The 288,358-nt window shown below is 42.7% G+C and overlaps 1 protein-coding gene and 3 non-coding genes across 4 annotated transcripts; 2 read left to right on the plus strand and 2 right to left on the minus strand.

Annotated features, from left to right (window-relative positions):
- Positions 1-19,591: 19,591 nt before the first annotated feature.
- On the plus strand, positions 19,592-241,657 carry LOC100074858 (vesicle-associated membrane protein 2). Its single transcript, XM_029052046.2, has 5 exons — positions 19,592-19,735; positions 209,428-209,542; positions 227,001-227,159; positions 228,746-228,797; positions 239,346-241,657. Coding segments are annotated over exons 1-5 (345 nt in total). The 5' UTR covers positions 19,592-19,733; the 3' UTR covers positions 239,363-241,657.
- Positions 196,865-197,002, minus strand: LOC114816082. Its single transcript, XR_003763860.1, has one exon. It is a non-coding gene; the product is annotated as a small nucleolar RNA SNORA7 (small nucleolar RNA).
- Positions 212,320-212,457, minus strand: LOC114817500. Its single transcript, XR_003765364.1, has one exon. It is a non-coding gene; the product is annotated as a small nucleolar RNA SNORA7 (small nucleolar RNA).
- A 40,250-nt stretch (positions 241,658-281,907) lies between the features above and the next one.
- Positions 281,908-282,045, plus strand: LOC114815596. The gene has a single exon (XR_003763395.1). It is a non-coding gene; the product is annotated as a small nucleolar RNA SNORA7 (small nucleolar RNA).
- Positions 282,046-288,358: the final 6,313 nt, after the last annotated feature.

Raw genomic sequence — 288,358 nt, forward strand, 5'->3', positions numbered from 1 at the left:
AGGGAGTCTAAGAGGGGGGACAGACATTAATATAAATCAGTAAATTACAAATATGTACTTAAGTCCTATGGGGCTGAGGGTGGTGAATAAATGGAACAAGTCAGGTGGATACAGAAGGGAATGGGAGAAGAGGAAAGGATGGCTTAGTCAGGCAAGGCGTCTTGGAGGAGAAGCACCTTCAGTAAGGCTTTGAAGCAGGAGGAAGGTAATTGCCAAATATGACGAGGGAGGGCCTTCTAGGCTAGAGGCAGGACATGGACAAAAGGTCAGCAGCGAGATAGAAGAGATCATGGTACAGTGAGAAGGTTAACATCAAAGGAGCAAAGTGTGCTGGCTGGGTTATAGTAGGAAAACAGTGAGGTGAGGTAGGAGGAGGCAGGGTGATGAACTGTTTTAAAGCCAGTGGTGAAGAGCTTCTGTTGATGCAGAGGTGGATGGGCAGGGAAACCTCCCATTCCTTTCAGACATCTGATAGAAGTTCTCCCCAAATACAGGTGGTTATATTCATGATAATAATAATATTTATTAACCCATCAGGTTATCATCAATGATCTTTTTACAAAAACTGAGCAGACTCCCGAACCTGGGGATTTAGGAGCCTGGGCTATCCTTCCCAGTCCTACCTGCCTTACTGCTGCTAGAGTGTTTCTCAGCGAATACTGGGCAAAGAAGAATCTCATGTGGCCTAGTGGAGAAAACAGGTCTGAGAATCAGAGAACCTGGGTTCTAATCCCAACTCCGCCACTTGTCTGCTCTCTGACCTCGGGCAAGTCACTTAATTTCTCTGTGCCTCAATTTCCTCATCTGTAAAAATGGAGATTGAATCATAAACCCTCCTACCTAGACTGTGAGCTCCATGTGTGGGAGGGGCTGCAACCATCCAATCTGATAACCTTCTATCTATCCCAGTGCTCAGAACAATGTTTGGCACATAGTAAGCACTTAACTACCATAATTATTATACTGATTTCTTTTGGGGGAAGCCTAATTTTCTCAGATCCTATCAACTCACTCAAATAACTCACCATCCTGTCTATTCCAGTCAGTCAATCAATCATATATATTGAGCACTTACTGGGTGCAGAAAACTGTACTAGGCATTTAGGAGAGTACAATATAACAATAATTCCCTTCCCACAGTGAGTTTACAGTCCAGAAATCAATCATCACACTGGACACAGTTCCTGCCCCTAGGGCCCCATAGAAATACTTTTTAATCAATTGATAATGCCTAACCCAGACTTCTATGCATACAGTGCCCTCTACACAGTAAGCGCTCAGTAAATACCACTGATTTATTGATGTTATTGGAAGAGATAGCTGGGTCCCTCCAATATGGAATCTTGCCTCCCCATGATTGCCCTAAGCTGTTCAAAATAAGAGTCTGACAGGACCATCAAATCCGTGTAACTTCAGATTAAAGCTCCTAAAAGATTACAAAATGCAGGCCCCTAGCTTAGGGGTTCTAGTGGGTCCCTTTAAAGAATTGCTACATCAGATTCTGGGGAGATAATAAGGGATGATCATGGAGAAAAGAGGAAATTTAAACCTGCAACCAGAGAGAGATCAGTTACAAGCTACAGAACAGACCCCAAAGGTAATTGAACAGAAGACTGGATTACAGAATTTTTAAATAACAGGGAGGAAGGTCTGGAGACTGCCAGACTTTGGAGGACTGCTGCAATTTTCTTTCATCTGATTTTAATTGTCTTTGTTACTGTAGGAGGAATAAATTCAGAGGGCGTTGCTGACTTCACCCAAAGAAGAAACAAGCACAGACCATATGTAAAAATCAAAAAAGTCCTTTCTCTAATGTAACAACATTTCTAAAGTAAGATATAAATCAACCATATAATCAAAAAACACTGAGTGAAGATGAAGCCACACTTCAACAATAAAAGTGCTTGAGGTATTGTTCTAGAAATGTAAGATGGAAATTAGTAGCAGTAAGTTTATAAGTCCCCACTGGATACAATGCTCCATACTAAGTGCTTGGAATCTACAAAACTGAAAAGGGACACATTCCCGGCCCAAAAGGAGCTTAGCCTTTAATGGGATAAACAGAATTTAAAATATTTACAAATAGAGTAATAGAGCTTCCAGCTTTGAATGTTTATATAAATGTAAATCGAGGGACTTTGCAGGGACCATTTTGATGGGGGGCTGTTAAGGCCACTTGCAGATACCAGATGGCAAGACCCACAGCTCAGAGTGATGTCATACACACCATTTTACATCCAAACCTAGAGTGTTTCTCCAGGACCCTTAACCCTGCCTCCTTGGGAATCGTGCCTTCAGGACATCTCTTCTTGGATATCCCACCAACTCTCAAACTCAACATGTCCTAAACAAAATTCCTCATCTTCCCACCCAAACCCTGTAGACAAGCCTATCCTCAACTCATCACTCACATTCAAACCATATTCAGTCTGTCACCAAATCCTGTGGTTTCTACCTTCACAACATTTCTAGAATACTCACCTTCCTTTTCATCCAAACCACTACCATGCTGATCCAAGGACTTATAATATCCTGCCCTGACTACTCAATCAGCCTTCTCATTGAACTCCCTGCTGTCTCTTTCCTCTCCAGTTCATACTTCACTCTGCTGTCAATCACTTTTTTAAAATGTTCAGTCCAGGTCTCCCCACATCCTAAAAACCTTTAATGGTTGCCCAATCAACTCCACATCAAACAGAAACTGCTTATTATCGGCTTTAAGGCAATCAGCTCGCCGCATCCTACCTTACCTCACTGATCTTCTACTATAATTGTCCACACACTTTGTTCATGTAACTCAAATCTATTTACTGTACTTTCATCTTGTCTGTCTCTCTGCCATTCTTTTGCCCATGCCCACCCTTTGACCTGAAACTCTGTCCCCTGTCATATCTGACAGTTCACTACTTTCCCCACTTTCAAAGCCTCTTAAAATCACATCCAAAAGCCCTCACCTCCCCTATTCATCCTCCCTTCTGCCTCGACTATGCACTTGGATCTGTATCCTTAAGCAGTTGATATTCACCCCAGCCCCAAAGCACTTATGTACATATCTATATCTGCCATTTCCCCTACCTATAAGTTTTTTAAAATTTTGTGTTTTCCCCCAACTATAATGTAAGTTCCTTGAAAGTAAGGATCATGTAGCCCAACTCTAAAGTATTGTACTTTCCCAAGAGTTTAGTACAGGGTTCTGTGCACAGTAATCACTCAGTACATACCACTGAATGATTAACAGAGCTGACCTGTCCCAGTGACTTCTAAACCCTGCGTGTCAATGCTTCTGAGCTTTAGGAAGAAAGATCTTTTGAGAATATAGGTACCATATTCTACACACTTTCTTAGACCAAATCTCTTCCTCCAAAGGTCTTTCACTCCATCCTTCTTTCCCAATCAGTGGTATTTATTGAGCATTTACTGTGTGCAGAGCACTGTACTAAGCACATGGGAGAATACAATACAGCAAAGCTGGTAGATATGATTCCTGTCCACAAGATCTTATGCTCTACATTGGGAAGAGACATTAAAATAAATTACAGAAAGGGGCAGTAGAGGAATATAAGGGCTGTGGGGTTGGGGTACCAAAGTGCTTAAGAGGTACACAGCCAAGTGCAAGGTCGATGCTGAGGGGAGCTTGGGTAGGGGAAATGAGAGTTTTTCAGGGAAGGCTTCTTGGAGGCAATATGCTTTTGGAAAGGTTTTGAAGGTGGGGAGAGTAGTGGTCTGTTAGATAGGAAGTGGGAGAGAGAGTTCCGGACAAGAGGGAGGAAATGGACAAGAGATTGACCCTGAGATAGACAAGATTGGTGTAGGTTGATGTTAGGGGAGTGAAGTGTATGGATTGGATTGAAGTAGGAAATCAGCAGGGTTAAAGTAGAAGGGAGAGAGCTGATCGAGTGCCTTAAAACTGATGGTAAGGAGTTTCTGTTTGATTTAGAGGTGGATTGGAGGCTTTTGAGGAGTGAGGAATTAGGGACTGAACGTTTTTTTCAGAAAAATGATCTAGGCAGCAGAATGAAATATGAACTGGAGAGATGAGACATGAGACAAGCAGCAGGGACGAGGCCGTTGGAGTAGTGAAGGTGGAAAATAAGGGTCGATTCTAGAGACGTTTTAAAGTTAGAACCAACAGGATTTGGTAACAGTTTGAATTATGTGGAGTAAATGAAGAAGAGAGGGATCAAGGACTGTAACAGTGCCATGGTTATAGACTTATGAGGCAAGGTCAATGGTGAAGTTCTATTTTACATATGTAGCAATATCCTGAAGTCAGGAGGATATAAAACACTGATGAGAAGAGAGGTCAGAGCAAGAGAGGCAGATTTGGGAATCATCCATCACAGAAGCCATGTGAGTGAACGAGTTCCCAAGGGAGTGGGTGTAGATGGAGAATAGAAAGGGAACTAGAACCAAAGTTAGAGGAGTCAGTGTATGAGAAGGAATGTTCAGATGGGTGGAAAACCAGGAGAGAACAAAGAAGGCAAGATGAGCTAATGTTTGTCTAAAACGGAGATGGTTTATAATGTCAAAGCAGCAGACAGGGTTAGGAGGATTAGGATAGAGTAGAGGCAAGAACGAAAGTCATTGTGACCTTAGAGAGGGTCATTTCCATGAAGTGAAGGGGGCTGAAGCCAGATTGCAGGATGTTGAGGAGAGGAAGTGGAGGCAGTGGATATAGCCAATTTGTTCAAGAAGTTTGGAGAGGAACAGTAGGAGGGAGATGGGGAGATAACTGGAAGGTGCCCTCACATCAAGGAAGGGTTTGGGTTTTTTTTAGGATAGGGGAGACATAGAAATGTTTGAAAACAGGGGAAGGAGCCATTGGAAAGTGAGCAGTTGATGGCAGTCATGGAGGGAATAAAGGAAGGGACAATTGTTTGGATAAGTTGAGAAGGGATGGGGACAGAGATATGGATGATGAGGGTAGAATTTGAGAGGAGTCAGATCTCTTGAGTTGCTGATGGGAAGGATGGGAGAGTCAAAGCAGTGGCTGGAGAAAGAAGAGACTGTAGAGAAATAGGGGAGATTTCAATATTTCAATGAATTAAGTGGCAAGGTCACTCGGGGCAAGAAATCAAGTTGGGACAGAGAGTTTGAGGCTAGGGAGCTGAAAGTCTGAAACAGCTGTCATGGGCAATGGATATGGGAGTCAATAAAAATGGATACTTATTTTTTCCTTCTCCTCCCCTATCCCAATACTGCCATCTCTTCAAGAGGGACTCAGAAATAATAGTCTCCATTCTTCAGGCTTTACCTAAAATCTCCAAACATCATTGCCACATAGATCAAAAATCAGTCTAGTAGGGAATTTTTTTTTCCTAACACTCGACTTTTCAATTAAAATTGCTGAAATGCAGGTTGAAGCTCCAGTTCAAGTTGTCAAGAGTCTCCAAAGATCTGTAAGGATAGGACAAATTAATTTAGGAGTTTAATTCTGCATACTGGAGAATTGACGCAAAGTCTTGGTGAGATTATGGACGGCCTCTGACACCATCCCTTCAAATTTATCAAAATACTTGCCCTCTCCCTTCTCTCCCTACATCCATCTTCAACTGTTCACTCTCCAATGGCTTTGGAAAGAGCACGGGCATGGGAGTCAGAGGAAGTGGGTTCTAATCCCGGATCTGCCTCTAGTCAGCTGTGTGACCTTGGGCAAATCACTTAACTTCTCTGTGCCTCCGTTACCTCATCTGTAAAATGGGGATTAAGACTATGAGCCCCACGTGGGACAACCTGATTACCTTGTATCAACCCCAGTGCTTGGAACGGTGCTGGCACATAGTAAGCACTTAAATATCATAATAATTATTTTTCCCCACATGCATTTGTCTCTTCTGTCCTAAAAAAACCCCTCCCACTACCCAGTAACTCCCTCTAGTTATCACTCCATCTCCCTCCTACCATTCCTTTCCAAACTGTTTGAGTTGTCTACATCTTCTGCCTCCACTTCCTCCCCCCCAATTCCCTACTTGATCCCCTTTAATGTAGTTTCCAACTCCTCCACTACACCAAAACTGCTCTAAGTTCACCAAGGATCTCTATCTTGCCAAATCCAATGGCCTCTACTCTATCCTAATCCTCTTCAAACTCTCAGCTGCCTTCAACACTGCCAACCACCCCCTTCTCCTGGAAATGCTATTTAACTGTGGCTTCACTGACACTGAACTCTCCTGGTCCTCCTATGTCTTTGGCTGCTCATTCTCAGCCTCCTCCTCTGTGTCCACCCCCTAACTGTGGGAGTACTTCAAGGCTCAGTTCTGGGTCCCTTTATTTTCCATTTGCACCCATTCCCCTGGAGAACTCATTCGTTTCCACAACCTCAACTACCTAAATTGCTAAATCTCCATTTCCAGTTCTAGTCTTTTTCCTTCTCCACAGTTTTGTATCTTCTCCTTTCTTAAGGGCATCTCTACTTGAATATCCTGCTGACACCTTCAATTTAAGATGTCCAAAACAGAACTCCTCATGTTACCACCCCAACCCTGCCCTCCCCACTGAATCTCCCATCACTGTAGACAGCACCACCATCCTTTCTGTCTCACAAGCCCATAACTTTGGCATTATCTTCAACTCATCTCACATTCAACCAACATATCCAATCTGTCACCAAATCTAGTCAGTTAAATTTCACAAAAATGATTAAAATCCATCCTTTCCTCTCCATACAAACAGCTACCATGTTGATCCAAACACTTTACTACTGTAACCACCGTTACTACTGCATCAGCCTCCTTGATGATCCTCTTTGCCTCCTGTGTCTCCCCACAACAATCCACGCTTCACTCTACTGCTAGGATCATTTTTCTCAAAAAAGCATTCAATCTACATCTCCCCACTCCTGAAGAATGCTCCATTGGTTGCCCATTCACATCTGCAAACAGAAACTCCTTACCAGAAGCTTTAGAGCCCTCCTACCTTACCTCACCAAATTTATTATGACAACCCTGCCCACCCATTTCACTCCTCTAATGCCAACCTACTCACTGCACCTCAATTTCATCTATTTCACCAATGACCTCTTATCCACATCCTGCCTCTGGCCTGGAATACCTACTTCCTTCATATTTGACAGGCAATTACTCTCCCCAACTTCAAAGTCTTGTTAAGAGAACATCTTCTCCAAGAGGCCTTCTCCAACTAAGCCCTCATTTCCTCTTCTCCCACTCCCTTCTGGGTCATCCTTGCACTTGGATTTGCACCCTTTCTTTACCCCATCCTCAGCCCCACAACACTTATTTACATATCATAACATTTATTTGTATTAATGTCTGTCTCCCTTTCTAATCTGTAAACTCACTGTGAGTAGGGAATGTAATCTTCCAACTCAGTTACATTTTATTCTCCCAGTTAGTATAGTGCTCTGCACAGAGTAAATGCTCAATAAATAAAAATAGTATTGATTGATAAAATCAATAAATTTCACAGGTGATTCTGAGGCTTAGAGGTGAAGTTTTAGTAGACCCACCAAAACACAACTTTCATCTGAGCTGCTGCTGCATGGGAGAAGAAGGGGAAGAAGCAAAAGCATTGGATCTTCTATCTTCAAGTGATTGATACAGGGCTCATTACACAGCAAGTGCTCAATAAATACCACTGATAGATTGAGAAAAGACATCACATAACCAGCAAGGTGAGGAGGCAACATCACCAAACACATGAGGTTCTAACAGTGTCCTTGGCCAAGAAACAAGGAAGATCTTCCAGTGTCACAAGGAAGAAACTACTTACAAATTCCCCCTTTTAGTAGTCTCATTTACATGTGGAAAACAGCACTCTCTTTGGGTCTTCATTCACAAGATGGGTTACAGTGAAATCAGAACATGAGTTCTAAGATACCTTTTTACTCCTGAAGGAATGCAAAGGGATAGTGTTCTTTCCTCTGTCTGTGCAACCATGAATAGAGGGACCACCTTGGACAATAAGCCCTTTTATTAAGGAAAAAAGACAAGTGGAAGTAAGAACACTAATAATGGTGGCATTAAGCACTGGGGAAAATACAAGTGACTGTTTCGCATGAAGCTCACAGATTAAGGGGGAGATAGAAACAGGATTGAATCCCCAGTTTAATGATGAGGAAACTGAGGCACAGAGAATTGAAGTGACTTGCCTAAGGTCACACAGCAGGCAAGTGGCAAAGCAAGGATTAGAAACCTGGTCCTCTGATTCCCAGGCTTTTTCCATCTGCTTTCTGTCCCACACATCTTCTCCCCATAAAATTTTTCTGTTCTCCCACAGAGTCCTCCAATCTCTAGATCCCAATCCAATTTTCTAAAATCATCATGCTTCATTTGGTCTCCATATCCAACCTACTTTCTCTTGGTGCACAAATCCATGCTCTCAACCCCACTGAATTCAACTGCATCACTACCCTGGCTCTCCATATATCTCATACCACCAACCCAGTACCAGCTTCAGTCGAAAGAGCACGGGTTTGGGAGTCAGAGGTCATGGTTTCAAATTCCAGCTCCGCCACTCGTCATCTGTGTGACTGTGGGCAAGTCACTTAACTTCTCTGGGCCTCAGTTCCCTCACTGGTAAAATGGGGATTAAGACTGTGAGCCTCACATGGGACAACCTGATTACCCTGTATCTACCCCAGTGCTTAGAACAGTGCTCTGGACATAGTAAGCACTTAACAAATGCCAACATTATTATTATTATTAACGCACATCCTTGGATCTGCTCCACTCAAGAGTTCTAGCTGGGGATCACTGTTAGTGGAAACATAGACATTAGGCTGGTCTCTTCCACCTCAAACATCTTCTCCCTCTATAACCTTGCCTTATCCTCCACCCATCACCAATACTTCTCCATCCTTGGTGACTCCCAAGCCCGTTGCCCATGACAACTGTTTCGGACTTGCCTTTCCAAAGTCTTGAGCAAGCTGTTTATGCTTGCTGCCTCCACTCCCTCTCTCTCCTCCAGTTGTCTTGTTGACAACCTGGTTTCCACCCTCTTCACTCCATGGAAACTGCACTCTCCAAAACCACCCAGCAATGACCTCCTTCTTGTCAAATCCAATGGCCTCTACTTCATCCTAATCTTCTTCATCTTCTTAGGGGCCTTTGACACTGTGGACCACTCCCTTCTGGAAGCACTATATAATTTTGACTTCAACACTGTCTTTTCCTGCTTCTCTTCCTATCTCTCTGGCTGTGCCTTCTCAATTCTTTTCACAGGCTCCTCTTCTCTGCTACCCACCTCCTGTGGGAGAACTGTGGTAGTCCCTTAAGGCATGGTTCTGTCCCCCTTTCTATTCTCCATTCACACCCACTCCCTTGGAGAACTCAACCACTCCTATAGCTTCAATACCATCTTTATGTGGATGATTCCCAGATTTATTTATCCAGCCCTGACCTATCTTCTGCAGTTTCACATTTCCTTCTGACTTCAGGACATCTCTACATAGGTAGTTTGTTGACACCTCAAACTAAACATGTCCAAAACAGAACTCATCTTCCCTCCCAAACTCTGGTCTCCATCTGTTTTTTCCATCACTTTAGAAAACACTACCTACCCAGTATTATAAATCTTAACATTATCCTCAACTCACCTCTCATCCAATGCACATATGAAATCTGTAACCAAATCCTGTCAGTTCTACCTTCATAACATTGTCAAAATCCACCCGTTCCTCTCCATCCAAACTGCTTCTACTCTGATCCAAGCACTTATTGAATCCTGCTTTGGCTACTGTATAATAATGTTGGTATTTGTTAAGCGCTTACTATGGGCAGAGCATTGTTCTAAGCCCTGGGGGAGATAAAGGGTAATCAGGTTGTCCCATATGAAGCTCACAGCTAATCCCTATTTTACAGATGACATAACTGAGGCATAGAGAAGTGAAATGACTTGCCCATAGTCACAGTTAACAAGTGGCAGAGCCGGGATTTGAACTCATGATGTCTGACTCCCAAGGTCGTGCTCTTTCCATTGAGCCACACTGTATCAACCTCCTCAATGACCTCCCTGATATATCACTTCCCACTCCAGTCCATATTCACTCTACTGCCCAGATCTTTTTTTTAAAAAAAAAAAAACAACAACATCCAGTCTACATCTCCCCATTCCTCAAGAACTTATAGTCGTTTCCCACCTTCAGTCAAATCTCACTGTCTTATTCTACCTGATTTCCTACTACAACTCAGCCCACACATTAAGCTCCTCTAAGGCCAGCTTACTCAGTTTACCTCAATCTCATAAATCTCACCACAGGTCCCTTGCTCATGTCCTTCCTCTGGTCTTGAACTCTCTCCCCTCTACATAAGCAACAGGCCATGACTCTTGTCACCCCTAGAGCCTTAGTAAAATCACATCTCCTCCCAAAAGCCCTCATTTCCCCTATTCCATCTCCCTTCTGCATCACCCTTGCACTTGGATCTGTACCATTTAAGCAGTAGATATTCATCCCTCTCTCAAACCTACAGCAGTTATGTAAATAATCAAAATTTATTTTAATATTTGTCTCCCCCTCTAGACCTTAAGGTCTTTGTGCGTAGGGAACATCTCTGCCAACTCTGTTGTGTTCTACTCTCACAAGAATTTATTACAGTGCTCTGCACACAGTAAGCATTCAGTACAAACCATTGATTGATTGGTTAGGTGGTGCAGAAGTGCTAATAGTGATAGAAGTGGAGATATGAGCAGGAGGAAGAAGAAATTAATTCAGAAGGGCACCTGGAGGAACTATAATTTCAGAAGGTCTTCAGAGATGGGAAAATCAATGAGCAGCCAGATGTGAAGGGGGTGGAAATTGTAGGCAGGAATAGAGGATGTGAGCAAGACGTTGGCAATGAGAGAAATGAGAATGAGTCACAGTGAGTAGATTAGTTTCAGAGGAATAAAAAATGTGAGCTGGAGTGTAGTGGTAGAAGAGAGTAGATATGAAGGAGGGAGATGGCTGACTGAATGCCTTTGAAGCCCATTATCTGGAGTTTCTGCTGTTTCGTGTTGGTATCCATGCTCCACTCCAGCTCTTTTTAGTAAAGTTGTATGGCAGCATGAGCTTCTAGGAAGGAGAACTGACAATTCTAGACTCTCATTGAATTCTTTCTATTAAAAGTCAAGAAAGGATCAAATATGGCAGTGATGAAACTGCTTAAAATGACAGACTTCGGCAGGTCCAAACTCACAGTGCACCTAGAAGACTGGATTCTATTATGAGCAGAGACTAGCTGGAGAAACACTCAGGTCCTACTGGAGGCAGAAGTGAGTCAGAAGGCCCTGATGAAATAATAAGAAGTTTATTCTGACACCCCTTTCCTCTTGGGAACTATATTTCCCCAAGATACAGAAGGATGACACGTCCCCAAATCCTCAGATGTTGAAATCTCCTTCCCTTTCAGCACCCTCTGATACCTCATCCCCATCCCTTGCCTCCTCATGGTCTGCTCTACATCTAAATACCTCTGTGGGCTGTGAAACTCAGCCACCCCTTACTCCATCGTGGGGCTGCTCCCCTTCATCTTCAACCTGTTCTCTAGCAAACCCAACTTTGCCAATCATCTTCTTCTAGACTGTAAGCTCCTTGTGGGCAGGAGATGTGTCCATCAACTCCATTTTCTCCCAAGTACTTAGTAAATGCTCAATAAATACCATTTATCAGTTACTGAAATTTCGCTTGGCTCAATGTCTCCTCAAAAGTCTCCACTATCTCCCTGGGTTCCTTTGCAGCAAACAAAAATTCCTCCAAATTAGCCTCAAAGCTTCCCACCACCTGGCCCTGCCTTACCTATCTGCTGTCTTCCCTTCCTATTCCCTAACACACAGTCTTCACTTCTCCCAAAGCAACTTCCTAGCTGTTCTTCATTCTTGATTCTCCTGCCTCTGTCCTCTTACACATGCTGTTTCCCACTGTGGAACTCCGTCCCTCCCTCAGCTCTCCCTACATTCACATTCCTCCTAAGAGCCCAACTCATCCAGCAAGCCTTCCTTGATTAATTTCCCAGCACCATAAGATGTATCATCCCTTCAGTCTAACACTCATCCATTTATTTCCACTATCTTTTGCACTCAAATTACATATGTCTGTTCAACTTATTCTGACCTCTCTAGTGATAAATATTTTTATATTTGTCCTCCAATTAGACAATCAACAATATACAATTAGAATATATTGTGTTACTTGGTTATTCTGTACTTCCCAAACCCCAAGCACAGTGCACCTCACCAAATGGCATCTTAATAATTGTCACTACCTCAGCTGTACAAAAACCCCATGCTTGGAGCTCTGCGTTATGTCCTCAAGGGCAGTTGGCTAAAAGAGAGTAAATGAAATTGTATCTAATTCACAGCCCTAATTCATACTCTGGGTGATGGCAAATTAGACAGGGTGTCTTCTTCTTTGATGAGATGACACACATTCAGAATAGACAGACTTTGTGAGGATATCTCATAGCCGCCAGAGTACAGGATTCAATTTCTTTTGAATAAAGCCAGAGCCCTGCACTGTCTTGGCACATGATGGTGTTGGGGTGAGGCTTATGGGGAGAATTTTGCCTCTCTCTCATGGAAATTGAACAAAAAACTGGGAGGGGTCTCCTAGGTGCAACAAAGCCTCCCTCCAGTCACCCAGTCCCTTCCAGGCATGGAGTTTGGGCTTTAACCAAAAGCCCAAATCATGGATGTCCCCTCACAACTTCACTTGCATACTCAGCAGGTGCTCTTCATTGCAGTCAGGGCCATGTAGCTCACAGAGGGGTGGGGGGATAGGGGCCAGCTGGTGGGCCCTGCAGCTGTTCCTCCCTCAGGGCTACTCCCAGCCCCATCCAGCCAAACTGCAAGTCATAAGTGCCACCATGGCTTCAGAAAAGTTCCAGCCCAACTTTTTAAATCACAACACATGACCAGGGCTCCACTGGCCTGACAACTTCAAGCTCTAGTGGGCTTTCCATCTTCTCTTTGTCATTTGCATGAATGAGAGGGAAACAGGGGAGAACTCTTGATTTTACAGATGAGACATTTTTCATTCATTCATTCATTCATTCAATAATATTTATTGAGCACTTACTATGTGCAGAGAACTGTACTAAGCGCTTGGAATGTACAAGTTGGCAACAGACAGTCCCTGCCCTTTGACGGGCTTACAGTCTAATCAGGGGAGACAGGCAGACATGAACAATGGCAATAAATAGAGTCAAGGGGAAGAACATCTCATAAAAACAATGGCAAATAGAATCAGGGTGATGTATATCTCATTAAACAAAATAAACAAAATAAATAGGGTGATGAAGATATACACAGTTGAGCAGACAAGTACAGTGCTGAGGGGGTGGGATGGGAGATGGGGAGGAGGAGAGGGAAAGGGGGGAGAAGAGGGTTTAGCTGCGGAGAGGTGAAGGGAGGGTAGAGGGAGCAGAGGGAAAAAAAGGGGGGATCTCAGTCTGGTAAAGCCTCTTGGAGGAGGTGGAGCTTTAAGTAGGGATTTGAAGAGGGGAAAAGAATTAGATTGTCGGAGGTGAGGAGGGAGGGCATTCCGGGACCACAGGAAGACGTGGCCCGGGGGTCGACGGTGGGATAGGCGAGGCCGAGGGACGGTGAGGAGGTGGGCGGCAGAGGAGCGGAGCGTGCGGGGTGGGCAGTAGAAAGAGAGAAGGGAGGAGAGGTAGGAAGGGGCAAGGTGATGGAGAGCCTTGAAGCCTAGAGTGAGGAGTTTTTGTTTGGAGCGGAAGTTGGTAGGCAACCACTGGAGGTGTTTAAGAAGGGGAGTGACATGCCCAGAACGTTTCTGCAGGAAGATGAGCCGGGCAGTTTTTTGTTATTGCTGTGGCTACAGCTACTGTAGAGGCTGCAAGAAAGGGTGATAGTTGTGGTATCACTGCCAGTGACATCCTGAGCTTTTGGCTATTATTAGGCATTGAGGAGATTTTCATTTTTTTTCCAATGTGGCATGTGAGTGGAAGACTAGGAACAAACTGTAACAAGTTTGACCTGCCCTTGACCAGAGGCAGTGAGAGGAAGGGAGGGAGAAGCCCTGGCAGCTCGTGAAACAAGAGGCAAAGTTATTGAGAGTGACAAACCCTGCTAATTGGCTGCTCAGGGACTAAGCCAAAGGCACACTGCATCTCTCTTGCCTGTGGGAAGGGGTGCAGGGTACAAGCAAGAGAAGTAGCATGGTCTAGTGGAAAGAGTACGGGCCTGGAAATCAGAGAATCTGGGTTTTAATCCCAGCTCTGCCACTCACATGCTGTGTGACCTTAGGCAAATAATTTACCTTCATATACCTCATCTGTAAAATGGGGATTAAATATTTTTCCCTCCTACTTATCTTGTGAAAAAGTGAGACAGGAACTGTGCCCAACCTGATTATCTTGCATCTACCCTAGTGCTTGACTCATAGTAAATGCTTAACAGATGCCACAATTATTATTATTATGGTAAGGTAAATTAGGGATAAAGAACATTGTAGAGATGATTTAAAGCAGTGTAACAAGCTGCAGAACAGTCTTGGATAGTAAAGAGCAACAACTAGCATAATGTTCTGCACACAAAAAGTGTTTATGTTGATTTATATGCAACAGCCCACCATTTTCCCCACCTTCATATCCCTCCTAAAGTCGCATTTCCTCTAAAAGGGCTTCCCTAAGCCCTCATTTCCTGTATCCATCCTCTCCTCACCATCAGCTATACATTTGGCAGTGTACCCCTTTAGCACCTTGAAACTGCCCTACAACACTTAAATATATTTAAATAAGTACAAATATCCTTATCCTCTATTTCCCCCATCTGCAAATTATTTTCATATCTGTCACCCCCTGTACACTGTAAGCTCCTTGTGGGCAGGGATCACCTCTAGCAACTCCACCACCTAAAACTCAACATGAGCAAGACTGAGCTCCTCATCTTCCCTCCCAAACCCGGTCCTCTCCCAGACTTCTCTATCACCGTGGATGGCACGACCATCCTTCCCGTCCCGCAGGCCCGCAATCTCGGTGTCATCCTTGACTCATCCCTCTCGTTCACCCCACACATCCTATCCGTTACCGAGACCTGCCGGTTTCACCTCTACAATATCGCCAAGATCCGCCCTTTCCTCTCCACCCAAACGGCTACCTTACTATTACGGGCTCTCGTTATATCCCGGCTAGACTACTGTGTCAGCCTTCTCTCTGACCTCCCTTCCTCCTCTCTCGCCCCGCTCCGGTCTATTCTTCACTCCGCTGCCCGGCTCATCTTCCTGCAGAAACGATCTGGGCATGTCACTCCCCTTCTTAAACACCTCCAGTGGTTGCCTATCGACCTCTGCTCCAAACAAAAACTCCTCACTCTAGGCTTCAAGGCTCTCCATCACCTTGCCCCTTCCTACCTCTCCTCCCTTCTCTCTTTCTACCGCCCACCCCGCACGCTCCGCTCCTCTGCCGCCCACCTCCTCGCCGTCCCTCGGTCTCGCCTATCCCGCCGTCGACCCCTGGGTCACGTCCTCCCACGGTCCTGGAACGCCCTCCCTCCTCACCTCCGCCAAACTGATTCTCTTTCCCTCTTCAAAACCTTACTTAAAAATCACCTCCTCCAAGAGGCGTTCCCAGACTGAGCTCCTCTTCCCCCTCTACTCCCTCTGCCATCCCCCCCTTTACCTCTCCGCAGCTAAAGCCTCATTTTCCCCTTTTCCCTCTGCTCTTCCACCTCTCCCTTCCCATCCCCACAGCACTGTACTCGTCCGCTCAACTGTATATATTTTCGTTACCCTATTTATATTGTTAATGAATTGTACATCGCCTTGATTCTATTTAGTTGCCATTGTTTTTACGAGATGTTCTTCCCCTTGACGCTGTTTAGTGCCATTGTTCTTGTCTGTCCGTCTCCCCCGATTAGACTGTAAGCCCGTCAAACGGCAGGGACTGTCTCTATCTGTTGCCGACTTGTTCATCCCAAGCGCTTAGTACAGTGCTCTGCACATAGTAAGCGCTCAATAAATACTATTGAATGAATGAAAGTATTTTCCCAAGTGCTTAGTATAGTGTATTGCTCACAAGAAATAATAAATTCCATCTACTGATTGATTTCAATCGATAATCAGATTATTACATATGTGAATGTATAGTCTGTAGGTTTGCATTCATGCCTAGAGTGTGAGATAATGGCTGAGAAGTTGGAAACTTTAATTTCATCTGAAATCACTGCAGGTTTCTGACTTTGCCTCTAGCAAGTATTCTCCACTTACCTCTGCTCCTCTTCCCAAGGCTACAGGCGTGCATGTTTGCATAAATGTGCACACACACACACACACACACTGATTTCTTCAGGAAAAGATTTGCTTGTGTGAAATAATCATGTCCTTTTACCTTCCATTTTAAGTTCATGAGTTCTTCTAACCCTCCATTCCCTGGCATGGGATGGTCTGGAGGAAGTTGAGGTTTGGAGACTGTACTTTTCACACCTGAGAGCTGGCAATCAGGTGGTGTGGGGCCTGGGCAAAGCTCAGGAAGTCCCAGGAGATTTAAGCCACTCATAGGACCGCTACCATTTCCAGCACTAGCAGGCTTTGGGTTTCCAAAGAATGAAGATGCTTGACACAGAGACGACTATGTGGACCACTTCCTTTGATGCTCATGTTTGCAGTTGCATCCTCATTTGTAAGTAGTACTAACGGTATTTATTAACCTCTTACTGTGTCCAGAGCAGTGTACTAAGCTCTGGGAAAGGGTATACAGGTGGGAATTAGACCTAGACCTCATCCCTTGAGGGGAATCTAAGAGGTTTTTTTCAAAGGAAATTCAAGGTAAAACATCTAGGATTTTTTTCAGGCTATTTTGTGAGTGGCCTACATTTCCCTAAACAAGGGGCCTCACTTTGCATTAGTTCTAGTGGAGCTGCCCTGGTCATACCCTCTTCTCCTTTCTCCAGTTGTACTGACCACATCTACCCAAATGGTGAGGGTATTTCCAGAATTGAGTTTGTTGTCTCCCGGGGGATTTGCTCCTGAGCTTTACTATCCTGCTGCAGGTCATTAGTCAGGAGCAGGAGTCAGGAGCTCGACTATATTACAAGGCCCCTAGCTGATCTCCCCATCTCCTCTCTCTCCCTTCATGCTTCACATTTGACAGTCTATTACTCTCCCCACCGTCAAAACCCTCCTAAAAATCACAACTCCTCCAAGAAGTCTTACCTGACTAAACCCTTATTTTCCCTATCTGCCCTCTCCTTAGTGTTGCCTATGCACTGGGTTATGTACCTCTTAAGCACTTGATATTCTTCCTCAAGCTCCTATGTTCAACCTTATATGCTATTTCCCCTATCTGTAGAGAAGCTGCGTGGCTCAGTGGAAAGAGCCCAGGCTTGGGAGCCAGAGGTCATGGGTTCCAATGCTGCTCCACCACTTGTCAGCTGTGTGACTGTGGGCAAGTTACTTCACTTCTCTGTGCCTCAGTTACCTCATCTGTAAAGTGGGGATTAAGACTGTGAGCCTCATGTCGGACAACCTGAGTACCCTGTATCTCCCCCTGCACTTAGAACAGTGCTCTGCACATAGTAAGTGCTTAACAAATACCAACATTATTATTACATTATTATTATTTTACTGTCTTCCCCAGTAGACTAAACTTCTTGTGGGTAGGGATTTTGCATTATACTTTCACAAGCACTTAGTACAGTGGTTTGCACACTGGAATTCAGAAGGACCTGGGTTCTAATCCCTGCTCTACCACTTGTCTGCTATGTGACCTTGGGCAAATAACTTCACTTTTCTAGGCTTCAGTTACCTCATCTGTAAAATAGAATTAAGACTGTAAACCCTATGTAGGATGGCCTTTGACATTGTCCACCAACCCCTTCTCCTCAACACATTATCCAACCTTGGCTTCAAGGACTCCGTCCTCTCCTGGTTCTTCTCTTATCTTTCTGGCCATTCATTCTCAGTCTCCTTTGTGGGCTCCTCCTTCTCCTCCCATCCACTAACTGTAGGGGTTCCTCAAGGGTCAGTTCTTGGTTCCCTTCTGTTCTCCATCTATACTCACTCCCTCGGTGAACTTATTCACTCCCACGGCTTCAACTATCATCTCTATGCAGATGACACCCAAATCTACATCTCCTTCCCTGTTCTACCTCCCTCCTTCCAGGCTCGTATCTCCTCCTGCTTTCAGGACATCACCTGGATGTTCTCCAGCCACCTAAAACTCAACGTGTCCAAAACTGAGCTCCTTATCTTCCCTCTCAAACCCTGCCCTCTTCCTGACTTTCCTGTAACTGTGGATGGCACTACCATCCTTCCCGTCTCACAAGCCTGCAACTATGGTGTCATCCTTGACTCTGCACTTTCGACCCATACATCCGGTCCATCACCAGAAACTACTGGTCTCACCCTCACATCATTGCCAAGATCCTCCCTTTCCTCTCCTTCCAAACCACCACCTTGTTGATACAAAACTTTCATCATATACCGACTGGATTACTGCATTAGCATCTTTTCCAATCTCCCAACCTCCTGTCTCTCCCTGCTTCAGTCTATACTTCACTTTACTGACCAGATTATCTTTCTACAGTAACATTCTGAGTGTGTCACCCCGACCCCCCCTCAAAAATCTCCAGTGATTGTCTATCAACCATTGTAAGAAGCAAAAACTCCTCACTACTGGCTTCAAAACTCTTCATCACCTTGACCCCTCCTACCTCACCTCCCTTCTCTCCTTCTACAGCCCATCCCCTGCACTCCACTCCTCTGTTGCTAACCTCCTCACTGTGCCTCATTCTTACCTGTCCCACCACTGACCCCTGGCCCACATCCTATTTCTGGCCTAGAATGGCCTCCCTCCTCACATCTGCCAAACTAGCTCTCTTCCCCCCCCCCATCAAAGCCCTACTGAAAGCTCACCTCCTCCAGGAGGCCTTCTCAGACTGAGCCTTCCCTTTCCTCTGCTCCTCCTCCCCTCTCCATTGCCCCTACTCCCTCCCTCTGCTCTACCCCCTTCCCACCCCACAGCTCGGGTATATTTGTACATGTTTTATTATTTTATTTATTTTATTAATATGTATATATTATAATTCTATTGATCCATTTTGTTACTATTAATGTTTGCCTACTTGTTTTGTTGTCTGCCTCTCCCTTCTAGACCATGAGCTTTTTCTTAGGTAGGGATTATATCTGTTGCCAAATTGTACTTTCCAAGTGCTTAGTACAGGGCTCTGCACACAGTAAATGCTTAATAAATATGTCTGATGAATGAAAGGACAGAGACTGGGTCCAATCTGATTAGCTCATATCTACCCTAGTGCTTAGAACAGTACTTGCCACATAGTAAGCACTTAACAAATTATCATTATTATTATAAATCTTAGCTAACGGATGCTAGAAAGTTACTGCTGCACCCTAATAATCGGGCTATTTAGTATGCCCTCACTATGTGCTAAGCACTGCGTTCAGCACTGTGGAAGAGAGCATTCAATTAGATCAGGACAGCTCCTGATCCCCATGAGTCTCACAGTCTAATGGCAGGATTGAAAGCTGCTGTCAAAGAATGACAGTCAGGAATGAGGAGACACACTGTGCCAGTTATTCTAGGATTCGCTCCTGCCCATCTTCAAATGGGGGCTTCTCTGTGAGTCTCCCTTCTGCTTCCTAGTGAGGTGATGTGCGAGCATGCTCAGTCTCTTCCCCTCTGTGATCAGTGGCAATGCCTATAATGTACTAGGAGCCCGGTTGCATCACAAGCAGAGCTGGAAAGCCATCTTTGGTAGCTGCAGAGTGAAAAAAGCAGCCAGATCTAGAAGCTTAGCAAGCTGTGTCTGACACAAAAGAAAGAATGTGAGTATTCTGTACCATAGACGCTTAAGGAAAATAAACTACAGGCTGAGAACCCAGGGGCTTCAGTTGCCTGGCTTAGGTTCGAAGTGTGAGAGTTTGGGGTGTGTTTTAAGCTGTTCGTTAGCCTTGGTGCTGAAACTCTGAATGTTATGTTGAGATTGATAATGCTTTTAAAATTCTTAGCAGCCTAGCTCTCAAAAGCTTGCCGCTCCCTATGTTAAAGAATCAAGTCGATTGTGCTTTGTAGACTGTCCTTTTATTCACTAGGAATGTCTAAATTTTTCATTCTCAAGACTTCAGTCAGGCTAAAGGTTTGCTCTGCTATAAAGGTTGGGCGTGGAACAAAGTTCCTTGCTTATTGAGATGTGAAAGTTTGTGGGGTGGGGGAGACAGAGGAGGAAAGAATAGAAGGAAATTGTCAGCTCAGCTCCTTTGCCTTTGTACAATTTTTTTGGAAATTTTGGTGTCCTCTTTAGTGTTTTGAAATAAGTATTAATTCCAGTCAGCTCTTTGTGCATCAGATACTGTGCAGAGGCTGATTAGACTAACAGGTTGCAATTTTTGATGTGAAGTTGTGTTCTCGAGGAGCAGGTAAGTTCAGTGTATTTGATGATATCCCAAGATCACCCAAAAGCAGTGTTACCTGTCAATCATAGCTCTGAATGTCAGCTAACTGAGACTAGGTTGTTGACTGGTTTGTGTGGCTCCACTCAAGGATGTTTTCATTCAGAGAATAGAGCTTTTAGAGATCAAGTCTAGTACAGTGTTAAAAATGTATCACCATTTTTGTTAAAAATAGTATTCACTAAGCAACAACCTATAAGACCAGATGCCAATCATTTAGTGAGAATGAAAATACAAACCCCTTGAAAAGACTCGCTGGAATTTAGAGCATGGTGGAGTTGTACCCCCAAAAGAAGTCACTACTTGAGAATCTGAGTCTATTATAAAATAGCCACTACTATCACAACCCCACAATGCTCAGCAGGGTGAGTCTGTGCAGCACACCCATAACTAAGGGATGAGGTCTCAGGAAAGAAAGGGATGTAAGAAAATCCTACTTGAACTTGGTCTGAAATCCCTTGAAACCTGAAAGTTAGCAAAGGAGTTTTAAAGTTTCCTTTTTAATGACTGTAATGCACAGGCCAGATCTTTCATTTATTTTAGGTTTCAGAAATGTGATCTATTCACATTATCTTCCTGAATTCCATCCCCTTCAGCACAGCCATATTTAGTCCCTTTCTTCAAACCAGTGACTTAAATGATTGTTTAATGTGCAAGGTTGCAGTCTCTGACTGTCTGGCCCTACACAGGGGACAGGCTTTCCAAGTTATGGGTCTAGTTTCCTCCCAAGAGATATTTAGTTTGTCAGAGACCCCTCAATTCTAGACAGCAGTTCCTCATTTTAGATTCCTATAGCTTGGGTTATCCAAACACTGATGTAATAGTGTGAGTATGCATTGGAAAATTCCTATGTGTGATCCTTCATCCATTGGAAACTTGAGTATAATTAGTAGATCTGGGGCTTTTACTTCCTTGAATCAGTATTTTTGATCCTGGCGGCTGTGTTTGCCTGTCAATGAAAAATGTTTTTCAATAACCTAAGCTCGCATGTGATGCTCATTTAACTATGATGAAAAGAATCAAAATTAGGTGCTGGCCATTAAGATTATTATCTACATTCAGTTTTTCCGGAACACGTCTTCATTACACACTTTGGATAGAACAGCATTAGAGAATTAGGGAACTTTCTTCTGACAGTGCCGGTCTAACTGGATAGAACACGATACAGTGTCAGACCACACTGATTAAGCTTTGTTTGCTATGTGAGTTTTCCCTAATGTTAGGCCTGTCAAGAACATAACCCCATAATATCAGAGAACTGAGTCTATTTATCAATACCAAAACTAAATGACATATCAATATGAATTAAACTGTGAGCCCAATGTGGGATGGGGACTGTGTCCAACCTGACAAACTTGTAAATCGAGTTGGACACGGTCCCTGACCCATGTAGGAATCACAGTCTCAATCCCCATTTTTCAGATGAGGTAACTAAGGCATAGAGAAGTGAAATGACTTACCCAACATCAAACAGAAGACAAGTGGTGGACCCAGGATTAGAACCCATGACCCTCTCATGCCAACACTCTATTCACTAGGTCATGCTGCTTGTGTATTCTGGTTACTCCCCAGTTCACACTCTTCACTTCTCCCAAGCTAGGCTCTTAGTTGAGCCTCACTCTTGAATCCACTGTCTCCAACCTATTGCACATGCCCTTCCCTCATATTGCATGGTATTCCCCTTCCCCCACCCACCTTTAAGTCATCTATTCCAGAAAGCATCCCCCAAATAATCCCTACCTTCCTGGTCATTCCGTTATCCATTCTTAGCACAAGTAGTCAGTTTAAGAATAACTTTGGTTGTTGCCAGTTACAAGATTTTTTTTATTTTGTTCCCTTTACAAACTATGTCTTTCTGTCTCCCCCACTAAATTACCTCCACGAGGGCAAGGATCATGTTTTCTTCCTTTTATAATATGCTCCCAAGATCCTTCTACAGTGTTCTCCACCCAGTAGGTACCCAGTAAATATTAATGATGAAGAATCTAAAGTGCACTATTAGTAATCGCCTCTTGGTTCAGACATACTGAAGTGACTTGCCTTTACTGAAATCCCTTTAGTCTCTAAACTCCTTGTGGGCAGGGAATGTATCCACCAACTTTGTTGTAACATACTCTCTCAAGTGCTTAGCTCAGTCACGAGATCTAGTTAGCACTTAATAAATACCACTGAGTAGTGCCTTTTCCTTGGAGATCACTCTTTTCTTCCTTCCCAGTATCATATCACAGTCAGGTTTTCTTGTCCCTGGCTATTACTTTAGAAGCTTCAATTGGAGCACAGGGAAATGGTCACTTCAAGATATATCCTCTGCCATTAATAGTTCTCTGTTTAAAAAGTTAATGACTTAGGTGGTCTTGGTGAGTTAATTAGACAAAATCTACTCTGTAGATGTTTAATATTCTTTACTACTTGATTACCTAGTGTTTCTCTGGCTATGTGGCTGTTTTCAATGCTGTTTCTGATACTGTATCAACTATAATTACTGATCACTTTCTCTATGCAGAACCCTGTTCTAAGCCTCAACATTTAAATAAAAGGCACTGTATTTGTTCTTGCACTTTTGGAGTATAAACAAACAAAAAATGAGTATATTATAGTTAAGAATGAAGGAATATGTACAATTAATAGGCAATGTGAATAAATAAATGAGTTTTGTAATAACACTACAAAGTTGGATAATTGATCAGAGACCGAATCCTGGAAGATGTGACTAAGAGAATTTGAGAGAGGAGAGGAGATGTATTTTGGTGAAGTTGAGGAGAGAAGAAGGGTGTTTCAGGTAGAGGGAAAAACTTGAACAATGGATTAGAAGTGGGGAAATCCAGAGGAGCATTGGCTGGGGTATAGAGGTAGGAGGGATCTGATGATAGGAGGGTTGCAAAAGCCATTAATGGATAACCTGCTAGACAACAGTCAGGAGTTTAAGTTTTGGATAAAGAGCATAAGGGGAGTCAGACATTTTTGGAGAAGGAAGAGATGTTTTGTAATTGGCAAAGACAAGAGGACACATGTAGCTGATAAAGAAAAAAAGGAGGCTAGGAATGGAGATACCAGAAAGGACCCTCTAAAGAAGTTCAGCCAGGTGGTTATGCTTGTAAGAATGGAGAGAAGGCAGATCTATGAATTATTACAGGGGAAGAATTCCAGCACTTGAAATCACCTCAAATGGCATGGGAAGTAAATGAGAAAGAATGTCAAAGATGACATCAAAGTTGAAAGTTTGTGGAGAAGCAGAATGCTGGGGTTAACAGACATGGGAACACCAGAAAGAGGCTGAGAGTTCAGAGGAGAGGTAAGGGGAACAGTTTTGACCAGATTAAATTTAGGGTGTTACAGGGGAGATGTCCTGAGAGCAATACAAGATTGCAGGAAAGATAAAAGACTAGGGCTGGAGATGTATATTTGGGAGTCATCTGCAAAGATGTTAAAGTTGAAATCATGTGAACAGATGAGCATTATAAGAGAGTTAGTGTAAAGTGAGAAGGCTAGATGAACTGTTATCAAGGACATCACAACATCCACAGGTAACAGATAAGTTGAAGGAGAATCAACAAAAGTGACTGAGAAGAAGCAGTGGGAAAGGTAATAACAATGTTGGTATTTGTTAAGTGCTTACTATGTGCAGAGCACTGTTCTAAGCACTGGGGACGATGCAGGGTAATCCGGTTGTCCCACGAGGCTCACAGTCTTAATCCCCATTTTACAGATGAGGTAACTGAGGCAAAGAGAAGTTAAGTGACTTGCCCACAGTCACACAGCAGACAAGTGGTGGAGCTGGGATTCGAACTCATGACCTCTGACTCCCAAACCCATGCTCTTTCCACTGAGCCATGTTGCTTCCCAGCTGACAAGTGGCAGAGCCAGGAATAGAACCCATGACCTTCTGACTTCCAGGCCCATGCTCTATCTACTACACCATGTTATGGTCAAAGTGGCAAAATGATCAAGGAGAATTAGGCCAATGATAGTAATTTTTATTAATTTTTGGAGTAAATACAAGATAATCAGGTCAGACACATGGGGCTCTCTAAGGGAGAGAGAGAGAGAGAGAGAGAGAGAGAGAGAGAGAGAGAGAGAATGGACAGTGAATTGTCATTTAACAGATAGGAAAATAGGCACAGAGCAGCTAAATGACTTGCCCTAGGTCACACAGCAAACAAGTGGCAGAGTTGGGGTTGGAACCCAGGTCCTCTGACTCCTAGGCCCATGCTCTTTCCACTAGATCATACTGCTTCTTTGCAAAAAAGTCACAGGTTGCCTAAGACCACCCCTTTCATGTCTCACATGAATTTTCATTTGTCTGTGATTACATATCTATATACTTACTGGCATAATGTGCCCCAAACAGATTCTTCTGATTTTCTATAATGCTATAAATCAAGCTAAGACTCCCAGTAAGAGTTATTTGTGGAAATTATCCTAATTGTATATGTAGCATCTTATCCCTAAGAGTGTAAGCAGAATTTTAGCTATTTCTTCATATTTCAACCCCTTCTTCTGAAAATATTCTCTAGCCTTGCTTTCTCTGACATTGTCCTCTGCAAGTTCTCCTCCTACCTCTCTCCTTCTTGGTCTTTTTCAATAGTTCCTTCTCTGCTTCCAAACCTGTAGCTGAGGGTGTCCCTCAAGACTCTATTTTAGGACGCCTCCTTGTCCCCATCTACATCCACTCTTTGGGGAGCTCATTTTCTCCAACAGCTTCAACTGCCACCTCTTCAACCAAATCTAGCTCATTACCCATGGTCTCTAACCTCTACTGCTCTCTCATTTGTTTCTTGCTTCCAGGACATCTCAACATGGACATAATAATTGTGGTATTTGTTAAGTACTTACTGCGTGCCAGACACAGTACTAAGCGCTAGGGTAGATACAAGATAATCGGTTGGACACAGTTCCTATCCCATCTAGGGGTCACAGTCAATCCCTATTTTACAGATAACTGAAGCACAGAGAAGTGAAGTGACTTGCCTAGAGTCACACAGAAGACAAGTGAAGGATACAGGATTAGAACCCAAGTCCTCTGAAACCCAGGCCTGTGCTCTTTCCACTAGGCCATGCTGCTTCACTTCCAGTGGACATTCACTACGAACCTAAGCTCAGTCTTTCCACCATCTTTCCTAAATCCTCCTTTCTAATTTTCCCATTGCAGCTGATACTACCCCAGCATCCTCACTGTATCTCAAGTCTGTAAATCTTAGCATTGTCTTTGACTCCTCCCTCTCCCTCAACTTTCACATTCAATCTGTCACTAAATGCTGCTGTTTTTTCTTCCAAAACATCGCTAGGATACACCTCTTCCTCTCCATCTAAACAGCCACCACACTAGTTAGGCACAAGTCACTTCCTGGCTTTACTTCTTGACCAATTTATTACAGTATATCCTCCCCAAATGCTGAAAATGTAGTGAATCCTGTGTTACGAAGCCTTGACAGATGCTATTTGCACAGCTCTTTGCCTTGATGTCACGTCACATTCTATCCAGATAGATGTGCGTTGTTGGAAGAATATTCCTTAATTCCCTCTTGAGGTCTCTCCACAATGAGTTTTAAGAAAATGAATGGATTTTGGTTAAGAAGAAGAAGATAGGTAGAACCATCGAACAGTAATCTGCAGCATGTTTGGTCAGGGCATCTTGAGTTCAGCAGTAGAGAAAGTGGTGTTACAGGCCCAACAAAGCAATAGAGAGCTAGTTCACTGGTGTGAACTTCTCGAGGGCAGGGATCATGTTAACTAACTCGCAGGTAGACTGTGGTATTTGTTATGCATTCACTACGTGCCAAGCACTGTATTCTTGTACTAGTCCAAATGTTTAGTACAGCTAGACTGCAAGCTAGCACAGAGAAGCAGTGTGGCTGAGTGGAAAGAGCACGGACTTGGGAGTCAGAGGTCATGGGTTTGAATCCCAGCTCTGCCACTTGTCAGCTGTGTGACTGTGGGCAAGTCGCTTAGCTTCTCTGTGCCTCAGTTACCTCATCTGTAAAATGGGGATGAAGACTGTGAGCTTCACGTGGGACAACCTGATTACCCTGTATCTACCCCAGTGCTTAGAACAGTGCTTGGCACATAATAAGTGCTAAACAAATACCAACATTATTATTATTATTAAGCTTGTGTGGGCAGGTCTCAGGCATGTGTCAGGACTGTGTCAGGCGTGTATCTACCAACTCTGCTATACTGTATTCTCCCAAGCGTTTAGTAAGTGTTCTGCTCACAATAAGTGCCCAAATACGATAGTTTGATAGAGTACTCTGCACACTGTAACTGCTCAATAAATACCAATGAATGATCTATTTAGTTGCCATTGTTTTTATGAGATGTTCTTCCCCTTGACGCTGTTTAGTGCCATTGTTCTTGTCTGTCCGTCTCCCCCGATTAGACTGTAAGCCCGTCAAACGGCAGGGACTGTCTCTATCTGTTGCCGACTTGTTCATCCCAAGCGCTTAGTACAGTGCTCTGCACATAGTAAGCGCTCAATAAATACTATTGAATGAATTAATAGAGTCAGAATTTCTGGGATTGAGTAGCCATTCTTTGTGGATGGGAGGTGACAAATCCACTATCGAGGGTCTGACCTATGACAGAGCGCCTTCAATCACCCTCTTCTCCCTCTCTCTCCCTGGTCCTAATTTTTGAAAAAGTAAAGATTAAAAACCTATCACATGTCCCAAATGAAACAAATACACTCTTTTGCTCAGTCAATTGATCAATGTATTAATTGAGTGTTTACCATGTGCAGAGCACTATACCAAGTGTTTATTTTTGGTGTCACAGTTGAGATCCCATTCCTTCAGCCACAGGCCGCATGTCTGGGACATGAAGAAGGGAAGAGTTACCTAGGTATGGATAGCCCACTCCTGCTTCAGTTGGTGTGGTCATGGGCAAAGCCATATTGTTTGTGCCTGGGGAGATTTTGGAGGCACAAAATTGATACTATCTTGAAATACCAATTCAATAAATAATCTTTAATCCATTTTGTATGCTGAAAATCCAACCTAAAATGAGGGAAAAAAATCCCAAGGCAGCTGCCTGGGTCCACTATAATTCTGGAATCTTCCAGCATTTTACCTACACCTGACCCTTGTTACACACATACAAACTGCATGAATATACCCAAATTTAGGATGTGTCTCAAAGTCCCAATAATCCAAATCATTCTGAAGTGTTTTATTTTTTTACTCAGTCGAGACATGAAGCTGGAAGTGAAAATTCATGTAAGAAGGTGTAGCCTTTTCTTGATCAAGGCGTGGAGTAAAGATGACTCACTGAATTAGAACATCAGTACTCTAAAGAAGCGCAGCTGTTTGACTCATTTCAGCAGAAACAGCTTAGAGTCAGCAGTGAACACTTTGAAGGGATCCACTGTGAGCCTTTGAAAAAAATTCTCCCCAAAATATGGCATAGAGCACTGTATAGCCTTCCCTTGATTCCACTGCACCTTGACCACCCCATATCCTTCCATTCCTTTCCAGATTCTTGGAGCAAGCTGTCTGCATCTCCTGCCTCCACTTCCTCTCCTCCAATTCTCTCTTTGACCCCCCTCCAATCTAGCTTCCACCATCTTCACTCCATCAAAACCAACCTCAAAATTTACCAAAGATCTCCTCCTTGCCAAATCCAATGGCCTCTACTCCAATCATATTTATTGAGAAATTACTGTGTACAGAGCACTGTGCTTGGGAGAGTACAGTGTAACAATACCATGGACATTCCCTGCCTATGACTTACATTATAGAGTGGAAGATAAACATGAATATAAATAAAATTACAAATATGTATATAAATGCTGTGGGACTGAAGGGAGGGTGAATAAAGGGAGCAAATCAAGGAGATTAAGAAGGGAGTGGGAGAAAAGGAAATGAAGTCTTCACCGGGGGAGGCTTCTTGGAGGAGATGTGCCTTCAATTAGACTTCAAAGCGAGAGAGTAATTGTCTGTCAGATATGAAGAGGGAAGGCATTCCAGACCAGAGGCAAGACATGGGCAAGAGGTGAGCGGCAAGATAGACAAAACTGAGGTATAGTGAATAGGTCGGTATTAGTGGCGCCAAGTGTGCAGACTGGGTTATGGTAGGCGAGTATAAGATGAGGTAGGAAGGGGGGAAGGTGATTGAATGCTTCAAAGCCATTAGTAATAATAATAATAATAATGTTGGTATTTGTAAAGCGCTTACTATGTGCCGAGCACTGTTCTAAGCGCTGGGGTAGACATAGGGGAATCAGGTCGTCCCACGAGGGGCTCACAGTCTTAATCCCCATTTTACAGATGAGGGAACTGAGGCACAGAGAAGTTAAGTGACTCGCCCACAGTCACACAGCCGACAAGTGGCAGAGCTGGGATTCGAACTCATGCGCCCTGACTCCAAAGCCCGTGCTCTTTCCACTGAGCCACGCTGCTTCCCTAGTAAGGAGTTTATGTTTGATGCAGAGGTGGATGGGCAGTCACTGGAGATTCTTGAGGAATGGGGAAACTTGAATTGAACTTTCTTGTGGAAAAATGATCCGGCCAGCCAAGTGAAGTGTGGCCTGGAGTAGAGAGAACCAGGAAGCAGGGAGGTCAGCATGGAGGCTGATACAGTAGTCAAGGTGAGAGGATAAGTGCTCGGATTAGCATGGTAATCCTCCTCAAACTCTCTGGTGCCTTCGGCACTATCGACCTCCCCCTTTGGGAAACATCATCCTAACCTGGCTTCTCTAACACTGTCTTCTCTTCATTCTCTTTCTAGCTTTATGACTGATCATTCTTTGTCTCTTTTGGGGCCTCTACTCCATCTAGTCCTCCTTGACTTCTCAGCCGCCTTCATCACTGCGGACCACCCGCTTCTCCTGGAAATATTATACATCCTCAGCTTCCCTGACACTCCTCCTATCCCTTTATCTGTTCATTCACAATTTCTTCATGGGTTCCTCTTCTCCATCCCACCCCCTATGAAGTACCTCAAGGCTCAGTTCTGGGTCCCCTTCTATTCCATCTACACCTACTTACTTGGTTTTCATTCATTCTCATGGTTTTAACTACCATCTCTTTATCTATGTTAATGTCTGTCTCCTCCTCTGGACTGTGAGCTCCTTACGGGCAGGAATGTGCCTATTTGTTGTATTATACTCTCCCAAGCACTTAGTACAGTGCTTTGCACAAAGTGCTCAATAAATATGATTGAATGAATCAATATGCAGATGGTTCCCAAAAATACATCCCCAGGCCTGATCTCTCTCCTCTCTGCAATCTATTTCCTTCTGCTTTCAGTACATTTCTACTTGGATGCCTCATAGACACCTCCAACTTAACATGTCCTAAACAGAACTCCCCCACAGTTTCCCATCACTCTAGATAGCACCACAATCCTCTCTCACAAGCCCATAACCTTGCCATTATCCTCGACTCATCTTTCTCTCATTCAATCCACATATTCAATCTGTCATCAAATCCTGTCTGTTCAACCTTCACAACATCTCTAAAATTCACCCATTCCTGTCCATTCATATTGCTAACTTGTTAATCCCAGCTCTTATCCGATCCCATCCTATCCAGCCTCCTTGCTGACCTCCCTGCTTCTATCTTTCCCTCACTTCAGTCTATAGTTCACTTTCTTGCTGGGATCATTTTTCTAAAAACTACTCAGTCCATGTTTCTCCACTCCTCAGGAACCTCTACTTGTTTGCCATTCCACCTCTACATCAAACAAGAACTTATTAGCATAGGCCTTAAAGCACTCAGTCACCATGCCCCCTCCTAATTTACCTTACTGATTTCCTACCACAATCCAGGCTACACACTTCCTTCTCTTAATGCCAGACTACCCATTATATCTAAGACTCATCTGTCTCACTACTGATCCATTGCCCACATCCTGCCACTGGCCTGGAACACCTCTCTTCATATCCAACAGATGTTCACTCACCCCACCTTCAAAGCCTTACTAAAAGCACATCTCCAAGACACCTTCCCCGACTAAGTCCTCATTTCCTCTTCTCCCACTCCCTTCTGTCACCTTCTGTCACCTTTGCCCTTGGATTTGCACTCTTTATTCATCCCTCCCTCAGCCCTCGACACATATTAATTCATTGTTTATTCATTAAATTCTTTATATTAATATCTGTGTCCCCCCTCTACACTGTAAGCTCCTTGTGGGCAGGGAACATATCTACCAACCATTATACTGTACTCTCCCAAGTGCTTAGTACAGTGCTCTACACACAGTAAATACTCAATAAATATCATTAACTGATTGCATACTTGTATTGCTTTTCTAACAGGGGAAAACTTCATCAACATAATGAAATTAAATGTAAACATATTGTATCAGATTCAACCAGACCTTAATTTACATATGGAGTAGTAAATTACTCCAGGAATTGCTCCTACATGACTTGTCTTCAGGAACATGTTCTCCTACACTATTTTGATTGAAAATTGCAGTCTGGAGCATCTCCAGAGCTACTGCATAGTCCAGAGCTCCATGGCATTATCATGTTGTACATCCTTCACTAATCGATGGCACTTATTGAACACCAGTTCTAAGTGTTTGGGAAAGTACAGAAGAGTTACAAGACATATTCCTTGCCCACAAGAAGCTTACAGTTTGGGCCAAGAGAGACACTTCAATAACTTACTGATAGAAAAATTGGTTAAGAAATTCAGAGCAGTGAGTATTGCTGGGGTTGAGAACCAATCTCTGGCCCCCTTCAGTTCAACTACAAATGGCTCTGCTACCCTAACCGTGAAGCAGGGTATTTGAATCAGAATGGAACAAGCAAACCCCTCTAACTGCTGCTATCCAGATATTGCCCAAGCCAGAAATGACTCACTCACTCACTCTTTGATCTTCGGGTGTCTTTTTGTTCAATTTACTGCTCTTTGGAAATCACTACTGGAGTTTCACTGAGACTGAAACAGTCAGAGTCTCACAGAGAAATAGAAAGTTGCTGTGTGATGGGAGATTAGTGGAATGGGGTAGGTGATATTGAAACAATAATATTTGTTAACAGCTGGCTGTTATATATATATTTTCTCTCTCAGTTTTTGCTCAGGGTTTCCCCAATCTGCATCAACTCTAACACCTGCCCTCCACTGAAACTCTCAGGCAAATTTGCTCAATTCTCCCTTTATCCAAACACTCCCCTGCGCATTTTGATTTCTCCTATGTCATATCAATATGAAATAAGAATGTTTCAAGTGCACTCCAGCTATTTTCCCACATCCTTTCCTGCTGACAGAAGTGGTGTTACTGTTTTTGAGGAAATAATAATAATAATAGGAATTTGTTGAGCACTTAGACATGCCAAACCACTGTACCAAGCACTGGGAAGATAGAAGACCATCAGGCCTGCTATGTGACCTTAACTTCTCTGTGCCCCAATTACTTCATCTGTAAAATGGGGCTTGAGATTGGGAGCCCTCTGTGAGATAGGGATTGTGTCCAAGCTGATTATTTTATATATACTCCAGAGCTAAGTACAGTGCCTGGCACAAAGTGCTATTACTATTATCACATGGGACTCACAGTGTAAGAGGGAGAACAGGTATTTAATTTCCATTTTAAAAAGGAAGAAACTGAGGCATGGAGAAGTTAAGTAACTTGCTCAAAGGCACACAGCAGGCTAGTGGTGGGGTGGGATTTGAATCCAGGTGATCTGACTCTCAAGTCCAACACAGCCCTTGTGCAGCTTAAGCAAAGGGTCATCTTGCTTGCTGTTGCTGGGAAGTCCAATAAAAGTGATCTTGTTGCTGCCATCTTAAAGTTTCTTTTCTTTCTGTCCCCACGTGCTCTCTCATCTTCCAGTCCCACAATCTTTCAAACATTTATGCCCTCATCTTCTCTTCATTCCCTACTCCAGGCCTCTGAAACACACCTTCATTCCAGTCCCACTGCTTAGTGCAGTTCAATGCACTCATTACAGATTGTGGTATTTGAGGGCTTGCTATATACCAAGCACTGTACTAAGCACTGCAGTACATACAATAAACAGATTGGACACCATCCTTGTCCTGCATCTGGCTCATGTCTAAGTAGTAGAAAGAACGGGTATTTATCTTCATTTGACAGATGAGGAAACTGAGGCAAAGAGAAGTTATGTGTTGCCCAAGGTAACCCTGCAGGTAAGTTGCAGAGGCAGAATTAGAACCCAGGCCCTCTGACTCCTAGGCCTGGGATCTCTCCACTAGGCCTCACTGCTGCCCTCATTAGACCCTCAGGCATCATTATTATTACTACTACTACTACTCTCAACTGAGCGTTTTCCCACTCAAACCATGGTTTTGGGGCTCGGGGGTGCCCTGGTCTATCATCGAGCCAGTGGTAAGTGTAGTTGAGAAAGGAATAATTGCATGTCAGGAAAAGAATGGGGTTGGGAAAGTTAGCACAGATTCCCTTTTCTTTAAGAAGACAGTATACAAAAAGAAAAAAAAAAATCCTCCTAAATGACTTACTTGGGTAACAGGAGGCAGCAGCAGCAGCATTTTTATTGGATTTTTTTAATGGTATTTTTTAAGCGCTTTTCTGTGCGAAACACTGTGCTAAACACTGGGATAGATGCAAGATTATCAAGTTGGACACAGTTCATTCCCCACATGGGCTCACGGTATTAATCCCCATTTTACAGATGAGGTAACTGAGGCACAGGGAAGTTAAATGATTTGTCCAAGGTCAAAAGCAGTTGAATGACAGATCCTGGACTAGAACCCAGGTCCTCTGACTCCCGGGCCTGTGCTCCTTCCATTAGGTCATGCTACTTCACAAATTGAGAGCAACAGCAAGTGCCAGGTGCACAGCTGACACCGAACCCCTCCTGTACCATCTGCCCTCTGGGTAGTAGCAGTGTCTACTTGTTGCAGACCTTGTCACACCCTCAAAAGCTTCACCCTAACCCCAAGTTACATATCAAGCCTAGACTATTGGCAGCCACTGCAGTTTCCCAGCAGTCCCAGGTTATATTTCCCAGATTGCTCCATCACGCCTTTGCTGTGGGCAGGGAATGCATCTGTTTATTGTTACACTGTAGTCCTCCAAGTGCTTAGTACAATGCTCTGCACACAGTAAGCACTCAATAAATACAATTGAACCCTTCTGGCCTCCTTCTCCCCAACTCACTGGAGGCTTTTCCACTGTAGCTCTCCATTGTTTAGAATCCTGCTGAGATATGTCTTCTGCACTAGTTTGGAGAATTTATAGTGAGTGCTGATTCCATATCACTGGATTAGCTTCCTCCCAGAAGCTCCATGCTGAGTTTTCTATTTGAAAATCTAAGGGCAAAGAGGACAGATAGGGCCAACTTAAATAATAATAATACTTGGAGTATTAAATGCTAAGTGCAATTTACTGTACTAAGTGCTAGGTGAGATACAAGCAAATCATGAGGCAACTGAGGCCCAGAGAAGTGAAGTGCCTTGCCTAAGGTCACACAGCAGACAAGTGGCAGAGCTGAGATTAGAACTAATAATAAGGATGGAGGTATTTGTTAAATACTTACTACTCAGGGCATAGAACAGTGGCCAGTGCTTAGTAAGTGCCTGGTACATACTAAGCACTTAAATGCCAGGATTATGTTTCAAGCACCATTCTAGGTGTTGTGTAGATACAATTTAATTCGACTGGACACAGTGTCTGACCCATATGGGGCACCCGTCTTCATCCCTATTTTACAGATAAAGTAATTGAGGCACATTGAAGTTAAGTGACTTGTCCAAGGTCATACTGCAAACAAGTGGTGGAGTTGGGATTAAAACCCAGGTCCTTCTGACTCCCAGCCCCATATAGCAGCCCTTGTTGGGGGCAGGCAGGCCTGATCAAACTTGGACTCTGGCAGACCTCAAAGTCACGCTAGGGTGCTTTGATTGTTTTCTCTCTAGAGTTTTTAAATAATAGATGCAGTGGTCTAGATTTAGTAGCAGGGGAAAGAAGGTAGCCCACACATTGGAATTAGGGACATTCTGGGCTGGATTGCTTATTCACAGAATAAATGGACTGAAAAGATTCTGGTTCAGACTAGGGAGACCTGCCATGAACTGAGTGATCAGTCTATGATATTTGAATGCTTACAGTTTGCAGAGCATTGTACCAAAATGCTTAGGAGAGTGCTTAAGTACAGTGGAGTTGGGGAACATGATTCCTGCCCACAAGAAAATTACATTCTATCACAAACATTAAAATTAGGTACAGATGGAGGAAATGTCAGAGCATAAGAATATGTAATTGCTGTGGGACTGGAGATAGGGTGAATAAGAAGGGCTTAAGGGGTACAGATCCAAATACATAGGCAATGAAGATGGAAAGGCAAGTAGGGCAAATTGGGGCTTAGTCAGGGAAAGCCTCTCAGAGATATGATTTTAGAAGGGCTTAGAAGGTGGGAAGAATGGTGCTATGTAGGCTACAAATGGAAAAGGAGAACAAGAGGTTGGTGTTCTGTTAGATGAGATTGAGGTAGTGTGAGAAGATTGGTGTAAAATCAGCAAAGTGTGTGGGATGGGTTGCAGTAAAAGATTAGAGAAGTAAGAGAGGGAGAGATGATTGAGGATGATGGTAAATTTTCAAGTGATGCGAAGATGGGTGGAGTACAATTGGAAGTTTTAGAGGAGTGAGGAGGTGTGGACTGAATTTTTTTTTTGAAAAATAATCCAGGCATCAGAGTGAAGGACTATAGAGTGGAGGGATAGGAAGCAAGGGAAGTAACGAGGAGGCTGATACAGTAATCACGGTGGGAGAGGGTAAGTGCTTAGAACAGTATATTTCCAGTTTGGATGGAAAAGAAAGGGAGGATTCTAGAGATGTTGTAAAGCAGCATGGTCTAGTGTAAAGAGCATGGACTTGGGAGTCGAAGGGCCTGGGTTCTAATCCCAAACTCCTCCACTTGACTACTGTGTGACCTTGGGCAAGTCATTTAACTTTCTGTGCCTCAGTTCCCTCATCTGCAAAATTGGGATTAAGACTGTAAACCCTACATGGAACAGGGATTATGTCCTACCCGATTATCTTGTGTATACTCCGGTGCTTAGTACAGTGTCTGGCAAATAGGGCTTAACAAATGCACACACAAAAAAGAAGAACCAAAAGGATTTGCAGTTGAATGAGTAGAGAGACTAAATTGGACATGATGACTATGGAAAATTGGAGGTCTTTGTGGAGGAAAAGGATGGAAGGTTTATGTGGGAGAGAAAGTAAGTGATTTAGAGAAGCAGCATGGCTTAGTGGAAAGAGCACAGCCTTGGGAGTCAGAGGACATGGTCTAATCCTGACTCTGCTACTTGTCAGCTGTGTGACTTTGGGCAAGTCACTTAATTTATCTGTGACTCAGTTACCTCATCTGAAAAATGCGTGGCTCATCTTCCTGCAGAAACGCTCTGGGCATGTCACTCCCCTTCTTAAAAATCTCCAGTGGTTGCCTATCAACCTCCTCACGAAACAAAAACTTCTCACTCTAGGCTTCAAGGCTCTCCATCACCTTGCCCCCTCCTACCTCTCCTCCCTTCTCTCTTTCTACTGCCCACCCCACATGCTCCGCTCTTCTGCCGCCCACCTCCTCACCATCCCCCGTTCTCGCCTATCCCACCGTCGACCCCTGGCCCATGTCCTCCCACTGTCCTGGAATGCCCTCTCTCCTCACCTTTGCCAAACTATCTTCCCCTCTTCAAAGCCCTACTGAGAGCTCACCTCCTCCTAGAGGCCTTCCCAGACTGAGCTTCTCCTTTTCCCTCTGCTGCCTCTCTGCCCTGCCTTTCATCTCCCCTCAGCTAAACGCCCTTTTCCCCCTGCTTTCCCTCTGCTCCTCCCCCCTCCTTTCCCCTCCCCTCAGCACTGTCCTCATCCCCTCATTTGTATATATTTTTATTACCCTATTCATTTTGTTAATAAGTTGTACATCCCCTTGATTCTATTTATTGTTTTTGTCTGTCTCCCCCGATTAGACTGTATGCCTGTCAATGGGCAGGGATTGTCTCTATCTGTTGCCGAATTGTACATTCTAAGCACTTAGTACAGTGCTCTGCACATAGTAAGCACTCAATAAATACTATTGAATGAATGAATAAAATAGGGGATTAAGACTGTGAGCCCCACGTGGGACCACCTGCATATCTTGTATCTACCCTAGGGCTTAGAACAGTGCTTGGCACATAGTAAGCACTTAAGAAATACATCATTATTATTATTAGATTATGGATGGAGAGTGAATTTCAGAGTTGGTGAAGTTAGAGATTGTAGTGACTAGAGATGACAAGATCAAGTTAATGCCCAAGTTGATGAAGAGGGGAGGTGCAGTGTAGCAGGAAGTCACAAATTGATAAGTGATAGGAAATGGAGATCAGCAAGGTTGTCAGGAACATCCACGTGGATACTGAAGTCCCTAAGGATCAAAGTAGGGATGGAGAAAGAGGGAATGTGAGAAAGGAACCAAAAAGGTTCAGGAAGTGGTGCCTGGGGAGTGGAAAATAATGGGGATGAATAATTGGAGCTGGTGGGAGAGGTGGATGGTGTGGGCTTCAAAGGAAGGGAAAGAGAAATGGATGAGGAGTCATGGTGTGAAAGCAGTAGTGGGGGCAAGAAGGAAGCCAATTCACCTCCCTTTCCCCAGTGAGTCTTGGGGATCGGGAGAAGATGAGCCTTCCTTGGGAGAGAGCGGCAGGGGAGACAGTATCATCTGGGGAAAGTCAGGCTGCAGTGACAGTGAGGAGGAGCAGTGACTGAGTTAGGAACAGGTCAAGGATGAATGGAAGCTTTCCCAAGATGGAGCAGGGGTTCCACAGGCTGCACTGCGCTGAGGCTATGGGGAGATGGCCAGAGGAGGGAACAGCGAGAAGGGAGGGGTTGGATGGGAGTGAGCTGATGCGGAAGCTGGCATGGCGGGAGGGGAATGAGGAGGAAATGTTCTATGCATTCCAAGCCCTTAGTTTCATCTCTAAATTGGAGATAATCCTTCTTGGTCTAACCATGTTTACAGTAATTTTGTGAAAAATAAGTGGAACACAATGGAGAAAGCAAAGAATGATGAATAAAAAATTATCCATTAGCAAGAAGGTGCTATATTAATTTAAAGCATTATTTCTTTGCAAGATAAAAATGAATGCAGTGAATGCACTGGGCAAGAAAATGGGAGGATTTCTTGGCCACATTTATTCTGTAAAATTTCAGACAAAAAGGTTGAGACAGGTAGCAAAGGATCCAGTCTATAAAATCACCAAATATAATTATTTAACATTAATGAATTAGATAATTGGAGAGAAGAGACCAGTACATTACATAATTAGGTAATTGGAGGGAGGAGACCAGTACGCCTGCAACCTTGGCATTATCCTTGATTCCTCTCTCTCATTCAACCCACATATTCAATCTTTCACTAAATCTTGTCGGCTCAACCTTTACAACAGTGATAAAAATCCACCCTTTCCTCGCTATCCAAACTACCATGTTAATCCAGCGTCTATCCTATCCTGCTTTGAGTACTGCATCAGCCTCCTTGCTGACCTACCTGCTTCCTGCCTCTAACCACTCCAGTCCATACTTCACTCTGCTGCCCGGCTGATTTTTCTACAAAAACATTCAGCCCATATTTCCCCATTCCTCATGAACCTCCAGTGGTTGCCCATCCACCTCCACAACCAACAGCAACTCCTTACCATTGGCTTTAAAGCCCTCAGTCACCTTGCCCCTTCCCACCTCACCTCACTCCTACTACAGCCCCGCCTGCACATTTTGCTCTTCTAATGCCAACCTACTCGCTGTATCCTTGACTCGTCTCTCTCGTTCACCCCACACATCCTATCCGTTACCAAGACCTGCCGGTTTCACCTATACAATATCGCCAAGATCCGCCCTTTCCTCTCCATCCAAACGGCTACCTTACTGCTACAGGCTCTCGTTATATCCCGGCTAGACTACTGTGTCAGCCTTCTCTCTGACCTCCCTTCCTCCGCTCTCACCCCGCTCCAGTCTATTCTTCACTCCGCTTCCCGGCTCATCTTCCTGCAGAAACGATCTGGGCATGTCACTCCCCTTCTTAAACAACTCCAGTGGTTGCCTATCAACCTCCGCTCCAAACAAAAATTCCTCACTCTAGGCTTCGAGGCTCTACATCACATTGCCCCTTCCTACCTCTCCTCCCTTCTCTCTTTCTACCACCCACCCCGCACGCTCTGCTCCTCTGCCGCCCACCTCCTCACCGTCCCTCGGTCTCGCCTATCCCGCCGTCGACCCCTGGGCCACGTCCTCCCGCAGTCTTGGAATGCCCTCCCTCCTCACCTCCGCCAAACTGATTCTCTTCCCCTCTTCAAAACCCTACTTAAAACTCACCTTCTCCAAGAGGCCTTCCCAGACTGAGCTCCCTTCTCCCTCTACTCCCTCTACCACCCCCCCTTCACCTCTCCGCAGCTAAACCCTCTTTTCCCCCTTTCCCTCTGCTCCTCCACCTCACCCTTCCCCTCCCCACAGCACTGTACTCGTCCGCTCAACTGTATATATTTCCATTACCCTATTTATTTTGTTAATGAATTGTACATCGCCTTGATTCTATTTAGTTGGCATTGTTTTTACGAGATGTTCTTCCCCTCGACTCTATTTATTGCCATTGTTCTTGTCTGTCCATCTCCCCCGATTAGACTGTAAGCCCATCAAACTGCAGGGACTGTCTCTATCTGTTGCCGACTTGTTCATCCCAAGCGCTTAGTACAGTGCTCTTCACATAGTAAGCACTCAATAAATACTATTGAATGAATGATCTCATCCATCTCACCTCTAGCCTCTTGCCCACAACCTGCCTCTGGCCTGGAACACCCTCCCTTTTCATATGGGAGAAACTATCACTCTCCCCACCTTAAAGCCTTATTGAAGGCACATCTCCTCCAAGAGGCCTTCCCTGATTAAGCCATCATGTTCTCTTCTCCCACTCCCTACTGTGTCTCCCTGACTTGCTCCTTTAATTCATCCCCCCACCACTGCCAACCCCACCGCACTTATGTACTTGTCCTTAATTTAATTTATGGATTAATGTCTGACCACCCTCCAGACTGTAAGCTTACTGTGGGCAGGGAATGTGAGTTATGTTTATTCTCCCAAGCATTTAATACAGTGCTCCGCACACACTATGTGCTAAATAAATGTGATTGATTGACAGTACATACCAGCTGGTCATTTTTGCACATGTAAAAGGTGAATCATACAGCTAACAAAACTGGTAGTATGCAACATTAGAGGTCACTACTTTTTACTCCTCGGAATACAGCCAAATTCTGTAATTATTTCTAAATTCTAATTTACTCAAGGAATAGGAATTGGATTTAGTCATTTACATTCAAAGTCCAATATAATGTATCATTCCCTGGGTACTTCTAACATTTAGAATGCCCCTGAGAAGCAAAAATGTTCAGAATTTTGTACAAGGTGTAAGGAAAGGTGAAATAAATTGATATGGTATCCCTTGGAAATTCAATTATCTCAGAATTTAAGAAAAGATGGTAGAAGGAAATGGTCAAATCACTCAATGGTATTTATTGAGCACTTACTGTGAGCCAAGCACTGTACTATTTGCTTGAGAGAGTACAGAACAACTGAGTTGGGAGACATGTTCCCTGCCCATAACAAGCTTACAGTTGAGAGGGAGAGGTGGACACAGGTATAGGTAAATAATTTATGGATAGGTACTTATATGTTATGGGACTGAGGGTGATGTGAATATCAATTTCTAAAGAGCAGATGTTGAAGAAAAGGAAAGAAGACATAAGGGAGAACTTCTTGACTGTAACCTGTTCTTGAGGTATTTTAAAATAAAGGGGGAGTTACCTGTCATGTATGGTTTATGGAAAGATTGCTGTAGAGAAATGGGATTGGAGAAAATGACCTCTTTAGGTTTCCTAAATATATGAAAAAATAAAGCTAATCTTTTGTTCCCCATCTTCACTGAGGTAAAAAAAAATATATAAGTATCTATTTCAATAAGATATACCAAAGAAATTAAGATGTGATCCCTGTTCCTGAGAAGTGTAATGGGGAAGACCGGTAAGCATAAATTGGCCAATGCTTCACAGTTGAGAAAGTGCACGAGTAGATTTAAGCTCAAGTGAATAAACAAACCAATATCAAATAAACAAACAGATTAGTTCATAAAAGGGCCAAACTGCTGAGGAAATAGCATGACCATGATGGGTAGGGGGCAGGAGAGGAGCAAGACATTAATCAGAGGATATAACTTTTTAATGATACTTTGAAGGGAGAGATGTAGCTTAGCAGAGCTGAGCAAGGAGGATATGCAGCTTGAGAGATTATTATTAAGCGAAAGGAAGAACTTTCTGATTGTTCAATGAGATATTGGATTAGGGTACTAAGAAAATAAATTAAATGTCTTGGGTACATATCCAACTGTTCAGGTTGATTTACATCAGTCACACAGTGAAAACACTTATCCCAGAACACAGAATTCAGGTGGCAAAGCTGCCATGTGTTTCTAGGCTGCAAGCCGCTATCTCTTCAGCCACCTGTAGCACCTATGAATTTATTTATACATTTCTTAGCACTCATGCTTGATGTGTAATGAATTATTCATTTCAACCATGCAGGTTGTAAATATTTTTATGCTTGTCTCTTCCATTAGAGTATATGGTCCAGGTGGACAGGGAACAAGTCCCTTCTTTATTCTGTACTTGCTAAACATCTAATAACCTGTATGAAGAGGGTGCTTAATGGACATGCCCTTGTCCTTGTATGGCTTCCCATCCTGGTTTCCACAGGGCCTGGAACCTTCAGCAAGGGAAAGGAAGAAGAGTCCTGAGTCACCTAAGCAGTATGGCTTAGCAGATAGAGAATGGTCCTGGAAGTCAGAAGGACCTGGGTTCTAATTCCAGCACCACTATTTGTCTGCTATTTGATTTGGTCAAGTTATTTCAGTTCTCTGTTCCTCAGTTACCTCATCTGTAAAATAGGGATTGAGACTGGGATCCCTATGTGCCCAACCTAATTGACTTGTAACTACCCCAGCACTTAGTACAGTGCCTGGCACTTTATAAGCACTTAATAAATACCACAATTATTATCTCTGGATGTAGTGCTTAAATATGAATCACTTTCTGCTTTGTTTGAACAGATAAGAGATGGGAATAAGTAGCTTTGGTCCCTCTGTTTCCACTACTGTTTATGCTAGTGATAAAAATGGTAGCCACTTAATAAATACCACATGCCAACCACCATGCTGAGAGCTGGGGTAGAGTCAAGATAAGCAGACTGTCACAGTCCATGTTCCAGCCAGGTTTCACAGATTAAGGAAAGAGATGTGATATTTTATCCCCATTTTACAGGTGAAGAAACAGATACAGAGAAATTAAGTGACTTTCTCAAAGTCACACAGGAGGCAAGAGGAAGAAGTGAGACTGGAACAAGTGTCTCCTGACTCCCACAGTTCTATGCCCTTTCTGCTGGCCACAGTGCCCCTCCACAGCTTGGGGAAGGGAGGGGCCATCCCAAGAGAAAGCCTATGCTTAATTGAAAATTAGTATCAGTCTATAATTTTATTTCCTGAGTATTTATTGTGTGCAGAGCACTGCACAAAGCACTTGGGAGAATACAGTATAAGAGATAGTAGACATGTTCCCTGCCCACAAAGAGCTTATAGTCTAGAGATGCTTTAGAACCTAATTTTTCCTTTTCCCTGCTGCATTCTTTCTAGTCTTTATTTTTGAGCCTACTCCCATTGCCTCTTTGTCCTATTGCATTCAGGGGAGGGAAGAGAGCATATTTGGCATAGAATTTATCCAGGAGGATCCCAGCAAAAGGCTGAAGGCAAAGTGCCATTTATAATAATGATAGTAATACTCACGGCATTTGTTAAGCACTTACTATGTGCCAAACAGTGTTCTAAACTTTGGGGTAGATACAAGGTAATCCGTTTGTCCAACGTGGTGCTCACATTCTTAATCCCCATTTTACAGATGAGGTTACTGAAGCCAGATAATTTAAGTGACTTGCCCAAAGTCACACAGCTGACAAGTGGTGGAGCTGGGATTAGAACCTATGACCTCTGACTCCGAAGTCCTTGCTCTTTCTACTAAGCCACGCTGCTTCTCATTTATGATCCAGAGAGTAATCAAATCTGAAAGTCCTTTATTCCCTCTGCTAGTAGACCCAAGAACTGGGTTTATATGAGAGAGAAGGGGTGAAAGTCAGTGGAGAGAGAGAGAGAAACTGCAAGCTCATTGTGGGCAAGGAATCTATCTGCTATATTGTACTCTCCCAAGTGCTTGTTAAATGCTCTGCACACAGTAAGCACTCAATAAATATGAATGATTGAGACGGAATGAAGGAAAGAGAGCAACTGAGTTACAATAGGAAATCAGTGAGGTAAGATAGGAAAGGCCAAGGTGACTTACTGCTTTACAGTCAATGGAAAGAAGTTTCTCTTTAATGCGGAGGTGGCTGGACAAGCAGTGGAAGTTCTTGAGGAGTGGGGAGGCATGAACTGAATTTTTTTTAGAAAAATGATTTGGGTAACAGAACGAAATATGGACTGGAGTGGCGAGAGACAGGAGGCAGGGAGGTTAGCAAGGAAGTAGGCTGAAGCAGTAGTCATGGTGGGATATGATAAATGCTTGGATCAGCATAGTAGCAGTTTGGAAGGACAGAAAAGGGAGTATTCTAGAGATGTCATGAAGGTAGAATGGACAAGAATTTGAGACAGATTGAATATATTCAATGTACTGAATATCCCCTTCTATTTTCTATCTATACCCATACACTTGGAGAACTCATTCTCTCATATGGCTTCAACCACAATCTCTATGCAGATGATTCCCAAATCTACATTTTTAACTCTTATCTGTCTCCTTTGCAGTGTCACATTTCTGCCTGCCTTCAGGACCTCTCTAAGTTGGATATCCCACTGACATCTCAAACTTACCATGTCCAAAACAGAACTCATCTTTCTACCCAAACCCTGTCCTGCCTGTGACTTTTCTGCCACTGTAGCCAGCACCACCATCCTCCCTGTCTCACAAGCTCAATTCCTTGATGTTTTCCTTAACTCATCTCTCACATTCAACCCACATAGTCTGTCACCAGATCCTGTCAGTTCAACCTTCATAACATCACTAAACTCTACCTTTCCTCTCCATCCGAAATGCTACCATGTTAATTACCCAAGCAGCATGGCTTAGTGGAAAGAGCACGGGCTTTGGAGTCAGAGGTCATGGGTTCGAATCCCATCTCTGCCACTAGTCAGTTTTGTGACTGTGGGCAAGTCACTTAACTTCTCTGTGCCTCAGTTCCCTCATCTGTAAAATGGGGATTAGCTGTGAGCCTCACGTGGGACAACCTGATTCCCCTGTGTCTACCCCAGCGCTTAGAACAGTGCTCTGCACATAGTAAGCGCTTAACAAATACCAACATTATTATTATTAATTCAAGCATTTATCCTATTCTGCCTTGATTAGTGCTTCAACCTCCTTGCTGATCTCCCTGTCTTCTGCCTCTACCCATTCCAATCCATACTTCACTCTGCTGCCTGGATAAGTTTTCCACAAAAACATTTATTCATTCATTTATTCAATAGTATTTATTGAGCGCTTACTATGTGAAGAGCACTGTACTAAGCGCTTGGAATGAACAAGTTGGCAACAGATAGAGACAGTCCCTGCCGTTTGACGGGCTTACAGTCTAATCAGGGGAGACGGACAGACAAGAACAATGGCAGTAAATAGAGTCGAGGGGAAGAACATCTCGTAAAAACAATGGCAACTAAATAGAATCAAGGCGATGTACATTTCATTAACAAAATAAATAGGGTAATGAAAATATATACAGTTGAGCGGACGAGTACAGTGCTGAGGGGATGGGAAGGGAGAGGGGGAGGAGCAGAGGGAAAGGGGGAAAAGAGGGTTTAGCTGCAGAGAGGTGGGGGGGTGGTGGTAGAGCGAGTAGAGGGAGAAGGGGAGCTCAGTCTGGGAAGGCCTCTTGGAGGAGGTGAGTTTTAAGTAGGGTTTTGAAGAGGGGAAGAGAATCAGTTTGGCGGAGGTGAGGAGGGAGGGCGTTCCAGGACCGCGGGAGGACGTGGCCCAGGGTTTGACTGTGGGATAGGTGAGACCGAGGGACGGTGAGGAAGTGGGCGGCGGAGGAGCGGAGCGTGCAGGGTGGGCGGTAGAAAGAGTCTGTGGGTCCCCACTCCTCAATAACCTCCAGTGGTTTGTTGTCCATCCACCTCCACATCAAAAAGAAACTCCTTACCATCAGCTTTAAAGCACTCAATCACCTTACCACCTCCTATCTTACCTCCCTGATTTCCTAGTACAACCCACCTTGCACACCTCATTCCTCTGAAGATGACCTACTCACTGTTCCTTGAACCCATCCACCAACCCCTCACCCATGTCCTGCCTCTGGCCTGCAATGCCCTCCCACTTCATATCTGACAATCACTCTCCCCATCTTCAAAACCTTACTAAAAGGACATCTCCTCCAAGAGGTCTTCGCTGTTTCTCCTCCCTCTCCCTTCTGCATTGTCCTTGCACTGAGATTGTCACCCTTTATTCACCCCTCCCCCAGCCCCACAGCACTTATATACATATTCATAATTTATTTATATATCGTCTAGACTGTAAGCCCTTTTTTAAAAAAAATGGTATTTGTTCAGCACTTACTATGTGCCAGGCACTCTACTAAGTGCTAGGATACATACAAGTTAATCAAATTGGACACAGCTCCCTGCCCTTGTCATGGGCAGGGAACATGCCTACCAACTCTGGTATACGGTATATGGTACTCTCCCAAGCGCTTAGTACAGAGAAGCAGTGTGACTCGGTGGAAAGAGCCCAGGCTTAGGAATCAGAGGTCATGGGTTCTAATTCCGGCTCTGCCACCTGTCAGCTGTGTGGCTTTGGGCAAGTCACTTCACTTCTCGGTGCCTCAGTGACCTCATTTTAAAAATGGGGATTAAGTGTGAGTTTCACATGGGATAATCTGATTACCCTGTATTCATTCATTCAATAGTATTTACTGAGTGCTTACTATGTGCAGAGCACCGTACTAAGCACTTGGAATGTACAATTCAGCAACAGATAGAGACAATCCCTGCCCAGTGACAGGCTCACAGTCTAATAGGGGGAGAAAGACAGCAGAGCAAAACAGAACAAAACAGAAACAAGACAACATTATCAAGATAAGTAGAATCAAGGGGATGTGCACCTCATTAACAAAATAAATGGGGTAATAAATAATATATACAAATGAGTACAGTGCTGAAGGGAGGGGAAGGGAGAAAAGGGCAGGAGCAGAGTGGTGGGAGGAGGGGAAGAGGAACAGAGGGAGAGGGGACAGTATCTATCCCAGCGCTTAGAACAGTGTTCGGCACATAGTAAGCACTTAAATACCAACATTATTATTATTACAGTGCTCTGTCTACAGTAAGTGCTTAATAAATACGATTGAGTGATATCAACTGAATGAGACATGACTCGGCGAGTACTAGAAACAGCATGGCTTATGGGAAAGAGCACAGGCTTGGGAGCCAGAGGACATAATAATAATAATAATGTTGGTATTTGTTAAGCGCTTACTGTGTGCCGAGCACTGTTCTAAGCTCTGGGGTAGACATAGGGGAATCAGGTTGTCCCACGTGGGGCTCACAGTCGTAATCCCCATTTTACAGATGAGGTAACTGAGGCACAGAGAAGTTAAGTGACTTGCCCACAGTCACACAGCCAAGTGGCAGAGCTGGGATTCGAACTCATGAGCCCTGACTCCAAAGCCCGTGCTCTTTCCACTGAGCCACGCCCGGCTCTGCCACTTGTCTGCTGTGTGACCTTGGGCAAATCGCTTAACTTCTCTGTACATCATTTACCTCATCTGTAAAAATAAGGATTAAAAAATGTGAGCCCCTCGTGGGACAATCTGATTACCCCATATTTACCCCGGCGCTTAGAACGGTGCTCAGCACATAGTAAGCGATTAACAAATACCATAATTATTATTATTATTACTACTAAGCACTGTACTAAGTGCTTGGATAGTTAAAAGCTAATCAGGTTAGGCATAGTTCTGAGCCCACATCAAGCTCACAGTCTACAGAGGAGGGAGAACATATTGAATCCCTATTTTACAGATGAAAATATTGAGGCACAAGGAAGTTGAATGACTTGCCCAAAGTCAATAGAGCAGGCAAGAGATAGAGCTGGGATTAGAGTCCAGGTCCCCTGACTCCTAGATTCATGTTCTTTCCATGAGGTCATGCTGCTTCTCTAATTGACCCTGTACAAACTGTATGCACTCATTGCTGGGAATCAAAGTGGGGAGAGACTGGGGCAAGTCACCTGTCTGGCCTTACATCAGCTCAGGTCGACTGGAAGGGATCATTTTACTATGATCCCTGTGAGCCCATTGTGGGCAGGGATTGTCTCTATTTGCTGCTGAATTATACTTTCCAAGCGCTTAGCACTATGCTCTGCACACAGCAAGCGCTCAATAAATACAATTGAATGAATGAATTGTGCATAGACTTGAAACAAGGAGGTTCTAATGTGAATTAGTCTACTAACGTCTTCATTCATTCAATCATTTATTGAGGGTTTACTTTGTGCAGAGCACTGTAGTAAGCACTTGGAAAGTTCAATTTGGCAACTAATAGAGACAATCCCTAACCAACAACAGGCTCGCAGTCTAGAAGAGGGGAGACAGACAACAAAACAAAACAATTAGACAGACATCAATAGCATCAGTATAAATAAATAGAATTATATACACACATCATTAATAAAATAAATAGAATAATAAATATGTACATATATACACAAGTGCTGTGGGGTGGTGAGGGGGGTAGAGCAGAGGCAGGGAGTAGGGGAGATGGACAGGGGAGGAGGAATAGTGGAAAAGGGGGTCTCAGTTGGGGAAGGCCTCCTGGAGGAGGTGAGCTTTCAGTAGGGCTTTGAAGGGTGGAAGTGTGCTAGTTTGCTTATTAAGTAGATATCTCCTTCTCCAGACTGCAAGCTCATTATGGGCAGGGAACATTTATGTTATATTGTACTCTCCCAAGTGCTTAGTGTAGTGCTCTGCACAAAGTAAGCACTCAAGAAATATGATTGACTGACTGACATGTCTACTAATTCTGTTGTACTGTACTCTGCCAAGTGCTTAGTTCAGTGCTCTGCACATAATAGCACTCAATATATATTCATTCAGTTGTATTTGAGCACTTACTTTGTGTAGAGAAATATAGTAAGTGCTGTACTTAACAATATAAGCAAATATTAAATGTCTGTCTTCTCCTCTATACTGTAAACTCCTTGTGGGCAGGGAATCTATTGTTGTATTGTATACTCCTAAGCACTTAGTACAGTGCTTTGCACACAGTAAGCTCTCAAATACGATTGAATGAATGAATATTGAGTGCTGCTGAATGAATATTGGGAGAGTACATACAAGAGAATTAGTAGAGACAGTCAGCCAGCCAATCAATAAATACAACTGATTGATATGGGCAGACTAGGTACCAGTAGAAACCTAAATTGACAAAAATTCTTCAATATGTGGTACATCTGATTCTTTTTAAGTCATTTTCCATTTAGAGTTCCTCCATGTGAAAAATCCCAGGGTGTATTCATGGCTGAGTCTCCTCATGACCAACTGCTCCCTGCTAGGCCTCTTACTTTACACAGAACCAAGTGGGAACCTGAGCAACACCATGAGGCTGTGTTAGGCTGCTGCTCTTTGTCACTCAATTAATAATAATAATAACAGTAATAATGGTATTTGTTAACCACTTTGTGCCAACCACTGTATTAAGTGCTGGGGTAGATACCAGATAATCAGGTTGGACATAGTCCCTGTCCCACATGGAGCTCACAGTCTAAGTAGGAGGGACAACAGGTATTGAATCACCATTTTGCGGATAAGGGAATTGAGGTACAAAGAAGTTAAGTGACTTGCTCAAGATCACACAGCTGGTAAGTGGCAGAGCCAGTATTAGAACTCAGGTTCTTTAACTCCCAGGCATGTACTCTTTCCACTAGGCCCCACTGCTTTTCATTTGATCTAAGGTAGTTCTGATTATTAATAATAATAATAATAATGATGATGAAGGTATTTGTTAAAATCTTACTATATGCCAAGCAGTGTTCTAAGCGCTGAGGTAGATACAAGGTAACCAGGTTGTTCCACATGGGTCTCACAGTCCTAATCTCCATTTTACAGATGAGGGAACTGAGGCACCAAGAAGGAAGTGACTTGCCCAAGGTCACACAGCAGACAAGTGGTGGAAATGGGATTAGAACCCACATCCTCTGACTCCCAAGCCTGTGCTTTTGCCACTAAGCCATGCTGCTTCCTCGGTCATAACTAGGAGCAGCCATTCCACTGCAGCTGGAGAAAAATGTATCTCCCCAGAACATTTTTCTGACCTTGAATGGGCAGTAGTTTTCCCTGCAACACTTTATCCAACAAACTAGGTATTGTTCTCATGCTCTTAGTGATACCTACCTCCTTAAGCCACAACAGTCCCTCCTAGGCTATAAGTTTCTTGAGAGCCAGGATTGTGTCTACTTACTCTTTTGTAATAATGTTGGTATTTGTTAAGCAATTACTATGTGCAGAGCACTGTTCTAAGCGCTGGGGTAGACACAGGGGAATCAGGTTGTCCCATGTGGGGCTCACAGTCTTAATCCCCATTTTACAGATGAAGTAACTGAGGCACAGAGAAGTTAAGTGACTTGCCCACAGTCACACAGCTGACAAGTGGCAGAGCCAGGATTCGAACTCATAAACTCAGGAGAGTACAAAAGTGCTTAATACAGAGCATAGGCCTGGAGTCAGAAGAACTGGATTCTTTGCTGTGTAATCTGAAACAAGTCATTTACCTTCTCTGTACCTCAGTTTCCTCTTCTGTAAAGTGGGGATTAAATCCTACTTCCTCTACATCTACTGTAAACCCCATGAAGGACAGCAACTCTATCCAACCTGAATATTAAAGCGATAACATTTCAGTGTAAAGTTGGAATCTTTAGTAAGAAAGTGGGGGAAGGGTGGAGTTAGGGAGATTGAGAGAAAATTTGTTTTTGGCCCCATAGGCCTGACTCCTGCCTCTAAATTAATGAGCTTTCATTTACACTAGGTCTTCCAACTGGGACAACAGTTTGATTAATGTATCTTTGGGAATGTGGAATTGTTTGCTGGTATTTTGCCTGCTCAGTTGAGCCCTGCAGTATGGAGGCTTTGTATTTCTCAGGAAAGTTGAAGTAGAGGTAGCCTGGGTCAATAATGGGGGTAGAAGCAGCATGACTAGTAGATAGAAAATGGGCCTGAGAGTCCCAAGGACCTGAGTTCTAATCCCAGTTCTGTCACCTGTCTGTTTTTTGACCTTGGGCAATTCACCTAATTTCTCCTTGCCATGGTAACTTGATCTGTAAAACAAGGATTAAGAGTGTGAGCCCCATGTGGGACATGGATTATGTCCAACCTGATTATCTTGTGTTTATCCAGCACTTAATACAGTGCCTGGCATATAGTAAGTGCTTAACATATACCATTAAAAAATTTAAAAAAGAGGCCATGGGAGTTGAAGCCACGGCCAGAGAGCCAGGCTTAGTCTCCTTGGGGAAAGGGAGGACCAATTTGATCCTATAGGGAATCCAGTTCTTCTGCCCCCTCAATTCCCCACCCTCTATGCCACCTATGAACATGGGTCTGTACCACTTAAGCATTTGGTATTCACTCCACCCCTCTGCCCCACAGCTCTTACGTACCTATCCCCGCAACTTATTTTATTGTCTGTCTCCCCTCTAAGGGTCGCACCTGGAGAGTTCCCAGCACTCTACCAGTCTCGGCTACAGGGGGAGTCAAGCAGAGGCATATCCATTCCATTCCTAGCTTGGGCAGTGGCTAGCGAGTGCTTAGTATAGTGGTCTGCACACAATAAGCACTCAGTATGATTGAATGAATGGAAGGAAATCTGCTACAAGTCAAAACTCACCTGTGCTGGGCAGCAGCAGCAGCATGGGAGAGAATCAAGGGCAGAGACTTAGGTTTACTGCATCGAAGGAGGCAGTGGTAAACCACTTCTGTATTTTTACCAAGAAAACTGTATGGATATACTACCAGAGTGATTGTAGATGGCGGTGGGCGTTCCAGGAGAGATGTGTCCATGGCGTCTCAATGGCATAAGACAAGATTCCCCTAACAATAAAACTGTGGTATTTGTTACTATGTGCCAAGCCCTGTAATAAGCACTGGGGTAGATACAAAATAATCAGGTTCCACATGAAGGTTCCAGTCTAAGTAGGAGGGAGAATAGATATTGACTCCCCACTTTGCAGAAGAGAAACTGAAGTATAGAAAAGTTAAGTGACTTATCCAAGGTCAAACTTTAGACAAGTGGTGGAGCCAGGCTTAGAACCCAGGTCTTGACTCCTAGGACGTTGCTCTACTAGGCCACAGTGCTTTCTTATGGGCAGGGACTGTCTACAAACTCATTTGTATTATACTCTTTCGCTTAGTATAGTGTTGGCACACAGAAACCACTCAATAAATACCACTAATAGATTGCCTTCTGCTGGTACTTCCCCAAGCTTCCTCTAGCCTGACACTTCATAAGTCTCAGAAGGACAAATATTAATAGGCTAGAAATTCTTCACCCACGTGCAGGAAGCCCCAACAACATTCTTGCTGCATTACTATAATATATAATCTTTGGTGTCATTGTGTCTGACAAGATGGGGCATTTTAATTAGCCCCTGTTAACCTTAGAGAAGCAGTGTGGCTCAGTGGAAAGAGCACAGGCTTAGGAGCCAGAGGTTGTGGGTTCTAATCCCAGCTCTGCCACCTGTTAGCTGTGTGACTTTGGGCAAGTCACTTGACTTCTCGGTGCCTCAGTTACCTCATCTGTAAAATGGGGATTAAGACTGTGAGCCCCAACTGGGACAACCTGATTACCCTGAATCTACCCCAGCACTTAGAACAGTGCTTGGCACATAGTAAACGCTTAACAAATACCAATATTAACTTGCTGGAAGACTCAAGAGAAAGGTCAATAATTTAGCCCTTTCAAAAACTTAGAAATGTAGATCTTCTGGGGAATTTCAACAGTCTTGTCCTTCTACAGCCCCACTATTTAGAAACTAACCCGCTCCAGTGTAAGATTAAGTACAACATAGAAATCCAACAGCATTTTCATTCTGCAACACAACTTGTTTCATAGGACAGAAACTGAACTTTATGGAAAATCCATGCTTGTTCAGTAATAATAGTGTAGCTGAATCTCTAGGTGGGAATGGAATCGCAAACCCTCTTCAAAAAAGATGAAATCTTTCCAGTTAATGTTTTCTGAGCCAAATTAAATCATGTTACAACCACTCATGAGAAAATTTGGAGGCAAATCAATTGATAATGCCTGATGGCACTGCTTGCTTCCACAGAAATGATCTAATTCAGGTGACACACCATAATTACCCTTATTTTCTCTTTCTTTGGCCAATATTTTCAATTCTAAAAGCAACGGCTAAATGTCAAAATGGAATGAAGTCTGATTATGAACAGAAATCACAGATAAAAGTGAAAATTGGATTATTTCCAATACCTGCCTATTACTTTCTTCAAATATTTTACCTTTTTTTTGGAATGTATTTTCCTCACCAAACATGGGGATGAGAGGGGGTATAGAGAACATGTTACTGTGAGACTAGGAGGTGGACAAAACCTTAGATGGTAAAAACCTTTGCTTGTGGGTTACAGATTAAACCATTCCACTAGCTCTGGGTAAAGGTAAAAGACAAAGCATGTGAAAGTTTTAAATCTGCACTAAACATGACGTGAAAAATAAGCCTCTGCATAAAAATACATTTTAACCCACTTGAATTCTGTGAGTTCATTATCCACGTACAAATTACTTTAGAAAAATTAGTCCAACAACCCTGTTTTCTTTTCTAAGACATCACTTTCCTTGCCCTCTTCACAAATCACTCAGTTTGCCTTTTGAAAAAAGACTGAGTGAATGAGAAGAAGGTTTCACACAATAAGCTCCCAGGCAAAATCATTTTCTACAGAAGTATTCTGGATAGCCCTTCAAAACTCTATTATTTAATTAACCATGTTAACTCTCCAATAATATTTCTCTTCGTACCTTCATTAGCAATGAGGGTAAAAACCCTTCCTTCAGCATTCTGCTTTATACACCCTAAACTCCCTAACTCCACAATTGGGGACCACTTAGGAACTACTTTCATTCCATCAGGTTAAGGAGGAAGTCATTCCTTCCACCACTAGTCTCCTCTTGACACCGACAGGCTTCCCAAATAACCTTCCAAACTTTTGGAGTCACTAGGCAACTCTTACACAAGTTCAAGGCAGTAGAACAGTACAGGGTCAAAACTCTGTAGCTGTTTGACTTACTGTTCTTCCGTATGCTGAGCAGCCACCTTGCCTGATGAAACACTTCACTTCTGTCCATTTTTTTCTCAGCCCTATTCACTGTGGAACTGCACAAAGCAGAGAAAACACAGCTTGACTTGCCAGTAGCCTCCAAAGTCACCCTATGACACAAGGGTTGAACAGATATGAATAGGAATTCACTGAAACTGCAGCCTCAGAGACTGTAAAATTTTTCCTTAAGTCCCAAACTCTACTCCACCTTCTGACTCTGGCTGTTGACTTGTTAAGGCCACAGCTGTGTCTAGTTTGGATTCACTCTGCCCTGGCCAGAAGAAGATCACACAGCTGTGAATCTTTCCAAATTATTTTAATAGCTCTGCCATATGTCAATTTACCATCTGGGTAAAGAGCACTGTTTAAAACAATGTAGGAAGTAGCCCAGAGAAAATGTGTGGTTAACATTAATAAGAAAAAAAGCAAACAATATTTCACTGTAAGGAGGTAAATGGGTATAATGGTGTCAGTTTGCCTAAGTTTTTTTTTTAATAGTTGGTTAATCCTCAAGTCTTTGTGGTAGGTTTTGAAGTTATCAGGGAAGTTCTTAGTTTATTTAGGGCCATCCAGATGCTAATAAGGATATATTATTACATTCTCTAGACAGAGTTGACATTTCCCCCTAGTGTGTAGGTGGTACTGGTGGGAACGTAAATGCCAGAGAGCAGCCTCCCAGGAGGAAGTAATTTCTGATAGCATCATCAGAAGGCCCACTCATGCAACAAAACCCACTCCTGGGCAACTTTCCACAGGACTGAACCACTTGGTCTGCCTCTAATCTTCCATCATTTTATCTCATTATGCTGCAAATGTTCTACCTCAAAGATGGCTTTCCCATAGTAACTTTGCATCCTCTGGGCAATCTCACTGAGGGAGAGGGGAAGACCAAAGGTTTAAAGAAACTTTGCTTCTTTTAGGTCCTGCTTGCTTACAAGTGATTTTTTTTAAAGCTTTAGATTCTTTCATTTTAGAGCAAAGACTAATGAAAGCTATTGAGAAGCAGCATGATATACTAGATAGAATATTGGTCTAGGAGTCAGGAGGTCATGGGTTCAAATCCCTGCTCTGCCACTTCTCTGCCGTGCGATCTTGGGCAAATTACTTCACTTCTCTGGGCCTCAGTTACCTCATCTGTAAAATGGGGATTGAGACTGTGAGCCTCATGTGGGACAGGGACTGTAACCAACCCCATCTGCTTGTATCCACCGCAGAGCTTAGTAACAGTGTCTGCTACATAGTTAAATGCTTAACAAATACCACAGTTATTATTATTATTGTTTTGTTTCTAACATCTGCCTCATGAACTCTAGCTCCATTTCATTTCTCTGTAGCCTCTGCTAAATTCAAACTCTGCATCTTTCTTTTCTCTGTGCCTTCCAAAGCTATTACTGTGTGGATAGAGGAGTTTAAAACTCATTAGGGGGAGTGGCATTTTGCTATCAAGCCTCAAGCAGGATAATTTTTCCCTTTGGATTTGTATTCCACACTCCAGTCGACAGTAAACGTCAGCCTTCATTCTGCTACATATAAGGCTAGAGATCCTACACTCTATTTTCAGTATATCTGAGGTCTGAAAGGGGGTACAAGTGAAGACAAGAAAAAAGGGTATGATTCTTATGTTGGCATTTGTTAAGTGCTTACTATGTGCCGAGCACTGTTCTAAGCGCTGTGGTAGATACAGGTAATCAGGTTGTCCCTTGTGAGGCTCACAGTCTTCATCTCCATTTTACAGATGAGGTAACTCAGGCACAGAGAAGTGACTTGCCCACAGTCACACAGCTGACAAGTGGCAGATCTGGGATCTGAACCAATGACCTCTGACTCCAAAGCCTGAGCTCTTTCCACTGAACCACGCTGCTTCTCACTATTGTATTAAGTGCTGGGGTAGATTTAAGATAATCAGGTTGAATTCCCTCCCTCATGGAGTCTGTTGGACCACAACTCTCTTTGTTTTCAAAGCCCTCCTGCAATCCTACCTTCTTCAAGAGGTCCTTCCTGATTAATTTTCTTCTTCCCCAGGTCATATCCTGCCAACTACCACCAAGTAGTAGTAAGAGCAGCATTTATTGAGTGCTCACTCTGTACTAGACATGTGGGAAGTACAGTATAACCAAGTGACCTAATCCCTGCCCACAGAGAACTTTCATGTTAACAGGGAAGTGGAACATAAAAAGGTTTACAACTTGAATGGTCAAAATAAATCAATCAAGCACACAAACATACATGAGTTTGAAGGAGGATGTAAATAAGTTAATAAGGGCTAGAAATAGCTGAAGAGATGACATGGCTTCGAGTGCTGGGAAATTAATCACAGAAAGTGCTTGGGGGAGGTGAAATTTTAGGAGGACTTTGAAGGAGGGGGAAGCTAAGGCCTGTTTGATGAAGGGAGGAAGACAGCTCCAAAACAGGAGGAATGTGAGTGGGGGATGGAGGCAAGCAAGCTGAGAGGGAGGAACAGCTAAAAGATCGGCTGTGGAAGAGTAAAAACATACACTTATGTACTCATACACTTCAGCACTTATGCACTTAGTCACCCTCAGAACATTTGAATGCATCGTTATACTCATCTTATTTTTTGAACATCAACTTTCCATTCTTTTCTTTCCTCCTATCTGAAAATAATTTTGTGTATGTGACTCCCCCCCCCCCCCCCATTAAATTGTCATCTCCTCGAGGGCAGGTAGAGATCTTATGGTTTTTAGTGGGGCTTCGTCATTAAAAGAAATCATAGAATCAATCAATGGTATCTACTGACCTGAATAGTCTAGTGAATAAAACACAGGCGTGGGAGTTGGAGGACCTGGGTTCTAATACCAGGTCTGCCACTTGGCTGCTGTGTGACCTTGAGCAAGTCACTTCTCTGTGCCTCATTTACCTCATCCATTAAATGGGGATTAAGACTATAAGCCCCATGTGGGACATAGACTGTGTCCCACTTGAATAACTTGTACCTATCCCAGTAATAATAATAATAATGTTGGTATTTGTTAAGCGCTTACTATGTGCAGAGCACTGTTCTAAGCGCTGGGGTAGACACAGGGGAATCAGGTTGTCCCACGTGGGGCTCACAGTCTTAATCCCCATTTTACAGATGAGGGAACTGAGGCACAGAGAAGTGAAGTGACTTGCCCACAGTCACACAGCTGACAAGTGGCAGAGCTGGGATTCGAACTCATGAGCCCTGACTCCAAAGCCCGTGCTCTTTCCACTGCGCCACGCTGCTTCTCAGTACATAGTATAGAGCCTGACACTTGCTAAGCACTTAACAAATACCATAAAAAACAACTAAAACCCCCTCAAATTGAGCACTTACATTGTGCCAGATACTGTAATGGACAGTTGGAAGAGAACAATAGACTTATTAGTCACATCCCCTGCCCACAAGGAGCTCAAAGACTGGAAGGGGAGAAATACTAATTAAAATAAATTATTGTTGGGATAATGGGAGAGTACAGTGTTATGTACTTAATAATAATGTTGGTATTTGTTAAGTGCTTACTATGCGCAGAGCACTGCTCTAAGCGCTGGGGGAGATACAGGGTCATCAGGTTGTCCCACGTGAGGCTCACAGTTAATCCCCATTTTCCAGCTGAGGTCACTGAGGCACAGAGAAGTGAAGCGACTTGCCCAAGGTCACACAGCTGCGAAGTGGCAGAGCCGGAATTCAAACCCATGACCTCTGATTCCCAAGCCCGGACTCTTGCCACTGAACCATGCTGCTTCTCAAATGATGGCATTTGTTAAGAGCTTACTAGGTGCAAAGCACTGTTCTAAGCACTGGAGGGATATAAGGCGATCAGCTTGTTCCACATAGGGCTCACAGTCTTCATCCCCATTTTACAGATGAGGTAACTGAGGCACAGAGAAGTTAAGTGACTTGCCCAAAGTCACACAGCTGACAAATGGGGAAACCAGGATTTGAACCCATGACCTCTGACTCCCCAGCCCATGCTTTTGCCACTGAGCCACGCTGCTTCTCTAAAGTGTTGTGAGGCTCTATGTGTCTGTGTATGTGTGGCTGAAAAGGCCAATGAAGGAGCCATAGTCCTGACCATAATGTGTACCTGCAAGTTCTTCCTTAGTTGAACCGTCATCTTTGTTGTCTGCAATGCCAGCCTCGGTTTGCTTTTATTTCTTGGTTTCATGTTTCTTTTGAAATTCCTTCTCAAAAAGAGCTGCTCCTTTCTTCTTTTATACTGCTCTGGGCAGTGGTGTGGCAGTAGAAGCATCTTTAACTTGAGAAGAAGAAAAACCACAGTTTATTTTCCTCCCTGGCATTTCCCCTGGTAACCTGGATATCCCACTCCAATCCCAAATCTTTAAAATTTCCCATCTGTTTTACCTGTTCTTTCTTCAACCCTTCAGTTTAAATTTAAAAATTGTTTTCCTGTACTTCAGCCCCCACAACCCTTCCTCCTCCACTAACCTTTGCCACTTTTGATTTTATTTATTTCACAGCTGGGCAACCCCTTCCTCAGCTGCAGCCTGCTGAACCACCAAGGCCATAAGGCCTGGGCTGTGAAGGATGGTGTGTGTGTGTCTGTGGTGGTTCAAGGAGAAGTAATGAGGGAAGGAGGAGAAAGGTAGCCATGGTTTCTTCTTGTTCTCTTCTCCCAATCCTATCTTACACTGTGATGGTCCCTGAAGAGTGGTTTTTCTGGAAGGGAAAGGGTCAACTCAGCTATAAGAATTTAAGGGAGAAAAAGAAAACAGTTCTGGGTGAGGGAGAAAGAAGGGACTGTGAAGAGACCACAGGGATGGGAAGATGGATTTGGGAAAGTAGGCTGACAGTGGGTGCATAGGAGCAATGGAGCTGGGGAGGGGAGGACAATAGGCAGAATGTTTTAAGAGACTATAAGCTTGGAATGTCACTGATCATTGTTGTATTGTACTTTCCCAAGCACTTAGTCAAGTGTTCCGTACACAGTAAGTGCAGTAATAAATATGACTAAATAAATGAAGAGAGGTAGGCCCCAGGGTGGAAGAAACAAGGGGATGGGAAGGAGGAAGGGTTAACTGATTGCCAAGTGCAGATTTCAGGGTAGGGGAAAAATTATTACTTGCATGGAGCCCCCTTTATGTTGGTCTGTTTGCCACAACTGTCTCAACTTTCAGCTAAGATTTCATATTTATCTGAGGCTTTGCTTTACTTCAAACTTACCTTCTGTTTGTTTTTACTTTTTACTTCAGTTTAACTTTCTGCAGGTGTTTGGCCTACTGACATCCATTCTCCTTTCATTCCCACCCAGTAAAGTTGGGTTGAGGTGAGCATAGATTTTGTACTAGGAGAATGACTTTGTTTCAGAATTTAATGTTTGTGATTCTGTTTGCCACTTAGCTTTGAGATCAGTTGGGAAGTGATATTTATGCTCAAGATGCTGGAGGGTTCAAGTCTCACAGTTGTAGAGAAATCTGGGGAAATTAGGGTTAAGATTAGAGTTAGACCTTCAGTTTGATCTGCCACCTGATCACCTGCTTCCATCACACTCTGACAATAGTCCAGAGTATATGCTTATTCAAATTCCTACTTCTTTGCTTTTTGATCAATTGATTTGTCGAGCTCTTACTGTTTGCAGTAAGTGCTCTTAGTACAAACTATGTTCTCTGACCACAGTAATCTTACAGTCTAGATGGGGAGATAGGCAATATAAATAAATTATGGATATGTACATAAGTGCTGTGGGGCTGAGATTGGGGTGAATAAAGGGTGCAAATCTAAGAGCAAGGGTGATGATAAAGGGAGAAGGAGAGGGAGAAGAGGAAATAAGGGCCCAGCCAAGGATGGCATCCCAGAGGAGTTGCTCCCCCAACAAGGCATCAAAGCTGGGGGAGAGAGATCACCTGCTGGATACAAAGTGGGAAGGAGCCCAGGCCAGAGGCAGGACATGAGTGAGGGGCAGAGGCGAGACTAATGAGACTGATACCCACCATACAAGCAATAGCTCCTCACTATTGGCTTCAAAGCTCTCCATCACCTTGTCCCTTCTACCTCACCTCCATTCTCTCCTTCTACATCCCAGCCCACACATTCCGCTCCTCTGCCGTTAACCTCCTCACAGTCCCTCGTTTTCACCTGTCCTGCTGTTGACCCCTGGCTCCTATCCTATCTCTGGCCTGGAATGCTCTCCCTTCTCACATCTGCCAAACAAGCTCACTTCCCCCCTTCAAAGCCCTACTGAAAGCTCACCTTCTCCAGGAGGCCTTCTCAGACTAAACCCCCTTATCCTCTGCTCCCCATCCCCTAACCATCTCCCCAACTAGGTCCCTTTGCTCTACCCCCACAGCACTTGTGTATATATGTAAATATTTATAATTCTACTTATAATAATTATTTATATTAATGATGTGTATATATCTATAATTCTATTTATTTATATTGATGCTATTGTTGCCTGTTTACTAGTTTTGATGCCTGGCTCCCCCCTTCTAGACTGTGAGCCCTATGTGGGCAGGGATTGTCTCTGTTGCTGAATCGTACTTTCCAAGCACTTAGTACAGTGCTCTGTACACAGTAAGCACTCAATAAATATGACTGTCTGACTAACTGACTGAATGAATGAATACAGACCGGAACCAGAGGAGCTGAGTACACAGGGTGGGTCACAGAAGCAGCGTGTTTGGCTCAGTGGAAAGAGCATGGGCTTGGGAGTCAGAGGTCATGGGTTCAAATCCTGACTTCCCCATTTGTCAGCTGTGTGACTTTGGGCAAGTCACTTAACTTCTCTGTCCCTCAGTTCACTCATCTGTAAAATGGAGATGAAAACTGTGAGCCCCATGTGGGACAACCTGATCACCTTGTATCCTTCCCAGTGCTTAAAACAGTACTTTGCACATAGTAAGTGCTTGACAAATGTCATAATCATTATTATTCTTAGAAGGAAATCAGAGAAGTAAGCCAGGAGGGGGAAAGGTGACTGAGTGCCCCAAAGCCAATGGCAAGGTGCCCTCGCCCAGTGAGGAAGCAGACAGGCAGCCACCAGAGGCCCCCGAAGAGTGGGGAGACACAGATGGAATGGTTCTCTAGAAATATGATCTGGGCAGCAGAACAAAGCAAGGACAGAACTGGGGAGAAGCATGGAGGCCAGCAAGGAGGCCGATACCACAATCAGGGTATTGCATTAGGGAAGTAGCATGGCCTAGTGGAAAGAGTATGGGCTTGGGAGTCACAGGATCTATGTTGCAATCCCAGCTCTTGTGGAATTGTGTGCTGAATAGCCTTGGGCAAGTCACTTAACTTCTCTTGACCTCAGTTACCTCATCTGTAAAATGGGGATTAAGACAGTGAACACTGTGAGACACGGACTGTCCAAGTGATTATTTTGCATCTTCCCCAGCACTTAGTATAGTGCCTGGAACATAGTAAGCCCTTGAGAAATGTCATAAAAAATTGCTTCCTTGATGAAGTACTGCCTTTATTGCAGAATCCTAGGATGACATTTAGCTCCATGTTGCATGCCATCTTTGCTTAGTTCATTAATCAATATTCCATGTGACATAGCTTCAAAAAAAGCAAAAAATGCTGTTTAAAACTTGATTTTCAGAATTCCAGGTGAACCTTTTGGGAAGGTGTAGGTCCACCTGCCTTCCAACTCTATTTTAAGGAGAGAATTGTTTATCCAGATATCAATTCTAGGAATCAGAGGATTCCTTACAGCTGGAGGGGTTGGAAAGGATAGAGGAGATGGGACAGTTTCTCTAATGGGCTTCTGCAGGGATAAAGAATTGCTTTTGAAGATGAGAGGTTCCTCTAGTGGGTCATAGGCAGGATATTCTTGATGAAATTAATGCTCTCTACTTAACTACAACCATGGCTAATCATCAGTTGTACCTCCCAGTTGAGTCACCCTATTTGCATGGGTAATTCATTCCCATTGAATGAAAAGCTGTCCTCTTGGTAATGCTTTGTTCTCCATTTCCGACAAATCAAATTACCTAAACGCTATTTGATTCCACAAACATTTTCATCTTTGTTAACTCCCTGCTGTTTCCCTTCTTTTGAACATCATTCTTAGTTTTATGGATTTGATCTGAGGGAGTTGGAATGCTGCCTGGAATGGGAGAAGGAAGGATTCGGGACCAACGGGTGGGAAATCAAAAGAATGTGGAAGATGAATTTTATTTTCAAATTCCCTTGAGTAACTTTTGTGGGTTAATATGATCTTCATATTAATGTCTGGGTGATCATCTACAGAGTGGGTCTGTTGATTTATTTATATGCTGAAAAATTAGGTTGTAGTTTTAGCTTAGAGGCTAACCCTGGCATATAGACCGAAGACTGACAGCATAGGTCAGTTTGCTCTCGTCCCACATTCTGAGACCTGCTGCCATTCTGGGAAGCAGCAGGTCCTAGTGGATTTGGAAGACCTGGGGGTTCTAGGCCTGGCTTTGCCACTTGGTTGCTCTGTGAGTTTGGGCAAGACAGGATAACTCTGTATCCTTATCTGTAAAATGGGGATGGAATACCTGTTTTCTCTCCTACTTATCCGGTGAGTCCCATGTGGGACAGGGACTGTCTGACCTGATTATCTTGTATCACCCCCAGGCCTTGATGCAGTGCTTGAAATATAGTAAGTGCTGAACAAATACTATTATTATTATTGTTAATAGTAACTTTGGCTCCACAACTGGACTGCTGTGGGACCTTGGGCAAGTCACCTAACTCCTCCTCTGTGCTTCAGTTTCCTCATCTGCAGAGTGGAGATTAAATATCTGTTGCCAAATTGTATATTCCAAGTGGTTAGCACAGTTCTCTTCACACAGTAAGTTCTCAGTAAATACAATCGAATGCATGAATGAATATCCATTTCCTCTCTGCCTTTGATCATGAGCCTCCTGTGGGACAGGGACTGTGTCCAATTTGCTTATATATATCCTAGTTCTTAGAACTGTAATTGTTAACAATAATTCTCTGGTCCCATGGGACTTTCACAACTTTTGATGCTCTGAAACCCCTGCCTACACTTTCAAGATTGAAGCCCTGTTCGGGGGCCTTGGAGTGACTGCGGGGGCGTCCATGCTCAGGGGTCCATGCAGAGCCAAGGGCAATTCCAGCCATGGTGCTTGCCCCTCCTAGCAATCTGTTGCAAGTGATGACTTCTCAGAGTATAGAGAGGTCACTGATGAATAAAAATCAGGCCTTTGTTCTCCATTCAATAATAATAATAATGTTGGTATTTGTTAAGCACTTACTATGTGCCGAGCACTGTTCTAAGCACTGGGGTAGACATAGGGGAATCAGGTTGTCCCACGTGGGGCTCACAGTCTTAATCCCCATTTTACAGATGAGGTAACTGAGGCACCGAGAAGTTAAGTGACTTGCCCAAAGTCACACAGCTAAGTGGCCGAGCCAGGATTCGAACCCATGACCCCTGACTCCAAAACCCAGGCTCTTTCCACTGAGCCACGCTGCTTCTCAAACCGCTACCACATTAAACCAAGCATTTACCCTCTCCCGCTTTGATTACTGCATCAGCCTCCTTGCTCACCTCCCTGCCTCCTATTTCTCCCCACTCCAATTCAGACCTCACTCTGCTCCCTGGATATTTTTCTACAAAAACATTCAGTCCATGTTTCTCCATTCCTCCAGAACCTCTTGTGGTTGCCCATCTACCTCCACATCAAACGGAAACTCTTACTATAAGTAATAAAACACTCATAAGTAAATAAACACAAAAAAAATCTTGCCCCTTCCTACCTCATCTCTCTGATTTTCTACTACAACCCAGGCTTCACACTTCTATTCCTCTAATGCCAAACTACTCACTGTTCCTTTATCTTGTCTATCTTGCAGCCAACTTCTCTCCCACATCCTGCCTCTGTCCTGGAACTCCTTCCTTCTTTGTGTCCGACAAACAATCACTCTCCTCACTTTCAAAGCCTTATTAGAAGCACATCTCCTCCAAGAGGCCTTCCCCAACTAAGCCCTCATTTCTTCTTCTCCCCCACCCTTCTCTCTCACCTCTGCATTTGGATTTGCACTCTTTATTCACCCCTCCCTCAGCCTCATAGCACTTATGTATATATCCATAATTCATTTATATTAAAGACTATATCCTCTTCTAGACTGTAAGCTTGCTGTGGCCAGGGAATGTGTCTACCAACTCTGTTGGACTCTCTTAGTAAATTGCTCTGCACACAGTACATTCAAGAACTACAACTGATTGATTTCAGTGGAGTGCTGGGCTGTGGTAGAAGCCAAGTTCTCAGGTTAAGTTTGACCACCTTAGAGAAGCCAGGAGGTGGGCATAAGAAGGATCTTTTTTCCCTCCCAAAACTCTAATGGAATAATCCAACTGAATTAAATATAAAGGTGAAGAAATAAAGTGCATACCATGTTGCAGAGTACTACCTGAAGCTAAATATTTCCCATGTTCATTTCACAGAATATTTTCATGATGGTCATTTTTTGTTGTTGTTATATGTTCTCTCCAATGTTCTGCAAAGGATCTCATTAAACGTGTGCTCCCACTTGGGACTGTTCTTGGGAATCTTTAGGCGAAGTGTGGGGGCAGGGCCTCTGGTTGAAAGAGTCACTCAGCCCACAACTTTCCTCTTCTCAAACTCTCCACCAGCTCCCTGTGTCTGCACCAAACAATAATTCCTCACAAGTGGCTTCGAGGCTCTCCAGTGTCCATCGTTTGGCTCTACCTTACCTAACTGCTCTCTTCACTTCTTCTTTCCTAATCCGCTGTCTTCATTCCTCCCAAGCCAACCTTCTTGTGGTACTTCATTCCTGACTACCCTGCCTCTGTCCTCTTGCTCACCCTGTTATTTTGTCCAGGTACTTCCTCCTCACATCAGACAGACTACGGGTCTCCCCACATTTACAACCCTCTTAAAATCCATCTCTCTCATCAGGTCTTCTCTGATTAGTGCCCCACCACCCTGAGAAATATCAATCAGTCAATGGTATTTATAGAGCACTTACTGTATGCAGAGCACTTTACTAAGCCCTTGGGAAAGTACAAATATAGCCAAGTTTGTAGCCAAGTTCCCTGTCCTCAAGAAGCTCACAGTCTAGAGGGGGAGATAGACATTAAACTATGGATAAGTACATAAGAGTCATGTGGTGGGGCTGAGAGTGGAGTGAATGTCAAGTGCTTAAAATAGTATAGATCCAAGTGCATAGGCGACCCAGAAGGATGAGGGAGTAGGGGGAAGGATGGCTTAATCGGAGGCCAGTTGGAGGACATGTGGTGGAGGACATATAATTTCATGAACCAACTATATCAATCAATCATATTTATTGAGCACTTACTTTATGCAGAGCACAGTACAACAGAATTAGCAAGCACATTCCTTGCCCACAATGATCTTATAGTCTAGCACTTATGAACTTATTTGTACCTATCCTTAGGACTCAAATGCTGCACATGGGTAGGGTATATGTGGAGAAGCAGCGTGGCGCAGTGGAAAGAGCACGGGCTTTGGAGTCAGGGCTCATGAGTTCGAATCCCAGCTCTGCCACTTGTCAGCTGTGTGACTGTGGGCGAGTCACTTAACTTCTCTGTGCCTCAGTTCCCTCATCTGTAAAATGGGGATTAAGACTGTGAGCCCCACGTGGGACAACCTGATTTCCCTGTGTTTACCCCAGCGCTTAACACAGTGCTCGCACATAGTAAGCGCTTAACAAATACCAACATTATTATATGTCACTTCCTTTTGGTGTATTTCCTAAGCACAAGGTACTATGCATTGCACAGTGGGTGCTCAGCCCACAACAGGAGTGAAATGTGACACCCTGTTTGCCACTGTGTGAAAGGAAAAAACACCACCTCCCCTTTCTTCCTACAGCTAAGTAGTGCTGCTATTGTAACCATTTTGGTATCTCCCAAAATTCAAAGCAGTTGTTCAATTTGCCAGGATCTGACCCCAGAGCTCCTCATGCTTCTGATGAAGATGAAACATAAAAGAGCAAGAGTGGCTTTATAGGAAGAGCTTCATCCTAGTGCAGATCTACACTCTTATAATTATCTTAACTTGGGTTGGTGATTAGTCAGTTAGTTAGCCCTCAATAAATAGGGGCTACTGTTTATAGAGCATTATAGGGAGTTTTGGGGAGAGTTACAACTGAAGCCAAAGAGGCAGATCTGATCTTAATGAGCTTCCTATCTAATATGAGAGAGAAATTGATAGAAATTTTCACATTGGCCCAAATATCTATATATTCTCAAATGTTGAGAATAGATGCAAATAAATGGGGCAAAAGATGGCAGTTGTAAGTTGAGGCAGGGGAAATTTACTTAAGGAATTCTTCCTGGTAGAGGTGGGATTTTAGAAGGACTTTAAAGATTGGAACTGGTGCTTTCTTGGGAATTTAGAGGAAGAGTAGCAGAGTCTAGGGGAAAGACCATGGCCCTGGGAGTTAGAGGACTTGGCTTCTAATCCTGGTTCCAACATTACCAGTTGTGTGACGCTTGGGCAATACCACTTACCTTCTCTTGGCCTCAGTTTCCTCATCAGCCAGATGAGCATTCAATACCAGTTCTCCCTCCTACTTGGGCTGTGAGTCCCATGTGGGACAGGGGCTGTATTCGACTTAACTTGTATCAACCCCAGTGCTTTGCACATTCATAAATTCGGTCATATTTATCGAGTACCTACTGTGTGCAGAACACTGTACTAAGGACATGGGAGAGCACATTAGTAAATGCTTAGTGAATATCACAGTCATCATCGTCATCAGAGAAAGTTCCACACAGTGGGGACAGCAAAAGTAAGCAGCCAGAGTCAGGAGAGCCAGGAGAGGGATACAGTTAGAGGAACAACTCCGGAAGAGCAGAGGGTGTGAGCTGGATAGAAAGGGTGAAAGAGAGCTGATATGTAAAATGGAAAAATCTCAGAGAGAGGTCCTGAACCTAAGGCTAAGATGTTGCTTCTTGCTGTGGCAGGGAAGAGGCACAGTTGAGAAGTTGAGAGATGTGTGATATCTTAAAAGATGATCCTGGCTGCACAGCAGAGAACAGGCTGAAAGGGGGTGAGGCTGGAGGTTAGAAGACCAGCAAGAAGGCTAATGCTGTAATTAAGACATGGGATGCAAAGATCTTTTTACCCAGAGTGGTGAACGTTTAGATGGGGAAAAATGGTTGGATTGATTCAGGAAGTGCTGAGGAGGAAGAAATGATTATCATTGTAAAACAAGGGACCTAAAGATAACAGAAATCTTTCAAAATATTATGAACACATGCACTTGTGATGTTTCACCTGTGGTTTGTGATTTGCTCTAATAGGTGTGATTTCTTCAATAACCTCATGTCAAAAATGGAGGATTTCTTTTAGATGAGTAAGCAACCTGGATGAATATCTTATTTTATAACTGGATTTTTCTCTCTTTTCACTCTGAATGCATTCTGTATTTTTCATCTCACACATCTACCACATCCAATCAGGGTTTGTTCCATCTCATGTTGGTGTGGTTAGAATTTTATGTCACTCTTCAAGCCAAGTACCACTAGCAATCAAACCCAGTTCCTGTATTCTTTTAGGACGAGATGTCTTTGAACTGCACAGAACTGATTCTTTGGCTACAACAATGTTAATTCGTATTCTTTGTGCTATTGATCTTCCTCAAGTCTATTTTTTGACATGTAGAATAATTCCTTTTGTTCTGAATTTCTTTAGAAGTTTTAAAATGTGTTAACAGGTCAATTAAGGAAATTTTGTATGTCCATGTCAAAGAACGCTTTGTGGTTGTATTACAATTTGCATTCTAAGACTGAAGGAGGGAAAAAATGGGTTTTATTTGCACCACTCTGTGAAAATGATTGCGTATTCAGTTCTTCGTGATTCTTCCACCTTTTTGCACAAAATAACCCTTCCTCGAAGCACAGTTGGAAAATAAATGAAGTTTCTGTCAAGGAAAAACTGTATGAGTTAATACTCTGGATGGTTTTTGTCCTTGATGTCAACTCTCTAAACATAAGCACTAATAATATAGATGATAATAATAGTATTTGTTAAGCACTTCCTCTGTGTCAAACACTGTATTAAGCACTGGGGTGCATACCAGATAATCAAGGCAAACAGTCCCTTTCCTTCATGGGACTAACATTTATCGAGTGCTTACTGTGTGCAGAGATCTGACTAAGGATTAGGAGCAGTACAACACAACAGAGTTGGTAGACACAGCCCCTGCCCACAAGGAGCTTACGATCTACAGCAAGTCAGACATTAAAACAAATTATGGATGTGAGCACATAAATTCTGTGGGGCTGAGGTGGGGTGAATGTCAAATGCTTAAAGGGGACATATCCCAGCTAAAATAGCTATTTAAACCTTCACTTTACAGTTCAGAAAACTAAGGCTCAGGCAAATAAAGTGACTTGCCCAAGGTCACACAACAAACATGTTAGAGCCAGGATTAGAAAACAGGTCACCTGATTTGGATTCTATCTAATCCTGAGTTCCAGTGCCATTTTGGAAATGATAAATGTTCCATTTAGACTAACATTTTGTCTCCAGTTGGGAAAGCATAATCTGTTTGGAGGTACTTTTCATAGGGATAGTTGGTCTTCTGGACAGCCATTCTCACTCTTAGGTAAGTACACTCTACCTTTTCCTGAAATACTAATAGTACACTCTCTACCTTTTCCTGAAATTCTGATGTAATTAAGGCCAATGCATTGTCTCTTTTGGTTGTGCATCCAATTTCAGTCCAACCGTTTTCCCAACAATCTCCACTAGCTGTCTCAAGCAACTATGGTGGAAACAGGAAAATGGCTAAGAGTAGGATATTTTAATGGTATTTTTTATGCTCTTACTATATACCAGGAACTGGTCTAAGTGCTGGGGCAGACACAGGGTAATCAGATTGGTCATAGTCCATGTTCTACATGGGGCTCACAGTCTTAATCCCCATTTTGCTGAGGCCCAGAGAAGTTCAGTGGCTTGCCCAAGGTCTCACAGCAGACAAGTGGCAGAGCAGGGATTAGAACCCAGGTCCTTCTGACTCCCGGACCCATGCTCTATCTAATAGACTACAATGCTTCTCAAGAAATTGAAAGTGGGAATAAAAAGAATGAATTGGAGAAACATGCAGGAGGTTTGAAGTCAAAATCTGAAGATTTTGAACAGTCCGGAAAAACTCTGGTCTCAGTTTCCTTTCCTTGCTTTGTCCTTGGTTTTCTTTCTTAACCAGAAAAGCAACATTCTAGCCTTTTTCTTTCAGGGCAATAGATTCCCTACACCTTATTGCCAAAAGAAATCAATTAATCAATGATATTGATTATTTATTGTGTGTAGAGCACTGTATAAACCCTTGTGAGAGTACAGTACAACAGAGTTGGCATGCACATTCCCTGCCCACAAGGAGCTTACAGTTTAGAGGTGGAGACAGACAATATTATAAATAAATTGCTTCAAGAAATGTTTCTAGTCTTCTATGAGGAGACCATGTGGATGGTTTGGGAAAAAGGGAGAAATGAGTTTTAGAAAGTGTGAGTGAGCCCTTTCAAAGAATGGCAGAACTAAAAGGAAAGCATGGCTTAGTGGGCAGAGCATGAGCCTAAAAGTCAAAGACCTGGGTTCTAATCCCAGCTTCACCACTTGTCTACTGTGTTACTTTGGACAAGTCACTTCATTTCTCAGTGCCTCAGTTACCTCTTCTATAAAATGGGGATTAACACTGTGACCCCCATGTAGGAACTGGACTGTGTCCAACCTAATAATAATAATAATAATGTTGGTATTTGTTAAGCGCTTACTATGTGCCGAGCACTGTTCTAAGCGCTGGGGTAGACATAGGGGAATCAGGTTGTCCCATGTGGGGCTCACAGTCTTAATCCCCATTTTACAGATGAGGAAACTGAGGCACAGAGAAGTTAAGTGACTTGCCCACAGTCACACAGCCGACAAGTGGCAGAGCTGGGATTCGAACTCATGAGCCCTGACTCCAAAGTCCGTGCTCTTTCCACTGAGCCACGCTGCTTCTCTAACCTGATTAGCTTGTATCTATCTCAAGGCTTAGTACAGTGCATGGAACATAGTAAGTGCTTAGAAAATACCATTAAAAAAAGGCATTTTACCTCCATTTTTCTTCAGCTGCTTGTATACCAAACTTCTTTTTTTCTAGAGAACATGAGAACATAAGTTGTTAAGCAATATTATTACCCATCAGAACAGTGGTCTATCCAGCCTAGCATTTTATCTCCAACAGTGCAGCTGTAGTGCTTAGAGGAACTCTGTGATGGTTGCTCTCTTTGTCATACATCCCAATAGTTGGGGATATTCCATAAAACATCATATCCTTCCCTCTAGTTATCCACCATGAACCATTAACCTGTGAGCTCATTCAAATCCTTCCTGAGCCTACTGATAGTTTGGCCTACACAACTTCCAGGGGTCACAGATTCCTTACACTCACCATCCATGGTGTGAAGAAGTTTTTTCTGGTGTTTATTTTGACCCTCCGCAACCTTCAAACTGTAATAATAACATGGTACTTGTTAAGGACCAGACACTGTTTTAGGCACTGGGTTGGATACAAGCAAATAGTCCCTCTCCCATATGGGGCTCACAGCCTCAATCCCCATTTTGCAGATGAGGTAACTGAGGCACAGAGGTGTGAAGTGGCTTGCCCAAGGTCACACAGCAGACAAGGGCTGGAGGTGGGTTTAGAACCCATGATCTTCTGATTCCCAGGCCTGTGCTCTATCCATTACACCTTACTGTTTCTCTGTGGGTACCCCCTCTCTCATCTTGATAACATGGGTTTGTTGGACCAACAATTTTGGCCTCACCCTGTCCACACTGTAATTTTGTAAACAACAATCATGCTCTTCCTCAGTCTTTGCCTTTTCAGATTGAAGAGACCTAATGTATCATCGTACCTACTCCTGGATCCTCTCCATCTCCCAGTGGTCTTGATTTTACCTCTTCTGTACTTTCCCCAGCTTTGCTAGTCCTATCTAAAGTATGGTGACTTAGAACTGCTCTTTTGGGATAGCCACAAAGCCAGAATTTGTATGACTAATTTTACTTAGAATAGCAGCCTATTTTCCACTCAGAACACTTCCATTTAGAGCTTCCCCATTAATTCCAGAAAGTCAAATCACTTCGAGTTTAATCCCCCTATTCCTAGAAGACATTCACCCATTCCTGGAAGCTACATACCTGACATTTCCAGCAGATAGGAAGCACAGGCACAATTTGGCAATTACTCTGAAGCAGCATGGCCTAGTGGAAAAAGCATGGGCCTGGGAGTCATGGGAGCTGGGTTCAAATCCCAGCTCTACTCCTGTTCTACTACATTGTTCTCCTGTTCTACCTCCTATTTAGACCATGAACCCGATGCAGGACAGGGTCTGTATCTAACCTAATTAACTTGTATCTACCCCACTAGTAGAAGAGTATTTGACACATCAATCACATTTATGGAGCATTTACTCTGCAGAGCAATGTACTAAGCACTTTTGAGAGGACAATATAACAATATAAGAGAGTTGGTAGACATGCTCCCTGCCCTCAACAAGTTTATAGTCTAGAAGGAGTTTACAATCTGGAGTCTACAGTCTAGATGAATAGTAAGCACTTAACAAATACCATAAAAAAATCAAGACATGTCCAATAAATTAATAGCTGAGAGCAAAAGTCTCTACAAGATTTGACTAGTTACCATTAGCACCTGCAGCAGCCTCACTCCAAACTGCAGAAAGAAGGCTTGTTAGTATACACTAAAGGACACATCATTTGTACCCTTCACCATAGCTAATAGAAATTAAAATAGTAATAATAGTAGGGATTTGTTCAGCACTTAGTATATGTCAAGCACTGTATTAAAAGCTGTGTTAGATACAGGATAATCATGTCAGACATATTCTCTGCCCCACAAAGGGCTCACAGTCCAATCAATCAATCTATCAGTGATATTTATTAAGCGCTTACTGTGTGCAGAGTTCTGTACTAAGCACTTGAGAGAGTACAATACAATAGTGAAGGTAGACATGATCCCTGACCATAAGCAGCTTACAAACTAGAGTGGGACATTAAATCATGTAAGTGCTGTGGGGGTGGGATGAAAATCAAAAAGCCTAAGGTTTACAGACCTAATTGAATGGGTAATGCCCAGTCCACACTCCGCTCTTCTGCCACTAACCTCCTCACTGTGCCTCATTCTTGCCTGTCCCACCATCGACCCCTGGTGCACGTCCTACCTCTGACCTGGAATGCCCTCCCTTCTCTTATCTGCCCAACTAGCTCTCTTCCCCCATTCAAAGCCCTACTGAGAGTTCACCTTCTCCAGGAGGCCTTCCCAGACTGAGCCCTCCTTTTCCTCTGCTTCTCCTCCCCTCCCCATCACCCCTATTCCCTCCCTCTGCTCTACCCCCTTCCGTATCCCACAGCCTTTGTGTATTTTTGTACTTGTGTATATTCTATATATTTTATTAATTATGATAATAATAATAATAATAATGTTGGTATTTAAGTGTTACTATGTGCAGAGCACTGTTCTAAGCACTGGGGTAGATAAAGGGTAATCAGGTTGTCCCACGTGAATAACCATTTTACAGATGAGGTAACTGAGGCACCGAGAAGTTGTGACTTGCCCAAAGTCACACAGCTGACAGATGGTCGAGCCAGAATTAGAACCCATGACCTCTGACTCCTAAGCCTGGACTCTTTCCACAGAGCCATGCTGCTTCTTGTGTATATATCTATAATTCTATATCTATTTTGATGGTATTGATGCCAGTCTGTTTTGTTTTCTCATCTGTCTCCCCCTTCCAGACTGCAAGCCTGTTGTTGAGTAGAGATTGTCTCTGTTGCTGAATTGTACTTTCCAAGTGCCTAGTACAGTTCTCTGAACCCAGTAAGCACTCAATAAATACAACTCAATGGGTGGATGAATGAATGAATGAATGAATGAATGAAGAGGGAGCTTAGGAAAGAGGTGATTTTACGATGGCTTTGAAGGTGGAGAGAAAAGAGAGGTGGTCTGCCAGATATGAAGTTGGAGGGAGTTCCAACAGCAAGTCCTGACTCTTGTCACTTGTCTGCTCTGTGACTCTGGGCAAGTCACTTCACATCTCTATGCCTGTTACCTATCTGTAAAATGGGGATTGAGGACATGGGGGACAGAGACTGTGTCCAAACCAATTTGCTTGTATCCACCCAAGGGCTTAATACAGTGTCTGGCACACAGTAAATGCTTAAAAAATACCACAATTAATTAATTTATTAGTTCCAAGCTAGAGGAAGGATGTGGACAAGGGTTCAACAGTGAAATAGATGATATCATGTTCAGGGAGTAGGTTGGTGCACAGTGTGAGGGAAATCAAAGGGTAAGGTAGTATAAGAAGAGCTGATTAGTGCCTTAAAGACGATGTTATGGAATTTTTGTTTGATGTGGAGATAGACGGTTAACCACTGGAGGTTTTTGAGGAGAGGGGAGACAATGAGCAATTTATTTTCTAGAAAAATGACCCAGGCAGCAGAATGAAGTTTGGACTGGAGAAGAGAGAAACAGGAAGCAGGGAGGTCAGCAAGAAGAGACAACAACCATTAATTCCCCATTTTACAATGAGGAAATTGAGGCACAGAGAGCTAAGTGAATTATACAAGATCACAAGCAGGCAAATGGGTGAGCTGGGATTAGAACCCAGGTTACCTGACTCATAGAACCGTGTCTTTTCCACTAGGCAAAACTGCTTCCCACGTGTGTGGAATGTAAAAAGCCCCTGTATTCACCTTAGCTTCAAAGTCCAGTCTGATGCTCATGTAGCATCCTCTATGGAGTGGTTTTCTATGAAGCATTTTGATACAGAGCAACATGAACTAGTGGAAAGAGCCCAGATCAGAGGATCTGGATTCAAATTCTATGTCCCCCATGTAATAATAACAATAATAATGATACTTATTAAGTACTTACTATGTGCCAAGCACTGTTCTAAGGACTGGGGTCAATACAAGGTAGTCAGGTTGGACACAGTCCCTGTCCCACATAGGGCTCACACTCCATTTTCCCAATGAGGTAATTGAGGCTCAGAGAAGTGAAGTGACTTGCCTAAGGTCACACAGCAGACATATGGCAGAGCCAGGATTAGAACCCATGATCTTCTGACTTCCCAGGCTGATGCTCTATTCACTAAGCCTGTGTGACAAATCACTTAACTTTTCTGTGCCTTCATTTCCTCATCTGTAAAATGGGGATGAAATGTGTTTCTTCCTCCTACTTAGGGAGGAGGGACAGCACTGTGGTACAGCTGACATATTGTGCCTATGCTAGCATTTGGTAAATTGGCTAATGGAAAGCACTTAACAAATACCACAATTTTTATTATTGAGCTTCTCCTGTAATAAAAGCAGTATGGGGTACCTGCAAAAGCTGAAATTTTAACTTTCAAAAAAACAATCTGAGGGAGTTTCATCCTCCACTTCCAGCACTTAATTTGTCCTGGGGAAAGTGTCGGGGCACCACAAACCAAAGCAGCATGGAGTAGTGGAAAGATCGTGTACCTGGGAGTTAGAAGACCTGAGCTCTAATCCTGCCTATGCCACTTGCCTGCTGTGTGACCCTGGGAAAGTCACTTAACTTCTTTGGGCCTCAGAGAAGTAAAATGAGCCACGTGTAGGGCATGGAGTGTGCCCAACCTGATTATCTTTTCATTCATTCATTCATTCAATAGTATTTATTGAGTGCTTACTATGTGCAGAGCACTGTACTAAGCGTTTGGAATACATAATTCGGCAACCGATAGAGACAATCCCTGCCCAAGATAGGCTTTCAGGCTAATTGGGGGAGACAGATGGACAAAAACAAGACAACATAATCACGATAAATAGAATCAAGGGGATGTACACCTCATCAAAATATATACAAATGAGCACAGTGCTGAGGTGAGGAGAAGGGAAAGGGGGAGGGGAAGGGGGGGAGGAGCAGAGGGAAAGGGGGCTTAGCTGAGGGGAGGTGAAAGGGGGAAGGGGCAGAGAGCAGAGGGCAGAGGGGGAGCAGAGGGAGTAGAGGGGAAAGGGGTAGCTCAGTCTGGGAAGGCCTCTCAGAGGAGGTGAGCTCTAAGTAGGGTTTTGAAGAGGGGAAGAGAGTTAGTTTGGCGGAGGTGAGGAGGGAGGGCATTCCAGGGCAGTGGTAGGATGTGGGCCGGGGTCGATGACGGGACAGGTGAGAACGGGGGATGGTGAGGAGGTGGGCGGCAGAGGAGCGGAGCCTATGGGGTGGGCAGTAGAAAGAGAGAAGGGAGGAGAGGTAGGAGGGGGGCAAGATGATGGAGAGCCTTGAAGCCCAGAGTGGGGAGTTTTTGTTTGGTGCAGAGGTTGATAGGCAACCACTGGACGTTTTTAAGAATGGGCGTGACATGCCCAGAGCGTTTCTGCAGGAAGATGAACCGGGCAGCAGAATGAAGAATAGACTGGAGCGGGGAGAGACAGGAGGAAGGGAGATCAGAGAGAAGGCTGACACAATAATCCAGCCGGGATATTATGAGAGCCTGTACCAGCACGACAGCCATTTGGATGAAGAGGAAAGGGCGGATCTTGGCGATATTATAAAGGTGAGACCGGCAGGTCTTGGTGACAAATTGATGTGTGGGGTGAACGAGAGAGCCGAGTCAAGGATGACACCGAGGTTGTGGGCTTGAGAGATGGGAAGGATGGTGGTACCATCCACAGTGACAGGGAAGTCAGGAAGAGGACAGGGTTTGGGAGGGAAGATAAGGAGCTCAGTTTTGGACATGTTGAGTTTTAGGTGGTAGGCAGACATCCAGGTAGAGACGTCCTGGAGGCAGGAGGAGATGAACCTATATTAGCTTATATATACTTCAGTGCTTAGTACAGTGCCTGACACATAGTAAGCCCTTAACAAATACCACTGAAAGAAAAAAAAGATATCCTTCAATCAATTATATTTATTGACATCTTACTGTGTGCAAAGAACTGTTCTAAACACTAGGAATAGTGCAGTATAACAGATTCTGAGCCCCTTACAGGATAGGAATTGTGTCCAACCTAATTAACTTATCTACCTACCCCAGCCCTTGGAATAGTGTTTAACACATAGTAAGCATTTAAAAAATACCATACAAAAAATGAAAAAAAAATCCCAGTCTTGGTAGATACGTATTCGGCCCACAACGAGTTTACAGTTTTAGTTTACAGACTGAAGGTATCTCCACCCACCTCACAAAGGTTTGTGAGTGGAGGAAAGGGGTAGTTTGAAAAGCAGATGCTTTGCTCCTTCCACTCTTCATCTAAACTCCCATGCTCCACTCTCCAGTGCCCGAGAGATTCTTGCCATGGATTGAGTCAGCTGGTCACCCAGAAAGGGCACCTGGGCCCTTCCCAAAGGTGCAGGAGCTCTGAGGTAGCTTCTGGGCCTGAGCCCTGGCACATCTGGCACTAATGACACCACCTGGATGTCAGGAAAATTCTGGAAAGTCTTGTTTGTGCACCCTCTGAACTACACAGCACAGCTGAGGTAGGTAAAAGAATCGGTTTGGTTATAGAGCTCTCGCGTGAGAGAAAAATGTATCAGAGTGGCCAGATTAACTTCATTACCAATCTGACACTGGCTGAGGTGGTTGGTATCACACTACACACAGACACACATGCATACACTTGTCTTACTCCCAATCAATCATTTTTATTAAACACTTACTATGGGCAGAGCACTGTATTAAGAGCTTGGAGAATACAATATCACAGATTCGGCAGGCACATTTGCTCCCCGGAATAAGTTTAAAAAGTCTAGAGTTTGAGTTTAAAAGTCCAATCACCCTCTTTTTTTCCATGTGAGAACAATGAAAAACTATCAGCCTCCATTAAGTTCTCCTTAAAAACAATGTCCATTGCAAATGGCAATTAATGCCCAATAAAATTAGAGTCCTGAGGGAATTGAGAAGCAGCCTGGCCTAGTGGAAGGAACATGGGTCTGCCTCTTGTCTGCTGTGTGACCTGGGGCAAGTCATTTCTTTCTGCCTCAGTTCCCTCATCTATATAATAGGGATTAAGATTGTGAGTAGTATGTAGAATAGGGACTGTGCCCAACCTAATTAATTTATATCTACTCCAGTGCTTAGTACAGTACCTGGCATATAGTAAAATTTAAAAAAATACCATAAAAAAGGAGACCCAGGCTAAATCCTTCCTTTCAATAGTAACCCAATCTCACCACTCTCTCTTCCCCAGTGCTCCAAGAGGACAGGATAAACCTTAGCTTGTTTTTCTTGGATGATGGGGGACAGAGGGAGGGCCAGTTCACATGTTAGCTTCTCCTGTGACCCATACCTTCCAGCAGGCCAATCCACCCTGGGCACGTTGCCAGAACATTTTATGACAGGTCTCGAGTCCCCTACAACTGGCCCGCCAATCCTCCTCTACTACTCAGTTGCCTTTGACACTGTTGACCACCACTTTCTCCTGGAAATAATAATAATTGTGGTATTGGTTAAATCCTTATTATGTCAGGCACTGTACTAAGCATCGGGGTGGATACAAGCAAATCGGGTTGGACACAGTCCCTGTCCTTAATAGGGCTAACAGTCTTAATCCCCATTTTACAAATGAGGTAACTGAGGAACAGAGAAGTGAAGTGACTTGACCCAGGTCACACAGCAGAAAAGCGACAGAGCAGAAATTAGAGCCCATAAACATCTGGCTCCCAGGCTTGTACTTTATCCATTATTTCATGCAACCATATAATCAAAAAACAATGAGTGAAGATGAAGCCATGGTTCAACAATAAAAGTGCTTGAGGTATTGTTCTAGAAGTGTAAATCACCTGCCTCATCTCTCACACTCCCTCCCCCTGCAAATCTTCGCTACTGCCCCACAGAGACCTCCGCTCTCTCGATCCCATCTGTCTTTCGAATAGCATCTCTCCTCACTCACCTTGCCGCCCTGTCCTCTCTTCCCACTCTCGATGATCAGGTCTCCGCTCTCATCTCCACCCTCTCTACTCATCTCAACTCTCTTGCCCCCCTTTCCCTCCGCCGCTCTTGCTCCACTAACCCACAGCCCTGGATCACCTCCTCTGTCTGCCTCCTACGCTCCTATGCTCGAGCTGCTGAGCGCTGCTGGCGAAAGTCCAAGCACCAAGCCGACCTCACACACTTCAAATTTATCCTTTCCTGCCTTAACTCTGCCCTCTCCTCTGCCAGGCAAAGCTTCTTCTCCTCCCTCATCGACACCCGTGCCCGTCACCCCCACCGATTGTTCCGGACCTTTAACTCTCTCCTTAGGCCCCCTGTTCCTCCCCCTCCCCCATCACTCACCCCCAATGATCTGGCCACCTATTTCCTCACGAAAATCAACACGATTAGGTCTGAGCTCCCCAAAGTCACCCCTCCGCCTCTCCCCTCCTCCCCACCAACCCCCTCCCCTACTTTCCCATCCTTCCCTGCAGTATCCTCAGAGGAGATCTCCTCCCTCCTCGCAAGTGCCACCCCCTCCACCTGCGCCTCGGACCCCATTCCCTCTCACCTTATTAAAACCATCGCCCCTGCCCTCCTACCTTCCTTAACTTCTATTTTTAACCACTCAATCTCCAAGGGCTCCTTCCCCTCTGCCTTCAAACATGCCCACGTCTCCCCCATCCTAAAAAAACCCGCTCTTGACCCCACTTCCCCCTCCAGTTATCATCCTATCTCCCTACTACCCTTCCTTTCCAAAATCCTAGAACGAGTCGTCTACAATCGATGCTTAGAATTCCTTAACTCCCATTCTCTCCTAGACCCCCTCCAATCTGGCTTCCGTCCCCTCCACTCTACTGAGACTGCTCTCTCTAAGGTCACCCATGACCTCCTTCTTGCCAAATCCAATGGCTCCTACTCCATTCTGATCCTCCTTGACCTCTCTGCTGCCTTTGACACTGTCGACCATCCCCTCCTCCTCCATACCTTATCTCACCTTGGCTTCACGGACTCTGTCCTCTCCTGGTTCTCCTCTTACCTCTCTGGCCGGTCATTCTCGGTCTCCTTCGCTGGAGCCTCCTCCCCCTCCAATCCTTTAACTGTTGGAGTTCCTCAAGGGTCAGTTCTTGGCCCTCTTCTGTTCTCCATTTACACTCACTCCCTCGGTGAACTCATTCGCTCTCACGGCTTTGACTACCATCTCTACGCAGATGACACGCAGATCTACATCTCCGCCCCTGTCCTCTCCCCCTCCCTTCAGGCTCGCATCTCCTCCTGCCTCCAGGACGTCTCCACCTGGATGTCGGCCCGCCACCTAAAACTCAACATGAGCAAGACTGAGCTCCTCATCTTCCCTCCCAAACCCGGTCCGCTCCCAGACTTCTCTATCACCGTGGATGGCACGACCATCCTTCCCGTCCCGCAGACCTGCAATCTCGGTGTCATCCTTGACTCGTCCCTCTCATTCACCCCACACATCCTATCCGTTACCAAGACCTGCCGGTTTCACCTCTACAATATCGCCAAGATCCGCCCTTTCCTCTCCACCCAGACGGCTACCTTACTGTTACGGGCTCTCGTTATATCCCAGCTAGACTACTGTGTCAGCCTTCTCTCTGACCTCCCTTCCTCCTCTCTCGCCCCGCTCCGGTCTATTCTTCACTCCGCTGCCCGGCTCATCTTCCTGCAGAAACGATCTGGGCATGTCACTCCCCTTCTTAAACAACTCCAGTGGTTGCCTATCGACCTCCGCTCCAAACAAAAACTCCTCACTCTAGGCTTCGAGGCTCTCCATCACCTTGCCCCTTCCTACCTCTCCTCCCTTCTCTCTTTCTACCGCCCACCCCGCACGCTCCGCTCCTCTGCCGCCCACCTCCTCACCGTCCCTCGGTCTCGCCTATCCCGCCGTCGACCCCTGGGTCACGTCCTCCCGCGGTCCTGGAACGCCCTCCCTCCTCACCTCCGCCAAACTGATTCTCTTTCCCTCTTCAAAACCCTACTTAAAAATCACCTCCTCCAAGAGGCCTTCCCAGACTGAGCTCCTCTTCCCCCTCTACTCCCTCTGCCATCCCCCCTTTACCTCTCCGCAGCTAAAGCCTCATTTCCCCCCTTTTCCCTCTGCTCCTCCACCTCTCCCTTCCCATCCCCACAGCACTGTACTCGTCCACTCAACTGTATATATTTTCGTTACCCTATTTATTTTGTTAATGAATTGTACATCGCCTTGATTCTATTTAGTTGCCATTGTTTTTACGAGATGTTCTTCCCCTTGACTCTGTTTATTGCCATTGTTCTTGTCTGTCCGTCTCCCCCGATTAGACTGTAAGCCCGTCAAACGGCAGGGACTGTCTCTATCTGTTGCCGACTTGTTCATCCCAAGCGCTTAGTACAGTGCTCTGCACATAGTAAGCGCTCAATAAATACTATTGAATGAATGAAATTAGTAGCAGTAAGTTTATAAGTCCCCACTGGATACAATGCTCCATAATAAGTGCTTGGAATCTACAAAACTGAAAAGGGACACATTCCTGGCCCAAAAGGAGCTTAGCCTTTAATGGGATAAACAGAATTTAAAATATTTACAAATAGAGTAATAGAGCTTCCAGCTTTGAATGTTTATATAAATATAAATCGAGGGACTTTGCAGGAACCATATTGACAGGGGGGCTGTTGAGGCCACTTGCAGATACCAGATGGCAAGACCCACAGCTCAGAGTGATGTCATACACACCATTTTACATCCAAACCTAGAGTGTTTCTCCAGGACCCTTAACCCTGCCTTCTTGGGAATCGTGCCTTCAGGACATCTCTTCTTGGAGATCCCACCAACTCTCAAACTCAACATGTCCTAAACAAAATTCCTCATCTTCCCATCCAAACCCAGTAGACAAGACTATTCTCAACTCATCACTCACATTCAAACCATATTCAGTCTGTTACCAAAACTTGTGGTTTCTACCTTCACAACATTTCTAGAATACTCACCTTCCTTTTCATCCCAACCACTACCTTGCTGATCCAAGGACTTATAATATCCTGCCCTGACTACTCAATCAGCCTTCTCATTGAACTCCCTGCTGTCTCTTTCCTCTCCAGTTCATACTTCACTCTGCTGTCAATCACTTTTTTAAAATGTTCAGTCCAGGTCTCCCCACATCCTAAAAACCTTTAATGGTTGCCCAATCAACTCCACATCAAACAGAAACTGCTTATTATCGGCTTTAAGGCAATCAGCTCTCCGCATCTTACCTTACCTCACTGATCTTCTACTATAATTGTCCACACACTTTGTTCATGTAACTCAAATCTATTTACTGTACTTTCATCTTGTCTGTCTCTCTGCCATTCTTTTGCCCATGCCCAACCTTTGACCTGAAACTCTGTCCCCTGTCATATCTGACAGTTCACTACTTTCCCCACTTTCAAAGCCTCTTAAAATCACATCCAAAAGCCCTCACCTCCCCTATTCATCCTCCCTTCTGCCTCGACTATGCACTTGGATCTGTATCCTTAAGCAGTTGATATTCACCCCAGCCCCAAAGCACTTATGTACATATCTATATCTGCCATTTCCCCTACCTATAAGGCTTTTAAAATTTTGTGTTTTCCCCCAACTATAATGTAAGTTCCTTGACAGTAAAGATCATGTAGCCCAACTCTACAGTATTGTACTTTCCCAAGCGTTTAGTACAGGGTTCTGTGCACAGTAAGCACTCAGTAAATACCACTGAATGATTAACAGAGCTGACCTGTCCCAGTGACTTCTAAACTCTGTGTGTCAATGCTTCTGAGCTTTAGGAAGAAAGGTCTTTTGAGAATATAGTTACTATATTCTATACATTCTCTTAGACCAATTATCTTCCTCCAAAGGTCTTTCACTCCATCCTTCTTTCCCAATCAGTGGTATTTATTGAGCATTTACTGTGTGCAGAGCACTGTACTAAGCACATGGGAGAATACAATACAGCAAAGCTGGTAGATATGATCCCTGCCCACAAGACCTTATGCTCTACATTGGGAAGAGACATTAAAATAAATTACAGAAAGGGGCAGTAGAGGAATATAAGGGCTGTGGGGTTGGGGTACCAAAGTGCTTAAGAGGTACACAGCCAAGTGCAAGGTCGATGCTGAGGGGAGCTTGGGTAGGGGAAATGAGAGTTTTTCAGGGAAGGCTTCTTGGAGGCAATATGCTTTTGGAAAGGTTTTGTAGTTGAGGAGAGTAGTGGTCTATTAGATAGGAAGGGGGAGAGAGAGTTCCAGACAAGAGGGAGGAAATGGACAAGGGATTGACCCTGAGATAGACAAGATTGGTGTAGGCTAGTGTTAGGGGAGTGAAGTGTATGGATTGGATTTTAGTAGGAAATCAGCAGGGTTAAAGTAGAAGGAAGAGAGCTGATTGAGTCCCTTAAAACTGATGGTAAGGAGTTTCTGTTTGATTTAGAGGTGGATTGGAGGCTTTTGAGGAGTGGGGAATTAGGGACTGAACGTTTGTTTCAGAAAAATGATCCGGGCAGCAGAATGAAGTATGGACTGGAGAGATGAGACATGAGACAAGCGGCAGGGACGAGGCCGTTGGAGTAGTGAAGGTGGAAAATAAGGGTCGATTCTAGAGATGTTTTAAAGTTAGAACCAACAGGATTTGGTGACAGTTTGAACTATGTGGAGTGAATGAAGAAGAGAGGGATCGAGGATTATAACAGTGCCATGGTTATAGACTTATGAGGCAAGGTCAATGGTGAAGTTCTATTTTACATATGTAGCAATATCCTGAAGTCAGGAGGATATAAAACACTGATGAGAAGAGAGGTCAGAGCAAGAGAGGGAGATTTGGGAATCACCCTCAGTGAGATTCTGGTAGTTGAAGCCATGTGTGTGAACGAGTTCCCAAGGGAGTGGGTGTAGATGGAGAATAGAAAGGGAACTAGAACCAAAGTTAGAGGAGTCAGTGTATGAGAAGGAATGTTCAGATGGGTGGAAAGCCAGGAGAGAACAAAGAAGGCAAGATGAACTAATGTTTGTCTAAAATGGAGATGGTTTATAATGTCAAAGCAGCAGACAGGGTTAGGAGGATTAGGATAGAGTAGAGGCAAGAACGAAAGTCATTGTGACCTTAGAGAGGGTCATTTCCATGAAGTGAAGGGGGCTGAAGCCAGATTGCAGGATGTTGAGGAGAGGAAGTGGAGGCAGTGGATATAGCCAATTTGTTCAAGAAGTTTGGAGAGGAACAGTAGGAGGGAGATGGGGAGATAACTGGAAGGTGCCCTCGCATCAAGGAAGGGTTTGTTTTTTTTTAGGATAGGGGAGACATAGGAATGTTTGAAAACACTGGGGAAGGAGCCATTGGAAAGTGAGCAGTTGATGGCAGTCATGGAGGGAATAAAGGAAGGGGCAATTGTTTGGATAAGTTGAGAAGGGATGAGGACAGAGATATGGATGATGAGGGTAGAATTTGAGAGGAGTCAGATCTCTTGAGATGCTGATGGGAGGGATGGGAGAGTCAAAGCAGTGGCTGGAGAAGGAAGAGACTGTAGAGGAATAGGGGAGATTTCAATATTTCAGTGAATTAAATGGCAAGGTCACTCGGGGCAAGAAATCAAGTTGGGACAGAGAGTTTGAGGCTAGGGAGTTGAAAGTCTGAAACAGCTGTCATGGGCAAACGGACATGGGAGTCTATAAAAATGGATAAGTATTTTTTCCTTCCCCTCCCCTATCCCAATGCTGCCATCTCTTCAAGAGGGACTCAGAAATAATAGTCTCCATTCTTCAGGCTCTTCCTAAAATCTCCAAACATCATTGCCACACAGATCAAAAATCAGTCTAGTAGGGAATTTTTTTTTCCTGACACTCGACTTTTCAATTAAAATTGCTGAAAGGCAGGTTGAAGCTCCAGTTCAAGTTGTCAAGAGTCTCCAAAGATCTGTAAGGATAGGATAAATTAACTTAGGAGTTTAATTCTGCGTACTGGAGAATTGAAGCAAAGTCTTGATGAGAATATGGACAGCCTCTGACACCATCCCTTCAAACCTTATCAAAATACATGCCCTCTCCCTTCTCTCCCTACATCCACCTTCAACTGTTCACTCTCCAGTGGCTTTAGAAAGAGCACGGGCATGGGAGTCAGAGGTCATGGGTTTGACTCCCGCCTCTGCCACTTAGCTGTGTGACTGTGGGCGAGTCACTTCACTTCTCTGTGCTCAGTGACCTCATCTGTAAAATGGGGATTAACTGTGAGCCTCACATGGGACAATCTGATTGCCCTATATCTCCCCCAGCACTTAGAACAGTGCTCTGCACATAGTAAATGCTTAACAAATACCAACATTATTATTATTATATCTGTAGTTTACATTAATATTTGTCTCCCCCTCTAGCTGTAAACTTGTTGTAGGCAGGGAATGTCTGTTTATTGTTATACTCTACTCTCCCAAGTGCTCAGTACAGTGCTGTGCACACAGTAAACACTCAATAAAAATAATTGCATGAATGAACTGCCAGAAGCTGGGAGAAGCCTGAATAGCTTCATTGTACATTGGTGGGGTGGAGAGGAAGAAGGGGGAAAGTTCTCCCTTAATAATAATAATAATGTTGGTATTTGTTAAGCGCTTACTATGTGCCGAGCACTGTTCTAAGCGCTGGGGTAGACACAGGGGAATCAGGTTGTCCCACGTGGGGCTCACAGTCTTAATCCCCATTTTACAGATGAGGGAACTGAGGCACAGAGAAGTTAAGTGACTTGCCCACAGTCACACAGCCGACAAGTGGCAGAGCTGGGATTCGAACTCATAAGCCCTGACTCCAAAGCCCGTGCTCTTTCCACTGAGCCACGCTGCTCCTCTTTGGTGCAAACTGGCAGAGCAGTTTGTTTCTAGGAATGAAAGACAAGGGCCCCTCTGACAGGTTCCCTCTGGGCAGTTTTGCAAGGTGGGGAGGCAAAAAACACATGGGAAGACAACTTCTTAATGAGCAGCAGTTGCTGTCCAGGCTATGCCTGTTGATTTACATTAAAAAATCATTCTGAAAAGCTTGGGAAAGAATCTGAATATTCACAAGTTTTGGAGCTACAATTCCAAAACTAAGCAGAATAGGTTTCCCACTGATGTTCTTACTTACATTATACTCATGTAATTAAGTACTGGTTAATTCTTCATGTCAAACCTTGGGTTGCTATGGAGCAGACCTATTTTAACTTATTGGTTTTGTCCCTCAGGATCTTTTTATCTGTTAAACCTGAGAGAGTTGTTGATGGTAGCAAGAATTTACATAGCTGATCACAGCTCCTTGAAGTGAAAAATGGAATAATTTATCTCCAGGATGCAGCACAGCTCTTCATTTTTCAGGAAAAAAATAAAAACTTCATTTCCACTTGAGAATAAAATCAGTTCCCTTCTGAAGAAAAGGGGAAGGCATAAATGACAAATAGTTCATTCAAAACAGAGAAGAGCAAAAAAGAAGCAGCTTGGCCTACTGACAAGAGCAAGGATTTGGGAGTCAGAGGTCATGGGTTCTAATCCCGGCTTTGCCACTTGTCAGCTGTGTGACTTTGGGCAAGTCACTTAACTTCTCTATGCCTCAGTTCCCTCATCTGTAAAATGGGTATTAAGACTGTGAGCCTCACGCGGGACAACCTGATAAACCTTGAATATACCCCAGTGCTTAGAGCAGTGTTTGGCACATAGTAAGCACTTAGCAAATACCATCATCATTATTATTATCATTATTATTAAAACCATGAAAATAAGAATTTTTCAACTGGCTTGTTGGGTTATCCACTATTTTTCTTTGTACATTTCTATTCCATAAGGCAGTTGAGCCTCCAGGAGCCCAGTATCATAATTTAGCATAAAGTAATTTTGTAATAACTTTCTGTGAGTAGAAATTTCTGTGATCAGAAATGATCACAAACTCCAATTATGGCACCAGACAAAAATTGGTTCATTGTTCCTCTATGCCTATCCTTGGATGAAAAGTTCATGCCTTCAATTTTATCCTATTAAAGATGGCACCATTGATGTCTTTTTCCAATGATATGTCCATGGATGCTTAAGTGGAGACCTAGGATCTTTAGGGAAAACATCTAGCACATGTGCACCAAGTTAGCCTGGTTTATATATATAAAGCCCCCCTCAACTGGCAGTTTTGAACTCTTAGCATTATTTTTTGAACTTTATTCAAGACTATATTCTTAATCCAAATCTATTAAGGACTTGCAAAAGAAAATAAGGTGTACTTCTGTGATGCGAAGGTGGAAAGATGTATTCAAAAGTCACCTTGGGAGGTGGCTTTTCTCCAAAGATGATATTTAAGTGAAGATTTTGAAACATGGTTGAGATGAGAAGATAGAAGGATTTACATTCCTCTTATTTGAACACTTAAGGAACAAATTAATTTGTTTTTCATTGTAATCTACATTTAATTGATTTAACTCAATAGACTCTGTAAAGGGTCATAGAACCATGTTGGAATATAAGGGTATTCCTAAAATTGCCCAAAGAACCTTAGCAACATCACTACTTGGGGGGAACTAACCGTCCACCATGTCCAGAATCCTGTCTGCAATAGAGGCAACTGGATGCTTGGATGAATAAGATGCTGCTCTTTTTTATGGTCTTTGTTAAGCACTTACTATGTGTCAAACACTGTTTAAGCATTGGAGCAGGTACAAGTTAATTAGGCCAAACACAGTCCTTGTTCTGTTTGGGGCTTACAATCTAGGAGGAAAAACAGGCATTCAATCCCATTTTATGGGTGAGGAATTTTAGGCACAGAAAAGTTAAGTAACTTGCCCAAGGTCACACTGCAGAGAAGTGGCAGAGTTGGGAATAAAGTCCTGACTCTCTGACTCACAGATCTGTCCTCTTTTCCCTAGGTCTCAAGAATCCCCTTTTCTTCATTCATTCATTTTCAGAGAAGCAGCGTGGCTCAGTGGAAAGACCATGGGTTTGGGAGTCAGAGGTCATGGGTTTTAATCCCGTCTCCACTACTTGTCAGCTGTGTGACTTTGGGCAAGTCATTTAACTTCTCTGTGTCTCAGTTACCTCATCTGTAAAATGGGGATTAAGACTGTGAGCCGCAAGTGGGACAATTGGATCACCTTGTATCCACCTCAGCGCTTAGAACAGAGCTTTCCACATAGTAAGCATTCAACAAATGCCATTATTATTATTGTTATTATTATTGAGCATTTACTGTGTGCAGAGTACTGTACTAAGTGTTTCCTTGACACCTGCCCTTTCTTGTGAGGATATGATGTTACTGGTGGGATTCAGCTCTGAATCCAGAGCTACCAGAGTAGCATCACATGTTTTAACCAAACTGATTTTAGGGTTTAGAACCGTTTCAGAACCTTGAAATTCAAGACCCAGAGAACCTTAGGACCTAGCAGAAGCTGGCCGGATCAGATGCTCCTGAAGTGACTCTGGAGGCTCTTTAGACTGAACCTCCTCCCAGGTAACATCACAGAGGGAAATAAAGGCAATCACTTATTCCTAAACAATCAGTCATATTTGCTGAATGTTTTCTGTTTGAAGAGCAGTGTACTAAATTCTTGGGAGCATACAATAATAGAGTTGGTAGACATGTTCTCTACCCACAAGGAGCTCATCCGAATGGTGCCTCAACAGGATTACCGGCTCTGCTTTACATGTGCAGTGATTTCCAAATCTTGCTTTTCGGAGCCACATCTAGGGTGACATCGTTGGCACTAAGGATTTCTGGACATCCCTTTGCCCATCCCTGCCTCTGCACATTATGGGCAGTGTATAATTTAAGGACAATGTATAATATAAGGACTGTGATACAAAAGTGTCTGAAGGACACACCTAGAAAAGCTCTTTGCAGAAATTCACAGAACCCATATAGATGCAAAGTATATACCTAATCCCTCCATGGGTCCAGAGCCATTTCTGGAAACAAACCAAAAATGGTTTACTATAATACTGGGGGAAAATGTTGATGTTACTGAGAATAACTAGGTATAATATATTCATATTAAAGGCTTTATTAGTAGTTCTAAGAAATGAGAAGGTGCATATATGCATAATAATGATTTTAAATGGTTGTTTCCTCTGTAATCACAGTCCTACTTCAGAGCCACAGAACTCAACCTCAGGAATAAAAATAGAAACAAAAATATCAGACATAAAGGAGTCCAGTGCTGATTCAATACCAGATAGGGTGCAGAAAAGCCCCAAACTAGACATTAAACTGGATGAATGCCCACTCTAGCTGGAACCTAATTACAGAGATGAGAAGTAGAAAGGTCGATAATTTGGCATGATAGTAAAGCCAGCTTTATCTTACTCAAGAAAACTATTTGATAATAATAATCATGGTATTTGTTAAGAACTTACTATGTGCCAAGCATTGTACTAAGTGCTGGGGTGATATGAATACAAGCAAATTGGGTTGGACACAGTCCCTGTCCCATATGGAGCTCCCCCTTTCCCTCTGCTCCCTCTCCCCTCCCCTCCGTCCCCACCCTCTGTTCCTCCCACTTCCCCTCCCCCCAGCACTGTGCTCATTTGTATATATTATTTATTACCCTATTTATTTTATTAATGAGGTGCACCTCCCCTTGATTCTATTTATCTTGATGATGTTGCCTTTTGTTTTGTTCTGTTTTGCTTTGCTGTCTGTCTCCCCCGTTTAGACTGTGAGCCCATCATTGGGCAGGGATTGTCTCTGTTGCTGAATTGTACATTCCAAGTGCTTAGTACAGTGCTCTGCACATAATATGCACTCAATAAATAGTATTAAATGAATGAAGTTCACAGACTTCATCCCCATTTTACAGATGAGGTAACTGAGGCCCAGAAAAGTGAAGTGACTTGCCCAAGGTCACATAGCAGACAAGTGGCGGAGGAGGATTACAACTCACAACTTTCTGACTCCCAGGCCTGTGCTCTGTATGCTATGCCATGCTGCTTCATAAAACTCTTCTATCTCAGCAAGCCTGAAAAGTCAAGTGAAAAGCCACTGTAGCAAAATACTTTTTTTCTTTAATGGTACTTATTAAGCACTTAAAAGCTCAAGTTGAACACAGTCCCTGTCCCACAGGGGACTCACAGTTTTAATCCCCATTTTACAGATGAGGTAACTGAGGCCCTGAGAAATTAAGTGACTTGCCCCAGGTCACACCGCAGGCAAGTGGCAGAGCTGGGTTTAGAACTCAGATCCTTCTGACTCTCAGGCCCTTGCTCTATCCACTAGGTCACACTGCTTCTCATTGGCCACTGCTGCTCCTTATCAGTATGGCAGTGGCTCTGGAAACAAACTACCTACTCTATTGTATTTTCCCAAGCTCTTAGGACAGTCCTTTGCATTCGGTAAGTGCTCAGCATGTACTGTTGATTGACTGGGGGCAGACCCAACTAAATTAGCCTGTCATATGCTTTTGGAGCTACATATACACTACAATGCCTGGTACACAGTAACTGCTTAACAAATGCCATCATTATCATCATCATTAATGGAGCCACAGCTCTGCTACGCTACCCTATGGTATTGGAGTCCCAGTTAGCCCAAGTGGATGCCAGTTGAGCCAAGGCTACCATCGGTGGCCCAGGTAGAACTGGCCAGTCGTGGGCCATTTCGAGGTGAATTTCAGGCACGGTCAGAAACACATTATTCTGTCAGGATGGGTCAACTTCTTCTCTCCTTCTTCCACGCTGCCATCCTACTACAACCGAAGCTTCCACATTTTACCATTATGGAACTCCCCAATATGTGGCTGCCTTATTTGCCTGGGTAAAGCAGGGATAGAGGGGAGGGTGACAGACTTCAGAGTAAATCGAATGTCAGCTCTGCACGCCCTAAGCACTCGATAAATACAATGGATTGATTGGTAGGTAAGCTGACATCAGCCATTGTTAATGCGTTTGGTGTCATTTATATTAATGCCTGTCTCCCCCTCTAGGCTGCAAGCTTGATGTGGGCAGGGTATGTTTCTACCAACTCTGTTGTATTCTCTTAAGTGCTGAGTATAGTGCACTGCACACAGTAACCACTCAATGAATATGATTGATAGATTAGCTGACACCAGCTAATGTTAGTGTGTTTAGTGTAATGCATTTATATATTTTAATGTCTGTTTTCCTCTCTGGAGTGTAAGCTTGGTATGGGAAGGGAATGTGTCTACCAACTCTGTTGTTTTCTCCCAAGTGCTTAGTGTAGTGCACTGCACAGTAAGCACTCAGGAAATATGACTGATTGATAGTTAATCTGATACTTGACAGTTTTGGTGTGTTCAGTCTATTATATTTACATTAATGTCTGTCTGCCTTGCTAGACTGTAAGGTCACTGTGTGCGAGGAACGTGTCTACCGACTCTTTTGTATTATATCCTCCTAAGAGCTCAGTATAGCATACCGCAGACTGTAAGCACTCAGTGAATACAACTGATGGATAGATAAGCTGACACCAGCCAATGTTAGTGTTTGGTGTAAATTATTTACTTCTATTAATGTCTGTCTCCCCGTCTAGACTGTAAGCTCGGTATGGGCAGGGAACATTTCTACCAACTCTATATTGTATTCTTCCAAGCGCTCGGTAATGTGCACTGCACACAGTAAGCACTCAATAAATATGATTGATTAATTGATTGCTGCTACATTTTGTACAGCAAATAGAGTGGAACAAATGGAGAGGTTCTGTTCTGAATGAGAAATTGGATCAGCACAACTCAGAAACAGACACTTCGTGTTGTTGCTGATGGTTTGCATTTAATAGTACAGTCAGTTCTATGATGATATGGGAATTACATTATTGCAGAAGCCCATACTAAGAAAAGCTCACATTGTACACATGTGCGTATTGCTACATTCATTCATTCAATAGTATTTATTGAGTGCTTACTGAGTGCAGAACACTGTACTAAGCACTTGGAGAGTAGAATTCAGCAACAGAAACAATCCTTACCCAACAACGGGCTTACAATTTAGAAGGGGGAAACAGACAACAGAATGAAACAAGAGACAGGCATCAATACCATCAAAATAGATAAATTGAATTATGGATATATACATGTATACACACCATTTCTTTCACCATTGCTTTGTGTAGGAATATTCAGACAGTCAGGTGTGTTGGGAAGAAGATTCCCTAATTCATCAACAGCATTTGAGGCAAAACATTTAGTGAAAAAAAGTCTTACAAAAGAACAGAGGATACATTGTTTTTTAAATAGGAATACTCTAATATTCTTGAAGTGCTTACTATGTGCCAAGCATTGTACTTAGCGCTAGGGTAGATTCAAGACAATTAGACTGGACACAGTCTTTTTCATATACGAAACTCATATAAGGGGGAAGGACAGGTATTTAGTTGCCATTTTACAGATGAGGAAACTGAGTCACCAAAAAGTTAAGTGACCTGCCCAAGGCCACACAGCAGGTAAGTGGTGGAACTGGGATTAGAACCCAGGTCCCCTGACTCCCAGGCCTGAGCTGCTTCTCTCCCTCTGTACAGTGTATCACCAACATCCATGATGATGCTCTTAATGGTTTTCACTCATGGAAAACAGAGAATATTTTCAGACTTTCAAATGCAAATACACAGCCTAAAAAGTCTTGTGCCAGACTGGGGAGGGTAGAGGACTCAAGGGCACCTTTAGGAAACAAGCTGAGGTTCTTCAGTTCTGTTGGCTCTCACCTTGTGTTTGGGACTTCACCTTCTTCCTGAAGTTAATCATAGTTCTTAAGAAATTAAAGTCTTCTTTCAGGAAAGGGAGAAGGTGAAAAGTGTGAATGACCTGAAATCTGTGCAAATGAGGGAAAATATATTCAGTGTTTAAAACAACAAGTTTGGCTCACGCTGTGGAGAAATCTCCAAATTCTTATGATCCATACCAACAGATGCTTTGTGTAAATGCTTCATAACACGTAGCAATTAAAACTTTTCACTCTTTTTGGTGAGAATGGCAGAAAATACAGATGCATAAATTTGGGAGATGTATTCAGCTAGGCACCTTGAAACTTTTCCAAAAGTGTTATTGGCTGCTATCTGAGGGGGAGGTTGGAAGGGAGCCATCAGTAAGAAGTCCTTGTTTCAGAATATTTTTTTAAGGAAGGAAATGGTATCCTAATTCCATTTTAAACTGATAACATGGATTTTCCAGGAAGAGCTTTGATTGCTGACAAGTTGCTCTGATTGAAAGTGCCCACACAGCTTCAGCCTAATCAATTCCTACACTTTGAAAGTGTGCTTGATTCTAAGATAAGAGATGGCCAAATTGCCTTTGTCTCTGAAAAGATCACCAGGCAAAATGAAAGTTCCAGACAATTCTACCTAAAGATCTTAATATTTCATTGGAACCTAACATTAGTCATTGGTAGGAATCCATTGCCTGTTCCATTTCTAAAGATAGAAATGTAAAAATGAGATTCTTAAAGACACTTGGCTCCCAACTCACACTTCTCACAAATTCAATCAGATCCTCATGGTCTAATGGAAAGAATATGGGCCTGGAAATCTGGAAACTTGTGTTCTAATTCTGACTCCACCACTTGGCTGTTGTGTGAGACCATGAACAGGTCATTTAACCTCTTTATTCCTCAGTTTCCTAAGGTCCCCCTTAGACAGTGAGTTCCATGTAGGACAGGAAGTGTGTCAAATTGGATTACCTTGTATTTACCTCAGGGCTTAATACAGTTCCTGGCACATAATAAATGCTTAACAAACACCACAATTATCACCACAACAATTCTTTCAACATTGTTTTTTTTTTTATGGTATTTGTTAAGCACTTACAATGTTACAGACATATTACTAACTGCTGGAACAAAGATACAAAGATACAAAGTAATCAGTTTGGACATAGTCCGTATCCCACATGGGGTTCACAGTCTTAATGCCCATTTTACAGATAAGGTAACTGAGGCACAGAGAAGTGAAGTGACTTGTCTAAGGTCACACAGACAACAAGCAGCTTAGCAGCGATTAGAACCCAGGCCCTTCTGACACCCAGGCCCGTGCTCTGACTACTAGGCCATGCTTCTTCTCAGATGAAGAATAACCAGCTGAACTGAAAACATGACACCAACTCCGCTAATCTAAGGAGATATTTGAAAAAGGGAAGGAAAGGTGGGACAGAAATTGAATTGTTGCAAATGCACTGTTGAATGAGGTTCCATGCAAGAAGTTGCATTAGTTTTTGTCACCTTTGCTCCCAGTTAAATAAGGAAGTTCAGCTACTAAATTTACGGTACAAGAATCTGGGAAAATGAAAGGAAAAAGAAAGAAACAATGGCAGTTGATTTTCTGCTCAGTCCGAGCAAAGGATAGTTAATGCTGCCAGCTAGTTGCCTACTTAACAAAAACCCCCAAGGAGCTTGATTTTTCCTATCATGATGAGGTCCTACGTGGGCCAGGAATGGTGTCATTACAGGTCTCAGTTTGGCAGCATTTGGAACTTCCTCAGACATCCTCTCTACTGGTATTTAGAACGGGGTGCCGTAGCATCATGGCTGGGATAGTAAAAGCCCTGCCTTGCATGGCGCACTTTGTTCATTAGGTCCCTGGGGCTACAGGTCCCAGCAGGCTCATTTTTGGGCAAGGAATGTCTTTAATAATAATAATAATACTTGTGGTATTTGTTAAGTGCTTACTATGTGCCAGGCACTATACTAAGTGTTGGATTGGATAAAAGCAAATCGGGTTGGACACGATCCCTGTCCTTTATGGGGTTCACAGTCTTATTCCCCATTTTACAGATGAGGTAACTGAGAAACAGAGTGAAGTGACTTGCCCAAGCTCACACAGCAGACAAGTGGCGGAGCCGGGTTTAGAACCCATGACCTTCTGATTCCCAGGCCCATAGTCTATCCACTATACCATATAGCTTCCTTATTGCTTCTTTTATTGTTATACTCTCTCAAGAGTTTAATACAGTGCTTTGCACACAGTAAGTGCTCAATAAATATGAGTGAATGAATGAATGGGTAAGAAAGCACTATATTTGGATATATGGTAAACAATAACATAATGAAATTCTAGGACACTTTCCAGTTCCCGAAAGACTAAGTTTGACTTGGTCCAGTGCAGGGGGGACCCAGATAGTATGACCCTAGTAGAGAAACTGACATCACTTCAAGTGTGGGGGAGAACCTGTGGGCAGAGAGTATCGAGGATTCATGGTATTGATGGGATGAAGAGAGGGGGCAGGAAAAGGGAGAAAAGAGGGGGCAGGAAAGGGGAGAAAAGAGGGGGAAAAAGGGAAGGAGAAGGGGCATAGAAATCAACAGGTATCTACCTTTGCTTCTTCTCTTCCTTCTCCTCCTCCTCCTCCACAGCCAGTTTAGGGCCCTTTTTTGGATGTTAGAAATGGGTATAGCTGGCTCAGGTGACGAGAGGTGGAAAATGAGAATCATGATTGAAGTATCATGGATGTTCTGAGGAACAGTCAGTCAGTTATATTTATTTAGCACTTACTGTACGGAGCACTGCACTGTTTGGGGGAGTACAATATAATAATAAACAGATACAGTCCCTGCCCGTTACGAGTTTACAGTCTAGAGGACTGCGTCGACCAATTCTGTCATATTGTACTTTCCCAAGCACTTAATACACTGCTCTGCACACAGAAAGTGCTCACTAAATGCTATTGATTGATTGACTGGCCCAGAATACCAGGCAAAACTGGCAGGTAGGCACAGCTGGCTAAAAAGTAACACATTTCCTCCCTCTTTCACTCCAAACTCCCCAAGGATGGAGGAGTTGCTTTTGCCCAGTGAAAAACGTGAGAACTGCCACGCTAAACTTAATCGCTCAATTGTATTTATTGAGCACTTACTGCGTGCAGAGATTTGCACTAAAACCTTGGGAGAGTACAATATAACGGAAACATTCCCTATCCACAGTGAGTTAACAGTCGGGGTTGGGGAGGGGGAGACAGTCATTAATATAAATAAATAAATTGCAGATATATACATAAGTGCTGTGGGGCTGGGAAGGGGGATGAATAAAGAGAACATGTCAAGGTGATATAGAAGGGAGTGGGAGAAGAGGAAAGGAGGACTTAGTTGGGAGAGTCCTCCTGGGGGAGATGTGCCTTCCATAAAGCTTTGAATGGAGGGAAGAGTCATTGTCGGATTTGAGGAGGGAGGGATTCCAGGCCAGAGGCGAGATGTGGATGAAAGATTTGTGACGAAACAAATGAGATGGAGATACAGTGAGAAGGTTGGCATTAGAGGAATGAAGTGTGCGGGCTGTGTTGGAGTAGGAGAATAGCTAGGTGAGGTGGGAGGGGGCAAGGGGAATGATCCTCTTCCTCCTCCTCAGTCATCCATTAGCTGCCAGTGGGAGTAGGCCACCCCTTCCCCTTGCCCAGGGAAGAGCTATGCCCTTCTCTGCCAGGTGAGTTGTCCGACTACCCTCCTTGGCACTGCTGCAGTTTTATCATGGGGGCAGCGGTGGACTCTCCAGGCCGAGGTGGATGAGGGACTGCTGGCCCCCCTGGCAACCAGGAAATGAAATGGCTGAACCTCCTTGGCACTAAGCTTGTCGGGGAGCCCAGGCACTGATCTGCCTGCTTGGAGGAGCTGCCATGGCCTAGTGGATAAAGCATGGGCCTAGGAGTCAGAAGATCATGCATTCTAATCCTGGCTTCACCACTTATCTGCTGTGTAGCTTTGGGCCAGTCACTTCACTTCTCTGTGCCTCAGAGGAATAGTGTCCCTCTTTCACCAGAGTCTCCATCGCCCCATGCAGTGGCCTCCATGGGTCACGGGCCAGGAGCTGGAATCAGGTTGACCTGTGAGGGGCTTCTGTAGTCTGCTAACAATTATATACCTGTCAGCTGAGCTTTAGTACCTGGAAGATACTAGAACGAATTATCGAACTGTTCACTGATAGCCACTCAAAAGATAATAGAATCCTAGAAAGTACACAGTGTGGCTTGGGAGAGAACAAACTGTGCCAGACCAATTGGATTTCCAGACCTGAGAAAGTTTCAGGGAAGGCAGATTAAGGGAAACAATAAATCAAACTATGTTTTAATGAGACGTTTGGCTCCGATGCATTTGATACTCTCACCAGGAAGTATATGTACTTGGATCTGTTCCCTTTAAGCACTTGGTATTCACCCCACCTTCAGTCTCCCAGTACTTATATATATATATCTGCAACTCATTTTAATGTCTTTTTCCCCCTCTAGACTGTAAGTTCCTAGTGGGTAGGGGTCGTGTCTATCAACTCTATTGCATTGTCCTTTCCCAAGTGCTTAGGACAGTGCTCTACACATATTAAGCCGCATGAGACGCAGCAGCGGCCTGGAAGTCAGAAGGTCATAGGTTCTAATCCTGGCTCTGCCACTTGTCTGCTATCTAGCCTTGGGCAAGTCACTCCACTTTTCTGTGCCTCAGCTACTTCATCTGTAAAATGGGGTTTGAGACTGTGAGCCTCACGTGGGACAGGGACTGTGTCCAACCTGATTTGTTTGTATCCACCCCAGCACTTAGTACAGTGCCTGGCACATAGTAAGTGCTTAGTAAATACCCTAATAATAATAATTAGTAGTAGTAGTAAGCACTCAATAAACATCACTAATTGATTGATTGATAAACCAAGGTGATGTGGTCCAGACTAGGCAAGGCAAACTCCCAGCCCCCAGGAGGCCTCCCGTGAGGTTCTGAAAAGCCTTTGGAGCAGCCAGCCAGCCAGATATGCGAGAAGGAAACTGATGAAGGTGTCCACCTCCATCCCTGGGCCTCTGGTTTCTGCTGCTGCTGCCATCAGTCCTATGATTTCCAGCCAGCGGCCCAGGAGGCAGCCCACAGAGGCCAAACCAGCAGGGAAGGGTGCAGTGATGTCCTTCTCTCCAGCCCAAACCACAGGCTCAGGCTACGCATCCAACGTAGGTGAGCATGCAATTCCATTTTCATTCATTTGTTCATTCAGTCGTATTTATTAAGCACTTACTGTGTGCAGAGCACTGTACTAAATGCTTGGGAGAGTACACTATAACGATAAACAGACCCAGTCCCTGCCCAATGAGCATTTCAGCTCCCTACTGCTGAGAGGGCCACTGCCATCTGGAGGAGCGCAGGCAAGGGGGGCATGTGTGGGGCCGGTAGAAGCTGGAAGAAAGAGCAAGAGAGAAAGAAGAAAGAAAGAGAAAGAGAGAAAGAAAATGAAAAAGAAAGAGAAGACACTAACTGGCAAGGGAGCACATGGTAGAGAGTGATGAAGGACAAACAAGTGTCTGGGTATCTGCTATCCTCTGTATCTCTGCCTCTCTGCTGGAATCTTTTCTCTCTTTCTTGCTGCCTTTTCCTTCCTCTCTGTGATCCATTGTCTCTACCTCATAGAAGTCCCACCCACTAACACTCAAACTACATACAAGTATGTAAGAGAGATCTAGTGTGGAGTGGTGTGGCATAGTGGAAAGAACTCGGCATGGGGATCAGGAGACCTGCATTCTAATCTAGGCTTCACCACTTGTCTGCTGTGTAACCTTGGGCAAGTTGCTTAGCTTCTCTGGGCCTCAGTTACCTCATTTGTAAACTGGGGATTCAATTCCTGTTGTCCCTTCTATTTAGACTGTGAGCCCTATCTTGGATAAGGACTGTGTCCAGCCTGATTACCTTGTATTCTTCCCAATACTTGCCACATAAGTACTTAATGAATGCCACAATAATGACAATTTTTGAGGCAATAAAATAACATATATCCTGTTTCAGCTTTACAACACTTGGGTTGTGACTTGCCTTTTTTGTAACACTGCCTCCTCTGTGACATCAATCCCCAAACCGGTGGGGAAATGAGGAAACAATTTTAATGGCTATGTTTGTGGGGGGGAGAAAGAGAACATTTCAAGAGGGTGTAAAGTGGGGAAGTGGAGTGGAAGAGGCAGGGAGTGGGAAGAGGAGGTGGTGGTGGACTCAGCTACTCTACTGTGGAATCTCCAAATCAATATAAATACATGATGGTAGCTATATCACTCATTGACAATTGATTGAGTATACAATTCTGGTAAGTCTTATGTGCATTTTGTTATTGTGCTGCAATTCTACCCATCTCCTCACTTGTTGCATCTGTGCCCAGCCAGGACGATGCTAACAGGGATGAGAAAGTTAAGATAGCCCTGTGAAAGCCACCACCACTGTAATCAGTTCCTTCATGCAGGCGCTCAGCCCAGAAGTTGGCATGGCATAGTGGATAGAGTACAGGCCTGCGAGTCCGAAGGATCTGGGTTCTAGTCCTTGTTCTGCCATATGTCTGCTGTGTGACCCTGGGCAAATCACTTCACTTCTCTGGTCCTCAGTAACCGCATCTGAAAAAGGGGGATTAAGACTGTGAGCCCTATGTGTGACAAGGACTGTGTTCAACCCAATTACCCCAGTGCTTAGCACAGTGCCTGGCACATAGTAAGCACTTAACAAATACCACAATTATTATTGTTATAAGACTTTCACATGCAAGACTCATTAATAGCTGAAGTAACTGTGACACTGACCCTATGAAGGCTAAAAGAAGCAGCGTGAAGCAGCGTGGCTTGGTGGAAAGAGCACGGGCTTTGGAGTCAGAGGTCATGGGTTCGAATCCCAGCTCGGCCACTTGTCAGCTGTGTGACTTTGGGCAAGTCACTTAACTTCTCAGTGCCTCAGTTACCTCATCTGTAAAATGGGGATGAAGACTGTGAGCCCCACGTGGGACAACCTGATTCCCCTGTGTCTACCCCAGCGCTTAGAACAGTGCTCGGCACATAGTAAGCGCTTAACAAATACCAACATTATTATTAAAAGAGAAGCAGTATTACCTAGAGGAAAGAGCATGAGCCTGGGAGTCAGATGACCTCGGTTCTAAACCCTGGCTCTGCCACCTAATTATAATAGTAGCAAAAATTAGGGTATTTGTTAAGTACTTATTATGTGCCAGGCACTGTAGTAAGACCAGGGGTAGATACAAGCAGATTGGGTTGGACACAGTCCCTGTCCCATGTGGGGCTTGCAGCCTCAATTCCCACTTTACAGATGAGGTAACTGATGAGGCACAGGCACAGAGAAGTTAACTGACTTGCCTAAGGTCACACAGCAGACAAGACTCCACCCTCAGACTGAAAACTCACTGTGGGCAGGGAATGTGTCTATTTATTGTTGTGTTATACTTTCCAAGTGCTTAGTACAGTGCTCTGCACATAGTAAGCGCTTAAGAAATGCCATAAAAAAAGTGTTCATGGTGGTGACTGAGGTTCTTCTGCCATGGACAGGAAGCTCCATTCATCATTACTAGGACTCGGATGTGCCAGAGACAAGAAGAAATCCTTCCTCTTTAACTATGTGTCGTTCAGGCTCTTAGTCATAGGATGAGCCATCCCTTTGACTGCATTTTATAGTGGATGCAGGGAAACTGGAGATGGTCTAGAGAAGAGCCACAGAAATGATTGGAGAATTGGAAAACAGACCACATAAGGAACATTAAAAAAAAAATTGGGATTGGGCCCAGAGTGGAAGGAAGAAGCGGATAATCAAAACTGAGGAGAAAATTTGAAAAATCACAGACAGTGATGATTCATCCAGACATTCTTATCCAAAAGGCTGGCTCCTTTTCCATTTACGACCAATTATGTCAACACCTATCCACTGCAACTGAGGTGATCCAGACAACAAACCAGCTTCCTCTAGAGGCAGAATATTGTCACCGAGGTTATCCTCTGGGTGTTTGAACAGAGTGACTCAAGAATGAGATTTCCTTCTTGTTCTGTTTCACTTGCCTAGGGGCTCAGCTGTAGCAATCAGTCGTGCCTTGAGAGAATCACGTTCTTTATATTTTTCTTATTAAAAGAAAATGCCTATTGAAAGAAAGTGCCCACTTCTGCCAGCATTAAGAATAGAGACTGCCCCCATTTAAAACCAGGAGTGCTCCAGGCAGAGGTAGCAGGGTACATCTAATGGTATTCTGAATTTGTCTAATGCTTCGTGTTTGAGTGATTGGAGGATTCTAATGGATTGAACCTTAACTAGAGGAACAAAAGTAAAGTTGGGGAAAGTGACTAATATAATTCTTTTAAATTCCTCTTCCAATCCCAGAATTTAATGAGTGATCTTTCTCCTCCCTCTGGATGCTTCCAAAATGGGTTGCATAAAGTTAGGTTGCTGTTAGGACGGGTGGGTCTTGGACATGGTTAAATTCTGCGAAACGTCTTCTCCCTTTTATGCTAGGCTGAAGATGGAAATGCAGTAGGGTGTAAGAAATAGCCGCTTGGAAGGCTGGGTGGCCCAGCTCTGGAACTAGCCTCATCTCCACTCTCCTGGGACAATAAGAAGTTATGATAGGTGAATGGAAAGAAACCCTGAAGACATTTATTTTAAAACCAGAGAGATCTCTCAGGGTCTCTCCATGAGAGAGGGAGGTGGAGTTGGAAATAACCCAAAACTTGTAGGTTGGTAATTTTTTAAGGGTATTTAGAATACTGGTGAATATTCACTGATGCAAAGGGGAGCTTTTTACCTGGAGGATCCTGACTGTTAAATAATTTGCCAACTGTTAAATGACTGACATAATTGGAGGGCTTGATGATACAGACCTATGTTGTCTTCATTCTAAGCCTGTATTTACCTTCAATTTTTATCATGCCATGCACCATGAGGCATGAGTGCTGGGTTTGGAGGGGGCTCAAGATAGAGGGAAGGAAGAGAAGGAATGAGGTGGTTAGTGAGTGGGGGAGTATGAAGGAGGAGCCTAAACCCACACCCTAAATTCCTCAATTAATCAATCAATGGTCTTTATTGAGCATTTACTGAGTGCCAAACACTGTACTAAACACTAGGGAGAGTATAATATGAGTTGACAGACACATTCTCTGCCCACAGGGAATGCTAATCACTGATGCTGTGATTGGATGAGGGGAGAATGTGAAGGAGAGTGCTAAAGACCAACTCTGACCTAATACGAAGTAACAGTTCAAAAAAGAGCTGGCTGTCCTGTGATCCTCCACAGCTGGGACTCTCCCAAACACTCTCAACCCATCTCTTGGACTGGTTCTCTTTTCTGCCAATATCCTGGGAAGATCAAAGGGGTAAAAGGATGAATGTAGGTTAATATAGATCTCTTGACATTAGCATGATTTTCCATGAACTTAGTAACATCCTTACTATATTAATACAATAAATTACCCAACTCTTGGTAGTAATACATTGTCACACAATCTGCATTTTCATGGGGTTTAAAACTTGACCAACGAAGAAAATATATGAGGTCAGAAACTGTCATGCTCACTTTACCGCTGGGGGAAATGAAATACGGAATAAGGAACAGTCTTTCATGGAGTCTACATTAGTTCAGTGCTCTGCACACAATAAGTGCTTAATAAATACTATGACTACTACCTCTACAAGGAACACATCGATGTCTCAAGGTGGTAGTTCATCGATAATGTATGGGATGGATCCAGAAATGACAGTTCATCCCGCTTTGTGTCTGTCCCAGGAACGAGCTCCAGTCAAAAGGTCGTTTAACATACTATCAACATACTAAAAATGGATCATAGGTGAACAAAGTAACAGATATAAGACAACAGTCCTGTCTACCAGACCCAGTCTGCTCTCAGTCACAATGTTCTTTATTGAATACTTACTGTATGCTGAGCATTACAATAAGCACTTTGGAGAGTAATAATAATAATAATTCTGGTGTTTGTTAAGGAATTACTATGGGCCAAGCACTCTCCTAAGCAATGGGGTAGAGATACAAGCTAACTGAGGTAGTCCCTGTTCCCTCCCTAGGACTCTTAATCCCCATTTTACAGAGAAATTAAGTGATTTGCCCAAGGTTAAATAGCAGATAAGTGACAGAGTCAGGATTAGAACCCAGGTCCTTCTAACTCCCAGGCCCTTATTCTATCCACCAAACCATAATGCTTCCTAGTAGAATCAGTAGATATGATCCCTGCCCTTAAGGAGTTTACAATCTAATGAGGAGACTGACACTAAAATAAATAACAAGGAAGGGAAGCAACTGAGTTACACTTGTAAGTGCTCTGGAGAGAGGGCGGGGTGAGTACCTAAGAGTTTAGTGGGTGAGGTCTTAAGCACATAGGTTTCTCAGTAGGGGTGGTGGGACATAAGGCCAGGAGATGAGAGGTTAATTACAGAAGGCTTCCAGGAAAAAATAGTAATAATTATGGTGTTTGTTAAGTGCATACTCTGTGCCAAGCCCTGTTCTAAGCCCTGGGGTAGATACGAGACAATCAGGTGGTCCCATGTCTTAATCCCCATTTTCCAGAAGAGGTAACTGAGGCACAGAGAAGTTAAGTGGCTTGCCCAAGGTCACACAGTAGATAAGTGGTGGAGACGGGATTAGAACTCACATCCTCTGACTCCCAAGCCCGTGCTCTTGCCACTAAACCACCCTGCTTCTCTGTGGTTTCAGGGGACTTTGAAGATGGAGAGAGCAGTAGAATGCAGGGAGGGAAGAGGGTAGGAGTTACAGCAGGAGACACCATGCCCCGATTCACTTGAATTTTCCTCCAGCTTCTAGTCAAAGGCTCAGGGCTATTCAGGGTAATGTCTCCTCTTCTAGGCATATTACATTCTGCTTCATCATTAGCACTCTCTTTTCCTTTAGCCCTTATTTGTGGTATGTTGGGTTGGGAAAGGCAGGCAGTTTGCATTTATTGAGCACCAAAGGTGCAGAGCATTGTACTCAGCTCTTGAGCTATAGGGTGAAAAGAATAGACAAGGTCTCTACCCGCACCTGCAAAAAGAAATTACAGTCAAACACGGGTGATTCTGAGGGAGAAAAAAATGAGGAAGCAAATAATAGGATTCCATTAGAGACTTCTACCTTAGATGGACTCTACCATCGAGTCTCTTTTGGAATCAATATCGCAAGCCAGGATCCCTGACACACAACCTAATGCTCACTTCTTAAGATTTCCAGTCCCTTGAACCCACAGCCCTCTACACTGCAAACTCTTTTTGGGTAGGGATTATGTTTACCAACTCTAGTACCTTGTACCCTCCCAACTGCTTAGTAAAGTGCTCTGCACACAGTAAGCATTTAATAAATTGGACGATTGATGGATTGACATGTCTATTTCAAAAGTTAATTCTTTAAAGAGCCTGGAAAATCATAAATCTTCAACTCTGAAAACTATATAGGAAAAACGTGTTGGCTCCTAAGACTGTTTTCTTGGCAGGTACTGAGGGATGCTATGGTTTAGCCCTGAGGAGGTATATTGTGAATATAGGCAGCATGGTGGGATTTCAGGAGGCTTGGGTTCTAATTCTAGCTCATCCAGTATTCTGCTGCAGGACTTCAGGAAAATCCTTAACTGTTCTGGGCTTCAGTTGCTCATCTGTAAAATAAGCATAGATAGTTGCTTTACCCTATCTCTTAGATAGTAAGGTCTCTTGCAAAGAGAATTTGCCAAATTTTATTGTCATTTCTAACCCAGAATTTAGCATAGTGTTTTGGGCTAAAGTAGGTGTTTAATTACTTTTGTTATTGTTTGCAGTAAAAGTAATGAATAAAAAATACTGCTGGGAATGTTGTAATGCATCCCAATGGCTATATGAGTCAGATGGGAACAGATTAACAATCTCCACAGGTGTCTGAGCCCTCCTGAAAAAAATCTTTAGTGCTTTACTTCCCACCCCTGGAAATGTGTGAGGATGAGTTTCTGTTCTAATTTAAGAATACTGGCTTTTGAAACCCCTTCCCCACCCTTCTCTTCTCCTTGATTGATAGCCAGATTTCTGTGAAAATTGAATCTAAGGGTTGACTTCTACCTGAAGTCTTGACATTTTTGCAGAGTGACAAACATTTCCATGGCAACCCATTTTAATCTCATGAGAAGACTGGAATTTGAGAAGAGGAACAAGCTGCAGAGGCAGATAAAACCAGGAAATCCAGCTTATGATTTCATACAACCATAGCTAGGAACAAAGGAGAAGTGAAAACTATTTATCTCAGAATTAATTGAAAGAATGGTGAATCAATTTTTCCAGGAAGTTTCTGAACCTCTTGAAATGCAGAAGAAAAAGGGAAATGTCTCCAGAGTCAATGAAGAACACGATTGATTTTCCTCAGACCTAATTGAATAATTAATTCTCTCATGGCAAGCAAGAGAATGTTTTGAGTCAGTAGGAAGAGCGGGCAGAATTCCAACATCTGTCCTTGCGGGAAACCGGTTGGCCTTGAGAGCAGTGACGTCCACACAGTTACATATCGCGGTTCCCCAGGCCATTAAATGGTTCCTTGGAAGCAAGTCCTTCAGTCGTTCCAACTTGGAGTCTCAAAACTTTCTTCAGTATTATGATTTGTGTTCCAGTTTCCCACGCTTTATTTCAATTCCATGATAACCTCCTTGATTGTTGCAACAATCAAAGCAGCTATGTGCATCACAAAAAACAAAACAAAAACAAAGCAAAAAAACCCAGAAAGGCCTAACATGGATGGGCCAGGAATGTGTCTCTTTATGGTTATACTGTACTCTCCCAAGTGCTTTCTACAGTGCTTTGTACACAGTAAACATTCAATTCAATTCAATTCATTCAATTCAATTGAATGATTGAATGAACAGAAGGTCCTAGACGGGTTTGTTTCACCATTTTTTAAATGGCATTTGTTAAGCACTTATTATGTGCCAGGCACTGTACTAAACATGGGTAGATACAAGCAAATCAGGTTGATTGAGGCTCACAGAATTAATCCCCATTTTACAGATGAGGTAACTGAGGCACAGAGAAGTGAAGTGACTTTCCCCAGGTTACAGAGCAGATGGCAGAGCAGAGATTAAAATGCAAATCCTTCTGACTCCCAGATCCATGCTCTATCCACTAGGCCATGCTGCCATTTGATCCTTAAGCCAGAAAAGTATTTTCTTGGCTCCTAAACTCAGGTACTGTCTTGTCAAGGCTGACAGGTACCAGCCTGGGTCTTGTCTTGCCGGCTCCTATTTAAAAAGAAGGTTCTATTCATCTTTCATTCTTTCTCCTTCCAGCAAAGGTGCTGGACCTGAGATATTGGGACATCCTGCCTGATTCAAGCCCAGCTACAGTCTCAATATCAGGGAACTCTACACCTTTGAAAATATTCTTGAAACACTTTGATTTAGAAGGTTTCTTGCAATAATCCATTATGTTGAAGTAGTAGTAGTAATAATAACTGTAGTACTTCTTAAGTACAACTGTGTACCAAGCATTGTACAGAACTCTGGGGTGGATACATGATATTCAGGTCTGTCACCTGGGGCTCACAGACCAAGATACTGAGTAGCAGCTTGCCCTAGTGAATAGAACATAAGTCTGGGAGTCAGAAGGATCTGTGTTCTAGTTCTGACTCTGCCATTTGTCTGCTGTTTGACCTTAGGCCAGTCATTTAACTTTTCCATGTCTCAGTTCCTTCATCTGTAAAACAGGATTAAGACTGTGAGCCTTCTATGGGACAGGGACTCTGTCCAATCTGAAGCAGCCTAGTGGATAGAGCATGGGCCTGAGAGTCAGTAGGACCGGTGTTATAATTCTGGCCCTCCACTTGTCTACTGTGTGACCTTGGGCAAGTCACTACACTAGACCTCTGTTACCTCATCTATAAAATGGGGATTAAGCATGTGAGTCCCATGTAGGGCAGAGACTTTGTCCAACCTGATTAACTTGTATCTACCACAGTGCTTGGCACAAAGTAAGCATTTAACAACTACCATAATTATTATCTACCCCAGCACTTAGAACAGTGCCTTGTACATACTAAGCATTTGACAAATTTGTACTATCTTATGCTGTCGAGTCTACAACCCCTAGTGACACCATGGACACATCTCTCCCAGAACGCCCCACCTTGGGAGAACCTGCAAGTATTCTGGTAGTGTATCCAAAGAGTTTTCTTGGTAAAAATACTGAAGTGGTTTACCATTGCCTCGTTGGACCGTGCTCGTTCCACTAGGCCGCACCACTTCTCATGCCTCCTGGGGAGGGGAGGAGTGGAGGGATCTGCAAACCTTTGAGTTTGGACAAGAAGGGACATGTACAGAGACTGAGCAGTGGGTCAGTAATCTTCCTTAACCATTATTCTCCCTTATAGGATAGCAGGTCACACAGAGGATACCCAGGCTGTTCTTTTGAGGCATGACCATTGTGAAGGATAGTTGAAATACAAGTTGAGTTGTCCACTAGGTATTGATCAGTTGGGCTCCTGGCCTGGCTGGCTTGGGCTCCTGCTCACTGTAACCCTAGCACAAAATCCCAGGAAATGGGGAGAGGATTTGGGAATTTTCTCTGTGCCTGGGCAGAACCGTGTGAGATGGGGTTTGGGTGTCATTCAGGAAGGTCAGTGTGAAGACCATTCCAGAAGCAGGGCCTCTAGAAGCACCCAGGGATGACAGAGAAGGAAACCAGAGAAAGTGAGTGGGGCAAGATTAGGGTAAGTTCACAAGTTGAGAAAAGTGGGACAAAGACAGGAAGTCTTCCCCAGCTAATTACCATACTCCAAAGTGGACCAACTCTTGAGCTACTTTTTGACATAAATTTATTTATGGTCCATTCTCAGCATTTGGGTATATATGATTCTTCTTTCTCATCACTTAGAGCGTAAGTGGGCAGGATGCCCACGTCCCTCCTCTGAGCTGGAACTCCTTTCCCCTTCATATACGACAGACCACCACTCTCCCCACTTTCAAAACCATTTAAAAATCACATCTCCTCCAAAAGGCCTCCCCAGACTAGAGCCTCATTTCCCCTACTCCCTCTCCATTCTGCATCATCTCTGTACTTGGATCTGTATCCTTGAAGCACTTGCTTTCCACCCCACCCTCAGCTCTGTAGTGCTTATGTACATATCCATAATTCATTTTAATATCTCTTTCCCTTCCTCTAGACTGTAAGTTCTTGGTAGTCAGGAAATGTGTTCAACTGTGTGTATTGTACCCTCCCTATTGCTTAGTACGGTGCTCTGCACAAAGTAAGTGCTCAATAAATTTGAATGATTAATTTTGTCAATGTCATTCATATTCATTGAGTACTTACTGTGTGCAGAGCACTATACTAAGCACTAGGGAAAGTACAATAAAACAACATTACAAGCACATTCCCTGCCCACAATGAGCTTCAGTCTAGAGAGGGAGAACAGATATTAATGTAAAGAAATTAAATTAGAGGTATGTACCTAAGCGCTGTAGGGCTGGGAGGGGAAATGAATAAAGAGAGCAAAATCAAGGTAGCTCAGAAAGGACTGGGAGAAGAGGAAAGGAGGGATTAGTCAGGAAAGGCCTCTTAGAGGATGAGATGTGCATTCAATAAGGCTTTGGAGACGGAGAGAGTCATTTTCTGTCAGATATGAAGAGGGAGGGCATTCCAGGCTAGAGGCAGGAGTTGGGTGAGAGGTCAATGGTGAGATGACACTGAAATACAGTGAGAAGGTTGGCATTAGAGGAGTGAAGTGTACAGACTCAATACCCCTACTTCCCTAGAAATTCCTTTCCCCACCCAATCAATTAGCGGTATTTATTATTTACTCTGCTGAATACTGTATTAAAAGCTTGGGAGAGCATAATACAATGGAGTTAATGGACACAATCCCTGCCCTCAAGGAGTTTACAAGCAAATAGGGGAAGAGACATCAAAATATGTTTCAGGTAAGTGAAATAACCACATCATCTACATAAAGTGCCTTGGGAAATGGAGGAGGTATATATTTAGGGGGTGATGATGTAGGTGCACAGGGCTGAGAGTGAGATGAATTTCAAGTGTTTAAAGGATATAGAATCAACTGCATAGGTGATGCAGAAGGAAGAGAGAGAAGGGGAAATGAAGGTTTAGTTGGGGAAGGCTGCTTGGATGAGATGGGATTTTAACAAGCCTTTGAAGGTGAGCAGATATGGGGGCTGGGGCAGGGAAAGAGAGAATTTGCCCCTGTTTGTATTTGAAATAAATGTCTCACTTTAAGGTCTTTTCATAATAATTGTGGTATTCACCGCTTATTAGGAACAAGGTAATCTGAATGGACATAGTCCCAGTCCCATGAGATGCTCACATTATATAAGGGGGAAGACAACAGGTATTTAATTCCCACTTTACGGATGAGGAAACTGAAGCATAGAGATATCACATGCCTTGCCCAAGGTCAAACAGGAGTCAAGCAGCAGAGCTGGGATTAGAGTCTAGGTCACCTGACTCCCAGGCCTGTTCACTAGGTCATGCTAAATCTACAGTAGTAGTAGGAATATTATTTATTAAGCACTTACTGTGTGCAGAGCACTATACTAAGCACTGGGAGAGAACATTCTGTTTTATCTCACCATTAACTGAACATTTGGTTTCCTTAGTTTGAAACAAATATTTGTTTATGTTTTCCTGAGTTGAATTTAGCAAAAATAAACCATCAAATTTGAAGAACAGCTTGTAATTGGATCACTACTTCTCTGGCTCTTTCATTTTTCCTCTAAATATTTGAGGTGGCAATTAGACATCATCTCTGTCCCTTGGGGAACTCCTAATCTAAACTCCCCCTCTCTACTGTAAACCCATATAGGCAGGAAACAGGTCTGCTAACTCTGTTGCACTGTACTTTCCCAAGTGCTTAGTACAGTCATCTGCATATAGCAAGTGCTCAATAAATACCATAGATTGACTGATTGATGAATGGGGAGAAGGGACTGGACTCTGAGCCATGAAGAATGATGAAACATAATCCCTAACTTTGAGGAAGAATTTCTGGGTAGGCATTCATTATAACTAGACCACTCTCCCTATGCTCTCTAATTTTTCCTCCTAATATTTGGCAAGTTCACACTTTAGTTTTTCAACAAATTGAATCAAATAACTCATTAGATCCCATGGTGCTTATTCCCAGTAAGTGTTTCAGAGCATTCATAGGAGGCCCTAAGAAATTAAAGCTACAATTAAAACCTTGTTCCTCCAAGCCAGAAAATCTTCATAAACAAATTATTGATCCACTTCAAATGTTTAGAGGAAAAATGAAAGAGCCAGACAAGTGATGATCTGATTACAAGCTGTTCTGCAAGTTTGCCCATTTATTGCAGCTAGATTCAACCCAGGAAAGCATAAACAAATACTTGTTTCAAACAAAGAAAACCAAATGTTCAGTTAACAATGAGATAAAACAAAATGTCCTTGTAAAGCTCTGCTCAGGAGGAAGTAAGGGATGACCAAATGATCTGACTACTGAGAACAATCAAACATTTTGACAAATGACAAAATTGGGCAACCCAGCCAAGCCCAATTAGTTCATCTGAAATTGTTTTAAAATTTTAGGTTTCCCTAAGACTCTGAACCTTCAGAAGTCTTATCCCAATCAATGACATTGAGTGCTTCCTGTATGGAAAACACTGTACTGTTTCAGAGAGTACAATCCACTTGGTAGACACAATCCCTGCCCTCAAGTAGTTTGCACTCTAAAACAAGGAGCAGATTCTCTTCTTGCTTAATAACTAGGGTGTGTTGCTGGCAGTTCTACAGAATACCAAGGTACCCTTTTGTTAAACTGGAAATAACAGGCAAAAGCTACGTTTCATATTCTACATAACTTACACAACTTAAAGATGTAACTGTCTCATAAACATGCATGGAAAAGTTCTTTGAGAAAATCTTCAAAAGCTAGGTGACTGGAGGGGGAGAAACGGGGTTGGTGGGGAAGCAATTCTGATTTCCTCCCGAGTTCCAGAGAGGCTGTGTTCCCTTAGGGGACCCCGTCAGTTCAACTGCCACTTCTGAGAAGCAGCATGACATAGTGGATAGAACACAGGCCTGGGAATCAGTAGGTCATGGGTTCTAATCCCAGCTCTGCACTTGCCTGCTGTGTGACCTTGGGCAAGTCACTTCACTTCTCTGGGACTCAGTTACCTCATCTGGAAAATGCTGATTGAAACTGTGAGCTCCACATGGGAAGGACTGTGTCCAACCTGATTGGCTTGTATCCATTCCAGCTCTTAGTATAGTGCCTGACACATAGTGAGCACTTAAATACCATAATTATTATTTCAATCTACATGATTCAGGGACAGGAGCCATGGCACGGAGAAACTAAGTGTTAGAAAAATGAAAGTACATATGGAAGCACCATGGCCTAGTGGAAAGAATATGGCCCTGGGGGTCAGAAGGCCATGGGTTCTAATCCCAGCTCTTTCACATGCTTGCTATGTGACCCTGGGCAAGTCACTAACCTTCTCTGTGCCTCAGTTCCCTCATCTGTAAAATGAGGATTAAGACCATGAGCCCCATGTGGGACATGGAATATGTCTAACCTGATTGCCTGTATCTACCCCAGTGCTTAGAACAGTGCCTGGCAGAGAGTATGCACTTCATTTGTAAAATGGGGAATAAATACCAGTTCTTCCTCCTATTTAAACTGTGAATCCCATTTGAGAAAGAGTTGTTTCTGACCTGATTCCTTTATATCAATCCCACCGCTTAGTACAGTACTTGACACATAGGCAGTGCTTAACAAATACCACAATTATTATTAATTGTTTTTTCATTTGTTTCTTTGTTTCTATAGTATTTGTTAAGTACTTACTATGCACCAGGCACTCTACTAAGTGCTGGGGTAGATACAGAGTAATCAAGTTGGACATAGTCCAAGTCCTTCATCGGGTTTCAGAGTCTTAATCCCCATTTTACAGATGAGGCAACTGAGGCACAGCAGAGTTAAGTGACTTGGCTAAGGTCACACAGCAGACAAGTGGAGGAGTTGGGATTATAACCCAAATCTTTCTGACTCCCAAGCCCATGCTATAATAATAACAATAACAGTATTGCTCTAATAATGCTCTATCCACTAGACCGCACTCTCTGTTGCTCAAGAGGGCAAATGCTACCAGTCACGTTAGCTGGCAGCTGGTGTATTTCATCATATTTCAGCGCATCTTACCTGGCACATGTTAAACCAGCTCTTAGGGGAGGGGAGCAAGTATGTGTGTCATCAGCTACCTTGTCTCTGCCTCAACCATTTCCTTTCCTCCATCACCCAAACTCTCAGCCTGGGAACTGGAACCCTGCCTGGACACAGATTAGCCCTGGGAACCTGCTGGTCCTGAGCCCACAGACCAGATTTGGCTAATCAAATAATCAGTCATTGTATTTACTGAGCACTTACTGTATGCAGAGCACTGTTTAAAGCCTTTGGAAGAGTACAAATTTAGTAGACATGTTCCCAGATTTAGTAGATATGTTCCTCCTGCCCACAGCAAGTGTACAGTCTAGAAGGGGACATAGACATTACTATAAATAATTTACAGATATGTCCATAAGTGCTGTGGGGCTGGGGGTAGGGTGACTACCAAATGCCCGAACGGCACAGATCAAACTGCATAGATGGCCCAGATGGGAGAGGGAAGCGGGGACAAGAGGACTTAATCGGGGAAGGCCTCTTAGAGGAGATGGGATGTTGATAAGGCTTTGAAGGTGGGGAGAGTGCCAGATAGAATGGAGATGTAGGGGCCATCAGATACCCACACCCTTCTTCCATTTATAGACATTTAGGGCTGAGGCACTGCTGCATAAGTTCGGGGTACATGTGCCTGTGTGGTGGTCATGGATGCTACTGTGACAACAAGGCAGTGGTCCAAAGAATGAGGTCAGTTTCCATTGGAGATCCCATCTTAGTCCTCTTGGGCCTAGGGCTTAATTCAGACTGAGTGGAGGCTGGAGCTGCCAGGCCAGGTGGGTGTGATATATTTTACCCCATTCTGGATCTCCCCCAGGATCCAGCTGGCTGACAAGTGGAATGAAGGGATGGTTCAGATCTGCTAGCTCTCTTGGTGGTGGCTGCCAGTCAGGTGAAGTGCGAGCCTTCCATGAGGCTCATCTGAGCAAATCATCTCATGGCCAAACAGTCAATCAATCAATTCACCAGTGCTATTTGTTGAGAGCTTAGTATGTGCAAAGCATTATACTAACCATTTGGAAGAGTACAATACAACAGAATTAGAGAAGCAGCATGGCCTAGTAGATAGGGCATGGCCTTGGGAGTCAGAGGATCTGGTTTCTAATCCTGGCTCCGCCACTTGTCTGCTGTGTGGCCTTGGGCAAGTCTTTTCACTTCTCTGGCTTCAGTTACCTCATCTGTAAAATGGGGATTAAGACAGTGAGTCCCATGTGGGACAGAGACTGTGTCCAACCTTTACCTTATATCTACTCCAGTGCTTAAAACAGTGTCTGACACATATTGAACATTTAACAAATACCATTATTACAATACTTGGAATGATTCATAAATTGTGGCAGGCATGCTTTCAGTCCAGGGGAAAGAATCCTGATCTGGAAATCAGGTGACTTGGGTTCCAATATCAGTTGTATTTGTAGGGGGAGAACACTGGCATGGGGAGTTTGCAATGGGTCTCCCTCCTGCCCACATCCTTGCATATTCAATCATTCAATAGTATGTATTGAGTGCTTACTATGTGCAAAGCACTCTACTAAGTGCTTGGAATGTACAATTTGGCAACAGATAGAGACAATCCCTGCCCAGTGACAGGCTCACAGTCTAATCTGGGGAGAGAGATGGCAGAGCAAAACAGAATGAAACAAAAACAAGACAACATTATCATTACACATAGAATCAAGGGGATGTACACCTCATTAACAAAATAAATAGGGTAATAAATATATACAAATGAGCACAGTGCTGAGGGGAGGGGAAGGGGGGGAGCAGAGGGAAAGGAGGCTCAGCTGAGGGCAGGCGAAGGGGGAAAGGGGAAGGGCATATTTCGCTCCGAGCACTGGCAGGAACATGATTGGCAGAATGAGAGAATGTGAATGGTTCTGTGCAATTGGTTCCTCCCCACAGAGTCTCCATCCTGAAATCCCAGACCGATAAACTCGTTTTGGGCAGGGAACGTTTTGCTAATTCTGTTGGATTGTACTATCCCAAGTGTTTAGTAATAATAATAATAATGATGTTAGTATTTGTTAAGTGCTTACTATGTGCAGAGCACTGTTCTAAGCGCTGGGGGAGATACAGGGTAATCAGGTTGTCCCACGTGAGGCTCACAGTTAATCCCCGTTTTACAGATGAGGTAATTGAGGCACAGAGAAGTTAAGTGACTCGCTCACAGTCACACAACTGACAAGTGGCAGAGCCAGGATTCGAACCCATGACCTCTGATTTCCAAGACCGGGCTCTTTCCACTGAGCCACGCTAGAACCCTGCACATAGTAATTGCTCAATAAATGCCATATATCTTGCCTCCCTAAATATACTAATTACACAATCTCCTTTCAGTCAACTGACAATCCAGCTGAAAAAAATCTACGTTAGGAAACGTAAAAGTTGGAAATTTATTTTCTAATGAGGATTGGTTTGACCCAGCACCAACACAGTACAGCCATGGGTAACTCATTCTTAATCAGCTGTTCTGGTAGATAATAAAGGGTGTGATTTATGCTAGGGAAATGCCCAGTTTCCCCATTTTTTTATCTTTTAGGCTTACATGTTTATTAATTTGGAGGAACAAATTCTCCAAGCTTCTTCTTCTTTCCCCCCCCAATGGTATTTGTTAAGTGCTTACTATGCCAGGCACTGTTCTAAGCAATGGGGTAGATACCTGCTAATTTATTTATTTATTTATTCAGCTGTATTTATCTTCCCTCCCAAACCCTGTCCTCTCCCTGACTTTCTTATGACTGTGGATGGCACTACCATTATTCCCAGGGCACATGACTGCAACCTTGGTGTCATCCTTGATTCTGCTCTCTCATCCACCCCACACATCCAGTCCATCACCAAAACCTGCCAGTCTCGCCTTCACAACGTCGTCAAGATCCACCCTTTCCTCTCCATTCAAACTGCTACCTTGCTGGTACAATCTCTCATAATATCCCAACTGGATTGTTGCATCAACCTCCTCTCTGTTGTCCCCTCCTCCAGGCTCTCCCTGCTTCAGTCTATATTTCACTCTGCTGCCCGGATTATCTTTCTACAGAAATGCTCTGGGCATGTCACTCCCCTCCTCTAAATTCTCCAGTGGTTGCCTACTAACCTTCACATGAAGCAGAAACTCCGCACTCTTGGCTTCAAAGCTCCCCATCACCTAGTCCCCTCTTACCTCACCTCCCTCTCTCCTTCTACAGTCCACCCAAAACACATCACTCCTTTGCCCCTAACCTCCTCACGGTGCCTCATTCTCACCCGTCCCACTGTAGACCCCTGGTCCATGACCTACCATTGACCTGGAATACCCTCCCTCCTCACATCCACCATAATAACTCTCTTCCCCTCTTCAAAGCCCTACTGAGAGCTCACCTCTTCCAGGAGGCCTTCCCAGGCTGAGCCTTCCCTTTCCCTCTGCCCCTTCTCCCTTTCTCATTCCCCCTACTCCCTCTGCCTTACCCCTTTCCTCTCCCCACAGTACTTGTGTATATTTGTATATATTTATTACTCTATTTACTTAATGACGTGTATATATCTATGATTTTATTTATCTATTCGGATGGTATTGATGCCTGTCTACTTGTTTTGCTGGCTGTCTCTCCCTTTTAGAGTGTGAGCCTGTTGTTGGGCAGGGATTGTCTCTGTTGCTGAATTATACATTCCAAGTGCTTAGTACAGTGCTGTGCACACAGTGAATGCTCAATAAGCACAAATGAATGAATAAATAAAATGGAGATTAAGACCGAGACCCCCCAAGTGGGACAATCTGGTTACCTTGTATCTACCCCAGTGCTTAGAACACTGCTTGGCATATAGTAAGCCTCTCCTTTTTAGGGTGTGAGCCCGTTGTTGGTCAGGGATTATTTCTCTCTGTTGCCAAATCTACATTCCAAGCGCTTAGTACTGTGCTTTGCACACAGTAAGTACTCAATAAATACAATTGAATGAATAAATATTGAGGACTTGCTATTTGCAGAGCACCGTACTAAACACTTGGGAGAGTACAATACAACAATAAACAGAACACTTTCTCTGACCACAGTGAGTTTACAGCCTAGGGGTGGTGGGGGCAGTCAGGTTGGACAAAATGCATGTCCCACATGGGGCTCACATACAGTCTGAATTCCCATTTTAGAGATGAGGTAATTGAGGCATAGAGAAGTGAAGTGATTTGCCCAAGGTCACAGAACAGACAAATAGCATAGATCAAATTAGAACCCAGGTTCTATGACTTAGGCATGTGCTCTTTCCACTAGGCCACACTGTTTCTTGGCACAGTTAAGGTGGTATTCCACTTGATAAAACTACTAAACTGATCCTCTGCCCCCATCAGTACCTATCAGCCTGCCACCTGTTAGACTCTGAATGAGGGTGGGGAATTAATTCCCTGCACATATGCTTTAATAATAATTGCGGTATTAGTTAAGTGCTTATTATGTGTCAGGCATTATACGAAGTGATGAGGTAAATACCAGCAAATCAGGTTGGATACAGTCCCTGTCTTAAATAGAGCTCATAGTCTTAACCTCCATTTTATGGATGAGGAAATTGAGGCCCAGAGAAGTGAAATAACTTGACCTAGTCACACGGCAGACAAGTGGTGGAGCTGGGATTAGAACGCAGATCCTTTTGACTCTCTAGACCGTGTTCTATGCACTAGACCACACTGCTTTCTGGAAAGTTATCCACAGTTTGTTCCCAGAGAGCCCCATGCCCAGGAGACAGGTTCGAGTGGTGTTGGTCAAGCCCCATAAGGTATGGCCCAGCACCAACCTGAGTCATAATTACCCAAGACTTTCAGACTGTACAACCTCCCTAGGTCATCTGCTTTAGTGCTTTAACATCAGACCAGGAAATACTTTTTCAGAGAAACAGTGCGTCTTCATGGAAAAAGCCTGGTCCTGGAAGTCAGAGGACCAGGGTTCTAATCCTGACTCCACCACTAGTCTGCTCTGTGACTTTGGCAACTCACTTAACTTTTTTGCACCTCAGTTCCCTTACCTGCAAAATAGAGATTCTAAGCATAATAATAATAATTATGATATTTGTTAAGCGCTTACTATGTGCCAAGCGCTATTCTAAGCACTGGAGTAGATATGAGGTAATCAGGTTGTCCCACATGGAGCTCACAGTCTTAATCCCCATTTTACAGATGTGGGAACTGAGGCACAGAGAAGTTAAGTAGCTTGCCCAAGGTCACACAACAAACCAGGGTGGAGCCAGGATTAGAACCCAGGTCCTTTTGATTCCCAGGCCCAGGGTCTTTCCACTAAGCCATGCTGCTTCTCCAATACGTCATTCATTCATTCAATCAATCATATTTATTGAGCATTTGATAATAATGTTGGTATTTGTTAAGCACTTACTATGTGCAGAGCACTGTTCTAAGTGCTGGGGTGGATACAGGGTAATCAGTTTGTCCCACGGGAGGCTCACAGTCTTAATCCCCATTTCACAGATGAGATAACTGAGGCACAGAGAAGTTAAGTGACTTGCCTACAGTCACACAGCTGACCAGTGGCAGAGCGGGATTCGAACCCATGACCTCCGACTCTCAAGTCCATGCTCTTTCCACTGAGCCACGCTGCTTCTCTTCACTTGCTGTCTGTAAAGCACTGTACTAGGAGCTTGGGAGAGTACAATATAGCAATAAACAGGCACAATCCCTGCCCACAGTGAGCTCACAGTCTAGGGGGGAGACAGACATTAATATATACAAATAAATCAATAAATAAATTACAGATATATACATAAGTGCCATGGGGCTGGGAGAGGGAATAAATGAAGGGAGCAAGTCAGGGCAAGCAGAAGGGAGTGGGAGAAGATGAGGAGGGCTTAATCAGGGACAGCTTCTTGGAGGAGATGTGCCTTCAAAAATACCTGTTCTCCCTCCTAAATAGACTGTGGACCCCAAGTAGAACAAGGACTGTACTCATCCTGATAGTCTTGTATCTAACCCAGTGCTTAGAACAGAAACTAACATATAGTAAGCACTTAACAAGTATTAAAAAAAAATCTCCAACCTAGCTCTCTTGCTTTGATTTACATCTACTTCTTCTGTGGCATAGAGAACCACTGAGCTTCAGAACTGGTATGTTAACTATGTTGTCAACTTTGAGGGTGAAGAAAACCCATTTTCAATGGGTGTGAAAACTCCCCTAAGTTAAAAGTCACTCCTATATATGGAACAATTCTTGTGATTTCAGGATTTAGGGGATTTTAAGAAGATGCATATTTGGGTTAATAGTTTTTCCATCTCTTAGTATGAAGGTTGACTCCTTGCATTCATGGAAAGAACAGGAAATGGACAATTTCCCATTTCTATAAATCCACCAATAAAAATGGGAGCATTTTGAATCAGCAGCATTCTCCACCAAAACAAGTGACCATGACCCACCTCCATGAGCTATCAAAACAGAGTAAACAAATGAACATTTTTCCTCTTTCACCTTTCAGGACAAATTCTGAGCCTGAAACCCTATTGGTTCAGAAGAAAGAGGCATTGAAAAATCTTAAAACTTTCCCACCCATTTTGACCCCACCTGTTAGAAATCACTAAAAAAACAAAAACAAACCAACAAAAAAAAAATGCTCTCTGCATGACACCCAGACCATGGTGGTAATAATCTAGAAGGAGCAAGTGTGTGTCCTCCTTCAATTGTCTCTTAATAATGCCCTGCTCTTGTCATGGGGATAGCTGTAAGAGATGTTTTGTTCGATGCAAAGAAAATCCCTTAAATGCCTGGGTCAAGAGGAAGTTGGCAATTTTTTACTTCATTGTTCGGTGCCAAAGATTCCACCAACAACTGTTCTGCTATCTGTTTCCAGCTGCAGGTGGTTATGTAAGGGACAAAATGGACCTGTTAAGACGCAGAGGACTCTGGAAGCTGGGATTTTTAAAAAAATATCTTTCACAAATTTTACCTGTACAAGAACTGGGACTATTGAAAAAGAACAAAAAGGAAATGGTGGAAACAACATTAATCGATGGAACAGCTGAGATCATATTGCAAATAATAATATTAATAATGATAGTAATAATAAATGTGGTATTTATTATGGGATTATTATGTGGCAAGCACTCTAAGTGTAGGGACACACAAAATGAGGACAGACAAAATCCCTGTTCAACTTGGGACTCACAGTCTAAGTAGGAGGAAGAACAGGTATTTAACCCCCATTTTACAGATGAAGAAACTGAGGAACAGAAAACTCATGCGAATTGCCTGAAGTTATACAGCAGGCAAGTGGCATTGATGGAATTAGAACCCAGATCCTCTGACTCCCAGGCTTAGGTTCTTTCCACTAGACGACACTGCTTCTTAGCCCCGCTTCCCTTACAAATGTGGATTGAATTTTGCCTGTGACCTATGGCCAAAAGAGGATCAAATAATCAATCATTTTGTATGCTGAGCACTGTACTAAGCACTTGGGAGAATACAATAAAACAGAGTTGATACTTTCCCTGTCCACAAGGAGACCATCTTGCTCAGATACTAAATTCTGGAATCAAAAGAGTAGCAGGAATTTATAATTCGGGCAAGAAAAATCTACCATAAAACATAAATCTTCGGGAACCAGATTTCATTATTTGCTATATTATCAGCTGAATAGCTTTTCTGAACCATGACTAAAATAAATGCAATATGCACAATCAAAAAACTGGCATATTCTTAAATACCATGGTCTTTTCATCTAATCAAACTAAATATTTCCTTAATAAATGAATGTGTTTTTGAACAATACACTAAAAATCCTTTAGTTTTTCTCAACAATTCTGAGGTGATAATACCTTTTTTGGATCTTTTGCTCAGCCACCCTTTTCCTTCCATGCTGTGAAACAGTGGCACATTCAGTAAGTGTCAACTTGCCTTCACGCATCTGTGCCATTTTTACTCTCATTTTTCATATGCTACTTGACAGATCATGACTTTCAGAGTTGAAGTGTTGATCCCCTTAAGGAGATGAAGATCATGAAGGAAACTGAGGCAAATGCAAAATTTTGGGTTTCATCTCTCTTCTCAAGGACTTCTCTAGGACAGGTCTAGCTAATAATCATCATCATCATCATGATATTTGTTAAGTACTTACTATGTGCCAGGCACTTTGCTAAGTGCTGGGGTGGATATAAGTAGATCAGGTTGGCCACAGTCCCTGTCCTGCGTGGGGTTCACTGTTTTAATCCTCATTTTACAGAAGAGATAACAGGCACAGAGAAGTGAAGTGACTTGCCCAAGGTCACACAGTAGAAAAGTGGCAGAGCCAGGATTAGACCCCAGGACCTTCTGACTTCCAGGCCCGTGGTCTCTGCACTTTGCGATGCCGCTAGCTCCACAATGGGTAAATTCTCAGGATGCCAGAGGGGCCCAGGAGGTGTTTCTGACAGCCTAGATATGGGGAATGAGTAACTTCCTGCATGGAATCCCAAAAGGCATGAATTAGGAACAGAGCATTGGCAGCGGAGACAGCAGCAATAGTGGTCTGCTCCTTTGTGGGGAGACAGCGGGAAGCAGAAACAATAGCATGACACATTATGTTGGTAACAGTGGCCTGGACACTCGTGCCAGTGAGAAGCCAGGAAATACCATCTGAGGCATGGTGCGGGTGGAAGTTGGTGGCAGATGGGAAGTGAAGGCCATGAGAGGAAGTGGCACTGGGAGCCTGCCCTGTTAATGGTCCCATATGAGCAGTGCTACTGGGAGGCTTTATATATATATAAAGCGTATATATATATACGCTGCTTGGAGAAGCAGCGTGGCTCAGTGGAAAGAGCATGGGCTTTGGAGTCAGGGCTCATGAGTTTGAATCCCAGCTCTGCCACTTGTTGGCTGTGTGACTGTGGGCAAGTCACTTAACTTCTCTGTGCCTCAGTTCCCTCATCTGTAAAATGGGGATTAAGACTGTGAGCCCCACGTGGGACAACCTGATTCCCCTATGTCTACCCCAGCGCTTAGAACAGTGCTCGGCACATAGTAAGCGCTTAACAAATACCAACATTAACATTAACATTAACAAATACCAACATTATTATTATATATATATATATATATATATGGTATTTGTTAAGTGCTTACTATGTGCCAAGCAGTGTAGTAAGTGCTGAGGTAGATAAAAGTTCAACAAGTTGGACGCAGTCCCTGTCCCACATAAGACTCACAGTCTTAATCTCCATTTTATTGACGAGGTAACCGAGGGGCAGGGAAGTCAAGCGACTTGCCCAAGATCACACAACAGACTTCTGTATGGTTTCTGTATATCAGTAACATAATGCCAGGGCTGGGGGTTCTGAGCCCCAGGAGCCCTCTTAAATCTGAGTCCCTGGGCATAAGTCCATTGATCCCCAGTGAAGATCTGGCCCTCTGGGGGTGTTGAGATGATGGGGGGAAGCTTGTGGCCACAAGTAGTGAAAGGATACATTCTCATGATAGGAAAATTGAACAACAATCTCTGCTTAATCAATCAATGCATCAATGTATCATTGATGACTTACTGTGTGCAGACCACTGTATTAAGTACTTGGGAGAATACAATAAAACAGAACCGGTCAACACGCTTCCTGGCCACAGAGAGCTTGCAGTCTAGAGGGAGAGGCAGACACTAAAATAGCTATGGATATAGGGCTGAGTGCTGTGGCTGAAGGTGAGGTTCTGGGTTCCACCTACCCCCACTCCCTTGGAAAACTCATTCGCTCCTAAAGTGTCAATTTACATCTCTACAGTGATGACTCCCACATCTACATCTCCAGTCCTGACTTGCCTCCTTCTTTGCAACCTCACATTTCTTCCTGGTCTTCAGAACATCTCAACTTGGATGCTCCACTGACATCTCCAACTTAACCTTTCCAAAACAGAACTCCTCATTTTTTCAACTAAACCCTATCCTCTCCATATCTTTCCCATCACTGTAGACCACTACCCTCCCTGGCTCAAAAGCCTGAAACCTTGTCATTACCCTCGACTCATCTCTCATTCAACCCACATATTCACTGTTACCAAATTCTGTCAGTTCTACCTTTACAACATTGCCAAAATCTGCCCTTTTCCTCTCCATCCAAGCTGATCCAAGCACTATTTACTATATCCTGTCTTGCCTACTGCCTCAGTCTTCTAGCTGTTTTTCCAGACTTCTGCCTTTCCCCACTCCAGTCCATATGTCACGCTGCTGCCTCGATCATTTTTCTACAAAACCATTCAGACCATGTTTCCTCTTTCCTCAAGAACCTCCAGTGATTGTCCACCCAACTCTGCATTAAACAGAAACCCCTTCCATCAGCTTTAAAGCACTCAATCAGTTCTCCCCCTCCTATCTCAGTGCTCAATAAGTACCACTGAATGTTTGATTGAATGACTGAACTTGCAGTCCAGGAGGATTCCTCTTACATCAGCCTGTAGGGTTGCCCAACCTAGTTTTGGCAACATCAACTACTTCAACACAATTCTGTGCTATGTCATCATTCAATCGATGATATTTATTGAGTATTTAATATGTGTTGAGTACTGAACTAAGCACTTGAAAGAGTACAATACAACAGAGTTGGCTAACAAGTTTGCTGCCCACCAGGAGCTTATAGTCTAGAGGAGAGACAGACATTAATGTAAATAATTTATAATATATAATTTAAAGATAGGTACATAAGATGTGTTCTTATGTGGCTTCCTGCTCCTATTTTTTTACAGCCTGTCACATTTAGATAATGTTGAAAAAATTATATAGGAGAAACAAATGTCTTGCTTAAACCTATTCAACCAATGAGAATTGCTTAGTACAGTGCTCGGCACACATTAAGTACTCAATAAATATGATTGAATGAATGCTTCACAAGAATATTTCAGCGAAATTGTTCATTGTCCATGGGCACAGTAACATTTTTGCAAAGTGGGTTGGGGTTGAATCACCATCCCTGATTCTAGGAAATGAAATTCAGCATCCTTGATTTTGCCAAAGATGTCCCCTGACCTCTTTGTACTTCTATTGAAAGATGGAATTCTCAAGGTTACTGGTGGGTTTAATTTGCTCATGCTTTCAAAGAACTCTGAGATTCTTCAATATAATATCTAATCGCTGTACGGGAACTAGAACATCAAGATCTGACACTTGAATCATTCAATCACATTTGAGGGTTTACTGTGTGCAGAACACTAAACTAAGCATTTGGAAAGTACAATTCAGCAACAAAGAGAGACAATCCCTACCTACAACGGGCTCACAGTCTAGAACTTGGGAGACAAACATCAAAACAAGTAAATAGACATCAATAGCATCAATATAAACAGAATTATAGATATGTACACATCAAAACAAGTAAATAGCCATTTGATAGATCACAGGCCTAGGAGTCAGAAGGACCTGGGTTCTAATCCTAGCTCCACCACTTGTCTGCTCTGTGACCTTGAGCAAGTCACTTCATGTTTCTTCTACCATGAAAATGGGGAAGCCTTGTTGCGTGTTCCGGTTCATACCAACCAGGACCTTCCGGAATGAAGGAGCTTCAGTGAAACATAGTAGATGTCAAACCACACCTCTGATCATCAAGGTTACTGTGGAAAGTTTTTTATTTAGTTTTACCAATGTGCAAAGGAGTGACATACACACACATTCACTTAACTCCACCAAAGGTCCAGTACCAGTCTGTGGTCAAAGGAACTCGTTCTGCCGTTGCTTCTTCTTTCTGCTTCCAAATATTGCTACCTTCTGCTGCTATCAAGTGCTGCTCTCCTGCTACTTCTGCTGTTCTCAATTATTGCTTCTACTCCAAGTGCTTCCCTCTGTGCCTCAACGCACCTTCCCAAGATTCAAACCGAGTGCCTCTTATCTGCCTTAGGCATCGCAGCTGTGGCTCTACATAGCAGTCATTGATGGTACAGGCCCATTACCAGGTAGAACAGGGAGAGAAAGCCCCACCTCCCTCCATGCTCCACTCCCACAGCCCCACAGTCACCTGCCTTGAATAGAGTCCATCAGTGCCTTTGCAAGTCTTTTCCTTCTTCCTATTGTTCGAGGGATCACAAATAGTCACTAAAAAGGCATGTTACAGTGGGCTCACCACATACCTAACTTCCTAGGAAGAGGTGAAGAAAGCCAAAGAAAGTGAGCAAATGGCAGTGTTTGTGGGAAAAATATGTTTTCCTGCTTGGGATTTATTGTTATGTTGTACTCTCCCAAGAGTTTAGTATAGTGGTCTGCACATAGTAAATGCTCAATAAATACCATTGATTGATTGACTGATAGACCCATGGTATTTCATGGAAGTGATTTTCAATGATAACTCTAGAGTATAAGCTCCTCATGGGCAGGGAGCGTGTCTACCAGCTCTGTTGCACTGTACTCTCACAGGTTCTTAGGACAGTGCTCTGCACACAGCAAGTGCTCCATAAATATGATTGATTAATGGATAAATCATGACTTGAGATTTTATACACTAAGTCAATTCCTTCCAGGATAATGTGGGGAGAGAAGAATCCTAAGGTACTCAGTAAGGATCTGGTCTATAAACAGATATGAGTCTATAAACAGCTCTGACTGCTGGAGGTGACAAGTAAACAGAACAAATGTTGTCAGCTCTCTCATCTTCAAATCTATACAAAGGACAACTATCAGTAGGATTTGCTATTGCAATTAACACTTCCAGATGCTAAATTGCTGCTGGGAAGCTGCACAAAATCAATGGGAAAACAAGGGCTTCTGCTTCATTTCTACCCCTTCTAAATCCTGGTAGTGCTAGCAGGAAAGCAAAGCAATCATTCAGACTCACTGGGGTGGAAAAACCACATCACAGGCATGGTTGGTTCAGAGCCACTTGACCACTGGGCATGAGGGACCTTCATTTGGTTTGATATTTATAATGTAATTGATCAATCAATGGTATTTTTTGAGCACTTTGTGCAGAGCACTGTACAAAGCATTTGGGAGAGTACAATAAAACAGAGTTAGCGGACACGTTTCCTACCCACTAAGAGTCTCGAGGAAGATACAGACATTAAAATAAATTATAAATATGTACAAAAGTGTTGGGGGCTGACAGTGGGGTGAATAGTAAGGGCTTTAAGGGTAAAGATCCCCTGGTTTCCTCTTTTCCCACCCCCCTTTGAGTCACCCTGATTTGCTCCCTTTATTCACCCCTCCCTCAGGCCCACAGCACTTATGTAAATATCTGTAATACATGTATTTATATTAATGTCTGTCTTCCACTCTATATTGTGAGCTCATTGTGGGCAGGGAATATTTATACCAACTCTATTGTATTGTATTTTCCCTAGCACTTAGTACAGTGTTCTGTACACAGCAGGTGGTCAATAAATACGATCGATTGATCGATTGATTGTTTGCATAGGCAATACAGAAGGGAGAGGGACTAGGGGAAGTGAGAGCTTATTTGGGAAGCCCTTTTGGAAGAGAAATGATTTTAATAGTATTTTGAAGGTGGGGAGAATGGTGGTCTGTCGAACAGGAAGAGGGAGAGAGTCTCAGGCCAGTGTGAGGACTTGGGAAAGGAATGGAGACAAGATGGATGAGATTGAGGTACAGTGAGCAGGTTGGCATTAGAAGAGTGAAGGGTGTAGGCTGGGTTTTAGTAGGAGATCATCAAGGTAAGGTAGGAGGGGGAGAACTGATTGAGTGCTTTAAAGCCTTTAGTAAGGAGTTTCTGTTTGGTGCCGAGGTAGATGGGCAATCATTGGAGGTTTCTGAGGAGTGAGGAGAAGTGAACTGAACTTTTTGTTAGAAAAATGTTCGGGTCAGTAGAGTGAAATATGAACTGGAATCAGGAGGGACAGGAGGCAGGGAGGTCAGAGAGGAGGTTGATGTAGTATTCAAGGTGGGATAGAATAAGTGCTTGGATTAGCATTTTAGCAGTTTGGATGGAGAGGAAAGGGCTAGTTTTAGTGATGTTTTAAAGCTAAGACTGACAGGATTTAGCAACAGATTGAATATGTGGGTTGAATGACAAAGAAGACCTTGATGCCAAGGTTATGCGATTGGAAGAAAGGGAAGATAGTGGTCTTGTCTATAGTGATGGAGGAGGCATAGGGCAGGAAGATAAGTTCTATTTTGGACAATTCATTCAATTGTATTTACTGAGCATTTACTGTATACAGAGGACTGTACTAGGTGCTTGGGAAAGTACAGTACAGCAATAAAGAGAGACAATCCCTGCCCTCAACAAGCTCAAAGTCTGGTGAGGGGTGGGGGGAGATAGACATTAATTCAAGTAAACAGACATCAATATAAATAAATAAAATTACAGATGTATACATAAGTGCTGTGGGGTGGGGAGAAGGGGAAGAGCAAAGGAAGCAAGTCAGGGAGAGGTAGAAGGGAGTGGGAGATGAGGAAAAGTGGGGTTTAGTCTGGGAAGGCCTCCTGGAGGAGATGTGCCTTTAGTAGGGCTTTGAAGGGGTGGGGGGAGGGTAATTGTCTGGTGGATTTGAGGAGGGGAGGGCATTCCATTTCAGAGGTAGGATTTGGGTCAGCGGTCAGTGGCGAGACAAGCAAGATTGTGGCACAGTGAGAAGGTTAATACCAGAGGAGCAAACTGTGTGGCCTGGGTTGTAGAAGGAGAGAAGGAAGGTGAGGTAGGAGGGAGTAAGGTGAAGGAGAGCTTTAAAGGCAGTGGTGAGGACCTTTTGTTTGATATGTAGGTGGATAGGCTACCACTGGAGATTTTTGAGGAGGGAGGGTGACATGCCCTGATTCTGTAGAAAGATAATCTGGGCAGCAGAGTGAAGTATGTCCTGGAGTGGATCAGCAAGAAGGCTGATGCAGTAATCTAGTTGGGATAGGATGAATGATTGTACTAATGTGGTGGTGGTTTGGATAGAGAGGAGAGGGTGGATTTTAGCGATGTTGTGAAGGTGAGACCGATAGGATTTGGTGATGGATTGGATATGTGGGTTGAATGAGAGAGAGGAGTCAAGGATGACACCAAGGTTGGGGGCTTGAGAGATGGGAAGGATGGTTGTGCCTGCCATCTACAATGATGGGAAAGTTTGGGGGAGGGACAGGGTTTGGGAGGGAAGATAAGGAACTATGTTTTGGACATGTTAAATTTGAGGTGATGGGAGGACACCCAAGTAGAGATGACCTGATGGTAATCTGTAAATTAGAGTTCCCTCCATATGTACCAAAATAGATAGGAATGTGTATGCAGGAAGTCAGTAGGGTGTTTCATTTCTAAAGGCGTTCTATTATAATGAGGCCTGGAGAAAATAATTAATGAGAACCCAATACTCTACAGCTATCATCCCTCACTGGAAACCAGTCCACACTTGCAGGTTTGAGCAACTACACTGCTTGGTTTGGGCCAATCTGAAAGACTAACGCAGTGTGCGTTCAAGTAGAAGCAGGCCATCTTTTGCTGCCTGATTTACCTTGCCTGGAATCTCAGGTCAAGGCTGGAGCAAAAAGGAGAGTGAAGGGGGCTGGAGCGTGGCAGATGGGGGTTATCAGCCTTCTGTGGTCCTTGCACATGTGGATTATTTTGCTGGAAGGTGGGCACTGGCCAGGTTAAGGGTTTTGGAGGCCCAAAATTAGAAGTTCCTCAGTTGGCACGACACCTGCTAAGGTTAAAATTAAAGGGGAAAAAACCAAAATGTAATACTATGAAGAACAGTTCAGGACAAAGAGAGTGTGAAGAAAGGGGAGGGGCAGAAAAACAGCCAGAGAAGGACAGGGCCGGGAAGGATGAGGGAAGAGTCATTCATTCATTCATTCATTCAATCTTTTATTGAGTGCTTATTGTGTGCAAAGCACTATACTAGGCACTTGGGAGAGTACCATATAACAATAAACAGACACATTCCCTGTTCACAGTGAGCTTATGGTCTAGAAGGCGAGACAGACATTAATATAAATAAATTACAGTTATATTCATAAGGAAGAGGAGGGGGAGGTTAGAGAAAACTTACTTTCCTGCAATGATCAACCCATCAGCTGTATTTTTTGAGACCATACTGAGCAAAGAGGACTGTATTAACCCCTTGGGACAATATAACAGAATTTGTAGACATGAGCCCTGCCCTAAGGAGGTTTCAGTTTGGAGAGGATGATTAGGTATAATATTGAAGTGAACATATGTGGGGAAAATCAGCAAACAGGGAGGGCATATCAATTAATCAATTGTATTTACTAAGCACTTACTATGTGCAGAGAATTGTACTAAGCACTTGAAAGAGCACAATGTAACAATTGGTAGACACGTTCCCTGCCTCCAAGGACCTTACAGTCTAGAAGGACATATCCCAAATTGCTGATACTGTGGGGTTGCTGGTAACATGTATGAAATCTTCAAAGCCTGGATGTTAAATATGGCATCTAGGTTTGCTCTTGTTGTACTATACTTGTTGGTCAAGAACACAAATTCTCTAGGGACAACTTTCTATCTAGTTTTCATGCATCACTGAGACCTCAGATCAGAGTTTTCAATTCAGCAAGTTGACTGTCAGGTTAACTGGGATTGAATACAGCCCAGAAATAGTCACAAAGGAATATATTCTCCCCAGCTGCCTGGTGATGGATTCGGCTTCAGTGTGTATCAACTGCTTTGCAATGGATGAACTGGATGAAGCTGTTATTTGAGGGAGGATGTATGTGAAAGGAATTATGCCTTGACTGCTCTTTCTTTATCTGTGTCACTCTAAACTCTTACTCTGGGGGCTAACTTCTCTACATCCCTGACTAATCTCTCATCTCCCCACCCTAGTTTGCCTCTTTTCCATGTTATCTAAAGAGGCAGCATGGCTTAGGGGATAAAGCACAGGCCTGGGAGTCGGAAAGACCTGGGTTCTAATCCCACGCCAACACATTTTGTTCAGTTTTGTTTTGCTGTCTCTCTCCCCCGTTTAGACTGTGAGCCCGTTATTGGGCAGGGATTGTCTCTATCTGTTGCCGAATTGTACACTCATTCATTCATTCATTCATTCATTCATTAGTATTTATTGAGTGCTTACTATGTGCAGAGCACTGTACTAAGTGCTTGGAATGTACAAATCAGTAACAGAGACAGTCCCTGCCCTTTGACGGGCTTACAGTCTAATCGGGGGAGATGGACAGACAAAAACAATAGCAATAAATAGAATTAAGGGATGTACATCTCATTAAAACAATAGCAAATAAATGGATTCAAGGAGGGCTTCCCTAACTGATCTTACCAAGGAGGCGAGGACCTGTGGTTAGATGAGGGGAAGGGGAAAAATTGCCCATGGTGCTTAGTTGTCACGTCAAGGTTAGCTCTGAAATCCATCCTAACTCACAACAGGTAAATCTATGGGAAACATAGCCCGCAATACAACCACATTTTTAAGGACCATAGCCTGGAGTACACCTGTCTGCATATATGATGATGATGTACATCTCATTAGCAAAATAACGCTTAGTACAGTGCTTTGCACATAGTAAGTGCTCAATAAATACTACTGAATGAATGAATGAACATATTCATTAATTCTATGCGAGCACTGTACTAAGCGCTTGGAAAGTACAATTCTGCAACAGATAGAGACAATCCCTACCCAACAACTGGCTCACAGTCTAGAAGAGGAGAAACAGACAACAAAACAAGAAGACAGACATCAAGAGCATCAGTATAAATAAATAGAATTATAGATATATACATATCATAACTGTGAGCCCATTACTGGGCAGGGATTGTCTTTATCTGTTGCCGAATTATACATTCCAAGAGCTTAGTACAATGCTCTGCACATAGTAAGTGTTCAATGAATACTATTGAATGAATGAATAATAAAATAAATGGAATAATATGTACATATATACATAGGTGCTGTGAGGTGGGGAGGGGGTAGAACAGAGGAAGGGAGTTGGGGCAACGGGGAGGGAAGGAGGAGCAGAGAAAAGGGGGGCTCAGTCTGGGAAGACCTCCTGGAGGAGATGAGCTTTCAGTAGGGCTCTGAACGGGGCAAGTGTGCTAGTTTGTGGATGTGAGGAGAGATGGCATTTCAGGCCAGGGGTAAGGCAAGGGCCAGGGGTTGATGGTGGGAGAGGTGAGAAAGAGGCACAATGAGGAGGATGGGGCAGAGGAACTGAGTGTGTGGGATGGACTGTAGAAGGAGAGAAGGGAGGTGAGGTAGGAGGAAGCAAGGAGATGGAGAGCTTTGAAGCCAATAGTGAGGTGTCTTTGCTTCGTACTAAGTTTGATAGGCAACCACTGGAGATTTTAGAGGAGCAGGGTGACATGCTCAGAGCATTTCTCTAGAAAGATAATCCGGGCAAGAGAGTGAAGTACAGATTTAAGTGGCGAGAGACAAGAGGCTGGGAGATTAGAAAGGCTGCTGATGCAGTAATACAGTCAGGATAGGATGAGTGATTGTACTAACAAGGTAACGGTTTGGATGGAGAGGAAAGGGCGGATCTTGGTGATATTGTGAAGGTGAGACTGACAGGTGTTGGTGACAGATTGGATGTGTGGGGTGAAAGAGAGAGCAGAGTCAAGGATGACACCAAGATTTTGGGGTTGTGAGATGGGAAGGATGGTAGTGCCATCCACAGTGGAGGGAAAGTCAGGAAGAGGACGGGGTTTGGGAGGGAAGATAAAGAGCTCAGTCTTGGACATGTTGAGCTTTATGGGGTAGGAGGACAACCAGGTGGAGATGTCCTGAGGGAAATGTGAGGCTAGAAAGAGGGAGAGAGAACAGGGGAGGTGTAGATTTAGGCATCATCTGTGTAGATATGATAGTTGAAGCTGTGGGAATGAATGAGTTCACCAAGGGAGTGAGTGTAGGTGGAGAACAGAAGGGAACCAATAACTGCCCCTTGAGGAACCCCTATAGTTAGGGGATGGGAGGGGGAGGAGGAGCCCACGAAGAGACCAAGAATGAATGGCCAGAGAGATGAGGAGAAGCAGGAGAGGACGGAGTCCGTGAAGCCAAGGTTGGATAATCTGTTGAGGAGAAGGGGACGGTCGACAGAGCCAAAAGCAGCTGAGAGTTTGAGGAGGATTAGGAATAGAGTAGGAGCCATTGGATTTGGCAAGAAGGAGGTCATTGGTGATCTTTGAGAGGGCAGTTTTGGTGGAGTGGAGGGGATAGAAGCCAGATTGGAGAGGGTTTAAGAAAGTTGGAGTTTAGGAATTCAAGGCAGAGAATGTAGATGTTAGCTCTAGGAATTTGGAAAAGAAGGGTAGGAGGGAGATGGGGAGATAGGAGGTACATGGGATGATAACTGGAGGGGGCAGTGGGGTCAAGGGACAGTTTTGGGGGGATGGGGAGACCTGGGCATGTTTGAAGAAAGAGGGGAAGAAGCTCTTGGACAGTGGAGCAGTTGAAGATGGAAATTAAGGAGGGTAAGAGGGAAGAGGTGAGAGTTATCTGCTGTGTGACCTTGGAGAAGTCACTTAACTTCTCTGGGCCTCAGTTACCTCATCTGTAAAATGGGGATTAAGAGTGTGAGCCCTATTTTGGACAGGGCCTGTGTGCAACCTGATTAACATGTATCTACCTCAGTACCTAGAAATACCAGTGCTTGGCACATATTAAGTGCTTAACAAACACCATAATTATTACTATTATTATTATCTACACACTCGAGTCCATATCTCCTGAGCACTTAGATATCTACACCCACCTCACCCCCAGAATTTATATAATCTGATACTTGGTTGCCTTCCTAATAGACTGTAAGCTCCTTGAAGGTAGGTTTCATATCCACTAACTCAGTCATATGCCCCTCCAAGTGCTTAGTACAGTGCTTTGCACACAGAAAGAGTTTAACAAATGCCACTGATTTATGTCCTGATCTACTTTTCAGATTCTTGAAAGGTACACTGTACATAGAGAAGCAGCGTGGCTCAATGGAAAGAGCCCGGGCTTGGGAGTCAGAGTTCATGGGTTCGAATCCTGGCTCTGCCACTTGTCAGCTGTGTGACTGTGGGCAAGTCACTTAACTTCTCTGTCCTTCAGTTCCCTCATCTGTAAAATGGGGATCAACTGTGAGTCTCACGTGGGACAACCTGATTACCCTGTATCTACCCCAGCGCTTAGAACAGTGCTCTGCACATAGTAAGTGCTTAACAAATACCAACAATATTATATTTTTAATTTTCTAGAATTTTCTAGAACCAACAGCCTCTTCATTCACCAAGTAAAACAGCTACTTTAAGCTATTTAAGCCACATAAGTGGTGTTATAAGACTGTAAACTCATCTCTAGATTGTAAGCTCATCTCTAGACTGCAAGCTCATTATAGGCAGGGAATGTGTCTGCTAATTCTATCTTACCATACTCCTCCAAGTGCTTAGTATAGTGCCCTACACATAGTAAGTGCTCAGTAAATGCGATCGATCTATTGATTGATTGTTGGTGGCAAGTTCCTGAGGAGTGACTTATGTGAGTGTTTTTTGCCACAGGCTGCCAAATCTACCTGCCCTTACTACTTACTCTTCTACCTAACATTGGTTGAGTGTTGACTTGGTTCACAACACTGGTGTAAGAGCTGGGGAAAGCTATAAGTAAAACAAATCAGACACAGTCCCTTGGGAGAGAAAAAGACAGGCAAATTCAAGAAAAACCCAAAATAACAATTTGAAGGAAAGCAGTATACAGCTGCTGAAACTCAGTAGTCTTTGGAACCCTTCATTGTCCAACTGGGGCTACCCATAATCTAACTAATCATAACCTTAAAAGTAATAATAGTAATAATATAAACAATAATGAAATAATAATTACTATTTTTATTATTTTGGTATTTGTTAAGTGCTTACTATGTGCCAGGCATTGTACTAAGTAAGCAATGGGGTAAATATGAGCAAATTGGATTGATCACAGTCTCTGTCCCACATAGGGCTCACAACCTTAACCGCAATTTTACAGATGAAGTAACTGAGGGACAGAGAAGTGAAGTGACTAGCCCAAGGTCACACAGCAGACAGGTGCCAGAGTCAGGATTAGAACTCAGGTCCTTCTGACTGCTAGGCCTGTGCTCTATCCACTAGCCCATCCCACTTCCTAATGTTTGAAATTTGAAAAGCTGCCTGATAATTTCTTCTGCTCATCTTTATGTCAGTTCATCAGAGACCTCTCCCATAGAGCTGAATCCCACTTTCAGTGATTTGAGATCTTCATTACCTTCCACAGCTAGACAAACCTGGTGGAAATTTTTTGGTTTTCTAGCATTTTAACCAATTACAGGAATAAAATACTTCCTTTGGGTAAACTCCTTGCAGTAGGAAATGCATCTTATACTTTGGCTGTCCTTTCCTAAGTGCTGAGAATGGTACACTGAACTTACTAAAGACTCAAAAAACAATATTACTACTATTAGGGGCTGAGCCAGAAGGAGTTATTACTTTAGGGAGCGTTTGCTTGAAATTAATCAATCAACCATTGGTATTTACTGAGTGCTTACTGTGTGTAGGACACTACTAAGTGCTTGGGGGAGTGCAATATGATAGTCAATCACTCGCATTCAATAAGTGCTTTCTGGGTACTGTTCTAAGTACTTGGGAGTGTACAATATACCAATAAATGGACACATCCCCTGTCTACAGTGAGTTTACAGTCTAGAGGGGGAGTCATTTGGTAGACATGATCTCTGTCATCTAGTCGTTTACAATCTAGTCGGGGAGATGGACATCTAAATAAATTTCATAAAGGGAAGTGGCAGAGTTTAGGGATATGAACATAAGTGCTGCGGGGTTGGGATGGGGTGATTCTCCAAGTGTATAAGGGATACAGACTCCAGTGTAAAGGTGACAGGAGGGAGGGTGAATAAGGTGAGCAAATGAATGAAACTATATTATTTTGAAGTGGGGAGAGAGATTTGAGGAAAAGCTGTTGAGCTAGGAAAGATAAATGGCTGAAGATATTTCTTCTTTATGGGCCTTTATGGGCCCTGTTCTTCTGATGTCTACACAGCCTTAACTCTTGAAAATAGCCACAGTGTAACACCATGCACCAAACGCAACACAAAAAAACAGAACAAAGCCAAATATGCAATGTCTTGTTCTTGGGAAATTAGCTGTTTTCTTCTCCCCCACCCACCCACCTCTTTTCCTAATAAAAAGTGCTAAAGGACTGAACTGGGGATGCCGCATCAGAATAGAACAGGAATAGGTGATATCTTACAAATACCACATTACTCATTCACCTATTATTGTAAAAGGCAGGTTATTTTGCTCAGATTTCATCATCCAATCCAAAGGATGTGTTGGTTGTTTTCTTAATATCACCGACACAAAAGATCTAGAAAATAATCTGCCATGCAGAGAGCAGAGAAACAGATACTAGGAATACAATCCCTTGGGCAGATTGATAGAACAAATAAGAGGAAAACGGATTTCTATCCCTGAGCTTTGGACTAACCTTCCCTTGCTGCAATTCACTATTGGTTTATCTAGTGTTCAGTTGGGCAATCCTCTGCCTAAAGCTCTTTGGAAAAGAGAAGGAATAAATTAGGAAGCACTCCTTAAAGTCAAAGGTGGGAGAAAAAAGGAGGAAGATTGAACACTTCAGATGCAAAAGCTTAACTGATGATAACAAATGTTGCCAGGACTTGTCTTGTTTGCATTCACTGTCCTCATCCCAATCCCATATACGATTGAGCATTTATTACATATTTTTTGCAGTTCAACCAGATTTTACTCAACATTCTAGTGTTGCCAACATCCTGGCTCCTTCCTCCTGCTCTCTGTAGTTCAAAGGCCATCCCTTGGTAGCATCAAACTTCTCTGTCCCTCAGTTTCCTCATCTGTAAAAAATGGGGATAAGGGTTTGAGCCCCAAGTGGGACAGGGACTGTGTCCAACCTGATTAACTTATATCTACCCCAGTGCTTAGAACAGTGCTTGGCACATGTTAAGCGCTTAAAAGGTACCATAATTACTATTATTGTTATTATTATGAAACCTCAGGGTCACTCAGCTTGGCAGTGCTCCAACCACCCTTGATAGTGCTCAATTAATCAATCAATCAGTGGTATTTATTGCACACTTACTATATGCAGAGCACTGTACTAAGTGCTTGGGAGAGTACAATGCAACAGAATTATCAGACATGTTGCTGACAGTGAGACAGTTCCCACAATAGAACACATCCTTGAATCATTCATTCATTCATTCATTCAATAGTATTTATTGAGTGCTTACTATGTGCAGAGCACTGTACTAAGTGCTTGGAATGTACAATTCAACAACAGATAGAGACAATCCCTGCCCCAAAACGGGCTCACAGTCTAAATGGGGGAGACAGACAATAAAACAAGTAGTCTGGCATAAATATCATCCAGATAAATAGAATCATAGATATATAAACATCATTAACAAAATAAATAGAGTAATAAATAATATATACAAATATGCACAAGTTCTGTGGGGGGGAAGGGGGAAGACAAGATGGAGAGAGAAGGGGGAATGGGGAGGGGAGGAGGAGCAGAGGGAAAGGGAGGGCTCAGTCTGGGAAGGCCTCCTGGAGGAGGTGAGCTCTCAGTAGGCCTTTGAGGAGGGGAAGAGAGTTAGTTTGGTGGATGTGAGGAGGGAGGGCATTCCAAATCTCAACAGGGTAGCCTTAGGAGCTGCTGCTCTCAAGAAAGTCTTTTCTCATCCTATCTCCCAGAGCTTTGCCATTCTCCAGGTGCCACAGATCTTAGCACAAAGCCTGGCACACAGTAAGCACTAAATACCACAATTATTACTATAAACTCCTCAAGTGCAGGGAACTAGTCACTTATTTGTTTTGTACTTCCCAAGAGCTTTTGCTTGATAAAATAATATTGTACACACAAAAGAAGTGCTCAGTAAGTACCATTGATTGATTACACCAATCATACCAGTCATTGCCTGTAGGTAATACAGTCATTACCATCAGGTAATGACATCAGTAAGTGCTACGAGTGCTTGTTGAGTGTTACAGCCTAGGGTAGTGGAAATTAGTTGGGTAATGTCTTCTATAGACAGTGAGATTTCAGGGGGTCTTTGGTAATAGGGAGAACTGTGATCTTCCAGTCAATCATATTTATTGAGCACTAACTATGTGCAGAGCACTGTACTGAGCCCTTGAGAGAGTAGAGTACAACAGACACAACCTTGCCCACAATGAGCTTACAGTCTAGAGGGACTTCTAGCCTTGTAGACTTGGGCTTTTACCAGATTTGAAGAGAGCAGGAGATACAGGCAGGGGGAAAGACTTATGCAAGGGGTCAGAGGTAGGCAAGACAGGAATGAGGTGAAGTAGGAAGGTTTGCTCCAGAGGATCTGAGAGTATAAGAACAGAAGCGGTACTTGTATTTGGTTAGAGGAGCCAATATGTGAGGAGAATGCTGGAAGAGAGCCTCGAAGCCAACCATCTTAGATCTTAAGGGTTCCACTTGGTATGCTGGGGGATGGGCAGTCTGTGGAGGTACATGAGGCCCGTAAGCCTGCCATGGACAGGGAACATGTCTGCTGATTTTGCTGTGCTGAAGTCTCCCGAGAGCTTAATACATTGCTCTGCACATACTAAGAGCTCAATAAATACCACCGATTGACTGAGTGAAGATAAACCATCAATAACTACTTCACATTAAGGCTGCTCCAGTCTGCTGTTCCTTCACAACACAGACCACAGCTAGGTTCGAGAGCCTTTGATTTATCTCAGAAGCCATCCTTTCTTCTTGATCTATATTACAAATACCTGTCACTGCTGGTCCGGATGTTTATTGAGCACATATGACCCCTGCACTAAAAGGACATTACGTTCTCCTCAAACCCCCCATTACAGAAAACTTGCAGTGTAGTCCTACCAGTGTCTAACACCATATAGAGGCACACAGACTGTTCCTTCAACATTGCAGTCAGTGCTCTCTACCCAAACAGGCTCATGCTATCAAAAGTAAAATCTCTAATTCCCTGACAGCAAAACCATGTAGGCAAAACGCGTTAGAAAACATACACTGTGGAAGAACCGAGCCTAAGTCCATTAGTCCCTTGTCCATTTTCAATCTTTCAATCTAATTTAAGGGCAAGGATCATGACTTCTTTCTCACTGTACATACCCTGAAGAGCTAAAACACCATGATCAATAAATGTCTTTTTGCTGATAAATGTGAACTACACCAAACCTCCTTGTCAAATGCAGCAATCACACTCCCACTTTAAGTCCTTTCACTCCACCCACACCTTAAAGAGCCACTGAACTGTACTTTCCAAGTGCTTAGTACAGTGCTCTGTACACAGTAAGCACTCAATAAATATGATTGAATGAATGAATGAATATTGTATCTACCCTGATGCTTAGTACCGTATTTGGCATAGAGTAAGTGCTTAACAAATACCATAATCATCATCATTATTATTATTGTGCCATCATGGGGCAGATTCTCCCTGGGCATAAGCTCTCCTCAACTTGTAAGAAGAGCATGTCTGGAAGCTGCAATCACTTGTGTCACCATATTGTGGTTTAGAAATAATAATAATAATGGTATCTGTTAAACCATTACTATGTGCCAGGCACTGTACTATGTCCTGGGATGGATACAAGCAAATCGGGTTGGACACAAGCAAATCAGGTTGGACAGAGAACCTGTCCCATGTGAGGTTCACAGTCTCAATCCCCATTTTACAGATGAAGTAACTGAGACATAGAGAAGAGAAGTGATTTGCCCAAGGTCGCACAGCAGACAAGTAGCAGAGTCAGGATCAGAACCCATGATCTCCTGACTTCCAGGCCTGTGCTTTATCCATTAGCCCAGGCTGCAGCACACTCAGTTTGGGGCCACTGATGGGGCCCCCAGTAATGCAGATTCTATACCCAGAGAACAGTAAGGGAACTAAGAGAATTTAACTCGTTTGATCTTCTCTGTCAGTTCTCCCTCTTATTCACAACTGGGTAGGCTGGGTGAAGACCAATCAATCAGCACAACCAAGGGAGAGATAAGGGTCTCCTCCCCGTGTACTAGATGTGCAGCCCAGAAAGGGTGTGGGAGGGTCAGGAAAGAATGGACCCCCTATTCAAGGTACATCTTCTCCAAGAGGCTTTCCCTGATTAAACCCTCATTTCTTCTCTTCTCACTCCCTTCTGCGTCACCCTGATTTGTTCCCTTATTCACCCCTCCCTCAGCCCCACAGAACTTATATAAGTAGCCATAATTTATTGTTTTATGTTAATTTCTGTCTCCCCCTTTGATCTGTAAGCTCATCGTGGACAGGGAATGGATCTACCAGCTCTGTCATGTAGCTATATTGTACTCTCCCAAGCACTTAGTACAGTACTTTGCACACACTAAGCACTCAGTAAAAATGATTGACAGAAGCTCCCATAGTGCTCTCTCATTTGGCAAAATAATGCTTGTTGAAAAGGGAGCATAATATTCTCCATCATTGCCTGGATGGGCACTACTTTATATTATCTGCCTTGCCACTTTTCCCTTCAAGTCAGGACTCTTTTGTTCATTCATCCTTCTTCTCCTATATAACTTTGTGTCTGCTCTCAAGGGGCTACGGCTTATCTTCCCCATGTACATATAGTGGGACATTATTTAAATGAGTCACTGATGAGGGGGTCCAGGCTTATTCAAGCCAGATAGCCATTGTTCTTTTCTCATCATCAGATGGCGATTCAACCCAGGTTTCTGACAATAGAAGGCCTCCATCAGTTTTAAGTTTTAATTTCCTACCACCCCCATATCAGGATGAAATATAAGCTATAAGGTAGGGGTTGAGGATGAATTGTGAGTAAAGTACATTATGCCCCTTATTAGAATAATTTCTTGTGCTCAAATGCTCTATGTAGGCAGTATAAAAGAGAAGTGCTCCAGCCCTTTAAAGTATTATGCTATCCCTCATATGAAGGGGATGTTTTGTTCAAGAGATCACAGGACTGAAAGGAAAGGTCAGAGCCCAATTATTTTACTCTCCCCCACACAACAGCAAACAAATACATATTGTGGCACCATGTGACGTTCATTTCAAAGAGGCTTGAGGGTAATGGAAGAAGTCACACTTCCAATTTTGTACAGAGATTTGGGGGTGAAAATCAGACTTGTCCATACCAACCTTAGCCTAATCAGCCTTCACTATTTCAAAGGACATAACATAAAGAAATACATGTTCTGCAGGTTGTTTCAAAGAAGACTTGTAAATCATATTTTATCCACCCCAGCACTTAGTACAGTGCCTGGCACATAATAAGCACTAAACAAATACCATTACTATTATTAATTATTATTTTTATTAAATAAAGAACTCATCTAAAAGACCTACCCATGTATGCCTGCCTCTTTCCTGGACAAACCCTGCCATATGCCTTTTTACCTCAGCATGAGTAGAAACTACCAAGGCTGAAAAGGCAGGATTTGATGGAAGGGAAGATCCAAAAGTTTCCAGCGAAACTCTCCCCCTTTAGACTGCCTGCTCATTGTGGATAGGGGCCATGACTACCAGATCTGTTATACTGTACTCTCCCGAGTGTTTAGTATAGTGCTCTGCACACAGTAAGCACTTGATAGGTACAATTGATTGACTGATTGAAATTCTCCAAACTCCAGGATCAAAGGGGTTTGGCATTATGGCTTTTCATTGTTACTTGCCTGCATCCATGCAAGGAGCCTCCCCTGAGGGTGGAGGTGGTCTGCTGCACCATTCCTTCCAGGATTCCTTCCTAGCTATCCTAGGCACGTAGTCCAGGGGTTGTCAGCGGGATAGGCCATGTGCCTAGCTATCCAATTAAGGGATGGACACAGTCCCAGTCCCGCATGTGGACCACAGTCTTAATCTCCATTTTACAGATGAGGTAAATGAGGCACAGAGAAGTGAAGTGACTTGCCTGAAGTCACACAGCTGATAAGTGGCAGAGTCAGGATTAGAACTCACAACCTCTGACTCCAAAGCCCATTCTCTTTCCACTAAGCCACACTGCTTCTCCGATCACTCCTTCAGTGATTCCTTTGGCTGCTCTTCTTCCTCTTCTCTATTTCTTCCTTTCCCATTTTCCCAATCTTCCCCAACCATTGACAGGAGAATTTCCCCAAGACTCTGCTCTTCTTGCTGCACATCCACCCTCCAGAGAATTCCAACTATGTCCATGTTCTTAATCAGCCAATCGATGAACCAATCAATGGTATTTACTGAATGCTTACTGTGCACAGAGCCCTGTACTAAGCACTTGGGAGAATGCAAAACAGAGTTGGAAGATATGTTCCCTGCCCACAAGGAATCAGCTTTTTCACACAAATGATTTTCAACCAAACATTCACAATTCTAATCTCTTTCCCACCATGCAACTCTATATTCCTCTTGCCTGTTTTGACTAGGAATGGATGTCAAACTGCCACCCGGAGTTCTCCCTTCAATGTCCAATATCTAGTTTGGGAATATTTATCTTTCCCAGCTCTGCCACCTGTCAGCTGTGTGACTGTGGGCAAGTCACTTAACTTCTCTGTGCTCAGTTACCTCATCTGGAAAATGAGGATGAAGACTGTGAGCCCCACATGGGACAACCTGATTGCCCAGTGTCTACCCCAGTGCTTAGAACAGTGCTCGGCACATAGTAAGCGCTTAACAAATACCAACATTATTATTATTATCTTTCCACATCCTGAAATATATGTTGGTATTTGTTAAGCGCTTACTATGTGCCGAGCACTGTTCTAAGCGCTGGGTTAGACACAGGGGAATCAGGTTGTCCCACGTGGGGCTCACAGTCTTAATCCCCATTTTACAGATGAGGGAACTGAGGCACAGAGAACTTAAGTGACTTGCCCAAAGTCACACAGCTGACAAGTGGCCGAGCCGGGATTCGAACCCATGACCTCTGACTCCAAAGCCCAGACTCTTTCCACTGAGCCACGCTGCTTCTCTTAAGCCTGGAGTCCTCATATTCTACCCAGTCAAGTCATCCTGTTTCCCCCAAATCACATCATTAATTGCTCTACTGTCATCTAGACTCTAGTTATCTCTTGGCACCATTTTATCCCATACCTTACCAGTCTTCTTGCCTTCTACGTATCTCATCTGCGATATTTGTGAATGTCAATAGTTAGGTCATCTTTCTTTCGCTCTCTGCTGACTGTGTGATTTTCCTTAAAAACCTTCAGGGACTCCCCATTGAACTATGATGTACTCTACTTCTTATCTTACTGTTTCCCAGAGGATACCTTTTCTAGAAGCTAGCTTATTGGCCTTCTTCTCACTTGGTCCTCCCTAATTCCTTTCCACTTTCTCCCTCTTACCTCACCACTCTTCTCCTACTACATTAATTAATTAATGTTGGTATTTGTTAAGTGCTTACTATGTGCAGAGCACTGTTCTAAGTGCTGGGGTAGATGCAAGGTAATCAGGTTGTCCCACATGAGGCTCACAGTCTTAATCCCCATTTTACAGATGAGGTAACTGAAGCACCAAGAAGTTAAGAGACTTGCCCAAAGTCACACAGCTGACAGGTGGTGGAGCTGGGATTAGAACCCATGACCTCTGACTCCTAAACCCGTGCTCTTTCCACTGAGCCATGCTGCCATCCACCCCACACACTTTTCTTTCCTCCAAAACCCACCTTTTCACTGTTCTTCATTCTCCTTCATCACTTCTGTGCCATACATACTTATATAACACTGCTGCTAGGAGCAACATTGTCTTAAAAATTTACATACTCTGCTATTTAAGTGTCTCTTCCTATTTGTAAATTATTTTATGTCTGCTTCTCCCAAGGAATTATAAGATTCCTACAGGCAGATTCCTTCAAAAGTATTTATTGAGCACTTACTATGTGCAGAGCACTGTACTAAGCGCTTGGAATATACAATTCGGCAACAGAGAGAGACAATCCCTGCCCAATGACGGGCTCACATTCTAAACGAAAGATACAAAGCAACATTGTTTAGTGGCTAGAGCACAGGTCTAGGAGTCAGAAGGTCATGAGTACTAACCGCAGCTCCACCACTTGACTGCTATGTGACCTTGGGTAAGTGATTTCACTTCTCTGTGTCTCAGGTACCTCATTCATTCATTCATTCAATAACATTTATTGAGTGATTACTATGTGCAGAGCACTGTACTAAGCACTTGGAATGTACAAATCGGCAACAGATAGAGACAGTCTCTGCCCTTTGACGGGCTTACAGTCTAATCAGGGGAGACAGACAGACAAGAACAATAGCAATAAATAGAATCAAGGGGAAGAACATCTCATTAAAACAATAGCAAATAAATAGAATCAAGGTGATGTACATCTCATTAACAAAATAAATAGGGTAATGAAGATATATACAGTTGAGCGGACGAGTACAGTGCTGAGAGGATGGGAAGGGAGAGGGGGAGGAGCAGAGAGAGAAGGGGGAGAAGAGGGTTTAACTGCAGAGAGACGAAGAGGTGAGGGGGGCGTAGAGAGAACAGAGGGAAAATGGGAACTCAGTCTGGGAAGGTTTCTTGGAGGAGGTGAGCTTTTAGTAGGGTTTTGAAGAGGGGAAGAGAATCAGTTTGGCGGAGGTGAAGAGGGAGGGCGTTCCAGGACCGCGGGAGGACGTGGCCCAGGGGTCGACGGCGGGATAGGCGAGAACGGGGGACGGTGAGGAGGTGGGCGGCAGAGGAACAGAGCGTATGGAGTGGACAGTGGAAAGAGATAAGGGAGGAGAGGTAGGAGGGGGCAAGGTGATGGAGAGACTTGAAGCCTAGAGTGAGAAGTTGTTGTTTTGCGTGGAGGTTGATAGGCAACCACTGGAGGTTTTTAAGAAGGGGAGTGACATGCCCAGAGCATTTCTGCAGGAAGATGAGCCGGGCAGCGGAGTGAAGAAGAGACTGCAGTGGGGAGACAGAGGAGGAAGGGAGATCAGAGAGCTGGCTGACACAGTAATCTAGCCGTGATATAACGAGAGCCTGTAACAGTAAGATAGCCATTTGGGTGGAGAGGAAAGGGCGGATCTTGGCGATATTATAAAGGTGAGACCGGCAGGTTTTGGTGACGGATAGGATGTGTGGGGTGAACAAGAGAGCCGAGTCAAAGATGACACCGAGGTTGAGGGCCTGAGAGACAGGAAGGATAGTCGTACCATCCACAGTGATAAGGAAGTCAGGGAGAGGACAGGACTTGGGAGGGAAGATGAGGAGCTCAGTTTTGGTCATGTTGAGTTTTAGGTGGTGGGCAGACATCCAGTTAGAGACGTCTTGGAGGCAGGAGGAGATTTGAGCCTGAAGGGAGGGGGAGAGGACAGGGGCAGAGATGTAGATCTGTGTGTCATCTGCATAGAGATGATAGTTGAAACCGTGAGAGCGAATGAGTGTACCGAGGGAGTGAGTGTAGATGGAAATTGGGGATTGAGATTATAAACCCCATGTGGGTCAGGGACTGTGTCCACCTGAATTTTCTTGTATCTATCCCAGAACTTGGTACAGTGCCTGGCATATAGTAAGTGCTTAACAAATACAAGCACTGAGAAGCAGCATGGGATAGTGGCTAGAGCATGGATCTGGGAGTCAGAAGGTCATGGGCTCTAATCCCAGCTCTGCAACTTGTCTACTGTGTGACCTTGGGCAAGTCACTTCACTTCTCTGGGCCTCAGTTATCTCATCTGTAAAATGGGGATTGAGACCGTGAGCCCCACTTGGAACAGGGATTATGTCCAAGCTGATTTGCTTGTAAATAATAATGATGGCATTTATTAAGCACTTACTATGTGCCAAGCACTCTTTTAAGCACTACCCACCCCAGAGCATAGTAGTACAGTGCTTGGCAAATAATAAGCTCTTAATAAATGCCATTATTATTTTTATTATCTCCAACCTCCATTATACTCTCCCAAGCTATGTTCAAACTCAGTGCTATGCAAACAGCAGACAACAATAAATATCAATGATTGATTGATTCTTCAACTTACTCTGTCTCCCTTGGGGCAAATTACATTCCTCTTTCATTACCCCAAACTTAAATTCTTAAATTCCCAACTCAGCATCCACCTTCCCCAGGAATCATAAAGGGAGGTTTAGAGTCTGTCTAAGACCCACTGACCATGCATTCTCCTACCAAATTGGTATATGTAATAATAGTAATAATCGTGATATTTGGTAAGTGCTTACTATGTGTCAGGCGCTGTACTAAGCACTGGGGTGGATACAAGCAAATTGGGTTGGACACAGTCCCTGTCTCATGTGAGGCTCACTGTCTTAATTCTCACTTTACGTATGAGGGAACAGAGGCACAGAGAAGTGAAGTGACTTGCCCCATGACATATAGCTGATAAATAGCGAAGCCAGGATATGTGTATACCAATTCTACTTTCTCTGGGTAGCATTAATTTCATAATTATGATTTAGACGTTATTAGACTTAGATTGCAAGTGCCTTGATGGCAGGGACCAGGTGTTGTTTATGCCAAAGAATATGGTTTATTCTATGGGCCCAATCCAGGCACAGGTAAATTTGATTCAGTAAATCCCCTACTGTATAAATGTTTACTTGTGTAACCAGTAGTTCAGAGAGTTAGTAATTCTAAAGGGCTTTTTTACTTATTTATTCATTCATTCATTTATTCATTCATTCAATCATATTTATTGAGCCCTTACTGTGTGCAGAGCACTGAACTACGCACTTGGAAAGTACAATACTGCAAAGAAGAGAGACAATCCCTGCCTACAACGGGCTTACAGTCTGGGATGGGCAGGCAGGCATCAAAACAAGTAAACAGACATCAATATAAATAAATAGAATTATAGAAATATACATATATATGTAAGTGCTATGGCTGCATAGGGGGGAAGAGCAAAGGAAGCAAGACGAGGTGACCCGGAAGGATATAGTTTAACTGGTTGATTTGGAGGTTTTCTTGATCTAAACTATTATTTTCATCCAACACTGTCATTTTTTCAATGTGTTGACTTCTAATTTTGAAAATATGGTTGCACTGACTTCATCTCAGTGTCTTTTGCACCCTCCTCCTCTTATCCCCCTGCTCTAACAGTGGGAATCCCTCAAGGCTTTGTTCTGGTTCCTCTTGAATTCTTCATCTCCACCTACTCCTTTAGAGAATTAATTCATTCCAATGTCTTCAACTACCATCACTGTGTGGATGACTCCCCAATCTACCTCTCCAGCCCTGAACTCTCTCCTTCCCTACAGTCTCACATTTCTTCCTGACTTTGCCTTCAGGATATCTCAGCTGTCCCACTGATACCTCAAACTTAACATGGTCAAAACAGAATTCCTCATCTTTCCATCCAAACCCCATCCTCCCCACATCTTTCCCATCACAGTCGACAACACCACACAATACTCCCTATCTCGCAAACCTATAACATGGGCATTTGAGATGTTCTTCCCCTTGATTCTATTTATTGCCATTGTTCTTGTCTGTCTGTCTGCCCTGATTAGACTGTAAGCCCATCAAAGGGCAGGGACTGTCTCTATCTGTTACCGATTTGTACATTCCAAGCACTTAGTACAGTGCTCTGCACATAGTAAGCGCTCAATAAATACTATTGAATGAATGAATGAGTTCTCATTCATATTCAGTCACCAAATCCTGTTAGTTCTACCTTCACAACATCGCTAAAATCCACCCTTTCCTCTCCATCCAAACTGACAATCCAAGCACTTATCCATCCTTGTCTGCTGCATCAACCTTCTAGCTAACCTCCCTACCTCCTGTCTCTTCCCTCTCCAGTCCATCCTTCACTCCACTGCCCAGATCATTTTTCTAAAAGAAATTCAGTCCATATCTCACCACTCCTCAAGAACTTCCAATGTTTGCCCATCCACCATTGCACTGAACAGAAATGCCTTACCAACAGTCTTAAAGTACCTTACCTCACTTACTTCCCACTCAAACCAGACTGTGCACTTATTCAATGCACCTTGATCTCATTCATCTATGTCACCATTGACCTTTTGCCTACTTACTTCCTTTTAGTCTGGAACTCTCCCCACCTTCATATACGACAGACCCACCGCTCTCCAACTTCAAAACCTTACTAAAAGCACATTTCCTCCACGAGGCCTTCCCCAAGTAAATCCTCATTACCCCTACTTCCTCTCCCTTCTGCATCACTTATGCACTTGGATCTGTACCCTCTAAGCACCCAGAGAAGAGGAAGAATGGTGGGATTTACTTACCTGTATATCATCAGTTATATTTATGTTTCTACTTATATTTATATATTGTATATTACATGTTTATGTTGTTTTGGATAGAGACCATCTCAACGATAATGGAAGAACCATTAGAAAGGTTGCGGATTATGGCAGAGGACAAGATGTTCTGGAGAAAGTAGAGCCATGGGGTCTCTATGAATTGGAAACGGCTTAATGGCACATAATAATATTAATAATCATCATCATCATCATCATAATAAAAGCATCAGCTGGGACCCTGGAATCAGCTGAGCAAACATTTTAGGTACAACATAAAAAAATATAGGTTTTTGACTCCAGAGTGGTTGTACTATGGAGCAGCTCATATTGGACCAAGGATTTTAATTTTTGAAAAGGTATCTTTACATTTTAGGTTTTCTGTTTTCCTTTCTAGTTCTATTCTTAATTAGAACTACCAGTTACAACAAAGGTGCATATCCTTGGCAGAGAAAATTTCTAGATCTGGAAGGTAGTTACCAAGTGAAATCCATCTAAAGCACTAAAACTATTATGTAGGGGAATAGAACGGGTTCCTACTCTCAGCAATTCAGTGCAATCGATAGGATAGGAGTCAGCAGTGCATTTGCTATCCACCCCACCCTCAGCCCCCACTGAATTTATGTACATAATTGTATTTTATTTTAATGACTGTCTCCCCTACTAGATTTTAAGCTCCATGTGGTCAGGGAACATGTCTACCAATTCTCTTGTACTGTACTCTCCGTAGGACTATGTACAGTGCTCTGCCTAAAGTTCAATGTCATGATTGACTAACGATTTTTTTTCTGGCATTTGTTAAGCTCTTAGTGTGTTAAGCTAATTAGGTTGGACACAGTCCATGTCCCACGTAGGGTCCCCCAGTCTTAATCCCTATTTTACAGATGAGATAATTGAGGCACAGAGAAGTGAAGTGCCCTCCCAAGGACACACAGCAGACAAATGGCAGATTCAGTATTAGAATCCAGGTCCTCTGACTGCCAGGCCCATGCTCTTTCCACTAGGCAATGCTGTTTCCCCAGTTTATGTTGGGCTTGTAATCCTATCAATCAGTCAATCAATTAGTGAAATTTATTGAGCATTACTGTGTTCAGAGAACCATACTAAGCACTTGGGAGAGTTTGATTAAATCAGTAGACACTATCCCTGTCCTCAAGGAACTTAAAATCCAATGGGCAAGATAGGAATTAAAATAAATTTCAGATAAGGAATGTAGTAGGGTTGGTGGTGGAGATAAGTACAAAGTGCTTAGGGGGTACAGACTTTAATTTATAGGTGATACAATAGAGAAATAGGCTGTGGAGATGGATAGATCAGGGATGAAGGTGTGTCACAAAATGGAATGAGAATAGATTCCAGTATTATTTGAGCAGTACAAGGCTTCTTTCATTACTCTTCAGAAGGACTGTTGAAGACTCATTAGTGTTCCATTAGTACATTGCTGAAACAATTTGACTTCTTTCCACTTGTCCCTCTATTCCCTCTCCCTCATAAATGAATTTTTAACTCAAGTGGAGAGCACATTAGTGAAAAACCTGATAAACATCATTTGCAAAATCCAAATCAATTACTATAATGGAAAAGATTTTTCTTCACTGAATGTAGGGAATGACCTGGGAAACCATAAAAATAGAATATACAGTTCACACTGATATAGAAACTGCTGTTTCATAGAGAAGCAACATGGCGTAGTGGATAGAACATGGGCCTGGGAGTCAGAAGGTCATAATAATAACAATGATGGTATTTGTAAAGTGCTTACTATGTGCCAAGCACTGTTCTAAGCACTGGGAGAGATACATGTAATCAGGTTGTCCCATGTGGGGCTAACAGTCTTAATCCCCATTTTACAGATGAGGTAACTGAGGCACAGAAAATAATAAAAATAATAATAATCATATTTATTGAGCACTTACTGTGTGCAAAGCCCTGTATTAAGCTCTTGGGCGAGTACAATATAACTTTGGTCACACAGCAGACAATCGGCAGAGCGAGGATTAGAAGTCACAATCTCTGACTCCCAAGCCTGTACTGTTTCCACTAAGCAACACTGCTTCTCTAGTGTCTTCCGTGACTTTCTTTCCCACTAGACTATAGCTAGCTTGAAGGAATTAATCAGTGCTGTTTATTGAGCACTTACTATGTGCAAATCACTGTTTTAATGGAAGGGGCAATGTCTTCTAACTCTAAAATACTCTTCTAAATTCTTAATATAGCACTCTGCACAGAGTAAGTGCTCAATAAATACAGTTGATTCACTTGTCACATACCAACTTGATTACTTCATCAACCTCATAGACCTCCCTCCTTACCGTCTCTCTCCTCTCCTCTCTCCATGACTTCATTCTGCTGCCCAGATCACTTTTCTGGAACATGGTTTTGCACAAGCCTACCATGGCATAGTGGTAAGAGCACAGGCCTGGGACTCAGAGGGCAAGGGTTCTAATGCCGCCTCTGCCACTTGTCTGTTGTGTGACCTTGGGCAAGATGCTTCATTTCCATGGGCCTCAGTTACCTCAACTGTAAAATGGGGATTGAGACTGTGAGCCCCATGTAGGACAAAGACTGTGTACAACTGGGTTTGCTTGTATCATCCCCAGTGCCTAGTACAGTGCCCAGCACATAGTAAGCACTTAACAAATACCATAATTATTATTATTCTCAAAAACCTGTAATGGTTGCCCATTCTTCTCTATGTGAAGTAGAAACTCTCTCTCATTGGCTTTAAGGTACTCAATTTGCTCTCTCTTCTCACTACTTATCCTTGTTTCTCTCCCACTTCATGCCAGATCACTGGACTTGACTTCTCTTAAGCTCCTCAATTCACCATATCTCATTCAGATCACCAACCTCTTGCTCAGCCTCTTGCCTAGAATCCCCACCTACTTCATTTCCTACAGACCATTGCTTTCTCCCTCTTCAAAGCCCTTTTAAATCAAATCTCCTCCAGGAGGCCTTCCCTTATTAACCTCTCATTTCTCTACCTCATTTCCCCAACTAAAGCCACTTCAGCATTTCTACATGACTTAAGCACAATGATATTCATGACCCATCTAATCTAATAATGCTTATATGTCAGTGGTATTTATCGAGTGCTTACTGTGTGCTCTACACTGCACTAAGCTCTTGGAAGAGTACCTCCCAAGTCCTTACTCTGGCCTGGAACTCCCTTCCCCTCTACATCCTCTAGATCACCACGCTCCCCACCTTCAAAGCCTAATTAGGAATCCCAGCTCTGCCACTTGTCAGCTGTGTGACTGTGGGCAAGTCACTTAACTTCTCTGTGCCTCAGTTCCCTCATCTGTAAAATGGGGATTAAGACTGTGAGCCCCACGTGGGACAACCTGATTCCCCTGTGTCTACCCCAGCGCTTAGAACAGTGCTCTGCACATAGTAAGTGCTTAACAAATACCAACATTAATACCAACATCTCATCCACAAGACCTTCCCCGATAAAGCCCTCTTTTCCCTGACTTCCTCTACCTCTGCATTGCCTAAGAGCTTGGATCTGAACCCTTTGAACACTTGGTATTCACCCCAACCTCATCCTTACAGAACTTATGTATATATCTGCCACATTTATTTACTAATATTAATATCTGTCTCCCTCCTCAAGACTCTCCCAAGTGCTTAGTACAGTGTTCTAGAACCGTAAATTCTCAACAAATTCCTTTAATTTATTGATTGATAGATCTTTAAACTCTGTTTCTTCCCCCTTTGTGCAATTTATTTCACTCTCTGTCTCCTCCACTAGATTTAAAAGTCTTTGAGGGAGGAATTGTGTCTACAAATTCTGCTGTACAGTTCAGTGTGGTACTCTACAGTATTCAGTCAATATGATTGATTAATTGATTGATTATCTGAGTCATATCTACCTATAAGAGGATAATGATAAATATCAAACTCTAAAGCAGCAATCTCATCAGTGCTTGAAGTAATTCATATGAAGATGATTCCTTTATTGTGCTCACTGTATGCATATCATAAATGGATAGTATTCATTTGTTACTTAATTTTTCTATTTTCAAGTCACATGTGAAAATTCCTTTATAAAAGGGATGATTAATGAAAAGCATATTTTATTGCTTCATAATCATAAGCCTAACCCCTGAGAAGAATATCTATAAATGAAGTGTATTAGCATTTATTCCTAACTCATGAAACTAAGTCATAGTGATATTGATTGATTTGTCAGTTTATTGGTGGATGGTTCCTATTACATTTCTCTGATGAGCCCAGCAGCCCTTGGAATGGGTTTTGGTTTTCGGGTTGATTTTTCAAATAAGTAATAGAAATATGCTTCTTCAGATAGCTTAAATATTGCTTGATGTCTTTCAGCTTTCATGAACTCACTTAGCAAAACTTTTCAAAATCTTATTAAGTAAATCCTCCACAAAATTGCTTCCATAACATCATAACTCACTGAGACAAGTCTATGAAACTCAGGAAAGTACAGAGTGGATCAAACAGAAAGCCGTGCCCACCACAACATTTAAGTTTCAAAGGCAACAGTGAAGTGGAACTTTTTCAAGGAAAAAAAATTGAAACAGGATATATTGGCTTCACTGTCATCTGGTTGAATTCTGATCTAATAATAATAGTAATAATAATAATAATGATAATGGTATTAAGTGCTTATTATACGCTAAGAACTGAGCCAAGTATTGGGATAAATACAAAATAATTGAATCAAAAAGGGTCCCTTTTCCACCAGGGCTCACAGTCTAAAAGGGAAGAAGAACAGGTATTTCATTCCCCATTTTATAGATAAGGAAACAGAGGCACAGAGGGGTTAAGTGTTTTTTCCAAGGTCATACAGCAGGAAGCGGAGGAGTCAGAGCAAGAACCTAGGTCTCATGGCTCCTGGCACTGAAATCTTCCTCCAAGCTACAGTGACTTCCTGCCCCAAAGACTAAGATGGCTGCTTGCAGCACATAATCAGTAATGACCACCTGAAGCACTTTTGTGAATCATCAGCCCCAAAGCACTTATGTATATATCTGTAAATTATTTATTTATATTAATGTCCCCCCATCTGGACACAAGTTCATTATGGGTGGGGAACATGCCTTCCAGGTTATAAGCTCCTTAAGGAAAGGTATCATTTCTACTTTTTTAAAAATCCTATTTGTTAAGTTCTTACTGTGTTCCAGTCACTGCACTAAGCTCTGGGGTTGATACAAGATCATCAGGTTGGACACGGACCGTGTCCCACATCGGGCTCACAGCTTTAATCTTCATTTTACAGATGAGGGAACTGAGGCACAGAGAAGTCAAGTGACTTGCACAAGATCACACACAGCAGACAAGTAGGAGAGCCAGGATTAGAACCCTGGTCCTCCGTCTCCCAGGCCCATGCTCTTTCCACTTGGCCATGCTGCTTTTCTATTGCATTCTCCCTAAATCTTAGCACAGTGCTCTGCACAGAGTAAGCACTTAGTAAATGTGATGGATTGGCTGTTTCATTGGGCAGGGAGAGGGTATGCTTAAGGGAGCAGGGGCCCTGAAAGTGAGAGGTAACAAGAGCAGATATTGGGGTGGGGACAAGGGAAAGAGAGATCCAGGCTTGTTCATATAGGGCTCTCTCCCTACAGTAGGTGCTCAAAAAATACTAAGGATCGATTGTCTGACAGTATCTCAAGATGTCTTCCAATATCTATGGAAAACTTCCTAGCTACCTCAAGGAATCTTTACCTCTGATTGGACAACTTTTAATAACAAAGCAAGACTGGTACTTCTCCAGCAAAAATTCACATCTCAAATGCTAGAGAATGACACCTGCCAGAAAAAAGGCAGTGGAAATGAATTAGAATCTAAAGGTTCTATGTAAGCTCCAATGTCCATAGAAGAACCAGATTCCCAAGCAAGATAATAAGTAAGGTCAGCATTTAATGAGTACCACAAATTGAAAAGGAGAACAACGGAAAATATCAGGGTTTACAAAAGAATAATTAAATCCACTGACGTTCAGATCTGCCAAGGCCAAGTTTGGGTGACCTGATTAGTAGAAATCCATGTCCCATAAACTTTGGTCATCAGGCTGATGGGAAGTTGGGAAAAGACACACACACACACACACACACACACACAAAAGCATGGGCACACACACACACATACACACACCCACAGCCCAGTAAGTTTCAATGCCTGGATTCTCCTAGCTTCTAGCTCAGTATAATTCAGTCCCCACAATGAGGATGGTGGAGATTTCCTATTTTTAGCAGAGGAGCCAGTCTCCTCCCAGAATGATGCAGTAGTTTCTGCACAGTGTAGACCTAACCATCCTCTTTGCTCCACTGTAAGCTCTTTGAGGACAGGGAACATAGCTACCAATTCTGTTATATTTTGCTCCCCCAACCTCTTTGTACCATGGTCTGAACACAGTAAGTGCTCAATAAACAACACTGAATAATTGATTATTTTCACTCTCCTAACACCAACCTTGTCACTATACCTCAGACCCATCTATCTTGCCACTAAACCCTTGGCCATGTCCTCCCTCTGGCCTGGAACTCTCTCCCCATTCATATCTGACAGGTTTAAACACCCCCATCATCAAAGCCTTATTAATATCGTATTTCCTCTAAAATGTCATCCCTAATTAAGCTCTCATTCCTCCTATTCTCATGACTTTCTGAGTTGCCCTTGCTCTTGAATTTATACCCTTTATTCATACCACCCTCAGCCCTAAGTAAAAATCAATAATTTATTTTAATATCTGTCTCTCCTTCTAGACGTAAGTTCTTTGTGGGCAGGGATCGTGTCTACCAACTCTGTTATATTGTACTCTCCCAAGCACTTAGACAAGTCCTCTGCACATGGTAATGCTCAGTAAATATGATAGATTCATTGATTAGTTCTACGCCTCTGTTTTATTTCCACAATCATTCTGCTAGAAGTGCTTTGAAAGGATATTTAACACCTACTTCTGTGACCTCAAAGTCTAAAAAATAGAAAATTCATTCATTCATTCATTCAATAATATTTATTGAGCGCTTACTATGTGCAGAGCACTGTACTAAGTGCTTGGAATGTACAAATCGGCAACAGATAGAGATAGTCCCTGCCCATTGATGGGCTTACAATCTAATCGGGGGAGACAGACAGACAAAAACATTAGCAATAAATAGAATCGAGGGGATGAACATCTCATTAAAACAATAGCAATAAATAGAATCGAGGTGATGTACATCTCATTAACAAAATAAACAGGGTAATAGAAAAATATATACAATTGAGCGGTCGAGCACAGTGCTGAGGGGAGGGGAAGGGAGAGGGGGAGGAACAGAGGGAAGGGGGGGAAAAGGGGGCTTAAGCTGAGGGGAAGTGAAGGGGGGCGTAGAGGGGCAGCAGAGGGAGCAGAGGGAAAAGGGGAAGCTCAGTCTGGGAAGGCCTCTTGGAGGAGGTGAGCTCTAAGTTGGGCTTTGAAGAGGGGAAGAGAGTTAATTTAGAGGAGGTGAGGAGGGAGGGCATTCCAGGACCGCGGGAGGACGTGGCCCAGGGGTCGATGGCGGGATAGGCGAGACCGAGGGACGGTGAGGAGGTGGGCGGCAGAGGAGCGGAGCATGCGGGGTGGGCAGTAGAGAGAAGGGAGGAAAGGTAGGAAGGGGCAAGGTGATGGAGAGCCTTGAAGCCTAGAGTGAGGAGTTTTTGTTTGGAGCGGAGGTTGATAGGCAACCACTGGAGGTGTTTAAGAAGGGGAGTGACATGCCCAGATCGTTTCTGCAGGAAGATGAGCCGGGCAGCGGAGTGAAGAATAGACTGGAGCGGGGCGAGAGAGGAGGAAGGGAGGTCAGAGAGAAGGCTGACACAGTAGTCTAGCCGGGATATTATGAGAGCCTGTAGCAGTAAGGTAGCCGTTTGGGTGGAGAGGAAAGGGCAGATCTTGGTGATATTATAAAGGTGAGACCGGCAGGTCTTGGTGACAGATTGGATGTGTGGGGTGAACAAGAGAGACGAGTCAAAGATGATATCAAGGTTGCAGGCCTGAGAGATGGGAAGGATGGTCGCACCATCCACAATGATAGGGAAGTCAGGAAGAGGACTGGGCTTGGGAGGGAAGATAAGGAGCTCAATTTTGGACACGTTGAGTTTTAGGTGGCGGGCAGACATCCAGGTGGACACATCTTGGAGGCAGGAGGAGATACGAGCCTGAAGGGAGGGGGAGAGGACAGGGGCAGAGATGTAGATCTATGTGTCATCTGCATTGAGATGATAGTTGAAACCGTGAGAGCGGAGGAGTTCACCGAGGGAGTGAGTGTATATGGAGAAAAGAAGAAGGCCAAGAACTGACCCTTGAGGAACCCCAACAGTTAGAGGATGGGAGGGGGAGGAGGAGCCTGCAAAGGAGACCGGGAATGAATGGCCAGAGAGATAAGAGGAGAACCAGGAGAGGACAGAGTCCATGAAGCCAAGGTGAGATAAGGTGTGGAGGAGAAGGGGATGGTCAACAGTGTCAAAGGCAGCTGAGAGGTCAAGGAATCTAGGAATGTACTTGTTTGGCACTAATTCGAAGGAGTCTAAGTAGAACTGGAGGAATGAATGAAAAGTCTGAAAACTGAGAGCTACAAGTCACCAATGGATAAAACATAGTGCAAAGCATTATTTAAGCGTGTTTGTTGCAGAATCGATTTTTAGATTATAATTTTCCTAGGAAAAAAAAAACCTCTAGAAAGATAAATCTCCATAGGTAGAGTCAAATGGAGATTTGAAAATGAATTGATCTCAAGAAGGGACTAGAACTATGCTAGATCCATCCATCCATCCATCAGAAATGATCAGCTTTGGTCTGAGAAATCGACTACATTATAAAAACTTCCCTGGAAAATTTCAATCCTGTGATTGATTTGAGCTGAAGAAAACTAGCCTAAGATGTTTAAGACTGTAACTAGAAGAGTACTGAAAATTAAAGGTCTGTAAGGGCTCAAGTGATCGAAAGAATGGGTTCCAGACCACTGTTTTTTAAATGTTGAGGATTTCATTTCCCCAAATCCACCCCCAAAGGGCAATGGAGAGTCTGTGATGGTCTAGAGAAGATCATATCCCACAGCCTTTTCCCCTGAGCAAATCAAATGGCCAAACAGCTTAAAATCCTGAAATCTTTGAATGACTCTTCTCATTCAACTTCAGGACTGCATAGTTCTAGCTAGTTCTGCACAAACAACATTCAGAACATTCATTCAGATCTTCTCCCTGTGGATAAATGGGCATCAAAAACGTTATCTGACCAATCAGATTGCTAAGAAGCAGCACTCTTAGATTTAAAGATTTGGGATTGAATTCAGAATGGATTCACTTTTCCCAGATCACTTCACAAACACTTGCAAAGCACAGGATTTTTCTGTTTAGCAATTATTGCTATTATTATATATTTTTCTGAAACCTACTTACTTTACTTAATTTTGAATCTAGATTTTTTTATGTTTGACATCTGACCATATGTTTTTGTGTGTGATAGCATTGGAAATGAAAATACTATTGCTTCAAGGGTAAAAGAAAGTTAGAATAAAAAATGGACTTTTAAAAATGTGATATTGCTATGGCCTTATGTAACAGGGTAAATAAATACTTTTCCAATGTTTGCAAATTGTTTTAGAGTTGTGAAGTATGTCAGCTGGTCATCATCCTTCAGTGACCTGAAAACACAGATTCAAATTACATAACGTGTTTCAATTTAATAAACAATGTGACATGGATCATAATAATACAGCATCTTATTTTAAGACCATCTAACCACAGTTGGGATTTATGTGGATTTTACCAGAGATTAAATTCTTGTCATTTGAAAGAGGAAATGACACCTTCTTATGGGATGCCTCTATCTTCAATCAAGTGATGGTATTTACTGAGTGCTATGTACAGAGCACTATACTAAGCACCTGGGAAAACACAATACAATAGAGTTAATAGAGATGATCTCTGCCCACAACATTCCTCAAAACATGTGCTTCTTATGAAGAATCAGTTTGAGGAGTACATTTGAATTGGGATGTTTCTCCTGTTTATATAAGTTATTATTAATAATAGTAATAATAATGGTATTTGTTGTGTCTACTATGCGCAAGCACTGTTCTAAGTGTTGGGGTAGATACAAGGTAATCAGGTTGTCCCATGTGCAGCTCACAGTCTTAATCCCCATTCTACAGATGAGGGAATTGAAGCACAGAGAAGCAGGTGACTTGCCCAAGGTCACACAGCAGACAAGTGGCGGAACCAGGATTAGAATCCACGTCCTCTGACTCCCAAGCCCATGCCCTTTCCACTAAGCCATGCTGGTTCTCTGTTTGTTCGCCGTCTCTGGAGGCCTTTAGTTCCCAGCTCTTCAGGATAAATTGAAATGCACAGTCAGTCAGTCATATTTATCGAGCACTTGATTGCAAAGCTCTGTATTAAGCACTTGGGAGAGCCCAGTATAACAATAAACAGACACATTCCCTGCACACAACAAGCTTAAAGTCAAGAGGGGGAGACAGACATTAATATAAACAAATGCTCTGCATACACACATACTGATTTATCCTATACAGAGGGAAACGAAACCGTTTGCTCTGTTGAAAAGACAGCAGGACATTCACTATTTACCTTCTATATGGTTTACAATGATTTCTGAAAGAAATGGCCTATCCATCCCCACCATATATTCTGTGTCCCTCCTGCATTGCCCTTGCAGTTCAATGTGTCCCTTAATTCAGCCCACCCTCAGCCCCACAGCATTTATGCACTTACCCATAATTTATTTTAATGTCTGTCTCCCCTTCTCCACTGCAAGATCCTAGTGGGCAGGGAACATGTCGATCAACTCTGTTATATCATATTCTCCCAAACACTTAATGCACTGCTGTTCTCCCAGTAAGTGTTCAATATGATGGATTGACTGATATTTAAAGAGAAAAGCCCACAGCCCTGGTTTGTGCATCTCTGTAGACAGAGATTTCTCCAATCTAAACAAAATTTTTAACCCAGCCGGCATTTTAAAAGCTTTCTGTCACAGTGTCACTTGGCAATGAGTCAGAAGGTTATGGGTTCTAATCCCACCTCCTCCACTTGTCTGCTGTGACCTTGGGCAAGTCACTTTACTTCTCTGTTCCTCAGTTACCTCATCTGTAAAATGGGGATTTGAGATTGTTAGCCCCACGTGGGACAGGGACTGTGTCCAACCTGATAAACTTGTATCTATCCCTGCACTTAGTGCAGTACTAGGCACACAGTAAGCAGGTAACAAATACCACAATTATTATTACTAGGGAGCTCACAAACCTCCTCTCCATAGTGGTATAGGAGGACAGTAGTAACTACCTGGGATTTCTATCAGAAAGATCTCCAGTTGGGTGCTTTTGCATCACCACTGGTACCTGTGCTCCCTGGATTGGCCAGTGAAAATTGGCTGGTGAAGAACCCTCCAACAGAGGCTTCCACATGGGACCTGCACTTACCTGCCTACCTAGAAAGGTTCCAACTTATTTTCTTCATGACCTTGTTTAAAAGTCCATGCTGTAGGGAAAGATGCCTCCAATGGGAATTCTCCTAGCTCCACCATGGCACTGGTCATAGGTGGGAATAGTGGATCTCTCTGCAGGGAAAACAGAGTCAGTCCCACAGCAGGGCACTTGGAGAGTAATGGGACACATAAGAGGTAGAAAAATGTGTCAGTGCAGCTGTGGAGACAAATAATAATAATGATGGTACTCGTTAAGTACTTACTATGTGCCAAGTGCTGTTCTAAGCTCTGGCGTGGATACAAGTTAAGCAGGTTGGACACAATCCCTGTCCCACACAATTTTACACAAAATTCATAGTTTTAATCCCCATTTTACAGTTGAAGTCATTGTGGCACAGTGAAGTGAAACAAATTGCCCAAGGTCACACAGCAGACAAGTGGCAGAGATGGGATTAGAACCCAGGACCTTTTGACTCTCAGGCCCATGCTTTATCAACTATACTGTGAGAGTCATCACAGTCATCGCCCTTCTGGAGAAGGCATCTATGTTCAGCTTAATACTGTATCCCGTTCTACTAGAGTGTAAGGAACTTACACTTGGGGGCAGAGATCTTGTCTACCAATTCTATTGTACTGTAATAATAATGGTGTTTATTAAGCGTTTACTAGGAGACAAACACTGTAAGAATCACTGGGGTAGATACAAGATAATCAGGATGGACACAGTCCCTGTTCTACTTGGGACTCATAGTCTTAATAGGAGGGAGAAGGATTTAAACCTCATTTTACAAATGAGGAAGCTGAGGGCCAGAGAACTTAAGCATCTTGCCCAAGGTCACACAGCAGATAAGTGGCAGAGCTGGTATTAGAACCCAGGTCCTCTGACACCCAGGCTCATGCTCTTTCCACTAGGCCATGATGTTTTTTGTTTTTTTCTTTTGGTATTTGTTGAGCAGTTCATGTGTGTCAAGCACTGTTCTAAGTGCTGGAGTAGATACAAGCTGACCAAGTTGGATATAGTCTATGTCCCACATGGGGCTCACAGTCTTAATCCCCATTTTACAGATGAGGTAACTGAGGCACAGAGAAGTGAAGAGACTTGTCCAAGGTCACACAGCAGACAAGTGGTGGAGATGAGAGTAGAACTCAAGTCCTTCAGACTCCCAGGCCTGTACTCTATCCACTAGGCCTACGCTGTTTCCTCCAAAAACCCTTCCAAAAGCTTAGTACAGTGCTCTAAACCAAGTAAGTGTTCAAAAAATACTACTGATCGATTGATTAGAAAATATCGGGCTACACTTCGAACACCTTCTTGTTTAGTCACCTGTGTGTTGCTCTTTCTGGCTGCTTCATTTCAATTGCTTATATAGTATCTTGTTCTATGGTCATTCGGTAGCACAGAGCAAAGGATATGCAAAGAGGCAGTTTAATTTTATTATATGAGGGTGAAAGTCACTATGAGTAATGGCTTTATTTCTAACTTGTCTTAGAAGTTTTGAAATAATGGGATGAAATATGGCAATGACTTTAATCACCTTAAGAAAGGAAGCGAGAACTAAGCAAATGATGTTACTGCAAAGCACTCCACTGGGTCTATTGCACTACAACTATCACTTAATTACAACTTCAGTGGGTTCTGCTCTGGGAAAGAAAACTGTCAGATATAATAATAATAATAATAATAAAGATGGTATTTGTTAAGTGCTTACTATGTGCAAAGCTCTGTTCAAAGCACTGCATATTCTGTCTCTTTCTACTCTGTTAGCAAAGCAACTGTGGAACCACTGATACGGAAATCTGGTTTCAAGGTCGATAACTTAACCTCACTCTTATTTGGAGGTTCATTCAATCACATCTATTGAGCGCTTACTGGCTGCAGAGCTTACTGTGTGGAGGTCAAAATTTTATCTCAGAATGAGGCAAAGCCCATGGTGCCTACCCAATGATCTACCACCAGGAAACGTTGCAACAGTGTAGAGAGAATACACACCCATACTCTAGTCAATCAATCATCAATCAATCAGTGGTATTTACTGAGCAGCATGGCTCAGTGGAAGAGCACAAGCTTGATAGTCAGAGGTCATGGGTTCTAATCCTGGCTCCTTCATTTGTCAGCTATGTGATAGGGCAAGCCACTTAACTTCTCTGTGCCTCAGTTACCTCATCTGTAAAATGGAGATGAAGACTGTGAGCCCCACATGGGACAACCTGATGAGCTTGTATCTCTTCCAGGACTTAGAACAGTGCTTGGCACAAAGTAAGTGCCTAACAAATGCCATCATTATTATTGAGCGCTTGCTGTGTGGAAAACACTGCATTGAGCATTTGGGAAAGTACAATACAATATAGTTGGTAGGTATGTTCCCTGCCCACAATAAGCTCACAAACTAGAGGGGGAGACAGACATTAACATAAATAAATAATTGGCAACATAATAATAATAATAATGATATTTGTTAAGTGCTTACTATGTGCATAGCACTGTTCTAAGCGCTGGGGAGGATACAATGTGATGAGGTTGTCCCATGTGGGGCTCACAGAATTAATCCCCCTTTTACAGATGAGGTAACTGAGGCACAGAGAAGTTAAGTGACTTGCCCAAAGTCACACAGTTGACAAGTGGTGGAGCCAGTATTAGAACCCATGACCTCTGACTCCCAAACCTGGTTCTTTACACTGCTTCTCAATAAATTATAGGTATGTACTCAGAGTTTAGTACAGTGCCTAGCAAATAGTAAGCCCTTCACAAATACCTTCATCATCATCATCATCATCATCAAGTGCTGGCAGGCTCAGGATGGGGCAATACCAAATGCTCCACCTTCAGCTTAAAATTCCTAGGATAAAATTTCCCTTGTGGAAGAACATTAGGTCATTTTCAATACTCCAGCTCTGCAGAATTCTTTTGACATTCAGTGTTGCAGCACACTGCTCTCCCTTCTGATTGTCAGTTGATGAAAGAGGAAATGTGTGATTACCAATCAATCAATCAGTCATATTTATTGAGCACTTACTGTGTGCAGAGAACTGTACTGGGGCTTGGGAGAGAACAATATAACAATATAGCAGACAGATTCCCTGCCTATAATGAGTTCACAGTCTAGGTGGAGAGGCAGAAATTAATATAAATAAATAAATAAATTACAGACATGAGCACAAAAGGGGAAATCCACTTCTTATCTCTGCATCTATTAATATACAATTTAAAAAATCCTGGCCACAAATGACTCAAAGAGAGTTCATACACTGTTCTTTCTATAGTCATTTCTCCTACATTAGGAGACAGACAGGAAAAAATGACAGCAACAAGACTGTCTACCAAACTAGAAAAACTTTTGGAACATTTTGACTGTTAGGCTCTGGACTACCCTTCTGGAGTTGTGAGAAAGCTGAGAATCCTCTAATAGTCATAATATTCTTAAGCTTGTTGTTGTCTAATGCTGTCCTCATAATATTCTTAAGCTTGTTGTTGTCTAATGCTGTCCCTGACCCATAGCAACCCCATGGACACATCTCTCCCTAAATCCCCCATCTCTGTCTACAATAGTTCCCGTAGTGTTTCCGTAGAGTTTTCTCGGTAAAAATACAGAAGTGGTTTACCATTACCTCCTTCTGTGCAATAAACTTTAGTCTCTGCCCTCAACTCTCTCCCATGCCACTGCTGTCCAGCACAGGTGAGACTTGATGTGTAGCAGATTGCCTTCCATTCGCTAGCCACTGCCCAAGTTAGGAATGGAATGGATATGCCTCTGCTTGACTTTCCCAGTCCTGGAAATTCTCCAGGTGAGACCTTGAGAGAAGATTCTGAAGCTTACTCTGCTTAATTTAATTAATTTTGGCATTTGTTAAGTGTCTTTTATGTGTCAAGCACTGTTCTAAACACTGGGGCAGATTCAGGTTAATCAGGTCAGACACAGTCCCCATCCATATGGGGCTCACAGTCTAAGTAGGAAGGAGAACAGGTCTTGAATCCCCATTTCACAGTTGAGGAAACTGAGGCACAGAGAAGTTAAGTGACTTATCCAAAGTCACCCGGAGCAGGAAAGTGAGCTTGTTATGGGCAGGGAATGTTTTGGTTTGTTGTTGTATTGTACTCTCCCAAGTGCTCAGTGCTTTGCGCACAGTAAGCGCTCAATAAATACAATTGAATGAATGAATGAATGAATGAAAGTGGCAGAGCCAGGATTAGAATCTAGTTCTTTTGCGCTAAGTGGGGGGTGGGGAGAGGCCATGTTTTCTCCCTATTTATCACTCTTTTCTCGTATTATTTTTCTGTCACCATTTCAATCAGTTCTTATATGTGATCAAAGTAAATAATTGAATCAGCACATATTTAAGGTTGATAAAGATGGGTACATATATGTTCAGAAACACTGGAGAAGTCTGGCGGGTCTGTACAACTCGGAATGTCAGAACTTGGAGGAAGTGGGAAGTTAGGAAAGCTATATTGAGGTCATGATCTCCCGGTGGACCATATGAATCATCATCATTGTACTTTGCCATAGGGCTTAGTACAACAGCCCTCAGTAAACTCTACCTAAAGAACGAATAATCGTTGGAATTTTTAAAGCTGCCGAAAGTGCAACTGATTTTTCTGAACTTCCACAATTTACTCTCTATTGTAGAACCAGTACTAGAAAAACAAAGTTTGGGCCCAGGAGAGGGGATTCACAGTTTTGTGATTTTTCTTACCAACTGGAATGTCTTCTAAATTTCTTTCTGGTAAAAGATGGTGCAGCTGAATTAAGACTGTAATATGCACCATGGGTGGTTCACATGGATATTTGAAAAAAGAGCAACAAGAAAAAAGAAGACTCTAGAAGATTTGCCTACTGATGAAGACTTGTGACACCTCAACATTTGTTTTCAAGCTAACAAAGAAGGGTGGGAACTGGTAATTATGTTGGAAATTGAACTAGCAGGATTAGGGGGTAGGCGGACTGTGATGCAAGATCATTGTGGACAGGGAATGTATCTGTTTATTGCTATTTTGTACTCTCCCAAGCACTTAGTACAGTGCTCTGCACACAGTAAGTGCTTAATAAATATCACTGAATGAATATGTCCAAGTTGGTCTCTGGAAATAAGGTAGGTGTACTGAAGTCAGGATTGTCATTGCAGGATGAGAGGTGAAAGTGGTGGTAGAATCTCCACCAATATTTGACGCATTTACAAAACCCACTCCTGGCAATCATTTGTTAGAACAAAAATTAATGTTTGCCTTGTGGGACATCATGGCTAATTAGAGTTGTTTTCCTAAAAATAAATCTGAGAGAAACCAGATTAGCCTGGTATAGAGCCAATACATGTCCAACTACCCAAGCTTAGTGAAATGGATTTATCTGGTAAATATGGGTTGAGCAAGCAGTCTTCATTTGACACCCAAGCCCAAACTGAGGTAAGGTTTAGGGCTTGAATGATCTGCACAATTGTTCTAGCTCTCTATTCACTTTCCTCATCTTAAGGGAAAAAAAAAAACCTGCTATGCAGGAAAAATATTCTTTTTACATCATCTTCTAATACTGGCTCTACCATTTGCCTGCCATATGACTTTGGGCAAATCACTTAACTTCTCTGTGCCTCAGCTTCCTCATTGGTGAATTGGGATTAAATACCTGTTTTTTTTCTCTTTCCTGGACTGGGAAGCTATGAGACAGGGACCGTATCTAACCAGATCATCCGTGTCTAGGCCAGTACTTTAGGACAGGGCTTGGAACATAGTAAAGTCTTGACAAATAACACAGTTGTTATTATCTCAATGGTCTCCATTGATCGAATGCCCTAGATAGATAATTAATTGGTCAGCTCTCCACTTCACTTTGCCCTTGTAGACACAGTCAATAACTAAAGATAGAGAGGAATCCTGAAGGGCAATACATTTTGCAAAGGCGTGAAGTTCCATCCAGCAGGAAACTACTCACCCCATCTTTGGGGGCTTACTAAAATCACAACTACTCCAGGAAGCCTTCCCTGACTAAATCACTCATATCCCTGCACTATTTCCCTCCCTACTGCTTCATCTTCTCACTTGAAGTACTCCTTTCAAGCACTTAGCAAAAAATATTTCGTACATATCTTTATACTCAGTCACGTTCCTTACCTGCAATTTATTTTAGTGCCTGTCTCCCCTTCTAGACTGTAAAATCACTGAGGGCAGGGATTCTGTCTACTTTCATTCAGTAGTATTTATTGAGCACCTACTATGTGCAGACCACTGTACTAAGTGCTTGGAATGTACAATTTGGCAACAGATAGAGACAATCCCTGCCCATTGACGGGCTTACAGTCTAATCGGGGGAGATAGACAGACAAAAACAATAGCAATAAATAGAATCAAGGGGATGTACATCTCATTAACAAAATAAATAAGGTAATAAAATATATATACAAATGAGCAAATGAGCACAGTGCTGAGGGGAGGGGAAGGGAGAGGGAGAGGAGCAGAGGGAAAGGGGGGGAAAGGGGGCTTAGCTGAGGGGAGGTGAGGGGGGGCATGAGGGAGCAGAGGGAAAAGGGGAAGCTCAGTCTGGGAAGGCTTCTTGGAGGAGGTGAGCTCTCAGTAGGGCTTTGAAAAGGGGAAGAGAGTTAGTTTGGCAGAGGTGCGGAGGGACAGCATTCCAGTACAGGAGGAGGACGTGAGCCAGGGGTCGACGGCAGGATAGGTGAGAACGGGGTACGGTGAGGAGGTGGGCGGCAGAGGAGCGGAGTGTATGGGGTCGGCAGTAGAAAGAGAGAAGGGAGGAGAGGTAGGAGGGGGCAAGGTGATGGAGAGCCTTGAAGCCTAGAGTGAGAAGTTTTTGTTTCGTGTGTAGGTTGATAGGCAACCACTGGAGGTTTTTAAGAAGGGGAGTGACATGCCCAGAGCGTTTCTGCAGGAAGATGAGCCGGGCAGCGGAATGACGAATAGACTGGAGCGGGGAGAGACAGGAGGAAGGGAGATCAGAGAGAAGGCTGACACAATAATCCAGCCGGGATATTATGAGAGCCTGTACCATTAAGATAGCCACCTGGGGGAGAGGAAAGGGCAGATCTTGGCGATATAATAAAGGTGAGACCGGCAGGCCTTGGTGATGGATTGGATGTGTGGGGTGAATGAAAGAGCCGAGTCAAGGATCACACCAAGATTGTGGGCTTTAGAGACGGGAAGGACGGTTGTACCATCCACAGTGATACAGAAGTCAGGAAGAGGACTGGGCTTGGGAGGGAAGATAATGGGCTCAGTTTTGGACATGTTGAGTTTTAGGTGGCGGGCAGATATCCAGGTAGAGACGTCCTGGAGGTAGGAGGAGATACGAGCCTGAAGGGAGGGGGAGAGAACAGGGGGAGTCACTCTATTGAACTCTCGTAAGTGCTTATTACAGTGCTATGTGCACAGAAAATTCTTAAAAATACTATTGATTGATTGATGATGTCACCATTACATTCAGTGGCCAGCAAAGCTTGGTCAGGATAGGTAATCAGTACCTCTTTTGTCCCTGTGGATAGAGCACAGGCCTGGAAGTCAGAAGGACCTGGATTCTAATCCCAGTTCCTCCACTTGTCTGCTATATGACCTTGGGCAAGTCACTTCACTTCTCTAGGTCTTAGTTCCTTCATCTGTAAAAAAGGATTAAGACTGTGAGACCTAGGTGGGAAAGGACTGCATCCAACCCAATTAGCTTGTATCTACCCCAGAGTTTAGAAAAGTACCTGTTAACCAATACCACAGTTATTATAATTATCATTTCTACCAACCTAGAGAGCTCTGAAGGCTACCACCAAGAGGAATGGGCTAGTTAGCAGGAGTCCTTTGGGCTCCTTTCCCCAGTGTTGGCCTATCATGAGTCCTCTCATTCCCACTGCTATTTTTGCACAGGACTGAGAGGAGTTACAGCATCAGGACTCTGAGGGCCTCACTGTTCTTCATCCCAGTTCTGTCACCCAAATGGTGTCAGAAGTACCAGAATGGGGGAGTGGGAGGGGCTCCCAGGGAGACAGAGCACCTGCATTCAGAGGAGGGAGTGAATTTTTGATATTTGGAAGACACTGATATTACCCCAAAAGGCTGTGTGCAGCTGGTAGGCCTGTTCCTGACCCACATTGCCTTAGATGTGTGTGAATAAATCTCTATGGGAAATTTGAAAAAAATGAATAACTACTAATTAATTGAGTAAATGATTAGCAAGGCAGCTCCCCAAATAGCCTATTTCCACCCAGAAATTAGTTGATTCAGTAAGATTTGGCTAAATGTGTAAAATGCTGACAGCTCCTCAGGAAAATATTTAGTTCATTGAGTCAATTATGTTTATTGAGCACTTACTGTGAGCAAAGCACCATACTAAGCGCTTGGGAGAGTACAATATAATGATAAATAGAAACATTCCCTGCCCACAAAGAGTTGCCCTCTATACTCAAGGAAGATGCCACCAACAGTGGAATTCACTTAAGGGTGTGCTTGCGTGTGACTAAAAAGGCAACTGCAGGATCTACAGTCCCACCTGCATTTTTTATTATTTTTTTATTTTTATTTTGGTATTTGTTAAGCACTTACTATGTGCCAGGCACTGTACTAAGCACTGGGATAGGTACAAACTAATCAGGTTGGACACAGTCCAGGTCCCACATGGGGCTCACCCTCTAAATCTCCATTTTACAGAAGAAGTAATTGAGGCACAGAGCAGTAAAGTCAATTGCCCAAGTCACACAGCAGAGAAGTGGCAGAGCTGGGATTAGAACCCAGCTGCTTCTGACTCACAGGTCCATGCTCTATCCACTCAGCCATGCTGCATTATGAGCATCAAAAAGGCCATTCTTTGTTGTATGGTCATTTTTGATGTTTCAAATGCTAGGCACTGCTTTCCCTTTTGCCTCATCTCTCAGTGCAGAAGTTTATTTAGCAAAGAGCCACTCCTTTCTTTATTGCAGTATGCTATGTTGGTCTGTCCTCAGCTATTGTAGAAGCAGCATGGTGTAGTGGATAGAGCATGAGCCAGGGAGTCATTAGATCATGGGTTCTAATTCTGACTCCACCACTTGTCTGCTGTGTGACTTTGAGCAAGTCACTTCGCTTCTCTGTGCCTTAGCTACCTCATCTGTAAATTGGAGATTGAGACTGTGAGCTCCATGTAGCACAGGGACTGTGTCCAATCCGATTTGCTTGTGTCCACCCCAGGGCTAGTGCAGTGCCTGGCACACAGTAAGGGCTTAACAAATATTACTGTAATCATTTTTTCCCAGTTTTCAGTTGGGATGCTTTGTTTTACCTTACCCTAAAATAATCCTCTGCCCTTCTTGCTTTCAGTTTCACAATGTCAGCTCGCCACACAGAAATTGTTTGGGTATCCAGCAGTCACTTATTCACCTGTATCTCAATCTAGCTCAGCTGTATCAGGCATGTTGAGATGACCAGCCCTTAACATTAATAGAATGACTCCATTTCAGAACTTCACTCTCTGTGGACTGGCTTAGTAATAACAATAATAACAACTGGGGCATTTATTAAGTGCTTACTATGTGCCGTCCACTGTATTAAAGGTTGGGGTGGATACAAGGAAATCAGGTTGGACATAGTCGCTGTCCCGCATGGGGCTCACAGTCTGTATCCCCATTTGACAGATGAGAGAACTGAGGCACAGAGAAGTTAAATGATCTGCTCAGGGCCATGCAGCAGACAAGGGGAAGAGCTGGTTATTATATTATATTATATAAATATAATAATAGTAATAATGGCATTTGTTAAGCACTTACTGTGTGCTGAGCACTGTTCTAAGCACAGGGGTAGATACAAGGTAGTCAGGTTGTCCCACGTGGGGCTCACAGTCTTAGTCCCCATTTACAGATGAGGTAAAATGAGGCACAGAGAAGTCAAGTAACTTGCCCAAAGTCACACAGCTGATCATTGGCGGAGCCAAGATTAGAACCCATGACTTTCTGATTCCCAAGCCTGTGCTCTATCCATTAAGCCATGTTGCTTGCCACTAATATTGAGCATATCCCATAAATGATGGTGATGGAGGGTCTCTTTTTGCACCCTCCGGCATGGCTGTATAGAATAAGTTAAACAGCATCGGGCCAACTATGTATAATATGAATGTTGGTATTTGTTAAGTGCTTACTGTGTGCGAAGCACTGTTCTAAGCGCTGGGGGATACAAGGTGATCAGGTTGTCACACGTGGGGGCTCACAGTTTTAATCCCCATTTTACAGGTGAGGTAACTGAGGCACGGAGAAGTTAAGTGACTTGCCCAAAGTCACACAGCTGGCAAGTGGAGGAGCCAGAATTAGAACTCATGACCTCTGACTCCCAAGGCTGGGCTCTTTCCACTGAGCCATGCTGCTTCTCTAATGCCTGCTTTACTCTATTGGTGGTGGGGAATGGATCAGCCAGGACATCATAGTGCCTTGAAGCCACAAGCCACTGTCAGTGAAGGAGTCTCAGAACTTCGATTGACTTTTCAGGGCAGACAAATTTGCTAAGTAATTTGCAGATTTCCTGATGGTATCAAATGCTTTCATGAGGTCTATGACAACTGTGTAGACATCTTACTGACATTCCCTGGATTTTTCCTGCCCCAGATACCCAACAAAGATAATAATGATTGTGATGTTATTTTAAAGTACTCACTATATTTCAATCAATCAATCAATCAAGAAATCCACCACTATTTATTGAGTGCTTACTTTATACAAAGCACTGTACTAAGCACTTGGGAAGAATACAATATAACAGAGTTGGTAGACATATTCCCTGCCACAAGGAGCTTACTGTCTAGAGGAAGAGCTTACATGAGACGATTGGGTTGCCATGCATTTCACATCTAAGAGGGAAGGAGAAGAAGTATTTCATCCCCCCAGCTGTTAGGACAGTGCTCAGCACACAGTAAGCACTCAATAAAAATGACTGAATGAATGAATCCCCATTTTACAGAGGAGCAGACTGAGACAAAGAGAAGTTAAGTGTCTTCCCCAAGATCACACAGCATGTAAATGGCAGACCCACAATTGGAACCCAGGTCTGACTCTCAGGACCATGCTTTATCCACCAGACCAAGCTGCTTCCCTCTCAATAGCTGACTGCTGTGCCCTCAACCATACCAGCATATTGAAAACCAATAAAATATGGAAGTGATATTTTTAAATTGTCTAAGGACAAAATATCTATGAAACAAATTATTTCTAGGAATAATATAACCTCCTTCTACCGGCAGAATCTGGTCCATTCTTTGAATGATTGTAGAATGCAATCTAATTACCAGGAAAGCAGTCAGTCATCAGCAGAAAATACTCAGAAAGGACACAGGGAAAATGTAAATGATCAGTGATGTAGCTGAAAAAAAAAATTCAGACGCCTGAAGCAGCTTCAGTGTGGCACTAATAATTGCATTTATATGTTAAACAGGGGGAAGATTCTTTTAGGCTTCAAAAAATGTCTACTTAGGAAGCAACAAAGCCTATTAGTGATAATGGAAGGAATGTGAAAATATGCATCCTCTGAAGGATTCTGTTATAACGGAGGTAGCAAAGGCTGTATGAATAAGGGTTTCATTTTTTTCATATGGTTCTTTTCTGTGCCACATCCAAGAAGAATCAAAAGATATGAAAAGAACAGATTTCAGACAAATCTGTAGCTGACAAGCGCAGCATGAAACTATACATAAAATCAACATGAGGTGCTGAAAGCTTTCTGAAATAAAGTACCTTTAGAAGAGGACGGATATCAATGGCAGCTCGAAACAGAGCACTTGTCATGAAATCCTGTAGATTGTAAACTCCTTGGGGTCAGGGATCATGTCTACCAACTCCATTGTATTGTACTTTGCCAAGTGCTTAATGTGGCACTCTGCACATAGTAAGCACTCACTCACTCATTCACTCAATCCATGAATAGTATTTATTGAATGCCAGAGATTGATGGATCGCTAAGAATTCTCTGGTGGAAAGACAACCTGGCCCACTGTAGAGTTTGACGATTACCTGGAAATGCAGAGCCATGCATTTCTCAACAGGCACCGTCTAAACTGGAGGCAAAGATTGGAAGAAAAAAAGAGAAAAAGGATTTTGAGGTATAAACTCTGGGAGTTTAGGTTTATAGAGACCTTATCAGACTTTAGCAAGACAAAGCAGTGGTGGAGCCAAGACTGAGCATCCCCACCAGAGGGAGTAGAACTGTTCAAAGCCCAGCTGCTTTGATTTTTTACCACATGATGGGAGCTCTTGTTGAGAATGACGCAGGTTTTTCAAAGAACTTGTCCAAAGCAATTGACTATTAGGGTGAGCAGTGCCAACTCTTCAACCCACCTTCCACATGCTCACAGCTTCATCCAGATGACAGATAGTAAGCACTTGCAAATATAATAATAACAATAGTAACAACAACTCGGTCATATTACAGGAGCAGTGAGGGCAAGTTGAGAGATGCCTTAAAGCCTAGGACCCTAGGGAGACAATTTGATCAACTCTGACTCTAGCCATCACGGCACATTCAGAGCCTACAGCTGAAATTACTCTTCATCCACCCCTCTGAAAATGAGAAAATATGGCACTGGAATAAAGAAGTGTTGCTTGAAGGGAATAGAGGAGAGGGAGGGAAAAGGGGAAGGTGGGGAGACAAGAGTACAAGCTCAATTTTAAGGCTTTTGAGGGCAGGGATCATGCCTACTCATTCTACTACACTCTTTTAGGTACTTATTGTAGTGTTCTGCAGAGAGTAAGTGCTCAATAAATATGATTCATTGATTGGAAGGGAGGGGAAGAGACAGAGAGTGGGAAGGAAATGGAGAAAGAGAGATGCAAAGAGAGATACACAGACCTACAAATGGAAAATAGTATCTTTAAATCCAATTAAGGTCTGTCTGGGGCCATAGAAGAAACCGCAACATACATTTTCATATGTCCTTATGCCATGACTATCCGGGACTTATCTGTATCCGTTTGTGTTGGTAGAACTCAAAGGATTAACCAGCACTGGCTAAGTAAAAAGTGAATTCAGTAATTATCTGGCAAATTTTATCAATGTAAATATCTGAATCTGGATGATTATGGTAAAAAACTGCAAAAAATCATCTTTTTCTCTCTATAACAAAGTCTGAGTGATAGTTAATTGCCTCACTTTCCACTTCCCATTCCACCCACATATTCTCAATGTACGAGGACCCTAATTTGAAACCAGTGGCAATCATTTAACTCTGATGAACATCCCAAAATTGGGAGTTTTGTTGACAGTCCAGTTATAGTCTTAAACTCAAGGCTAATGTACAGTTTTCTAGAGGGATATGTGACCTCATCTTCCCCAATTCCAGAGGCCCACTTCCGACCAATCAACTCTCCCTTCCTATCCCCTCCGCACTGTACTCGTCTGCTCAACTATATATAGTTTCATTACCCTATTTATTTTGTTAATGAAATGTACATCGCCTTGATTCTATTTATTTGCTATTGTTTTAATGAAATGTTCATCCCCTTGATTCTATTTATTGCTATTGTTCTCGTCTGTCCGTCTCCCCCGATTAGACTGTAAGCCCATCAAAGGGCAGGGACTGTCTCTGTCTGTTACCGATTTGTACATTCCAAGTGCTTAGTACAGTGTTCTGCACATAGTAAGCGCTCAATAAATACTACTGAATGAAATGAATGAATAGTATTTGTTGAGCCCCTAGAGTACAGTACAGTACAATCCAGAGAGATAGGAGGAAAACGAGGAGAGAACAGTGTTAGTGAAGCAGAGTTTGGAATTCCTTGTCATCAGGCCACATACTCCCTCCACCTTCATATCTACTAAATTTACATCTCCTACTAAAATTACATCTCCTCCAGGAGGTTCTCCCTGATTGAACCCTTATTTGCCTTATCCACTTTCCCTTCTGTGTTGTCTATGCACTTGGGTCTGTACCCCTTAAGTACTTGATATTCACCCCATCTCTAGCCCCACAATGCTTATATACATATCTTCCCACTCTGCCCTTTCTCCTTTCCATAATACGCTTTAATGTCTGTCTCTCTAGATGCAAGGTCTTTGTGGGTAGGGAACTTGTCTACCAACTCTGTTGTGTTGTACTCTTCCAAGCAGTTAGTATGGTATTCTGCCCACAATAAGCACTCAATAAATACCATCAATTGAATGATTGATACACTTGGTTGCAAATGCTCACTGTGGGGAGTGAACAAGTCTGCCAACTCTGTTATAATGTACTCTCCATAGCACTTAGTACAATGCTCTACTCACAGTAAACATTTGATAAATACAGTTGATTGATTGATGGCATTCATTCATTTATTCATTCAATCATATTTATTGAGTGCTTACTGTGTACAGTTTGGCAACAGATAGAGACAATCCCTGCCCAACATCGGGGTCACAGTCTAGAAGGTGGAGACAGACAACAGAACAAAACAAATAGATGGGTACAAGTAGGCAGACATCACTCCCATCAAAATAGATAAATGGAAACATGGATAAATGCACATCATTAATAAATAAATAGAGCAATATACATGTACAAATATATACAAGTGTTGTGGGGAGGGGAAGGGGGAAGAGCAGAGAGAGGAAGCAGGGAGAATGGGGAGGGGAGGAGGAGCAGAAGGAAAGGGAGGGCTCAATCTGGGAAGGCATCCTGGAGGAGGTGAGCTCTCAGTAGGGCTTTGAATAGGGGAAGAGAGTTAGTTTGGCATTACTTTGGAGTTAGATGACATAAGGATGGAGGTAGTGCAAAAGTGATGAGGTGGAAGTTAAGAGAATATGGTCTGGGAAGAAGAAAAGTGAATGGGGGACCCTGTCCTGGAGAGTCTGGGATTTCTGAACCCAATCACCTAAATGGGTCTTGAACAAATTCAACCTCCTGTCAAGTCCAAACTATCCTCTTTGTCCCATTAACCAGCAAAAGAAAGCTCCAAAAATTGCCATAGGCCTGGTTTATTAATGGTATTTCCCTGTTGAGTAGGCTAGAGTAATATATCCATTCCTGGGTATCTGTCTCAAGACCTTAGTAGTGTATCCAGTTTGAAAATGCTGAACAGATATAAAGTAGCATGGCATTCAGTGAACACATTAGTTATCAGCAGACCTAATAAAATCAATAAGGCGAGACGGCTTGATCTGGTGTGAAGGCCATTGGCCACAAGAGAATGAGTCATTCCCCGCAAACCTTCTGGTGCTTGAGAGCCACTACTTCTATTTAAGAGAGCGAAAAGGGTAATGACGAAGGAAGAGAGATCATCCCTAATATTGTTGGACTTTCCGTTCTTTTGCCAGTGTATTGAATTATTTCTTTATCCTCTTCTAGAAACTCATTGTAACAGAACTTATAATGCAAGAGTTCCTATTCAAAAAGTTCAACCCTGTTAAATTCCCACTCTTCCCCTTCTGTTATTATTGTAACTGAAGTCTCTGTTCTGTGGTGTGAGTGGTTGTGTACTGAATGGTGTAATGCATGAATGCTTGAAATAATACTAGGAAACCCCTAGGTATAATAGAGCTGGCTTTAATAATGAATGCAGATCGAGAGAGAGAGAGGGAAAGAGAGAAGAGAGAGAGAGTTGTGTACCTCGATGTACTTTTAGCAGTATTTTATATGCATTTTCTGAATATTCATTCAGTCTTATTTATTGAGCACTTACTATGTGTGAGCGCATATCCCCAGGGAACAGGTATGATCTAAAATTTCAATTTTCCTCCACTTGGATAGTTACATTCTTCTGGGGTTCTTCACACCAGAATCAAATTCCACCCACAAGATATGTTCACACCACTCCACAACGTCTACCCTGTGCCTGAGCCCTCCAGGTTCTGTGGGAGTATAGGAAGGAGAATTGGACTTGAAAGGGTGAGTGGGGAAGGGTGAGGATGATTTGAATGTATTTTTCTGGTAGAAGAAAAACAGCTGGGATTCAGCCAAAGAGAACATTATTAACATTACAGGATGACTCAAACCCTAGTTATCCTGACATTTCTTGTTAGTCTGAACGTCAGCAGATGAATGTGAACTTTTTGAAAGGCTAAGGATGACGTGGATCCATTCGGTGTGAAGGATAAGATGTCCAAGGTTTTAGCAATGAGGAAAAACATTTTTTCCATTCAGCTCGATAGGTCCTTAAAGGAACAGCTACTGCAGTGTCTTTTTTCAATTTTCCAATACTTGGCCCTTAACAGGGCAAAACAAAGTGCAGGTTGCAACATTCATTACAGAATCCATGTGTTCCTTAATAGGACTGATGATATTAAACTCATTAGCCAGCTAATGTTTGGGGGATTTGATATCAGTACTTTTTGTAACAACTCAGTAGCGCAGAACTGAAATGCAATAAGCTGAGGTTGTACAGACAAGTCTCTTGTTCTGTGCCCATTGATTATTCCGGGAGTTTGCAGGATGGGCAGCTAAAATTCCTGGATGCTGGTGGAGTTTCATGGCTCTTCCTGGTACCCCTAAATTAGAAATATTTTCATTTTGTTCTTTCTGGATTTAGAATGTAATTCATTTGTGCTCTATCTTGGAACCATTAGCTTCATATACTTTAAACTCATTGTGGGCAGGGAATGCATCTCCCAGCTCTGTTGAAGTGTATGCTCCCAAGCACTGTGTACTCTGCAAATAGTAAGTACTCAGTAAATACCACTGATGATAATAAGGAGCTGATACTGTTTAAGGGACCATGTAGCTACTCATCTGCTTTCTGAGGATCAGTATTTGCTTTTTCGATTGTACTTATCAAACTCCCACTTTCATCCACATCACCCTTCATTTTCCTGGAGTCTCCCTAAGCTTTTCTCTTCCCCTGAAGTTTCGAGTAGCTACTCTGTTGGTCCAGGACTAGGGTTGGGACTGGTAGTGTGTGGCTATTGAGACACAAAGTTGAAAGATAAAAGGAGTAAAAGAAGGGAATGATCCAAGAAAAGAGGACCCCTTTTAAACCATAGGAAAAGTAGATTGTGTGATCTGAAGGCAGAACAAAGGAACTGAAGACAAATAAATTCAAAACTCCTCTTTACCCTGTCAGCTTGCGTAGACATGAGCCTCTCCTTCCCTCAACTTTCCCATCACTGTAGATAACACCACCATTCTTCCTGTCTCACAAACCTGTAAACTTGGCATTATGATCAATTATCGTTATTATTGTTATTATTTTTATCCTTAATTCATCTCTCTTATTCAACCTGCATATTCAGGCCATCCTGAATATGGTTCTCCCTTCAAAACATCTCTAAAATACACCCCTTCCTCTCCATCCAACTACCATTCGGGTTCAAGCAGTTGCCATTTCCCACCTCTACTGCTGAGTCAGCAAACTCGCCGACTTCCCTGCCTCCTGTCTCCCCCCTCTCCAGTTCATACTTCACTAGACTACTCAGATCATTTTCCTAAAAATAGTTCTGTGCATGTCTCCCCACTCTTCAAAAACCTTCAATGGTTGCCCAACCATCTCGGCATCAAACAGAAATTCCTATCAGTTTGCTCTCCCCGAATTACCTAGCCTCATTCCTCTTTCACTACAAACAGCTCTCTTACTTCTCTCTTGTAACCCCAATGTATTTACCGTGTTTCGATCTTGTCTCTCACACCACCAATCCCATGATCACAGCCTCCCCCCTACCTGAAGCTCTCTCTCCCTCCACATCTAATAGTCCTCCCCCTCTACATTTTCAAAAATCTTACTAAAATAATCTCTTCTCCAGTCCTATTCTTCCTCCCTAGTGCCTCTCCTAAGCACTTGTGTCTGTACCCCTTAGGTACTTTGATACTCACCCCACCATTACTCCATAACACTTAGTATACACCCTTATACTCTGCTGCTTCCCCTTTCTGAAATTTATTTTATTTTCTCTCCCCTCCACTAGATTGTAAGCCCCTTGAGGGCAGAGAAGCAGCATGGCATAGTGGATTGAGCATGGACCTGGGAGTCAGAAGGTCATGAGTTCTAATCCCAGTTCTACCACTGTCTGCTTTGTGATCTTGGGCAAGTCACTTCAGTTCTCTGTGCCTCAGTTACCTCATCTGTAAAATAGGGATTGAGACTCTGAGCCCCACAGGGAGAGGCACTGTGTTCAACTCAATTTGTATCCATCCCAGTGCTTAGTACAGTGCCTGGCACATAGTAATGTTTAACAAATACCACTATTATTAGGGATTGTGCCTACTTATTCTTCTGAGCTGTAGTCTCCCAAGTGCTTAGCATGGTGCTCTGCTTGCAGTAAGTCCTGAATAAATACCATGGATTGATTGGTAGATTGAGCCCACTCTATGAAGAGAAAGTACAGAAACAAGACTAGCATCCCTAGGAGCTTACCTGGGCTCTGGAGCCTGTCCTGGGGCCACCCAGGATAAAAATAATAATTATGGTACTTGTTAAGCGTTTACCATGTGCCAAGCACTATTCTAAGCACTGGTGTAGATACAAGTTAAGCAGGTTGGACACTGTCCCTGTCCCAAATTGGGCTCATACTCTTAATCCACATTTTTTATAGATGAGGTAACTAAGGCACAGAGAAGTTAAGTAACTTATCCAAGGTCACACAGCAGACATGTGGAGGAGTCAGGATTAGCACTTATCTCCTTCTGACTCCCAGGCTTGGGTTCTATCCACTAAGCCATGCTGTTTCTCATGACTTAGATGACAGTAAGGGAACAGGAGAAGGCTTCTAAATGGTTTGTTCGTTGTGGGCAGGGAATGTGTTTGTTTTATTGTTGTATTTTGTACTCTCCCATTCATTCAATAGTTCATTCAATAGTATTTATTGAGCGCTTAACATGTGGCAGAGCACTGCACTAAGCTCTTGGAATGTACAATTCGGCAACAGATAGAGACAATTCCTGCTCACTGATGGGCTTACAGTCTAATCGGGGGAGGCAGACAGACAAAAACAATAGCAATAAATAGAACCAAGGGGATGTACATTTCATTAACAAAATAAATAGGGTAATAAAAATATATACAAATGAGCAGAGCATAGTGCTGAGGGGAGGGGAAGGAGAGGGGAAGGAGCAGAGGGAAAGAGGGGGAAAAAGGGGCTTAGCTTAGGGGAGGTGGGGGGGCAGAGAGGGAGCAGAGGGAAAAGGGGAAGCTCAGTCTGGGAAGGCCTCTTGGAGGAGGTGAGCTCTCAGTAGGGCTTTGAAGAGGGGAAGACCCAGTACTCTGTACACAGTCAGTGCTCAGCAAATACAATTGACTGATTGAATGACAAAAACTGGAGATACCGGTGCCTAGGGCAGGCAGAAGCTCCAATTGATGTGCCTGGAGTCTACAGCCTTTTGGAGCCAAGCCACAACCTCAGTGGGTGGAGTTTGGCAGAAGTTGGAAACCCGGAATCTCCAAACCACTAGGAATTCTGAGTTCTAGGAGGGGACCATTCAATGGCTGGACTGGTCTCCCTCCCCCATGGTAGCCACGTCTGCCTTCACGACTGTTAAAATACTTAATCACTAAGGACCATCCCTGTAGGTTTGGGGGAGGGGAGGGATGTAAGCTGATTAATTTGAGAGACGGAAGGTGTTCTGGGCAGAGGAATTGAGAGGGCATGATCAGAAGCAGGGAAGTCAAGAGGGAGAGTAAAGAAGAAGAAGATCTTTTTAAAGTCTCTGGATTTTCTTGAATATCAGTTTTATTTTGAACCTGACTAATCAAAGATTAATTTGGACCATCTGGTCCTGTTTCGAAATGTGAGAGGCATGGAGAGGTACATATTTTATAAACGAAACTGCTCTTTAAAAGCTGTCTGGGCAAAAAAAAGTCTATCAATGAAGTGTTTTCTTATTTCTTAAACAAAGCTGTCATTTAAAAGAGCAAGCCATGGGTTCTCTTCCAAGGGGCCACCACATTTTGTAGCACTGCTTGATGTACTATCAAAGATGTTTGTCAGCAATTTACATCTATTCTCCTACAGTGCTCTGGAAAAAAAAATTCCCTCTCAAATTATTCTCTCAGCTGGAATAAAATCAGTGCTTAGGTCATGTGACATGATGGACTGAGGGATCTGAGTGTGGTTTTCAAACCCGAAAGATGGGGAAAAGTCTTTTCTCCCCTTCCATCCATCCTCTCTGAGGAATGCACACAGCCAAGAGGGTTTGGTATAGTATTGCTACTCTCCACTTTACATGTGAAGAGGAGTGTTTGTGTGTGACCTTGGGCAAGTCACTTCACTTCTCTGTGCCTCAGTTTCCTCAACTGTAAAATGGGAATTGAGACGGTGAGCTCCACGTGGGACACAGACTGTGTTCAACTCAATTTGTTTTCACTCCAGCGTTTAGTAAAGTGCCTGGCACATAGTAAGTGCTTAACAAATACCATCATTATTATATGTTTATATTTATTGTTGCTAGGAGCAGGGGCTCAAGAGCAAATCATCACTATCATTTAGTCACCGATCAATTCATTCATTTGTTTACCCATCCCTTTACTCATTTGCAGAGCACTGTTCTGATACTTTGGAGCATAGCAAAAGAGTAACAGATATAGTTCCTGCACTTAAGGAATTTATTATTTGATAACCAGATACAAACTGAGCTGCAATATCTGCAATCTTGCATGTCCTCTTGCCTCTAGGGCATTCTCACGGATGTTTCCGCCAAACACATTAAACTTAATACGTCAAAAATTCAACTCCATCAACTTTCCCCTAAAATACACTCCTCCATCTCACTTTGCCAACACAGTTGCCAATCGTTCTCCCTGTCTCTGAAATCAACAACCTTGGAATTATCCTTGACTCCCTACTCTTTCAGTTCTCCCATTCAGTCTGCTGTTAAATCATGAGGATTATTCCTTCATAACATTTTCTGGATCGATTCAGCACTTATCCTAAACAGCCACCAGGGTCAGGGGATCATCATCTCCTGGCAAGACTACTATATCAGGCTACTAACTAGTCTCCCAGCCTCCAACCCTCTGTCCTCTCCAGTCCATATTTCACTCTATTTCTCAGATCATTTTTCTAAAACATCCTTCTGCCCACATTTCCCCACTCCTCAAAAATCTACAGTGCTATTTCTATTGACATCTTGACCACTGCTTTAAGGCACTCAACCCAGCTCTATCTCTCTCCCCCTCTTTCTCTCTCTGCCCATCTTTTTCTCTTTTTCTCTCTGTCTTTCCATCTCTCTTTTTCCCTCTCTCTTTCTGTTTCTCTGTTTCTCGCTCTCCTTCTCTCTCTCTTTCTCTCTCTCTTTCTCCCTCTTACTTGTCTTTTTCCAATACTTTCAACTCAACTCAAACTACCATGTTCCCTGTGCCTCATTCTTGACTGTCCCACCACTAACCCCTTTCTCACATCCTTTCCTTGCCTGCTTCTCCTCCCTTCCTCTTCAAATCCACCATACTACTACTACTACTAATAATAATTATAATATAATATGATTATAATACTACTACTAATAATAAGCACTTATTATGTGCCAAGCACTGTTCTAAGCACAGGGGTAGATACAAGGTAATCAGGTTGTCCCACGTAGGACTCACAGTTGTAAAACCCATTTTACAGATGAGGTAAGTGAGGCTCAAAGAAGTTAAGTGGCTTGCCCAAGCTCACACAAGTGGCAGAGCTGAGATTAGAACCCACATCCTCTGACTCCCAAACCCGTGCTCTTTCCACCAAGCCATACTGTTTCTGCAGTTTCTCCCCATCCTCCAAGTCTTTCTGAAACCCCACTTTTTTCTTCCCAAGTTGTATCCTCCTGATACTCACCCCAGCAATTTTGCAGCATTTCAAGACTTCTTCATTCACAGCCACCCTACGTCCTCTGTAGGCATCAACTTACATACATTGAACATTTGAACATTTGAATATTTGAACATTTACTCACTCATCATCAGTTGATCAATCAAAGGTATTTATTGAGTGCTTACTGTGTGCCCAGCACTGTACTAAGTGTTTGTACAAGTATAATACCACAGACTAGGTAGACACATTCCTTGCCCACCAGAAACTTACAGTCTAGTAACTAGAGCTTACAGCCTAGAGCTTAGACTCTATCATTCCATATTCTTTTTTCTTGAAACTGCAAATTACTTTGTGCCTGTCTTTCCTGTTTTATTGTAAACTCCTTGAGGGCAGGGGTCATTCCTTCTGCCTTTACTGCACTGTCTCAAGCTGCATTTTGGTCTATACCCCTTAAACATTTAATAGTCACCCCCGCCCTCAGCCCCACAGGACTTGTGTACGTATCCTTATACTCCGCCAGGTTTCCTTGCCATAATTTATTTTAATGTATGTCTCCCCTCTAGAGTGTAAATTTCTTGTGGGCAGGGATTATTTCTATCAACTCTATTGTACTGTAGTCTCCCAAATTCCAAGTACAGTGCTCTGCATAAAGTAAGCACTGATAAATACTACTGATTGATTTATCATTCTGCAAAGAGCAGGTTCTCCACAAATTCGATTGCCTGATTGCTTGGAAATTTTCATAAGTAAAACATGTAATCATTGTCCAAAGGGAGTTTATATTCCCAGTCCATTTAAAAGTGATTCTGAAGTACTCATGAGATCACTTACAGCTTCCAAATTTAACAACAAGAGGATTATAAAGAAGGCTTCGTTGGGTTTGACCTTCATTTCTCTATTTATTTATGAACCACAGATCATCCTTGCCCCACCAACCCCAGTACATGTTCCAGTAATGGTCATATGGCAGGGCTGGGATCACATGACTGTCCTGTGGAGCTTCACGGGATTCCAGGGGGTCTCGGCCATTCGGTTCAAGTCCTCTAATTGGAAGTCCCCCAGTTTTGCTGATAATTTCAGAAACTCTATTATCATCCTGAAATTTCATCTGCTGCAGCCTTGATCACTCATTCCAGTGTCCCAGTAAGCAGCCTGAAAGCCACCATCAGTGTGATGGATCAAATTTTCAAATTTCTTCAAATTCTTATTTACCCTCGACCTGCTTTCTTTTAAGGCCTGACCTGATTTTTCTTGGGCCCGGGCCCATAGAACTGTGCTGATTCATATATCTAATCTAATAATAATAATGTTGGTATTTGTTAAGCGCTTACTATATACCGAGCACTGTTCTAAGCGCTGGGTGATTCATATTCAAGGAATTATGGGCCCTTGGGAAAATTGTGTAATTTTTGGTTTTTATATGAGAATACATAGATTTCAAATCAGAATCATAAATTTTGTAAAGAACCTAATTTGATTCAACACTTTATATATAGCTTCTTCCCCACCCACAATGATTTTCTCTCTGCTACCAAAGACTGTGGCATGAGGATGTATTTTCCTTATAACCAAATACTTTAGTTATTACTCTTTATTTAATTAGTGAAAAACCCATTATTTAATTATTCCCATCAGTTCTTATGATTGCCATAACCATCTGCTTTTGATAGCCTGGAACTGAAACGCCCATTTAGGTTGAAAATGTGGGTCTCAGATATTATAATTAATTGCATATACCGAGTAACTGTTTCTTGTTCACTGGGTCCCCCGGTATCCATTCCAAGTGCTATTCATAAGCCCAGAGCCACTTGGATTTTAAATCAGGCAAATAATAGCTCAGTGTAACAGAAAAGAACCATCTGAATATTTTGAACTGCTGCCAGCTATTTAGGTCATTATTCAGTAAAGAAAAGTTGGACATGAAACACCCTATAAAAATTGGATTTGGGGAGAAATTATGAAAAGGGAGTGTTCAGCTTAGTGCTAGAACATGTCTTTTATCTGAAGTTCCCTAAATCCCATAATCCTGTAAAATACAAAACCTCCATTTTCTACTAATTACTGAAATTACAGAGCTGTGGCTTAAGCGAGAGATAAAACTAATTCAAACCTGAAGCCAAAATGGATTACAGCACAAAGTCTCCAAGAGCAAGCCAGATGTTATGAGGATACAAAATTAGGAAATGAATTCAACAGTTGAGAGAATAAATTAATACCATATTGAAATGGCCAGAATGATTAAAGCTACAGGGTATCACTTCACATTTCAACAGAGAACCAACCATGAAAGGAAAAAAAAAATCAGCATGTCCATAGAGAGGCAAAGAAAACTTTGTGCCCAGTATCCTAATGAGGCTGTGATGAATCAGTAATAGTTGGAGGCTACATTTCCCTGAATGGATGACGTCAAGCTGTCTTACCCCCAGTCAGGGTCAGCCACGAGGCAGTGCAAATTCCTGTGCCATCGGGACATTGGATAGAGCATCAGTGGGATAAGTTCATTCATTCATTCAGTCCTATTTATTGAGTGCTTACTGTGTGCAGGACACTGTACTAAGCACTTGGAAAGTACAATTGGACAACAAATAGAAACAATCCCTACCCAGTGGGCTCACAATATAGAAGGGGGAAGACAGACAACAAACCAAAACAATGCAGTGGACAGGCATCAATAACATCAATGTAAATACATAGAATTAGAGATATATACACATCATTAATAAAATAAATAGAATAATAAATATTTACATATATACACAAGTGCTGTGGGGTGGGGAAGGGGGGTGGTAGACCAGAGGGAAGGAGGAGCGATAGGGAGGGAGTAGAGAGTAGGTCTTCTCAGGCTGCTTGCTGTGGGGCTAGTTCTTGCATGAATTGCCAACATCTTGCTCAATGTCCCTGGGGGTGAAAGGAGAAAGAGGTCTTTGACCAGACCAAGTTCCTTCCTCTAATGAACTGGCCACATAGGTCATCAACAAAATTGAAACCATCAGGTGTAATCTCCTCAAAATTTCCCCTGCTTCTCTCCAATTCCCCCCACCTCCTCCACTCTTTAAATCTCCCTGGATTCCCTATATTCTCTAACCTCTTCTAAAAATCTAACCCCTCTACCTGTGCTTCTGACCCTAGTGTTTCAAACCCTTTAAAACACTCGCCCCCTCTCCTTTTCCCTCCTTGACCACCATCTTCAATTGTCCATTCGTTCATTCAGTCGTATTTATTGAGCGCTTTCTGCATGCCAAGCACTGTAATAATAATAATAATAATAAGTGCTTGGGAGAGTATAGTATAACAATAAACAGACATATTCCCTGCCCACAATGAGTTTACAGTCTACCGTTCACTTTCAGTATTTACTGTTCACTTTCCAGAGGTTTCTTCCCCACTGCTTTCAAATATGCTTATGTATCTCCATCTTAAAAAGAAAAAAGCCCTCCCTTGATCCCATAGCTCGTCCCAGTTATCGCCCGATCTTCCTCCAACCATTTCTCTTCATACTCCTTGAGAAAATTGTTTACACCCACTGTCTCCACTTCCTCCCCTCCAATTCCCTCTTCTCTCCAGTTAGGCTTCAGCCCCCTTCACTCCACAGGAAACAGCCCTTCTCTAAGGTAACCACTGACCTTCTTCTGGCTAAATGTGATGGCCTCTGCTCTATCTAATACCCCTAGAATTCTCAGATGCCTTTGACAGTGAAGACCACCCCTACTCCTTGAAACTTTATCCAACCTTGGCTTCACTGACACTGTCCTCTCTTGGTTGTCCTAACTCTCTGACAACTCTTTCTCAGTTTCTTTTGCTGGCTTCTCCTCTGCCTCCCATCCTCTGACAATGGGGGTCCCTCAAGGCTCAGTTCTAGGTCCTCTTCTGTTCTCCATCTACACCCCATCTACACACTCATTCACTCCCTTATTTTCAGCTACCATCTCCACACAGTTGATTCCCAAATCTACAACTCCAGCCCTGACATCTCTTCTTCCCTCCAATCTCAGATTTCCTCCTGCCTTCAGGACATCTTTGCCTCAATGTCTTACCGACACCTCAAAGTAAACATGTTGAAAACTGAACTCCTTATCTTCCCACCCAAACCCTGTCCTCCCCCTGACTTTCCCAACACTGTAAACATTACCATTATCCTCCCCATCTCACAAGCCCATAACCTTGGCATTATCTTTGACTCATCTCTTTCATTCCACCCACATAATCAATCTGTCGCCAGATCCTGTAGGTTCTATCTTCTAAGTATCGCTAAATACACCTTTTCTTCTCCATCAAAACTGCTACCATGCTAATACAAGCACTCATCCTATCCCGCCTTGACTACTGCATCTGCCTCCTCACTGATCTCCCAGCCTCTTGTCTCTCCCCACTCCAGGCCATACTTCTCACTGTGTTGCACAGATCATTTTTCAACAAAAATGTTCAGTCCATATCTCCCCACTCCTCAAGAACCTCCAGTGGTTGCCCATCCACCTGTGCATCAAACAGAAACTCCTCATTGTTGGCTTGCAAGCACTTAATTAGTTCACCGCTTCCTACCTCACTTCCCTGTTCTACTATAACCCAGGCCACAGACTCCTCTACTCTCCCACCAGTATACTCACTGTGCCCTGATCTCATCTACCTCATTGCTGACCCCTTTCCCTTATCCTCACTTCATATATTCCAGACCACCACTCTCCCCTCCTTCAAAGCATTAAGGTCACAGCTGCATGAGGTCTTCCCCAGTTACCAACTCACTCTCCCTTCTGTGCTGGATTGGTGACCTTTGGACGTTTGATATTCACCCCACCTCCACCCTCACAGCACTTATGTACGTATCTTTAAATCATATACTATAAATTACTTATTTATTTTTATTAGTGTCTGTCTCCCCACCTAGACTGTAGGCTTGTTATGGGCAGGGAACATATATGCTAATTCTGTTGTATTGTACTCTCCCAAGCACTTAGTACAGTGCTCTGCACATAATAAGTGAAACTGTGAGCCCATTGTTGGGTAGGGATTTTCTCTATCTGTTGCCGAATTGTACTCTCCAGAGTTCTTAGTTCAGTGCTCTGCACACAGTAACCGCTCAATAAATTCGATTGAATGAATGCATGAATGAATAGTGAATACCACTGATTGATTGATTGGACAGAAGTCTGAATGCCTTTGGAGTTGTCCAAAGCTGCTCACACTATAACTAAAATAATCAATCAATCAGTGGTATTGATTGTGCACTTAATATGTGCAGAACACTGTACTGAGCATTTAGGAAAGTGTAATACAACAGAATTAGCAGACACCTTCTCTGCCCAGAACACATCTGTAGACCTTCATCTGTTTCAGAAAGTTCAGTCAATCAAGAGTATTGACTGAGCACTTATGCTATGCAGGGCATTGAATTATGCACTTAGGAGAGTACAATAGAGTTGGTAGATATGATCCTTGTCCACAAGGAACTCACAGTCTAGAGAAGGAGAAGAGGGAGACATTCAAATAAATTACAGATAGGGACATGGTATGTACAAACTGTTGTGGGGCTGGGCCTAGGGTGAAAATCATATGCTTAATGTGTCCAGATCAAAGTGCACAGGTGATTCGGAAGGCAAGTTAAATAGGGGAAATTTAGGCTTAGTCAGGGAAGACCTCATGGGGGAGGTGTGATTTTAATAGTACTCTGAAAATGAGGTGAGTGGGGTTCAGTAAGATATGAAGGAGATAGGAGTTCCAGGCTGGAGGGAGGACATGGGCAAGAGGTTGGTGCCAACTCAAATTAGTATGAGCCAAAGAGAATAGGTTGGCATTAGAGGAGTGCAGTGGGCAGGTTGGGTTATAGAAGGAGATCAGTGATATAAGGGAGGAGAGGGAGAATTAATTGAGTACCTTAATGCCTACGGGAAGGAGTTTTTCTTCATCTGTTTCTACAATTTCCACTCTGTTTTTTTTTCCCTATCAAGATTAGAGCCCTGCCACCACTAACTGTGAGCTTGTTACGGGCAGGGAATGTGTCTGTTTGTGGTTATATTGTACTCTCCCAAGCACTTAGTACAGTGTTCTGCATACATTAAGAGCTCAATGAATATGATTGAATGAACAAATGAATGAATAAAAATAAACCGTAGTTTTTTCCTAAATGGATCTCACACACCAACCCACAGCCCTGGATTACCACCATAGTATTTTTCCCCTGCTCTTGCTCACAAGCTGTGAGGAACTGCTGGTGGAAACCTGGACACCCACCCAACTATGTCCATCTCAAGTTCATCCTCACTTGCATTACTATTATTATTATTGGCAATCATCATCATCATCATCACAGTTTTTGTTAAGCACTTACTATTTATCAAACACTGTTAATAATAATAATGATGATGGCATTTGTTAAGCGCTTACTAGGTGCCAAGTACTGTTCTAAGCACTGGAGTAGATACAAGGTAATCAGGTTGTCCCATGTGGGACTCACAGTCTTAATCCCCATTTTACAGATGAGGTAACTGAGACTCAAAGAAGTTAAGCAACTTGCCCAGGGTCATCCAGCAGGCAAGTGGCACAGCCAGGATTAGAACCCAGGTCATCTGACTCCCAGGCCCATGCTTTTTCCACTAGGCAACACTGTTTCTCTTTTTTTAGGCTATCTGTTAAGTGCTTATGATGTGCCAGGGACTGTACTAAGTGCTGGAATAGGGCTCACAGTCTTAATCTCCATTTTACAGATGAGGTAACTGAGTCACAGAGAAGTTAAGTGACTTGTCCAAAGTCCCACAGCTGAGAAGTGGTAGAGCCGAGCTTAGAACCCACGACCTCTGGCTCCCAAGCCCGGCCTCTTTATGAGGTAAATTAGGCACTGAGAAGTTAAGTGACTTGCCCAAGGCCACATAGCAGACAAGTGACAGAACAGGGTTTAGAACTCAGGTCCTTCTTAATCCCAGGCCCGGGCTCTATCCACAAGTTCACACTGCTTGTCGACTTTAACTCTGCCCTTTCATCTGCCTGGTAAGAGTGCTTCTCATTCCTACTGACTCCCATGTTCTTTGTTTGCAATAGCTGTTTTGGACATTTAACTCCCTCCTCAAACCCCTTCCCCTTGCCCCCAGTCTCTTGCCCCTAATTACATGGTCATGAACTTTGATGACAAAATTGAAATATTAGGACTGACCTCCCTAAAATCTCATTTGCTTCTCTACAGTTCCTTCCTGTTCCTTCCTCCTCCAGGCTGCTCTTTGACTCTCCCATCTTTCCCAGCGGTATCTCAATAGTAGAAATTCTCAGTTCTCAAATTCTACTCCCTCTACCTGCACCTCAGACCCCATCCCTTCGCACCATATCAAAGCACTTGCTTCCTCTCTTCTTTCCTCTCTGACTGCCTTCTTCAATTGTTCACTCTCCAGTGGTTTCTTCCCCACTGCTTTCAAGGATGCCCATGTAACCCCATCCTATTAAAAAAACCTCCCTTGACTTTAAGACCCACTCCAGTTATCACCCCAACCCCTTAACATTCCTCTCCAAACTCCTGGAGAAAGCTGCCTATACTCACCGCCTCTCCTTCCTCTCCTCCAACTCTATCCTCAACCCCTTAAATCAATCTTCAGCCCCCTCCGCTCCATGGAATTGTTCCAATTTAAGGTCACCAATGATCTCTTTCTTGCCAAATCCAATGACCTCTACTCCATGGGCATTTCAGCTTCCTTAGACAATTTGGATTGCCCCCTTTTCCTGGAAACATTATCCACTTTGACTTCATGAACACTGTCCTCTACTGATTCTCCTCCAATCTCTTTAGCTGCTCCTTCTCAGTCTCTTTTACAGGCTCCTTCTCTGCTTCTCAACTTCTAACTCTGGCTCAACTTCTAATTGTGGGGGTTCCTCATGGTTCAGTTCTGGTCCCCTTCTATTTTCCAACCAAACCTAGTCCCTTGTAGAATTCATTCCCTCCAAGGCTTCAATTATCATCTCTACATGGATGATATCCAAATCTACCTCTCCAGCTCTGACCTTTCTCCTCTGCAGCCTCTCATTTCCTCCTGCCTTCAGGACATCTCTACTTGGAAGCTGTGCCAAAAACTCAAAGTTAACATGTCTGAAACAGAACTCCTCATCTTCCCTCCCAAACCCTGTCCTGCCCCTGACTTTCCTGTACTGTTGACAACACCACCATCCTTCCTGTCTACAAGCCCATAACCTTGGTATTATCCTTGAGTCTTCCCTTCCATTCAACCCACACATTCAATCTGTCACCAAATCCTTACAGTTCAGCCTTCACAACATCTCTAGAATCTGCACTTTTCTTTCCATTCAAATGGCTACCTTATTAATTGAAGCACTTACCCTATCCTGCCTTGATTACTGTATCTGCCTCCTCACTGACCTCCCTGCCTCCTGTCTCTCCTCTCTCCAGTCCATTCTTCACTCTGCTACCTGGATCATTTTTCTACCAAAACGTTTAGTTGATGTTTCCCCGCTCCTCAGAAACCTCTATTGGTTGCCCATCCACCTCCACATCAAACAGGAACACCTTACTCAGTTACTTTGCCCCTTCCTACTTTGCCTCACAGATCTATTATATTCCTTTATTATCACTTTGCTCCTCTAGAGTCAGTTTGTTCACTATTCCATGTTTAACCCTTTCTCACAATCCTCCCTCTGGCCTGGAACTCTCTCCCCCTCCACAGATGTCAGACCACCACTCCCCACACCTTCAAAGCCTTATTAAGGTCACATTTCCAAGACATCTTCCCCAAGTAAGCCCTCTTTTCCCCACCTTCCTTTCCCTTCTGTATGGTCTGTGCACTTGGATCTGTGACCTCTGGGCACCTGATATTTGCCCCACCTTCAGCCTCACAACACTTTTGTACATATCCATAAATAGTATATTATAAATTATAATTTTATACTAATGTCTGTTTCCTCCTCTAGCAGTTAGCTCACTGGGAGCAGGGAACGTGTGTACAATCTCTTTTGTATTGTATTGTCCTAAGCATCTAGTGCAATGCTCGACCCACAGTAAGCACTCATTAAAAACCATTGATGATGGTGATGATGGTTCTGAATGCTTTAGGGAGAATAACAGAAGCGAAACACATTCCCCACACCCACTCGCAGCTTACAAAGGGAGGGGGGTAGGAAAAAAAATATGATTTATAGACAGTGGGTGCAGGAACAAGGGCAAGGATAGAACAGGTAGTAGGAAAATTATATCAGGGTGAAATAGCCAAAAAAATCACTGAAGATTCAAAGAAATACACAAAGAAACAGTCTATTTAAATTCTGTGCATAGGAATAAAATATATGCTAAAGGATGTGTGGATCTTTCTGGGATGGCTTCCTGAAAGAGGCTTAAGGAGAGCTTTGAAAATTTAATGTCAGTCTCCTCCTGCAAACTGTAAGCTCCTTGTGGCCAGGGATCATGTCTACCAACTCTGTTATATTGTACTCTCCCAAGTGCTTAATTCAGTGTTCTGCACATAGTAAGCATTCAATAAATGCCATTAGTTGGTTGCTTGAGTTGGACCTGGTCTAGCAGATTTAGCTGAATCAATTAACCAGTGGTATTTACTGAGCACTTACTATCTGCAAAAAAGTGCAATATGCACTTGGAAGAGTACAATACAATAGAATTAGCAGATACGTTTCCTTCCCAAAACAGCTTACAATTTAGAGGTCTAGGTACTGTTCCAAGGCGAGCTCGGGGGAAGCAAAGGACAAAAGCTGAGGAGTAATGTGTGAAAGAGGTGATAGGTAAGAGGGGGAGAACTGGTGGAGGGTATAGTAATTAATAGTGTTTTTAAGCACCCCATTGACAGGAAGCTTTGTACTAGGTGGTTGAGAAAAACAGAATAAAAAACAGACTGTTATCTAAGAATAGTAATAATAACAATAACAGCATTTGCTAAGTACTTACTGTGTGTGAAGTAGTGTGCTAAGAGCTGGGGTAGAAACAAGATCACCAGGTTCCACATGGGGTTCACAGTCTTAGTAGGAGGGAGAACAGGTATTGAATTCCCAATTTGCAGATGAGCAAATGAGGCACAGAGAAGTTAAATGACTTGCCCAACATCACACAGCTGAAAAGTGGTGGAGCCAGATTTAAGAGTCAGGTCCTTTGACTACCAGGCCCAGGCTTTTTCCACTAGGCAACACTGTTTCTCTACCCACAAAAACCTTAAACTCTACTGGGGGAGTCAAATGTAAGATAGTTGTGAGGAGTTTTTGTTTGAACCAGAGCGAGATGTGTATTTAATGGAGTTTTTTGAGGAGAGAAATGTTTGCTGTGTGCTACTTCAAGAAGATGATCTGGGCAGTATAGGGTAATATAACCTGAAGGGAAGAGAAACTGGGAGCAGGGAGACTTGTGATGACTCTGATAGGTTTCTCTAACTATGACTTGACAAGAACTTGGATGAGGGAGGTAACTGATTGGTTAAGTGGAGAGGAAAGGGCAGGTCCTGGAAATGTTCTGGAGGAAGACACCGCAGAATTAGAAGAATTGGAGTTAGCTCTCTTTAATAATTTGAAAAGGACTGTATTCATTCATTCATTGTCAGTTGCATTGACTGAGCACTTACTGTGTGCAGAGCACTGTACTAAGCACTTGGGAAAGTACAACACAACAATAAACAGTGACATTCCCTGCCTACAACTAAACACTGGGGAAGATCCAATATTAGCACCTTCTAACTCTCTCATCTTCCACTTTTGACCAAACGCTCACACTCTTCCCTCAGCCTGGAACACAGCCCCACACAAAAGTCTGCCCCCAAATCTGCCAGATCTGAACTTTCTTCATCTTTAAATCCTCCTGAAATATCTCAACAAAGAAGCTTTTCCAGAATGATTCACAAAATCCTTGTTGCCTGAATCTAAACTTAGTAATTCATAGTAATTTAGTAATTCATACTTGGTATTATTGTTGACATTGTTACTAATAGCATTTAAGTAATTAATATAATGGATAATAATAATACTGGTATTTGTTAAGCACTATCTCTGTATCAAGTTGGAGAAGCAGCATGGCTCAGTGGAAAGAGCACGGAGTTGGGAGTCAGATGTCATGAGTTCGAATCCCAGCTCTGCCACTTTTCATTCATTCAATAGTATTTATTGAGCGCTTACTATGTGCAGAGCACTGTAATAAGCGTTTGGAATGAACAAGTTGGCAACAGATAGAGACAGTCCCTGCCGTTTGACGGGTTTACAGTCTAACTGGGGGACAAGTGTCTAATTACAAGTGGGATTAGACAAGTGTCTAATCGGACACTTGTCAGCTGTGTGACTGTGGGCAAGTCACTTCACTTCTCTGTGCCTCAGTTACCTCATCTGTAAAATGGGGATTAACTGTGAGCCTCACGTGGGACAACCTGATTACCCTGTATCTACCCCAGCGCTTAGAACAGTGCTCGGCACATAGTAAGCGCTTAACAAATACCAACATTATTATTATTATTATTATCAAGCACTGGAGTAACTAGAAGATAATCAAGTCAGACATAGTTCCTGTACCACATAATGCTCACAGTCTAAGGGGGAGGGAGAATCAAGTCAGACATATTTCCTGTACCACATAATGCTCACAGTCTAAGGGGGAGGGAGAATAGGTTAGGAATCCACATTTTACAGGTGAGGGAACTGAGGAAACTTCTCTGTGCCTCAGTTTCCTCAACTGTAAAATGGGGATTAAATCCTACTCCCTCCTACTCAGACTCTGAGCCCCAGGTGGGACAGGTGTCCAAACTGATAAGCTTGTATCTACACTACAGCTTGGCACATAGTAAACGGTCTACAAATGCTATGATGATAATGATAATGATAATAATATGAGTGGATGACGTCTCAGATGTAACAAGTGGTGAGGACATAGGACAAAGCTTCGTGGTAACCCCAGGGTTGAGGGGTGAGAGATGATAGAAGAGGCTGAAAATGAGACTGAGGAGGTCATTCGGAGAGGTAGGAGGAGAACCGGGTGAGTGGTCTGTCAACAAAACCGAGGTCTGAAGGTATTTCAAAGATGACTAATCAGTCAAGTAGGATTAGGACAGATTCCAACTCAATTTAACCTCTAATGCCACAATGTAAATTGGTTTTTCAGAGCAAACAGGCTTTCATTATCTTGTTTTGACTTAACTTACTAAAAAATACAGCAGCAAATCAGTTTAATACGCAGATGTAGGCAAGTGCCAGTCTCGCAGTTCAATATCTCTCTGCTCTGAACTAGGCAGGAGGCTTAGGAGAGCGTCTACCACAGAATCCCCACTCTTGATTCTGCTCACGTGGTAAGAGCTTTCTCCCCTCCTGCTGGGCAAGGGCTGTAGCTTAAGCTTGAAATTGCAGAGCATTAAGTTTTACACAAGTGACTTTCAGGACTGCTCTGCTTTGGAAAGAGACAAAGAGATTCAGGCAGCATTTCACATGATAGAATATGTTAAGAGGCTCTGTGTGAATGCAAACAGAATAAGCATTTATTCATTCATTCATTCAGTAGTATTTATTGAGCGCTTACTATGTGCAGAGCACTGTACTAAGCACTTGGAATGTACAAATTGGTAACAGATACAGTCCCTGCCCTTTGATGGGCTTACAGTCTAATCAGAGGAGACGGACAGACAAGAACAATAGCAATAAATAGAATCAAGAGTTAAGCATTTACTGAAATTACTTTCTATCCTCCAGACAAGAGATGGTTGTTCATGAGACACATGGGTTTAAGGTGAAACAGCTTACTCATAAACATAGCCCTTATGATTGTTAAGTTATGGCTGTCTGCTGTTCACTCCCTTTTGAAGAAAGAGCTTTTTCAAAATCGAAGTACGATAGACATTTTAAAACATAGGGTGGGATTTCTTGAGAAAAAAAGTTAAAAGTTGGAAAATGGGTTGCACAACTCTTTATATAAATCTTTACATATGAGTGAATGTGAGAAGTAATATAAGACCCTCTCTTCGAAGCTGAGTACCAAGGGAGACTACCCTTCTCAATTAGTAAATAGTCCTCCTCTGGAAAGAAGCAGCATGGCCAAGTGGAAAGAGCACAGGCCTAGGAGTCAGAAGATCTGGGCTCTAATCCCAGCTATACCACTTGCCGACTGTGGGACTTGGTTGATAAGAATAACAACAGTATTCATACTTTTATTCATAAACATCTTCTAGAAGAGTCACTAACTTTTCTTTGCCTCAGTTACCTCATCGTGCAATGGGGATAACAAATAATAATAGTTGTGGCATTTGTTAAACTCTTATTATATACTAAACTCTGGGTAGATACAAGATAATATGGTCAGACACAGTCCCTGCCCTACATGGGTCTCACAGTCTAGTCTAAGAGGAAGGGACGTCAAATATTTCATTGATACTTTCCATAGATCCATTCCACAGATTAGTAAATTGAGATTAAGAGCTCTTTCCACACCAACACAGGGCTAAGCGGTGAGATTTCTCCAAGTAAATTGAGTTCATAAGCAAATGTGGGAGTGGTGGATGGTGCGATGGTCAGGAGAACTTCTTTTCTTTCCCAATTCTGGGGGATTCCTTTAGGATCATACTGAGGATCTGGGAATTGGAAGGAGTGGTGGAGGGTTGAGGAAGGAAGTATAGGGGAGAAGGACCCCGATGGTAGTTTGTGCCCACTCCCTCCCCTGGATTCCAGGGCTTAATCCTGCTAGTTTTCAAAATTTAATCATGAGAACTCCTTCAGCCCCTGTCCTTTCTTCCTACCCGGGGCATCCCACAACAACACAAAGACCTAAGGTAGAGCTGGAGTGAAGCCCCAGGGTACAGCAGGAGAGAAGTTCCAGAAAAGAGTGGAAGTGAAGCCCCAGGGTAGAGAAGGAGCAAAGACCCAGGGTAGAGCTGGAATTTATCTCCAGGGTAGAGCAGGAACAAAGCCCCAGGGTAAAAGTAGAGTGAAACCCCAGGGTAGACCCAGAGCAAAGCCCCAGTAAAGAGTGGGACAGTGGAACAGTATCATCTCCAGAGTAGAACAGGAGCAAAGCCCCAGGGTAGATCCAGAGGAAAACCCCAGGTTTGCACTATGGGAGGACATCTGGGATTTCGTTGGGCTGTAGGATTAGGTTCTGCTGCAGGCTTCCCAAGTTGCTACAGATAGAAAAGCCCTTGCACCGGTTCTGCGTGCTCCCTCTGCCACTCTGGAGAAGGGACTGCTAGGAGACTGGAAGTGGCCAAGACTAGGCTGTCTTTCTTTGGGTTGTCTGCCTTGAGGAACAACCCAGCTTCATACTGCTAGGCTTGGAGTCACGATAACATCTTTTAGCATGATATTCTGATTTCAGAAACAATGTTTTGTGTATGTGTGTATGTGTGTTTGTGTATGTGTCCTTGAGAGAGAGAGAGAGAAAGAGTTTGTGAAAGGTCGGGGAGATTCAGATCAACTCCTTTTGCCTGGGCATTTCTCATTCCTGACACTTGTTGGGCTCATAATAATAATTATAGTTGGGGTATTTCTTGAGCACTTACTGTGTCCCAAGCACTATGCTAAGTGTTGGGGTAGATACAAGATAAGCAGTTCTGACACAGTTCATTCGTTCACTGAATTGTATTTATTGAGTGGTTACTATGTTCAGAGCACTGTACTAAGCGCTTGGAATGTACAATTTGGCAAAAGATAGAGACAATCCCTGCCCAAAAATGGGCTCACAGTCTAAAAGGGGACAGTTTCCTGTCCCTTGTCACAGTCTGACGAGGGAAAACAGGTATTCATTTAATCCCCTTTTTACAGGTAAGGAAACTGAAGCCTAGAGAAGTTAAGTGACTTATCCCTTGTCACACAGCAGGACAGAATTAGAAACCTAACACCTGACTCCCAGGTCCATGCTCTTTCCACTAGATAATGCTGCTTCCCTAAGTTCAAGTTCGTAGAGATTTGAGGTTCTATTACGGATAATTTATTTGGAAGAACAAGACTTTTTTGGCCTCAGCAGGAGTGATCTGGGCAGCAACTTGAATTTTCCACTTCACTTTTACCTGGCCAGAGCAGACTCAGTGGAATTCCACTAGACGTCATCCCAGCTCTAGCATTCTAATGACATTTGCAGAAATGGCAGGCAAAATCAGTCACAGGGTTGTAGACTCTGAAGTCTTCCGAAGTTACAGTTTCAAAGATAAGAATAACAACAGTGGTATTCATACTTTTATTCGTAAACTTCTCCTAGACAAGACACTTAAAATTCTTGAGAAGTAGAGGATAATAAATGGCTCAAAAGTTGTAAATCACTGGGAACAAAAGGATGCGGAAAAATTCACTAGCTTTAATTAAAAGCAATGTATTGTCATCCTGATCATTTGTTTATCTGTGGTGTTCAGGTTCTAGACTGTAAGATCTTAGGTTACACTCTCCCAAGCACTCAGTACAGTTTTCCACACATATTAAGCACTCAATAAATTTTATGGATTGATTGATTGATTGGCTACTGAAGATCTGTACTGCCCAGCTGATGTAATGTCAATGTGAATGATGGCCTCAATCAATTCTCTACACTCTCTGATCATTCCTCCCCAGAGCCAGGCAGCAACGTGCTTCCAACATCAGCAGGGAGAGAAGGGAAATGTACTGAGCCACGAACCAGACCAGGGCACTAAATAGAAGCTTGGAAAAAGCTATCATTTTTCCAGGACCGGACCTGAAGGCACAAAACCCAAATGGATGAGGCAAGCTGTAAAATCGCCCCTGGGATCTGAATGATCCTGATTGACTGTTTACATGAAGACAGTTCACTGGATAATTATTAACATTCCATTTCACTAAGCAATATTGACTTGATTGTAGTTTTCATCTTCATCGTCAAAGTTGAGCAATTATTTGGACAATTCACACTGTTTCAACAAAAAACTCTGGCCCCAGGCTAACTTCTTTTTTTCTCAAGAACAATTAGGCATATTTTGGCCTGAATCCTCTGGAAAATTGTCTTAACTCATTGATTCATTTTGCCTTCATAGGTATGGGCATAGTAAGATGTTTGGAAAGGAAATTGGCATGATTGTAGACCATAAGGTGCTTACTGGAGGATAGGGAGGATAGGTCATCAATAAAATAGGTTCTTAAGCAACAAGTGGGTTATATAAGGGAATTCTGGGATAGGGCAAGGATTGTTTGTTGTTTTTTTTTGCCCAAGGAAAATAAGTAACAGAGCTGGAAAAAGAATCAAATTTTCCAATTTACAGTCCAGTGGTCTCTCTTTTAGGTCACCTAGTTTTGCCAGTGTAAGGCAGAACAGACAAATCCTGTGAGAAGATAATTGTTTCTACTCAATACAGCCCTGAAAAATCAAACATTGTCCTCTCTCAAAGCTCCTAAAAGATGTTTTCTGTGGTCATTCACATCCCTGCTTTTCTGTATACTTTCCAGCAATTATTGATTAATAAAACCCAACAAAACATACTCAATTCATTGTTCAACAAAGCTCGGAACAGCGCACAGAAGAGCAATTTGAGCAAACAATGGTACCAAGCATCTAAAGTCTAAGAGGGAAGGAATGCTTTTTCCCCTCACTCTCTGGTCATTTCTTTGTGAGAGAGGTGAGCTAAGGAACTGGGATCAAGTAAGCTTTTCATGGTTCTATATATATTATCTGGAGCTAAGGTGGCCCCTTAGCAACTTTGTTTTTTGTTGTTTTTTAATGGGATTTGTTTTTTAAGCACTTACTATATGCTGCAATGTACAAAGCTCTGGGTTAGATAAAGGATAATCAGGTTGGACACAGTCCATGCCCCACATAGGGCTTATGTTCTTATCCCCACAGGTTTCACAGCAGACAAGTGGTGGAGCTGGAATTAGAACCTAGGCTCTCTGACTCTCAGACCTGTGATCTTTCATTCATTCATTCATTCATTTATTCAATTAATTAATTCATTTGTATTTATTGAGTGATTACTGTGTGCAGAGCAGAGAGTACAATACATCCCTTTCTACTAGGCCATGCTACTTCTTTGTCTGTCCAAGTAGCTTCCTCCTGTAGATTGTAAGCTCCTCTTGGGCAGGGAATGTTTCTACCAACTCTCTTATATTGTATTCTTCCAAGTGCTTAGTATAGTGCTCTGAACAAAGTAAACATTCAATAATCATGATTGATTGATTAATTGATTGTTCCACAGATGAAACTGTTGCCGAAGAGAAAGTTCAACCTGACCTGAGCTGAGGAAGAAGTGATCGAAAGAGCTAGCTCAGGTTCAGGGTTTCAAGCTTGGATGGGTTTCCAGGCCAGAAATACCCAGATGATTCAGAATAATAAATAAACATTTACATATCAGTTGATCAATCAATCAACTGCATGTATTGAATACCTTGTCTGTGCTCAGAGCCCAATGTGTCTGACCTGTACATCTTGTATCTATTCCAACACTTAGTACTTAGCACATAATAAATTCTTTAACAAGTACCCTTAAAAAAAAAAGTACTCTTACTATGTGCTTAGAAGAGCACAGTAGAGTTAGTAGTAACACGGTATGATATTCATTCATTCATTCATTCATTCATTCATTCAATTATATTTATTGAGTGTTTACTGTGTGCAGAGCATTCTACTAAATGCTTGTAAAGTACAATTTGGCAACACATAGAGAGAATCGCTACCCAAAAATGGCCTCACAGTCTAGGAGTGGGGAGACAGACAACAAAACAAAACAACTAGACAGGCATCAATAGGATCAATATAAATAAATGGAATTATAGATATATGCACATCATTAATAAAATAAAATATTAAATATGTACATATAAACACGAGTACTGTGGGGTGGGGGGTAGAACAGAGGGAGGGAGTCGGGGGATAGGGAGGGGAGAAGAATCAGAGGAAAAAGGGGGCTCAGACTGAGAAGGCTTCCAGGAGGAGGTGAGCTTTCAGTAGGGCTTTGATGGGGGAAGTGTGCTAGTTCAGCGGATGTGAAGAGGGAGGGCATTCCAGGCCAGAGGGAGAATGTGGTCCAGAGGTTGACAACAGGACAGAAGAGAATGAGGCACAGTGAGGAAGTTAGCACCAGAGCAATGGAGTGTGCGGACTGGGGCTGTAAAAGGAGAGAAGGGAGGTGATTTAGGAGGGGGTAAGGTGATGCCAACAATTGAAGCCAACAATGAGGAATTTTTGCTTGAAAGGTTGATAGGCAACCACTGGAGATTTTTAAAGAGAGGGGTGACATGCCCAGAGCGTTTCTGAAGAAAGGTAATCCAGGCAGCAGAGTGAAGTATAGACTGAAGTGGGGAGAGACAGGAGGTTGGGAGATATGATATGATTGATGGGTGCTGGAAAATTAATTGGGGAGCATTTGTTGGAGGAGGAGGTGGGATTTTAGAAGGGGTTTGAATGTTGGTATCCTTGTGATCTGTCTGCTCTGGGTTGGGAAATGAGTTTAGAATGTATCAATTGATTAATCAATAATATCTATTGAGCACTGGCTGTGTGCAGAACACTGTTATAAGCACCTGGGAGAGTACATTATAACAGAGTTGGAAGAAACGTTCCCTGCCCACAGTGAGCTTACAGTCTAGATGATACAGATATTAATATAAATAAATAAATAAATAAATTACAGATATGTACATCAGTGCTGTGGGACTGAAGGAGTGGTTAATTAGGGTGCAAATACAAGTGCAAGAGTGACACAGAAGGGAGTGGGAGAAGAGGAAATTAGGACTTAGTCGGGGAGGGCCTCATGAAGTAGAAGTGCTTTCAGTAAGGCTTTGAAGGAGGGAAAAGTAATTGTCTGTTGGGTACCAAGAGGGAGGGCATTCCAGGATCTATATCTAATGAGGGGAATTGACACTTACTACAGAGAGGTGTAAATACTAGTATATATAAGGTAGATACATAAGTGTTTTGGAGGTAGTGAGAAGCAGCGTGGCGCAGTGGAAAGAGCATGGGCTTTGGAGTCAGGGCTCATGAGTTTGAATCCCAGCTCTGCCACTTGTCAGCTGTGTGACTGTGGGCAAGTCACTTAACTTCTCTGTGCCTCAGTTCCCTCATCTGTAAAATGAGGATTAAGACTGTGAGCCCCACATGGGACAACCTGATTCCCCTGTGTTTACCCCAGCACTTAGAACAGTGCTCTGCACATAGTAAGTGCTTAACAAATACCAACATTATTATTATTATTATTCATTCATTAATTCACTCATTCAGTCATATTTATTGAGCGCTTACTGTGTGCAGAGCATTGAACTAAGCACTTGGAAAGTACAAATCAGCAATAAAGAGAGACAATCCCTGCCCACAGCTGGTTTAGTTATTAAGCACTTATTGAGTGCAGAGTACTGAACTAAGGACATCAGAGACTACAGTAAATTTAATAGACCATATTCCCACTTATAATCATAGTATTTGTTAGGCATTTGCTATGTGTCAAGCACTGTTCTAAGTGGTGGGGTAGACACAAGCCCATCAGCTCCGACACAGTCTCCGTCTCAGTAGTGACTCACTGTTTAAGTCTTCAGAGATCTTACAGTCCAGTGGGACAGATCTGCAAATGAACTACAGATAGAAAGGACAAGTTGATATGGAGTGTGTCAGTGCTTAAATGATAGGAAATGTAAGCTGTGTCCAAGAATACTATGAGAGGTTGTGAAAAGTTAAGGGCCTCATGGTAAATGAGTCCTGAAGTGGCAGTTTTAAGAGATATAAAAGAGAGATTCAAAATTAATGGAGAAGGCCCTCCTGGAGAAGATGTGGTTATAGAAGGACTTTGAAGATGGGGAGATGGGTGGTCTGTTGTATCTGAAGTGGGAGGACATTCCAGGCAGGGGAAAGGTGGTGAGCAGAAGTTTGGCTTTGAAAGAGATGAGAAAAGGCACAGTGAGTAGGTTACCTTGAGAGAAATAAAGAGGGTAAGCTGGAATGTAGTGGGAGAAAAGTGGATAAATAAAAAAGAAAGAGTTTATAGACTGCTTTAAAGCTAGTGAACAGAAGGTACTACTTAATGAGATTTATGAGGACAGAGGACTCATATGCAAAACATGGTTTTAGAAAAATATTTCAAGGAGCAGAGTAAAGTATGAACTGGAGACGGAAGAGAAAGGTGGCAAGGAGGTCTGCAAGGAGGTCAAGGCAGCAATAAAGCTGGGATATAAGAACTTGGACCAGCATGGAAGCTGACTGTATGGGGAGAAAAGGGGTAGATCTTGGAAATGTGGAGGGAGATTAAGGGCCTCAACCACTAAACCTACAAATCTATTTGTCTTGTCTTATGCGTTGAGTCTTTTCTGACCCATAGCAACTTCATGGACATATCTCTCCCACCATGTCCCACCTCCATCTGCAATTGTTCTGTTAGTGGATCCATAGTTTTCTTGGTAAAAATACGGAAGTGTTTTACCATTGCCTTCTTCCACACAATAAACTTGAGTCTCTGCCCTCGACTCTCTCCCATACCACTGCTGCCCTGCTCAGGTGAGTTTTGACTTGTAGCAGATTGCCTTCCACTAGCTAGCCACTGCCCAAGCTAGGAATGAAATGGGTATGCCTCTGTTTGACTCTCCCTCCCCTAGTCGAGACTGGTAGAGTATTGGAAACTCTCCAGGTGTGCTCCTGAGAAGGGACAGAATTACTTAGGGCACTCAGAATGATTCCTCTTTGGATATAATTAATGAGCTTGAGGTGCTCCCAGGATATCTTTGTAGAGATGTCCTGGGTCAGAAGGAAATGCAACATTGCAGAGGAGAGAGATCGGTGTAGACATAGTAGATTTAGGAGTCCAGAAACCTAGGTTCTAATCAATCTATCACTTGTCTGCTCTGTGACCTTGGACAAGTCACTAAACTTCTCTGTGCCTCAGTTTTCTCACCTGAACAATTATGATTAAATCCTTCTTCTTCTTACTGCTACTGTGACCCCCAGAAGGGAGAGGGACTGTGTCCAACCTGATTATCTTAAATCTACCCCAGCACTTAATACAGTACTTGGCACATAGTAAATGCTTAACAAACATTATTATTATGGCCTAGCAGAAAGAATATGGCCTGAAAGTCATAAGGCCTAGGTTCCAAACCTGGCTCTGCCACTTGTTTACTCTGTGAACATGGGAAAGTCACTTAACTAATCTTTGTTTTAGATTCCTTACCTGAAAAGTGGCGATTAAACCCTACTCCTTCCTACTTAGGCTGTAAACCCCAAATGGAATCAGTCAATTATGAGGAGCAGTATGGCCTAATGGAAACAGCATGGACCTGGAAGTCAGAGACTGGGTTTTTATGCCAGCTCTGCCACCTGTCTGCTGTATGACCTTCAGCAAGTCACTTAGCTTCTTTCTGTCCCTTAGTTATCTCATCTGTAAAATGGAGAATAAGACTGTGAGCCCCATGTGGGACATGGACTGTGTCCAACCTGATAAACTTGTATCTACCCCAGAGCTTAGCACAGTGCCTGGCACATGATATAGTACTAAACATATATCATCAAAAATAATTCAATCAATGGCATTTATTGAGCACTTACCATCTACAGAGCACTGTACTAAGCTCTTGGGAGAGTGTAATACAGCAGAGTAATCAGACACATTCCCTGACCACAATGAGCTTACAGGTTAGTGAGATTTTAACCAGTCTCATTAACTTGTGTCTACCCCAGGGCTCCGTACTAATGCTTGGCTCATAACAAGTACTGTAATTATTCCAGTGGGACTATCCAGGCAGGCCTCTCATTATGCCTCTTGTTCGTTCACTGAAACCTAGTCTTCCGGTAGAATGACCCCGCTTTCTTTTAGTATTTAGTCTCCTGTGATTGCATTTTGCTGGCTCACATATTTATCCACAATAAACATTATCTCACAAATTACACCCTCCTACGACTGACTGAAATAATAGCTCCTGCCACTGAGAGTCTTTCTGTAACCCAGCTGCATGTAGGCAGGGAACATGTCTACCAACTCTTATATTGTACTCTCTCAAGCACTTGGTACAGTGCTCTGCACACAGTAGGTGCACATAATAAATATGATAGCTCGATTGGTTGCATTTGAACAAAATCAGGCCTTTCAGTTTAACTAGTGAATTAGTCTGGGGTAGCATTATTCTCTGCATAATACCTCTCTTTGCATGTCCTTACTACTGGAGCATTTTTATTGTGTCCCAATAACGTGAAATCTTATGTTGACAGAACAGTTGTTTACTACCTGGTCCCATGCAAAGTTGAGAGATTCCACAACAAAGACATCTGTTTAGGAACGTATGTACCTAAGTAAATCTTTCTCACCCAAACATTTAGGCACTTTTCAATCAATCAATTAATAGTATTTTTTGAAAACTTACTATGTGGAAAGTGCTGTACTAAACACTTAGAAGAAGAAGAGACATGATCCCTATTTTCAAGGAGCATGAACTCTAGTGGGGGAAATCTGTCACAAAATAATTTACAAATAGGAGAAAGAAATGCACAAAAAATACAGAATATGAAATGATAGCTAGAAAAATGCAATGAGATGATAGTAAGTGTGTATGTACTAAATGAGACAAATATGCTGAGTTGATAGTAAGGAGGATGTAACCTGGGCAGAGAAAATTAATCAAGGAAAGCTTCCTGGTGGAGGTGGGATTTCCAAAGTGTTTTGAAGATGAAGAAATCTATGGTCTCATGGATTTGAAGAAGGAAGGCGTTCCGGGCAGGAGGATGAATCTGAGCCAAGAAGTGGAAGCAGAAGTGTGAGGAGGTGATTTTGGGAGGATAAAGATGGAGTGTGGTAAGAAAAGAGAGAGGATAGGTCAGTGGGAGAGGCTTGATGGAGTGCTTTAAAGTGAATGATCACTCTTCTTCATGTGGTGATAAATGGGTAACTCTTAGTGGTTTCAGAAAACTGGAAAGACATATGTAGAAAGATGATTTGAGGCACAGAGTAAAGTATATAATGGACAGAGGAAGGACTGGAGGCAGGGATATGAAGCCAATGGAGCTGGACGGTGGCCATTTGGATAGAACTGAAAGGGCAGACCTGGGAAATATAGATTGTAAGCTCTTTGTGGGCAGGGAATTTGTCTACTAACTCTGGTACATTGCAGTCTCCCAAGTGCTTAGTTCACTGCTCTGCTCCCAGTAAACAATAAATGCTATTGATTGAAAAAATGTTAATAGGATTTAGTGACAGACTGGATTTGAGAGTTGAAAGAGACCAAGGATTCAGGGTAATTCTAAAGTTAAGGGCTTTAGGAAATAGGAAGGGTAGTATTTATTGGCATATTGTACTCCCCGAAGCACTTAGCGCAGTGCTTTGCACACAGTAAATGTTCAATAAATATGATTGAATGAATGAATAAATGGTATTGTCAGCTGTGACTGGAAGGTTATGTGAGTGAGAAGATTTGGAGTGAAGGTGAGTTTCGTTTTGACATATTGAGCTTTAACTGTCAGTGGGACATCCACAGGGTATGGTGCTGCATGAAAGAGGAAATGTGAGATTTCAGACCAATCAACCAATCAATCAACCAGTCTTACATATGAGCTCTTACTAAGCACAGAGCACAGTACTAAGCACTTGGAAGAAAATCGGGGAGAAGTTGGGGTTGCAAGATAGTTATGGGGAGTCATCCACTTTAAACTGGAAACTCATCTCCACCCACTCCCTTGGAGAACTCATTTGCTTCCATGGCTTCAACTACCATTTCTATGTGGATGATTCCCACATCTACCTCTTAACTTATGGTCCTCTTCAATCTTGCATTTCCTCCTGCCTTCAGGACATCTCTACATGGATATCCTATAGCATGGCATAGTGAATAGAGCATGGATCCAGGAATCAGAAGGTAATGGGTTCTATCTCAGCTCTGCCACTTGTCTGCTGTGTGACCTTGGGCAAGTCACTTAGCTTCTCTGTGCCTTATTTACCTCATCTGTAAGGTGGGGATTGAAACTGTGAGCCCCATATGGGACAGGGATTATGTCCAACCTGATTTGCTTGTAATCATCCCAGTGCTTAGAACAGTGCTTGGCATATAGTAAGCTCTTAACAAATAACCCAATTATTATAATTATTACCTCAAACTTAATAATAATAATAATGTTGGTATTTGTTAAGCGCTTACTATGTGCAGAACATTGTTCTAAGCACTGGGGTAGATACAGGGTAATCAGGTTGTCCCACGTGAAGCTCACACTTAATTCCCATTTTACAGATGAGGTAACTGAGGCACAGAGAAGTTAAGTGACTTTCCCACAGTCACACAGCTGACATGTGGCAGATCCGGGATTCGAACCCATGACCTCTGACTCCCAAGCCCGGGCTCTTTCCACTGAGCCACGCTGCTTCTCTAATACATCCGAAACATGTCTGAAATCTTTACAAAGCACTGTAAGTGGAGACTAAGTCACCAGCTGAGTGAGCCACTGGCAAGCAGCATGCAGGTGATAAAAGTATAAGGTGCCTTGAGGAGATCTTCCAGTTCTTTCTGTTCAAATTAATAGAGCTTCACTGAAGCCTCAAAGAGAACGGACGGTTCTTCTTTTGACTGGGGATGGGGTGCAAGCTTAGTTACTCTTTCCTGAAGCAGGGTTCCACTGACTAACACAGGGATATCAGCTTTGGAATAGTCAATGACAGCTAAGCCATCGTCAACATTCAGATGAAATAATAATTTCTGGAGTGGGTCTGCCAAAATGAGCCTGGCATCTTTGGATCTGGCAGTGAGGATGTCGGCTCCCAGAATCTCTGCAGCCTTTAAGTGTTGTTCAGGGTCCATATGTGCTCTGAAAGAAAATACCGTCGGAAGAAGTGAGTACTACAGAAAGACCATGTGGATGGAATGCAAAATTGCAAATTTTACCTTTAAGGAAGGATCCACTTTGTATTCATTCATTCAACTCTATTTATTGAGTGCTTACTGTGTGCAGGGCACTGTACTAATTGTACTTGGAAAGTATAATTTGGCAACAAATAGAGACAATCCCTACCCAACAACGGGCTCACAGTCTAGAAGTGGGGAGACAGACAACAAAACAAAACAAGTAGACAGACATCAATAGCATCAATATAAATAGAATTGTAGATCTATGCACATCATTAATATTATTCTATCCACTTTGTAATCCTTTGCTTTGTAAGTTTTCACCAAGCCCCAAATAGGGTAAGATATCTTCCCACCCAAACCATGTCCTCCCACAGACCTTCCCACCACAGTAGACAGCTCCACCATCCTCTGTGTCTCATAAGACCATAACTTTGGCATTATCCTCAATTCATCTCTGTCATAGAACCCACACATTCAATCTGTAACAAAACCCTTATGGGCTCTATCTTTACAACATCTCTAGAATCTGCCCTTTCCTCTCCATCCTAACTAATAATAATAATGTTGGTATTTGTTAAGCGCTTACTATGTGCCAAGCACTGTTCTAAGCGCTGGGGTAGACACAGGGGGAATCAGGTTGTCCCACGTGGGGCTCACAGTCTTAATCCCCATTTTACAGATGAGGGAACTGAGGCACAGAGAAGTTAAGTGACTTGCCCAAAGTCACACAGCTGACAAGTGGCCGAGCTGGGATTTGAACCCATGACCTCTGACTCCAAAGCCCATGCTTTTTCCACTGAGCCACGCTGCTTCTCTAACTGCTACCATGATGACCCAAGCTGTCATCATGTCCCACCTAGACTACTGCATCAGCCTCCTCATTGGCCTCCCTGCATCCTGTCTCTTCCCTCTCCAATCCATACTTCCCTCTGCTGTCCAGATTATTTTTCCAAAAGACTGTTTAGTCCATATCTCCCACTCCTCAAAAACCTCCAAGTTTGTCCGTCCACCTACGCATCAAACAGAAACTCCTTACCATTGGCTTTAAGACACCTCAATCAGTAGTCTTCCTCCTACCTAACTTCTCTGATTTCCTGCTATCACCCAAACTGCACCCTCTGGTGCAGGCTGCAGAGATATTGCGAGCCACCATCCGTAGTGCCAGAATCAAAGATGCTCAGTTAATTTTGGCAGACATGCTTCAGAAATTCTTATTTGAATGTTGATGATGGCTGTTCCAAAGCTGACATCACTGCATTAGTCAAAGGAACGCTGCCTCAGGAAAGGGTAACTAAGTTTACACCCCATCCCTACTGGGAAGAGGACTGTCCACTCTCTTTAAGGCTTCAGTGAAGCACTGTACTTTTATCACCTTGTACTTTTATCACCTGCATGCTGTTGGCTGGCAGCTCGCTCACCTGGTGGCTTAGTCTCCACTGCTAGTGCTTTGTAAAGATTTCAGACGTGTTTCGGGTGTATACAGTTTGAGGTTTTAGCAGGGTAGCCAAGTAAAGATGTCCTGAAGGCAGGAGGAAATACCTGTAGAGAAGGACAGAGAAGGACTGCAGAGAAGGACTGAGGTCAGGCAGGAGAGGTAGATTTGGGAATCTTCCACATAGAAATGGTAGTTGAAGCTGTGGGAGCAAATGAGTTCTCCAAGTGAGTGGATGGAGATGAGTTCCTCCTGCATCATCGTACTAACTGTACCTCGATCTCATCTATCCTGTCACTGAACCCTAGCCTACGTCCTCCCTGGAGCTTGGAATGCCCTCTTCCTTCTTATCAGACACTCCACAACTCTCCCCATCTTCAATCACATCACCTCAAAGAGACTTTCCCTGACTAAGCCCTCTTTTCCTCTACCCACCCTTCCCTCTGCTTTGATTGGGAATGTGGCTGTATACCCTTCATGCACTTTGATACTCATGCCAGCACCACAGCACTCATATAAATATTCTTATGCTCTACTATTTCTCCCTATCCCTAGTCGATTTTAATTTCTGTCTCCCTCTGTAGACTGTAAATTCCTTATGGGCAGGGATTGTGCTTATCAATTCTATTATATTGTACTTTCCCAAGTACTTAGTACAGTGCTCTGCACACACAGTAAGTGATAAAGAAGTACCATTTTTTATGGTATTTGTTAAGCTCTTACTATGTGACAGGAACTGTACTAAAGTGCTGGAATAGATACAAGCTATTCAGATTGGACACAGTCTACAGGGGTTCACAGTCTCAATCCCCTTTTAAAGATGAGGTAATCCAGGCCCAGAAAATTTAAGTGACTTACCCAAACTCACACAATAAACAACGAGTGGAGCAGGGATTAGAACCCAGGCCCATACTCTATCTATTAGGCAATGCTGCTTCTTAATACCATTAATTGACTGAGTGATTGTTGGTGTGAGGAAATGAATGCAAAGTGAAAAGACTTTCACAAGATTATAAAACCCAAGATTCTTGAGGGTAGGAATTGTCTATTAGCTCTCTTGTACTCTCCTGAGTATTTAGTAAACTGATTGATTGGTTGTGTAGGGGATCCAGAACAGAAAGAAAACCTTGTCATTTTGACCTCTCATTATACATTAGAAATCTGAAGTGCCAGCTCAGAAATGTATACATGAATCTGCAGCAAGTGACTGAGAGAACTAGAATTAAGACTTGCAATCACTAAATCCTGGGGAACTATTTAGGACACTCAAAATTGAGAAGTAGGATGGCCTAGTGAATAGAACATGGGTCTGGGAATCAGAGGACTGGGGTTCTAATCTGGATCTGCCACTAGCCTGTTAAAATAATAATAATGATGATGATGGTATTTGTTAAGCGTTTACTATGTGTCAAGCACTGTTCTAACCACTGGGGGAGATACAAAGTTATCCGGTTGTTCCATATGGGGCTCACAGTCCTAATCCCCATTCTACAGATGAGTTAACTGAGGCACAGAGAAATTAAATGACTTGACCAAAGTCACACAGTTGACAAGTGGTGGAGCCGGGATTACAACCTATGACCTCTGACTTCCAAACCCATGGTCTTTCCCCTAAGCCACAGAGATCTTGGGCAAGTCATTTAACTTATCTGTGTCTCAGTTTCCTTACCTATCAAATGGGGACTAAGGCTGTGAGCCCTTGTGGTACGTGGTTTGGAACCAATCTGATTAGCTTGTATCTACTCCAGAGCTTAGTACAGTGCCTAGCACATAGTAAGCACTTAACAGATACCATAAAAAAAAAAAGATCCTCAGTAGCGGACTAAGCATTCCCCTAGTGGCCCCAAAGAGGGTGTGCACCTTTCTAAGGGCCTAACCTACTACCAATTAATCAATTAATGGTATTTATTGAGCACCTACTGTGTGCAGAGCACTGTACTAACTGCTTGGAAAGTTACAATATAACAGAGTTAGGAAACACATTCCCTACCCACCAGATAGTGTTGTAGAGATTAAGCCCTAGGACTCGAGTCTATGCTCTGGGTCCAACTTTGAGGGATTCTGCTAGTAACTGGAAAGTTCCAATGAGCCTTTGAATATTTGTTAGCTTTGTCAGACAAAGTCACTGGAGAGAGAAAAAGGGAAGAACCATCATTACTGAATTTTCAAAATATGAGGCTCTTAACTCCCATATTAATGAAGCAACTCAATAACTCCCAGCCAATTATTTCCATAAACAGACAATTGGGATTCATCGAAATGAAAATGCACCAGGAATGGAAGCTCCCATATCTCAAAAATGTGAATGTGGACTATATTAAATAATATTTAGCCTTATGTCCAATTGGGGTGCTAATTAATTAATTGGAAAGTTAATTGATTTGATCATTGTAACTATGGTGAGAATGATTCAGAGATACAATCATCTCTCAGTTTGTCATTGTGGGTGGAATGTCAGAACCCTGAGAGGAGGATTTAATATTTTTCATACTAAATGCTTAGGGGACTCCATGGTTGGAGTGAGGGAATTGAATTTTTGCATTGAGATTGCTCTTTCAAGTGGGAGGAACTGAAGGCTCCCTATACAAAGAAAGTGAGTCACATCTGGGAAATGTGGGCGTGAAGATCATTTGAACCCTTCAGAGTTAGGAATTTGCTATTAACTAGCTAATTTCTGATTTGATCTGGAAAATACACCTACAGGAAATTGTGTGCGATACAACTCCATAGTGTTTGTACTCCTTATTTGGAATTTGAAAGCAGGTGTACACTTTTGAATTTATAATTTCAATTTTTTTTAAAAAATGGTCAATTTTCAAAATTACTTAAGGGTGCAGAGAATTAACACAATGACTACAAAGGATATGGGTGGAGATATGTATGCATCTGTGTTTATGTAGCTGAGTATATGTGTAATAAGAAAATTTAGAGAAGCAGTTGAGAGATATCTGGAGCTTGTAGATTTAACATCATGCAAATTCCCAGATTTCACAGTTCTGTTCTTGGAGCCAGAGTTAATTTATTGAATAACTATGTGCAAGGCAGTAGGTTCTCTTTGTATCTCCTGTAACTGGAAATGGTAGCATGATTGTTTCTGCTTCCTTATCATCATACTTGTCTGAATCATTTACTGAGTTACACGTCTACACTGTAAGCTCCTTGTGGGAAGGAAATACATCTTATAACTCTGTTATACTGCATCCTCCCAAGCACTTAGTACAGTGCTCTGCTCCCAGTAAATGCTCAATAAATACATTTGATTGACATTAATTGATGGATTGACTGATTGATTGATTGACTTGGTGTGCAGTGCACTGAACTAGACACCAAATTTGATGCCTCCCTTTGAAAAGTTTACACTGGATCATAGAGACACAAATTTCCAACTCAAACAATTAAATAAACATACATACGTGTCTGTGATACTTTTATATTGTACTCGCCCATGTGTTTAGTACCGTGCTCTGCACAAAGTAAGCACTCAATAACTATGATTGATTGATTGATAAGGTGGAGGACAAGATGGCAAAAGGAAAGAGGGCAAGGAAGTGTTTTAAGAACATCAATCAGTGGTATTTGTTGAGTGCTTACTTTATGCAGAGCACTGAACTAAGGATATGATTAAGTAAAGCCTCAGATAATGACACAGGCCAGCTGAAAACTGGGAGTCAACTGCTGAGGATAGAAATGTGTGATGCACTGCCACGCAGAAGAAAGTAGTTTTCTTTGAGCAAAGGTTTCACATGGGAAAAATAAATAAAACAAAAAGGCAAAAGAGAAAATAGCATCAGGAACTGCAAACATTAAGTACAACAACACAACAAGAGACAACTCTGGTCAGGATTGTGGATTCTGCATTGGCTTTTTCAGTCACACACACACACAGACATGCACAGTCTCACTCTCTCTCTCTCTCTCTTTCTCTCTCTCATAGGTGAACTTCACCCTTAGGGGCATTTCCTCATTTAGACTCATCTCTCTCGTTCTTCAAATCAATTCTCTCATCTAATCCACATATTGAATCTGTCACCAAATCCTATTCTACTTTCACAACATTAAAATCTGCTCTTTCCACTCCATCCAAATTGCAACAACTTTGGTCCAGGCACTTATCCTATCTCTCCTTGACCTTCCTCATAAGAAGGAGCATAAGCAGCACCCTCCTCGCTTACCTCCTTGCCTTCTGTCTCCTCCTTTTCCAGTCCATACATCATTCTACCGCCTAGGTCATAGTCTAAAAAAAACAACATTCAGGCTATGTTTTGTCACTCCTCAAGAACCTCCAGTGATTGCCCATCCATAGTCATATCAATCAGAAACTCCTTATCACTGGCTTTAAAGCACTTAATCAGCTCTCCTCATCCTATCTTACCTCGCTGAATTCTTACTACCATAACCCAGCATGTTCATTTCGCTCCCCTAATGCCAACCTGTTCCCTGTACCCTGTACTGGTCTATCTCACCCCTCTCCCCTTGTATGGGTCCTCTCTCTCACCTGGAATTCCCTCACACTTTCATATCTGTCAGAGGATCACTCTCCCCACTTGCAAAGTCTTATTAAAATCTCACCTGTTCCAAGAGACCTTACCTGACTTATCCCTCACTTCCCCTACTCTCTGTCCCTTCTGGGTCACCTCTGCATTTGGATTTGGACTCTTTATTTACCCCATCTTCAGTTCTACACTGTTCATGTACATATTCATAAAATACATTATAATGAGAGAATTGTAATGTAAAATACATCATGTATTTTAATATCTAGGCTCGAGGAAAAAAGACATTAAAATAAATTATGGTTACGAATGTAAGCACTGAGGGCAGGGAAGCTCCTTTGGGCAGGGTATATGTCTACCATCTCTATTATACTCTCCCAAGTGCTTAGTACAGTGTTTGGCCCTCAGTAAGTACAATTGATTGATTGATTCTTCAATATGAAGAATTTTAATATGAAGGACAACTGTACTGTACTCTAACAAATGTGCTCTGCATAAAATAAGCCCTCAATAAATACCATTGATGGTTTAGTGTATTTATTATGCACTCACACACTTAGACTTAGGCAGTGATCCCCATTTGGGTAAGGGACTGTGTCAACCTCAGAACTTGTATGTACTACGGTGCTTAGAACACTGCTTAACACATGGTAAGTGCTTAAGAAATACCATAATGCCAACACACACATAAACACACACACATATTATGTATTTGTGTATACACACACACACACACACACATATTTCACAAATCCTCTCCTCCCTTACTATCAATCTCTTGGTTCAAGCTCTTATTATCTTCTCACTTCCTCCAATTATGTGTGTGTAGGTATGCATGGATGTATATATCTATCCATCCATTTGTATGTATACATGTGTACATACATATATACAAAAACATGTACTTAGAAGAAGTGAGAAGGTAATGAGATTTTGAACCAAGGGTTGATAGTATTTATTTATTTATCTTAATGTCTGTCTCCCTTCTAGACTGTGAGCTCGCTGTGAGAAGGGAATGTGTCTGTTGTTATACTGTACTCTCCCAAGCCTTAGTACAGCGCTTTGTACTCAGTAAGCACTCAATAACTACAATTGAATAAATGAGTGATAGTAAGGGAAAAGAAGATTTGTGAAATATTAGTGTTAAAATCACTCAGTGGAATTTATTGAATGAGAAATAGCAAGAGTTAGGGATAGGCTGAAGGAAGAAGGTAAATGATAGAGAAGAGGTAAAGAGGAGACAAGGTTATGAATTGTTGTGCATTTAAAAGTGACAGGAAACTTTGGAAGTGATGACATAGAGTAAGTAGGGCATCAGTCTCCTGCCAATCAATAGACAACACCACCATCTTTCCCACCTCAGCAGCCCACAGCCCTGGAATCATTCTTGAGTCTTCACTATCATTCAACTGTCATATTGAGTCTACTGCTAAATGCAGCCATTTATTCTGTACCAGATCTGCCCTTCCTTTCTACCACCCTGGTATTATCTCTGGTTTCCCCTCCCCCGGACTATTTCATTAGCCTTTTCACTGTCCAATCTCTAATCTAAACTACACACTGATACCTGCCTACTTTGTTTCATTGTCTGTCTCCCCCTTCTAGACTGTGAAGACTGTGTTGGGTAGGGATTGTCTCCATCTGTTGCCAAATTGTACCTTCCAAGGGCTTAGTATAGTGCTTTGCACACAGTAAGTGCCCGGTAAATACAATTAAATGAATGAATGAATGGGAAACTGATTTTACAAATATATACATATATATGTATAATAGTATTTCATTAAGTGCTTACTATGTGCCAAGCACTGTTCTAAGTCCTGGGGTAGATACAAGGTAATCAGGTTGTCCTACGTGGGGCTCACAGTTTAAATCCCCATTTTCCAGATGAGGTAACTGAGGCACAGAGAAGTTAAGTGACTTGCCTAAAGTCACACAGCTGACAGGTGGTAGAGCAGGATTAGAATCCATGACCTCTGAGTTCCAAGCCTATGCTCTTGCCACTAAGTCATGCTGCTTTGGGTTAACTATTTCTGGTAGAATCCTCATTTTCTCCCCTAATAATAATAATAATAACTGTGGCATTTTTTAAGTGCTCAGCGTGTGCCATGCACTCTACTGTGCTGGAGTGGATACAAGCAAATATGTTTGGAAACAGTCCCAGTCCCATGTAGGGCTCACAGACTCAATCCCCACTTTACAAATGAGGTAACTGAGGTACAGAGAAGTGAAGTGACTTGCCCAAGGTCACACAGCAGACAAAATATAAGAAGGAAAACTTCTTCAATGCCTCAGCTGAAAGCTCTCTCTCTCTCTTATTTGAATTTAGGTCAGCCCCAATCGCCACTCCAGGTGCTGCAGGGACTCAAGGCGGGACTGTCAATCCCCCGACTAATGTGACTAGCAACCGGAGGCTGCAGCAGACACAGGCCCAGGTCGATGAGGTAAGTCTCACGCAAGCTGCCTAGGATGAAGTTTTCCTTTTAAAATATATATATATTTCCCTCATCAGCCATGAATGGCACAGCTGGCAAATGGCTTTGTGATTCACACCTGGAGTCCCTGTCTATTTAATCCTCTTCCTCTAGGTACACTGACACACTCAATAAGAGGGCAAAACCGTATTTGTCTGGGTGTTCTCTGTGTGTGGGCAGAAAATAGGGAAAGAGAATTTTCCTACTGTGTAAGAGACCTTCTTGTAAGACTCAGAGACCCTCTTTTCCGGGAAGGATACCCTGCTGGCCTTCCTATTGTTGGGATGATTTCTCCCCCTCTCCTGACACACTTTACCTGGGTCACTCTGAGAAGTAGTATGGTCTAGTGGAAAGAGCTCGGGCCTGGGAGCCAGAGGCCTTGGATTATAATCCCAGCTCTGCCACTTACCTGTTGTGTGAATTTGGTCAAGTCACTTACCTTCTCTGAGACTCAGTTTCCTAGTTGGTTAAATTTCCTAATTGATTAAGACCTCCTCCAAGAGGCCTTCCCAGACTGAACCCCCCTTTCCCTCTGCTCCCCTTTCCCTTCCCTTTTCCCCCTACCCTCTGCTCCTCCCCCTTCCCCTCCCCTCAGCACTATGCTCATTTGTATATATTATTCATTACCTTATTTGTTTTGTTAATGAGATGTTAATGAGGTTAATGAGGCTTTGCTGTCTGTCTCCCCAGTTTGCTGTCTCCCTCCCCATTGGGCAGGGATTGTCTTTACCTGTTGCCGAATTGTACATTTCAAGTGCTTAGTACAGTGCTCTGCACATAGTAAGTGCTCAATAAACAGCTGACAAGTGCCAGAGTTAGAATTCAAACCCATGACCTCTGACTCCCAAGCCCGGGCTCTTTCCACTGAGCCATGCTGCTTCTCACTGAGCCGTGCTTTTTATTGACAGAGGTCTGTTACTCAGAAATTGAAGGGATCTTTGCAGGTATTAATTCATTCCACTTACAATTTCTCTCACAAGGAAGAGAGTTTGCCCATACAATTTAGTACGGCTCAACACACAGCTCCAAGTGAATGTTCAGAAAAATCTCATGACCAGAAGTAATCTAACCCTTAAATCAGAAGACAGTGTCTTTGGCTTCAGGATAAAAACCTTGACACACAAGTTCAGAACCTCATGATATAGTCAAAACCTTGCTCAGGAGTTAAAGAGCCTTACTTTGAGCCCAAGATGGTCATAGCAGACAGCTAGACTGGCCATCTCTCTGAGACACAGCTAATCTCAATCGCCCTTTTGGTTATATCCGACAACTGCCTGTTCAGTTATCCTAGTGGAAAGAGCACAGCCTTGGGAGTCAGAGGTCGTGGGTTCTAATCTCAGCTCTGCCGTTTGTCTGCTGTGTGACCTTGGGCAAGTCACTTAACTTCCATTTGCCTCAGTTACCTCATCTGGAAAATGGGGATTGAGACCATGAGCCTCATGTGGGACAGCGATTGTGTCCAACCTGATTACCTTGTATCTACTCCAGTGCTTAGAACAGTGTTTGGTGCACACAAAGTTTTAAACAAATATCATTATTATTATTATAACATGTATTTTTATTGTACAGAGGATATAATCCAGGTGAAGAATTAGGGAACATTATTTGCACAAGATGAGTCTAGCCTGATATAACACAACCCACAAGTGGCACAGGCCAATTCAATTTAGGAAGAAAAGTTTGTGTGCATGTATTTGATACTGCTCCCATTCCCGGCCTCTGATTACCATATTGTACTGTATATTACTTTGTATTTTCTTCTGGTTTTGCAACTTTGCAGTATTTAAGCCAGTAAAATTACAATGATTGGCAAAACTGAAAGCAGTTTGACAGTGGTGAACGTAACAATAATACAGGAGTTTCTACCAAAAAATGTCAGTCACGTTTATATCTCTCCTAACTCATTAATTACAGATGAACTGATAGCTACTATAACACAGTTTTCTCTTAACATGAGGTTCTTCTAGAGCAGATTCCTTAATGTTATAGGAGATAAGAGTATATCTTGGATTGAAGTCTTGGACCCTCATATTCAAGAACCTAAACAGGCTAGGAGTCAAAGATTTTAAAAACAAGAACTACTATATTGTCCAGTACTAATCAATGTGCTCTTTCCATCATTCACCTTATAAAGGCCCTGACCAGAACATCCAACTATTAAATCAATCAATCAATGATAGCATTTCATTCATTCATTCAGTTGTATCTATTGAGTTCCAAGCACTGTACTAAATGCTTGGGAATGTACAATGTTGTTATCTAATGCTGTCGAGTCATGTCCAACCCATAGTGACCCCATAGACACATCTCTCCCAGAACGTCCCATTTCCATCTACAATCATTCTGGTAGTGTAACCATAGAGTCTTCTTGGTAAAAATATGGAATAGAGAAGCAGCATGGCTCAATGGAAAGATCCCGGGCTTGGGAGTCAGAAGTCATGGGTTCGAATCCCAGCTCTGCCACTTGTCAGCTGTGCGACTTTGGACAAGTCACTTAACTTCTCTGTGGCTCAGTTCCCTCATCTGTAAAATGGGGATGAAGACTGTGAGTCCCATGTGGGACAACCTGATCACCTTGTATCCCCCAGTGCTTAGAACAGTGCTTTGCATATAATAAGCGCTTAACAAATACCAGCATTATTATTATTATTATTATTATGTTTACAATTGCCACCTTCCACGCAGTAAACAAATCTCCGTCCTCAACTCTCTCCTGTGCCGCTGCTGCCCGGCACGGGTGAGTTTTGACTTGTAGCAGATTGCCTTCCACTCGCTAACCACTGCCCAAGCTAGGAATGGAATGGACAGGCCTCTGCTTGACTCTCCCTCCTATAGCCGTAATTGGTAGAGTACTGGAAACTCTCCAGGTACAACCCTGAGAGAGGAGAGTACAATGCAATCACATTGTGTTCCCTGCCCACAGTGAGCTTAAGTCTAGAGGTTTATTGAGAACTCACTGTGAGGAGAGCACAGTACTAAGCGCTTGGGAGAGTGATACAGAACACTGTATCAGACACATTCCCTGCCACAATGAGCTGACAATCTGGAGGAACAAGCTTAAGTCCCAACAGTGATGAAAGAGAATGAGCAGACCAGTTTCAGCTAAGTTTCTCACACTAAAGAATTTTCAGCATCTAGAATCACCACTATTCACCCTCACCATTTCCCTCAACACTGTCCTAAGTATGAGTATATATCATCACCAGTTTTTAATTAGGGGACATAATTTAATTCATGACACTACCTGACATTACGTTCCAGAGAAAAGGGTTGGTTACAAAATAGTCACACACTTGTCCACTTTCTGTTGATGTTGAATGAAGATAGCCTATTCAGATAGATAACCAAAGAAATTATCTCTAGTTATGCACAACCTATATTAATCAATCAATCAATCGTATTGAGTTCATTCATTCATTCAACCGTATTTATTGAGCGCTTACTGTGTGCAGAGCACTGTACTAAGAACTTGGGAAGTTACAATTCAGCAACAAATAGAGAGAATCCCTGCCCACAACAGGCTCACAGTCTAGAAAGGGGGAGACAGACATCAAAATGTGCAAACAGGCATCAGTACCATCATTGTAAATAAATAGAATTATAGATATATGCACATCATTCATAAAAATAAATATAATTATAAATATGTACATATATATAAGTGCTGCTTACTGTGTGCAGGGCACTGTATTACATGCTTGAGCAAGTGCTTTAGTACTGTGTTCTGCACATAGTAAGCACTCAATAAATACCATTGATTGATTGAGAAACTACAATGTAAGAGTGTTGGCAGACATAATTCATTCATTCAATAGTATTTATTGAGTACTTACTATGTGCAGAGCACTGTACTAAGCGCTTGGAATGAACAAGTTGGCAACAGATAGAGACAGTCCCTGCCGTTTGACGGGCTTACAGCCTAATCGGGGGAGACAGACAGACAGACAAGAACAATGGCAATAAATAGAGTCAAAGGGAAGAACATCTCGAAAGACAATGGCAACTAAATAGAATCAAGGCGATGTACATTTCATTAACAAAATAAATAGGGTAATGAAAATATATACAGTTGAGCAGACGAGTACAGTGCTGAGGGGATGGGAAGGGAGAGGGGAGGAGCAGAGGGAAATGGGGGGAAAAGAGGGTTAAGCTGCGGAGAGGTGAAGGGGGGATGGCAGAGGGAGTAGAGGGGGAAGAGGAGCTCAGTCTGGGAAGGCCTCTTGGAGGAGGTGAGTTTTAAGTAGGGTTTTGAAGAGGGGAAGAGAATTAGTTTGGTGGAGGTGAGGAGGGAGGGCATTCCAGGACCGCGGGAGGACGTGGCCCGGGGGTCGACGGCGGGATAGGCGAGACCGAGGGACGGTGAGGAGGTGGGCGGTGGAGGAGCCGAGCGTGCAGGGTGGGCGGTAGAAAGAGAGAAGGGAGGAGAGGTAGGAAGGGGCAAGGTGACGTAGAGCCTTGAAGCCTAGAGTGAGGAGTTTTTGTTTGGAGCAGAGGTTGATAGGCAACCACTGGAGGTGTTTAAGAAGGGGAGTGACATGCCCAGATCGTTTCTGCAGGAAGATGAGCCGGGCAGCTGAGTGAAGAATATACTGGAGCAGGGCAAGAGAGGAGGAAGGGAGATCAGAGAGAAGGCTGAGTCAGTAGTCTAGCCGTGATATAACAAGAGCCCGTAGCAGTAAGGTAGCTGTTTGGGTGGAGAGGAAAGGGTGGATCTTGGTGATATTGTAAAGGTGAAACCGGCAGGTCTTGGTAACGGATAGGATGTGTGGGGTAAACAAGAGAGACGAGTCAAGGATGATACCGAGATTGCGGGCCTGAGAGACGGGAAGGACGGTCGTGCCATCCACGGTGATAGGGAAGTCTGGGAGAGGACCGGGCTTGGGAGGGAAGATGAGGAGCTCAGTCTTGCTCATGTTGAGTTTTAGGTGGCGGGCCAACATCCAGGTGGAGACATCCTGGAGGCAGGAGGAGATGCGAGCCTGAAGGGAGGGGGAGAGGACAGGGGTAGAGATGTAGATCTGTGTGTCATCTGTGTAGAGATGGTAGTCAAAGCCGTGAGAGCGAATGAGTTCACCAAGGGAGTGAGTGTAAATGGAGAACAGAAGAGGGCCAAGAATTGACCCTTGAGGAACTCCAACAGTTAAAGGATGGGAGGGGGAGGAGGCGCCTGCGACACAATTCCTTGCCCACAGTTAGTTTACAATCTAGAAGGGGGATACCAATATTGATATGTTAATAAATTATTGATATGCACATATATTTAACCAGTTCCAAGATGATTCTGTTATTAATAATGAAAGCACTTATGAACATATCTGTAATTTTATTTACTTGTATTGCTGTCTGTCTCCCCCACTCTAAACTGTGAGCTCGTTGTCCATCAGGGAATGTCACTGTTTATTGTTGTATTGTACTTTCCCAAGGTCTTAGTACAGTGCTCTGCACACAGCACTCAATAAATACAATGGAATGAATGAATGAATGAATGAATATATATATATATATATATATATATTTGTATATATATTATGTGTGAGTGTGCATATGTGTACTTGTATACACATTTCAATTTAGCTTAGTTAGAACATGGGCCTAGGAGTCAGAAGGACCTGGGTTCATTCACTCACTCATTCAATTGAATGAATGAATTATTGAGCACTTACTGTGTACAGAGTGCTGTACTAAGCACTTGGGAGAGTACAATATAACAACAAACAGACATATTTCCTGACTACAACAAGCTTACAGTCTGGGGGGAAGACAGACATTAATATAAATTAATCAATTAATCCTAGCTCTACCACATGTCTGCTGTGTGACCTTGGGCAAGTCACTTAACTTCTCTGGGCCTCAGTTACCTCATCTGTAAAATGGGGCTAAGACTGTGAGCCCCATGTGGGACAGGGACAGTGTTCAACCTGATTAACTTGTATCTACCTCAGTGCTTAGAACAGTGCTTAGCACATAGTACAATAATTATTATTTCTTGTTGGAAAAGATACACTTGTAGAGTCCAAGCTAATACACAAGATTCCCTTTGTTCTACTCAACACCCATACTTAACCAGGTGGCTTTCAGTGACACTCTTTAGGAAGACATCGCCAACTTATTATCAAGACCCGAGGGAGAAACACATGTTTTCCCACTGAAGTTGGAAATGAAAATAAGCTCCTTTTAGCAGGCTATGTATATATTACTGAATTTAGAATGTGATTGGAAGACATTTATCATGGTAAAATACTGTGGTATTTTAAACTATTAGTAATAAAGTATTCCTCTGGAAGGAAAGTTTTGATCCTGGCTTTGATAACCCTTTTTTCCCCTGAAGTTAATGATTCCACCATAACAGTGATTGGAGAAACCAGAGAATGAATTTGACGACTTGAAGCTTGGTAAGACCAGACCCTAGGTGAGGTGACAAACCGTTGACCTCCATGAGAGCTTTATCTGGAACAAGCAACTTGATGACTCAGAGAGGCAATATCATTCACATAGAGAAAATCATTTCCTCCCTGATAGTGCCCCAGTTAGATCCAAAGTTGCAAAGTTGCAGAAGAGTGAAACATTTTTTACAAGGTAAATATTATAGACTCTGAGAGGCCTCTTCTATCAAGCATGCACACCTTATTAACTGTGTTCTCTCTGCAATCAGTCAGCATGGTGCAAATGTCCAAAATCAATCCTCAGAGACAAAAGGAAGTGAGCAAAAGAGAGGAAAAAGAGCTATCCAGACATGGCTTTATTCCTCCACTCAGCTACAGCAATTCATTTGCAGTAGCTCATTTCACTTTTGGAATCTGATACTCTAGGCAAGGTCTCATTCAAGAGGAATTGACTCCTTTCAAGAGGAATTTACCTTAATCACAATGGAGATCAAAACTGCTTGAAGATGGAGTCTCAGATTCTGTCTTTTTCTCCATCTTTGAGTTTCTAAGGACTTGAGAAAGATTGTCAAACTGTTCTTGCCCCTCTAGAAAAAAAAAAAGAAATATGTGCAGTTTTCACTTTTGTTTCAATTCATAGCCTGGTGGAGAGAACCTGGTTCTGGGACTCTGAGGACCTAGATTCTAATCTTGCTATGTGACCTTGGAAAAGTCACTTAATTTCTCTGTGTTTCAATGTCCTCATCTGTAAAATGGTAATTCAAAATCTATACTCCCTCCTACCTAAACTTGTGGGACTGTGTCTGACCTTATACTGTCTAAACTCCAGTTCTTAGAACAGTGCTTGTCATATAGTAAGTGCTTAGAAAATACCACCATTAAAATTACTGATAAATTACTCTTGGGGTAGGCTTGCAGTATTGTTGGAAAATGCTTAAGGCAAAAACAGCAAGAAAATATGTATTTTTGAATTTATAGGCAACTCAATTCAGTCTGCTTCTGGATCTGTTGCTGTTTTTGAAATAGGACAGAACTCCAAGAATCTTGATTAATACTCTCCCAAAGTGTTTAGTACAGTGCTCTACACTTAGTAAGCACTCAATAAATATTACTGATTAACATATGGAAAACTCTGAAATGTGACCAGCATTCAAAATGATCAAAGTAAATATAGCCACTGCATACCAAGAAGATATTAATTGCCAATATCGGATTGTAAAAGTAGGAAATCGTCCCCAAGAGCTCCCTTAATTAATATCATCATCCACATGTTTGATAGCATCTACTAAGCGCCTCGCCTGCTGAGTGAGAAGCACTACTCAGTGATTAGGAGAGTTCAAAAGAGAAGACAGGGATCCTTGCCTTCAGGGGGCTTACAGTCTAGAATTTAGAAGTTCAGTTGAGCCAGTGTTGTTTCAACATTTCTAAAGATGTCACGGACAAGGGAAACATGAATGCTGGTCTTGGTTTCCTTGGGACTATCACAAAGCCCTTATTTTACTTACCTGCTTTCCCTTCTGCACTGATGAATTATGCACTTGACTGTGTATCCCTTCAGCACTTGAATACCTCAGCCCCACAGTACTAATATAAATATTCTTATACTCTATTATTTCCCCTAACAGTGTTTTTTTTTTAAAAAAAAACAAAACTCTGTCTCCCCCTGTAGATTGTAAGAGCCTTTGTTTAATGAGATTTATTAAATGCTTTCTATGTGTCAGGCACTTTACTAAGTTTCGGGGAAGGTACAAGATAATCAGGTTGAACTCAGTCCCTGTCCCTGTCCCACAGTCTTAATCCCCATTTTACAGATGAGGTAACTGGGGCATAGAGAAGGTAAATGACCTGTCCAAGGTCACACAGCAGACACATGGCAAATTCAGAATTAAAACCCAGGTCCTATGAATCCCAGACCCATTCTTTTTCCACGAGGCTGTGCTGCTTCTCATCCTTTGTAGCAGGGATCCCGTCTATCTATTGTATTGTATTGTACTTTCCCAAGTGCTTATTACAGTGCTCTGCACACAGCAAAACTAAATAAATTCCATGGATTGATCGACTGATCATCATTAAATGATATTTCAGTCAATCATAATTAGTGAGTGCTTACTGTGTGCAGAAAACAGCATGGCATGAGAAGCAGCATGGTATAGTGGACAGAGCTTAGGCCTGGAAGTCAGAAGGTCATTGGTTCTAATCCCATTTCTGCCACTCGTCTGTTGTGTGATCCTGGGCATGTCACTTCAATTCTCTGTGCCTTAGTTTCCTCATCTATAAAATGGATATTGAGACTGGGAGCCCCATGTGGGGCAGGGACTGTGTCCAACTTGATTTGCTTGTATCCACTCCAGGATTTAGTACACTGCCTGGCACATAAGTGCTTAACAAATACCATCATCATCATCACTGTACTAAGTGCTTGGGAGAGTTCAATACAACTATAAACATACACAATCCCTAAACATAATGAGTTTATAGTCCAGAGGAGACTGACAGTCTAGGGGTGCTTACTTACTAAGCACCTTCATCTACGTGATTGTGGAGCAAGTAACTCAGATACCGTGGCAATCTGGTACATTGTCTGGGAGCGGGTCCTTCAGTTCCTCCTCCAGTCATCCTGTTTATAAGTTCAGATAACAACTATGGTATATCAACTATCAGATAACAGATATTAACTCCTCATTATTGGCTTCAAAGCTCTCCATCACCTTGCCCCTCCTACCTTACCTCCCTTCTCTCCTTCTACAGTCCAGCCCGCATACTGTGCTCCTCTGCTGCTAACCTTCTCACTGTGCGTCATTCTCTCCTGGCCAGCCATCAACCTCTGGCCCACATCCTACCCCCGGCCTGGATCGCCCTCCCTCCTCAAATCCGCCAAACTAGCACACTTCCCCCATCAAAGACCTACTGAAAACTCACCTCCACCAGGAGGCCTTCCCAGACTAAGCCGCACTTTTCCTCTGCTCCTCCTCTCCATCTCCCTTACTCGCTCCCTCAGCTCTACCCCCCTTCCCGCCCCACAGTACTTCTGTATATATGTACGTATTTATTATTCTATGTATTTTATTAATGAGGGCTATATAGCTATAATTATATTTATTCATACTGATGCTACTGATGCCTGTTCACTTGTTTTGATGTCTGTCTCCCCCCTTCTAGACTGCGAGCCCGGTGCTGGGCAGGGATTGTCTCTGTTGTTGAACTCTACTTTCCAAGCGCTCAGTATAGTGCTCTGCACCCAGTAAGCACTCAATAAATACGACTGAATGAATGAATGAACTACAGACTATTGCCAGGTTAGGCCCGAGCCTTCAGTTCATCTCCCCTCACTCACTTGCCCTCCATGGGAGGTGACGAAAGGGATTTGTAGCATCTTTCAAAGGGTTGTGTACTCCGATGTGGTGCGCCACCGTGCCCTGTAGGTGGCACCACACACCAATTCTACAAGAGGCAACACGACTAACCCATTCCATAGCAATCGCACCATGCGATTTTGTTTTGCAAGGCACCTTCACAAACACAGAAGTGATATTTCCATGGGAAACCTAACAATTTGTCCTTTGATCTCTCCTTCCCAGGTGATGTCTGGGAACGTGTCTTCCAATTCTGTGCTATTGTACTCTCCCAAGCACTTAGTACAGTGCTCTGCACCTCGTAATCGCTCAGCCAATACCATTTGGTTGATTGGTTGATGTCCAGGTCGGTTTCATTCATTCAGCAGCATTTATTGAGCGCTTACTATGTGCAGAGCACTGTACTAAGCGCTTGGAATGTACAATTCGGTAACAGATAGAGACAATCCCAGCCCAATAACGGGCTCGCAGTCTAAATGGGGGAGACAGACAGCAAAGCAAAACAGAACAAAACAGGACATCATCATCAAGATAAATAGAATCATGGAGATACACACCTCATTAGCAAAATAAATAGGGTAATAAATAATATATACAAATAAGCACAGTGCTGAGGGGAGGGGAAGGGGGAAGAGCAGAGGGCGGAAGGGGGCGAAGGAGAGGGGAGAAGGAGCGGTGGGGGGGGGCTCAGTCTGGGAATCCACATGATAGTTGAAGACATGGGAGGGAATACATTCTCCAAGGGAGCGGGTGGAGATGGAGATTAGAAGGGGACCCAGAACTGAGCCTTGAGGAACTACACAGTTATGGGTGCCTGTAGTAGGAGACCAGCAAGGTACATTTAGGAAGGAAAAAGGTGACTGAATGCCTTAAAGCCAATAGTGAAGTTTCTGTTTGGTGTGCACATGAATGGGCAACAATTGGAGGTTTTTTAGGAGCAGGGAGATGTGGACTGTACTTCATATTTTAGAAAAATGATCACGGCAGGTTTTATGTCTCATTCATTCATTCCATTTATTGAGCGCTTACTTTGTGCAGAGCACTGTACTGAGAGTTTGGAAAGTATAATTCAGCAACAATTAGAGACAATCCCTGCCTACATGGGACTCACAGTCTAGAAGGGGGTGACAGACATCAAAACAAGTAAACAGGCATCAATAGAATCAATATATTTAAATAAAATTAGAGATATATATATATACACATCAGAACAAGTAAAACAGGAATTAACATAAATAAATAGAATTTTAGATATGCACATATATACACAAGTGCTGTGGGGCAGGGAGGGGGTTAAAGCAAAAGGAGAGAGTTGGGGCAAGGTTGGGGGGAAGGGAGAGCTGAGGAAAAGCAGGGCTTACTCTGTTTGTCTTGCCTCCCAGGAAGGCAGAATGCTTTCTGAGAACAGGTCTTGGTGTTCTATCTACTTGTTGTTTGTTTGGCACCTACGTCATTAGTGAGCCTCCAGAAATGCTGTGAATTATTATTAGTACTTACAATAAGTGCTAAATTATTGCATAATCTCAAATGTCCTATAGACTAGCTTTTATTATTAGTTCACTGAACAAATTAAGTTAATTTAATAATCCCAACAATACACCATAAAATAATTATGGTATTTATTAAGCATTTACTATGTGCCAAGCACTGTTCTAAGAGCTGGGTGCACCTTATAGGCATGTATCCAGGTATCCATAAGACATCTCCCCCACCTTCTCTTCTGGTTCTGTCCCAGCTGCTTACAAGGCATTAATTTAGGGTTCCTAACCAACCTTCCCATCCCTAATACACAAATCCACACCATCATTTCTTCCCCCTTTGCCAAAATTGCCTCCTTTAACCAACCCCTCCTCCAGCCCATCTCTATGTCAATCTCAAAACCACTAGCCAACAGCTATGGGTCACCACCTCTGTATGCTTCTTCTCCTCCTGTACCTCACGCCAAAGAAAGTTGGTGGGAAAACTTCAAAATCATGCCTGCTTTCATCATCTCTGCCCTCTCTTCTGCTCAATCCTCATATTCAAGCCATCACTAAATCCTATCAGTTCTACCTTCACAACATGGCTAAAATCCACCCCTTCTTCTTCTTCCAAACTGCTACTACCTTAATGCAAGCACTTATTCTATTCCACCTTGATTATTGTATCACTCTCTTTGCTGACCTCCCTGCCTCCTGTCTCTGCCCACTCTAGTCCATACTGCACTCTGCTGCCCAGATCATTTTCCTTCAAAAACGTTCAGACCATATATCTCCATTCCTCAGGAAACTCAAGTAGTTGCCCATCTACCTCCACATCAAATAAAAATGCCTCGCCATTGGCTTTAAAGCACTCAATCACCTTTTCCCCTCCTACCTCATCTTGTCACTCTCCTACTACAACCCAGCGTGCATATTTCATTCCTCTAACGTTAACATTCTCACTGTACCTTGTTCTTGTCTATCTCACCGTCGACCTCTTGCCCATACCCTACCTCTGGCCTGGAATGCCCTGTCTCCTCATATAATGATAATAATAATGGTATTTAAGTGCTTACTATGTGCCAAGCACTGTTCTAAGCACTGAGGGGGGGGAGGAATACAGGGTAATCAGGTTGTCCCACATGGGGCTCACATTTTTTAATCCCCATTTTATAGATGAGGTAACTGAGGCACAGAGAAGTTAAGTGACTTGCCCAAGGTCACACAACAGACAACTGGCAGAGGCAGGATTGGAACCCCCGTCCTCTGACTCCCAAGTCCGTGCTCTTTCCACTAAGCCATGCTGCTTCTCTATCAGATAGATACTTGCTCTCCCCCACTTCAAAACCTTACTGAAGTCACATCACCTCCAAGAGGCCTTCCCAGACTAAGCCCTCACTTCCTTTTCTCTCACTCCCTTCTGTATCACCCTGACTTGTTCTCTCCATTCATCCTCCCTCTTAGCCCCACAACACATATGTATATACTGTAATTTATTTAACTATTTATATTAATGTCTGTCTCCCCTTCTAGACTGTGAGCTTATTGTGGGCAGGTAATGTGTCTGTTGTTGTACTGTATTCTCCCAAGAGCTTAGTACAGTGCTTTGAGTACAGTAAGTGCTCAATAAATATTAATTAATTAATTAATTGATTAATTAGTGCTTAGCTCCACTACTTCTCCTCCCTCATCAACCTCCATACCATTGCCCCCACCAACAATTCCAGACCTTCAACTCTTCAAAGACACTTCCAAAGATCCCCTCCACCCCACTGTCTGGACCCAGTGATTTTACCAACTACTTTGTTGACAGAAATGAAGCCATCAAACCTCTTTGCCACCCTATCTCCTTCCTGTCCACATAGCCAGTCTTTCATCCTTTTTTAATGTTATTTGTTAAGAGCTTACTACATGTCAAACACTGTTCTACATGCTGGGGTAGGTGCAAGTTAATTATGAGGAAACAAGGAAAGGGAAGAAGAGATGAAGGGAAACAAGCATTTAATCCCTATTTTACAGTTGAGGAAATGGAGGCACAGAGAAGTCAAGTCACATAGCAAAAAATTGGCAGAGCTGGGATTAGAACCCAGGTCCTCTGACTCCTAGGCCCAGATTCTTTGCATTAGGCCAAGGGCTTCCCCTTCTTGACATCTTTCAAGCGAAACTCTCCTATTTGTTTTCAAAATCTACTCTTTTCATCTGTACCTCTAATCCCATCCTTTTTCACCTTTTTAAAGCATTTGTGCCCACTCTTCTTCTCTCCTTAACTGTCACCTCCAACCACCCATTCTCTGATGGTTCTATCCCTTCTGCCTTCAAATATGCCCATCTCTATCCTAGCCTTCTTTGTGTCCCATTGAAACATCGAACTGTTGCTTCATAATAAAAGTAATAGTGGTATTTGATAAGTGCTTACGATGTGCCAGTTTTAATTCCAAATGATGTAACTGAGGCACAGAGAAGTGAAGTGTCTTGACCAAGGTTACCCAGCAGACAAGTGGAGGAGACGAGAGTAGGACTAGGTCCTTCTGATTCCCAGCCCCATGCTCTATCCATTAGGCCATGCTCCTTCCAAAGTGCTTCATCTCCCTCCCCCCATTCCTTTCCAGACACCTTAAATGAATCGTATGCCTACACTACTGCCTCCACTTCCTCTCCTCCAATTCCCTGCTTGACCCCATAAAATCTGGCTTCCACTACCTTCTTTCAGTTGAGACAGTACACTCCTGGTCACCAATGGCTTCCTACTCACTTCTCCAGGAAATACTACCTAACCTTCTATTTACTTGACACTGTTTTCTCCTCTCACTTTTCTGTATACTCTTTTCAGTCTCTCTTTCATCACTTCTTCCTCTGCCTTCCACCCACCTCCCCATAACTGTGGGAGGCTCTATTCAAGGTCCTCTTCTTTTTTCAATTTACATTTACTCCTTTGGGGTAATGATCACAATTCCCCTACTTCCAACTAGCATTTCTGTGTGAATGACTCCTAAATCTACATCTGGAGTATATCCCCTCCACTCCATGGAAACTGCCCTCTCTAAAGTCACCAATGACCTCCTTCTGGACATATACAATGGCCTCTACTCCATCCGAATCCTCCTTGAACTTAGAACTTGGAATTTTCTGGAAACATTAATCAACCTTGGCTTCAATGTCAGTGTCCTCTCCTGCTTCTCATCCTCCCTCTCTGGCCATGATCACCTTTTCCAACTCTAAAGCTAATAACTTTGGCATTATCTGTTATTCCTCTTTTCCTTTCTTTCAAACCCCATATTCAGTCTGTTTTCATATCCCGTCAGTTCTTTCTCCTTCAATGATCAATCAATCGTATTTATTGAGCACTTGCTATTTGTACTAAGCACTTGGGAGAGCACAATACAACAGAATCAGCAGACTCATTCCTACCCACAAGGAGATTTCATTCTAAAGGAGGAGAAATCCTTGGAAATTCCTTTTAACAAGAAGGCAGGAAATTCCACAGTGGATTGAACTAAGGGCCCATCCCATCCAACATTGTTTCTCCAGAATTGGCAACTTTTGGACTTGTTTTGAGAGTTTCAGGGGCCCTTTCTTCAAGGGAGACTATATTTTCAGTCTCTATTTCTCCTGCTACCCTGAAGGACAAAGGGTATTTCTTTCAACCTCACTTGTCTATCGGCAGCACCTATTCTGCCACTGTTCTGTACCAAGCACTTAGGAGAGTTCAGTAAGTTTAGTAAACATGATCCCTGCCCGCCAGGAGTTTACAATCTAGTGAAAGAGAGCAATTATTCATTCATTTATTCATTCATTCATTCAATCGTATTTATTGAATGGTTACTGTATGCAAAGAACTCTACTAAGTGCTTGGAAAGTACAATTCAGCAAAAGAGACAATCCCTGCCCACAATGGGCTAACACTCTAGAAGGGGGAGAAGGGGGAGACAGATATCAGAACAAGCAGACAGACATCAATGGCATCAGTATAAATAAATAGAATTGTAGATATATAAATAAATAGAATTACAGGTAAGGAGGAAGAAATAGAGTATAAAGATATGGATCTGGTCATGAGTTTTGACTTGGCATGGCGAACAGATGCACCTCTTCCTCTCCATCCAAATATGAACCAATGTTGATCCAGGCACTTGTCATATCTCACCTTGATCAGCTTCCTTGATGATCTCCCTGTTTCCAATCTCTCCTCTCTCCATTATACATTTCACTCGGCTTCCCAGATCATTTTCCTAAAACAATGTTCTGAAGACACCACTGTTCTTCACAAATCTCTCTTAGGTATGTATTTCTCTCCACATCAAGAAGAAACTTCTGAAAATTGGTTTTAAGGAACTTAATCTCCTCGCTTCCTCTGTTTATCCACTTTATTCTCTTGCCTCACTCCAGCTTCCTCTCAGGATAACCTACTCACTCTATCTTGTTTTCTTGTTATAGTCTGACCTCTTTCTCATACCCTTGCACACACCTGGAATTCCCTCCCTCTTCATGTATGACAGACCCCAGCTTTCCCCATGTTCAAACTCCTTCTGCAATCACAACTCCTCCAGGAGATCTTCCCCAAATAATTCAGAATCCTCTCAGTGCTACTTCCATGGCAGCACTATAATGCTACCTAAACACTAAAGTAATAATAATAATAATGTTGGTATTTGTTAAGCGCTTTCTATGTGCCAAGCACTGTTCTAAGCATTGGGGTAGATATAGGGTGATCAGGTTGTCCCACGTGAGGCTCACAGTCTTAATCCCCATTTTATAGATGAGGTAACTGAGGCACCAAAAAGTTAAGTGACTTACCCAAAGTCACAGAGCTGACAGGTGGTGGAGCCAGGATTAGAACCCATGACCTCTGTCTCCTAAGCCTGTGCTCTTTCCAATGAGCCACACTGCTTCAGCGTGGCTTAATGGAAAGAGCCTGGGCTTTGGAATCAGAGGTCATGGGTTCGACTCCCGGCTATGTCACTTGTCAGCTGTGTGACTGTGGGCAAGTCACTTAACTTCTCTGTGCCTCAGTTACCTCATCTGTAAAATGGGGATTAACTGTGAGCCTCTCGTGGGACAACCTGATTACCCTGTATCTACCCCAGCGCTTAGAACAGTTCTTGGCACATAGTAAGCGCTTAACAAATACCAACATTATTATTCTCTTGTAACTGTGATATTTGCTGGGGTGAATACAAATAAATCAGCTCAGACACAGTCCCTGTCCCTTGTGGGGCTCACAGTCTTAATTCCCATTTGACAGATGAGGTAACTGAGGCACAGAGAAGTACAGTGATTTGCCAAGGGTCACACAGAAGACATGTGGCAGATCCAGGATTAGAACCCACAACCTGCTGACTCCCAGGCCTGTCCTCTCTCCACTATGCCATGAGAGCCCCTGCAGCACTTATTTCTTTATTTTATTTTTTCTACTATTTCCTGCTATCTGTAATGTTCTAGTCCATCTCCTCACTACATTATAAATTCCTTGAGAGCAGTGAGCTACTAATTCAATCAAGCAATGGCATTTGAGTACTTACTGTGTGTAGAGCACTGTACTAAGCACTTGAGAGAGTACAACACAACAGAGTTGCCAGACATGTTCCCTGCCCACAAGAAGCTTAGCATCTACATGGGGAGACAGGAATTAAAGTAAATTATAGATATGAACAAAAGTGCAGCTGTGAGACTGAGCATGGGGTGCATATCAAGAGCTTAAAAGGTACAGGTCCAAGTGCATAATGGATGCTCAATAAATAACTTTAAGACAATTACTACTACTATTACTAAATACAAATGATCCCTGCCCTCAAAAAGTTTAATCTTTTGTGAATTATTTTAAGATTAATATAACCTAAAGGATACACTCAACAGATTTTATAAATTGCTTATTTGTTAAAATTAATATCTGTCTTTCAGTCTAGACTACAAGCTCCATTTGAGAAGGGAACTCTTCCACCATTCTTCTGTTGTAGTGTGCTCTCTCAAGCACTTAATAAATATGAATGATTGATTGATTGATTGCTATCCTACTGGTATAATTAAAGCAGAGGCCTTGAACACAAGTGAAAACCACTGTCACTCCAACTTCCCTCTAGACTGTAAGCTCATTGTGGGCGGGTAACATGTCTGTCAACTCTGTTACATTGTGCTCTTCCAAACGCTTAGTACAGTGCTCTGCACACAGTATGTGCTCAATAAATATCATTGATTGGCCGATTGATTAATTACAACGTAAACAATGTCATTTCAGGTGGTGGACATTATGCGTGTGAACGTGGACAAGGTTCTGGAAAGAGACCAGAAGCTATCGGAACTAGACAATCGGGCAGATGCATTACAAGCCGGGGCTTCGCAGTTTGAAACTAGTGCGGCCAAACTGAAGAGAAAATACTGGTGGAAAAATTGCAAGGTAAATGCTATAAATTACCTGGTGTCCCAAGTGCTGCGGCTAAGTCTTCCATTACTCTAGGTTTGATCTTCAAAACTTATCTAGCTTTTAAACGATGCCATTCCATTAACATCAAAGAATATGACACTTTATTTTTAAACCACTGGATGTATATTAGTGAAATTTAGTGAACCGTGTACATTTCCACTTCTGTAGAGAACTTCTAAGTTTTAGTTATATGGGAGGTCAGACTTTAAGAAATGTATATAAATCTAAAATAACCCTTCAGTTCTGCATATACTTAGTTTTGATCATTTTTTATGGTTGCATCCGGTTTTGCAAATGATTTAAAAATAAAGTGTTCATTTCAACGCCAGATGTTGTCTTTTGACTAGCATGCATCAGATACTACAACAACTGCTTGCTCTCTTCAGGTCCCCTAGCTCGTGAAAAACCTGTTTGACCTTTTATTCACCTTCTTGGAAGCTTTCGACCACAGGCTAAAGTAGCTTGTCTGGGAATATGAACACTTGCCCACTCAGAAAGAACTGAGCCTTCCTATTTTGGGGCTACTGACCACTGGAGTGAAGAGTCAACACTAGCAGACCTTGATGGTTCAGACCCCATCTCTATGTCATTCCGGATCAGAGGATCAGAGGCCTTTTAAGATGGGAGGGTTCCCACATAGTGACCGGTCCCCTCAGATTTTTTTTCCACACTCCTTTCTGATATTCTGAATTATGACGACACTGCCAGTACTTCAAAAAGATCCATGCCTCAAATAACTCTCATATCCCTGATTTTCAATTGCTCTACTTAAAAAAATCTAATGAATGGACCAACCGGAATTCAACTAACCAGCTAAGCACGTGCGCTTTTCCGGTTCTACCACAACACAATTCACCGGAAGAAACGGCTTTCCAGAAATGATTTTCTATTGTGAATTTTCAACTGAAAATTAAAAAGAGAGATAAATAAGCGATTGAGGCAGGATTTGCTGGCAATTATATGATTTTTATTGTTGATTCATTAAGAGTTGGGAAACATGATAAACACGTGTTTTTGCCTAATGCCAAGGCTATTTTTCATATGTTTAATGGTTAGATATTATTGTACACAAATTGCTTCATGATTCAGGATTATTTTGGTCATTCCTTAATCATGGTTTATACACAAGAATAAGGCAGTGAGCTAAGCACTAGGGATATATGAGTCAGTCTGAAGCTGTGGGAAGCATTTTCACCAGCTTGTTCTTTAGCCAAAAGGGAAGGAGAACTGTACTTTCTTCCTTTATAAAATGTAACCTCCCTGAATAACAAATCAATCCCACAAATTGAGGTGGTGGACAAGAAAAATAATGACAAAACAAACCAGCTAAGCTACAAAACCAGAATTTAAAACTAAATGCTTTTTCATTCTAGTCATAGGTAGAGTAAGGCATACCAAAGCAGATAGATTCCTTTCTGCCTTTCCAATTCTGCCAAAAGAACATTAGGACATTAATAAGAACATTATAAACTGCATAAGAATTCCAGACTGACCTATGTATCATATTATTCCATTGCAATTAATTTCCTGCCTGATGTTCTTACCTCTCTCTTCCACAGATGATGATCATCCTGGGTATAATATGTGCAATCGTTCTTATCATAATTATAAGTAAGTATGTTTTCTTTTAATTGATTAGTTTATTGACTTATTTAGAGTCTTTTTCTCTCCAGGGCTCGAAGTTATTTAGCTATTGGGTTCTGGTGAGGTCAGCACTATCAGCAGGAAGGAAAGGAGGAAAAAAAAATGAGAATTTCATTCGATTTCTTTCGACCTTCCTCCATTTCAAACAGAGCAACCAGTTGATTGTGTAAAGAAATCTCCAATATATGCACACTTTTTTATTTGTAATGCAAGTCTCACTATGCTTATTTTCTGGTTTATTTTCTTCTGAAGAAAATATCAACAAACATTGGACTGTTCAAACAAGAAGTACATTATTTTTGGCCAACAGTTTGAACAAATTTGCCAGAATGAGTTACATCCATCCCTTGTTCCTCACTACAGGATTCACGCCCAAAGGAATCCACTGAAGACAGAGTCATATCTTTTCTGAAAAATCTGTTTTCCTCAAACCCAACTTTTAGGCATTTTTTTATGGCTCCATTATGCTCAAGGTCCACTATGCTACTCATTCACAACAATCAGGGAAGCTTTATTGGCCAGCAAGAATAGGGTGCAATGATAGGAAATGCACCAGCAGCTAATAATAATTGTGATATTTGTTAAGTGCTTACTATGTGCCCAGCACTATGCTAAGCTTTAATTAGGGTAGATTCAAGAGAAGTAACTCCCACATGGGACACACAGCCTAAGTAGGAGGGAGAATGGTATTGAATCCCCATTTTGCAGATGAGGGAACTGAAATACAGAGAAGTGAAATGACTTGTTCAAGGTCATAGAGCAGGAAAGTGGTGGGGTTGGGATTAGAGCCCAGGTCCTCTTATTCCCAACCCCGTGCTTTTTCCACTAGGCCATGCTACTTACAGTACTCTGAAGGGATACCTTTACAACACTGTTAAATTCCACCCTTTCCTCTCCATTCAAACTGCTTCTACTCTGATCCAAGCATTTATCCTAACCTGTCTTGACTACTCCATCTGCTTCCTTGCTGATCTCCCTGCCTCCTGTCTTTCCCCACTCTGGTCCGTACTTTTCCACTCTGCTGCATGGATCATTTTTCTACAAAAATATTCAGTCAATGTTTCCCCACTCCTCAAGAACCTCCACTGGTTGCTCATCCATCTCCTCATCAAACAGAAACTTCTTGCCATCCACTTTAAAGCAGTCAATCAGCTCGCCCCACCCCCACCTCACCTCTCTGCTCTCCTATTACAGCCCAGCCCACACGCTTTGATCCTCTAGAGCCAGCTCATTCACTGTGCTCCGTTCTGATCTATCTCCCCACTGACCCATTCCCACATCCTCCCTCTGGCCTGGAACTCCTTCCGCCTCTCTATAAGGCAGACCGCCACTCAAATCATCAAATACCATCAAATCATTATTCCTGTCACAACTCCAGTAGGCTTTCCCTGATTAAGCTTTATGTTCTCCAGCTCCCTATCTTTTCTGCATCATCTGTGCATTTGGATCTGTATCCTTTGGGCATTTGATATTCACCCCATCCTCAACCCCACAGCACTTATGTACATAGCTATAAATCATACATCATAAATGATTTATTATTTATAGTAATGTCCATCTCCCCCTCTATAATAATAATGGTGGTATTTGTTAAGTGCTTACTATGTGCCAAGCACTGTTCTAAGCTCTGTGGAGGATACAAGGAGATCAGGTTGTCCCATGAGGGGCTCACAGTTTTACTCCCCATTTTACAGATGAGGTAACTGAGGCACAGGGAAGTTAAGTGACTTGCCCAAAGTCACACTGCTGGCAAGCGGCGGAGCCTGGATTAGAACCCATGACTCTGACTCCTAAGCCCGGGCTCTTTCCACTGAGCCATGCTGCTTCTCCGGAATGTAATTTCATTAGAGGCAGGGAAAGTGTCTCCCAACTCTGTTGTACTGTCCCAAATACTTAGTACAGTGCTCTGCATACAGAAAGTGCTCAATAAATGCCATTGATGATGATGATGATGATGATGGCAGAAGGACAGTTTCTATATAGTTCTCAGCAGGCCCCCATTCAAGCTGATGATGGTAAGCTCCTGGTCAAGAAATCACCACCAAGGCAGTATTTTTAGTCTAGGGCACTTATTTTTAATGGTATTTTTTAAGCACATACTATGTGCCAGGTACTGTTCTAAGCACTGGTGTGGACATATTCCGTGTCCCACATGGGGTTCACAGTCTTAAACCCCATTTTACAGTTGAGGTAACTGATTTATAGTGAAATTAAGTGACTTGCCCAAGTTCACACAGCAGACAAGTGGCAGAGCTAAGAATAGAATCCAGGTCCTTCTGACTCCCAGTCCTGTGCTCCCATTAGACCACACTGCTTTTCCATCACTTCAGCCCATCAACACCCCTGCCCTGCCTGTCCTAGTCTAAGTTGGCTTCCAAGCTAGGAGAGTCCCAAGAGCTGCCCCAGAAGCAAAAATGCATCTTAACCTGGGCAAGAGGGTTCTGCTCCAATCCAGATATGGACCCTGGAGAGTGGCAGGGCTTCCCAAAGGGTGAGATGGCTGGGATTTCTTCTCCTGCCCTGAGACTCAACCATTCAGGGATGTCCCTGCTAGCCGGCTCAAAGAATTCTGAGTGTGTTTGTGTGTTTGTGTGTGTGTGTGTGTGTCTTTGTGTGTGTTGGGGTGGTGGTGGGGGGAACATTTCCTGGCCCCACTTCAGGGCCTCCCTTGAACCCTCCTCAAGTGGCTTGGCCTAGTGGAAAGAGCATGGACCTGGAAATCAGAAGTTAGCCTGGGTTCTACTTCTATCTGTGTGACCTTGGGCAAGTCATTTCACTTCTCTGGTCTCAGTTCCCTCATCTGGAAAATGGGGATTAAGACTGTGAGCCCCATGTGGGCAGGGACTGTGTCCGCCCTGATTACTTTGGATCTACCCCAGCACTTAGGAAAGTGTTTGGCACATAGTAAGAGCTTGACAAATACCACAAATATTATTATTATTAGGGTATCAGTGGTACCAGAAGCATTACTTCTCCACACCCTGCCTTGGGCTATGAAGGGGTATTTAAGCATCCACCACTCCACAGACTTGAATAGGTTTCAGTCTCCTCTGCAAAGAGAATAGGGCCAAAAGTCTCTGTTGTCTAAAAATGGGTCTGTATTCCTTCTTCCTCCCAAAGCAAACAAAAGAACTAGTGTTGTCCCACTTGCTTACTTAATATGGTCTAAATTCTTTGCTATTGCTCAGGGCCAGAAGTGTTCTTTGTGAATGGTTTCCTCTTTGGAATTATTTTACTTCCCTCACAATTCCACAGGTCCTATTTCCTACAACCACCTTGTTCAAATAACAAATAATTTGAAATGAGTTCATATTCTCCCAAGCACTTAGTACAGTCTCTACACATGGTACGTGCTCAATAAAAACAATTGAATGAGTGAAATGAAACTATCTAAAGTGAGAGCTAGGCTAAGCTTCTTAGCACACACGGCACCCACTTCGTGTTCATCCATAAAGAGGTTGCACGAAGAAATAATGAAGTTTAGTGCTTTGAGTGACTTAAAAATTGCCATGTGATTATACATATTACTATGATTAGTCATCAATAGCCTTTATTGAGTGTCTATTTTTGTGCAGAACACTCTATCAAGGATTTGGAAAATTCAAAAGAGTTAGAAGACATGATCCCTGTCCTCAAGGAGCTTATATGATTTGCTATTATTGTAACATTAAGTTGTATAATCTTCAAGAACATTATCATTATTACTACTATTGCTTTTTTATTATTACTATTGTATCTGTTAAGGACTTAATATGTACCAAGCATAGTTCCAAGAGCTGGGGGAGATACAAATAAATTTAGTCCCTGTTTCATATGGGCTCATAGTCTAAGTAGGAAGGAGAACAAGTATTGAATTCCCAATTTACAGATGAGGAGTCACCTTGCCCAAGATCACACAGCTTTCTTTAGATTCTGGAATCATAGGGCCAGAGGGGAAACAGAGTCCCCAAACTCTGGCTCCTCTTAGCATAGGAGCGTGAATAGAATTCATAGAAGTAGTGGGATGTCATTGTTGACTACATTTCCTACAAATCAAATCAACCACAATTCTTGTAGTTTAACAAGAGAGGACCTTGGGAGGTCAATTAGTGTTCCTTTAATCTTGCCTTAGTCTCATTGCGGTCAACTCCAAAGGGCCTTCTTGCATGTTTTCTTATGGTATTTGTTAAGGGTTGACTATGTGCCAGGCACTGTACTAAGCGTTGGCACTGTGCTAAGTGCTGAATAAAAACAATTATGGTATTTGTTAAGCACTTATTATGTGCCAGGCACTGTACCAATCTCTGGGTTGGATACAAACAAACCGGGATGAACAATATCCCTGTTTTACGTGAGGCTCACAGTCTCAATTCCTGTTTTACAGATGAGGTAACTGAGGCACAGAGAAGTAAACAGAACTTGCCCAAACTCACAGCAGACAAGTGGCAGAGCCAGGATTAGAACCTATGACCTTCTGACTCCCAGGCCCATGTTCTATCTACTATACTATGCTGCTTCTCAAGCTAAAGTCATGATATATAGGGTGGGAATGATAGATTATTATTATTATTATTATTATTTAACATTTATAATATATATAACATATATATATAATGTAATAATAGTACTTGTTCATTCATTCATTCATTCAATAGTATTTATTGAGCGCTTACTATGTGCAGAGCACTGTACTAAGCGCTTGGAATGTACAAATCAGTAACAGATAGAGACAGTCCTTGCCCTTTGATGGGCTTACAGTCTAATCGGGGGAGACAGACAGACAAAAACTATAGCAATAAATAACATCAAGGGGATGAACATCTCATTAAAACAATAGCAAATAAATAGAATCAAGGTGATGTACATCTCATTAACAAAATAAATAGGGTAATGAAAATATATACAGTTGAGCAGATGAGTACTTGTTAAGTGCTATGTGCCAAGTACTGTTTGAAGAGCTATGGTAGATACCAGATTAATCACGGAGGGGCTCCTAGAGGAGATGTGATTTCAGAAAGACTTTGAAGGAGGATCTGCCAGATGTGAAGGGGGAGGAGGTTCCAAACAGAAAGGAGAGCATGAACACAAGATTGGTAGCAAGAGAGATGAGAGCAAGGCACAGAAAGGAGGTTGAATCGAAAGGAATGAAGCATGTGGGCTGAGGTGTAGTGGGAGAATGAGGGGAAAAAAGGGGAAAGAAGGCTTGATACGGAGAGGGATAGGCAACCATTGGAAGTTCTTGAGGAGTGGGGACATGCCCAGAATAATGTTCTGGAAAAAATGGTTTGGGAAGCAATATGGTGGCAGTGTGCAAAGAGAAGGGGTGGATTCTAGAAATGCTGCAGAGCTTCCATCCAAATTGTCACCATGTTGGCCAAGGCTCTTGGCATTTCCCCACCTGATTAGGGTTTCAGCAGGATTTGGAGGAGTTGGAGAGGAAGAGACAAAACCCACAAAATCCATTTCGACCCGTAAAATAGGGTGCTCCAGTCCAGAACTCACCATGTTCTCGACAACTGCTAGATGAGAAACAATTCCTCAGCACAACTCTGAAAATTTGTTAGTTCCCTTCAAAGCTTATTGAAGGTATATCTCCTCCAAGAGGCCTTCCCTAAGTACTCTTTTCTTTTTCTTCCACTCCCTTCTGTGTTGTCCTGACTTGTTCCCTTTATTTCCTCCCAGTCCCACAGCACTTATATACATATCTATGATTTTATTTATTTATATTAATGTCTGTCTTCCCCTCTAGACTGTAAGCTTGTTGTGGGCAAGGAATGTGTCTGTTATACTGTTTCATTATACTCTGCCAAGTGCTTGGTACAGTGCTCTGTACACAATAAGCGCTCAATAAATAAGGTCGACTGACTACACTACTCCTTCTCCACAGTGATGGCCCAAGTCTCTTTTGCCACTAAAATCTCTCTCCTCTCCTTCATCAATCACTTCCTGTAGCCCCTGTAGATCTCTGAAAATACTATGCTCTTCTTCATCATTTCATCCACTTCTTTTTCAATTGGATGGTGGCTATTTTGTTTACACCCCCAAATCCTCAGAACATCCTTTTCATGGGAAATTATTAGGAAGGAGTTTAATTAAGGAACTTCTGTCTAATAAGTGAAATGCCCTCATAGATGACAGAGGGAATCAGCATGATCCAATGTAAAATGCTATGATCTGGAAATCTGGAGACCTGGATTCTGATCTCAGGCCTATCACTGACCTATTGTGTTACATAATTCATTCATTCATTCATTCATTCAATCGTATTTATTGAGTGCTTACTGTGTGCAGAGCACTGTATAGAGATAAAACATATAGAGATAATCCCTGCTTAGCAACGGGCTCACAGTCTAAAAGGGGGAGACAGAAAAACAAAACAAATAGGCATCAAGATAAATATAATACCTATAAATCATAGGTATATATACATCATTAATAAAATAGAGTAATAAATTATACAAATAAACACAAGTGCTGTGGGGAGGGGAAGGGCGTAGAGCAGAGGGAGGGAGAAGGGAAATGGGAAGGGGAGGAGGGGTGGAGGGAAAGGGAGGGCTCAGTCTGGGAAGGTCTCCTGGAGGAGGTGAGCTCTCAGTAGGGCTTTGAAGAGGGGAAGAGAGTTAGTTTGGCAGATGTGAGGAGGGAGGGCATTCCAGGTCAATGATAGGAAGTGGGCCAGGGGTCAAGGGTGGGACAGGCTAGAATGAGGCACCGTGAAGAGATTAGCGGCAGAGGAGCAGAGAGCTTTGAAGCCGAGAGTGAGGAGTTTTTGTTTCTTGCGAAGGTTCATGGGAAACCAATGGAGGTTTTTGAGGAGGGGAGTGACATGCCCAGAGCTTTTCTGTAGAAAGGTAATCTGGGCAGTGGAATGAAGTATAGACTGGAACAGGGAGAGAGAGGAGGATGGGAGATCAGAGAGGAGTCAGATGCAATAATCCAGTCAGGATATTTTGAGAGCTTGTACCAGCAAGGTAGCAGTTTGGATGCAGAGGAAACAGCAGATCTTGGCAATGTTGTGAAGTCAAGACCGGCAGGTTTTGGTGACAGATTGGATGTGGTGAATAACCTCTCTGTCCCTCAGTTCCTGCCTATGTAAAATGGAGGACATAATGTCTGCCCCTCTATGTCTTTGAGATACTTGAATCCCTGGGCAGAAAGTGATGTCAGGGAGGTCCAGAGCATCCTTGTGGGCAGGGAATGTTTCTGTTTATTGTTCTATTCTATTCTCCCAAGAGCTTAGTACAGTGCTCTGCACCCAGTAAGAGCTCAGTAAATATGAATGAATGAATGAATGAATGAATGAATGAATCCATCTGGACAGCATCATTTCCCCACCCACGCTCAACCCATCCAGGTCCAAAGATAGTAGCCCACCTCCACTCTGGAGAGGGTGAAAGATGGAGAACTTTGGACAGAGACATCAACTGCTTTCTCACTGCCATAGGCCTAACAAATAATAATAATAATAATAATGAAAATAATGGTAATAACAATACTCATGATAATAATAGTGGCATTCATTAAGCATTTACTATGTGCCATGCACTGTACGAAGCACTGGAGTAGATATAATATAATTAGGTTAGACAGAGTCCTTATCCTACCCACATGGGGTTCATTGTTTTAATACCCCTCTTACAGATGAGGAGACTGAAGCACAGAGAAATTAAGTGACTTACCCAAGGTTACACAGTTGACACGTGGCAGGGCTAGGATTAGAACCCAGATCCTCTGTCTCCCCATCCCATGCTCTTTCCACTACCCCACACGTATTCCTGCCCTCCAAAAACTCACGGTTATTTCTGAGACCAAAGTGAGCCAGTTGATCTGAATGTGCATGCGGAAATGAAAGTACATTAAACAGTTTAGATGCCATTAAAGTTGTTGCCGCCCCAGTCCAGAGTTCCCTCTCCCTCCCTCCATCAGCTCAGCCTGTAACTCTCCCTAAATGCCAGCATGGGGAAAGGCTTTTGAGTCTCCAAACTATGACTAAACATTTTCAGGTTACATAACTTTATTAAAAATTGATATATTCAAGAGGAAACATTCATAAGTATTTCTAGTTTCTTTTATATAACCTCGAGGGAAGCACCAGCCGTTAGACCTTTATTTATTTCAGCATCAGATAGCCCAGCAGAAGCTTACTCAAACAAACAAGGTTTCCAGTAGTCCAGAAAAGATGTCATGGGTCAGCAAGACATATCGTGTGTCTGGGTGAACATTAATTCCACACAATCAGATTGCACATTGTACTCCTCCAACAATCAGGATGGAGGGGATTGCTTGCTTATGAAAACATCCTTATGAAATCTTTCGGAGACAGGATTGTTTATATAAATGTTGGACCCAAGCCACGAATGTGCTCATCTCTCCAAAAAGAGGCCTGTGAGAATGGAAAAGTACCAGCCATCCTACTCCATGCATTTTTCTAGAGTGTCATGAAACAGTTTCAATCCAAAAATCAGACCTCTTTGTCCAAGATCGGTCAGTCAGTCTGATTGTTTTCCAGTGGTTGTCAACCCTTGAATTTTGCTGGACAAGATTCTAAGTAGCAGAATTCAATGACATTCATTCATTCATTCATTCAATTGTAATTATTGAGTGCTTACTGTGTACAGAGCACTGTACTAGCGCTTGGAAGGTACAATTTGGCAACAAATAGAGACAATCCCTATCCTATGGGCTCACAGTCTAGAATGACAATATTAAATCCCTCCAACTCTTGCCAATCCATCCCTACAGCAAACAGAAACTCCTTCCCATCATCTTTAGGACCCTCAATCAGCTCTCCCCCACTTACATTCCTTGCTAATCCTCATACTTTGCTCCTCTAACACCAACCTACTCACTCTTCCTCCATCTCATTCATCTCACTACTGACCCCTTGCCCACATCCTCCGTCATCTACGACAAATCACCACTCTATCTTTTTTTTAATAGTACTTATTAAGTGCTTACTATGTGCCAGACTCTGTACTAAGCATTGGGGTAGAAACAAAGTAATGAGGCTGGACAAAATCCATGTCTCACATGGGGCTCACAGTCTCAATCCCAATTTTTCAGATGAGATAACTGAAGCACAGAGAAGTGAAGTGACTTGCCCCAGGTCACACAGCAGAGAAATGGCAGAGCTGGGATTAGTACCCAGGTCCTTTTGACTCTCAGGCCTGTGCTCTATCCATTAGGCCATGCTGCTTCTCTACATAATAATAATAATAATGTTGGTATTTGTTAATCGTTTACTATGTGCAGAACACTGTTCTAAGTGCTAGGGTAGATACAGGGTAATCAGGTTGTCCCACGTGAGGCTCACAGTTAATCCCCATTTTGCAGATGAGGTAACTGAGGCACAGAGAAGTTAAGTGACTTGCTCACAGTCACACAACTGACAAGTGGCAGAGCTGGGAGTCGAACCCATGACCTCTGACTCTGAAGCCCAGGATCTTTGCACTGAGCCAAGCTGTCTCTCTAGAGGCCTCTTAAAATCACATCTCCTCCAAGATGCCTTTCCTGCCTAAGCTATCATTTTCGCTATATGCCCTCTCTTCTGCATCTTCTATGCATTTGGATCTGTACCCCTTCAGCACTTGATATTCACTCTGCCTTCAGACCCACAGAACCTATGCACATATTATTATTATTATTATTATATTTGTTAAAAGCTTACTATGTGCCAAGGACTATACTAGAGCTCCTCACACTCTGCCATTTCCATTATTTGTAATTTATTTCAATGTCTGTTTTCTGCTCTAATCTGTAAGCTCCATGTGGGCCAGGTGCATACTTTCCCCAGTGCTTAGTACAGTGCTCTGCACACAGTAAATTTTCAATAAATATGATTGATTGGGTTTTGGGGGCCCCCATCCTAGCTAGGGCCCCAGAGTATTCATTCATTCATTCAATCTCATTTATTATTTACTGTGAGAAAAGCACTGTACTAAGCACTGGGTAGAGTATGCTAGAACAACAGACACATTCCTGCCCACAACGAGCTCTTAGCATCAGCTTTGGGAGCTCCTGCATTAATCTGACTCTGACGGGGAGAATTCATTATTCATTCCCACCATTTAACCAAAGTAGAAAATAAAAAAATGAAGTCTTAGCCAAAGGATCATCGACCATCTCCTCTGGACTGTAAACTCATTGTGGGCAGGGAATGTATCTGTTTATTATATTGTACTCTTCCAAGTGCTTAATACAGTGCTCTGCATACAGTAAGTGCTCAGTAAATATGATCGAGTGAATGAATGAAAGCAACTTTTCCCTGAATTTTAAAATATCTTCCTTTGAACTTCTCAGTTTCTCAGTCCCATGAAAAACAATCTAAATGAGCTCCACTTTATTCATAGCTAGCTAAAAAGACCTAAATTTTTCACTTTCTTCTACTTTATTGAATCCAAGTTAAATTAAAATTGAGGGAAAGGAGTCAGTAATGGGCAGAGCAGAATTCCAGATGGTTTATTGTGCATTCACACTTACATGCTTTCTCTTAGGCTATACTGTATTTAAGACTAATTGTTTTTCTCTCTCTTTTAGTTTATTTCTCCACCTGAAAATCTTGGAGATGTGAAAACAGCATGGCTTGGTTTATATCCACCTCTTTTCTGATGTTCTTTCATTGGACTCTGCTTTTTCACTCCTGGTGTTTGGGGTCGGCCTGTAATTATCCGTATGAAGTGTGTGGTGTGTTTAGTGTTACATTGTTTTTGTAAGAACTTGTACCAGCTAAATACTGCCAAGTAGTTCCGTGACCATATATTACTGTCGAATTACCGTGTCTTAAAATGTGCCCACACTGACCTGCAGAAAACACACTTCATGGTAAACGTTTTTAACTTTTCCAAGAATCACCGAGTTTGCTGCTCTCTCTTTAGAAAGCACACAGCAGCTGAAAGCGTTTACAGCAAAAAAGTATACTTTTGGGGTTGATTTTCTTTTTTAATTTTCAAAGATCGATTCAAATTTGTATGTTAGCTAAAAATAACACTTACTTTTCTTTCAGATAGCTTCTCCCCTGAAGCCCAGGCACACTCTGACTTCCTATTTTCTTTCTGACCAGGTGGTCAGCTTGTGCTGGAATAAAGGGCCTTCAGGCTGATTAGGATTCCACTGCCTTTTGGTTGCCTCTGGCCTCTGGCCCCTCCTCCCTCAGGACTACATTTCAGTCCTGGGCTGTATTAGCCTCTGTTCATCCACTCTCCCCTCCCCAGCATCACTGCAGACATAACCAGGTCCAGCCACAGGTCTCCTGCCTGTGCAAGTCAAAAACCTCAACCTGGAGCAAATGGACCTGTCAGTCAGTCAATCGTGTTTATCCAACACTTACTGTGTGTAGGCCACTGTACTAACCACTTGGGAGAGTACACTATAATAATAAAACCAACACATTCCCTGCTCACAGCGAGCTTACAGTCTAGAGAGGAAGACAGACATTAATACAAATATATAAAATTACAGATATATAAGTGCTGTGGGGCTTGGAGGAGGGGATGAATAAAGGGACCACCCAATTTAACCTTGACAGAGCTGTACACATGGTCAAAATGATATGTTTGCAGCTGACCTGAGAGCCACCAGAATGATTTTATTTGAATAGCCTCCACAAACAGATTTTTTTTTAAATGGAGTCTGGCTTTTTGAAACAGTGTCCTTCTGTAATAACCACAAGGTCTAAGTTCCTACTGGCTGATATTGCAAGTCCAGTGTCTCTAAAAATTGATACTTCATTTTTCTCTTGGCTACTATACATCCATGATTCATTTGTAAGTAACTTCAGGGTAAATCTAGTTCTATAATTCCATAGCACAAACATAGTTTAAACCAACTTTAGTAGTAGCAGAATTTACAGTCAAGGGGTTAAAACTACTGGAGTTCTATCTTATTTGCACTCACATAACTTCTTCTGAAAAGAAAGAAAATATATCATTTCCAGAGTTGGAAGTTTTGATGTTTCTTCTAAGCAAATCACAATCTATATTCTTAAAGTTAAAAACAAATCTACTCAGCTGCTTTTAGGCTACCTAAAACATCGGGGAAAAATCCTTTTAACCAGAGGACTTTTTTTTTTTTTGGTCCACCACTAAGAAGCAGTTCCTTTTTGAGGGCTGGCATTTTTACTAGAGCACTTTGAGATCTTTTTCAAGGTGTAAATTAGTTGCACCTGCATTTGGCTTCATGTAGGATAAATGGCCAATTTACACCTTGAAATGAATGGTCATTGGTACCTTCTATGTGCCTGCAATTTAACTTATTTAGAGCACAGTTCTCTCTCATGAACCTTTTTAGGTCTCTAAGGTTCTGAAAGCACAAATTTAACTGTGAATAAAGGGAGAAGTGGGAGAGAGTCATCCTTTGAAATCCGCCCTAACTACACACCCCTTATTGAAGAATAGGTACTACCTAAATTGGAAAGAAAAAAAAAAATAGAAGACTCCAGTTCACAGAGGTCAGTTTCACAAATGGAAAGTTTTTCCTTAAAAGGCATTGGGAGGCACCCAGATGAAGAAATGCAAAGTGAATTTCCATTTTGAATACTAACGTTTTTCAACCCATTTTTACACATTCCCAAGAGTTTTGAATTAGACTTTGGTGGTTTTGTTTCTCTCCTTGTTCTTCCATGAAGTGTTATTTTTGTTCATTAGCCTAATAGCTTCTTCTATTTGTTCTTTAAAAAAAATTATCCTGAAATTCTAAGGAAACAAATAATAAAGTGATGTTTGGGAGGTAAGCACTGAAAAGCAGAAATGGACCTATGGTTTTTATAGCGGAGATATGTTGCTATTTTCTTAATGGTTGAGTGGAGTGATGTACCTATAACACACGTAACGAGAGAAACAATTTTATGAAAACTGTAGCTTTTGCATTTCCTGACTTTTGCATGCTTTCATTACCACCTTCATGCATATTGATACAATTTTGCCTTAAACATTCAAAATACGTGGCTGATGGCAGCTGTGTATTTTTGCCTTAAACATCCAAAATATACAGCTGATGGCATGCATGCCAAAAAAGGCAAATAACCAGTTCAATTTGTAACATTCCTCTCAAGAAGAGCCAACCCTGAAGAGTGACTAAGCAATGACTAACTCAAGGGCTTTATTTTTGCCTGCTTATGGCTTTATTTTACACTTATCACTTAATGTTGCAGAAATGAAGAATGCCCACAGCCTCAATAGAGTAGAAACATCATTTTAAAAGTAACTGAAGCACTTCAGTGCTTATAGAATGTCTTGTTTACTGCAGACTCACTGATCTGATGTAAGAGTAACATTCTACAGACTCAGGGTTTTGGTAGCTCTGAAGGAAAGAACATTGGTTTGCTGATTATTGGTTCTGAAAGGCAACTGACTGAGGAAAGAGATTACTTACACTAACTTGTTAAAGCAGAGAAACATACGTTTGTTTCACCCAACAGCCTTAATAAAGGAGAGAATGCTGACAATGACAGTGGTGACCCTTTCAGTCAGGGATTGACTCAAAGTCTGGGCTGGACAGACAGGAAGATGGGGAGTAAGCCCATCGACAGAAAGGAGGGGATTGTCAGGAAGTTCTCTGGGGCAACCAAGCTCTGGGCTGCTCTTGCTGGGGAAATTGTCTCAGTCTGCCTATCCACCCACCATCACAGGCCATTGTCCCAAAGAATTTCTGCCTGAAGAAGCTCCCAAAAGAGTAGAACAAAATCACACTTATTTAGCCCTGCTTGGGCTCTCTGGTTCATACAGATCATTTGGGGTTCATAGTACAGTATGAACTGTAATAGTGTTTGCATTTCAGCTAGTTTTGTGACTGACAGGAGGGAAGACTTAGAGGGAGGAAAGGAGTTAGATTAGGATACATTCCATGCTTCTAGAAACTGCCTACTTTCTGTATAGACACTTTCTCATTGTTGTTGTCTTATGCTGTCAAGTCATGTCCGACCCATAGCAACGCCATGGACACATCTCTCCCAGAACACCTTTCTGGTAGTGTATCCATAGAGTTTTCTTGGTAAAAATACGGACACAGTTAGGTCATGCTTAGTTTATTTTTTTTCCTTCAACAGAATTAACAGAATTGGGCTTATTTAAATGTCTCTCTGGATTATGTATTAACCAAACTAAGCCCAATCTTGAATAGTTCAGATAAATGAGATTCTGCTGCAATGGACACATTGTCGGGAGTGTCATTTTTATTTTGTTCCATAATTGAAGTCACTGCTGAAAATAATATGACCAGCCACTGTTGGGAAGAAATTTGGCCTGAATGGTATAGCAGACCCCCAATTCATAAATTATAGAAGACACAGGAAAAAAGAAGAAAGTCTCCCTCAAAACTCTGTACGTAACCAGCACTGGGTCCCCTTTCATTCATTCATTCATTCAATCGTATTTATTTGTAATATATGTTACTCTTCATCTCTAAACATTTTTTTTCTTTATTTTACACCTCACTATTTCCAGACCACATTTATTTTTGTGAGTGAGAGGATGTGGCCCCTCTCCTCTAAGTAGTAGAAATCGCCTTGATTCTATTTAGTTGCCATTGTTTTTACGAGATGTTCTTCCCCTTGACTCTATTTATTGCCATTGTTCTCGTCTGTCTGTCTCCCCCGATTAGACTGTAGGCCCGTCAAACGGCAGGGACCGTCTCTATCTGTTGCCGACTTGTTCATTCCAAGTGCTTAGTACAGTGCTCTGCACATAGTAAGCGCTCAATAAATACTATTGAATGAATGAATGAAGAAGCAGCAGTAGTAAGACTGTAGACTCCTTGTGGGCAGGGATCATGTCTACCAACTCTGTTGCACTTTCCCAAGTGCTTAGTACAGTGCTGTGCACATAGAAAATGCTCAATAAATACCACTGATGGGTACTAGTAATAGCAGCAGCATTTACTAAGCACCCTCTTGGTGCGATATCCTGTACTAGGCACTTGAGAAGCAATAAAAAAACAAAATGCTTCTATTCTAATGGGGGAGACCAACATAAAAATATTTCCAACTCAAGGGGTAAAAAGTATAAAGCAGAGTGCTAAGATTTCAAAATTATGAATTGGAGGATTGCTGAATCAATCATATTTATTGAGTGCTTACTGTGTGCTGAGCCCTGTAAAATAAGGATTACAGAGCTCTGATGCATTTAGTAGAGTTCTCTGTACACAGCAAGCTCTCAACAAATGCCATTGATCGATTTACACAAATAAATAAATTACAGATATGAACATAAATGCTGTGGGGCTGAGGATGGGGTGAACAAAGGGTGCAAATCCAAGGCCAGGGAGACGCATAAGGGAGTAGGAGAAGGGGAAATGAGGGTTTAGTTGGGGAAGGCTGAAGAGGGAGATCCAATTCTCCATCTGAGGGAGATGCCTAGAAAGATATGGTTTGTCAGGTTTAGAAGATTCATTCATTCATTCAATCGTATTTATTGAGCGCTTACTGTGTGCAGAGCACTCTATTAAACGCTTGGAAAGTACAGTTCAGCAGGAGAGACAATCCCCACTCAAAAATGGGCTCACAGTCTAGAAGCGGGGAGACAGACATCAAGGGTATTGGCTCTCAGGGAGTAAGAGAGAAGAATTTCAGAGCCAGGGTTGTCTTTAGAAAACAATCATTCTCTGGCATTCAGGACAAGCAGCTCTAAGTAGAAACACTCCAGGGTTGTCCACCTCTATTAGGGCCCTGTAATACTGTTCACTACCCTATCTGGGACTGGAACTAGAAGAACCATGATACAGAGAGCATGATTCTTCTTTAGCTGCTAGATATCCTGGGGGCTATACATTGTAGTGTCCCAGGTGGAAGGTGGAAGTTAGGTTGGGAGGAAGATTGTTATGCTCATTTTAATTTTGAGATTGTGGCCAAGTGTCAGTGAAATGCACAATTTTAAAATGAAAACCATGTTACTTCAAAAGCAGGAATACCCAGTCTCTAAAAGATCATGTTCTTATGAGATTTCCTTCCATATTTTCAATCAATCAGTGATATTTTTTTCAATGTTTTTTGTTAAACACTTAAGTGACTTGCCCAAGGTCACACAGCAGGCAAGTAGCACAGCTGGGATTAGATTGAGATTATTGAGTACTTACTGTGTGCAGAGCACTGTGCTAAGTGCTTGGGAGAGTACAATACAACAGAGTAGGTAGACCTGTTCCCTGCCCATAAGGAGTTTGCAGCCTAGAGGGAGAGACAGACATTAGTATAAATAAATTGCAGATATTTATATCTATGTTACGGGGCTGAAGGTGGGGTGAATATTGAGTGCTAAAAGGAAACAGATCCAAATGCACATTTTCTTAATTTAAAGAGGCTTGAAGAGAGAGCTATCCCTTCCATAGGCTGATTTGAAGCAGTTTTTCCAGGAAAAACACTCTGGGCACCCCACATCTCCCAGAAGGCAATCAATCAATGGCATTTATTGAGAGTTTACTGTGAGCAGAGCACTGTACAAAGTGTTTGGGAGAGTAGAATACAGCAGAAATGGTAGATATGTTTCATGCCCACAAAGAAGCCAGATTTTGTGTAGCCACCACCAAATGGGACAAGGGAAGGTTTGGCTACATGTAAAATCACAGTGCCACCAGAGCCCCCTTTAGTCCAAGCTACCCAACTGTGCGTGGAGATGATCAAACACCTGTTGGGAGTCCTCAGCTTCCCGCTGTGGGGATGAAAGAGGAGAGATTTCAGGACAGAACTTCCAGGCTTTCACCTCCCTTCACCTACTCTCCATCCTCCCTTCTAGACTGACAAGACCTCACACCTCTTAAGGATGCTCCTGCTTGAAGACTTCTGATCAGTTGTGATTTAGCACCCTGACTATTCTCTGACTGATGATGCTGAAGCTTTTGAGGTTCTTCTATCATTAGTCCCTCATTCCTCAAAATAGCCATTAGGGGCAGAGTGGGCGATGGAAAATCGTGTTAGGTAGATCATTCATCTGTTCTGGTTCCCAAGATCACTTTGGTAGAATAACTTTTCTGTGTGATATACCATATTGACTCACATAATTGCTCTGCACTGGTACATTTTTTGTAGCAAAGGAGGGATGAAGCTTTTTCTTGGTTCAGTTAACAAGTCGAGCAGTAAGGGGGAGGTAGAGATAAAATAGGAGAAAAAAGTGAAGGGGGAAGTGAGGGAAGAGGCAGAAGGTAACAGAACACTTTAGACTGTGTTTCTAACTTCTTCTGTTTCCCCAAGTGCAGCATATTTTAGACATTCAATGAATTAACTCACCTCTATTCTCCTTCTCCCTTGCTCTTTGGGATTTTAATGAATTGACTGTTTCACTCTTTGTTGTTAGATTCCCACCCTTTTCTTCCTAGCTTCTCCTAGCACCCATGGTTGCCCCTGAATACAATTATACTTGGTGAAAAAAGATAATATTTTCTTTCTTCCTCAAAAATCAGTGTGGGGTAATTATGCCCTGGAGGCAAGTAGGTGAGTAAACATGGTAAGGATTGTAGGAGTGGCAGGAGGAGTAGCAGTAATAGGTTTCTCTTGGTTTAAAGAACAGTACTGTTTGGGAAATACAGAATAATGAAGTGACATGTTCCATGACCACAGAGATCTTACATTCCAATGGAGGAGACAGGCAAAAATATAGACAGTAGTCCAAATAAATAATTGTACGATTTATCGATCTATCTATCGTTCAATCGATCTATATCTATCTGTCTATCTATCTATCTAATCTATCTACCTATACATATGTACACATTGGTAAACATGGGATTTAAGGAGGGTTTTGTAGGTGGGGAGAGCTGTGGTTTGTTTAATTTGGGAAGAGAAGGGGTTCCAAGCCAGGAGGACAGTTTGATCAAGGCGATAATGATGGAAAAGTTGAAAGCCAGGAAGAATTAAGAGGTTGGCTTGGGAGGAGTGAAAACAGTGCTCTGCACATAGTAAGCCCTCAGAAAATACAACTGAATGAATAGTGGGCTGGGGAATAGTGAGTGAAGAGAGCAGAAAGGTAAGGTGGGGTCAGATGGCAATGAACCTTGAAACTAACTGTGGAGTTTCTGTTGGATAGAAAGCTACACAGGAAGACAGTGGGTGGTTTTGAGGCAAAGTGAGATATGGGTGAAATAATGATTCAGGTTGATCCAGGCAGCAGTGTGTAGTACAGCCTGAGTCAGGAAGACAAGCAATAGTCTAGCCTCAATATGACCGAGTACCTTGGAAGGAGAGGAAGGGAGAGATCAGGGAAATGTTGTGTAGAAAGAACTGGCAGGTTTGGACAGTAGATTGAATGTTCATTCATTCATTTATTCAATCGTATTTATTCAGCTCTTACTGTGTGCATTGCACTGTACTAAGCACTTGAGAGAGAACAATATAACAGATATATTCCCTGCTCACCACAACATTACAGTCTAGAGGGGGAGACAGACATCAGTATAATAAATAAAATTGCAGATATGCACATAAGTGTTGCAGGCCTGGGAGGAAACAGGAATAAAGGGAGCAAATGAGGGTGATACAGAAGGGAATGGGAGAAGAAGAAAGGAGGGATGTCAAGGAAGTCGTCTCAGAGGAGATATGCCTCCATTAAGGTTTTGCCACCAAGGAATCAAGACTAACACCAAATTTCAGGCTTCTAGGGCAGGAAAGGTGGTGGTGTTGATTGAGATGAGGAAATTAGGAGGGCAAGGAGTTTAGAGGGAAAGATCAGACACAAAGGGAACCAAAGGCAAATATTTATCTTTTTTCTAAACTATGGGAGCAGAAGCTAACCATCTACAACCCGTACATGATACCTAGGCTAAAGTACTTAGACGAAATCCCTTTTGGGAGTTGACATGTTTAATGGTAACAAAATTGTCATGATTATTAACAGCGAGCAAGTGTCATTATCACGTTGAGCAGATTCTCATGTGATAATCAGACTGACTAACTTGAATTTATCCTCTCATTAAGCTCAGTGCTTGGCAGAAAATAGGCATTAGTTAAAGTGCTTTCTATGTGCCAGACACTATACTAAGCGCTGGGGTAGATACAAGCTAATCAGGTTGGACACAGTCCATGTCCCACACGTGATTTACAATCTTAATCCCCATTTTCCTGATGAGGTAACTGAAGCACAGAGAAGTGAAGTGACTTGCCCAAGATCACACGGCAAGCAGTGGCAGAGCCAGGATTAGAACCTAGGTCATTCTGACTTCCAGGCCTATGCTCCATCCACTAGGCCACACTGCTTCTCTAAGTGTTTACTGTTACTGAGATAGACTCAGCTCAGAATTTACTATAATCTTCTTTTCAAACCCTAATGCTAATTAAAACCCTTTTTTTAGAACAAGGAATTAATTTCTTTCCTTGAAATAAATTTATCAGGGGAAAAAATCAGATGGTTTTCTATAAAATGAATTTCCATGTTATTATATATCAAGTTATTTGAAATAATTACAATCACCATTTTAACTTTTATCCCTTTTTACCACCTATAAAAGAAGTACAAACAAGTGATGGTCACAAAATCAATTAATTTACCTCATACTATTTCAGGTGATAGCTAGGAAAACAGTTTAGGAGATGTTAAGCCACAGCACTTTTCATTTGCAGGATTCCTAGGTGAAACTGGTATATTTTATTTGACTGTCTAAGAATAGGTTATTTCTCTTTCAGCAATCAATCAATTGCATTTATTGGGCACTTACTATGTGCAGAGCACTGTACTAAGTGCTTGGTAGACTACAGTATGAAAGAGTTGATGGACAACTTCCCTGCCCACAATGAGCTTATAGTCTTGAGGGAGGAGCTTACCGTCTACAGTGGAAGAATATCAGAAAGTATTTTCATTCCCCTAGCACCTTTTCTCTGATGTTACTTGGATGACCACCATTTTAGAGATTTTAAAAGTAAAAATAATTTCAAATTCCACTTTTCTTTTCTTTGCAGTCTTAAAATGGTGGTAGTAGTTCAAGGGAACATAATTTTGGTAGCTTCTATCAAGTAGAAGGAACATTAGTCCTCACAAATTTCAAACTAAATGTTTTAGACAGAAAACACCAGGACAAGGTTTACAGAGAAAAATGTAGAAATGGCACTGTTTTTCACATTTCTTATTCTGTTTAACAAAACATGTTTACAAGACAAGAAGTTGGCATAGGGCAACAGTGAGGTGAGGAATGAACAGTGAAAAGAGATATTTTTTGCAAAACCTGCATAATTCCTGAGATCAATTGCTCTTTCATGAACCCAGAGGCTCTTTTTGAACTGGAAAACTGAAATATGATGGTGGATTAAAAACTAAATGGAGCAAAGACCCCACCGGGGAAATAATTTTCATAGTGAAGTCTCTTTAAGCCAAACCTTTGCCCTGTTGTGTCATGAACCACCATTCTTGAGCTTTCGGCTAGTGAGTAAGTGGTTCATTTCAAAGACTGCCCCTCCTGTTGAGGTCAGAAATGATTGATGGATCAAGTGATAATGCAATTGTACATGGATCTATTTGCACATTTAATTGTCCATCAACACTTACAGATGCTGTCTATATAGTTGTCCTTTAAAATCAAAGATGATACCACTGATGATGAAGTTACCTTTGAGTGTGTGAGTGGTTGAAAAGCCCACTATGGGATCCACTGCCTCAGCCACATTGGGCTTTCCAAGAAAGCTTTCTCTTGTGGTGTTGGCATGTTTTATGTTTACAGCATCTGGCTCTATTTTCTCTCTTGTTTTCTTGCCCGTTCTACATAAATACAGATGGAAGACAATAGAATAGACCACTGCCTAAATGTAAGCAGACACCAAAAAAGGACTTTCCTGACAGGTGGTAGACAACCAACCATTTCACCGAAGTAAATATCTCAAAATGCTCTAGGCCAGCTATTTTTATAATCTCCTATTCAGTTCTGACTTTATCACTGGCACATAGATTTCTAAAGAAAAGTTCATACATACTAGAAAAATCAAATGAACGCAATTTTGGAATGCAGAATATTGAACTGTATTTTACATTTTGACTTCAATATAATTCTGTCAGGGTAATTTTTATGGCATGAAATAAACAGCAAAATCTCCTTTGGCTTCCAGACCTTTCAGAGGGAGTATTCTTTGAAGAACATAAATAATATGGGTCTTGTTGACTCTGATTTTTGTTTTTTACCATAGTTTTTCTCAATCTGTCTTTCTCCAAAAGCAAGCCAAAATTACATCCCTTAACATTTGTATTCTGTCCTCTCAATTATTAATAATAAATTATAGGATACAGAGTATAGATAACTGAAACTGGATAATTTGCAATCAATCAAATAAATCAGTCTTTTTTACTAAGAGCTTACTGTGTGCAGAGCATGGTCTAAGCGCTGGGCAGATTGCCATATAACAGTTTTGGTAGAAATGGTTCTTGCCTGCAATGTGCTTACAGTCTAGAGAATGAGTTTATAGTATAGAGGCTTCAACTGTACCATCTAAAACTAGGGGGAAGACAGGTCCAAAGTATTTATTTGTAAAGAAAGGGAAGAGGAAGAAAACAGGGCTGGAAAGATAATAGGAAGCAGTACAAACTGCATAAGGATTAAATAGCTGAATGAATATTTGAATATATAAATGCAAATATGCATAAGTATTGAGTATAGGAATAAAATAGAAGTGTAGAGGATGGTGCTAGTTTGACATAACTGAGGTGTTGTGAATTCATGGAGGAGGTGGGATTTTAGGAGAACTTTGAAGACGGGTAGAACTACGGACTGGGATACTCAGGAGGGGAAGGAGTTTCAGTCTGGAGAAAGAGATCAGGGATGGAAATTTGGGAGTGAGTTACTTAGAAGGTGAGCTTTGGAGGAATTAAAAATGAAACTGGAGGATAGAGCAGTGAAAACAGATTTTACATAAGACTGGGAGACCTGATGGAGAACCTTGAAATGATTTGTGAAATATGTTTGCTTTAGGTAGAGAAAACATGTTAGACAGTGGAGGGTTTAGAGGCGTCGAGGAGAGTGGCCTAGTGTAAAGTGAACAGGCCTGGGAGAAAGAGGACCTGGGTTCTAATTCTTGCTCCACCACTGAGAATCTGAATGACTTATCTGTGCCTCAGTTTCCTCATTTATAAAATGGGGACACCACCCATTTTCCCTCCCCTTAGACTGTGAATACTAACAGGTACTGTGACTCATCTGCTTATATTGTATTATATCTGGTGCTTACTCTGTGCCAAATATTTAGGGCTCAACAAATACCACATTTTTTAGTATTATTATGGAGAGACATAAACTGAGAGACGTTTAAGAGAATCCATGCAGCAGTGTATAGTATAGGCTGGAAGGGACTGAGCCTGCAGGATGGAAGATCACTGAGGAGACTGGAACATTTGTCTACCAGCACAATAGTCTAACTTCTGTCTCCTTTGGGTGAAGAGGAAGGGACAGATGCAGGAAATGTTGTGGTAGAATTGGCAGGATAAACTATTGATTGAATATGAAAACTGAAAGGCAGTAAGGAGGCCAGGTTGACCAAGAAGCCAAGATACTATCCTTTACCTTAGTTTATTAGGTTTTGGAAGGGAGCTAGAATTGTTTACCACTTCCTTAGGATACCTTATGCAAATCCAATAGATGAGTATTTGTAAAAAAATGTTTCCTACCACTTCTGAAAATACTACTGTTTCATTTTTCTTGTCTTCATTTTAATCTATCATTCAAGAGGAAAGGAAGTTAAACACTTAAAGATGTAGCATCACCTTTAACTGTCTCCTTCTTGTGCCTAGGTTTTTCAGCAAGTTTGCTCTCTATTGGTGCTTCAGAAGGACTTCTGATCTCAAATAGGATCCTTTACTTTTATCACATCCAAAGTATGCAAACCATGATAATCCACCTTTAATGTAGCTCACAGACACACTTTTCTCTATGAGTGTTGTAGTCCACAGTTGCTATTCCAAAGCAACACAGTAGCTGAATGAAGATGAGTGAGGACCAAGTTAAGATCTAATTCAGATCAATCAGTGGTATTTATTGAACACTTACTGTGTACAGACCACTGTAGTAGCACTTGGTAAAGAACAACACAACGGAATTGGTAGACATGTTCCCTGCCCATAGAATCTGAAGAAGAAGGAAGTCATCCTGTGCTTAGTACAATGCCTGGCACATAGTAAGTGCTTAACAAATACCATAATGATATTAAAATTTCAAACTTTTAATCTTCGTCATGTATTACATGACAATAATTTTACAGGCACTTTAAAAATTTGACCAGCACAAGAAAATCAAGTGAAAAAATCACTCTGGTTTGACCAATGCAATTATTCCCAAATTGATTTTTTTTTTGGTTTGGATTATCCAGATACTTTGCTTATGTAGATCTGACCTATATATCAAACAGAAAAAAATTCATGAATCATTTAATACCAAATCAGAGCTAAATTAAAATGTTAGCCCATTTCCAGGAATGGTTCTCTTGAATTTGATGAATCGAAGGAACATGAATTCCAGGGCCTCATCATTCTTTACATGGGAAATGTTTTGCTATCAACTTAAGTTCTCTTAGCATTCAAAATCTCCCAGGGGGCTCCAGACACCATGTGCAAAGTGTAAATTTCTCTTCGCAATCATTGCAGAAAACTTAATACCTCTTTTAAGTCACCAGGATAGCACCTTTTAAAAGTAGTGAGCAATCCAATGGCATGGCAGGACAGATGACAGCAGTGATGAAATAACTCAGAGAAGGTTTGGGCACTTGTCCAATGGCCTGCAGTGTAATTCATAACTTTCTCATGGTTCTAGCCAGTTTCTAAGCTTGGTCCTCACCTTTCTTCTAGCCCCATCTCAGTTTCATCATGGTAACACCCTCATTCTCCAGAAAACATTGCCACTATAAATTCCAACCCTGGCCACTGGGAACTTCTGACAATAATCAATCAATCAATGGTATTTATTGTTTATTCTCTGCAGAGCATTGTACTTAGCACTTGAGAGCATACAATATAACAGATGTGGTTGACAAGTTCCCTGCCCAAAATGAGTTTACTGACTAGAGGGGCTTAGTGTTCAGTTAAGAAGCTGAAATCATCAAAATTTTCCTCACTTGCTGAGTAGAGGAAATCAGACTCTGGAAGAAAGCAAAGAGTAGGTTAACATAGGCTTCATTGGCTTGGCAGTGTCAGAGTTCCAGCGATGACTTTGGTTTCAGTATCGTCATATCAATATCACCTGGTGTCTGTGATTGTGATGATACTTAACGTTGTCACACTGATATTGAGTCAACCCCAGACTACCAACTGTGGCCTGAATTTTGGAGCCAAAGTCCACCCAACGGACACATTCACTGGGACTTCCATCAGCCAAAATAGGCTGGCAAATCAGTGCCAGGCTACAGAATTCAGAATTTCTTCAGACCACCTCAGGTTTTTTTCAGACAATTAAAGAGAAAAATTTTGTTTTTTCAAAAAGATTCTCTTTCTTTCTTTCTTTCTTTCTTTCTTTCTTTCTTTCTTTCTTTCTTTCTTTCTTTCTTTCTTTCTTTCTTTCTTTCTTTCTTTCTTTCTTTCTTTCTTTCTCTCTCTCTCTCTCTCTCTCTCTTTCTTTCTTTCTTTCTTTCTTTCTTTCTTTCTTTCTTTCTTTCTTTCTTTCTTTCTTTCTTTCTTTCAAGGGTACACTCACAAAATAATTTTGTATCTTGAATGGTATTTCTCTCTCTCTGATAGAATTTGGTGAACTACCATATGCTAACTGTGCCTCTTAAAGCATTTCAAACATCACGTTTTAGCCTATATTTATGTTGGGGTTCCCCTTGTAGTCAGGGAAGGTGTCACATTATTATTCAGAACTTCCCAAACACCTGATATAATACACACCAAGTATCCACTCAATAAATACTATGACTACCACTATTATTATAGCTACTTGTTTTAAAAGGCTGTCCTAGAGACTAATAATTTTGCTAAAGTGCTTTACCTGGAGGTCAGTGAAACTCCATTTCTGATGGTGAAATTCTGGGATCTGCATGTCTATATTTTGGCTTATTGCATTTTGAAGCTAAAATAGTGACCTCGTTTACAAAGTTTGATATACTGTATTCTTTTGGTGGCTAGTGATACTTTGAAGTGGTGGATAGAGTTTCCAAAAGCACTGCATCTACTGTATGTCTGTGAAAATAAATTTTTGTGTAAGATGCCCAGAGTGTGTTCTATGTGAAGCGAAGCAAACACTTTTCTCTCTCTCTGGTTCCAAGTAGGCTTGTCGGTCTTTTGAAATGAATGCAAACCTCCTAAATTTTGAAGGTCGTTCATGATGAAGTTCATGCGACTGTGTGAGGCAAAGCTGTAATGTAGTTGTGACTTGTATGTGTTTAGAATACATTTTGCCCTGCGTAATCTGTAGACTTGAATTTACAAGCCCTCCAAAATATGAGGGAATACTGTTAATAACAATTTCATATTTGAGTTACTTCATGGATTATCATCCAGGTGGAAGGCTCCAGGTGTGAATGACACAAATGAGCTTAAAGGATCTGTGAAAACCAAGCAGTGCCTCGAGTACTGCAAGATCCAGTGGAAAGGGATTACATCTACCAACTCTATTATACTGTACTTTCCCAAGCACTTAGTCCGGTGCTCTGCACACAGTAAGCACTCAATAAATACCGGTGATTAAGTGAGTCTGCTCCCTCCTCCTTGCCCCCCTTTCTCATTGTACAAGGTAACTCTCATTTTGGGTTTACTGACAACTTACATGGACTCTTCACCAAAAGTGAAATGACTTTGAAGATAGTAATGCAATTTATGCATCCATCCCCAAATGGCTGTGCAGTTTAATGTCTGTTAACGTGCCCCCAGCAGGACTTGAAATAAAGATTGCTTAAAATCCATTCCTTAAAACAGAGGCCATTAATAATGATAATGATGGTATTTGTTAAGTGCTTACTATGTGTCAAACACTGTTCTAAGAGTAAACTGATCCCTGGCCTATATTCACTAAAAACTTGCAACCTCACAGACCTTGCGCCAACATGCCTTAAATTCCAAGTTGGTAAGAAAATCTGAAAGCAAGCCACTTCAAGGAGATGTCTCTGTTCTTCTAGAGATGGCATGTGGACTTTGATGGAGATTCAGGCATATGGAGTAAACATATTTGCCCATTTTGCTCACTTCCACCTAAATTCAGAGAGGAATGTCATAATGAATGTCAATACTTTTTTTGAGGTGGCCTCTTCCAATTAGGTGTAGCTAAATGTTCTCTTGCAGCTGACTCACAGCTTTCTGCTCCTTTGACTCTGCACCATTAGTGACTTTTCCTGAGTCAGTAGCCCCCAGCTATTCTTAATTACTCATTCACCCACAGAAACCTGGCTTTATTCATTTTCTTTCTTTAGTCCTTATTTCTTGACATAATTTTCTGTTCAGTGAAGCCCCTGGAGATCAGGTTTCTGGTGGCTGACTCATACATTAAGGTCCCAAGCCCTAATGGAGTATAATCAAAATAATGATAATAATACTATCCATCATTATTTCATTTTCCATTTTGTGGCTTTTTCTATAATGTTATTTTCCCAAGAAGATTGGGCTCAATCCTATTACATTATATAATTAAAGATGTCTTTCCTTATCACATTTTATTATTTGCATTTTGTTTTTAACCACCTTGAGCCTGAGGGGTTCCATGGTTGATTAAAATCTCCTGTATTTTTCTCCTGCTAAATCAACATTATTCATCAATTCTCATCAGTATTTTCTGCAAACACCTGAGCTTCTATAGCTTTTTCTATTTAAGATGGACATATTGGCAGTTGCATAAAAACTGCTTTGCTTCTAAATGTTTAAGTCTGACAGCTTGTCAAAAAATGTGCTTATTCTATGTTTAACAAATGCTCATAATCTGCCTTCCTCCAAGGATATTTATTCATGAATCTTCAACTCCTTACAGTATTCAGAGATAATAAAAACAGAAGTCACTTTTGTTTGCCAAAAGTCAACATATAATCAAATTCATTTTAACTAGAGTCAGGTGATTCCGGGAATGAATTTTGTTTGTAGGCAAGATAGCAAGAAAAGACTTTCAATTCTTTTATCTTTAGAGAGAGCGTTTTATCTTAATGAATATTGCATTACCTTTGCTATGCATTATAAACCTTGAGGAGGCAACCTAATTAAGAGTTGCATGCTTTTAGATGAATCTAGATAGATCTCTATACTTAGGCCTAGAGGGTTGGCAATGTTTCAGTGAACTGAGTGAGGGATAGGAGAATAAACAACCTGAATATTTGTAAGAACTGGCATATGAAAGAAGAAGAAAACATAAAACCACACACATTTCCCAATACCATGATGAGCCAAGCATTTATCATATCCCACCTCCAATACCGCATCAACCTCCTCCCTGATCTCCCTGCCTCCTGTCTCTCCCCTCTCCAGTCTGTACTTCACTCTGCTGCCCAGGTCATTTTTCTAAAAAAAATTCAGTCCACATCTCCCCACTCTTCAAATACCTACATTAGTTGCCCATCCACTTCCGCATCTAACAAAAACTCCTTACCATCATATTTAAAGCACTCGATCAACTCACCGCCTCTTATCTTACTTCAGTGATCTACTACAACCCAGCCCGTACACTTCACTCCTCCAACACCAACCTACTCACTGTACCTTGATCGTATCTATCTTATCACTGACCCTCTGCCCACCTCTTCCCTCTGGCCTGGAACTCCCTCCCGCTTCAAATCTCCATCAAGAGGCCTTCCCTGACTAAGCCCTCATTTCCCCTACTTCCTCCCCATTCTGCATCACCCATGCACTTGCATCTGTTCCCCTTAAGTACTTGATAGCTACATCACCATCATTCCAGCAGCACTTATTCATTAATTCATTCAATCGTATTTATTGAGCACTTACTGTGTGCAGAGCACTGTACTAAGCTCTTGGGAGTTGGGAGTCACTGGGAGAAGTCCAGGGGATTATAGCTAGCAGTATGTAAACACAATACTGTACAAGTGTGTCATTCACTACCACTGAATTCATCTTTTCTAAAGCAGTGAGGAAACTGTGATCTTTTGCACCCTACACATAATCGAGAGAGGAATCTACTTTCAGATTACTTCAGTAATCTGGTTTTTACCTACACATTAGGCTACCTCCAAAACCAACCTTATTAGCCATGCCTGAGTCATTTTCAAACAGAAACAACTGGGTGCGGTGTTCTGTGGAATAATCAAGCACAGTTCCCTTCCTCACTGTCTCACTCGGTGAATTCACGTGATTTAGCTTAGCTGTCGCTAGGAGAGGCACAATTATCCATATTGAAATGGTAAATGATGGTGTCAGGTAACTATTGTGTGATACCTAATCCTTGTATAGCTGCTGAAATTGGAGTTGTGATGCACAACACAGAAAAAAAAATTGTTAGAAGCCCCTTCTGCAGCCTTCTCTCCTAAAAGCCTTTAAGGTTAGCCTCAGTGATTGTCCCTGCAGGGTAGAGGAAGAGATTAAGAGGAATAAAAAAAGATGGAAAGAGCTTTTGGGAAGAAGAGAGGAAATGAAATTGGAGAAACAGCATGGTATAAAGCACGAGCCTAGGAGTCAGAAGGACCTGGGGTCTAATCTCAGCTCTGCCACTTTTCTGCTCTGTGACCTTGGGCAAGTATTTCACTTCTCTGGGCCTCCATCCCCTCATCTGTAAAATAATAATGTTGGTATTTGTTAAGCGCTTACTATGTGCAGAGCACTGTTCTAAGCTCTGAGGTAACTGGGGCACAGAGAAGTTCAGTGACTTGCCCACAGTCACACAGCTGACAAGTGGCAGTGAGCCACACTGCTTCTCCATGGGAGTTAAGACTGTAAGTCCCATGTCAGAAGCAGCTTGGCTTAGTGGAAAGAGCGCAGGCTTGGGATTCAGAAGTCATGGGTTCTAATCCCAGCCCCTCCACTTGTCAGCTGTGTGACCTTGGGCAAGTCACTTATTTGTGTCTGTTACCTCATCTGTAAAATGGGGATGAAGACTGTGAGCCCTATGTGGGACAACCTGATTACCTTATATCTACCCCAGTGCTTAGTAGTAGAGAAGCAGCGTGGCTTAGTGGAAAGAGCCCGGGCTTGGGAGTCAGAGGTCATGGGTTCGAATCCCAGCTCTGCCACTTCTCAGCTGTGTGACTGTGGGCAAGTCACTTCACTTCTCTGTGCCTCAGTGACCTCATCTGTAAAATGGGGATTAACTGTGAGCCTCACGTGGGACCACCTGATAACCCTGTATCTACCCCAGCGCTTAGAACAGTGCTCGGCACATAGTAAGCACTTAACAAATACCAACATTATTACAGTGCCTGGCACATAGTAAGCGCTTAACAAATGAAGCTCATCTCTAGACTGTAAGCTCGTTGTGAGCAGGGAATGTCATTGTTTATTGTTGTGTTGTACTTTCCCAAGTGCTTAGTAAATATTGAGCACAGTAAGCACTCAATAAATAAGATCGAATGAAATGCCATTAAAAAAAGAAAAATTTGAACCTGCCAAACCAGTTATGGAGGGCACTTTTCAGACAAAATTCTTATGGCCTTTTACTAGCTGACTACTATGGCCGAGCTGCCTTTACCTGTAGTGATAACAGTGGTATGGGGACCAAAGGCATAAATTCCAATCCCTTCTTTATTTAGATAAGACCTGGATAATGCCCAGGTCTTCCAGACAAGAGTTTTTTCCAATAAATTATCCTAACGGGAGAGGCAAGGGTGATCCTTCCATCTTGAGTAAATACTGGATGATGAGTGAAAGTCTGGTCCTCAAAATACCTGGCTCATGGTTGTGGGTGATGATTGCACTTGGACAAGCCTTGCTGGAACTCTGGTGATAACTAAAAGTCAGATAGCATCACATCGATGAGCAAGAATGCCCTAATAATACTAGTTAAAATGTCATGGATGCCAAAGTGACAGAAAAGTAATATAGACCACACCAACTCTATAGAGGAGAATCTTAAAGATGGAAAGAAAAAAATATTCTGGTTAAATATGATCAATATTATAATAATAAAACAATATCCTTTGTAGGCAGTCTCACACACGTTGTTTCAGATGAATGACAAAAAAACTGTTTTTCCACTTAGAATTTTTCTTTCTCACACAATTATTTGGGATTTTACTCCAATGATAGGCTAACAAATGTCCTATTTTTATGTCCTGCAAGATACTTAGTTCTTCAATGTGGCAGTTACTGCTTCCATGTAGCAATCGTTGCTACATTTTTATATTGTAAGCCCCATGAGAGCCAGGGAGGATGTTCAACCTGATCATCATATATATATATATATATATATATATATATATATATATATATATCCCTGTTCTTAGAACAGTGCTTGACATATAATAAGTGCTTATCAAATACTATCATCAACATCATCGTGCTATGGAACTAACCCAAAAAATAAATACCTTGAGATTCCACCTCCAAGAGCAGGGGCATGAAGCAAGATGGCAAATTCCCTTATTACATTTTGTTTTCAAATATATTTCTAAAGTATTCTCAATGATCCAGAGAGTCTCCATTTTTTCACATACATATCATTCCCTTACCATCCACATAATGTGAACTTTTTTGTCCTTCTGCCCTATATCATGTTCTTAGAATTAGAGATATGTACTTGGGCCCACTGGGCCCAGGGTCCTACTGGGAATCAGAAGCACCTTAGTTATAATCCTGGCTCTGCCACATGTCTGCTGTGTGACCTTGGGCAAGTCACTTCTCTTCTCTGAGCCTCAGTTATGTCATCTGGAAAATGGAGATTAAGACTGTGAGTCCTATGTGGGACAGGGACTGTGTCTAACCCAATTATCTTGTATCTACTCCAGCACTTAATATAGTCCCTGGCACATAGTAAGTGCTTAAGAAATACCACAGTTATTATTATTATTATTGTCATTACCTACCTGCTGATGCCAAGTTTCTCTGTGCCCAGTTCAGTGCCAAGTACAGATTATGCCTCCACAGGATTAGACTAAAGAGTATTAGAGAAACAGGAATTAAGAATTCACTGGAACATCACTCCAGGAATTGGCCCAACTCTGCCAGTAGGTTCAATTTGTCTTGCCTCAGAACAGCATGGCACAGTGAATAGAGCTTGGGCCTGGGATTCTGAAGGTCTTGGGTTCTAATCCTCGAATGACCACATGTCTGCTGTGGGACCTTGGGGAAATCACTTCACTTCTCTGGGTCTCAGTTACCTCATCTGTAAAATGGGGATTGAGATTATGAGGCCCCACATGGGACCCAATTTGCTTGTATCCACCCCACCGCTTAGTGCAGTGCCTGTCACATAGTAGGCACTTAATAATACCACAATTATTATGGTGATGAAGCAGTGTTGCCTAGTGGAAAGATACTGGGCCAGCAGTAAGAGGATCTGAGTTCTAATTCCAGTTCTGTCATCTGCCTTCTGTGAGACCTTGAGTAGGTTACTTATGTTCTCTGTGAATCAGGTTCCTCTTCTGTAAAAGGGGAATTAATTACTTGTCCTCCCTCTCTCTTAGACTGTGAGTGCCATGAGGGACAGGGACTGTGTCTCTCCCAGTCCTTAGATCAGTGCTTAACAAATAAATACATAAGTAAATGCTTAACAAATACCATCACCATCATCATCATCATAACCCGGAACTGACCCATGCAGGAAATTTCTTCATCTCCAAGAGTAGAAATGTGAAAGCAAGATGGCAAATTCACTTTTAGCAGATAGGTGTCCCTGGTAATAATAATTATGAATAATTGTGGTATTTATAAAGTGTTTACTACATGCCACACACTATGCTAAATACAGGATAACCAAGGCAGGTAAAGTTCCCTGCTCCAACAAGAGGCTCATGGTCTAAGGGGGAGGGAGAACAGGTATTGAATCCCCATTTTACAGATGAGGTAACTGAAACACAGAGAAGTTAAGTGACTTGCTCATGGTCACAGAACAGGCAAGGGACAGAGCCCAGATTATAACTCAGGTCCTCTGACTCCCACGCCTGGGATCTTTCCACTGAGCTATGCTGCTTCTCTGGTAAAATCCTGTCTAATTTAAAGTTAGAGGAGAACATAAAAGATCCAATCCACCTCTGCAAGATGTTTGGATAATAATAATAATGGTGGTATTTGGGAAGCTCTTACTGTATGTCAGGCACTGTACTAAGCACTGGGGAGGATACAAGCAAATCAGACTGGACACAGTCTCTGTCCCACATGGGGCTCACAGTCTCAATCCCCATTTTACAAATGAGATAACTGAGGCACAGAGAACTGAGTGACTTGCCTAAGATCACACAGCAGACAAGTGGCAGAGCTGAGATTAGACCCAATGACTTCTGACTCCCAGGCCCGTGCTCTATCCACTATGCCACGAGATCCTTCTGTAAATGGCATTCACTCTGAGTCTGTTTTTTCCCGAAATAAAAAAGGAGAAACATGCTTAATTTTTTTAAAGCTCTTTGAGGATTTGGGCTGTGCATTATGATGTCATAGGTCTTCTCCACAACACGTGAAAATTGATTTGTGACAAATGATAAGCCACAGATCTTGACTGCGGGTGCAATTATTAACTGAAGAAAGGGAATGTGGCAACTCCATTCCAAAATTGGGCTTTCCCAATGAAAGAGGAGGGTTGAACTGACATTTTTAAGGTATCTGTTAAGCACTTACTGTGTGCCAGACACTGTACTAAGTGCTGGGGTAGCTACAAGATTGTTGTGTATACATGACTCACAGTCTTATTCCGCATTTTATAGATGAGGTAACTGAGGAACAGAGAAGTTAGTGATTAGCCCAAGGTCACACACAGGTCAAGTGGCAGAGTGGAGTTAGTCCTATGACTGACTCCCAGATCTGGGCTCTATTCATTAGGCTCCACTGCTTCTACATCTAATGATGCCTTTGTTTCGGGCAGCTTGAAAAAGCACACGAAATCCCATCTGTATCTTAGCAGCCCAAATGCAATCTGATAACTGTGATTAAAGAGATTTGTTACTGCCACATTTTATTGAAATTTAGCAGGGCAGGGCTAAAAAATGATAGGTTGTCATGCAAACCCAAGGTAGTTGGGACCTAAAAGTTTAAGATGTACCATGATTGGATTAGACCAATAGTTGATTCTCTCTCTGACTGTGGCAAATCACAGACTAGCTCATTAACCTGGAAGTTCCCCCAATGGACAGCCGGTGGTGGGCTGGTTCTGAGGGTCCTGTGATACTTTGCCCCCCACCTCCCAACCCACTTGCCCTTATGCTGTCAGATAGAGGAGCAATGGACCAAAGGGAAAAGTCGGGAATATCTCAAGTGCTCTCTGTCCATCAGCACACTTGCGGAAATGAGCATGCCTCGAATGGGCTTGAAGGTAGGATTCGTGAACAGAACTCCAAAACCGATGCTCTTTCCTCACTTAACAACTCCAATATTAGTGATAGTAATGACTGTGATATTTGTTAAGTGCTTATGTTAAGCCAACCTACTCACTCTACCTCTCATCTTGCCACATCCTGCCTTTGGCGTGGAATTCCCTCCCCGCTTCATATCCACAGTCCACCACTTTCCCCACCTTCAAAGTCCCACTAAAATCACATCTCCTCCAAGAAGCCATCCTTGATTAAATCCTCATTTTCCCTATTTGCCCTCCCTTCTGGGTCACACTTGGATCTGTACCCCTTAAACACTTGCTATTCACTCTACCCCCTCTCAAGGTCACACCTGGAGAGTTTCCAGTACTCTACCAATCTCAGCTATGGGAGGGAGAGTCAAGCAGAGGACTGTCCATTCCATTCCTAGCTTGGGCAGTGGCTAACAAGTGGAAGGCATTCTACTACAAGTCAAAACTCACCCATGCTGGGCAGCAGCGACATGGGATGAAGTCGAGGGTGGAGACTCGCGTTTACTGTGCAGAAGGCAGCAATGGTAAACCACTTTCACATTTTTACCAAGAAAACTGTATGGATACACTACAGAATGATTGCAGATGGCGAGTGGGGCGTTCTGGGAGAGATATATCCGTGGTGTCACTATGCGTTGGAAATGACTCGATGGCATAAAACAAGACAAGATTCACTCTACGCTCAGCCTCACAGCCCGTATATATATGATAAGGATAAATGTAGTATTTGTTAAGCGCTTACTATGTGCCAGGCACTGTACTAAGCATGGGGGTGGATATAGGCAAATTGGGTTGGACACAGTCCCTGTCCCTCATGGAGCTCACAGTCTTAATCTCCATTTACAGATGAGGTAACTGAAGCACACAGTACATATTCCTATACTCTCCTTTTTCCCCTATTCGCAATTTATTTTAACGTCTGTCTCCCCATCTGGACTGCAAGTTTCCAGGGAGCAAAGAATGTGCCTATCAACTCTATTATACCCTACTCTCCCAAGTGCTTAGTACTGTACTCTGCAACAAAATAAGCGCTCAATAAATACCATTGATTGATATCATACAATATAATACGAACAAGTGTGCCAGGGGCTGCAATTTGCATAAGAGGTGCTTGGTTGCCTTACAGATTTGCCTAGGCGGCCTATCAAGTCTACCAATAAAAATAAGAAGAAGAATTGTGGTACTTGTTCAGCACTTACTGTGGGCCAGGCACAGTACTAATCATTGGGTTGGATATAAGCCAATTGGATTGGACACAGTCCCTGTCCCACATGGGGCTCACAGTCTTAATCTCTGTTTTACAGATGAGGAAACTAAGGCACATAGAAGTGAAGTGACTTGCCCAAAGTCACACAGCAGACAAGGGGCAGAGCTGGGATTAGAACCCCAACCTGACTCCCAGGCCCATGCTCTACCCACTACTCCATGCTATTTCCCAAATCCCAAAACAAAGGGATTGAACTAAGACCCAACATGGTGCTGACTCCAACTCCCACCCCCATCTGTCACATGGCACTAGCATGGTGCCACAGGTATGGCCCCACTGAGCAGTGCAATGGTCATAACGCTCCTTAGTCTTGCAGATTTTTTGTCAGGTTTTTTAAATAAAAATCAAATCACCACGAGGCTTCTCATTTTGTCTCCTTTGCTCAACCCCGCAGGGAGACAGACCTTGGGCCAGATGAACCTTCTCGAGCTCTGTTCACCAGGCCTAGCTCCTTCTCCCCTGTGGTCTGGAACTGTGGCCATGGAGATTGAGTGTGGGGTGGGATGGGGGGAGGAGATCAGCAGCAGCAGCTCTCCCCAAACCAGGGAAAATGAACCAGGACACCAGAGGGAAATGTGTTTTCCTGCTTCCTTCATTGCAACCACCTCTCCAGAGCCCAGGAAAATGAGCTGGGATGGAGGAGGGAAGTGTGTTTTCCTGCTTACTCTGCCGCAGCTGCCACTCCAAAGCCCAGGAAAATGAGCTGGGACAGTGGAGGGAAATGTGTTTTCCTGCCCCCTCTGAAGCCTGAGAAAATGAGCCAGGACAGCAGAGGAAAACACGTTTTCTGGCTTCCCTCAAACCTCAGCTTGGAAAAATGAGCCGGGAGAGTGGAGGAAACCAGGCACGCGGTGAGGGTGGGTTCCTTCCTCCAGAGCTTCATGGAAAGGCCCATCTCCATTTTCCCTGGCACCACCCCCTGCTCAGAAGTTCCCATGACTTTGTAATTTAAATTATGCAGAGAGCTGGCTGGGAGGCTTGATAAAAGCACTGCTTTATGGGATCATCTTGAAGAATTTCACCTGATTAACATTTCACAGAGCAAAATCCCGTGGCTCAGTGGAAAGAGCATGGGCTTTGGAGTCAGAGGTCATGAGTTCGATTCCCAGCTCTGCCACTTGTCAGCTGTGTGACTATGGGCAAGTCACTTAACTTCTCTGTGCCTCAGTTCCCTCATCTGTAAAATGGGGATGAAGACTGTGAGCCCCACGTGGGACAACCTGATTCCCCTGTGTCTCCCCCAGCGCTTAGAACAGTGCTCTGCACATAGTAAGCGCTTAACAAATACCAACATTAAAATCCATCAAATCTTAGTGGAACCCACCTCAGGATTTAGCTAGTATTGTTTGATACCTTACCCCAGGTCAACTTGGAGATACAACCTCTATTATATGATGTCTTATCTCTTGCAAAAGCCCAATCGCCCTGAATTTCTGGGTTAGTGCGACAAGTAGGTCAATCTCTCCTTGCTTCTCCTCGCCACCTAGACTGAGATGAAATAATCAAAAATGAACGGCTCTTGGAAGAAGCTCTGCCCATAACCTGTAATTGATTTTCAAGATATTGAAGAAAATTCCCAAGAAGACATCCATAGAGGTCACTGAACTATGGAAGCAACTTTATTCTGAAATGAATGTTGCAGAGGGTGAATTAATTGCATTTTAGTAATATTCAATATTAAAATATAAAACATTTAAACAGGCCCAGGAGTGAATCCTAATTCATAACATAAGACTATATTCATTCATTCATTTAATCATATGTACTAAGTGCTTACTGTGTGCAGAGCATGTTGCTCATTGGAAAGAGTCGGAGCTTGGGAGTCAGAGGTCATAGGTTTGAATCCCAGCTCTGCTACTTGTCAGCTATGTGACTGTGGGCAAGGCAATGAACTTCTCCGTGCCTCAGTTACCTCATCTATAAAATGGGGATTAACTGTGAATCCCAGGTGGGACAACCTGATTACCCTGTATCTACCCCAGCACTCAGAACAATGCTCTGCACATATTAAGCACTTAACAAATACCACATTATTATTATTATTATTACTAAGTCTTTGGGAAAGTACAAAACAGCAATAAAGAGTGATGATCCCTGCCCACAACGAACTCACAGTCTAGAGGTGAGGAGACAGACATCAGTACACATGAACAGACATCAGGAAAACTCTCTCCATTATACAGTGATTCAAAATGGAACCATATGTTCAGTCAATCAATCGATTACAATTATTGAGCATGCGGAGCTCTGTAATGAGTGCTTAGGAATGTTTGACAGACTTAGTAAACATAATACCCAATCTCAAGGAGTTTACATTCTAGCAGGGGAAACATTTATTCATTCATTCAATCTTATTTATTGAGCACTTACTGTATGCAGAACACTGTAATAATAATGATGGCATTTGTTAAGTGCTTACCATGTGTGAAGCACTGTTCTAATCACTGTGGGGGATGCAAGGTGATCAGGTTGTTCCACAAGGAGTGCCCAGTCTTTATCCCCATTTTACAGATGAGGTAAATGAGGCTCGGAGAAGTTAAGTGACTTACTCAAAGTCACACAGCTGACAAGTGGTGGAGCCGGGATTAGAATTCATGACTCCCAAATCCGTGCTCTTTCCACTGAGCCATGCTGCTTCTCTTCTAACTGCTTGGGAGAGTACAATACAACAATAAACAGACACGTTTCCTGCCCACAGTGACCTTACAGCCTAGAGAGGGGGTGACAGGCATTAATATAAATAAATAAATTACAGAAATGCACATAAATGCTGCGGGGCTTAGAGGGGGGAAGAACTAAGGGAGCAAGTAAGGGCTATGCAGAAAGGAGTGGGAGAAGAGGAAAGGGGGGCTTAGTCAGGGAAGGCCTCTTGGGAGAGAAGTGCCTTCAATAAGACTTGGAAGGGTAGAGAGTAATTGTCTGTCAGATATAATAATAATAATGTTGGTATTTGTTAAGCGCTTACTATGTGCAGAGTACTGTTCTAAGCGCTGGGGAAGATACGGGGTAATCAGGTTGTCCTACATGAGGCTCACAGTCTTAATCCCCATTTTACAGATGAGGTAACTGAGGCCCAGAGAAGTTAAGTGACTTGTCCAAAGTCACACAACTGACAAAGGGTAGAGCTGGGATTCAAACCCATGACCTCTGACTCCCAAGCCCGGGCTTTTTCCACTGAGCCATGCTGCTTCTCTAAATATGAGGGAGGGCATTCCCGGCCAGAGGTAGGCTAGGGGCAAGGTGTCACTGTTGAGATAGATGAGATCTAGGCACAGTGATAAGGTTAGCATTACAGAAGCGAAGTGCATGGGCTGGGTTGTTGGAGGAGCATAGAGAGGTGAGGTAGGAGGGGACAAGGTGATCGAGTGATTTAAAGCCAATAGTGAGGAGTTTTTGTTTGAGGCGGAGATGGAAGGGCAGTTGGAGTGGATGGTCTTCGGAGTGGGGAAACACCTCCTGAGAAAAATGATCTAGGCAGCAGAGTGAAGTATGGACCAGAGTGGGGAGAGGCAGGTGGCTAGGAGATCAGCAAGGAGGTTGATGCAGCAATCCAGGTGGGATAGGATAAGTGATTGTATTAACATGCTAGCAGTTTGGATGGAGAGGAAAGGGCAGATTTTATCGATGTTGTGAAGGTGGGACTGAAATAGTTTACAGAGAGGAAGAAAGAGAATGAGTCTGCCAACTCTCTTATAGTATACTCTCCCAAGCACTTAGTACAGTGCTCTGCACACAGTAAGCACTCAAATACCATTGAGTGAAGAGAAGGGAATATGTATGTTAGTCCTAAAATAATAAGATATTTAAGTACATGCGTTTAGAAGTGCTATAGGGAGATGTTTGTGGTGGATGCAGAAATGCTGAAATGATAGTTGAGAGCCTATAATCTGCAAGTGCAATTAATCAGGGAGAGCGCCCTGGAGGAGATGTCATTTCAGAAAGACTTTGAAGATGAGAGAACCTGTGGTCTGACAGATTTGAAGGTGAGGATTGTGTGTGGAGGGCAGGTGGAAGTGGCTACTTTTCAAACCAGAAGGAGGACTTTAGTGAGGGATCAGAGGAAGGGGAAACGAGAAGGAAGCAGTGAGTAGGTTAGTTGAGAGCTACAAGGAGGGCAGGCTGGGGCACAGGGGAAGAAGAGGGTTGATTAAGTAGGAGGGAGAAAGCTGACTGAGTGCCTTAAAGCCAATGATCAGGAATTCCCATGTGTCTAGTTGATGTGCAGTGGAAATGGGAAACTACTGGAGATCTGGGAGGGCTAGAAAGAAGTGTGCAATATGATATTTTAGAAAATGTTTTCTTCCACTCCCTTCTGAATCATCCTGACTTGCTCCCTTTATTCATCCTCTCTCTCAGCCCCATAGCACCTATGTACATTTCTGTAATTTTATATTACCATTAATGTCTGTCTCCCTCTCTAGACTGTATGCTCATTGGTGGCAGGGAATGTCTGTTACGTTGTTATATTGTACTCTCCCAAGTACCTAGTACAGTGCACTGCATACAGTAAACAATAAATACAGTTGACTGACATTAGAGTTTCCTAAGCCCTAAAACTGGGGATGTTTAGCCTGTTGAGTAGGATAATAATAATAATAATAATAGTATTTATTAAGCACTTACTATGTACCAAGCACTGTACTAAGCACTGGGGTGGATACAAGCAAGGTGCACACAGTCCCTGTCCCATGTGGGACTCACAGTTTTTATCCCCATTTTACAAGTGAGGTAAATGAAGCACAGAAAAGTGAAGTGATTTACCCAAGGTCACACAGCAGATAAGTAGCGGAGCTGTGATTCAAACCCATGACCTGACTTCCAAGCCAGTGTTCTAACCACTATACCATGCTGCTTCCACAGTCTCCTCCCAGACCTGCGGGAACAGGCCGTTGATAAATGTATGCCCCAAGTGTCCCTTTCCATTAACGACTAATAATTCCCCATTCTTCATTGATGGAGCTATCAGCATTTCGGCCCCACTGCAGATGATTTCTGCAATCTCAGCTGAAGCCTGTTGTGGCAGGAATTCTCTCTCCTTATTGCTGTATTGTACTTTCCAAGTGCTAAATACAGTGTTCCGCACACAGTAAGTGCTCAATAAATATGATTGATTTGAATGAATGAATGAATTTCCATCACAGTGAAGGGCTTGGGGGGCAGGGCAGGATGCCCCTGTTGTCTCCCCTACCCAAGCTGGGTTGCCTGGGGCTTCAGACCCCTACACAACCACTGTCTGTTGGGGGCTCCAACTGAGGTGTGTTCCCCTGTGTGCTGCCCCAGCAGCGGGCGAGCACTAAGGGAAGTGGAAAGAAGGTGTTTTCATCACAAGCAGGAGTGATGGGGGGAAGCTCTGCTTTAGGCCAGCTCTTAATGGGGGCACAGGGAGTTAGACAAATGGTGACTATTTGCTCAGCTTGGGGTCACTTAGCGCCATGACCTCCTGCATTTTAATCTATTTCTGGGCAGCAGTGTGGTATTAAGGTCAAGACCAAATCACAAAGCTGATAATGTCCAATCTGTTGGGGAAAGGATGGGCTAGCGTTAAGGGCCCCTGGATGGAAAGGTTTGCTTTCCTAAAGTAACCAGCTCTCCAAAATTATGGCAGTAATGCTGTTGTGCGCAAAGCTGAGGCTACCCCAAGAAGATGCAGGGAGGGACTCTCTGGAGCTAGTTGAAAGCTGACAAGAAGCTCCTTAGAGAGCTAGGTGAAACTGAATACCTTAAAGTTGATCTGTGGCCTCATGGTGACTACCAAGAGTGAGAAGCATAATGAACATTTTTACACCACAAGAGATTCACCTACAAGGTCTTGTCAAGCATATGTAACATACAAGCACCCTCTAAGCCTGTGTGTACCAAGAAGGTGTGTTTCTAACATCGTTCCTACCTCTGAGCAGCCCTCAGGTGAAGTGTGAGGGCTAAAATGGAGATGGGACAGGGGTTCACACAAAGGATGGGGAAGAGGTGGATGGTACCCTCAGGACAAAAGCTAACTCAAGTTTCTCCACACTCAGACCCAAACCACTGCCATCACTTGCTGATGGGGAATTAGGCAGGAACTTCTGGGAATTCTAGCTAACACAACCTACGCAAGAGCTCTGAGCCCCGGACTTCCTACAGACATCATTTTTAACACCTTGAGTTGTTCCTCAGCATAGTTTTTTGGCTCCACTCGACATCAGATGGCAAGATAGGATCACAAACAGTGAAGTATTAGAACAAAATCAATCCCCAAGCATTGAACCTATGTTGCACTGGGTGAGATGGGAGTGGAGAATAGATGATGGCAGGATACCCAAACAACTGTTATATGGTAGCTGAAATTGTGACACTAAAAGCATGGAGGACATAAAGAAGAGCTTGGTGACAGTCAAATAAGGTGTCAGACAATGTTGCATTCTAGCTGAAAACGAGGAATCGGTTGTCATGGAAAGGTCTGTATGGCACCCTGAAATCAAGGATGGGTTATCCATAACGGTTTAGAGATAAGAAAACAAAACCAAAATGGCATCAGGTATGGTGAACTTCAAACATGACAGCACAACTATGTATACATGAACATCATGGATGCAGATGATCCCTTATACAGGCAGTTTACACTGTGGTAAACTGATTGAATTGATTGAATTGAATTGATTCAATTGAATTGAATCTAATTTGTTCTTTTCCCTTGTCTGCTTGGATAGAAAAGTTCACTTGATGTTTCTATAAACTGCCAGCAGTTCAACACTCACACCCAAAGGAGTCGTTTAGAAGTATTGTCAAAGCTTCAGATAACCTGGGCTTTGATACTGCTTTTAAGCTGAAGATTTGACAGTCCCCATTGTTCAAGCCATAATGTGTGATCTGCTTGTGACTTTGAGCAACTCACTTAGCTTCTCTGTTTCTGCTCCTCATCTGTTAAATGAGGATTGGGTATCTGTTCTACCTTCCCTTTAACCTGTGCGCTCCAAGAGGGATAGGAACTGCAGACAACCTGATTAACTGGAATCCACCCCAGTGCTTAGAATAGTGTTTTACACATAGTAGGCACATAACCAACAGTACCACAATTATTATCATTATTGTTCTGAATCATCCAAAGTTATAATTTCCATGAATCAGAAATATAACCCAAATTATCAAGAATTAAATGTCAGAGCATGTAAAGATCAAGCAGCAGTATTAATCAGAGCCCCAATAACCTTTCTCTGAAAGTTAGGCTCTGAAGAAATGGCTTTTCTCTTTTAGTGTTCAAATGCTAGTGTCGATTGATGATCATTAGAATGGTGAGTCACCGGCGGCCGCCAATGATGCTCTTCTCCAGCCTGTGATTTTAAAGCTGTCCACGTTTCATTACCTGAAAAAGCACCTTCTCAGGAATAGATGCTTCCAACTGCTCAATGAAACATCAGTATAATACCTCTGAAACTAGGGAAACGGTCCTTGCATGCTGATTTCCCAATGTGGATGGCTGTTAGGCACAATCTTCTGTGATAAATGAAAAAAGTCCTGCATTTTGCTTCCTAGTTCCCATTTTTCTTAGTTCCATATCCCCACCCATTCTAATAAACAATCTTTAAAAAAAAGTTTCCAGATGTTAAATCCTATGACTTCCTCGTGATCGCCACCAGCTGATGTTTACCAACCATCTCCAGCTCTCTCTTCTCAAAGTCCAACAATCTGTAACCTCAGCTGGTTCTCTTACTGCTGTATTGTTCCACATATGTGCTCAGGGGAATTTGGTGCAAAAGTCCTGTCCATTTTAAATTTATTTACTCATTCTCAAATTCTGGGTCCAATGAAGATATGAGAGAGTAGATTAGGAGAATTAAAACTATGTAATTCCTGACTTCTCAAGTGCTTCATTCCTAAACTGGAGGATGGTGCCAATTTATTTTAAGGAGAATAAAGTGATAGTTCATTTCCCCTAGCTCTACCATCATCTTCACCTTTGCTTACTCTTCCACACATTACCCATGGTCCAAGAAGTAAAATGTTAAGCTATATTAATCAAACATCAATCAATACTGTGTGCAGAGCACTGTACTAGGTTCTGTACACCACCACTTGAAAGGTTTAGGTGAAGAAACCACCGGAGTCCCTCTTCCTGTGCATCTGACAGGCACTGTGGCAGTGGCTGCCCTAAAGGGGAGAAGGAGGAAGAAGGAAGGACAGACCAACGGATTTCTTCTTCCTTTGTTTACTCTTCAATGGAAGCAAAATTACCACTGCTGGTATCATTATTTCTGCCACAGGAGTCAAAGCTAAATTGGCCCTTATTGGGGCAGTCCTTAGCATTTTCTGGTCATTCAACCAGTCAATTGTATTTATAGAGTGCTTACTGCGTGCAGAGCACTGTACTAAGCTCTTGGGTGAGTACAATGAAACAGAGTTGGTAGGCACGTTTCCTGCCCAAAGCAAACGAAAAATGTGACATACAGTTGTACTGGTAACTCCAAGAACTGTACTTATTGGTCTGTTAGCTTATTTTTTATTTATATAATTAATTTACAGAGAAGCAGCGTGGCTCAGTGGAAAGAGCCCAGTCTTGGGAGTCAGAGGTCGTGGGCTCTAATCTTGCCTCTGCTACTTATCAGCTGTGTGACTTTGGGCAAGTCACTTAACTTCTCTGTGCTTCCTTCACCTCATCTGTAAAATGGAGATTGAGACTGTGAGCCCCACGAAGAACAACCTGATTACCCTGAACCTCCCCAGTGCTAAAAACAGTGCTTGGCACATAGTAACTGCTTAACAAATGCTATCATTATTATTATTATTAAGTTTTTTATGATTAATAACTATGCTACTAGACTTTTACCTATTGTGGGTTTGGTGATTTGTTTCCACTTGTGTGTCCCATTAGGTTGTACATTCCTTAAAAGAGGGAGTTGTGTCTTTGACTCCCCCTCTAGACTGTGAGCTCCTTGTGGGCAGGTATCATGTCTACCAACTCTAGCGAAGCAGCGTGGCTCAGTGGAAAGAGCCTGGGCTTGGGAGTCAGAGGTCATGGGTTCGAATCCCAGCTCTGCCACTTGTCAACTGTGTGACTGTGGGCAAGTCACTTAACTTCTCTGGGCCTCAGTTATCTCATCTGTAAAATGGGGATTAAGACTGTGAGCCTCACATGGGACAACCTGATTACCCTGTATCTACCCCAGAGCTTAGAACAGTGATCTGCACATTGTAAGTGCTTAACAAATACCAACATTATTATTATTAACTCTACTAACTCTACTACATTGTTCTCTCCAAAGCTCCTAATACAGTGCTCAGCATGTAGTATGCGCTCAGTAAATACCATTGATTGATTTCTCTCTTGTGTTCTCAAGCAACTAGGACAGTATTGTGTACGTAATAGGTGCCTAATAGGCGCTGTTAGTGATAATAAAGGCCCTAAAGGGTCAGCCTTTTTTGTGGCATTTGGTAAGAGCTTACCATATGCCAGACATTGTATTAGACACTGGGGTAGATACAAGCTAATCAGGATGGACACAGTCCATATCCCAGATGGGGCTCATGGTATTAATCTCCATTTTATAGATGAGGGAACTGAGGCACCGAACAGTTAAATGACTTGTCAGCATGGCTTAGTGGAAAGAGCATGGGCTTGGGAGTCAGAAGTTGTGGGTTCGAATCCCGGTTCTGCCACTTGGCTGCTGTGTGACATTGGGCAAATCACTTAGATTCTCTGTGCCTCATTTTCCTCATCTGTAAAAATGGGGATTAAAAAATGTGAGCCCTACGTGGGACAATCTGATTACCGCGTATCTATCCCAGTGCTTAGAACAGTGCTCTGTACAAAAATGTGAGCCCTACGTGGGACAATCTGATTACCGCGTATCTATCCCAGTGCTTAGAACAGTGCTCTGTACATAGTAAGCCCTTAACAAATACCATAATTATCATTATTATTATTGTCTAGAGACACACAGTAAACAAGTGGTGGAGCCAGGATTAAAACCCAGGTCCTTCTGACTTCCAGGCCTGCACTCTACATACTAGGCAACACTGCTCTGGCAGAGCATGGTCAGAGTTGATATCTGAGCTGCTGCTATTGTCACCCTATTTGGGTGGTGGTAGGGGTGAGGGCACTCAATCAATCAATCAATCAATCAACTGTATTTTTTGAGAGCTTACTGTGTGCACAGTATTGTATTAAGTGCTTGGGAAACTACAACAGAGTTGGTAGACACATTTCCCGCCCATAGTAAGCTTATAGCTTAGTGGGGAAGACAGGCACTAATACAAATAAATAAATTACAGATAGGTGCATAAGTGCAGTGTGGCTGAGGGAAAGGTGAACAAAGGGTTCAAATTCATTCATTCAATTATGTTTAACGAGCACTTACTGTGTGCAGAGCACTGTACTAAGTGCTTGGAAAGTACAATTCAAATCCAACTGCAAGGGTGATGTAGAAAGGAATGGGATAAGAGGAAATGAGGGTTTAGTCAAGGAAAGCCTCTTGGTGGAGATTGCTTTTTATAAGGCTTTGAAGGTGGGAAGATTGCGGAATGGGAGTTTCAGGCCAGAAGCAGGATGAGGGTAAGGGGTTGCTGGTGAGATAAATGAGATTGAGGTACAGTAAGTAGGTTAGCATTAGAGGAGTGAAATGTGAGGACTGGGTTTCAGCAGGAAATCAGGGATGAAAGGTAGGAGAGGGCAAGTTGATCGAATGGTTTAAGTGATCGGTAAGGAGTTTCTGCTTGATGCAGAGGTGGATGGGCAACCACTGGAGGTTCTTGAGGAGTAGGAAAACATGGACTGAACACTTTTGTAAAAAAAAAAATCCAGGCAGCTGAGTGAAGTATGGACTGAAGAGGAAGGAAGAGGCAGGGAGGTCAGCGAGGAGGCTGATACAGTAATCAAGGCAGGATAGGATAAGAGCTTGGACTGATGTGGTAGCAGGATGAATGGAGAGGAAAGGGTGAGTTTTAGCAATGTTGTGAAGATTGAACCAATGGGATTTAGTGACAGATTCAGACTGTAAGCCCGTCAAACGGCAGGGACTGTCTCTATCTGTTGCCGACTTGTTCATCCCAAGCGCTTAGTACAGTGCTCTGCACATAGTAAGCGCTCAATAAATACTATTGAATGAATGAATGAATGACTTGGGTTGAATTAGAGAGATATGTTGAGGAAAATGCCAAGGTTATGGATGTGTTAAGAAAGGGACACTGTGCAGTCTACAGTTGTGGGAAAGTCAAAGGGAGGATAGAGTTTGAGTGGAATTTGAGGAGTTCTGTTTTGGCCACGTTAAGTTTGAGGTGTTAGAGGGACATCCAAGTAGAGATATCATGAAGGCAGGAGGAAATGAGAGACTGCAGAGAAGGAGAGAGATCAGGGCTGGAGATGTAGATTTGGGAATCATCCTCATAGAGATGGTAGTTGAATCTATGAGTGAGGATGAGTTCTCCAAGAGAGAGGATGTAGATGGAGAACAGAAGGGGACCCAGAACTCAACCTTGAGGAACTGCCACAGTTTGAGGGAAGGAGGTAGAGGAGGAGTCCACAAAAGAGACTGAGAATGAGTGGCCAGAGAAATAGGAGAATCAGGAAAGGACAGTGTCAGTGAGGATGAGATTGGATAATGTTTCCAGGAGAAAGGGATGGTCAGTAGTGTCGACGGCAGTTGAGAAGGAGGAAGAAGAAATCTGCAGTGTACAGTGACTTGGTGAATGCCTTCCTTGTTCTCTGAACCTCTGGCTTTTCTCTCCCCCTCTTTTGCTCCTTCTGCTACTCCCTTTCTTTCTCCATCCCTTCCTCTCTCTCTCCTTATTTTTTCCCTCTTCCCTGTCCATCCTCCCTCCTGAAAGCTCTTCTTGGAGGCTCCAACCCCATTTTACCTTGAGACCCAAAAAGTCTGTTCACTGACCATTCTCCCTTAACATCTACTGCAAATAAATTTTAGGCTCCAAACCTGAGATCCAGTCAACCAATTTAAAGCAATGAGACTTTTGCCTTGAAATTACTTATGCACACATGGGTTGCCAAGATTACAGATTGCTGGATTGTGAGAAGGGAGATAACAGGGGAAAATGGCTTCACTGCTTTGAGATGATGCTCTAAGCAAGATGAACTCAATTCATTGAACTAGATGACAGAGTCCCCTGCCCCACGGGAAGTCATATCCGTGCACTTTAGGTCGAGTGAAAAGAATGTCCCTCTGTGTTCAAGTTCAGGGCTGTCATCCAAAGATTTCCTAAACCCAGCTGGGTTGCTCACTTTGGAAGCCAATAGCTGGCCTAATTCTGCAGCCCTCAGCCCTGCTTATTGCTTTGTATAACCCAGTTGGAAAAATGTTATTTGCTCTTCACAAAAGAGGCTAGCATTTTAGAGCAAGCAAATTACTGAACCCTATTTTCTACACATCTGCTTAAGAGACACTAGCATGAACAGAAGCTAGTTATCAATTCCGGCTACTGAAATGAGCTACAAAAAAGAGTTCAAAAGTCTCAGAGATTTTCAGTCGAAAAGTGTGAATGAACAGGGATTGTGATCTCAAATTTTTAGAAATGTTCTCATATGGAAATAAAATTACCCATACGTATTACTACATATTTACTTAATGCAAACAAAATTACCCACAAATATTAGACAGTGTTACTAATCATCCATAAATATTACCTTCCACTGGTGTTTTCCCCACTATTCTCAACCCTGACTATGTACCCCCTAACCTAACAAAACCCCACCTTGATCCCATGGCCCCATGGCTTAGTGAAGTAGAACACAGGCTTGGGAGTCAAAAAGTCATGGGTTTTAATCCCAGCTCTGTCACTTGCCTGCTGTGTGACCTTGGGCAAGATGCTTCACTTCTCTATGCCTCAGTTACCTCATCTGTAAAATAGTGTTTAAGAATATAGACCACACATGGGACAGGGACTGCGTCCAGCTCGATTTACCTCTCTCTACTCCAGCGCTTAGTACAGTGCCTGGCACCTAGTAAGCTCTTAACAAATATCACCTCCCTCCTACCATTCCTCTCCAAACTCCTTGAGTGAGTTGTCTACACCTGATGCCTCCTCTTCCACTCCCCCAACTATCTTCGACTCCCTGTAATCATGCTTCCACTCTCTTCACTCCGTTCATGCATTCATTCATTCAATCATATTTATTGACTGCTTACTGTGTGCAGAGCCCTGTACTAAGCTCTTGGAGAGTACAATTCAGCAACAAATAGAGATAATCCCTACCCAACAATGGGCTCACGGTCTAGAAGGGGAGGGCTCCATGGAAACAGCCCTCTTTAAGGTCACCATGACCTTATTTTAGCCAAATTTAATAACTGCTACTCCATCCTAATTCTCTTGACCTTCCACGTGCCTTCGAAACTGTGGACCTGGCTTTTCACCTAAAACATTATCTAACCTGGGCTTTACTAAGCCTGTCTTCTCCTAGTTCTCCTCCAATCTCTCTGGCAGCTCCTTCTCAGTTTCTTCCACAGGCTGTTCCTCTTCCTCCTACCCTCTTACTATAGGAGACACTCAAGACTCAGGTCTGGGTCCTTCATCCACATCCACCTCCTAGGACAACTCAATCAGTAGTATTGAGCACTTACTGTATGCAAAGCACTGTACTAAGTTCTTGGGCGAGTACAATATAAGAATATAAGAGAGTTGGTAGAGAGAGTTGGTATAAGGTCTGCAGTGACCTTATAATCTAGCAGTTCTTATGGTCCTGGTAGCATGGCATAGAGAATAGAGCACAGGTCTGGGTGTCAGAAGGTCACATGTTTGAATCCTATCTCCAGCATTTGTCTGCTGTGTGGCCTTGGGGAAGTCATTTCATCTCAGTTACCTCATCTGTAAAGTGGGTATTGAGTGTATGAGCCCAACTTGGGGCAGGGACTGTGTCCAACCCAATTTATCTGTATCCACAGTACAGTGCCTGGCACACAGTAAGTGCTTAACAAATACCAGTTATTATTAACAAATACCAGTTATTATTATTACTATTATCATTAGATGGGGAGACCAACATAATGTGAATGAATTACAGATATGTATATAAATACTGTGGGGTGGGGGAGGGGTAAATAAAGGAAGCAAATCCAAGTGCAAGAGGAGCTCAGAAGGGAGTGGGAGAAGAGGAAATAAGGGCTCAGTCAGGTAAGGCCTTTTAGAGGAGATGTGCCTTCATTAGGGCTTTGAAGGTGAGAAGGGTAATTGTCTATTGCATATGAAGTGGGAGAGCATTCCAGGTCAGAGGCAGTTTGTGGGCAAGAGGTCCAGAGTGATATAGAAGGGATCGAGGTACAGTGAGTGGGTTGTAACTAATTAGTAACTCATTCATTCCCCTGGTTTCAACAATCATCTCTATTCTGATGATTCCCAAATCTACCTTTCCAGACCTGACAACTATAAGACTTTGAAGGTGGGGAAAGTGATCAACTGTCAGATATGAAGAGGGAAGGCATTCCAGGCCAGAGGCAGGACGTGGGTGAGAGCCGGGAACTGAGATAGAAGAGATCAAAGTTCACTGAGTGGGTTGTAACTGACCAGTAACTCATTCATTCCCCTGATTTAAACTACCATCTCTATTCTGATAATTCCCATATCTACCTTTCCAGGCCCCTCTCAGAGTCTGGAGAGTTTTCAGTACTCTACCAGTCTTGACTATGGGAGGGAAAGTCAAGCAGCAGCCTACCCATTCCATTCCTGCTTGGGGCAGTGGCTAGAAAGTGGAAAACAATCTGCTGCAAGTTAAAACTCCCCTGTGCTGAGCAGCAGCGACAAGGGAGAGAGTCGAGAATAGAGACTCAGGCTCACTGCATGGAAAGAGACAATGATAAACCACTTCTGAATTTTTCCCAAGAAAACTCTATGGATACACTACCAGAACGATTGTAGATAGAGGTGAGGCATTCCAGGAGAGATGTATCCATGGCATCACTATGGGTCAGTGATGACTCAACTGCACAAGACAACAACCACCTTTCCAGGCCTATAAGGCTTTAAATGTAGGGAAAGTGATCATCTGTAGGATATGAAGAGGGACGGAAGTCCAGGCCAGAGGCAGGATGTGAGAGAGGTCGGTAGTGAGAGAAATGAGATCAAGAAACAATGAGTAGGTTGACATTAGAGGAGGGAAGTGTATGGGATGGGTTGCAGTGGAAAGCAGTGAGGTAAGGTAGGAGGGGGCAAGATGATTGAGTACTTCAAACCCTAAGATAAGTTGTCGTTGTTTGATGCGGAGCTGGATGGACAACCACTGAAGTTTCTTGAGGAGTGGGGAAACTTGGACTGAACGATTTTGTAAAAAAATTATCTGGGCAGCAGAGAAAAGTATGGACTGAAGTTGAGAGAGACAAGGAGCAGGGAGGTCAGATCCTCATATCCTTCATATCTAATATACCCTCACTTTCCCCACCTTCAAAGCCATGCTCTCAATCAATCATATTTTTTGAGCACCTACTATGCACAGAACAGTGTTCTAAGTGTTTGGGAGAGTACAATACAACAGAACTAGCGGATATGTTTCCTGCCCATAATGAGCTTATAGTATAAAAGGGGAGATGTACTAGAATCATATTTCCTCCAAGAGGTCTCCCCTGATAGCTCCTCATTTCCCTACTTCCTCTCCCTTCTAAGTCACCTACACACTTGGATCTGTACTATTAATAATAATTATGGTACTCATTAAGCATTTACTGTTTGCCAAACACTGTTCTAAGTGCTGGGGTAGATACAAGTTAATCAGGTTGGACACAGTCCCTGTCTCACCTGGGGCTCACACTCTTAATCCCCATTTTACAGATGAGGTAACTGAGGCCCAGAGATATTAAGAAACTTTGCCTAAGTTCACACAACAGTCATGTGGCAGAGTCAGGATTAGAGCCCAGGGCCTTCTGACTCCCAAGCCTGTGCTCTATGCGCTAAACCATGCCATACTCCTTAAGTACTAATATTCATCCCACTCCAACCCCCACAGCATATATGTACATATCTTTATACTCTCTCACTTGCCCTGTCTGTAATTCATTTTAATGTCTGTCTCACCCTCGAGACTGTCTACTCCTTGTGGGCAAAGATTTTATTGATCAACTATAATGTATTAAACTGTCCCAAATGTAGACCACAATGTACTGAACACCAATAAATGAATAAACTATAGAAAAGTCTCTCTGATGTTTGTTTCTTCGTTGTAAATTTCTTGGCTTGTAACAGTCACCAAGAACTGACATATCACATATAATCACTTATTGCAACACTGGTAACAGTTATCGATCTTTGCTGAGAATTTCACAACCTGGCCTGAAGTCTTATCTAATGTAAGCAGGGCAATGTTTTGTTTTATTTCCATTTTCCACTATTGATTTTATGTCAGAGGAAAGTTTGGGAGTTCTTTCCAGAAGAAAAGCAATTTTACTACATTAATATTTGGCCAGTTCCTGATTTGTACTCTTAACCGGTTCCATTAAAATACAGTATTAAATGAAAGAGCACTAATTGAAGTATATTTTCCTTTAGGAAATATTGTAAAGTACATTAATGTGTTTCCCCCCCAAAAAAATCAAAACAATACTAGCATATTTTAAAATTGTTTTAAAAACACGCAACAAAATTGCAGGGCCAGTGTAATGTAAATATTAGCTAGTAAAGAACATTTGGAATTTTACTTTTTATACCCCTTTATAAATACAGTACTTAATTTTCAAAGTACTATTTCACACTTTATTAGGTAAAAAAGCACAATGTCCTAACAGATTGGCAATGTCATTATCTATACTAAATTAAAATGGAAGTCAGTCATAATATTTTCAAAGAGGGGAAGGGAACTACTTAAACCAATGTAAATTGTATAACACTGTCTTTAAGTGAGAGAGCCCTGTAAATGATATCAACATTAAAATTCAATAGGAGTATCACCAATTTCTTTAATGCCAAAGTCCAAAGAACTCAAGAGTCTTCAGCGGTTACCTCATTACTGTATCCCTTTCGCCTAGCTAGGCAGGGATATTTCATAATCTCCTTTTTACATATGAGCCTATTTAAACCCAGAGAGGTTAAGAGAGTTCCTCAAGATTACACAGTCAACAAACTGTGGAGTTGCAAATAGTACCTTCAATGCTATTATTATTTCTGACATTTGCTGGGCACCTTGTTGAAGTACTGTACAAATTTTTAGGGAGAATACATGGACACTGATTCACTCTTGGTCCCCAGGAAGATAGAGATCTAAAATGGTATTTTAAGGCAGGGGACAGGTAACAATGGAAAAAGAACATTATCTAACTTCATCTTCACTGACATCGTCTTCTGCTGGTTTTCCTCCTATCTCTCTGGCTGTTCATTCTCAGTCTCTTTCACTGGCTCCTCCTCTGTCTCCCACCCCCTAAATGTGGGTCCCACAAGGTTCAGTTCTGGGTCTCCTTCTATTGTCCACCTACACCCACTCCCTTGGAGAATTCACTCGCTCACACGGCTGCAACTATCACCTCTATGCAGATGATACCCAAATCTATATTTCCAGCCCCTATCTCTCTCCCTCTCTGCAGTCTTATATTTCCTCCTGCCTTCAAGATATCTCTACTTTGATGTCCTCTGTCACCTCAAGCTTAATATGTCTTAAATAGAACTTCTTGACTTCCCACCCAAACCATATTATCCCCCTGACTCCCATCAGTGTAGATGGCACGACCACCCTTCCTGTCTCACAAGCCCACAAACTTGGCATTATCCTTGACTCTTCTCTTTCATTCAAACCATCACTAAATCCTGTTTGTCCCACCTTCACAGCATCGCTCAAATCCACCCTTTCCTCTCCATCTAAATTGCTACCTCATTAAACCAATCACTTATACTACCCTGCCTTAATTACTGTATCAGCTTCTTGCTGACCTCCCAGCCTCCAGTCTCTCCTCATTCCAGGCTATACTTCACTCTGCTACCAGATCATTTTTCTACAAAAATGTTCAGGGTGTTTCCCCACTCCTCAAGAAACTCCAGTCATTGCCCATACACTTTCACATCAAATGAAAACTCACCATTGGCTTTAAAGCACTCCATCACCTTGCCCCCTCCTAACTCACCTGGCTACTCTCCTACTATAACCCAGCCCACACAAATCACTCTTCTAATACTAACCTTCCCACTGTACCTCGATCTCATCTGTCTCGCCGCTGACCTCTCTCCCACATCCTGTCTCTAGCCTGTCATTGGGCAGGGATTGTCTCTATCTGTTGCCAAATTATACATTCCAAGCGCTTAGTACAGTGCTCTGCACATAGTAAGCTTTCAATAAATACTAAGGAATGAATGAATGGAACATCGTCCCTCCTTCTGTCCAACAGATACTCTCCAGCTCCTTTCAAAACCTTATTGAAGACACATCTCCTCAAAGAGGCCTTCCCTAACTAAGCACTCCTTTCCTCTTCTCCCACTCCCCTGTGTGTCCATGACTAACTCCCTTTATTCATCCCCCTTCCAGCCCCACATCACTTATGAACGCATTTGTAATTTCTTTATTGATATTAATGCCTTTCTCCCCCTCTAGACTCTAACCTCATTGTGGGCAGGGAATGTGTCTGTTATTTTGTTGTACTGTACTCTCCCAAGCACCTCTCAGGGTCACACCTGGAGAGTTTTCAGTACTCTACCAGTTTCGACTATGGGAGGGAGAGTCAAGCAAAGGCAGACCCATTCCATTCCTAGATTGACTAGTGGCTAGCAAGTGGAAATTAATCTGCTACAAGTCAAAACAAACCTGTGCTGGGCAGCAGCGGCAGGAGAGAGAGTCGAGGGTGAAGACTCAGGTTTACCACGTGAAAGGCGGCAATGGTAAACCACTTCCATATTTTTACCAAGGAAACTCTATGAATACACAACTGGAACGATTGCAGATGGAGGTGGGGCGTTCTGGGAGAGATGTGTCTATGGTGTCGCTATGGGTCGAACATGACTCGACAGCATAAGACAACAACAAGAACAACTACCCCCAGCACTAGTATGGTGCTCTGCACACAGTAAGCTCTAAATAAACACAAATGGATGAATGAATGAATGAATGAATGAATGAATGAATGAATGAATGAATGAACAACAAAGCAGCAAGAACAACTGTGAGAAAAGCAACAGTAGACAAATACCAAGAGAGAAGAGTGCTCAAATTCCTCACCACTCTCTTGCAGGGTGACCAACTGGACCTTGAGAGATCAAGAGAACTAAGTGTTAGTATTGGTTCTGCCACTTAGTGGCAATAGAAAAGCAGTGTGGCCTAGTGGAAAGAACACAGGCCTGGGAGTCAGAGCACCTGGGTTCTAAACTGCTACTCTTCTACTTGTTTGCTGGGTGACTTGTTTGCAAGTAACTTTACTTCTCTGTGCCTGAGTTCCCTCATCTGCAAAATGGAGATTCAATGCGTGTCCTCCCTCCTACTTAGATTGAGGGACCTGATGATTTAGATCTGCCCTAATGCTTAGTACAGTGTTTGTCCTATACTAAGTGCTTAATACAGTCTTCTATACACAATAATTGCCCAGTAAATATGATTTATTGGCTAATCAATACCACAATTATTCTTATTCTTTGTGACCTTGGACAAGTCACTTAACTACTTTGTGCCTCAGTTTCCTGATCTGTGAAGTGGGGATAAAATATTTGTTCTCCTTCTTGGAATGACAAACTCTAGGTGAAACAGAAGATGTGTACAATCTGATTATCCTGAATCTCCCCTGGGGACTTAATCTTGTATTGTTTTATGCCATCTAGTCATCTCCGACTCATAGCAACGTCATGGACACATCTTTCCCAAAATGCTCCACCTCCATCTGCAATCATTCTGGTAGTGGATCCACAGAGTTTTCTTGGTAAAAATACAGAAGTGGTTTACCTTTGCCTCCTTCCATGCAGTAACCTTGAGTCTCTTTCCTGGATTTTCTCCCATGCCACTGCTGCCCAGCACAGGTGAGTTTTGACTTGTAGCAGATCACCTTCCACTTATTAGCCACTGCACAAGCTAGGAATGGAATGGATTTGCCTCTGCTTGACTATCCCTCCCACAGTCAAGACTGTTAAAGTATTGAAATTCTCCAGATGTGACCTTGGGGGATCTGGGGAGGGGAGACTTAATACTATCATTATTATCATCTGACAGGATCTTCCTAAATGTGAACAAATACAACCTGTTCACCAGAAAAAGTCAGATCAGCAGGAGGGGCCAGGTGGCACTAGAGGCATTTCTGTGTAAAAAATCTCCCCCCCATTTCCAGCCCATGAACAGCCAAGAGACTTTCCTGACTGCTAAGTTGGTGACTATGGGCTAGAAAGTTCCCCCTAACATACAGACACTTTGATAATGTGTTTGCAAGGACAGATTCAGTTTCCTTGTTAAGAGCAGCGTGGCTCACTGGAAAGAGCACGGGCTTTGGAGTCGGAGGTCATGGGTTCGAACCCCAGCTCTGCCACTTGCCAGCTGTGTGACTTTGGGCAAGTCACTTAACTTCTCAGTGCCTCAGTTCCCTCATCTGTAAAATGGGGATTAAGACTGTGAGCCCCACGTGGGACAACCTGATTCCCCTGTGTCTACCCCAGCGCTTAGAACAGTGCTCGGCACATAGTAAGCGCTTAACAAATACCAACATTATTAAACAAATGTCCATGTGCACTGTTGATCTGTCATTGTGTAGTTAAGAACTGGGAGCCTTTTCAAGGCTTTTTCTATGTCTACGTGCTGCAGTGTGAAGGCCAAATGGCAACTAGTTTGTATGGCTTAAGATCAGTGCCAATAATTACATATAAAATGAGGGAAACATTAAGGAAGGAGGAAGTCTTTGCAGACAACTCAGGAACAACTTTTACCAAGAAGTCTTCCTTTCCTAATGAGAACCAGAGTAAGAAAATGAATTAAAAAATGGTATTCACTGAGGAGCTACCATGGGCGGAATACTTCGCTTAGCACTTGGGAAAGCAAACCAGTAATGATGGTATTTGTTAAGTGCTTACTGTGTGCCAGGGACTGTACTAAGTGCTGGGGTGGATACAAGCTAATCAGGTTGGACACAATCCCTATACCACATTGGGCTCTATAATCCCCATTTTACAGATGAAGTAACTGGGGCACAAAGAATAGAAGTGACTTGCCTAAAGTCTTACAACAGACAAGTGGTGGAGCCGGAATTAGGACCCAGGTCTTTCTGACTCCCAGTCCTGTGCTCCATCAATTAGCCCACATTTCTTTCCAGAAGGGAGAGAGATGGCCCTGCTATCTAGGAGTTAAAATCAACTGGATTCCATTTCTAGAAAAAGATCAGGTGTCCAGGATGAGTCTTCTATATCTGTCTTTGATGATCTATGATCGCATTGGCAAGCATTGACAGTATCTCAGTCTTTGATCTTATTAATCATCTGATGATGAACCAGAGTGCTTGAGAAGATGGATGAAATCACACTTCAATAAACAAGATCAGCAGCAATGTCAAACCCAAGGTAAAATCCAAATCCAGCTGAATTTTTTATGGTATTTAAGTACTTACTATGTGTCAATCACCGTTCTAAATCCTGGAGTAGATACAAAATAATCAGTTTGGACACAATCCCTGTCCCACATGGGGCTCACAGACTAAATTGGATTGAATATGATCTAATCCCCATTTTACTCATGACTGGGATTAAAACTCAGGACCACTGACTCCCAGGCCCAAGCTCTTTCCACTAAACCAACTTGGCTTCTCTCTCTGTGACCGCAGAAACAGGAACCACAGGTTGGTTGCCTCTGACAGCCAAAGTTCTGGACAAGAGTTGCCAAATATCCCCAGATTCATCCAGCTGCTCTCAAAGGTGCAGCAGCAGCAGCCTAAAGAGCCTGGATCCAGAAGTCAGGATAAAGCACAGGCCTAGAAGTCAGAAGGTCATGGATTCTAATCCCACTCCCACCACTTGTTTGCTGCGTGACCTTGATCAACTCACTTCACGTCTCTGTGCCTCAGTTACCTCATCTGTAATATGGGTATTAAGATTGTGAGCCTTTATGAGACAGGAACTGTGTCCAACTTGATTATCCTGTATCTGGCCCAGTGCTTAGAACAGTGCTTGACCCATAGTAAGTGCCTAACAAATATCATTATAATTATTATTATTATATTATTGGTCCCAGCTCTGCCACTGACCTGCTGTGTGACCTTGGATGAGTCACATAACCTCTCTGGGTCTCAGTTACCTTATCTGTAAAATGCAGAAGAGATACCTGCTCTTGTTCCCTCAGACAGTGGGCCCAGCATGCTCCGTGCAGGCCGGGACTGGGATAATAGTCTCAGACGTTTTTATCCTCGCCGGGAATTTGAACTATTTTGTGAATTGGTTTGCATTGTGTTTTATTGTTTTATCGCCTGTGAAGGTCTGTTTCCAATCCCTGCTCCATACAAACTTTTAGAGTGTGAGCTGCCCTAGGTCAGGGACCATGTCTAAATCCAACATTTTTATTCTCTCCCAGCACTTAGGACAGTGCTCCGCATATAGTTAAATGCTTAATAAATATTATTACTACTACAAGTACTCCTTTAGACTGTAAACTCGTTGTGGTTAGGCAGTGTGTCTGTTTATTGTTATATTGTATTCTCCCAAGCATTTAGTACAGTGCTCTGCACACAGTAAGTGCTCAATAAATACAACTGAGTGAATGAACGAATGAATGAATACTATTCCTTCTATGTCCAAAAGAGATCGTGTCTGATCTATCTTGCATCTACTCCATTACTCAGCATATAATAAATCACATAATAAATACCATTTTAAAAAGCTGGAACAGTGACTATTTTTTTTTCCATGAGGTAAAGCAATTTAAGAAAGTACTTTCCTTCCTCCATGCCAAACACAAACTTTGGTAGTTATATTCATTTAAATTCTTGATTGGAAGAACCATACTGAATTTTGAGTCATCTTAAGTGCTAATAAATTTACACAATAGTTTAACTGAATATGTGTGCCAGCACACTTCCTTAGAAAATGGCCAGTTAATCCCTACTAAAATTCCATATGCCTAATGGATGCTCAGTAAATAGATGATGACAATGATGACTTTACTCCCTTTATAATCTGTATGCTGTCCTAGCTTCCTTCCTTTTTCAGAATACTATACAAGACACTGGGTTTATATATTTTAGGTTCTCAAAACCTGGATCAACAAAAGAACACTATAACTAATATAATCTTAAGAGAGATAGAAAGAGTGAGAAAGAGAGAGTGTATGTGTATATAGTGTTTTGTTTCGTTTTGTTGTCTATCTCCCCCGTTTAGGCTGTGAGCCCTTCACTGGACAGGAATTGTCTCTATCTGTTGCCGAATTGTACATTCCAAGCACTTAGTACAGTGCTCCGCACATAGTAAGCGCTCAATAAATACAATTGACTGAATGAATGAATAGAAACATACGCATATATATTCATTCATTCAATTGTATTTATTGAGCACTTACTGTGTGCAGAGCACTGTACTAAGTTCTTGGAAGAGTTGTTGTCTTATGCTATCTAGTTGTGTTCAACCTATAGCGACCGCATGGACACATCACTCCCAGAACGCCCCACCTCCATCTGCAATCGTTCTGGTAATGTATCCATAGAATTTTCTGTGTAAAAATACAGAAGTGAGTCTCCACCCTCAACTTTCTCCCATGTCTCTGCTGCCCAGCACAGGTGAGTTTTGACTTATAGCAGATTGCCTTCCACTGGCTAGCTACTGCCCAAGCTAGGAATGGAGTGGATAGGCCTCTTTTTGACTCTCCCTCCTATAGTCGAGACTGGTAGAGTACTGGAACCTCTCCAGGTGTGACCTTGAGAGGTGCTTGGGAAAGTACAATACAACAAAGACACAGTCCCTGACCACAAAGAGCTTACAGTTTAGACGGGGGAGACATATATATAGTTGAAGGATAGAAGAGTTGTCAACAGTCAATACTACACCTGCTATGTGCCTATAAAAACCTATTTAGGCTTATCTGTTTATTCCAGGCAAGGTTGCTACATTTTAAGTTGATGTTAAAGTGGGGTTTTTCTAAGAGGAAAAGTGCTGTTCCTTTTTTATTTACTGAAGCAAACATTCCTGAAGCCTGAATGGCAGGGGGCCAGAAAAGGCACATTCCAGTATTTTCATGAGCACAGTGTACCAAAAAAAAAGAGTCTTAGGAAGACCCTCACATCTAAGCTCACCACCTCACCGTTGGCAATGAAGGCTCCAACTTGGAGACAAATCTTCCCTAGGGAAGTGGCATCCAAAATCATGGGGTAGGACTCTTGGTGGCCAGGTATGGAACAAGAGTGCTGAAACACTGTGGATAATAATACAAGGTAATTAGGTAGGACACAGTCCCTTTCCCAAGAGGGGCTCACAGTCTTCATCCCCATAATACAGATGAGGTAATTGAGGCCCAGGGAAGTGAAGTGACCTGCCTATGGTCACAGAGCACACAAGTGGTAGAGCTGGGATTAGAACCGAGGTCCTTCTGACTCCCGGGCCTTTGCTCTCTCCACTAGGCCATGCACTTAAATGGCTCAGAGTTTGCACTTACAATTCAACTGTTGCATTGAAAAGTAGCCTGCAAACCATCAGGAATGAAGCGATGGTGGTAGCCCATGGCATCCCACCTGCCTGGAGCATGCACCTCTCTCCCCTTCGCCCGCATGACCCCCAGGGGATTGTCAATCCTCCTTGTAGGAGCAGGGCCAGAGGAGACAAACATTTTGATTTAATTTTTAAATAATCAGCTGATTGAAATATTTTAATGTCAACCTCCCCCTCTAGACTGTAAGCTCCATGTGGGGCGCGGATGTGTCTCCTAATTCTGTTGTATTGTACTCTCCAAACAATTAATAATAATAATAGCAGTAATATTGATACTTAAGTGCTTGCTTTGAGCCAGACACTTGTACTAAGTGATGGTGTAGATACAAGATAATAGGGTTGGACACTGTCCCTGTCCTACATGGGGCTCACAGTCTTAATCCCCATTTTACAGATGAGGTAAATGAGGCCCAGAGAAGTGAAGTGACTTGCCCAAGGTCACACAGCAGACAAGTGG

The sequence above is a fragment of the Ornithorhynchus anatinus genome, chromosome 1 (genome assembly GCF_004115215.2).
Source record: "Ornithorhynchus anatinus isolate Pmale09 chromosome 1, mOrnAna1.pri.v4, whole genome shotgun sequence".
Taxonomy (NCBI): domain Eukaryota; kingdom Metazoa; phylum Chordata; class Mammalia; order Monotremata; family Ornithorhynchidae; genus Ornithorhynchus; species Ornithorhynchus anatinus.

Coding starts and splice junctions, on each gene's coding strand:
- LOC100074858 (XM_029052046.2), top strand. Junction 209,543..227,000: donor CACAGGCCCAGGTCGATGAG/GTAAGTCTCACG, acceptor ATGTCATTTCAG/GTGGTGGACATTATGCGTGT. Junction 227,160..228,745: donor ACTGGTGGAAAAATTGCAAG/GTAAATGCTATA, acceptor TCTCTTCCACAG/ATGATGATCATCCTGGGTAT.